Source organism: Crinia signifera, chromosome 9 (genome assembly GCF_055691185.1).
Source record: "Crinia signifera chromosome 9, ASM5569118v1, whole genome shotgun sequence".
Lineage (NCBI taxonomy): Eukaryota > Metazoa > Chordata > Amphibia > Anura > Myobatrachidae > Crinia > Crinia signifera.
The window spans coordinates 99,131,643-99,420,000 of record NC_139225.1 but is presented as its reverse complement, the minus strand read 5'-3'; the positions used below and the strand labels follow the sequence as shown (position 1 = coordinate 99,420,000).

Genomic DNA, 288,358 nt, shown 5'->3' with positions numbered 1-288,358 from the left:
AGGTGGCAGTTGATGTGACCCCCCTTTTTGAATATTGGACTGTGCTGGAGTCCAACCTCTGCAGCTGTCACTGGTAAGGATGTCCAGAAACAGAGCATTTTGTACCTAATGGAATGGATCATGTTGGAGGGTATGGATATAGTGATACTATGGAGACCACACCTTGTGAAAGGTGGCTAAGGTGTGATTTAGCAAGCACATGATATACTGTACTGTATTCCACTGACGCCACAAAATGAACCTGGGCCCGATGGACCGCTAATGAAGGTGCAACAGGGGACTACCAATGATTTGCTATTAAAGATTTGGCAGAATAGAATTTATAAATCACCAGTTTTTCTAGATCATGTTAATATGTTACACTAGTGCGCTTAAAAGTGCTATAGAAGCATCACTGGTTACTAATAAGCCTGATAACTTCCAAACTGGGTCCCAGAATGAATAAATAATGGGTTAAGTTTTAACGAACATACCCACCTCCCCACATTGTCTTCAGCAAGAACACAAAGTCACTGGAGGCATCTTATGCAACCTAAATGTGGTAATTCCCTTATAGCAGGTTTTCTATATACTGTTAAATTGTGCGGACACAATTGTGGGTCAAGCGCTAGGGGAAAGGGATGAGGACAGACTTGGGAACACGAACAGTTTGTGTTCACACACGGGTGATCAGCTTTGCAGAGAGAATGCAAAAAGAGGTAGAAGTATAAAGAGAAAATAAATAAATAAATAAAACTGAAAAATGAAAAAATATAATAATAAAAATAAAAATAAAAATGTAAATAAATAAAAATTAAAAATTAAAAAATTAATGACCAATATGTTTACACACTTTCGTGTTAAAGTGGGAGCGACGCAGTCTTAGGAGAAGCTAGCCCTATCTTACCCTGATTTTAATTCTTGAAGTTAGCAGCGTTTGTTTGTAGATGCGGGACTTCGCGGCCGGGTGCTATGACGTCACCCGCCGGCTCCGACTTCTATATCAGATTTGCGGCAGCATTCTTCTGGGTGGCTGGGGCAGCTTTGTTCTCCTCTTTCAAGTATCCAACGCGTTTCACACCGCATGGGTGCTTTTTCAAGGATAACTAAAACTTGTTTTTTTTTCTCTTTATATAGGAGAAACTTTATTGAAAAACGGAAGTTAAAAACCGGAAGTTGGTGTTCTTCCAGCGGGAACCTCATGGCTTTTTGATAGCCTAATGTTATTTGTGAGGTTTATTTGAGCAAATATTTAAAAATTGCTAAAAAATGGTCAAAAAAAATAAATAATAAAAAATTATATAATAAAAATAAATATAAAAATAAAAATAAAAGCAAATAAAAATAAATAATAAATATTAAATATAAAAATAAAGAAAATAAAAATGAAAAAAATAAATAAAAATAAAAATAATAATAATAAAAATGAAAAAAATAAAAATAAAAATAAATGAATAATGATAGAAGTAAAATAGATGCAAATAGATAGGAATTGGATGGGGGGAAACATAGGGATATTACATGTAGGCAAGGCAATAGCACGGTTGTTTTTTAGAGAAAGGCTTTCAGTTCTATGTCAATATTCAGCCCCTTTGGTTCGAGGGTATCAAGTGAATATATCCATTTGGTCTAAGTCTTTTTTAGTTCTGTCACAGTATCACCGCCTCTCCAGTGGGGTTCTACATGTTCTACGCCCATGAAGGTGAGGCCCTTTGGATTCTTATTATGTTTTTCTAGGAAATGTGACGATACGCTGTGGGTTTTTAGTCCTTTCTTAATATTGTAGAGATGTTCTGCAATTCGGATTTTAACTTTTCTCTTTGTTTGTCCAACGTATTGGTAGCCACAGGGGCATTCCAGGAGGTAGATGGCTCCTTCTGTTTCACAGGATAGGTGGTTCTTTACCTGGAAAGTTCTTTTGTTCTGGTTGGATTTGAATGATTTTGTCGGTCTTGTTCCTGTTGTTTGGTTTTTGCACCCCATACATTTGGTGCAGTGGTAGAAGCCTTTGTTCAGTTTTTTGTTTGTTTCAAGTGTTGTTAAAAAGCTCTTTGTTAGTTTCTGTTTCAAATTTGTAGCTTTCCTGTATACAATTTTTGGTTTGTTTGGCAGAATTTGTTTCAGTTCTTCATCTAGTAATAGAATATGCCAATGTTTTTTTAGTATCTCTTCTATTTCTTCGTGATTGCTCGTGAATTGGGTGATGAATGTAATCGGCATCTCTGTTTTGGGTTTGTTGGAGTAGTTGATCAGGCTGTGTCTTTCTGTATTTTTGACTTTATTCATTCCTTCAATTAGGAAGGTTTCTTTATATCCTTTCTCCAGGAATTTGTTCTTGAGGTCTTTGCTCTGTTTTTCATATACTTCGTCTTCTGTGCAGTTTCTTCTAATATGTCTAAATTGACCTCCGGGTATAATTTTAACCCATTGTCGGTTGTGGTTACTGTTGAACGCTAACATATTATTTCCGTTTACTTTCTTCTTGTTTGGATTCTGTTATTTTTTATATATATTTCAAGATCTAGGAATGTGACCATTTCTTTGCTGGAGTCTGTGCTGAATTCCAAGTTTAGTGTATTGTTGTTCATGTGGCTCATGAATTCTTCTAACTCGTCTTGAGGGCCATCCCAGATGAAGAACAGGTCGTCGATGTAACTTTTCCAGCATACAATTTTTTCCAGATATTTATTGTTGGACCAGATTTTATTGTCTTCCCACCAAGCTACAAACAAATTTGCATAGCTTGGTGCGAAAGACGTTCCCATCGCTGTCCCCTGCTCTTGGTTGTAGAAGGAGCCGTTATACCAGAAGTAATTGTGCTTCAGGATGAAGTCAATACTGTCCATTATGAAATTGATTTGTGCGTTTGTTATGGTTGAACTTGTGGTTAAGTAATGACGGGTTGCAGTGCATCCGGCCTCGTGATCGATTACCATGTACAAGGATTTGATGTCACTGGTACATAGGGTATATGTCTCCTTCCATTCTGTGGTTTCTAGTATCTGAAGAATGCTCATAGTGTCCTTTAAGAAGCTTTTTTGTTGTTTTACTAAGTCTTGGAGGAAGAAATCAATATATTTTGAGAGGTTTGAAGTAATTGAGTCTATCCCAGAGATGATCAGTCTTCCGGGTGGGTTCTTTTTCATTCTATATAGCCGCACTCAAGGAGTCTTTGGCAATTCTAATCTAATGGTTTACAATCCCTCATCATCAATGGTGGTTGAAATGCCTGAATCCCAGGCCAGTTAATGGGGTTCACAATTAGGGGAAGGAGCTTCTAGAATGAAATTATATAAAATGAATATACAGCATTGCCTTTGCAACCTATAAAATAGAGACAAAGGCATTCAAATAAAGTCACTGGTCAAAGGGTACAAGATGTTTAAAACATCTTTTACTGTACTTTAGTTAGTGTTTTTATGTCAGGTACAGATAGAGCCCCTCTCAGCGGTCGAGGACTGGGGATAGAATCGGCAGCCCTTGCCAGCTGCCAGGCCCCGCCATCTGTCGGAAGGGGGTGCATGCTCACGAGATGCTCCCGCACCCCATTCCGTCAGAGCTCCTCGCTGCTGTCCGTCACTATTCGCCGGTCCCCACCACCTCCCTGCACACACACACACCCCCCCTGACCCTGCCTGTCTCCCTGAAGCAGAGAAGGGCAGGGTTTTTGTAGCTGAGTGACTGGGACGTGCATGCGTGTGAGACGCTCACGCATCCCAGTCTGATGGAGTCCCTCTCAGCCAGCGGGGACATTCTAGTGGGTGTTGGGGATGAATGAGAGGGGCTTTGCATTGCATTGTCATTAGCAAACTATGTGGAAAGTATGGGAGCAGAGCATTTCTGCCACTTGGAATGGGACAGGAACATCTGACATAGAGTAAATTGTCTGAAGGAAATTAGATCCCATGAGTTATATGAAGATCCAAAACACCTTTGTGCAATTTGACATACAGTATGTACTTCATACTGAAGTACAGTAACACCAAATAATACTGAAGTACAGAAAAATACTCCAATTTCCTGAACAAAGTTGGCAACAGCCATTGAGTGACAATTGTTTATATTAATACTGTTACTGAAGTCAGGGCCCTCATCAGAAATTGTCACACCAGAGACTGACAGAATAGGCAGCCACCCTTCCACCCACCCCGTCCCTGACATAATAATAGCACAAAAAAAATAATGCTTTGACACCAAATGAAAAAGCACCAGTTGCCCCCTTAGAAAAACAGCCCTCATCACCTTCCTCAGCACCTTATCACCTTCCTTAGCCCCTCATCGCTGCTAATGTCTTAATCAGTCGGTATAACCATCCCCATCCCCTCATAACCATCTTCAAAGTCTTGCTAAACCCTCATCACCCCCATCCACCTTCTTTAGAATGCATCACCATCCTCAGCTCCTTATAATCATTCTCAATTCCTTATCCCCTTATCAACATCCTCAGCACCTCATCACCTTTCTCAGCCTCTTATCACCATCAGAAGCTCCTCTTCAAAATCCTCAGATCCTCGTCACCATCCTCAGATCCTCATCCCCATCCTCAGACTGTCATTACCACCCTTGGCCCCTCATCGCCTCATTACTACCCTAGTTATGGTTCTCTAGCCAAGCACAGTAGTTTGGAAGCTATCATATGCTTGATATTTTCTAAATGGAAATGGTAAGGCTCAGATATAAAATGAACAGGTAATAATATAATTTGTGTAATCAAAATGGCAAGCTGGTAGTATGATGAAATTTAACAGCACATCATAATTTGCAGTCCATGGTGTAAAATGAATCCTCCCCCCCATCCCTGTCTATTTTTTAGAATAGTGCGTGACCTTCAAGAGACAACATGTTTTAATAATCCTTCAGTCTCCTTAACATTTCAGGAGGCTAGGCAACTACTGTAAGGTAACAAGAAACTCGAACCTCCCCATACCATGCAAAACATTTCTATTGTACTGTAGATGCTAATAGATACAAATTGCATAGGAAGGCATTTCTCTAGAACAGGGCTGGGCAATAGTGGCCCTCCAGCTGTTGATGAACTACACATCCCAGGATGCTTTGCATTAGTTTTTCTATGTGGCCATGATGAAACTGATGCAAGGCATGCTGGGAAGTGTAGTTCATCAACATCTGGAGGTCCGCTATTGCCCAGCCCTTCTCTAGAACTTGATAATAGAACACATCCCATTTTTGTCTCTACGTTTTCAATATCTTAACAACATAGAAATGTGTTATGCCTTTAGTCAGTAGATCTAAATGAATACAGTTTATGGTATACATTTGGGTTTCTTTTCATACATGAAAGAGTAACAATGATAAAATATATATTTAAGAGTTATTGAAATGTTTGGTTAGCAGATTGAAACACGGTCAAGCTCTGGTGGGACCAGGGATGATTACAGAGCCCCTAAATACAGAGGAGGCTTCCTGGGACATCATCTGGAAGCTTCACAGGTCAAACTTATGGACAGATTCTCAATGAAGCCATAGCAGCTACACCTGTCAAAACACTGAGAGGCAGTGGCGTAACTATACCTCCGCAGCCCCCGCGGTGGCGGGGGGGCGCAGAGAAATTGGGGGCGCCGCCGGGGGGGCTGCGGAGGTATAGTTACCTGTGGTCTTCGTCTCGCCCGGCTCTCTGCCGGGACCTGCCTGACGTCACGGTCCCGGCCGGCTCCTGCTGCAATGAAAACTGACTATTATAAAATGGCTGCCCCCATACTGCAGACAGTTTTCTGTCTGCAGTATGGGGGCAGCCATTTTCTAAGAGTCAGTTTTCATTGCAGGAGCCGGCCGGGACCGTGACGTCAGGCAGGTCCCGGCAGAGAGCCGGGCGAGATGCAGACTGCGGGGACAGGTAAGTGTGAGAAGGGGGGTCAGGTTAGGTGGGAGGGTGGCGGGCGGGCGGCGGCCAACAGTGTACACATTGGTAACATCAGTGCCGGTCAGGCGAACACACACCGTCTAATTGAGTCTGATCTGTTTCAAAATCTTTAGCTCAGCTGACATATATTTAATTCCTCTTTGCAAGCACCATTGTAAACCAATAGCTGCGCAAGTGCAATATGGCTTTAGCGCTTGTGCAATTGATAACAATCAGTCCAGTTGCATTAACATCAGCCATTGTATCTGCACCTGAATCAAGCCCACTGTCTGTGGACATGTCTGAATCAACAGTGTTCAACAGTGTTCAGATGCAGGAAATATGAGCCAGTAACAATTATTCTTCCACAAAGTAAAATTCAGTAGTATTGCCTGTCCAAGTTGCTTAATATGAGGAGTGTTAGACATTCACATTTACTCCAAATCGGGCTGATAAAGTCTATTATTTACCAGACTCTACAGTCAAAGTGCCACCTGTTCCATTTATTGTTTGTTCTTGGCATTCTGCTCTTGACGTGCAAGAGGAATGATTGAATAATACTGACATGTTTGTCATATTACTCAGATCTTTGGTCTTTCACACCATGAGGATATTCTAATGTAGGGTAAACTTTTACCAATAATAATACACTACTTCTTTATATAGCACTTTTCTCCAATATGACTCAATGGTTGATACCTTTATAAACCAGTTCTCACCTTTGGATACTGGTTAACATATCTTTTGCATATTACTGGTACATTATATTTGGTTTTATAATGTCATTTCTCAATTTGTGTACTGCTACCTCTACGTTTTGCAGCCCAACTTGGTGATGATGTTCCAGAACTTGTTTTGGATTGTGTTCTATATTTGTGTTTCCCTGTTGTCTTCCCTCGTTATTTCTTATGTCTTTTGTTACACCCTCTTATTCAAGTAATCGTATTATTTACTTAGATACCCAGAACCTTCATAAGAAATGTATTGCATACAATATCTACTTTATACACTAGAGGCCTTAACGCCACAAAAGAACAGAGATGACTAGCACTGAAAATCTGTTGGGACTACATAGAAGACATGGTAAGGTTCCAGGAGACACAATTCCCTAATGCAGCCCCAACCTGCAAGGAGTTACTTATGTATTTTCCATCAAAACTTGTTTTTGATTATGCATAAAATCTTGTATTTTAAGGAATGGATCCAAGTAGACGCAGCAGTTCGCACTGTGCTCATTAAAACAGTCGAGTTAGGATAGCTCTTTAATCCGTCCCATGAATACAAAGCCACAGTTAGACCTCATTGTGCCCCAGGAAAGATACTGCCCCCACCCCCCTCCAGTTACCCCCATACATACACATACAATTTATTTTTAAATATGCTATAGGACAGTGGTTCCCAAACTGTGTGCCGTGGTACCCTGGGGTGCTTAGGGACCCTTGCAGGGGTGCCCCAGATTGGTGGATCAAGACCAAATCAGATTATTTTTTGTCACTGTAATAGGCAAAACCAGTGCTGGAAGTGAATCCTGTCCCTCTCCACATAATTAGACTTAAGGATGACATATAAACATAATTTTCTTAATTTAATATTTGTTTCTAAATTAGAAACTTTAATAATAGAGGTGCTGTGAAAACAATTCTGATAGTCCAGGGTGCCGTGGTTCAAAAAAAATTGTGAACCACTGCTATAGGAATTTTTTTTTTTTCTGGTAAGTTGGGAGTGGACAGTACTTTATACAGAAGACACAATATAACATGTTGACCTATACATAAAAAAATAACGCACAATGGCCCCCCCATAGGAAAAAAATAATACTGTCAGGTACACATTGTCCCCCACAGGTCACAGGGGATGCAGTTAATATCCCGGCGGTCGGGATCCCGGCGTTCAGAATCCCGACGCCGGAATCCCGACCGCCGAAATGCCGACACATTCTCCCTCCTGGGGTGTCCACGACACCCCTGGAGGGAGAATAAATTAGTGTGCCGAGCGTAGCGAGGCACGGGGCCCGCTGCGTGGCGAGCGCAGCGAGCCCGCAAGGGGGGGCGATCCACGTCCCCCCCTTGTCGGCATTTCGGCTGTCGGGATTCCGGCGTCGGGATTCTGAACGCCGGGATCCCGACCGCCGGGATTCAATACTGAATCCGGTCACAGGTGAGAATGGTTGCTTGTAGTAGCCATTCAAAGATTTGTGTCAATTTGTGTGCATGTTATCAGGCCAACATCTCCAGGGTATGTAAACTTTTGATCAGGGTCATTTGGGTAGTTTCTGTTGTCATTATGATTTAAAAAGAGTAAACACAGTTGTTTGACAATAAATGGCTTCACCCAACCACTAACCATGAGTGAAAGAAAAGTTTGTGAGTTATCATTCATATTCTCTGACAAATGGCCAGAATATCACACATTCTGCCTGGGTATGTAAACTTATGAGCACGACTGTATAACACCAGTAGTGGCTATCACATTACTCTGCTCAGGGAGTACATCATTTTATATTGGCTGTGTATCCCTTCAACACAAAGATGCCACTTATTTTACATTAACATGGTTCCTAATAAAATGTAGTCATAGAACAATACTTATCATGTTATGGGCGGAATGCGCTAAAGTAAAAATGCGGTAAAAACCCTGTTCTCTGAGTTTTTTTCATATGCACTAAAGCCCCTCCATGGGGTACCACTGCGTGGGTATAAATAGAAAAAGCTGGTGATACGCTATAGAAGCTTATGGGCTTTTCTCCGCAGCGCTGTGTGAAGGGTCTGTCACGGATCCCTCCCAGCATGCCCTGTGGCCAGCGCCGTCACTCTGAGAATTGTTACTAAGCCTCTGTAAAAAAAAAGCCAGCTTTATGATGGATCATGGACAGTACAGATTTTGTGGGGCCCGGCCACTGGCTCATTGCAACCTACCAAGCCCTAGGCGTGTGCCTAGGTTTCCTTGTGAGATCCGGGCCTGTATACATATGAGAAATGTTTTGGATACCTATTACAGATCCATATACAATCTGCACACAGATCCCATAACCTAGCAAACATCTTCAGATGACACTAAGGGCGGGATGTATTTATATACATCGCCGCCCCTCGCCACACCCCCGCTGCAACGTCACCTCCCAGCCGTCTACTGCTCCCCTGTAGCCGGGACAGCTCAGCGTGGCTGTCCCCTGCGCCTCCTCCTCCCCCCTGCAGCCAGAAGGACGTCCGGATGCCTTGCTAGGGGGTGGAGTGGTTTACCTTCTGGGGTCCAGGAGGACCTGCAAGAAGGTAAGCTGGAGGGAGGTGGAGAGGGGGGTTGGCGAGGCGGCGGGCGGCGAAAAGAAGCCCATAGGCTTCTATAAGGTATCGCCACCCAAAGGTAGATACCCTACTATGCAGTATCAGTGCGGCCGGGTATTAATATAAAATGCATTAAAACGGGGGTTTTACCGCATTTTTAGCTGAATACATCTCGCCCTAAGGGTGAAATTTACTAAGATGTGAAATACACTTCACAGGTCATGTTGCTATGTGCTCAGGTGTCAACAATGACACACACAAAAATTGAGAACCCATGTCAAACTTTTCATGTGCCGTCATTTTTCTGTGTCGACCTTTTGCTTGTGTTGACCTTTTTCCAGTGTTGACCTTGAACATGTCAACCTAGACATTGGGGTGCTGTAAAGGTGGCCATACATCAGAAAGACCTGTCTTAAGGTGGTCATACCTCAGAAAGACCTGTCTTACAATCATGATTGTGTCAACTTTCCATTCAACTCCCCGACAGTCCTTGGTGGTTTTTGGACACACAATGGCCCTTATTCACATTGGCGCGTACGCATGCGAATTCGCACGTTTCACCCTGCTACCCCCATTGCGCATGTGCAGCTAACGTACTCGCAAGCAAACTTTCGCGTAGATTTCTCCGTGCGAACGAGTGCATAGGTAGTAGGCGTGCAGTGGGCGTTAGCATGGGCGCGACCATTATAATGAGCAAAAGTGGGCGTACACATGGGCGTACACTATGAGTGGTGGGTGTGCTTTCGCATGAGTGCAAGAGGGATTGTTCCCCTCAAACGCAAAACTTTTCGCCAGCTCAAAGCAGGTTTTTAGTTTCGCACACCTTGCTCCTTGTAATGTGCTCATTCGTACGGAGCAAACACACGCACAAAATGGATAAATCAATGGGTAAATCAATGGCACCTGCACACTATTGACACCAATACATGGTTGATTTCATGAGACAATTATCTCAGCACAACTTCTGATTGCATACCACCAGCAATCAAGTGTTAGCAGATACAAACTTCTTCTGTTGCTAAAGTTATTTTGACCAAACCAATGCGCTACAACCAAACAAATCCCACCGTTAGCAGACTGAGGTGAGTGTGCGTACGAAAATGTGTGGGTGCGAGCGACCAGTTACACGTACGCGCAAAAAACAAGGGGGGGGAGGGCACTGTGTGGGAGTGTCCACCGAGGGGCGCTATAATGAGCAAGGCAGCTGCACTAGCGGGTTAGTTAGACCCGGTAAAGACAAAGAAAGGCAAGGTATCAGAACAAAGTTCTGTGGCAGCGCTTTGTAAAATAAACAATTTGGTTGAGAAATTGGATGATCTGTACAAATATTTTATTTGGACAAAATGTCCGTCAATAAAAATAAATATGCAAAGTAGCATGTACACACATTATAAAAAATGAAATAATAAGAATGAAATAAAATATATAAAAACACTCTGTCTGCTGGATTTTATATTGTATAAAAATACAGTTGGTATTTAAACGTCTGGTATAGTTACCAATCCTGGAATAATATTGTTAACCGCTGGGCTTGGTAATTGTCCTGCCGTGGATGTAAGTAGACGGTAGCCTGATAAGACAGGGCTTTATCCCAAATTTCTGGGGCAATATTTTTGGTCGATGTGGCCCCAATGGGCTGATGGAAAGGTGTGGATGGTATTCAAACCGCACAGCCAATGATGTTGGATCCTCTCTAGTAGGTGGCCTGGAGTGATGGAGAAAGTTCCGTGGCCACTGGAGGTGTTCCCAAGTGAAGGTTTGTCACTGACAGATGTTTCAGTCGTGAAGAACGGATTCCCAAAAACTTGTTTGTTGCTCCTGTTTGGCCTGATATTAGGCCTGTATGAGCTTGGGATTCTCCCAAAGTAGGGAGGGAGGGGGGCTGTGGAAATGTCCCAAATGGGAGTTAGAAAGTCCTCTCTATGGGTGACCGTTTTGGACAGTATAACATAAGTCCGCGGTCCCTATGGAGGGATTTGTGGTAATTCCCAGTGGGGGGATATGGCTTGAAATAGGTTCCAGGAATTACACGTACGCGCAATGATAGTCCACCCCCCTTTTAAGTATGGTTGCGTGTGAATGATTTCGCAAGCACTATAGGCGTGCCTTCGCCCGATGCGTGCGTGTGGTTTTTTTTGGTAAGAGTGCTTGCGAATGTGCATGCGAGCGCATGAACCTGAATGAGGCCCAATGTACTCACAATCCGTCATACAATCTGTTGTACAATCCAGCTGCTGCATACTCACAATTGATTGTATGCACCTAAACTGCCTGAAACTGCCACTAAAATGACTCAGCACATGCAATCGGCTCCCAATCCCAACTGATCAACTGATGCAGCACATCTGATCACAGGACCAATCCTCCAACCCACGGGACTGTGCATTGCAGGATGTGCACACAATCTGTCATACAACCAGTCCAGATTGTACAATTGGCTACAATGGGGGAAATTTACCAATATGAAAAACCTAGTTTTTCGTATTGTTTTTTTCCCTACGGTTGCATACGACTGTTTAAGTCGTATGCAAACTTGTGTTCCGGAGGGTCAGTTACAAAGCAGTCAGATACGACTGCTTTGTAACCCTCCGATGGTGTAACCATCCGTATTAGCGGCCATATATACGGCTGCTAATACGAATTATTTCTAGCAGTCTGCACGGATCAGTCAGATCCGTGCAGGCTGCAGTGTGTAAAAAAAAATAGAAAAATAAATAAATTTAAAAAAAAAACGGCGTGGGGTCCCCCCCACAGCTGTAACCAGCACCAGGCTGAAGGAGCCGGGGCCGGTAATTAAAAATCAGGAAACCCGACAAATAGGGGTTCCCCGATTTTTAACAACCAGCCCCAGGCTCCAGGTCCGGGGCTGGTTCCCAAAATACGGGGGACAAAATGACTAGGGGTCCCCCGTATTTTAAGAACCAGCCCCAGGCACAACCAGCCAGCAGGGTAATGTCACAGCCGGGGGACACTTATAATATAAGGTCCCGCGGCCAAAACATTAACCCTACCGACCAGTCAGCCTGGCCAGGGGCCCTGGGGGAGTGGGGACCCCCCCAATGAAGGGGTCCCCCCCCTCCAGGACTTACCTGACCAGGCTGAAGCCTGGTGCTGTCCTCGATGCCCCTGGGCGGTGGGCATCGAGCTGATCGTGGTGTAAAAAATAGATAAAACTATTATTTTTTACTGTGGCACTACAAGTGCCAGCAAGCCTCCCCAGCAAGCTGGGACTTGGAGAACCACAAGTCCCAGCCTGCTGGGCATTAAAGGGCCCGCTGGCACTTGTAGTTCCACAGTTAAAAAAATAGTGCACAAAACACACTGACACACTTTTAAAATAAAACTTTAATACACACATTACACACATACTAATACTTACGTATCTTCTTCCCGTAGGTAGCCCTGGTCCTGATGTCCTCCGGTCCTGTGTCGGCGTTCCTCTTCATGTCGACGTCCTTCTTGAAGTCGACGTCCCTGTCGGCGATGGCGTCCGGTGTCCGGGTCCGACGAAATCCATGGAGGAAGCTGTGGAAGGAAACCATACTCACCTGTCCCAGCGCGACGTAGTCCAGGTAAGGGTCTTGGCAAAAAAACAAACCGACACCCCGAAACCAGACCGGACTCTGAGGGAGCCGCACGGTGTTTACATCGTGCGGCTCCGCCTCCCGAATGCCGCTATTGGCCGCCTTGCGGCCTAGCGGCCAATCAGGAGCCGCTAGGCCGCAAGGCGGCCAATAGCGGCATTCGGGAGGCGGAGCCGCACGATGTAAACACCGTGCGGCTCCCTCAGAGTCCGGTCTGGTTTCGGGGTGTCGGTTTGTTTTTTTGCCAAGACCCTTACCTGGACTACGTCGCGCTGGGACAGGTGAGTATGGTTTCCTTCCACAGCTTCCTCCATGGATTTCGTCGGACCCGGACACCGGACGCCATCGCCGACAGGGACGTCGACTTCAAGAAGGACGTCGACATGAAGAGGAACGCCGACACAGGACCGGAGGACATCAGGACCAGGGCTACCTACGGGAAGAAGATAGGTAAGTATTAGTATGTGTGTAATGTGTGTATTAAAGTTTTATTTTAAAAGTGTGTCAGTGTGTTTTGTGCACTATTTTTTTTAACTGTGGAACTACAAGTGCCAGCGGGCCCTTTAATGCCCAGCAGGCTGGGACTTGTGGTTCTCCAAGTCCCAGCTTGCTGGGGAGGCTTGCTGGCACTTGTAGTGCCACAGTAAAAAACAATAGTTTTATCTATTTTTTACACCACGATCAGCTCGATGCCCACCGCCCAGGGGCATCGAGGACAGCACCAGGCTTCAGCCTGGTCAGGTAAGTCCTGGAGGGGGGGACCCCTTCATTGGGGGGGTCCCCACTCCCCCAGGGCCCCTGGCCAGGCTGACTGGTCGGTAGGGTTAATGTTTTGGCCGCGGGACCTTATATTATAAGTGTCCCCCGGCTGTGACATTACCCTGCTGGCTGGTTGTGCCTGGGGCTGGTTCTTAAAATACGGGGGACCCCTAGTCATTTTGTCCCCCGTATTTTGGGAACCAGCCCCGGACCTGGAGCCTGGGGCTGGTTGTTAAAAATCGGGGAACCCCTATTTGTCGGGTTCCCTGATTTTTAATTACCGGCCCCGGCTCCTTCAGCCTGGTGCTGGTTTCGGCTGTGGGGGGGACCCCACGCCGTTTTTTTTTTTAATATTTAATTTTTTATTTATTTTTTAAACTGAAGCCTGCACGGATCTGACTGATCCGTGCAGGCTAAAACGCAAATAGAGAAAAGGGAATACCAGTAGGCGCCTTATGCACACAATTAGGACAATTTATTAAATGAACAATTAATAACAAAATCAATTAAAAAAATTAATTAAACACAAATAACATACACATCGATATCAATAAAAAAAAGGGGTTAAAAACATGTGCAAATAGCAAATTGCTTATTTGGTAGGTGTATAATTACCAAGTCCCGGTAGGTCTTTATCATATGCGCATATGATACAGGTACTAATGTCCCGAATTTGGAGAATAAAATACCAGCGCTCTGTGGAGATTTTTTTTTTTTTTTTTTTGTTTTTTTTTGTTTTTTTTTTTTTTGTATTGTAATCCACAGTGAGAATTTTCTTTTGTTGTAAAAGGCAACCAATATTTTGAAGAGCCAGTATAGTCGACACTTACGTGTCGGCGGAGACAAAAAAACACAGTTCTTTCTTGCAGGCAATAATTTATAGCAGGTCCCGAGTTGGGAGAACGAGTACACCGATGTGCCCCACGCCTGATGGTGTCAGATGGCAAGGCAGCCGCGCCGGCCAGACAGCCAAGCGCAAGCCGCTGGACACAGACGGAGGCTGCTTGGACTGGTGATCCCGTGCGCTCTGCTATGAGCGTAACTGCTGTGTGCCGTAGGATGGTAAGCAGGCTGTACGTTGTCTCCGGTAACACACCACTGCTGCGCTGCTGGAAACGGAGCGGGGACCGAGGTAAGCTGAGAGTTTTGGAGCTCGATAAATGCGAGATTCCTCCAGGTCCACTCGCTCAAATGGCGGCAGCAGGGGCTCCTATTCAAGACGCGTTTCGCCGCACCACGGCAGCTTTTTCAATTGAGGATGGAAGATTCAGCTAGGAGGGCTGGTCTTATACCTGGCTTGGTAATGTGCACAGGTGTATATGGTCAATTGTTAATAGCTTCACTGTTTGTGCTTTCATTATCGTTTCTCACGTTATAAGTCTGCTATAGACATTATTATAACCTTATAGTGTGGCTATCTTATGCACGGAAATCAACATTTTGCATTAGCACATGTGTATATATATATGATTTATCGTTAGCATATATATCTTTAATAACATAAAAATGAAAATAAATATAAAGGTAAATAAAAATAAGAAAAAAATAGATATCGAAGTAAATATAAATAAATATATATATATAAAAAAACTTTAGACAGTAGATATGTGCAGATGTATCTGATTTTTGTTTATTCGGAACACATTTTCCACCTTTCAACCAGTTGAGAGAATTTACACTGACAGACTATTCCTATAGTGGTACATCCTTGAAGGATGAGGAATTATTTTATTTTATTTTAAATCCAGCTGTATTAAGTTAATGATATACAACATAGTAGCCCTTTCTTTTATTTAAGAAGAGGAGCACTAAAGGGAACTTTGTTATGAGACAGCAACAATCATATAATATATTGGCCCGTATGGGGCTGAACTCTAAATAGTTTAACGATATATATCACAAATACATTTTCAATATGTCAAACAAGACAGGGAGAGAGAGAGACTATTAGTCGAGTGCATAGAGTGTATAAGATGTAGATTCATTCAATACAGATGGGACGTCTGGATCCCTGAATTTGAAAATAGATATATTACCAAGTTGATCTTAAAGGCATAGCGGCATTAGAACCGGACATGTGTCGGTATTTTTAGATGTCGATTAGGTTGGAGTACACGAAAAAGAGAGAGACAGGGGAGAGAGCCAGAAAATCATTCATTGTTGTAGTAACACATATTTATCAGTATTTTTAATTTTACTCTAATTGTATGTACCAATTTTAATGTTTATATGGTTTTTTGTATATATATTTTTATACAGCATTTCACATATATGCAGAGTTTTATAGAAGGAAGAAACATTATTAAGAATTTTTTATAGAGGGAAGAAACATTATTAAGAATTTTTAGGAATTTTTTTATGAATTTTTTATGGGGGTTTTCAAAACTAGATCTTCAATTTTTAAAAAAAGGGTTATTTATTATTCCTATTTTTATATATATATCTTTTTTATATATATTTTTTAATAAGTTTTTTAAGTATAACACTAAAGTCACAGCAAATGGATTTAAATTTAAATGAATTCCAGATCTATAGTCTCATTCATACCGTGGGGTTTAAGAGTCTGTAACTTCAGGATCCATGCCGCCTCTTGTCGGCATAGAGTCCTGAAGCGGTCTCCTCCACGGCTAGTGTGGGCTATATGTTCCAAACCTACCACTTTAAGACCCACGGGGTCCCCACCATGATGTTCTGCAAAGTGGCGGGGAACACTATGGTTGGTAAGTTTCTTCACTATGTTTCTTCTATGTTCTAAGACTCTAGTCTTAAGAGGACGGATGGTTCGTCCTACGTAGTAGGTGTTACATGGACATATTAATAAATATATCACATAATTAGTCGTGCAATTAATAAAAGTCTCTATATTATAAGTCTTATCCTGATTTGATGCCGTAATTTTCTGGGTTTTGTTTATTACGTGTTTGCAAGTCATACATTGAGTATGATTGCATCTATAAAAACCATTTACTTTAGGTCCCACAATAGTACTCTGTGTGGTCCCACTTTTATGTTCTGTGGACCCCCTAAAGAAGCTAGGTGCCAAGATGTTTTTTAAGTTGCGCGCACGTCTAAATATAATAGTTGGTTCTTTTTCCAGTTTATCACTAAGGACCGGGTCGGTGCTGAGGAGTCTATAGTTTTTCTTAATAATATTAGAGATTTTACTAGCCGCTACATTGTATTTGGATATAAAACACAATTTATTTCTATCTCCATTTTTAAATTTACCTGCTTTTTTAGTTCTGTCATTTGGACCCTGTTTATTACTATTAGCGATAATCTCACTACGATTTAGAGTACCAGCGTACTCCAGAGCCTCAGCGAGAACAGGTTGGGGATACTCGCGCTCTTTGAACTCCTCCAGGAGGCTACTCATTTGTTCCGAAAATTTGATGTCTGATGTACAGTTGCGTCTTATCCTATGTATTTGACTTTTTGGAACATTGTTAAGCCAGCTTTTTTTATGATTGCTGGAGTAGGGGATAAAGCTACAAACGTCAACTGGCTTTTTGTAGCCAGAAACTGCTAGAGTTCCCTCTACCACCTCCACCGTGACATCAAGAAAACTCATAAGTGTAGGGTGGTGTGAGTGAGTGAAGGATAAACCATAAGTGTTGTGGTTAAGGTGCCTAACGAAATTATCAACTGATTCAGTGCTACCGTGCCAAATAAAAAACAGGTCGTCGATATAGCGACCGTAGAGGACCAGGTTCGCATCCCAGTCCCCACTCCAGATGTAATGATCTTCAAATTGCCCCATATAGATGTTTGCAAAACTGGGAGCGAACCTGGTCCCCATCGCTGTACCGAGGACCTGTTGGTAGTGACAGTGATCAAATAAAAAGTGATTATGTGACAAAATAAATCTAATACCTGCCAAAATAAATTCCCGACTCCCCTCTGAGATACCCATATCTTTTCTCAAAGCTTCATCCACTGCTGAGACCCCATTTTGATGGGGGATGTTAGTATATAAGGCCTGGGCATCACAGGTCACCAATTGGTACCCTGTGTCCCATTTGATGCCTTCCACCATTTTGATGAAGTGGGTGGTGTCCTTGATATGGGATCTCAGAGAGGAGGCATGTGGTTGTAAATAACTATCAATATACTGTGACAAATTAGATGTGAGACCCCCAATCCCCGAAATAATAGGACGCCCAGGTGGATTGTGTAGTGTCTTGTGGATTTTAGGGAGGTGGTAAAATATAGGGGTGACAGGGTGGAGGGGGTAGAGGAAGCCGAACTCATCCTTCGTGATGACACATTCATCTACAGCCATTTCCAGTAGTGTTTTTAATTCTAACTGGTAATCTGTCATTGGGTTATTTTTTAGAGTTCTATAAAATTTAGTATCTGCCAGCTGACGTTTGGCCTCCCCTACATATTCGTCAACATTCTGGATAACCACACCCCCTCCCTTGTCGGCAGCCTTAATGACAAGGGAGGGGTCTTCAGACAAATTTTTTAGGACTTTTCTCTCCTCCTGTGACAAATTAAAAAGGCTCTGGTGTACTCTGGTATCGCACAATTTTTGAAATTCTTCCAGTGTACTTTTATAAAAGGTATCAATAGCACTTGATTTGTGCTGTAGGGGAAAAAATTGTGATGGTTTTTTAAAAGATTTTGCGGTTGGTGTTATAAATCTGTGTCTCTTCCCTCACTATGTCATCGTTTGCACTCTCCAGGAGCAGTTCGCTCAAAATCTCCACGCCTTCTTCATCAGTATAGTCCAGACAGATGTCTATATCTGTGTCATCTATGCTGTTAGGTGCATGTGCAAAGAATCTCTGCCTGCACAGTGCTCTAATGAACCTATTTAGTTCAACAAAGAGTTCAAAGAAGTTTGGCGTGGAGGTGGGAGCGAATTTCATGCCCCTGGAGAGCACAGCTTCCTCCACGGGTGTTAATATTCGTGAGGACAGATTAAAAATACCTGTTGGAGCTACTTGAATCGTTGATTTTTGTTTCCTCTTTCCTCCTCGTTTCCCTCTTGATCTAAATCCCTTGCTCTTTTTGGGGTTCTGGTGAGTGGTTGATAACGATTTTGGTGATAATAGTAATTTTCTGGTGTCTCTGAGGTGGGGGGTTCCCCCCTTCGTCTCCCTAAAAAAGGCCTCTGATGGTATTGTTCTTCTCTGGTATTATTATGGTAATTATTCCTGTTTCTTTTATGGGAAACCTGTCTCCACTTTGGGGATGGTGTATTTACTTGTTCATATTGTCTATTTTTGTTTTTATTATCCCCCAGTGGTTCTAAATTGGATTCTGAAACTTCTCTAGGTATCTGTCTGTCACGTATCCTGGTGTAAGACTGATCACGTGATTTATACCGCCTTGTGCGATTTTGTTGTTGATTTCTGGGACCCTCTCGTGGGTGTGTTCTGTTATAGTTCCTAACTTGATTGGAACTATAATCAAATAGATCCCTCTTAAATTTCTTTTCTTTTCTCTCCACTATCTCTCTCTCGTATGTCTCCAATCTCCCATTCACATTGAGCTCCTTTTCTTTGTAATATGGCTCATCTTTAAATTTAGCAAGTTTATCTTGGGTGTCTCTAATTTCCTTGTCTATCCCTTTAAGTTTGTTTTCTCTATAGTCAATTAGTAACTGCATTAATGCAAAAGAACATTTATCCAGAATATTTTCCCATTTATTTAATAGTTCAGCATCATCTTGAAAAGATAGAGTTTTTGAAATTCTCAGGCCACGCGGAATTTTGTTGTTTTCAATATATTTAGTCAAGGTGGTTTTATCCCACCAATGTCTGCATTCAGCTTTTAGTAATTCCTCCAAATGACCTGAGTTCTCCAAAAACTCCTCTTGGGGTGATTCTATAGGTTGGTCTTTTCTGCTTTCATAACTACGCAGTAGATCCAACCTCCTTTGTAGTCTGTCAGTGTAACTAGTTGAGTTCATAATGGTACAAAAACCCTAGCCCAGCAGCTCAAAAAAATGGCAGAAAAATAGAAACAGACAAAATACAATATATTTTGAGCGCTATGGGCCAAAGTTTGAGTACTGTGTGCAAATGGCTGCCCTCTGGGAGGGGGATGCCGCCCCCAAAAAAGTGTACAGAGAAAAGGGAATACCAGTAGGCGCCTTATGCACACAATTAGGACAATTTATTAAATGAACAATTAATAACAAAATCAATTAAAAAAATTAATTAAACACAAATAACATACACATCGATATCAATAAAAAAAAGGGGTTAAAAACATGTGCAAATAGCAAATTGCTTATTTGGTAGGTGTATAATTACCAAGTCCCGGTAGGTCTTTATCATATGCGCATATGATACAGGTACTAATGTCCCGAATTTGGAGAATAAAATACCAGCGCTCTGTGGAGATTTTTTATTTTTTTTTTTTTTTTTTTTTGTATTGTAATCCACAGTGAGAATTTTCTTTTGTTGTAAAAGGCAACCAATATTTTGAAGAGCCAGTATAGTCGACACTTACGTGTCGGCGGAGACAAAAAAACACAGTTCTTTCTTGCAGGCAATAATTTATAGCAGGTCCCGAGTTGGGAGAACGAGTACACCGATGTGCCCCACGCCTGATGGTGTCAGATGGCAAGGCAGCCGCGCCGGCCAGACAGCCAAGCGCAAGCCGCTGGACACAGACGGAGGCTGCTTGGACTGGTGATCCCGTGCGCTCTGCTATGAGCGTAACTGCTGTGTGCCGTAGGATGGTAAGCAGGCTGTACGTTGTCTCCGGTAACACACCACTGCTGCGCTGCTGGAAACGGAGCGGGGACCGAGGTAAGCTGAGAGTTTTGGAGCTCGATAAATGCGAGATTCCTCCAGGTCCACTCGCTCAAATGGCGGCAGCAGGGGCTCCTATTCAAGACGCGTTTCGCCGCACCACGGCAGCTTTTTCAATTGAGGATGGAAGATTCAGCTAGGAGGGCTGGTCTTATACCTGGCTTGGTAATGTGCACAGGTGTATATGGTCAATTGTTAATAGCTTCACTGTTTGTGCTTTCATTATCGTTTCTCACGTTATAAGTCTGCTATAGACATTATTATAACCTTATAGTGTGGCTATCTTATGCACGGAAATCAACATTTTGCATTAGCACATGTGTATATATATATGATTTATCGTTAGCATATATATCTTTAATAACATAAAAATGAAAATAAATATAAAGGTAAATAAAAATAAGAAAAAAATAGATATCGAAGTAAATATAAATAAATATATATATATAAAAAAACTTTAGACAGTAGATATGCGCAGATGTATCTGATTTTTGTTTATTCGGAACACATTTTCCACCTTTCAACCAGTTGAGAGAATTTACACTGACAGACTATTCCTATAGTGGTACATCCTTGAAGGATGAGGAATTATTTTATTTTATTTTATTTTAAATCCAGCTGTATTAAGTTAATGATATACAACATAGTAGACCTTTCTTTTATTTAAGAAGAGGAGCACTAAAGGGAACTTTGTTATGAGACAGCAACAATCATATAATATATTGGCCCGTATGGGGCTGAACTCTAAATAGTTTAACGATATATATCACAAATACATTTTCAATATGTCAAACAAGACAGGGAGAGAGAGAGACTATTAGTCGAGTGCATAGAGTGTATAAGATGTAGATTCATTCAATACAGATGGGACGTCTGGATCCCTGAATTTGAAAATAAACGCAAATAGAACAGGAAAATGGTGTTCTATTTTCCTGTCGTATTTGCGTGGGTGTTTTACACCACTTAGCAGCCGTATTATCAGTAGGGCTGCTTAGTAAATCAGGAATCACCATTCTTTTGAATGGTGATTTCTGTCGTATCCTATCGATGGTGTAGGGCATTCGTATTTGTAACTACAAATACGAATGTTCCATCTTTAGGACTACGAATTGTTGTATTTTTGGGATTGTAAATCCCGAAAATACAAATTCGTAAAAAAAAGGTGTATTTCTCCCTACGAATACACCTTTTTTCTACGAATCCATTTTGGTAAATGTCCCCCAATATCTTTCTGGTGTATGGAGGGCTGAAGATTGGAGTTCTACTGAAGGTGGGATGTTGCAAATAACATCCAATCAGATTCTCCTTTATTTAGACAATAATAGATAGAATCTAAGGATGCCAATCCCTGGGGAATTTTTTTCTATCCCGGTATCCTGGATTGCAAAATGCTCGATCACAGGATTCCCGGAATCCCAGGATTGGCATCTCTAATGAAAAAAAAAAAACGCCCCATCCTATCACACCGGCTGCCCTGCACATTTACCTATATCGAATGGTGGACAGTAGCAGTGCCTCCAGGAGCGAGCAAGCGGGTGGCAGCGGCAGAGCGGGCAGTGCGGCCTGCGCAGCAAGACCTCTGAGAGCGGGTGCAGTCTAATCCCAAAATCCCAGGATTGAAATCCCGGCATTTTTGGGGGCCATATCCCGCCATCCCGCCAATCCTGGGATTGGCCACTCTCATAGAATCATCTTCAATAGAACTCCCATTTTAGTAAACTTACCCCATCGTCTGTGAGCTACTGTATACCACACATAGTAATGTATTCTCACTGATATTAACTTATTAAGGGACAGTTGACCTTTCGATGGTTAGAGGGCTGGCATCAGACATCTGATGTTTACTTGCAAAACATGTCTGCTCCCCTTGTTTTTATTTCTCAGAAGAAACATATATACAATAGGAACATCGGTGCCAGTACTGATGCTAGACATTATCACATCTTAAAATGAATTATCCTATCTTTTACTTTGTATACTTCCACTTAGGTAATTATTTTAGTCCTTAGTGCACTGTCCTCATTTCCTATATTCTGTAGATGGTGAATCATCATGTAATAAGTAGGGAATAAAGAATAAATTATAGATTCATTCAGTTCATATTTAGGAGAATAAAATTTGAATTTCAATGGCCATCACCATCTGGAGTTTTATTTCTTGTTTACAGCTGAAGTTATTTGTTCGATAAGCTCTTTTTTAGAGCTTTACATGCGGCAGAAAACAATGCAGCAGAGGCTGCCTTCAAACACACAAGGAGTGGCTGCGAATTAAAATAATCATGTTTCCCCTGAATTTCCCCCCTTCGCACCAGGGTCCTCAGACAAACTTCTTCAGTTTCCTGGAATTCGGACATTTTTTCAGAATGATACCATGTTCTGCATGTGTGCATATGTGTATGTGTATGAGTGTAAATAGTGTTTAAGAAATGGAAAAATGCTAGCCATGTGTTCCCTCCCCCAGCCAGTCCTAGGAGGATGCCTAGAGCATTAGCTCAGCTGTTCCAGCTTCGTGCCTGGTGTCATTCACTTCCATTAGCAAATTCACACTGACACATGGAAAGGCATGGGAGAAGGAATTAGCTTATAAAGTCAGGGGAAAAATCCCAAGCAGACATATCTCACATGATAATCGCAATGGGTTGTCAGCCATAAAAATATTGTAGGACTGTAAAATATTCACTGCAACAATGGCTTAATAAGGCTACAGAAAGCTTCTAACCAAGATGATCTTTGTATACCTGGAAAAGATTAATAAAACCCTTTTGGAATATGTATTTTAATAAACGGGAGGCAATGCGAAATGTGCCAAAATAAAAGGATACTTTAATGTAAGCCGCAAAAGAAGAAAGCTATTGCGTCCCAAAGCCGTTAACCCTCTGGGTGCCGAAGGTGTGTTGGAAACACAGCGACGTCTGGCTGGCAGATGGCAAAAACAGAGGATGCTTAAGACTGGCATCATTCCAGCCCCTATGGCACTACATATCCAGAACATGCAGGATAATGTCTATGCAAAGCACCTTCCCAGGTTTCCCGGATGACCCATTTCACTTGGGACAGTTTGTTCAGCTCCTGTCTTTAACACTCATTTTCCAATTAATAAAATGAGTGTTTAAACCAGGGTTTCCTACCTGACCATCTCCTTCAGGGAAACAATGCTCTGTTCCTGGACTTCCCCTGTAATGTATGATTGCCATCACCTGTGGAGAGCTAGGTAATTGATAAGAAAGGTGTTTCACCACAGGTGATGGCAATCATACATTACCAGGGATGTCCAGGAACAGAGCATTTTCTCCCTGAAGGAGAGGGTCACGTAGGCGACCTTGGTTTAAACTGTTTTAAACAACAGTGGATTGTTTCTACCTATACCAGGTCTTTTGTCACATAAGAGTCAAGGACACACATGGGTTTAAAGTTAAAGAAGTTCCTTGTTTACTAGGGTGCTGTATATATTCCCAAGCATGATAGCAAAACAATGGAAAGTAACATTGTTCATCATCTCTTTCAACCATGTCCCTGAGTCATTACAGACATAACAGGCGGTGCCTGGATAAATAAATACTCCCTCACTTGTCCTCAATAGCCAACCAGATGGGGGCAATACTAGAGTGAGCAGTTACTTCAGACACATCTGTGTGACAGTATGGTTCACTTACATGCCTACTTGATGTCCAATGGCCCAGCTAATGCTTGCTCTTTGCTTTAAAACAGTGGCATACTTGGAACAAGTTTCCAGCAGTTGGGGGAAACATGATTTTACACGCAACTTGGATAAACTCAGATCTGTTCTTCTAATACTACCTCTACAGGACTCTTACAGTCCGATTCTGCAGTGTCAAGATTCCAACCGCCTCTCCCTCCCCATTCCCCCGCCACTCCTCCCTCTGCTTCAGATACCAGGAGGACTGGCAATTTACAATGTCAGCTGTTAGCTCTTACTCACATAGTTGTGCAGTTGAATATGGGCTCAGACATAAGGGGAATGTGGTGATGCCCTGCTGTATTTGTCAATGAGGCACAAATGGGTTAAATGAAAAGTGAATAATATGTGTTGTTTTCCTATATACAAATACTTCAATATAAATGAAGAATGACCTGTGCTGAATATTTAATTCCTGAATACATATATAAATGATCACACTTTTAATGGAAATCATCACATCCTTGTCTGTGGGAACTTCCACCAATATTACCCATGTTCTTCTTGTTGGGACAGCTCCACAAAACAATAAAAATGTGAGGAATTATATGCAAATTATTTGAGATTTTACCACAAAAATACATATTGTCTCCTGTCTGTGACTTTTACACTGTATGACATTTTCCTAGAGAATACTTGTCCATCCTAATAGAGGGCCAGATGAACTAAGCTTCAAAAGTGATAAAATGGAGATTGATAAACAACCAGCCACTCAGCTCCTACCTGCCATGTCACAGACAATGTTTGAAAAATGTTAGGCAGGAGCTGATTGGTTGGTTGATTGTCACTCTCCATTTGATCACTTTTGAAGCTTAGTGCATCTGGGCCTGCATATTAGTCACTGCCTCCCAATAACAACAGTGCATAGTATCCATGGGGTCATTCTATGAAACAGTGACAATCCCTTTCTCTGCCAATATTGTCAGACAAAAAGGTAAACACAGCTTCCTCCGCAATCACAGAGACAGTGCTAATTCCACTTGTAGTCCCTTTCTATATAATTCTGACTACCAATAAGTGCCCATACATGGTACGGTACTTGTTTCCTATCTGGGCGCCCGCTACGTTAATTGCGCACCATGCTATTCTCCGTATGAAAATCAGATCGCATCGCATCGGATACCACAAATGCACATACACGATATTGAACGATGCGATGTGATCCGATTTCGTTCCCGCTTTTATGGTTGGCCCATAGGATATATAGGAAACCCCCCCTGATGGTTTAAAATGCGCCTCCATTGTTAACGCCACCCCAGTATTGACGTCAACCCGAAGCGTGGCGAGCGGCGGCGGTACGCGTCCTCCGACTTTTTCATACCCCCACTATCCACGTCGGCGTGGAGTTGAGAATAGAATAGTGTGGCGAGCGCAGCGAGCCACCGAGCCCGAAGCGTGGCAAGCGGACGCGGATACTTCACAGGTATCCGTGTCCCCTCGCGGGCTTCACAGGTATCCGCGTCCGCTCGCCACGCTTCGGGCTCGGTGGCTCGCTGTGCTCGCCACACTATTCTATACTCAACTCCACGCCGACGTGGATAGTGGGGGTATGAAAACGTCGGAGGACGCGTACCGCCGCCCCTCGAGGGGCTCGCTGCGCTCGCCACGCTTCGGGTTGTCAATACTGGGGTGGCGTTAACAATGGAGGCGCATTTTAAACCATCAGGGGGGGGTTTCCTATACAAATCGTGGGTTTGCGGGGTTATTACATTGAAATCAATGTAAAATCGGGTCTCAGGGACCATTTAACATTGATTCCAATGTAAAAATCGGGGTTGATCGCGTCACCGCATGCGATGCGATCCGATTTAAAATGAAATCGGATCGGATAGCATCGTATGCCATCGTACATCATCGAGTACCGAATCCGATGCAATGCGATTCGATTTCATTACGGTGCCGTACGTAGAAAACCTGGGCGCCCAGATAGGAAACAAGTACCCATGGTACAATTATTGTATGCAATTGCATTGCAAAACGTATGTGATGCGATGTGATGGAATCGGGACATCTGTCAGAATGAACTTAGGTCTACAGTCATTAGGTCGACCCCACTAGGTCGACTGGCAGGAAGGTCGACCTGACTTATGGTCGACATGGGCCAAGGTCGACATGACTTAAGGTCGAATTTGCATAAAGGTCGACATGAGGAAGGTCGACTGGTCATAAGGTCGACATGGGTTTTTCACTGTTTTTTGATCCGAATGTCGACACAGTCGATATGGACACAGTTGGCAATGAGAATCGGACGCTCGCAATGCTTCGGGCACACTATTTTATTCTCCCACCACGCCCTAGTGGATGGTAGGGCATGAAATACCGCCTGTCGGCACATGTCGGCTCAAAAAACAGTGAAAAACCCATGTCGACCTTATGACCAGTCGACCTTCCTCATGTCGACCTTTATGCAAATTCGACCTTAAGTCATGTTGACCTTGGGCCATGTCGACCTTAAGTCAGGTCGACCTTCCTGCCAGTCGACCTAGTGGGGTCGACCTAATGACTGTAGACCTAAGTTCATTCTAATAGATGACCGCTTCCCGATGTGATTTAGTCCAAATTGCTTACAATAGTTGTACAGTGTATGGGCACCTTATTGCCTGTAATAGGTACTGCAGCGTACTCTCAATTTATCAAGTGGTGGAAAGCTTAGCATGTTGAAATGGCTTTATCCATTCAACAAGTGATCTATAAAGCCAGGAGACAATTTAACACAGGTGCAATGTAGGTTTGCTTAAGCAAATTGTAGACTACGTGCAGGTTGTATTAATATACATCACCGCCCTTCGCCATCCGGCCGCCGCGATGCCAGTGCATATGTGACTGGCATCGTGGTACGGTGACGGAGGCCCCCCCCCCCCCCCAGCGCGATACCTGTAATGTGGTGTGCTGGGGGTCTCCGTCACCTCCCTGCTGCCTCCTGCTCCCCGCACACCGGGGACAGCTAAGTAGGCTATCCCCGGCGCCTCCTCCTCCCCCCTGCAGCCAGAAGGACGTCCAGCTGCTTTACCAGGGGGAGGAAGGGCTTACCTTCCAGGTCCAGGAGGACCTGATGCAAGGTAAGCCAGAGGGAGGGGGAGAGGGGGGTCGTGGGTTTGCGGTGGAGGCGTCGGGTGGTGAAAAGAAGCCCATAGGCTTCTATAGGATATCGCCACCCAAAGGTGGCAATACCCTACTGAGCGGTTTCGTGGCGGCGGGGTTTTAATATATAGGAAAATTCTGTAAAACGGGTGTTTAACCGCATTTTCCCCTTAGTACATCCCGCCCAATATGCCCAGAGAGTAGAGAAAAGGGGAGGAGACAGGGGGTTTTTCCAGAATTAGGTACTGCTTCTTTGGGGAAAATTGCTGTGATTGGCCCATAATTGCTTAGGGGTGTGGCTGAATGAAAAGATAGTTACAGTATAGAAACCCCTTCTCCAATCACCATACTATTCTCCGCATTCTGTTCACTTCTCTTATAGGGCCAGATGTACTAAGCTTGAAAAGTGATAAAATGGAGAGTGATAAACAACCAGACAATCAGATCATAACTGCCATACCACAGGCTGTGTTTGAAAAATGAGAACTTATTGGTTGGTGGTTTATCACTCTCTATTTTATAAATTTTTGAGTCTTAGTACATCTGATCTTGCCCATGATGTAGGCAGAATACAGGAAGAGTGTTTACTCTTCCGGAGATGCAGGGGACTACTAGAATAATTGGGTGTCTCCTGCAGAAACCAGAAGTGTAGGCAAGTACAGTGATAAGGAGTGAATATGGGGCATTTTTGTTTTTGTTAATTGAATACATTTTGTACTTCCTTCCCCATTATATTAATTTTGGGAGTTCTGTTGCACATATGCACATGTTCTAAGCCAGGACTTGATCACACTCCTTACACACTGCTGGTTGGGTTCCCTTCATCATTCACTTGTCTGATACAAACCACAACATGCTTTTTTTGGAATGACCATTCCCTCCCACCTGCTTGATTTACTGAATATTACGACCTAAGGCCGAAATGACAAGAAACAAGCATTGTGAGTGATAGCAGATGGGTAATAAAGGTCCCTGCAAGAAGATAAATTTATTTAGCAGGCAATTCTATGTGAAGTACATTTCACGTTCAACATTAGTACATATCAGTCTGCTAATAATAGATGTATTTAATTTTTTGTTTTTATCAACCCCCATAAATAATATATGTTTTACAATAACTTCCATTTTAACAAAAATATCGGTACTTATGTATTATCTGGGCTCCCATGTTAAATGCACCCCATTTTTTCATACCCCTACTATCCAACTACGCATGGAGTTGATTTTATATAGTGTGGCGAGTGCAGTGAGCCACCGTGCCCGAAGCGTGGCGAGGGGAAGCGGTCTCATAAGAAAAACGGGAGCCCAGATATTACATAAGTACCAAAATATCTGAAATGAAAACCCACATTGTGAAAAATAGGTATTTACAGCAATTACCTGGAGGAACTTGTTACCTGCTACCCCTGACATTATTGTAATGTAAAAGTTTTTGTATATAGTTAAGTTGGACTTATTTGGCGCTGAGTTTTATAAAGAATGTCTGTATCCTCAATATTAATTTACTTAGCAGATTTTTAAGCAATAATTCCACAGGTGGGTGTTTCAATTTAACCCTTTGAGTCTGTGAGAAATGTTCAAAATACTCACCAAAAATGCCAGTCACTCACATTTGTTATATAAATTCAAATAACAATTGTTTTATTAAAAAAAAAAAAAAAAAATTGTCTTATATAAGGTAAACATTACAGGTCATTCTGATGAATAAAAATGTTTGCTTGCCACTTTCACACAGATATTGACAAATTCACTTGGGTCAAAGCTCTGGCCAGCTGTATGAAAAACGTGCCCTGTATCTTTGGTTGCATGTGGTCCCAGGAAAATGGCAGCGTGAGGTTAACAACCTGCATTTTTGTGGTTTTCTATATTCATTACAAACTATTAATAACCAATCATCTCCTACTGAAATAAGATACACTCGCTTTCACAATGTATAGAAAAACATGCAACAAAGAAGATGAACTGAATTTAGACACACATTGCTAGCATGCCACATTCCCAGCATCATTTTTTCTGACAAATCCTTTTCAATAATCAAGCAGAGAAAAAAGCGCTAATTAGCAAATGCATCAGCATCTCTATAAATCAAAACCACTGTGACCAGACAGGATTTTCTGACTGCCTATTGTGTTCCGAACTGGCAACATCCTATCTAATTCCCAGATGGGTTCTGCTTTAGTAATCCATTTACATACTTGTTCATTGTCTCTCTTTGGTTACTGAACACACATTTTCAGCACTAATTTGACATTCAGTTATCCTTAGAAACCAAACCTTGGGCTTTACAGCACACTCATGTACCCAGAAATAATACACAAGGACAAAGAATAGGAGGACAAACTAGATTGGAGATTGTAAAACTACAACTAGTATTATGATAATAGATATTAAAATAAAAGTTATAGGCATATACACCAACAATAGATTGAGGACTAGACGGGTTAATTCTATAATATAACAGATTTGTGGATGGTTTCAGATTAGGACTGCAGATAGCCAGGGCGGCCAATACATAGGGCAGAAGTGATGTTGCCATGGGGGGTGTGGTTAATCCTGTAGGCATGGCCATGCCCCACTCTGATAAATATGCATTGATCCTAATTGTAACTACAGTGGAAGGGATGGATTGTTCTTTTTGCCCAATCCACAAGGCCCCTCAGACAGGACAGGCCCATATAAACTGTACTCACCCCATCCCCTTGTTGTCCTTCCTGTAAATAGCTCAAAATTTCTTTCTTATGCCATTGCACTCAGTGGCAAATGCAGGATTTCTAAAGGGGGGTTTCCATATAAGCTGCTATATGTGCCAGCAATGTAATGGGATATATATATATATATATATATATATATATATATATATATACACAGAAGGTAGATATATAGCGCTAGTAAGTACTCAGTCCAGCATAAAAAGCCTCTGATCACAGGGCTAGATAAGCACCAAGTCCCAATAAATTAAGACTGCCGCTCCCTCCAAAGATGACTCCCTGGATCCTCAGGAGTAGGAAAGATCTGTAGCAAATAGATAAAGAGAGGGGCGTTACATAGTGCATAAAAACAATTTTATTCAAATGTACAGCAAACAGCAGCAGGAAAAATGGTCACAAGTTGCTCGTACCAGATGATTCAACAGTGTGGGCTGGATACCACATGATCTAATCAATAGATGTTACCAGGCCAAAGCAGGTCCAATGGAAGTCCGGGGCACCGTCAGGAACACAGCCCACGCCGCTTTCCCCAAAGAGGATTCACAGCGTGCCGGGAACCTAGGCAGGAACAGACCGCCGGAGGACGGCCTTGAAGCAGGACAGCGAGCGTCACCGTAGCCACGCCCTAATGCGTTTCGTGGAACACTTCGTCAGAGGGCGCCCTCTGACGAAGTGTTCCACGAAACGCGTTAGGGCGTGGCTACGGTGACGCTCGCTGTCCTGCTTCAAGGCCGTCCTCCGGCGGTCTGTTCCTGCCTAGGTTCCCGGCACGCTGTGAATCCTCTTTGGGGAAAGCGGCGTGGGCTGTGTTCCTGACGGTGCCCCGGACTTCCGTTGGACCTGCTTTGGCCTGGTAACATCTATTGTATTAGATCATGTGGTATCCAGCCCACACTGTTGAATCATCTGGTACGAGCAACTTGTGACCATTTTTCCTGCTGCTGTTTGCTGTACATTTGAATAAAATTGTTTTTATGCACTATGGAGCGCCCCTCTCTTTATCTATTTGCTACATATATATATATATATATATATATATACACACACACACACACCTCCTTGTCTGTATGCATCCATTATAAGGGTGCACGGTCTGTGACCAACAAAAACTCTCATCCCAATAAATAATATCTCAAGAACTCCACTGGCCACTTAATGGCTAAGCTCTTCTGTTTAGTTTAGTACTTGCGCTCTGTGGGCAATAATTTACGGTTAAGGTAGAGGATGGGCTTCTCCTCTCCATCTACCTCCTGGAAAGGACTGCTCCTAATCCTGTCCCAGAGGCATTCGTCTGTAACACATATTGTTTTTTAAAGTCAGGAGCTTGCAAGACACACTAGCTTGCTCGGTACAGGAGCTTGCTCGGTACACTAAGCTCATCATAACTCCTACCAAGCAGTTTGGTTGGCCTGGTTCAGCCACCACAGGAGAGAGTGCCGTGCCCACACTGACTTCACTAGGTACGTGGGATTCTGGAACCTTTTTAGCTACCAAAGAGGGCTTACTTGCAGTTTTGTTCCAGGGTTTTAACAGGTTTACATGGTAGATTTGTACCTCCCTCCTTATATCCTCCTGTCGGACCCTGGAATTGACCGACCCACTGCCTCTATGATCTCATAAGGGCCCCGCCATTATGCATACATCTTGCTTTCTGTGGTGGGTACCAGCACTAAGACTTTGTCTCCTAGGTTAAAGGACCATTTGAATGAGGTAACATCATACCTTTGTTTCTGTTGCTGTTGGGCCCTTTTCATGTGGTCATTCAGCAGTGGTACAATCTGCCTTAGACAGCTGAATAACTGTGCCACAAACTGAATGACGTTATGGTCCTGGCATGGTTGTTCTTCCAACCCTTCGTGTAAGAGGCCCCAAATCCCTCTGGGCTGTCTCCCATAGAGGAGCTGAAAGGGACTAAACCCTGTAGAGGATTTGGGAACCCCTCTAACCATGAACATCAAATAAAGGTAGGAGCAGATCCCAATCTCATTTTTCTTGTGACACTGCCCTCTTTATCATTTGCTTAAGGGTTTAATTCAACCTTTCTACCAGGCCGTCTGTTTACAGGTGGTATAGTAAAAGAAGATAATCCTGTCTACTTCTAGCAATGGTGCAAGATTTCATATTACGCAGGGGTATAGCATCCAGGAACCTGTTGCATAACCAACTACCACCATTATGTATTGTGCCCTCAAGCAGACTTTTCCACTAGCCCTATCAGATCCATACCAATCTGCTCGAAAGGCATGGAAATGATAGGGAGGGTTATTTGTGGAGCCCTAAACTCTGGCCGTGGGGCTGTCTTCTGGCACACTGGGCACTCTTGACAATACCTCTTAACGGAGGCATAGATGCCGGGCCATTAGAACCTTAACTGTATGCATTGGAGTCCTTTCTCCTCCCCCAGATGGCCAACCCACAAATGTGTATGTGCAGCTTCTAATACCAACCGCTCCAGTTTTTGGGGAGCTAATAGCTGATCTTCCGACCTTCCAACTATAGCAGCATCCGGAATAGGAAGGACTCTGCTTAGGATACACCTGCAATCCATCAGCTCTCCCTGTTTCAGACAATCCTGCCGTATATGACCAGGCTTGCCGCACTCAAAGTACACCATGGGAGGCGGAGCCCTTGGTCTAACCATTGGAACCTGAGTTCTGGGCTTTGGTATAGTCTCTTATCCTGACCTGGCTTTCTTCAGCTTTCCCAGCATCAGGTGCCACTCAATCACCACTGCCAGCTCCTCAAATGTCTGGAGGCCAGCCTGTAGGGCATACTGCTGCACCAAGCAGTCCAACACCTGCATAGCCTGGTCCAGTGCGACTATCTCCACAATCCTCACTGCAGAGTTTTTATATGGCTGCAACCAGGCCCTTGCCAGCTGGGCTAGTTTGGCCAGCTGAAGCCTGGGTGGATCAGAGCCCTCCAGACACCAGTCATGGAATTCCTGGGCCCTGTCACTCCAATCCTGTCAAGTATAGCATTCCTAAGGCCAGGATAGTGATGTGCCTCGGCCACAGTAATGTCCATACGCTCGCTGTGCCTCTCCTATTAAACAGGGAGCCAGCCTGTCAGACCATTCCTCCGCAGGTCATTCCAAACGCATGGCCATGCACTCAAACGTGCAAAGACATGCCTTTATGTCATCAGCTGAGGTAGCCTCTCCCAATCAGCGCCTATAACTCATCATGCACCATTTGAATTTGAGTCTGCTGGCTCTGCAACTGGTCTTGCTGCCTTTCATCAAGATGCTGCTGACCAGCAGCCATCTTCTGAAGCCCCCATACATTATGTTGCAGTCATATTATGTTGCCCAGCTGCTAGTTCAGCAAACTTTTTCAGTAATTCCTCCATATTGCCCTGCACTATCCCTTTAAGGGCCAATCTAGGATGCTTAATATAATGAGCCAAACTTATAACACAGAGCCAGCCAACACCTGCCTGCTTTCACCTTCCTCCTGACAAAGGGACATACAGTTTGAAGATTTCCTCAGAATGCCACTGTTTATTCTATTCTATTGATATAGATATACTGTATATATATATATACGGGCATCAGTGACCCTCTGGTTGGACCACCATGCTGACACTTTGCCACTTTTTTTGGTAACATGTATCAATTGAACTGTATGCCGTGTTTACATCATGCTTGGTGTGTCCCTCCTTTGGACTCTATTTTTCATTGAACTCTTTTCTATATAAAATATTTTGCTTCATTCAATTGGATGTGCTGGCTTCCTATTTTTCCTAAACCATTAACCTTTAAGTGGCCTTGGCACCCGCAAGATGATATTTAAGTGTGCAGTTTGCCTTTTCATCATATATATATATATATATATATATATATATATATATAGAAGGGGGAGGCAGATGGCACTCGTCCGGGCTTGGGAGAAAGCAATGTCAGACAACTCAAGGAGGTACCTCCTTGAGTTGTCTGACATTGCTTTCTCCCAAGCCCGGACGAGTGCCATCTGCCTCCCCCTTCTACATTGCCCCCTCTCAGCGGCACCCCGGCAGTTGTCCACCTGCACCTGGAGTGCCTTTCCACGTCTGTCTATATATATATATATATATATATATATATATATATAGAGACAGTGTACACAGGCACTCTTTCAATAACAGCTGGTTCAATAAAAGAAGGACGCTACAACTGTAGGTAATGTCAACGTTTCGAGTACTTAGACTCTTTATCAAGACATAAAGCAAAAGAAAACATAAAACTTACATTTGTAGTAGTGATAACAGTGACAGACACCAATGAACTCAGCAGCTCCCAGCGTGTGCGCCCCACGGGGTTCCCATGACGTCATACAGGCGCCGATGCGCTTGGCTGGCCCGTCAGACAGGAGAGGGGGGGGCGTGATTTTGGGGGAGAATGCCAGAGGAAAATTATCATATATACACCTAAAGAATAAAACAGTGCTAGAATAAGTGATGGTGAAAATGTTAAAAACAAACAGCGTTAATCCACGTAAAAATGAATAGGCATCTGGTAATAATACTTCATCAAAAACAAGCAATAATGTTAATAATAAACAAAACGAGTGATGAAGATCAAAGCATGTTGTATAAGTCGCTTCACAGGATATCTTACTGGAGAGCAGGTGCTAAGTCCAGTGCATATAGTCAAACTGTTGACATGAAGTCGTTGTACCACTATTAGTGGGTAGACTACTGACTTAATAACCAAAGGGATAAGGGAGAAAACATGACAGTGGAATGTCTAGGTAATATGGGTAGGATACGATTGGTCAACATGCAAGCATGTCGGCACTTTACAAAAAGCAGGTAAATGAGAGCTGTTCGTTCAGGCCATACGGGTGCACCGTCTGTAGCCGGTGTATCCATTTATGGAAGACAGGGAGTGAGGGCCTGCGCTCAGGGTGTGTGAAAATAAAGATGGATGATGCCGATGTTAGAGTATCTGAAAGTTTTATTTCACTGACAGTATACTGTACACTATGCACGTAGTAAGGAAAAAATGGGGGTAAAAGTACAAGGGTGGTGGTAGGACAGTGGTGCTGTTGATGAAACACAACACTGTGTGGGTGGGAAAAAGGCAGTCAATGGGAGATAACACAGTCACAGGTTGCCAGGTGTAAGTGGTGCGGGGGGCTGGCGTCCCGTACCTCCCGCAGTGCACTTTTACCTGTTCACCCCGTCCGGGTGATGCTGGTCCTTGAAGTCTTTCTCCTATGTCCGCTCTCGCACACCACGGCTGGATCGGCGCCTTGACCGCTCGATCCGCCGGTATCCACAGCCTAACACAGACGAGACTTCCGGGGTTCCGTCTCGCGGGATTTCGCCGCCGGCGTCTGACGTTCTGTGTCAGTGCTGCGCGCTCGACTCCCAGCCGGGAGGAGACTGGGTATAGGTGTTAGTGATGAATCAATTGAACTCCAACGCGTTGCGACCCTAGTGGGTCTTCTTCAGGGAGTGATGTTGACATCCCCCCAGCCTTCCGTCCTATGCTATTTGAACTGTCATTATTCAAATGAACTTTCTTCTTCTGCCACTTTAAGAAAGTATTCAAGTGTGTTTTGTTCCCATTTATGAATTCTATTATTAAACCTGCACGATTTAATCCTTCATCCTCTGGTCCGTCTCCAGTTGCTACACACCACACGACTTCATCCAGCCCTTCAGTTGTGACAGTTTGCACTGACCAGATGGAGTCGGGTGAAGTACAGGCTTCCATGACGGACGTCTTTCAAGGTATCGTGGCTCGTCTTGAACAAGTGGAAACTACCCAACGCCAAGTGGCTCAATTTCTTCAGGCCTTGTCCCCGCCCCAGGCGGCTCCCTCAGTGTCGGTGGCTCCAGCACCAGAGATTCCAGTTCCTGTTTCCACACCAGGATCCGTAGTTCCTCATCACATGCAACTCCCTACTCCCAGCAAGTATGATGGTTCGCCAAAGGCATGCCGTGGGTTCCTGAACCAATGTGATGTCCACTTCACCTTGCAGTCATCTCACTTCCCAACCTCCAAGGCAAAGGTGGCCTATATTGTGTCTCTCCTGGCAGGGTCAGCTCTGGACTGGGTGTCCCCTCTCTGGGAACGCTCTGACCCCCTGCTCAATGACTATGAAGCTTTTATTACCTCTTTTCGTCGCATCTTCGATGACCCTGGCAGAGTGTCCTCTGCCGCTACTGAAATCCTGAGGATTCGCCAGGGTAGCCGATCGGTGGGACAGTATGTTGTGCAGTTCCAGACCCTGGCCTCAGAATTAAAATGGAACGAAGAGGCTCTCCTCTCCGCCTTCTGGAATGGGCTGGCAGGTCGTATCAAGGATGAATTAGCTACTCGTGACTTCCCGGCTACCTTGGTCGAGCTCATCTCTCTGTGCAACAAAGTAGATCTACGGATGCAGGAACGCCAACTAGAGAGAAATCGCTCTGATCGCCTTCGCCCTCGCTTCACTCCAAATGCTGTTCCCGTTCCTAGACCAAGTCCTTCCACAACTACACCACCTGATGAACCTATGCAGATCAATCGTTCTCGGCTCTCACTGGAAGAAAAGTCCCGTAGACAACGGGAGAATCTCTGCATGTACTGCGGGTCTTCTGCCCATTTGCTGTCCTCCTGTCCATTGCGTCCGGGAAACGGCCGCTCCTAACCTCCCCGAGGGAGGCCCGGTTAGGAGTTTTGCTTTCATCTCCCTCCTCAACTGTTTCCACCATTCCAATTACCATTGTGTGCCCTCAAGGGGAAAATAAAGTCCAGGCCCTATTGGATTCCGGAGCGGCAGGAAACTTTCTTTCTTCATCTTTCGTCTTTCAACACTCCCTGGCAGTATCCCCTGGTTCTCACTGCAGTGGATGGGAGTCGTATCTGTAGTGGGCAAATCACCCTTCAAACCAATCCAGTGACAGTGCTAGTGGGTGCTCTACATCAAGAGACTCTAGAGTTCTTAGTTCTTCCTCAGTCATCACACCAGGTGGTCCTGGGTCTACCATGGCTCGCTAAACACAATCCTCATATTGATTGGACCAGCATGGAGATCAAGGCCTGGGGTACGAACTGTTTAACCACTTGCATGACTCGTATCATTCCACTCAATCAAATGAATCCTCAAGAAGAGGGAGGTTCCAGTCTTCCGTCTTCACCAGCGTCACCCTTGTCTATACCCCCACCATACCATTCTTTTTCTGATGTCTTCAGCAAGGGAGGTGCCGATTCTCTGCCCCCTCATCGTCCTTGGGACTGTCCGATAGAGTTGGTACCCGGGAAATTTCCACCACGGGGTCGTATCTACCCCTTATCTCTACCCGAGACCAAGGCTATGTCTGACTACATTCGTGAAAACTTGAATAAAGGCTTCATTCGTCCATCCACCTCGCCAGCCGGAGCGGGGTTTTTCTTCGTTAAAAAAAAAGATGGGACTCTCCGGCCATGTATCGACTATAGGGGTCTCAACGATATCACGATCAAGAACCGCTACCCATTACCCCTCATCACCGAACTCTTCGATAAGATCAGAGGGGCGTCTATTTTTACCAAACTGGATCTGAGAGGGGCGTACAACTTGATCCGAATCCGTTCCGGTGACGAGTGGAAGACGGCTTTCAACACCCGGGATGGCCACTACGAATACCTGGTGATGCCATTTGGCCTTTGCAATGCCCCGGCCGTCTTCCAACAGTTTGTAAACGACATATTTCGGGACTTACTGTATCATTCCGTCGTGGTGTATCTCGATGATATCCTCATATTCTCTCCTAACCTTCGTCTCCATCGTCAAACTGTATCTGAAGTCCTGCGCCGTCTACGCCAAAATCAATTGTTCTGCAAGCTAGACAAATGCGTCTTCGAGGTCACTTCCATTCCATTTCTTGGCCACATCCTCACCAGCACTGGGATAGAGATGGACCCAGAGAAAGTAAGAGCCATCCAAGACTGGACAGCGCCTACCACGCTCAAAGGTATCCAGAGGTTCCTGGGTTTCTCAAATTATTATCGTCGCTTCATCCGGGACTTCTCCACCCTTGCTGCACCCCTTACAGCTCTAACACGCAAGGGAGTAGATCCAAGTCAGTGGCCACCCGAAGCCTCGTTAGCTTTCCAACAACTAAAGAATGCATTCGTCTCTGCTCCAATTCTTCTTCAGCCGAACCTCGACAAACCCTTCATTATCGAGGTGGACGCATCCTCAGAGGGAGTCGGGGCAATCTTGTCACAGAAAGGGGAGGACCAGGAACTTCACCCCTGTGCTTTCTACTCTAAGAAGTTTCTTTCAGCGGAGAAAAATTACCCCATTGGGGAGCAAGAGTTACTAGCTGTCAAGTTAGCGTTGGAGGAGTGGCGGTACCTCCTGGAGGGGGCACGACATAAGATCACGGTATACTCTGACCATAAGAATCTCTCATTTCTCAAGCATGCCCAATGTCTTACTGCTCGTCAAGCCCGCTGGGCCATGTTCTTCGAACGATTCGATTTCCAGATCAGATTCAGACCCGGGTCGATGAATGCCAAGGCCGATGCCCTTTCACGCTCCTTCGAGACTCCGGCCGACCTAGAGACTCCTCCTCGACCAATCCTCGACCCTCTGGTTTTTGCTCAAGTTACGGTCCAACCTTCACCTCCTCCGGGCAAAACCTTTGTTCCCCTCAATCTTCGCAAAAGAGTGCTGTCCTGGGCACACGCTTCCCGTTTTGCAGGACATACTGGTGCACAGAAGACCCTAATGTTCCTGTTACGTTCATATTGGTGGCCCACCATTCGTCAAGATGTAACCAGCTTCGTCGCTTCCTGTGTAAAGTGCGCCCAGCATAAGTCCTCCAGAACATCTCCTGCCAGTCCTCTTCTACCTCTAGCCATTCCTACAGAACCATGGTCCCACTTGTCTATGGACTTTATCTGTGAACTTCCTCCCTCCAAAGGGCATACGGTAATCTGGGTGGTGGTTGACCGGTTCTCAAAAATGGCGCACTTCTTCCCATTGAAAGGTCTTCCATCCGCTCCAGTTCTGGCTCAGCTCTTCATCTCCACAATCTTCAAACTTCATGGGTTGCCCAAAGAGATTATATCTGACCGTGGAGTGCAATTCGTTGCGAAGTTTTGGAGGGCTCTCTGTTCCGCTGTACAAGTCAAACTCAAGTTCTCCACTGCATTCCACCCACAAACCAACGGGCAGACGGAACGGGTCAACCAAGACTTGGAAGCCTTCATTCGTTTATTCATCTCTTCTTCTAAAGACGACTGGGTGGATCTTCTGCCTTGGGCGGAATATGCGCACAATAATTCTTATCATTCATCCTCCGGCACCACTCCCTTTTTTACTGTTTTTGGCAAACATCCCCGATCTCCAGATTTCTCAGACTTATCTTCATCCGCTGTTCCTGCAGCTGCTGCTTCTTTACAACGGTTTGCGAAAATCTGGTCAGATGTTCATACCGCTCTCCTCAAAGCATCCGCTCGATACAAAAGGATGGCGGACAGGAAAAGAAGAGCGGCTCCCAAATTGAAGGTTGGAGATCGAGTGTGGCTGTCTACCCGCCACATACGCCTTCGGTTACCATCCATGAAGCTGGCTCCCCGATTCATCGGACCGTTCCCAATCACGCAAGTTATTAATCCTGTTGCATACAGACTACAGCTTCCTTCTTCCCTGAAGATCTCAAATTCTTTTCATGTGTCTCTTCTAAAGCCCTTGAGATTGAACTTATATCAAAAGAAGGTGCCCAAACAGCCCAAGATTGGTTCTGAAAGAGAGACTGAGTTCGAAGTGAGACGCATCATCGACTCACGTTGTCGCAATGCCCATCTGCAGTATCTGGTGGAGTGGCTTGGATTCGGTCCTGAGGAGAACTCCTGGGTTGATGCGGCAGATCTCCATGCTCCCCGTCTGGTGAGGCAATTCTTTCAAAGGAACCCACATAAGGTGCGTAGGTGTCCTGGGGTCACCCAGAAAAGGGGGGGTACTGTCACACTCAGCCGCGGTGGTGCGCGGCGGGCATATTACTCACCCGTCCGCGTCCGCCGTCGGCTAGCGTGTAGTGGTCTCCGGGTCAGCGGCAACGGGCAGCGACAGTCTAGTGGGCAGCAGGCAGCGTGGGACGCCGACAGGTGTAGCAGTGTGTGCTGTAATGGTGCCGGGAGGCCGGTGCCGCCATCTTGGTTAAGGGCAAAATAGCAGATTGGCCCAGGTCTGAGGTTTCCTCCCATACTGACCTGACAGCCAATGGCAGCCGCCCTCTTGGGATATAGGGGATCTGCCTAGGGCTGTTCAGCGTCAGTGCAAAGAGTCTCCAGAGGCGTTCACAGCTCCCAGCTGACTCCGGCTCTCTGACTCACCTCTCCTGACCTTGGTGCCTTGCTCGTGCTCTGTGTTGGTCTAGGTTACTGCTTAACCCCATCGCTGCCAGTTCTCTCCACAGTCTGGTCTCTGCCTGTATCCCTGAGCTTCCTGGCCTAGCCCTTCAAGTCTCCTGCTTCCAAGCAATTCTTCAATCTTCATTCATCATTCATCTTCTTCCAGTCTTCAAGGATCCTTCATTTACCATCAAGTACATTCTCTTTCCGGATCCTCTTATTCTTCAAGACCCCAGCCTGCCGTCCTATGCTATTTGAACTGTCATTATTCAAATGAACTTTCTTCTTCTAAAGTGCCTTGCTGGCTCAAGTATTGTTTATCACTAACTGCCACTTTAAGAAAGTATTCAAGTGTGTTTTGTTCCCATTTATGAATTCTATTATTAAACCTGCACGATTTAATCCTTCATCCTCTGGTCCGTCTCCAGTTGCTACACACCACACGACTTCATCCAGCCCTTCAGTTGTGACAGTTGTGTTTCATCAACAGCACCACTGTCCTACCACCACCCTTGTACTTTTACCCCCATTTTTTCCTTACTACGTGCATAGTGTACAGTATACTGTCAGTGAAATAAAACTTTCAGATACTCTAACATCGGCATCATCCATCTTTATTTTCACACACCCTGAGCGCAGGCCCTCACTCCCTGTCTTCCATAATACTTTTAAAGGGTAGCCCTCCCTTTCCACTGAGGACCAGCAGCTCGGGTGACCCCAGGATTGCCAATAAGGTTACAGCGCCGACCACTTTTCTCTTCATGGTGTATCCATTTAGCCTCACATTTTAACAACATCTTGTTTCTGTCACCACCTCTTTTGTTAGCAGGTACACAATCGATCAGAAAAAAAGAACACAAGCAGGAGGACATAATCTACAACCTCTCATCCAGGACACTTACTGCATCCGAACACAGTGTCCTTAATAAAGGTTTATCTTTTGTCCCTACTACAACTCCTGACGTGTTTGATGACAAAGTGGACCTGTTTAAATTTGGCAGACGCCTTCGACTACGAGAGTTCTTCGCTGACAGCCCATCAACCCCAGTAGCCCCGCAGAAGGTCCACAAAAAATCTGCTTTTGACCCCTACTCCAACAACCCCGCAATTAAGAGCTTCACTGATTATGTTGACAATGTCATCTCTACATCAGATGACCCCAGCGGCAACACTCTGTACAACTTATCTCTTGATGAAAAAATGGCTCTCAAGAACCTGAGTTCATATACAGATATAGTTATCAGAACAGCCGATAAGGGCGGTGGATTGGTAGTCCAAAATACATCTGATTATAAGACTGAAATATACCGCCAATTGGCAGATGAGCAAATCTACAGAAAACTTGATGGAGACCCTACAAGTTTGTTTAAAAAGGAATTGGACACATTACTCCAACAAGGTGTTTCTTCAGGCATTATTCCTGAATCGGTTCGCTCTGCTCTTACTACAGACTTCCCAAAATCACCGCTTCTTTATACCATCCCAAAAATTCACAAGGATGCCAGATGCCCCCCAGGTCGCCCGATTATTTCGGCCAGAGATTCTATCTTTTACCCGGTGGCACAGTTTCTTGATATGTTCCTTCAACCTGTTGTGCAGCATCAAACCACGTACCTCAAGGACACTAATACCTTCTTGAGGAAATTGGTCGACATTGCAACGCTTCCAGCGAATAGCCTACTATGCACCATAGACGTTGTCTCCCTCTACACCTCTATCCCCCATCAAAGAGGTATCCAAGCTGTGAAAAGAGCTGTACTGTCCAGCAATCTATATAATGGCCCTGATGCTCTGTTCTTCATTGAACTCCTTGATCTTGCATTATCTCGTAATTATTTTTTATTTGATAACCAGTTTTTCCTACAGTGCTCGGGGGTGGCTATGGGGTCTTGTGTGGCTCCGAGTTTAGCCAACATCTTCATGCATGAAGTTGAAAATGACATTTTTTTCAGTAACCCAGAGATATCATCTGCGATCCATGTCTTTTATCGTTACATCGACAATATTTTCCTAATTTGGTTAGATAGTGCTGAAAAATTCCATTCCTTTATGTGCAGTGCTAATGAAAGTGATCAATCAATTAAATTCACGTTTAATTGCAGCCCTGTCACCACTAATTTCCTTGATGTATGTGTTAATATTGCTGACGATAATGCCATCATCACTACCCTGTACAAAAAACCGACTGACCGTAACACAGTCCTGCATGGATCTAGCCACCATCCCCCATCCCTGAAATGGGGTCTCCCGTATTCTCAATTTTTGAGGGCACTTAGGATCAGCAGCAGAATCGAAGATGCTGAGCTTGAAATTGATGGCATGATCATCAATTTCCTCAAAAGAGGGTATCCACATAAATTATTACAAAATACCAAAACCAAAGTCCTTAACCTTGACAGAAATGTTGTCCTCAACTCCTCCACCGATAAAAAGTTGGATAATAAGATAGTATGGACCCAAAAATACACTACTAAACGCCATTCCGTAGTCAAATCAGCCAGAAGAGTATGGCCCATAATTGCTTCTAATAAAACCCTGCCCAGTTTAAAAGACAGCCAATTTTTGCCATCATTTAGGAGAGGTAAAAATCTCAAAGATTACGTTGTACACAACGATATCAGTGATTTCAACCTTAGCCCTCAGACACACTTCCTCAGTAGGAAGAATGGCAATTATAAATGCCTTGGGTGCACTACGTGTGCTAACCTTGAGACAGGTGACAATTTTTTCCATCCTCGGACAGGTGAAAAATTTAAAATCAGGCACCCCTTAACGTGTAGTAGTAGATACGTTGTTTATTACATAAGATGCCCGTGCGGCTTATTCTATGTGGGTAAAACTGCCACACAATTTAAGGAACGCATTGCCAACCATAGATCCGCGATCAGGGCTGCATTGGAAGGCAAAAGTTCCGAGCAGCCGGTTGCGCGACACTTTAGAGACTTTAAACACACCTTGCCATCCATTCGCTACAAAATGATCGATTGTGTACCTGCTAACAAAAGAGGTGGTGACAGAAACAAGATGTTGTTAAAATGTGAGGCTAAATGGATACACCGGCTACAGACGGTGCACCCGTTTTGGCCTGAACGAACAGCTCTCATTTACCTGCTTTTTGTAAAGTGCCGACATGCTTGCATGTTGACCAATCGTATCCTACCCATATTACCTAGACATTCCACTGTCATGTTTTCTCCCTTATCCCTTTGGTTATTAAGTCAGTAGTCTACCCACTAATAGTGGTACAACGACTTCATGTCAACAGTTTGACTATATGCACTGGACTTAGCACCTGCTCTCCAGTAAGATATCCTGTGAAGCGACTTATACAACATGCTTTGATCTTCATCACTCGTTTTGTTTATTATTAACATTATTGCTTGTTTTTGATGAAGTATTATTACCAGATGCCTATTCATTTTTACGTGGATTAACGCTGTTTGTTTTTAACATTTTCACCATCACTTATTCTAGCACTGTTTTATTCTTTAGGTGTATATATGATAATTTTCCTCTGGCATTCTCCCCCGAAATCATGCCCCCCCCTCTCCTGTCTGACGGGCCAGCCAAGCGCATCGGCGCCTGTATGACGTCATGGGAACCCCGTGGGGCGCACACGCTGGGAGCTGCTGAGTTCATTGGTGTCTGTCACTGTGATCACTACTATAAATGTAAGTTTTATGTTTTCTTTTGCTTTATGTCTTGATAAAGCGGTGGCGGAACTCCCGGAGGCAATGGAGTCATCTGCCGCCGGGCGCCTGGCTTAAAGGGGGCAATGGCTCCATTGCCTCCGATGTTCACATGCTTAATTGTGTGCCCCAGTTATTTTATGCGGCAGCCGGGCGCCGGGTGCCGGGTGCGAGTGCCCCCCCTCCGGGTGCGAGTGCCCCTCCCCCCTTGTACGCAGCGGCTGTATCACCGCCCGCTCCTCCCTGTCACCTGGCTGCTCACTCTGCGGAAGTACCGACGCGACATCCGCCGGCATCTGATTGAGCTGCAAGCCAGTCTCAGAGCCGGGAGGGTCACTGTAGCGACGGGAGCTGATGCCGGGCAATGGTGGGTGAGTGACAGCGTGTGATGAAGCAGGGTAGCAGATGCTGCAGCAGCAGCCTGGCCCTGTGAGTGTGAGAGATAATAGTGAAAGCCTGGCCAGCACACTATAGTATGGATATCCTGATGGAAATATATATATATATATATATATATATATATATATGTATAATATATTATATATGTGTATGTATATACTGTGTATGTATATACAGTATATATATTAATTTATAATATATAGATAATGTATATATTTACTGATGAATTGATACATTGGGGCCTGTGTTTTCCGTAGATATCGAGACATCAGCCTAATGTGGACCCTGAGCCTGGATGGGTGATGGGCCCCCAAAAGGGCATTGACCATGGATAGACATTGTCCATGCCTGTGGACATGGACGATGACTGATTTGTATATATTTATATATACTTTGGTTTGTTTTGTTATAATTTGTTCTGTATAATAAGTGTCAGGGCGGAACTACCGCTGGTGCAGGCGGTGCATTTCATTGGGGCCCAAGGGGTTGAGGGAGCCCGCTGCGCTGCCGTCCGCACCGTGGTTTACGTTGTTTCATATCTATTCTGTGTGTCATGGGTGAGATTTCATTGCTGTGCGTGACAGGGCCGCCCGTCAGTTGAAACGCTGTAGCATACACGGCGAGAACAGCGCAGCTTAGTCAGCAGGAAACCACTTAGAGAGCACTGCACTGACAGTGAGTGACAGCATCAGCGCTTGCTCCTGATTGGCTGCCAGGCCGCGAGCACAGGCGCTACATTTGAAATGCTGCCTGTCAGTGCTGACAGGCACACACATGGGGGAACAACACAGTGGGTCAGTGTCCCCGGTCCTCTGCCACTCTATGCCTTTTGCCAAGATGCCAGTGACCTGCCTGCTGCACTCACCCCTTCCCCGCACTATAATAAATCCAGTCTATGCGGACCGCAGGATTACATGACACACAATGCAAGCAACAACAGGAGGAGAATGGGGAAGGAGACCCGAACAGCTAGGTGAGAGTAGGGGGAATTTCTTCAAGTGTCCTGCACAGCTTTAGCAGATGTTACAAAAAGGGATTTATACAGTATATCCATTCTTATCCATATTTATTTTTAATCATTTATATCCTATTCATTTATTATTTTTATTTTTGTTATGTTTGTTTTTATTTGTTGCTGCTAACATCACACTATATCATATAACTTATTCATGAAAACAGAGGCAGAATTCTGGGAGGCAATGGAGTCCTTTGACACTGGGCTCCGGCTGCCAAATATTTATATAAGGTTGTGTGTGTGGGGGGGGGCACCAATATTTATCTTGCCTCCGGGCAACTGGGATGAACTTACGCCACTGTGATAAAGAGTCTAAGTACTCGAAACGTTGACATTACCTACAGTTGTAGCGTCCTTCTTTTATTGAACCAGCTGTTATTGAAAGAGTGCCTGTGTACACTGTCTCTATATATATATATATATATATATATATATATATATATGATGAAAAGGCAAACTGCACACTTAAATATCATCTTGCGGGTGCCAAGGCCACTTAAAGGTTAATGGTTTAGGAAAAATAGGAAGCCAGCACATCCAATTGAATGAAGCAAAATATTTTATATAGAAAAGAGTTCAATGAAAAATAGAGTCCAAAGGAGGGACACACCAAGCATGATGTAAACACGGCATACAGTTCAATTGATACATGTTACCAAAAAAAGTGGCAAAGTGTCAGCATGGTGGTCCAACCAGAGGGTCACTGATGCCCGTATATATATATATACAGTATATCTATATCAATAGAATAGAATAAACAGTGGCATTCTGAGGAAATCTTCAAACTGTATGTCCCTTTGTCAGGAGGAAGGTGAAAGCAGGCAGGTGTTGGCTGGCTCTGTGTTATAAGTTTGGCTCATTATATTAAGCATCCTAGATTGGCCCTTAAAGGGATAGTGCAGGGCAATATATTAGTGCAGGGTCTCTATACCTATCCCTGAAGGGAGACAGAGCACCTTTCCAAGTTGCTTTCTACTATCCAGAGTGCCGGGCATTGCAAGCCTATCTATCTATATATATATATATATATATATATATATATATATATATATATATATATATATATATATATATATATATATATATTTATATATATATAGGGGTTGAAGATCCGGCACTCTCGCTGACCTGGTAATGGTGCCTGGGTGCCTTTGCAAAATCAGATAGCAACACTGTAGGTGGATCCCTCGTTAGAACGATACAACGCACAGCACTCCAGTAGTTCGGTGAAAAAAATTCAATTTGTTCTGTGCAACCGTTTCGGAGCTCTAAGCTCCTTCGTCAGGCTTACAGCATAAACAATTTACAATGTGACAAGGTGCCTCAGGAGCAGCGTTCTGCTCCTGAGGAAGCTGGGTGTTTATACCCAGAGAAACGCGTAGAGCTTTATAGACTTTACACCCTCTTGACATATTGGACACCTGAGGAATATCACTTATCCACAAGCTCCACTGGATATGGGTCTTACTCTCTCTACTCGGTCATCCTGCTTATAACAGATTTGGATTGGACCTGCAGCAATTACTCCAAGCACACCAAGGTTTACCGGACTGCAAATTCCATTGCTCTGCAAACTTCATGAGGATTCGGCCACCTTGCAATCACATGCTGCCATAATTAGAGACATTCCAGCAAGTTGACAAAACATCCCAGATATAGGAGTCCCCAAATGTCCTACAAGGGTATTGAATTATTTTCACTTCATTCATTATAGTTATTCTTGTGTCTATACATTTAATATATGTATGGTTTTTAATTTTATAAAAATTTGAACTTGAAAGAAACTGTCACCTTATTTGAGAAACAAGCCAGAGCTGGTTAACTCTTTGTTTACTTTGTCCACTTATCAGGGGCTGACAGTCCCTTAACCAGCTGCTGTTAGCAGCGCACCTTATTACCACAGTATTGTTACCACAACAATAGGACTTTGGTATAATCAGCGTAATCAGACTTTCGCATGAGCATTGTGGTCGGTGGCATAATGTGCCCGGAGCATTATGGTGTGTAACATAATGTATCATGGGCATTTTGATGTGGCATAATGTATCACTGGTATTACAGCGTGTGGTATAATGTATCACAGTTATTACAGTGTGTGACATAGGGGGTTATTCTGGTTGATTCGCAAGGCTGTGAATTCACAGCCTTGCGAGTCCACCAAACCCCTACCAGCGAATGAACCCCAACCCACCCCCTCAAAGTGCGGGTTCACCTGCACAGGCAGCGAATGGATGTTTAGAATAAACATCCATTTGTATGCCTCGAGTAACCACCTACAGCTTTCGATGGTCGGCGACCATCAAAAGATGTGGAAGGTTCACGCATATAAAAGTGACTTTTAAGTCACTTACATATGCGTGCACGCTGGCACGGATATGGGCGGGCAGCTGACATCCGGTGATGTCAGCTGCCAGCCCCCTACTCCCACGTTACCGGCTCATTACCGTGAGAATGCCTAGCATAATGTATCACAGGCATTACGGTGTGTGACATAATGGGGGAAATCTCCAGACAATCATTTGCACTGCAAAACTAGATTAATTTTGAAGTATAAACGATTGCCGCTTTAAAAAAACTGGAGATTTTTTACCAAATCTCTCACTTTCCAAATCTCTCATCCTATTAAATTCCATCCAATGTATCATGGGAATTACAGTGTGTGGCATAATGTATCACGGGTATTATGGTGTGTTGCATATGGTGAACTAGCAGGGGGCACCAGACAAAATTTTGCCTAGGGCATCAACTTGGCTAGGGCCGGCTCTGCCTGTGACATGGCAGTTGGAAGCTGATTGGCTGGTACAATACTTTATCTCCATCTATTTTATCTTTCAATAAGACTTAAAACAAAGACCCCATAGAGCTCTAGCAAAAAGAGTAGAATGTATAAATCAAAATACAACTGGAGGCATAGGAGTATTTGGTCTTGTTTAGTCCTGCTGCTACTGAAAACTAGCATCAATAAAGCAGACTGCTTCCAGCGGCGTAGCTTTGTTTGGGGTGACCCCCGCTGTTAATGGGGCCCCCCCCCCTCCCCGCCCGTCCGTCCAGCCGGCCCCCCGTGCCCCCTCCCCCCATTGCCGCATGCTTACCTGTCCGCGCGTCCCGGCTCCCCTCCTGGCTTCAATAAATTCTATGCAGACGGACCACGATAAAATGGCCACCCCCATACTGCAGACAGTTTCAGAGAACAGTCTGCTTTATGGGGCGAGCATTTTATCGTGGTCCGTCTCCATAGCATTGATTGAAGCTAGGAGGGGAGCCGGGACGCGCGGACAGGTAAGCATGCGGGGGATGGGGGGCGGGGGGATTACTATAGCACCGCTATAGTTACGCCACTGACTGCTTCCTATGTACATAAGCTTATGGAAGCCTGTTCACTTTATAGACAAGTAGTCAATCAGGAGCATCAGTATCTTTGCTGTCACCCACACTTTATTGGGGAGAAACAGGATTCACTGCTGTTTGTGTAACCAGTGACTTGTATCTTTTAATGTAAAAATTTGGTATAACAATTTAAAACATTTTAGATTTTTCTATGATTTTCCTTTGAATTTATAAATCCAACGACTTTGATAATACAGGTTGAGTATCCCTTATCCAAATATCCGTTATCCAAATTATTCTGAAAACCATACATTCCAGAAAGCATTACTGGGGACATCTGTAACAGCACTACTGAGGACATGATATGTAGGTGGCACTAATGAGGACATGATATGTAACTGGCACTAAATATGTGCAAGAAAATGATTGCTTGGCATTTAAATTCAGTGCCTGAGATTGTACACAAACTTTGTTTCATGTTTTGAAACCTTGTTTTATTCACAAATAAATTATTTTTGTGTGTATTTAATGTGTTTGATGTGTTTGTACAAGATAATGCAAGATACCTTAAGATACTTCAATGAAATATAAAAATATTCTGAAATATAGAATCCGTTATCCAAAATTCATCTAGTCCCAAGTATTTTGCATATGAGATAGTCAACCTGTATTGCCACTTGTTAAATTCCTCTTAAGTATACATTTACTTAGAGAAGAGATTGTGAACATCAAAGCTCAAACAATACATGATGTGAAGAAATTTAATTACGAGCGCAGCGAGCCCCGCGAGGGGACGCGGACAGCTGTGAAGCCCGCGAGGGGACGCGGATACCTGTGACAGCTGTGAAGCCCGCGAGTGGACGCGGATACCTCGCTGCGCTCGCCACGCTTCGGGCTCGGTGGCTCGCTGCGCTCGCCACACTATTCTATTCTCGACTCCACGCCGACGTGGATAGTGGGGGTATGAAAAGGTTGTAGGACGCGTACCGTCGCCCCTCGCGGGCTCGCTACGCTCGCCACGCTTCGGGTTGACGTTGATCGTGGAGTGGCGTTAACAATTGGGGTGGCCATTTCACACTTCAGGGTGCCTATTTGGCCTCTGTGGCCCATTTAACATTGTTTCCTATGGAAAAATCGGGTCAATTGAGGCATTGAACAGGAAAATTGGGTCAATTGAGACATTTAACATTGTTCCCTATGGGAAATCTCGGGCATCTCGTCGGTCGCATCGCACCCGATTTTTTAGTGCATTCAATGCCCGAGATGGCCGAGATGGGCGCCCTTCTAGGTAAAGAGTACCAAAATATTTACGACGCGCTAGAAACCATGTATAAAATATAAATTTATTATATAGAAACTCACTGGCCAGTGATAGAGCACGGTATACACTCTAATTATAAAATATTATATTATGTGTGTGTACATCTTAGACATAAATACATAAACATCAAATATTAAAAAAGACCTTAGTATCATGCCTGGATATTTTGGAACCAGGACCTCAATATCTGTCCCAGTATAGTGGTAAGTGGGATAGTGTTTTTTTAAAACTTCATTCAGATAGAGGATTCTTTGATTACGTCTGGCCAGACAAAAGAAAAAAACAAAAATAGTCTTTCTGAGAGTTAAAAATATATAAAAAATTATTATAGTGTGGGGACGTCCACCCTGTACCTTTAGCTGGTAAGCCGGTCTATAGAGGTAGTAGTAGTCCTGGCTTTTTAGAGTATGGAGCCCGGGCTCTTTCCAGCCAGGGATGGAGTGTTCGCTGAGTTGAACAGCTGCACAGTGGTAGATAGTGGGACGTCCAATATTGCGGAGAGATGAAAGAGATATATCTGCTCAATGACGCGTTTCCCCGCCTCCGTTGGGACTCGGCGGCTTCCTCAGATTTTGAGCTGCTCAAAATCTGAGGAAGCCGCCGAGTCCCAACTCGCAATATTGGACGTCCCACTATCTACCACTGTGCAGCTGTTCAACTCAGCGAACACTCCATCCCTGGCTGGAAAGAGCCCGGGCTCCCTACTCTAAAAAGCCAGGACTACTACTACCTCTATAGACCGGCTTACCAGCTAAAGGTACAGGGTGGACGTCCCCACACTATAATAATTTTTTATATATTTTTAACTCTCAGAAAGACTATTTTTGTTTTTTTCTTTTGTCTGGCCAGACGTAATCAAAGAATCCTCTATCTGAATGAAGTTTTAAAAAAACACTATCCCACTTACCACTATACTGGGACAGATATTGAGGTCCTGGTTCCAAAATATCCAGGCGTGATACTAAGGTCTTTTTTAATATTTGATGTTTATGTATTTATGTCTAAGATGTACACACACATAATATAATATTTTATAATTAGAGTGTATACCGTGCTCTATCACTGGCCAGTGAGTTTCTATATAATAAATTTATATTTTATACATGGTTTCTAGCGCGTCGTAAATATTTTTTACTTATAGTTAATGCTTCTCTCTGCTGCTCCTATGGCAGGTGCAGTGAGGGAGTTGAGCAAACTAGCTCTCAAACATCTGCATTGATGGCCACTGCAATCGCTATGCTTGAATATCCTTTGGCCCCACCAATTTCATCATCTCTAGTGGATGCGAAATCCTGCCTCTATACTATCTTTAGATGTTCTATTGCAGCTTTCAAAATTTATGGCACACCTTTACCAGAGGCACCAAGATTGAATACCTTGTCTATATACACTGGAAGCCCCTTGATGCTCCCCTGTACAGGCTGGGTCAGCGCCACGCCTTTGACTTTTCTACTATGTTTTTTTTTTTTTTTGGTTGCTAAATCAAAATTGTTTTATTATTATTATTATTCTTTATTTATTTTTTATTAAATAGTTTTTATTGACAGAAAAGATGTCGATTCTTTTACAGACATATAGTTAATACATTTTAAAATTGATCAAAATATATATATTTTTAACAAATTTTAATACAATTTGATATACAGTGTCAAACTAACTTTTGACCTGAAAATATAGATCTAGACGTTACAGATCTTATTTAAAAGGGTCTACTATGTTTTTTGATGTTTGAAGTGCTCCTGTATCATCCTGCACAGTGTTCTCTGTTCCTCGGTGCATATCCTGGGACTTGCAGGGGAAGGACTATTTTATGGTTGGCCTTATATGCGAGGAAGGCCTGGCCAGATTAATATTTCTTCTTATTGTACTCATCATGTTGTCTGAATCTATGTTCCTCACATAGGCTGAATGGTCTCACTATTTCTCGATATTGTGTTCCTTGCCATTTGTTTGATATTTTACAGTTGTCGGCATATATATGCTTATACCTGCATGTATGCATATAATCTCCTTCGTCAAGTTAACTGTCCCCAGCCGGTCCATTTCTAGCATATTTTTATAGATGTTGATAAATATTCTTTAAGTCCTGTTTGTTGTGCAGGTATATATATCCTGTTTTCTTTATGATATATAACTATCACCATTTATCCCTAATATTGTACGGGATGGGCTCACTCTTAAACTGTAATTATGATGCCATATCCTAGCTGTATTATTTAACGATTATCGAGTTATTGCCCCAATTAGTCCATTTGTCCTTTATCTGATTGTGAAGGGGGGGGGGGGGGTTGTTTACAATAATATATAGATGTTAGTGTAGTTGGGTGGGTGGGTAGGATGGAGGGGGGGTAAGCTAGGTCTTTTTGGTAGTTTAGCTATTATGTAGCTATAGACCACTAACTTACTCCTATAGTCCATAGCAGGTAGAATTTGGGTAGAGGGGTAGCATAGTTGCAGGGCTCCAGGTACACCTAAGTTGGGGGTGGGTAGTACAGGGTGGGGGGTTATGTGGGAGGTTTGCTTTGGGTTTCTGGGAGTTTTTTTCTTTTTGATTAATGTTAGTTGGTTCTTTTATTATTTTTGCTATTACAGTATGTGGTAATCGGGTATACAGTATATCAAAATGGCTATTTATTATATAATGCTTGGATATATATACTGTACAGTTTATATGGTAACGTTTTTAAAAGTATTTGAATATTTATCTATACGAGCATCACTCCGCTGTATATTCCTAAATATCCTTAGGCAAGGCTATGGGATCATAAGAGATTGGAGATTATTTTTATAACAGTGCAGTGCCAAGCAGGGACACAAGGAAAGACATGACATACATTACAATTCGCATTTTTTAGATTAGGCATGTTATACAATGTTCAATTGGTGGACAGCTATTTAAAATAAGCTTTCTGTGGTTCTGGTCGACTTCGAACGGATGCACCTGAAACGTCTGCTGGATGGGAGCATTATAAACAGATTCTGGCCAGGGTGCAACTTGTCCACCGCAATCTTCTCTGCACGTTTCTTGACCCTGGCCAAGTATAGTTCCTCAACACGGGGAGGTCAGCCTCAATGATCTTTTCTGACATCCTCACCACCTTTTGCAACCTTCGTCAGTCTTGTTTGTTATTTCGTATAAGATTGTGATCGAAGAGCATAGGATGGACTCTACGTTGGCAGTGTTGAAGATGAGCATCAGCTCCTGCGGGATGTTGAATTTATTGAGTTGCCTCAGGAAGAACAGCCTCTGCTGAGCCTTTTTGACAGTAGTGGTTATGCTGGGCCCCATTTGAGGTCTCGGGAAATTTTTGACCCTAGAAATATGAAGGAGTCGACCCACGACACCAATCTATCATTTGGTTTCCTTCTGAAGTCCACCACCATCTCTACTGTTTTGATGGGGTTAAGGACGAGGTTGTTCCTGCCACACCACCATGTTAGCAGGTCCTCTTCATGTCTGTATGCAGACTAATCTTCGTCGTTGATTAGGCCAATGACGGTGGTGTTGTCTGCGTATTTTATCATCTGTACTGATTTCTCAGCCTAGGTGCAGTACTTGGTTTATAGGGAGAAGAGCAGGGGGAGAAAACACATCCCTGAGAGGCGCCAGTGCTAATCATGTGCATGCTATGTGGACAAATATTAAATAACATCTCAGAGCAACCCTCCAAACTGAAGCTACTATAGAAATAAATTTAGTTACAGAACTGTAGGGTATTACCCATTATAGTGCCCAGAGGTCTGGGCATTATGAGGTTACCCCAAGCCTGCATGTTGAAGACTTGGAACTTCTCAGCCAGTTTGGAGAACCCCACATCACATAAAAGAAGTAGCAGGATGCGTAAGCAGATATGCTAGAACCATGGATATAAGTATAAGGAAAGTAGGGTGTGCATTGCACATTGGCGCCTGGGTCCCTGCACCCATTCACTATACTACACCAAGCGCATCAAAACTCAATGATCAAAATTACAATCTTCCCAGAGATCTGTACAAGTGCAGTAGAGAATTCACTAAGAAAGTGGCACTGGCACAATTTTTCCTATGATTTACATGTAGCACCCGCTGGGGTGATAAGGTGAGTATATAGGAGTTTTTTTCACTTAGATTAACAATTTCTATTCAACACTCTATCAAGGATAACAACGCTTCAATAAAACAAGATAAATTTTATTATACTGGAATCTCGAATTCCCTCTGGAAACTGAAAGAGGGGGGTCCAGCAAACTCAAATCACATAGCAATATATTTCTTAACACAGTGTCAAGCAAGATACTAAAACAGTGTGGATACACCTATATATCTCTAAATAGTGATCACTATTTCTGTGACAACGAAACGCCTCAAATAGTGTAAACGTAACTATCGCCACAGAATGACTATGCGATAAATATCTTAACTTATTTCTACAATACTAAACAGTATTTTGTTTTTTATTTTATTACAGGATACATCAACAACTACAGGTTAAACGATCCCACCCAGGGTATACCCAACATCAAAGGTAAGTAACATGTGATCCATTGGGACCTTACAGTAGTTCATCGGGTTTATTTCTCTACAGCTGCAACTTTGTGAGCAATTGGCTGCTCTATCCCTCTAACTTTGCAGGGACCGCCAGTTAATATATTTGATACAGTTTAGAACGGTTTGTATGAGCTTCGCTGTGCACAGGCTAGGTATTTACTAATTGATCACTATAGGGATTATTGGCTATTATTTCCTCTCTGTCCTGCTCTAGTTGGAGCTGTCTTCCTGGGGTCTTCCGGTTGCTTTATTGGTGCTAGGTATACATGAAGAGGCGTCCCCTGATCCTGTATTTGTGATCGGGTTTAGCCTAGTTACTCTGTTTACGCTGACCTGCAGGGGTAGCCACCAACTACTATCAAAGGAAGCAGTAAATGCTGTCTTATCTCTGTTAAGGCGTCCCCGGACCCACAGGGGAGTCGGGTTTAGCCTGTCTGCGCTGTCTGTTCTGGTTACACTGACCGAGAGAGGCAATCCCCCAGTGACTCTATAATAAGTGGATACTGTCTTATCGCTATTAGGGGCGTCCCCTGACCCACGGAGGAGTCGGGTTTAGCCCTCTTCTATCTGCTGTAGGACAGTGTCAGTGCTGGGGGCGTGTCCACGTCGTGACGCTATGTAGGGCCGGCCGGAGGCGGGGATTAACACTCACCGCTGTCCGGGAAGGGAGTTCCGATACTTTCGGCTGTCTCCTGCAATGAAGCAGGCCACTCTGGACGGTTTTCGGCGGTGACTCGTCGTAGCTCCCGCTGTGTCGGCTTTTACATCAGAACCAGCCGGGTGTGTTTCTACAATGACCGGAAGACTTCTCCTAGACCTCCGGTGAGTCTGTACGCAGTATTTTTGAGCTATACTCGGCCGCCGCTGCTGCACCTCTCCTCTCCTCCTCTCTCCCTGTATTCTCCGGGGAACTGCGCCACGGAGCCAACAGTCGCCTCAAACGTCCCCCAGTCCCGTACCAACCATTGCATTTCCTTCTCCACCTTGAGCTGTACAGCTTTATTCAGAGACTTCCAGCGACAACCGCTGTGTCTCTGTATTAGTCCCTCTGACAAAGGCAGCATACTAGTCTAACACATTTCTAGAAGTCCTGCTGGGGTTCCCAACGGGTCATTACATGGCTTAGCAAATAAAAACTATTTAACAGGTTACATATATAAATGTGGGGTTCTACACACACATGTACAGTAAACTTTGGGGGTTATTCAGACCTGATCATACAGCTGCTATTTTGCAGCATGAGCAATTATCGATAGACGCAAGTCGATTCACAGAAAGCTGGCATTTGAGGGTGGTAACCGGACATTTTCTGTGAGTATCGGGTAAAATGCAGGCATGCCAAAGCATTTGAGGGGAAGTCGTGTGATGTCAGCATAAAGATGGTTACAAACAAGTAAGGAAAAGAAAGAAAGAAAGAAAGAAAGAAAGAAAGATTATTTAAAGGAACAGCAGACACTTTAGAGAAGAGTAGTTGAGAACAAAGACCAGCATCTAAGAGGCAAAAGACAATTTAATTAGAGTGTGCAGCAAAACATATGCCACACTTCACTTCCAGATTAAACTGAAACACTTTGCCTCATGAGCACTATAAACATAAAATCCCATTCATTCTCAGACACTATTGGCTTCTTAATAAAAAAAAAGTTTTCACACATTTAAAGGGGAAACCACACCAGCACATTTTAGAGTGGCAACCCTCTAAAACTCCTTAATGCCCCTCTTGGTTTAAGTTCCACAGGCTTAAATGGCAGTCTTTAGTTAAACACCTCACTTAATTTCCTCCTTGATAATTGTTCTTGTTAAAGTGAATGTCAAATAGAAATTATGGGCAAAATGTTTCAGGGTGTGAGAATCAGAAAGTGAGAGATTTTGGAGGAGTTTTCCCATTTTTTAAAAGCTGCAATCATTTACACTGTCAAACTAGGTTGATTTTGACTTTTCATTCATTGCCACCTTAAAACAAATCGGAAAACTCCCAAAATGTCTCGCTTTCTGATTCTCACACCCTATTACATTTGGCCCTATATTTCAAAATACTGTATTTGCCCTAGAATAACACTTTTGTAGGGATCCCTTTTCTGTGACCTCCACTATCACAAGCAAAACCGGTTCAGCATTTAAATATTGTCAGAAAGTTTGCCACTCATTTTTGATAATCCGTTGGTGATTTTGAAGCAGGAAAGAACTGATGCAATGTAATTTAACTGAAAGCTGACTGATGCATGTCCATTTCCTGCTTAGTATAGCAAATGTCAGATGTCCCAGGCAAAATGTCAACTAAAGTACTATTCTAGGGAAGGGGGAGAATTTATAGATACAGTATCAAAGTGATACATTTATTTTTATGCAATTGAATTATTTATACTTTGATTTATTTGAATTATTTTTAAAATCATACAAGATATTTGTTTTTTCTATACTTTTACAAATATTGAAACAATAAACACAGTGCTGGTATCACTTAAGATTTGTTACATTTCCCTTGAAAAATCTTTTATGCTATAAATAAAATTTAACCAATTTTTTTTTATAATTGAATAATAATGTATCAGCATTAAAAACATTTTAATAGTTTCCCCAATGTGTTTGTGCAGTTGTCAGAGTTACAATATGATATTCTGTTGGCAAAACTCTAGATAGGAAAAAATCAATTTATTGTATACTGTTGGAAAACCCTTTAATTAACTTCACACTTAGAAGGTCTCCACCAGACTCTATCTTTTCTGCTTCGTGGTTCCAAAGAAATGAAAATCAATACACTGCCAATTTCATATGTTGCTCCAAACAAACACTGGACGGACTTAGTATGTTACAAGTGAGACAGAATACCCCTATTAATAGTCCTTGTTTTCCGTTAATTGCATTTGAATGTTTTTACTACTTAAACAATCTGTTTATTCCTCTTTATTTTGTTTCCCACTATTGTAATGTTTTTATGTACACATCATAAAATGCAACTTCTGACACCCTTTGGCATGTTGTCTGAAGCCAGAGTGTTACACTAATTTCTTGGTCCATTTAGTGAGTGTTAATTAGGAATGTGTAACGTAATTTCCTGTGCTTAAGATCTTTGTCCGGGCTGATGATAAAATTGCAAAAGTTAACGAGTTGGAGTGGTCGGAGTTTATATAACTCTCCCATGCTGTTATTTTTGTCAGGTGAAAGGATTTATGGGATTGAACGTAGGGTCATAAGGTTATAGAGCATAATGGGTCTGCACTGCAAAAGCTACAATTGTAAATACTAGTTCATAAATTCACAGAACACAACAAAGCGTATTGTGGTAAACAGGGAAAACACAATCATTTTACAATCCATACATTTTTATAAGCATGAAAAAAAAATAGTTTTAGACTTACATGATGACATTTTTATTTGGTTTGGAATTGAGGAAAGAACTCCACACACAACCTAAACATCTACTTTTAGGTGGGGTTCCCTTTATAAAGATGCAACTTGGAAGCTGTAAATGGATTTGTAGTTGTGGCCAATGTACAGTTGTAGGAGGCGATTCAGACTCTCTGGTAGTGGGCCGAATTGCCTTTATGCGCATTTGCAATCCCCGTTTCACACTCTCTGAACCGTTCACTCCAGAGGCAGCAGGCGGGGGCAGACAGGGTGCTGGAGCAGGGGAACGGCCATCGTTTTATGGGCAACCTCAGAAAAATGTTGGATGTTCCCCTGAAAATGCAGGCGTGGCGCTGCCTGCTCAGGGCGGACGACTGTCCTCACATGATGTCAGCGCCCAGCCAGTATTCCATGATCAGTGGCGGAAATAAAAGTCAGTTTTGACTGACTTTTATTACCAAAGGGGAGAAAAATCATTTGATGGTCAGCAACCATCGAATGATTTCTCTCCCCTTCGGCTGCATGTGAGGGGATATGTTCGAGTACACATCCCCTCGCATTGTAGTGGGGGGATTTGGCAGCTCGGGGGGGGGGGGGGGGTTGGTAAGGTGGCGCTTACCTGTTCGCTAGGCTGCGAGTATGCTCAGCTGAGTGAACAGGTCTGAATCAGGCCCATGGTGTGATATTGCCATGTTAATGTGAACTGTTGTGAAATAAATGACGTGCGACTAGAGGCACCTGACTTGCATATGCTGAAACTCTGGTGCAAGTTGCAAAGTGATTTTGCAGTATTGCATCTGATTGGATGCAAGTGACTACGACACACCCATCATTGGAAATGCAGTGAAACAGAAAATGTCTTGTAGGTCAAACTTCCTTCCAATGATCTACACAGGTATGCTTCATGCTCTGACATAAAACATAAGGGGCCAGATTCACTAAGTTTCAAAAGTGATAAAATGGAGAGTAATAAACAGCCAGCCAATCAGCTCCTACCTGCCATGTCACAGACTGTGTTTGAAAAAATGACAGACAGGAGCTGATTGGTTGGTTGTTCACTCTCCATTTTATCAATTTTAAGGCATAGAACATCTGGCCGAAGATATGCATGGTTATATTAGTGTTTGGATGTGTCATTTTATGTTTCAGACCTGACTGTGTTTTAGAGAAGTTGGCATAGTTACAGCATTAGCCTACACAGGTATGGAACATGGAATCTCAATTCACCCTGAGCTTTCAATCAGATGATTCCATCAGCGAATAGTGGGTGGAATAAAGAGTAACAGATACAGCTCATGTAGCTCAGAGCCTGGGTACATTATGTACTTTGCTAAAGCTACCAGGTTTAGCGAAACGCGTAAGGAGACCCCTTGCTACATCCTCCCAACCATTTGGTCCTGGACTACAAACCCAGAGATCTCCATTTGGACACCTTGCTCCAATTTTCCAAATTTGGATACAAATATTTTCTTTATTGCCATACCAGGAGGTTGAGGACATCACTTTGCCCTAACAACGCTGTGGAAGGAGTTGGTTATTTGTGCCATCTTGGGCCACTCCTGTCCGAAATCTGCAACACAGTGGTTCTCCCCCGGACTAGTGATTGGGAAATAAGCTTTTCCTCTTGGACATACAAATCCGGGACTTTCCTGTACATCAGAGTTCCATGGTTGGTGAGGAGTTGTGAGCATTTTACTGTATATGGATTGATCAATTTCTTATGATTCCAATTTTTAACATTGCTGGTGAAATCCACCTTTTAGCATTTATTAGCTATTAAATCATTGTGATAGATTAACCAATTGGCTATTTTTTATTTATTAGCGCCGCTCATCCCCCCTTTTTCTGTTTTTGGTTTTGTACAGGACTGACTATCCTGTTTTAGAGCAGCAGCTTGGCAAGGACAACTCCTGTCAGGTGCCCCTGGCCCACCCTCACTACGTGAGTCTAGGACCAAACCTACCCTTTTTCTACATTATGTGGAGTGTCTGCTTTTAGACAGTGAGCGAGAAGCACCATGCTGAAAAATGCAGCCAAACCTCTGAGAGTTTCAATTTTATGGGTTAGGTGGCTTACTGTATATGCACCAAGCACAGCAATGCAATAGATTCCAGGGCTTGCATGCAGTAGTCACCACCATCTTTAGATGGCCATGCCCTATAAAAGCAATGGGTTTCTTTCATATCTCCCCAAAGAGGGGGATTCAATCAAATCCCTCCCAGCAACACGTGCGCAAATAAGACTCACGGACATAAACCCAGACGTCCTATCATCACAAACTACAGCTTTTACCACAAGAGCTGTCCATTGTGATTTTATTCAAACATTCATTGTTACTAGATGCCACTTTTCTTGCAGAGAGAGAGAGAGAGAGGGGGGAATGCATCACAAGCAAACTGCAATGCTTGCTGCATACCGCTCAGTGTGCAAGTTAGTGAGACACAATCACTATTTTGAATGTATTTTTACCATTTTAGTGAATTATGTGGAACTTTGTGAGGCTTCCAGACACACAAATACTGATGTAGTCCACAAACAGCGAAAGGGTTGAATAGTTTTTGACATTGAAGTCTTTTGTTGCAAAGTATGACCAATAACTGGTTTTAAAAAGCTTGCCTTGAACATTTTTAAGACAATCTACAGTAACAATTAGCTGAAGGGAAGATTACACAGGCAGAAGGTTTATGAAGATAACAGAGTACAGTAGGAGCAAATACCAAGAGCTACAGTACATCCAACATCACAGACAAGTCGGTCAACAAAAAAAATTAAATAAAAATAATTTTAAAAAAAGCTGTCTACTCCTACAATTGGCTTTGTTTAGGAATCAAGTGACACTTCTGTGACATAATTCAACAAGCAACAATTAGTAACATACAGAATACATTTTCTAAACACTTATGGGTATCGAATGCCTCCAAATGATTATCCACTACAGTACAATGTTCAGTAACTTCAGTATTGGGGGGGGGGGGTTGCTGAACCAATAGGGGTATAAAGTACTTAGCTCAGCTGATATGTATACTTTTATAGAATGCCCTGGATAAATATTACTTCAAAGATGATTGTTTGCCACGGCACACTTCTCCACAGACACACTTTCCACTCTTATCACTGCATCAAACATATACCCCGCAGCCTGGAACTTGAAAGAAAAAGCTGATTGGCTGGTACTTTGGCCCTTATTCTGATCGGTGCGGAAATTCCCGCTTGCGTACGGGCCGCCGATGTTTATCTTCTGCGCATGTGCAGAGGTCACTCTGCGCATGTGCAGGCGATTTCGCCGCAAGGATTCTCTATACGCCGCACAGGGGGCGTAGAGGGGCGTGAGGGTCTACTTATCCTCATTACCCTATGCATACGCCCAGCGTTTCATGGGCGTTCCCATGCAAACGCGGGGCGTATGCATGGTAATGAGGCCGTGACGCGTGGGTACGGGGCGGGCATCTGACATCGCCGGATGTCAGCTGCCCGCCCCCATACAAGATTTCACACGGACAAGTGTCCGTGTGGTCTTGTGTTGCGGGACCTGGTGGAGCGTGCGGCCCTGCATTCGATGTTCGGCGACCATCGAATGCAGGGGCTGCTCCCACCATGGAGGAGGCGTATCCCCGTCCAATTTCATGCGGATCGCCACATATCCGCGTACGGACGGCCGTGGCGATCCGTATGGAAGGCGGGGATTCGCCTGGTGCGTTGGAGCCGCATATGCGGCTCCGGCCGCACCAACCAGAATAAGGGCCTATATCTCTTTCCACTTTATTATTATCCAAGGCTCAGTAAATCTTCCCCCACCGTGCATGCTTACAAGTGCACATTTCAGTGCATAGATTTTATATAATATATTTGATATATTGCTTTTATTGTTGAACCCAACCATAATTTCCAACTGGATAAGGGAACCTACATTTAAAGAACACACTCAATGTACTTCACTTATTTCCGTCTCAGAATTGCAAACAGATGGGCAACTTTGGGTGACCAATACCAGATTTATGTTTTTATGTTAAATTTTTATATCACATCATATATTATTATGTGTTATTGTGATACCCCCAGGAGGTTTATGCATGTTACTTATTTATTTATGCTGCTTAAATAAATGCATTTATTTTTATTTCAGTTGTTGGTTTGTACTTTAAGGGCCACTTGGCCTTTTGTGTTTTCTGTCTATACTGTATATTGGACACTATCATTACTCCATTCAAGTGGCTGCTGACTTACAAACGTTTGTGACCCCCTTCCCACTTAAGCGTTGTAGACACAATTCTTTTTTAATATATTTTATGCCTACTGGGGGCACAATTGCCTCAGTTCCATACTGTCCTTAGAAGTTATATTTAACTCATTGCAGCACTGATCGAACAAACAGTTGGTCCAGAAACCATTTTCCATAAAGGTATAAAACAGGATTACAGACAAATAGCAATACGCATTGGTTTAGCAACTTAGCTATAGTGGCTGCAGGGAGAGTCATTACTATGGGGTCAACAGTCTTAGGGGGATCTGGTTCACCTGCACCCACCAACACAAACTGGTGCACTAAAGTGTGGTGTAATATGCATGGAGGGCACTATGTGGCATGTGATCTTCAGGCCCTATGTAGTATAAGGGGCAGACTATGGGCAAAGTGGTTCATATCTGCCATCAAATTCTATGTTTCTATAATGTCAATTAGTGATAATGTTTGGCATAATATGCACTAGATACAATATGTGGCATAATACTGTGGATACTACTATGGTGCATGCAGAACTTGAGCTAGGAATATACTATGGTATATGGCATAGAATCAAAAACTGATGCAGAGAAAGGGGTTTGTCTAAAGGCATTGAGACGGGCCACTTCAAACTGTATCTATGGGGCCCAAAGGTCTGGGTATGCCCGGGGCATATATGCACTTACAGTACATGCTGATCTGCCTGGGCTGCTCTAACTGAACCCTCAGCTCTGCATCAGACAAGTCTGCTCATTTAGGCAAGGAATATGAGTAGCTTTACTGTAAGTGTAAACTTGGCTAAAACGATAATTGCGTTATAAGTATAATAATTACTAGCATTATTATATAAAGTTGGCAGCTTTAAAGAGTATGAATTGTGAGACCAAAAATATTGCCTATTGTCATTATTGATGGGATTTTCGTGAGAGGTGGATTTTTTTTTTTTTTTGCAACAGATGAGCTACATGCTGTTACTGATTATATTCCAATAGTGGGAATGTTTTTGTCAGATGGTAGATGGATGTGTCACAGACACTTACTCCTGGGGTATTTTGTACTAGGCACACCTTAATGTTGCAAATGCCGGTGACTTTTACTAAATCTACAGTAAATATTGACTTGCCTACCTCCCAACTATTGTATCACTTACTCTTACAGTGAAGAGTGACACCCCCCCCAAAAAAAAAAAAAACTCTACGTCATGTGACTGTAGTGTAATGTTACTACTGTAGGTATTTATTCCTATGTACTTTCCCTTTCCCCGTGTATTCCCCACAGTAACTGGCACCTGTGACATCTCACGTCAAATCATCATTATTGGTCACATATAAGCCCTTATTCTGGTTCACTTACAAAGGCATATTCCTTCTCAAATGGAAAAAACCATGTGCACTGCAGGTGGGGCAGATGTAACTTGTGCAGAGAGAATTAGATGGGTGCCGGATGGCTAACGTCAGGATTCCGACAGTCATTACACCGACGTGAGCCACTGTGCCCGAAGCATGGCGAGCTCAGTGAGCCCGCCATGGGCTTTGTAGCGCTCCCCCCTGCTGTCTGAGTCTGGGCAGTCGGGATCCCGACATTGGGCTAATGACTGTTGGGATCCCGACTGTCGGTGTGCTATACCACACCCTATTAGATTTTGGTCGGGTTTTACTTCAAAGTGGGATCTATATTGCAGTGTAAAAATAAAAAAGTCAGTATTTTCCCTGCACAGAAACAAAATAACTGACCCAAATCTAAATCTCTCTGCACATGTTACATCTGGCCCCCCTGCAGTGCACATGGTTTTGTCTATTTGAGAAGAATTTTGCCTTTGCGAGTGAAACCAGAATAAGGACCATAATTAGTTACATATCTCATACATCAATTTACTTACAATTCCAACAAAGATATACAGTTAAATGAACCTAGCTGCATCCATCTAGAAACCGTGTGAAAATGTTTCCTGTAAGTGGTTCCTAAAGACTGGGTGTAGTTGCCGGCAGTGCCGAATTTCCCATTAGGCACGTGCCTAGGGGCGGCACATGTTTGGGGGCGGCACTTGGATGCATGTGATAGTACTGTCAGCCTCAAATGTACCAGTAACTGCAAAATATCCACTGTAATGCACCAGGTTCCATCTTGAATAGAGTGTAAATACAGTAGATGGGACATGCAGATACTGCCCCTGTAAGTTGTCCTACTTAGCAAATCATCAAATGAGGGCAGGAGGGCGGACATTATTTTTGTGCCTACTGGCGTCCTCACCCCTAAATCCGCCCCTGGTTGCTGGCATAACCTTGATAAGACGGGATACATAAAATACTTTCTGAATGGTTGCATTCGAGCTTGTTTAGATGGCTGAATTTGTTGTTACTGTATACAGAGGAGCATAAGTGGCAAGTGAGTGATGTGTATATACTTATTACCAAGATTTAGCAAAATATAGACATACTATTACTACTACTAATTATTATTATTATTATTATTATTATTATTAATATTACTATGAAAAGTGCCACTAACAACAAAAGACACTCCTAGATTATTTCTTTGCACATAAGATATAATACTGTAATTTGAATAAGACACCTTAGTTTTCATTGTGACTATAGTCAGTCAGTCTATGACTATGGTGAGTCTGTCACAGCGTGTCGTCTGCATCTTTGTGAGCACAGAGACGTGAATGATGAAGGTACCAGAGTATGAACCTGTGTGACCCCTGTAGTCTCCCTCCTGGAGCCACAATTAGTCACTGTTTAGTTCTCATTTGGGGAGGGGGATTAGCTTATCCATGCAGAACTGCCGTTCTCCTTTTCACCATGATGTCCCATTATAGAATATTTGTGTATTTCTTTTAGGCATTTGTTGCTAGTACTGAACAAATGTGTTCTATACGTGAGAAGAAACCATACACATCTTCTGCATACACCCCAACACCCTCCTCAGTCATTATCTCATTCCTCCTGCACTAACTCTGGCCTAGATAACTAAGCAACCCTCCCTTCCCCCAGCACCGCCTATAGAAACACTCCAAAAACAACTTTCTAAGAACTTTCTTTAACTGATCTATGAATGAAGTTGTTTTATTTCTACTCTTTCAACCTTTCTGCAGATTTTATACGTACAGGGTAATGGCAACGAATTCCTTGAATAATATACAGTAGGCATAAGTTGGTCCGATAGGTAACAAAAAGCAGTAGAAGTCTTTATTGTTGAAAAAAGAAAATGTTTTACTGACCTTACGGCCTGATTCAGAGCTGTTCGCTAGGCTTGGTATACTTGCAGCCAAGGGAACAGGTCAGCACCGCCTGCCGCCCCACTAGCATGTGAGGAGATGTGCACCAGAACACATCCCCTTACAAGTGGCTGAAGGGGAGAGAAATCATTCGATGGTCACTGACCTTCAAATAATTTCTCTCCCCTTCGGTGGTAACAGTCAGTGAAAACTGATTTTTTATCTCCACCGCAGATCGCCAAAAGGGGGCGGGCGCTGATGTTGTGTGACCCGCCCACCCACCTGCATTCCCAGCGGAACGTTCAGCATTTTCATGGAGCTAGATGGAGCTGTTGTCTAGATGCTGGGCCTACTTAAGTCATACTTGCTCATACTTACGGAAATTGTTGAAGACACGATTTTTGGGGTAATTTTTCACTGCCCCAGAAAGGTTAGTGACTGTCCCGCATCCGCAGAGGGACTCACGAATCACGGGTATTGCCCCATCTTGAAGGCTGGGCCTAATGATGTGACATTCGTGTGATGCATCTCCTTTCCAAGTGTCTCCCAGAGAGAAGACAGAAAAGGTAAGTAAGTATGATTCAAGTTAAACCAATGTATTAGTCGAATATACAATTTAAAATCATAATTGCATCTGAATTTATGGGAGCAGAATAGAGGGGTGCAGCTGCACAATTCAAAATTTAAATAGGGGAGTCACACAACTGTCACCAACTGCCATTACAAAACGTACTCACTGGCTGTGGGTGTGGCTCCCCTATTTGAATTTTGAACTGCGCTGTAGCCCCTCCTCTGGAACCGCCACTGCTAGTATCCTCCCAGAAACATGAGATCCATTTAGAAATCCAATTTTGCAGTAGTTGCTGTGAAGTAGCGTAACATTTCTTCTAAAAGCGACCTGGGAGAAGTGCATGAAAAAGAGAGAAAACCATCCTGGGCCCCCGAGAAAGTTTTAACTGAGATAGCAGAACCATATAGAAAGCTAGTAGTGGCCAAAAGGAAAGTTCTTATTAATGGTTGAAAAATTCTAGAAAGCGTTCTTCATCAAATTAAAGTGATTCCATAATTCTGAGGTATTTTCAATGTTTTCATAAAAGTTTGTTAAAAGTTGTAATAAACACTAACTTTTCATCTGCAGTTCAAAAACTCCTTTTGCATCAGTACAAGACCATCACATACAAATTCAACTGAACACTGACATGTCTTTATATGCTAAATTATGTTATTTGAACCCCTCCAAGTGTATGATTATTGATGGGATCGGAGGCTCCTGTTTTAGTTTACGCTCTAATTTAATCATTGTACTGCGGCTTTGCAACACCACCTCTAGTGTTTTTGGTTTGGAGTTTGGATTTAAAATCTGAATCTTGTGGGGGTTTTTTACTTTCTCAAAACTGGATTTAAAAAGCTAATATCATGTAATTTATGCAACCCAAAAACTGAAATTCAGATTTAGAATCTGAATTTCAAAACACTGGAAATTTTGTACCAGGATATGGTTTGAATCGGATATCCTCAACAAACTCGGATCCACAAAATTTGTGTAGGTCTGGATTTCTGGAGAACTGAACTGCACAGCTCTAATGATTATTCCTTGTGCAGGCTGGATCAGAGATACAGTACTGTGTCCCAACATTTTTATCTTAAAATAAAGATGTTCCCCAACTTTTCACTTGTTTTTGGGCGGTGGGCACTTGATTTTTTTGACAAAATTGAAATGAATTTGCTGTGATAACATCTCACAGGACGCAACTCATATATAATTGTATTGAGCCTATTATTTACATGGGACAATTACTTTTAATGAAATATATACTTTATCTTTAAAAAGCTTCCTGTGTACAGTATACATACATAGTCTTTTAGAAATGCCAGCTTGTCCAAACTTGCTAAAATAAGGGTACATAGTTACATAGTAGGTGAGGCTAAATAAAGACTTGCGTCCATCTAGTTCAACCGGTACTTATGTATTATCTGGACTCCCATGTTAAATGAACCCCATTTTTTCATACCCCTACTATCCAACTACGCATGGAGTTGATTTTATATAGTATGGCGAGCGCAGCGAGCCACCGTGCCCTAAGCGTGGCGAGCGCAGCGAGGGGACACGGTCTCATAAGAAAAACGGGAGCCCAGATATTACATAAGTACCGTTCAACCTATGTTTATAATAGTTTATCCCTTGTTGTATAGTATGTTCTGATATTTTAAAGACAGATTATGTTACTTATTCATACCCGTTTTTTTACCAATAAATGTTTATCCAACCTTATTTAAAACGTATTTATAGTGTCTGCCAACACCACTTCTCCAGGAAGAGAGTTCCAAAGTTTGACTGTTCTGACTGTAAAGAATTTTTTTCTTCTAGATGAACAAAATCTTTTTTTTTCTAATCTAAACTCATGCCCTTGCGTCCTAGATTCCTGTCTAGCAGAAAAAAGGGTGTTTGACAGTTCCTTATATTGGCCCCTAATATATTTATTATAAGGGTAGTGAAAACCTGCTTCAAACCTTTAATTTGCATTATTTTTAGTAACCAGATTGCATAAAAAAAAATCACAGTGAGTCCCGTGATAATAACGCCAGTTTCAGCTGGCGAATAACGGATTGATGCCTATTTCTAACAGTGAATATAAATAAAACCGCACATGTACTGTAAAATTAAGTCTACCACTGAAAAGTAATACATCAATTACACAATTAGTGGCCCTACGGCAGTCCACTAGAAGCTACTGTAGATTAATCACACATTTTTTGAAAAATTCATTTATTGGAATCCTTGAAACTTGAGTCCTATTCAATCAACAGCTAATTTGGACTTTGGACTTATTTTGTGACCATAGTTATATTACACAGACATAAGGATATGTTGTTTTCGTGTTTTTATGTCATGTATATCTTTTCTTTTATGATAAAATAAAGGATTTTAGTCATTTCAATTTAAGTTGTGCCCCAGCAATAAAGAGTTTATTTTCTCTTCAATAATCTCTGAGAATCATTGGGATCACATGTGAATTGGGGGTTCTGATGGACACACAAACTGATCACTGTGTGAAGAAATAATTATTGGGGTAGGAGTAGGTTAGTGTGGCATGGTAAAACTTAGCAAAAGTTAAAAGTACAGAAGTTGACATTCATAAAATTGAATCTATCATCAGTTTGAGTAGCATTAATATTACTATCCATGGTTATAGCCTGGCTACTAGCTAACGCTTGTCTCCTTGAGAATGTCCATCCTGTTTACACACGTGTCTGTGGCCAGTTTGCTAGGAAGACTTCTCTTTCCTGTCTCAGTCACAATACAACATAGGTGCGTCCAAAGCAGCTGCACATCTGTAAAACACCAGCTGAAAATAATAAATGTGATCATTTGCAACACCAAAGGAATTATTGTTCGCATTATTCATTGCTGTATAACCCAGAGGACTTCAGCCAAACTCATGACAGAATCAGGCCCCAATAACACTGGACAACAAATTTTTAAAAAATTCTATCTTAAAATTTAAATTTCTTTATTAATAGAATTTAGGGTGCTGAAAACAAAAATGAAATTGAAAGATTTGTTGCCCTTTTATAGTTATTCACATTTGTTGTTTTCCAAAACAAATACGTTAATATGCATACACAACATCAACAAAAATAGAAATCATTGCTTTTAATGCCGCTTTCATTTTGCAAGTCGCTAGTACACTATTTCCGGGGCATCTCTGACAAGTGTCCAACATAGGGGGAGATTCTCTAAAATTCTCTGCCCCCCTTCACCGCCCATCGCAATTATAATTATCGCATATGTTCTAACATATGCGATAATTATAGCAAAGGACAGCTCTTGCGTTAAGAGCTGTCCTTTGCAGTGAGAGTCGCCGGGTCCCAGCAGGTCCCGGCGGCTCCCCCCTCCCACACCCGGCGCTGCTGCTGCTACTCTGGGCTCTCTCCCTCCCTGCACCCGGAAGAGGATCAGTGCAGGGAGGAGGTCACAGGTCCGGGCAGCACAGCTTTGTGCTTCCCGGACACAGGTGAGGTGGGAGGGGGCGATGCGGGTGGCGGGGGTCCGTGCGGGGCGGCGGGGGGTCGTTGCGGGGCAGCGGTGGGATGCGGTAGAAGCCCATAGGCTTCTATGGGGCATCGCCAGATTTTGCTTAGTGCATCCCAAAATGCAGTAAAAACCCAGATAACGTTTTTTTTACTGCATTTTTAGCTTAGAGAATCTCCCCCATAGTCTGCTAGCATTAAAGCATTCCATTTCCCATGGTATCTCTTCTCCATTTCTGAAATATCCTGATGAAAATGTTTAACGTGTTCATCACTAATGGCGCCACAGCTGGGAAAAAACTAAGCGAGAATGAAGAAAATGCATCTTCAGACATATTGCACCCAAGTGTCTGATATGAGGAAATCATATTTTCAACCAGTTCAACGTAGTTTGCTGCCTTTCCCAAAATGTTTTGTGCTACAAGACGAAAATTGTTCTCACCTGGTAAGATAGTATCAAAATCTTTGTCCTTGAAGAGATTTCGTATTTGTAGTCCAAGAAAGATGCCCTCCTTGATTTTCACTTCACTGAGCCTTGGGAACTTTTGCCTAAGGTACTGAAATGCTTGCCCATCCCTATCCATTTATTTAGTTCATTGCTAAGGATCTTCAAATCTTAAACTGATAGACAATTTTAAACATCATATTCGTGTTCAGCGCATTGAAATCAGTAAGAATTGGTTGTGTTTACGTAGGATCCTTTTTGGCTGTTGACTAGTTTAATAGAGTCCATGGCACATTTAAGCACTATACTAATAGATCACAAGGTACAGTAGTATTGTGATTCGTCAAAAGATAACCTTATAACATGCCAGTTCAAATCAATTTCACAAAATCCCATTGCGGTTTTCCAGTATTTATAGGTAAGGGTCCCAGCAAGAAAACCAGGATCTTTACCATCTCCTGCTTTATGAATTAGTGTCAAATGCTCTTTGACCTGTATCATAACCAATTTGAAGTCTGAAAGGTTAAGGGGCAAATGTATGCAGCACTTATAACTCTCTTTTGTTAAGATGTATTAAAAGTCAGACCCTACGATTCGGAGTAGGGTTTATTACCTTTTTCATAGGCTTTATGATAACCCCACAGCTGTACTGACTGTCAATGGTTTAAATACCAATAGCTTTAAACTAGAGCGCAGTACATGACAAGGATGCCCACTTTCCCCATTATTGTTTGACTTGGCTATAGATGCTCTAATTAGACTATTTTATTTTCAACATGATTGGCATGGAATACAATATGGAAAGTCTGAGCTCAAGGTCTCAGCATATGCTGATGATCTTCTACTCTACTTTACTAACCCACAGGAAGCGTTTCCTGGCTTCTTACGTACATTAGCAGACTTTGAATTAATATCAGGTTTCTTGATAAATAAATCAAAGACCAAAGCACTGGCATTGCTAGAAGGGTGGCATTGGGATGGTGCGAAGAGTTCCCATTTATATGGGCGGACAGGTCATTGACGTACTTAGGTCTCACAATACGAATAGACCCGGCACACTTATAATCAGCAAATTACCCACCATTGATAGCGAGATTATTGGCTGATCTCCATTCTTGGAAATCCCTGCCATTGTCATATCTGGGCAGATGTCATATAATCAAAAGGATCTCCTTCCCCCGGTTGCTATATGCCATGCAGATGCTCCCTCTTTTAATAACAGATTCAAACTTGCGTATTATTAATTCGGCAATTAGTAAATTCATATGGGAAGGCAAAAAGTCTAAAATATCTATGTTTAGACTGTCACAGAACGCTTCCTTAGGAGGCATTAATGTACCATGTATAAAGAGTTACATGTTAGCGGCCAACTTTCGCTACGTGGTTGATTGGATACATTCCACTAGCAACTATGCCAACTTGGCAATGGAACAAACATTCTGCCCTGAGATACCACTAACTAGCCTCCTACACATGAGACCATCAAACTACCCCACTGAGATTTCTGAGAATTTATTGATAACCACGACCAGCAAAGCATGGCGAAATTCACGTTCTAGGTTGGGATTATCCACACATATCACCTTATTCAACTCACTTCAATATAATACATGCACCAATAAACAAGCAATACAAAAAAATAGACTGGCCAAGCATTGCGAAGTGGAAGGTCTTAGGTTACTATATCATTTTATGGATGAAGGATTTGACTCGATATTATCCTTGCCGATAAATACCCAAATGTAACTATTCCTCTATTCGTTTACTTCCAATTGAGAAGATATGTGACCAGTCAACTCAAACAACTCCCGATTGCTGACAAAAATGCAGGACTAGACATCATGATTAAACATGGTAAGAACAGACCTTGCAACACCGCTATATTGTATTTACAACTTAAGAAGCGTTTAGATATAGACACTCTAGATACTGGATTAGCAAAATGGTCCACTGATTTACCTAGTGATTCATTGCCCTCCCTACTATCAGCTTTTGTACGACTGAATAAAATGATGATATCAGCCTCATACATGCAGATGCAATATAAGCTGCTACATCGTGTGTACTACACGCCGAAACGGAGATTGATAATGGGTACTGCCACTGATTTCTGTTGTTTCAAATGCAAGCCGCCCGACGCAGATATATTGCATTGCATGTGGAGCTGTCCAGAAGTGAGGGCCTTCTGGGATATGGTATGTACATATGTAAAGACACATCATGACATAGCATTTACTGCAATTCTCGAATGGGCTTTGTGGGACATATACCCAACTCCCCATATGGTTCATCAATCAGCAGGGCAGAGAATATTTATGTCAAAATTAGCGGCTGCGACACGTAAAACCATTTTGTCGCAATAGACATCGTCTAACACACTGTCCATCTCGTTATTGATACCACAGATCTCATACCTGTTCCACATGGACTGGCTGGAAATGTACCATAATAAAGATGTTAAAGCGAAGAAATTTTTTGCAATATGGTTGCCACACGTAAGATCTTTATATGAAACCACTAAAAATGCTCTCAGAAACGCTGTTCAATTAACATCTTGGTATAATTTAGCAACCTTACAAAATAATGCTCCTCCCTTATGATATGATCCATCATTTATATGCCAGATGCTATGTTCCCAAATTATTAGCCTTATTACACATGTTATAAAGATAGCTTATGTGAAGTATAATGTATTTTATGAGTGATATCTATTGTTATGACAAAAGACTTAACCACTTATTTGATGTCCAAAAACACTTTTTATTAGCGTTCATTGCATATCATACATGTAATGTTGACTTCTTGATTTTTTGTATCAATATGCTAAAGTATATATTTTATTCTTGTACTGTACAGTTCTTCAATAAAATATAAACAAAAAAAAAAATCAAACCCTGGAGAAATCAGAGATTTCTACACCAGCACCTTCTGCTTCACTGACAAAGAACTCAGCTTTTCTTTAGTGACCAAAGAAAAGCTGAGTTTTTTTGTCTCTTGTCCAGAGCACATGGTGACACTAGTCCTGCCACCACTGTACAATTCTTGGGCAGGTGCCAAGAATTAGATTTTATAGTTTTACAAGATCCCAGGCAAGCACAACATGGCCACTGAGAGTTAATCTGTATCACATCAGATCTAGGCTGATGTGAAACAAGCAGGACAGAGGTCATAAGAGGTGACTTAGCATGACACTTCTCGGGTGATTGTTTTTGTAATAATACATTTTAGTGCTAAGGTACAGACTAAGAGATACTGCATGATAAATGGGATACAGGATGTCTATTAGCACTAAGAAAAGTGAAATATTAATACATTGACCTCTAAAGGTATCATGTACACTTTTTCTTCTTAGAGGAACAACTTTGGTACGGGCTCTTCCTGTACAAATCAAATATTCAGTATTCTAAGCAATCTTGTTGACATCCTCAAAGTAGAATGCAGAGAAGGCATTATAAAAGGCTGCATCAAGGGAGATTCGGAAATTATGGGTGTGGCGCAGTGTTCCCTCTAAGCTGTGCGCACGTGCGCGCACACACCTTGACCAGCGTGCGCACAGACATTTCAACAGAGCACACAAAGCAGCAGTGGTCCCATTTTGCAGTTGTGGACTCAATTAATGTGTGTTTTACCCATTAACTACATTGTGTACTGTATTTTGAATGTTTAAATGTTTAATATCATTTTGAAGTAAAGTTAACACAAATGCTGAACGTCATTTTCCAGTTATATATAAGTGACACACAAAAAGGTAAATTTCAGCCAAAATCTTTAGCCGCACACAGCCTTCGTAAAATTAGAGGGAACATTGGTGTGGCGACAATTAAAGAATGAATTTGAAAAATATGATGAGCAGTAAATTATTCCTTTGCAGCCAACGGATCTGTCATTGAATAATCCCCCGATAGAGAATGATTAAACTTTCTTCAAGTAAACCCAGAGTTAAATGAATACTAATTTGCTCCTATTTTTTTAAGTCACATTTTTGTCGCAATCAACAAGAGTCATCCATTCTCAATAATACCTGTCCAAAACTAGCCATTTCTGAAGGAAACAAGCCAAAAGCAAGTGAATTTCATCTCTGTTTCCACCTAGTCTGTACTGATCATAGAGAAGTCATACAGCTTAAATACACAAAAAACTGTCATTTTCATCAAAGATGATATGAAATGTGAAAGCAGAATTCTCCATATTTCACTATTTGGGGATATTGGTAGCCAAGCTATGTTCCAAATCAAGAAATACATTAGTCTGTGAATGATTGCTGATATTTAAGAAACATACAGTAATCATATACCATCTAGACTTGGGGTAGCCAACTACAGTCCTCAAGAGCTACCAACAGTTAATGTATTCCAGATCTCCTCACAGAATCAAGTGATCATTAGCTCCACCTGTTTTAAAATGTGTTAGTGAGTATTGAGTGCACCTGTGCAGCATCTAGGTGATCTGGCAAATGTGAACTGTTGGTAGCTCTCGAGGACTAGAGTTGGCAACCAGTGATCTAGACTAATACTTGTTAATGCCATAATATTGTATTATTATTTTGTTATATGAATAAGAACAAGTATTTCCTGATGCATTCATGTGGAAGTCCTGAACACTCTTTACTTTGAGGGCAGAGACTAGGACACGTGGGCGTGCACTTAGACTGGAGGAAAATAGATTCGGTACCATTAGGCGGAAAGGCTTAATTATGGTTAGGGCAGTAATGGTATGGAACTCCCATCTGGAGGAGGTAGTATGGGCAGACATATTAAATACATTTAAAATAAGGTTGGCCAAACATTTACTGCAAAAAAACATCCAGAGGTACAACCCATAATGGGTGTTTAACCCAAAGCTTAAAATAGGTAGATTATATTACATGAGGGTAACACAGCTAGGCCATATACCTCAGTTATATCTGCAAAAAGTTTGAACTTGTTGGACGTATGTCGTTTTTTAACCTCAACTACTATGTTACTATGCTACTATGTATGATTAGACTATTTTGTATGACAAACTGCAGTTTATACCTGATAGCCGCTGCCTCCTCCTCCTCCTTTGGAATCTGTCAGTTCCGGAGACACAATTAAATTGGAGGACTGACAATTGTATTTCCACCTTGTTCCAGGCATACAAATTATAGTGCCCATCATAGTTTTCAGGCATTTCTGAGTAAGAAATTCAGAATCAAGGAATCAATCACTACAACTATCTGCATCTTTACCATCTCCTTCTACTCTATGTATTATTGTCAAATGCAATGAGCAGTCCATGCTCAGGGCCAGGAAGATGGCCATTTCCAGCTGCAAAGATGCTGCCTCCGGTGCCCCGTCAGTGCCAGGAAGATAGCTGCTGGCAGCTGCCTTTATGATGTCTCCAGTCTCCAGCTACAAAGCATGGTCACCGTTACCGCAAGCCCATAGCTTTTGGGTAAGAGAACCGCAATGTCCTGCACTGTGTGCTAAAGGGTGTATTGAGCTGGGTGGGCAGCATTACTGAGGTCACTTGGGCACTTATTGCTGAAACCTGTAACAGGGCAAGTGTGCTGATTAACATAGCAAATGGAAGCCAAGGGTCAGCAACAGGAGTCAGCAAATAGGAAACAAAGTAGTTGCGTGATGAGATACTGTGTGCATACCTCACAATAAGGGGTGTAGTATGACAGACCGATAGTCGGGATTCCAACGGCCAGTATACTGACATCAGAATCCCGAATGTACCTGCGGGTGGTATTCCGATGTCGGTATATTGAACGTCAGAATCCCAACTGTCGGGTCATCATCCAGCAACCCTCGATAAGCGAGCACTAGATGTGCTCTTTTTTTATTATTGATACTGAGCACAGTTTACATTTAGTCTCTGTAAAACAATTCTTCTCTTTACTGTTGTGGGATTCATTCTGCTAAGACTATTTGCAGTAGTTTGAAAGACTGTTCTTCTTTATTCTCTCAAGATTCCAGGAATATCTAGGACCGGGCACACCAGGTCAGTGTCATGGTACATGGACAAGGTACATAGCAACCTGAAAAGTGGTAGCATCTTGGCAGTTCTGAATTAGAAACATATAGTTATTCCTAAAACAGGTAAGTATCAAGATACAGATGGGAACAATCCCAACATTAGTGCTTTATGGCAAATTAACCCATAAAGGTATCTTTTACACCAAAGCAGGTAGAATGGAGTAAGTACATTTCTTACTTGTAAACAGTAGTTATAATCATGTAGCGGTTTCTTTTTATGGTCCACACCTTCTCTTGACAACTGCAACGTAAAATAAAAATCCTCTCATGGGGCCTTATTCTGATCGGTGCGGCCCGATCAGGAATATGCGGCCACGACTGTGCAGGCAAATCCCCGCCTTCCATACGGATCGCCACCTCCGTCCGTACGCGGATATGTGGCGATCCGCATGAAATTGGACGGGGATACGCCTCCTCCGTCTTGGGAGCAGCCCCTGCATTCGATGGTCGCCGAACATCGAATGCAGGGCCGCACGCTCCACCAGGTCCCACCAAACAAGACCACACGGACACTTGTCCATGTGAAATCATGTATGGGGGCGGGCAGCTGACATCCGGCGATGTCAGATGCCCGCCCCCTACACACGCGTCACGGCCTCATTACCATGCATACGCCCCGCGTTTGCATGGGAACGCCCATGAAACGCGGGGCGTATGCATAGGGTAATGAGGCTAAGTAGCCCCTCACGCCCCTCTACGCCCCCTGTGCGGCGTGTCAAGAATACGTGCGGCGAAATCGCCTGCACATGCGCAGAGTGACCTCTGCACATGCGCAGACGATCACCATCGGCGGGACGTACGCATGCGGAGAAATCCGCACCGATCAGAATAGGGGCCATGGTGCAGTATTGAAGAAAGAGAATTTATCAATAACAAGATAATAAAAACAATTAGAAGGGGGAAACCCCATACCCAGATATGTCACACAATACACTTTAGGATGATATTCACATGTCAGCAGTAGATGGAACCCGGGTATTCTCACTCTGCAATGCCAGTTGAGTCACGGATGGTGGAACCCTTCTTTGAAATAGTGGTCCCTCCTCCAACATATTTCGAAGGAACTGGTTCATCTTTTTCAAGGTGGAGTGAACAGAACAACTATCCGGAATTTATAATTGATTCCCGGAAGTGCATCACCGTAAGTATGCAATACGGGATGCCAGTACTAAAATGATTAGAATATATATATATACATATATCAGAGAAAAATAGAGAGCGCCAGAGGTTTCCACCACCTTTAGTGCAGTAAATGTGTCAAATGTACAAATAATCAAAACATTTTTGAAAAAATGACATATTTTATTAAAACGTTTGTAGGAAAACGTGTGGTGTCTCAGTTCTTTTGGAGACCGTAACAACCCAACGCGTTTCGTCTTTAGAAAGACTTCATCAGGGGTTAAAAAAGACACGATCAGGAATATATGTAGATGCCTCAAATATTTTCACATTATATGGTGGAATTCAATAAAAAGATAGAGGTCACAATCTTAAATAGGTGTAATAACAGGATAAGAGATTTTAAACATCCATATATGATGGGGCTGTTGTAGGTCCCATACTTTTCTAGATGTGAAGAATCTTCACAGAGTAGTTAGAACAGTGCTGGCCGTAAATAGAAAGTCTGATTAGGACTGGACTAAATTGAGCAAGTAAAGGTGAACGTTCAGCAGGGTCAACCTGGGTCAGATGACCTTAATTTCTTCCTGATAGTATCTGGGATAGATAAGATGGTACTGGTGGAACTCAATCCGCATAGACAGATAGCACTGTAGATGGCACTAGTACAGTGGCTTTATGCTACTGAAGTTCTTCCAGAAGTTATCTGGGGTACATACGGTGGTAAGAATGGAGCTGATTCCACACAAAAAGGCGTTGCTGTGAAGTGGATTTATGCTACAGTGGTTCTGCACAAATGCAACGATACAGGCAACAGCAACGTTTAAAATCAAGTCCGCACATTCTTTTAAATGCAAGGAGTATATCCTCCTATGTTTTACTCTCTGGATGACTACTATTTTTTCTTTTCTTAATCTGTTTCAGGTCCAGTAGTGTCTTGTGTATCGGTATTTGCTGCCTACTTCTGGAGCGCTTCATTTTTCTACAGCCTTCTGTTTCTTGTTCACAGCTCCTAAAACAGGTGGGTGGGGTGAAAGGGAGAAATAGGTATAATTAAGGGAGGAAGTATTCCAAATGAGGGGGTTTAATAATGACAGTGAAGGGGTTAATGATATAGAAATGGTTAATTAAGATGGTAATTAATGATTAATAGTAGGATAATTAAGTTATTGGTTATAAATGGTTAATCATGTTGAATTGGGGTTGTTATGATGATGCTGAAGAAGGAATTGATTTTGAAAATGCTGTATCATCGTGGCATTATATATTCTCTTTGTAATTGTATATGGTCATTAAGTTGCACTCTATTTGGCATGGCAGTCACTGGCATGCTATCTGTATGGTATGGCAATTACTAGGATGTTCTGTATTGTATACAAGGCACTATATTGCCCTTTATATTGCATAACATTTACCTGTATCTGTATTATAAACCAGTCACTATGGTGCTCTCTCTCTCTCTCTCTCTCTCTCTCTCTCTCTCTCTCTCTCTCTCTCTCTCTCTCTCTCTCTCTCTCTCTCTCTCTCTCTCTCTCTCTCTCTCTCTCTCTCTCTCTCTCTCTCTCTCTCTCTCTCTCTCTCTCTCTCTCTCTCTCTCTCTCTCTCTCTCTCTCTCTCTCTCTCTCTCTCTCTCTCTCTCTCTCTCTCTCTCTCTCTTTTGTATTGCAGTCATTAAAATGTGGTTCCTAAAGTTCCTAAATAACTGTAGTAGAGGAGCTGCCGCTAGTGCATGCACAGACACCGCAGTGTGACTACATGTACAGCCTACAGAATCCGGCTAGAGCAGATCATTAGGAAGGGAATGTCTTCCAATAGGAAGACAGCTTTCTACTTATCACTGAGTTTAGGTGGCATATTTTACTGGGGGAGATTGCAGTCCATCAGCACATAGGTAAAATCCACCACTGGTAGTAACTACTGTATTGGTCACTGTATTGTAATGCATTGTATTGCATTGTATTTTTCAATTTTGATACTGAATGCTGCAATTAGTTGTAACAAAGGCTACTGACGCTTACAAGTTATGGAATATAAAATATTAATGGGAGGGTGCTAAGTGAATAAGTATAACCTTTGTGAGTGAGATACCACCGGTCTCAATAACAAGACAGATACCAATATGCTACATAACATGAATGCATCAGTAGCAATAACGAGTATAGCGTTTGCTTTGTCAGTTCCTCATTCTGTAGCACTGTTGTGTTCTCCACAACAATGCTACTTTCACATGCAGCTTCTACTACAGGAGGTAATACTGACACAAACTCTTCCTCAGCAGGTCCCCTTTCTAGTGTTCTCTCTATTTACATCTCTTTACATCTTTCTAACCTCTCCTTTTCCCACTCAGAAATTTACATTTCTCACATCCAAACATAATATTCATATCTTATACAGTTCAGCAATAACAATGTAAATAACAAGAAAAACCATAAAGTCAGATACTTCAACTAAAGAAATACATATATGTACAGTATGTATGTATGTATGTATGTATGTATGTATTTGTGTATGAATGGGTGTATATATATATATATATATATATATTTAAATACATAATAAAGTATAATATATATATATATATATATATATATATACATAATAAAGTATATAGTTTAACAAATTGTATATTAAATACAAATTTTATACAAAAACGTGCATAGACTACTTAAATAAAGACTGGAGACAGAGGGGTAGGACAATAGGAACTCTGAAGGCAACTGGTAACTTGAATAATATTGCGAAACCGTAACTTGGGCTTGCAAATTCCTTACTATTCACTGACACTGCGTATACTCGCCATGGTAACGCCTCAATCACATGATACATTGGCCATTTATGTAGTACAAAGGGCCTACTGAATAGACCATGATCCACCATGTCATGTGAACTTTTAAGTGTTTTACAATACTGAGCCCAACTTATCAATTGGATGAAGTAATCATTGTTGGGACAGAGAGCATAAAATTACATTTCTGCACTTACCGTGCCATCTTGTTTCAGTGAATTCACCACGGACATCTGTTTCTTTAATCCAGTGTTGGGTTTAGTCTCTTTAAAAACATTTTGCTAAATTATATTTTTGGGAAGGCTAATATAAAAAGCACCAGCGCTTGGCAACAAAGGAGTACAGTTATACCTTTATTCAACACAAAGCCAATAATACAGTAGCAAGTGGAAAGAATTTTTGGTTTTAAAAACGCCTCATAAAAGTCCACATGAAATATCTTATGAATTTGTGTGAATAATAACAAGTACAACTGATAAGAATGACTTACAGTAACTATGTTTAAATTCAACACATTTAAACATTGCAGCTTAACTAAAAACAGGTACAACCTAGATTCAAGTTCTTTTTACTAAAGGATGATTTTGGTTGATAGATTTAAAAAAAGGCAAAATTGACAAAAATGATTCCGGACCAAAATTGGAAAAACATTCATGATTTCCCAAAGACGACTACAGGTGATCCTCAGATTTACTAACAGTCAACATGTGAACCGAGCAAAAACTGGCATTAAATTCGAGGGGCAACCCATCCAAACAATACCCTAAACCATTGGCTCCCAGGCCGATACTCTAGACCAGTGTTTTTCAACCACTGTGCTGTGGCACACTAGTGTGCCTTGAGCTGTTCTCAAGTGTGCCCCCAGATCTAGAGATGCCCAAACTAGTTTACAGCCACCAGCAGTTCAAGTGTTATTTACTGGTCTTTTTTTTATGTAAAGGGCAATGTATTTTATTTGTGTTACCTGTGGGGACCAGTGTGATTGTTTTTTATATGGGGGGCAATAGGTTTGTTTTTTTCTTGTGGGGGCCAAAGTGTTTTGCCCTTTGGGTATCTCATGGTGTGCCTTGGCAATTTTAAAATCTTATTTAGTGTGCCGCAAGGTAAAAAGGTTGAAAATCACTGCTCTAGACCATCAGTTCCTTGGTCGATCATGTGAATATCAATTCCCTGGTTAATCCTGTTCTCTGGACAATCCACTGAACATTGGTTGCGTGGCCGATCCCATGAACATTAGTTCTTAGGATGGCATAAAAACCACCTGTTCTCTAACCAATTTTCATCCATTGATTCCTAAGCCAATCCTCCAGTCATCGGTTCTCTTACCTATATCCAGACCATTGATACTCAAGGCTGGTTCCAGAACCATCAGTTCCCTAACCGATTAGTCACCATCGGTTTCCCATAGTACCCATTCACTTGTGGAGTCACAGGCAGGTATGGGGAGACTCAGAAAGAGTACCACAAACTGCCCATTGTTAACAGCAAAGTCCCTCTTGAAGACCACAACAGATTCGATTCTGCACCTCTGCTCTGGGTATCTGCAAACTTCTCCACACAGTCTGTGCCCTCAGTATCTATCGACCCCCTGTTATCTTGCCTCTTCAGTGTCTGCATCTATCATACATTAAATCTCCCAAGTCCCAGTTCTCTGCATCTACAACTGTTAAAAAATCTTTGGTAAAACAAAACAAAAAATTGACGTTTAGGACAAAATGCTATTCTATTAACCCCAGAGAGGAACATACTGTATGTAAAAGACAGAAAAAAAGATAGAAATATACAATTTACACACAAATAAAAACAGGCACATAATTGTTGCCATTGCCACAAAGAGCAGCCATGGGCCAGGGTATTGAAAATGGTCATGAAGGTGTAAAAAAACAGATGCATATGAAGTGCCTGTAGCCACACAGGGGGGATATTGTCCCCTTCAACAACACTGCAGTGGGGAACAATGTCCCTTAGCAACTGTCTCTCGGGCTTGGACCTCTTCAGGACCCTACAATAATTTCGGACTTGGATAATTAGTACCTGCTCCCCCACCCCTCAGCTCCTCTGATTGTTGCTATAAGATCTAGGTCTCTTATATAGGTTAATTTCTACCTGCACAGCAACCATTTATTTTTCTAAACAGTTCTACGTTCAGTGAATCTAATAGTATAATCATCTAACAAAATCTGACATCCAAAGACAGAAGATGAGGTAATTAAAAAGAAAATACAGTATCTCAATTTACAATGTTTGCTATTATTTGCCAGGGTACTTTCACAATCCATTAAAATGAATGGTTTGTCTAACAGTTCTCAGTCATCAATCATTAGGATTGAAGTATGAGAATTGTCAGTGACATTTGTTTATTTTGCTGTATAAGGAAATGAAGCTGCAGATTGTATTAATCTCAGCAACGTCTGAGATAGCAACTATAACTCCCAGGTGTTTGGATGGCAGAGGATGCTTTATGCATAAGGACCTTGGTTGTGACCAAGCAAATAGATCACATACTGTAATGATGTGTACACATGGTAAGGATTTACCATAACATTTTGACTATATAGTCAAAATCGAATCGGGATCGCATAGACATTGGATGGAGATGGAACATGGTTTTAAGCTTTCTATCCCGATTCAATGTCAACATGCGCTCCCATTCAGCTGAAATCGCAAGGCCAAATAGACAGTGCAGCAATGACAGCAATATAGTGCTAATTAAATGTAGATAGTATGAACTGAATGTAAATAGCAGGTGAGTTAGCAAAGATTGCATAGCAATCAAATCTTAAGGCCCCCATACACTATGCGATTTTGGGACGATTTCATCCGATTTCAGCACTTTGGGCCGATAACTGGGTGAAATCGTCCCAAAATCGCAGATGTGTGACATCTGATCTGATCCGATGCGCGGTCCCGTGCGCATCGGATCGGATCAGGGAGGTCGGACGGTCTGCACATAAGATCACGTCCGACCTCATGACTATGCTATTTTTAGCCTCAATATCATTAATTTCCACTCATTTCCAGTCTATTCTGAACACCTCACACCTCACAATATTGTTTTAAGGGCAAAAGGTTGCACCGAGGTAGCTGGAAAACTATGCTAAGCCACACAAGTAGGTGGCACAAACCCTGGACTAATACGGCACACTTCGCATCACCCCTGGACTGACACGACAGACTTAGCATCACCCCTGGACTGATACAGCATACTTGGCAGTACCCCATGAATTATACAGAAGACCTGGATCACCCCAGGAATTATACAACAGATTTGGCTCACCACAGGAATTATACGGCACAGATGGTGGCACCCCTGACCTGATACAACACACATGGTGGTACACAAGGAATTATATGGCACAGATGGCGGAACCCCTGGACTGATTCAGCACACATGGAATTATACGGCACACATGGTGACTTTTTTAGTCTTTTAATTAAAAAAATGGCAGCACACCTGGATTGAAATGGCAGACTTAGCAGCACCCCATGAAATATATGGCACACTTGGCTCACCCATGGATTCATATAGCACACTTAACAGCCCTTACAGTAGAAAAAAAAATGCCCACTTGGCTCACCCCTGAACTGATACGGCACACTTAGCATCAACCCTGGCCTAATACAGCACACTTGGCAGCACCCCATGAATTATATGGCAGACTTGGCTCACCACAGGAATTATACAACAGACTTGGCTCAACTCAGGAATTATATGACATAGATGGAGGCACCCCTGACCTGATACAGCACACATGGCTCACCCCTGGACTGATATGGCACACTTAGCATCAACCCTGGACTGATACATCACACTTGGCAGCACCACATGAATTATACGGCAGACTTGGCTCACGCTTGGCTTGATGCAGCACACTTGGCTCACCCATGGACGTATAAGTAAAAAAAAACTTTATTTTCTTTTAATTAATAAAAGAGCAGCACCCCTGGGTTGATATGGCAGACTTAGAAGCACCCCATGAATTATATGGCACACTTGTCTCACCCCTGAACTGATACTGCACCCCTGGACTGATACAACACACTTAACAGCCCTTGCAGTAAAAAAAACAACAACAAAAAACACCTTTTTTTATTTTAATAAAAGGGGGGGGGGGGCAGCTCCCCTGGACTGATAGGGCACACTGGGCAACAGCTGGACTGATACTGAACACTGGGCAGCACAGCTGGACTGCTTTCAGACACTGGCAGCCATGCAGTAAAAATAAAAAACTATTTTTTTTAGAGAGCCCCCCACAGCAGTCCCATATAGCAGCCCTCCTTAGTAGTGTCCCCATAACAGTAACCTTAGTAATGCCCCTTAGTAGTTGTACCTTCAGTAGTTCCCCCATAGTATAGTTTCCCCCACAGTAGTTACCCCTTAGTAGTTGTACCCTGGCCATTGATAGTTTCCTGCTCAGTAATACCCCCTTAGTAAATGTACCCTTTAATTTCCCCTATCAGTAGTTGGCCCTCTAAAGCAGGGGTGGGGAACCTCAGGCCCGGGGGCCATATGTGGCCCCCATAGCCAGTCTGAGTGGCCCGCCAGGAGTCAAAGGTAAGGAGCCCTGTAAAGGTCCCCCACTAGTATATCCCCATTAGTTTGTCCCCCTCAGCAGCCACCATAGCAACCGGGTTGTATAAGCGCTAAAATATCTCTGTTTGAAATTTCTGTTTTCACCATAGTTTTCCCGTCTGCAGACAGCACGGACACATCCATGCTGTCTGACTTTCACATGCTGAATGAAGATGGTGCCGGAGCCGGGACTTATATAGAGATCCGGTCTCGCGAGAATCCGATGTGGGATGAAGACGTTTCAGTCTAATTTTCGGTTCGTATTATCGGCTGGAAGGATGCAAACAGCTAGCGAATGCTTCGGAACAGGTACGTTTGGGGGTGTTCGGATCTCTAGGATCCGAATGCGCTCATCCCTGATTTCTGATGGGATGACCGATAAATACTTTGAATACTAATTAGCACTGTTGTCATACTGTACATGCATCTCTGACCATGTATTATATTATATGGACTTATATTTAATTCAGTACATCCAGTATATTTTGTTTATTAAGATACATGAATAAGGAAGGTTACTGGTAAATTAGCAAATACCTGTTCTACAACTACAGTATGTCTTTGGAATTCTGACAGACAATACATCAGCTGTTATATAGTCTAATGTTCTTATCACCTTTATAATGTTATGACTGAGAGACCAGTGTGCAGTGTTTCTACATGACTAGGAAATTACTGGAAGATAGATGTTACTCATGGCTCTGTTATCAGTGTAACATTTTGAAAGTAATAGAAATACAAGGGAGGGTAACTGTTAAAGACACTGCCAGTTACAAATAAATATTAACATAACGCGCTCATCTGTAGTACCCCTTTTCCACTAGCCTAGTGCTGGGAGATGCTTTCATCGCTCCGGCGCCTCCCTGACCACACCTCCCGATGACGTCACCTGCCTGGCATTATGCCGGGTGGGGACTCCTGTGTGAATAGGTTTGCAAGCTGGGTTGCACCCAGGTTTTATCCAGGTACAAAATCCTGGGTGTGACCCGGCTTGCAGATGGAAAAGGGGTATTAGTCTGAAGTCAGCTCCTCAAATAAAACCTTTAAAAAGTTAAAGGCTAGTCACACATGGAGGAGGCAGGAAACGGATGAATGGTTTTTCAAGCAGTTTTTATTTCACAAACAGCTTTTATTCATAACTGTTGCAGTGTATTGGACAGTCTCCATATTTAACCCATTGTATCCAAGAACCTGGTCGCTTGAATTATCATTTTCAACCAACAACATTTGGCGTAGTCGGCAGGATACAAGGGGTTAAATTAAGACTGTATTTAACATGAGTTTGTTTAAGAAATGGTTCACAGGAGCTTCTGAAAAGAGATCCAAGCATCCATCATGGTTTGCGAGACCCGGCCGGTGGCAACCATTGATGGATGAATGTTGTAAATATGTTTTGACATTACAAGTTGAGAATCCAATTGATGCTATGCAAATAATTGACCTTAGCATGTATTCTCATTAGAAATCTCAGGCTGCTTCTGTAGTTTTGAGTATCGCTGCCAAATGTTTACGTGAATGCGAAGAGAGAAGGAATTCATTTTACCCAGATCCGGACAAAAATTGTCTCGCCATATGTAGCTTATGTAACGCTGCAATAAGCGGAGTAAGGCTATTGGCCACCTAGGGATATCCTTGCTTTTGCATCACCAGAAGTTCATTCATAAGTCACTGTTTAGTTCAGAAACTGTGGCTAGGACCATAAGCAGTCCTGGGACACCTAAATCCCTTGATCCTGTTGTATCCAAGCGCCTGAAAACCACACCAACAAGTCACTCCTTGTCAATTTTCTCCTCAATCTGGATCGGAGGTAGTATTGCAGGCCATGTCACTGGTATGACTGACTCCTCTTCTATCCAGGATTCATTTGGAGGATCCTACTGCTGCTGCTTTTGCTGCTGGGAGTCATTCATCATCCCAGAGGGGAAGTCGGAACACTGCTATGTCTTTCATTAAGCAATTGACCATCCAACAGTCATTAGCGATGAGGATATAGTATGACAGTGGTCATCCTATGGCAAAGCGGATAACTGCAGCCTTGACAGCTATGTGGTGTTAGACATGCATCCGGTGTCCACGATCAGTGGAGTGGGATTTAGACGAATGATGAAGGTATTGTGTCCCCGGTACCAAATCCTTTCTAGATTCCACTTCACTAGGAAGGATGTACAGAGATGTACGAAAAAGTGTCCTCAGTGCCCTTAAAAATGCGGTTGTACCCACTATCCACTTAACCATGGAGACATAGGCGCCGATTCTGTGGGTGCTCAAGGGACCGAGCACCCACAAAAATCTATGAGCACACACTGTCCCGCAGCCTCCCAAGTCCCACTGCCAGGCCACATCCACCTGCCGATCCACATCTGCTGCACCCACACCACCGAACCTACTGCCTGGGACACGCAAATGGCGCATGTGCACCCCCACACATAAGAAGATGCCTGGCACCATTACAAAGCCACCACTCTGGCAAGCAAAAACTGCATGGCAGAGTGCAGCCTGCGTGCTACAGAATGTGTGCTCTCCTCGTACACACACCGCCCTCTCAGTGCAGCATGTGTGCCCATAGTGGGAGACAAGCACACCACCATGTACCGTGTATGTAGTGTACAGCACTAGCCACCACTCACCATGTGCACACCGTGACCCAGGACCGCCCAGGCCAGCAAACTGCAGTGCCACACCCCCTCCCCAAAAAGACCCCCCCTCACGAGGCCACACCTCCTCGATCACCCCCCAGCAAAAACACAAATCAACACCCCTGTGTGGATAAGTGTTTCAGGGCAAACTAAGGACTATATGACTGTGACCGGCCACTGGGTAGATGCATCGCCTTCCGCAGCAACAGCAGCAGCATCTCTGAAACACCAGCTCTTTCCAAGGCAGGCTACTGTATGCTGTGTATCACCAGTTTCAGTAACACCGACAACCTCTTAGAGAAACTAAGGGATATCATTTTGCAGTGGATTACCCCATTTAGACTCTTCTGGAGATTTGTGGTATCGGACAACGTCAGTAACATTGTCCGGGCATTACATACAGTATGAGCAATTTCCAACATGTGCTATGTTTTGCCCACACAATAAATGTGGTGGTGCAGCATTTTCTCAAAAGTGACAGGAGTGCGCAGGATATGCTTGTAGTGGCCTGCACTACAAGGGACACTTTCGCTATTCTGCCACTGCCTGCCGAAGACTGGAGCGACATCAACAACTCCTGAACCTGCCCTGCCATCACCTTAAACAATAGGTTGTGACACGCTGGAACTCCACCTGTATATGATGCAGTGAATGGAGTAGAAAAGGGCCATTAAAGCGTACACAGCCACCTACAACATAAGCAAAGGATCGGGGATGTACCTGATCCAAGCGCAGTGGAGGCTGATTTTCGTGTTGTGCAAGGTTCTTCAGCCGTTTGAGGTTGCCACACGTGAAGTCAGTTCTGACACTGCCAGGTTCGTAAGGTCCTTCCCCTGATCAGGCTGTTGCAGAAGTAGCTGGAGAAATTGATGGAGGAGCTAAAGCGTTGTAATTCCACAAAGCATGTAGCTCTTGTGGATGAAGCCCTTCATACACTTTGCCAGGATACGAGGGTGGTCAGTCTCGTATTAAAGTCAGAGGAATACATTCTGGCCAACGTGCTCGATCCTCTATTTAAAGCGTATATTGTGTCTCTGTTTCTGGTGGACACAAATCTACAACGGTGCAAAGCCCTGCTGGTCAGGAGATTGTCATCTGAAACAGACCATGACACGGCAACAGCTCCTCCTTCATTTTTTCCCACACCTGTGGCTGTGAGAAAACAGCTTAAATTTCCAACTCTATCAGCTGGCGGTGAAGCAGGACAGGCAGGGGCGAGTTTGGACATCTGGTCCTGAATTAAGGACCTGCCACATGTTTGTGCTGCCCACTTGTGTTGCTTAGCATAGTCATTCAGCTACCTCAGTGCAACCTATTGGCCTAAAAACAACATTGTGAGGTGTGAGGTGTTCAGGATAGACTGGAAATGAATGGAAAACAATGTTATTGAGGTTAACAGTAGCGTAGGAGCAAAAAAAGAAACCAGATTTTTTTAGTTTAAAAAAAAAATACAGTTCCGAAACATGAAACGCTAAAAGTGTCTGGTGCACATCCCTAATAAATACACAATAATAGGGATTTCATGTGAAAGACACCTACAGCGGGGTTGCAGACACACTCACTATGGCATATGAGGCAAAGACAGACATGCACTTGAATATGGGTAGGGTGACCAATCCCGTGATCGGCAGGATCCTGGGATTAGACCCTTAAAATGTATCTCTCGTTTCGCAGATAAAAGTTAGCCAGGACTTACATTTAAGATGCTTCTGCGAAATGGGGGTGGGCGCTGACGTCATGTGACATCATCTGCCCACCCTGAGCATGCAGGGGCACACCTGCATTTGCAGGGGTCCGACCTGTGTTTCTATGGGCACACCCACCATTTTTGTGGGCATGCTCATGAAACGCCAAGTGCCCACAGCACATGCTCCCTGCCTTTCAATCAGGCAGCGAGCACTCCGGCGAATGAAAAATTCACGAAGACATTTGTTGCGGGGGTTTGCACATGCACATTAATGCCTATATGCATGCGCAGAACCCCACCATCAGGGACAAGGCCAAACTCGGACCTGTGTGAACAGGCCTGAATCACCCCCCAAGTGTGTAATTCCTGTGGGAGAGTAAATGGAAGGATTTACGGTAAATAACGATTTTTTTACTACATTTGAGGATTCTTCCTATTTATCCCTATTTATGCGGTCATTGTCAGTTATCACTGGTAGTGACAATTAGAGGGGCTGCTCTTCTACTATAGGCCCCTCAGGTGGTGAAATCAGGTGTGATAAAGAAGTCTTGCCTTTTCTAATATTTTTTTGTCATTTTCTTGTTTAATGTATTAAACATATATCGTCCAAATCGCATGCCTGTCGGGATGTTTGCCTACACGGTACAATGGTGCTGTGCGATGCGATGCGCGCTCCCGCGGGTATCCCATCGCACAGCACATAAAGGGGGAAATTTACTAAGATGAATACGCATTTTTTTGGCGTATTCGTATTTTTGCCATTTACTATGCCACAAAAAAAAATGTTCCTATTCGTAGTTATGGGACATTCGTATTTGTATTTACAAATACAAATGAATACATCATTGATAGGATACGACAGGAATCACCATTCAAAAGAATGATGATTCCTAATTTACTAAGCTAATTGACATAAAACGGCCGCGAATTGCCGGGCAAATACGCCAGGAAGATACACTTTATTTTCCTGGCGTATTTGCCAGAAGCCTGCATGGATCTTACTTCAGTGTAAAAAAAAAAAAAATAAAAAATAAAAAAGGCGTGGGGTCCCCCCACAGCCGTAATCAGCGCCAGGCTGAAAGAGCCGGGGCTGGTAATAAAAATTCAGGAAACCCGGGAAATAGGGGTTCCCCGATTTTTTAAAACCAGCCCCAGTCTCCAGGGCCGGGGCTGGTTCCCAAAATACAGGGGACAAAATGACTAGGGGTCCCCCGTATTTTAAGAACCAGCCCCAGGCCCAACCAGCCAGCAAGGTAATTTCACAGCCGGGGGACACTTGTTATATAAGTTCCCACAGCCAAAACATTCACCCTACTGACCAGTCAGCCTGGTTAGGGGCCCTAGGGGAGTGGGGCCCCCTCCCCCCAATAAAGGAGTCCCCCCCTTCAGGTCCCCGGGTCTGGTGTCCTGATGTCCTGGGGCTCCAGAGTCCGGCACCGGTGTCCAGGGGTCCGCCGAAATCCAAAGGGGACCTGTGGAAGGAAAATCTACTCACGGGTCTCCTCCGGCGTAGATCTGTCCTCTTCTCTCCTGCAGTAGTCCTCCAGTACTTGGCAAAAAAAAAAACGACACCCGGTACCATCGCACAGGAGAAGCGCTGAAGGTTTGTGTTCAGGAGGGTCCAATCAGGAGACTCAAAATTCGGCTCATGATTGGCCGCTAGGGGCCCCACGACGTTTTATTTATTTATTAATTATATGGCCGCTAATACGAATCAATACAACATTGGAGGTTTACAAAGCAGTCGTATTTGACTGCTTTGTAAATAACCCTCCGGAACATTAATTTGCATACAGCAGAAACAGCCATATGCAGTCGTATTCATTCGTATTAAGAATACAAATACGATATATCGTATTCCTAATCTTAGTAAATTTCCCCCAAAGTCTATGAAAGTCCCGATCGCATTGCATCACATGCAAATAGCATGCAAATTGCATGCAATGTGATACAATCTAGTTCAAAACTCACAGGAATTATGGTACTATTTCTCCCTATGAGGGCACCCACTATCATTGCTGGCCACTACCACCCTGGTTATTTTTTTCGCCCAGCAATAGAAATTTTGATTTTACTGGGCTATTTGATAAATAAAACCCCTTGATATGTAGTTATAGATTTTCTTCTTTTTAATTATTTTATTTAGAAGCTTTGGTTGGCAAGTAAGCTGATTTTAGTTATTTAGCGTACATCCCTGCATTAGAAGCCCAATTAGTGGTACTGGGGTTTCTTTGCACTGGAGTGTTATCCCTTTAAACAAGTTTATTCTAATACTGCCAGAGGATTAGTGGCTTATGGCTGCTACTGTGATGTTTAAATGTAAGAGCAGCCATGTGGTTAACTATTTAAAGTCTAGGGGTTGGAGCTCATTGCTCTGGATTGAAGTTAAGCCTATAGAGACCTGAGAGCCTCTCTGTCTGACACTTGTATATATTTATTGAGGGTGATGCACAAAGATTGCTGTTGTTTTTAGAGTGATACAACTTCTGTGGTTTTTGTTTTACATGACATGTTTTGAAACTGTTGCAGTACAGTATGCAGCCTTGGAAAAATAGTCAAAATAATAATTGTTTGTCATATTTTGTGTGTGTTATATATGTACCTTGGGGGCCTATTAATAAATACAGAGGCTCAATACAAATGAAATATCTGGGTCACTGCAATTTGCCGGAGCAATTCCTTGCTCTAGTGTCAGGATAGATGTTGTGAAATGTAGCTGTCCAGCAGGAATGGGATCATTGGATAGACAGCAACAAGGACTACAAGCATTAGGTTGACACCACTAGATCGACATGACTAAAGGTTGACATGCAGGAAGGTTGACATGAGTGAAGGTCGACATGGGTTAGGTCGACAGGGTCATTAGGTCGACACGGGGAAGGTCGACAGTCAAAAGGTCAACTTGTGGTTTTTACAAAAATTGTCCCGAATGTCGACACAGTTGACTTGGCCACTGAAACGTAGCACCACATCCCTTTGCAAGGGTCGCTGCATGGGCTCGGTGCCTCGCTACACTCGGCACACTATTTTATTCTACCACCCTGCCCTAGTGGATGGTAGGGCATGAAATACCGCCTCTTCGCACAAGTTGGTTCCCCAAAAAAACGTGAAAAACCCCATGTCGACCTTTTGACTGCAGACCTTCCCCATGTCGACCTAATGACCCTGTCGACTTTCCTTCTTGCATGTAGACTTTCAGTCATGTTGACCTTCATGCATGTCGACCTAGTGGTGTCGACCTAATGCTTGTAGACCTAGTGACCATATTCCATCCAGCAGTCCTCAGCCATCACACATTTTGGTGCAAATTAGTATCAGCAAATACTTACACTGCACTGATACTGAGCATGCATGATCTCATGCATGTTGAGGACCAGAGGAACTGCAAGAATCCAAATAGTTCCCTCTTCACAATCGGGATTTCCTTCCAATAAAGCTAAGCAGGCTCAGCTGACCCATACCATCTGAAGATAGTTTTAGTACCTTCAGTGGAACTGAACATTTTGGGGGGGGAGCTTACCTAATAGTTGTTACTATAGTATTAGGGGGAAAATACAACATGCAAAAGGTATTCATGTTATTTCCTGAGTTACAACATTAATGCATAGATCTGTTACTTAAAAATTTAAAAAAAATTCAAAGTCTACTGTTTCCATGTGTTTAACAGGCCCATTCATGTTGAGGAATATCCATGAGACTGTACTGGCTTCACTGTAACTGCAAGTGATTTCCTATTGAAAGTCCTACCTGCCAGTCAACCGCATGACAGTCAGTCCTATTGGCAGGTGTTTTTTCTTTCCAGAACTGCCAGTCTGGGCTGCAATAAGAGAGATATGGCTTCCTGTAGGAAGCCACTCCCTACCTTTTGCGCAGCACTAACTGGCTTATATGGGCTGCAGCCATTGCACTCCGTAGAAGCCAAGCTTTTTCACATGCGCAGTACCGTCACTGCTAGTTCGCATGCGCCAGACCCAGCATCTGTCAATTACATTGTACAGGTGCTGGGACCCAGCAGCATGGCAGAGATAGATAGATAGATAGATAGATAGATAGATAGATAGATAGATAGATAGATAGATAGATAGATGACAAGGTATTTACAACAAGATGTTTACGTGCCTGATCTCCTGGCAGCCCTGTTGTTTGATATTCATATATTTTCTAACATACAGTTGAATAAAAAATAGTAATGATTCCTAGTAACATTTCTCAGTAAATATAATAAGAATCAAATAACAGAATTATAATATATCTTACCTGCAGGACTTTACAGAAGAGGATTGGTTTTTCCACCAAGATTTTCTGCAAAGCATGATACACATTACTGAGAAAGTCCGGCCCTGCTGCTAACGAGCACGACTTCACGTACAGCATTTTTTTTCTCTAGAATACACTTCCCGTTTGTACTTTCTAGAATGATTTAATGCTAGTGAAAGTTTCTGTCAGACATGCAGGATCACATTTCCCACTAGACAAAGTGGATGTTTGCAAAAGGGTGGGTAAAAGTTTTAAGGAATTAACAAACTCAAATTCACATTAAAGCTAAGTATAATTTCAACAAATCCACTCTTAGTGATAATTTATAGGATCAACAACTGACAACTGTGTTTCTGCATTGCAATGAAAACTGGACAGTCTTTATTTCACTGTCATACTATGGAATATTATTATTATCATGCATTAACAGAAACCTTGTTATGAGTAAATAGATATAGGTTGGCATAAAAAAGGTATATACTGTATCTGCATGATGAGTTAACATTACAGTATGAGTTTAATACATGATTGTGACAATGAAGCATTATTTTTCCATCATATCTGGCATTACTGATGGATGGCAGCGAGGAGCTTCTATTTCCCATGAAAATGCTTGGTGTTCCCATGGGTACGTGGGTGGGCCGATGCCTGCCGGAGGGGGGCAGGAGGCTGGTGCCACATGACGGTCGGTGACCATTGAATGATTTCTCCTGCAGCAGAAACATACAAGGGGATGTGTCTTCGTTACACATCCCCTTGCATGTTAATGTGGAGATTCTGCGGTGGGGGGGGGGGGGGGGTAATTCGGTGGGACGGCATCACAGGTGCTTGGTAGGCTGGGAGTTTCAGTGCTTGCTAAGTAAACCAAAATCACCCCCAAATGTATTATAGTGAGCACCACCAGTGAAGCCCAACAATCCGGTTACTACCCCAAAACACTGCAATTAATAATCATCACTTTTAATAATTACTTTCAGCGAGCAATTGTGCATCACAGGTAAATTAGTGGGTATTAGCTCTCCCTGCTAATGAATACCTTGTTTGGTATTACCGCCATCATAATATCACTTCTGTATTTCATATTGCTATACAGTAAATCCACTACCAACTACCATTTAAAATAATGTTGTTACTATGATCCCAAGTTCATAAAACTCCTTCAGTTTAATTCTGAAATGTTAACATAGGGCCTTATTCTAGTTCAATCTTAGAGGCAAATTCCTTCTCAGATGGACAAAACCATGTGCACTGCAGGGGGGCAGATGTAACAGGTGCAGATAGAATTAGATTTGGGTGAGTTATTTTGTTTCTGTGCAGGGAAAATACTGACTGCTTTATTTCTACACTGCAATATAGATGTCACTTTGAAGAAAAACCCCACCCAAATCTAATTCTTTCTGCACAAGTAACATCTGCCCCACCTGCAGTGCACATGGTTTTGTCCATTTGAGAAGGAATTTGCCTCTAAGAGTGAACTAGAATAAGGCCCTTAGTGACAAAAAACATTTTAGATCAAGTTACACTGTACCTCAAATAATATGCATTTTGTTAGATATATGGCATCCCAGCCAATGTTCATGGACTTAGGACTTCTGGGTCTTCTGCTACACTCTGGCTAATGCACACCTGATAGCACATTGACAGTAATTTCTCCACTGATGCTTGCACAGAGATAAATGCAAATAGTTGACCGTATTCAGAGTTAAACTCATGTTTGCGGTGAGCCCTGCACTATTTATACACTTTCACCTCGACCATTATTACACTTGAACTAGCACTGTCCTGAGCATGGGCGGATCGGGTTGGAAAACTAGCCCAAGAAACTTCTGGAACCAGCCCTAATAGGGGGCGGGGCTGTTGAGGGCCAAGATCTGTTATGTGCAGTGGTCGAAGTAGAAATTTTGAAGTGGGGGTATGTAAAAGTGAAGGCTGTAATTATGCACACATCTTTGGAAAAGTGTGGTCACTCAAAAGGAGGTTTGTCCTTAAGTGTAGTGTACCACCCCATATACCCCTTATACACCACAATAGTAGGATCCCTTATACTATCTAGTACTTGGAGAGTACACAAACTGAGAAGGGGTGCAGGGTGAGAGAGCACGCAGGCTGAGAGGGGGGTCCAGGGTTGTAGAAGGGCCTTTATTTATTGTCTAGCACCACCCATGTTCTTTCCATCCTCCAGGTTGCAGTGGCTGCATGCACCAATGCCATGACTAGACATTCTGGTGCCCTGTGCCAGAAATACCAATTGCACCAGGTAGACCATAACGCCCCTTAAACATTATGCCACACACTGTAATGCCATTACACATTGTCATACACATACACAGTAGTGTCCATTACACATTATGCTGCACACCATAATGGCCCTTACACATTATGCTGCACACCATAATGCCCATCACCTTATGCCACATACAATAAAGCTCATTACACATTATGTCACACACTGTAATACCATTACACGTATAGTGCCCATTGCATTTTATGCCACACACCATCATGCCCATTACACATTATTTTATACCAAATGGACTGCGCTTATATTATCAAGGTGCATGTATGTCTGAAGTACTACTAGACACAATAATATTAAACACTTTTTAATAAATTTTAGGTACTTGTGTAGTTTCACGGCGCCAGTATGGCGCCAAGCGTCTGAGTCCCCTTGCGGGGCTCGCTTCGATCGCCCACGCTGCGGGCTCGGTGGCTTGCTACGCTCGCCACGCTATTTAAAATCGACTCCATAGCAACATGGATAGTGGGGGTATGAACTATCCATGTTGGCATGGAGTTAAGTGACTTTTTTTAACATAGTTTGTGGCAAGCGTAGAACCTGGAAGGAGCACGGCGCCATGCTGGCGCCGTGAAACTACACAAGTACCAAATTTTATTATATAAATCACAATAAAATAAAATACACATTCGATATTCGGTGACCTCCTATTTTGCATATTTATATACATATATACTTATTTGTGGAAAATAGGTGGCCATTGAATAACGAATGTGTATTTTATTGTGATTTACTATGATATTATTTATTAAAAAGTGTTTAATATTATTGTGTCTAGTAGTACTTCAGACATACATGTAACTTGATAATATAAGCGCAGTTCATTTTGTATAATATTTGGCTCTAAAGTGGAGCCCTACTTATTGTAGGACTGCCACTTAAATAGGTGTGATTTCACAGTCACACCACGGTTTCTGCTGCTAAATATAATTCTGACCATTTAAATTTACTTATACATTGGTAATTTATAACTCTAATAGACTCTTATTCAGCGCCCATCAAGGAGGGTAACCTAAAAAAAGTGGAACTACTGTATTACACATTATGCCACACAGCGTAATGCCCATTACATATTATACCACAAACCATAATGCTGCCATCACTATAATATGCCACACACAATAATGCCCCACACTGAGGTTTATAAATACTTTTAAATTACCTGTTTATTGTTTGCAGTTTCATGCCCATTATCAGAGGGTTTTGTTTCTCATTGCTAGGTGTTTCATGGTCATTACCAGGGGGGGGGGGGGGGTGTTTGGTTGTTGCTAGGGGTTTCATGGTCGCTACCAGGGGTTTCTATTGCTCGTCGCTAGGGGTTTCATGGTCGTTACCATGGGTTTTTGGTCTGGATGCGGAGGGGCAGCTTCACAGCTTCCCTTCTCAGAGCTGATGTTGGCGGAGGAGCAGAGTCCGCTTCACAAATTTCCAACTTGGGACTGATGCTGGCGGGAAGGGGGGTGAGCATAGTGAAGGAGCAGAGGAGAAGAGGCTCTAGGAAAAAATTTTTGCTGATGCAGTTTCTCTTTTTTCAAGTCGAAACTGCATCGGTGAAACATGACTAAAAAACATATGCAATTTCGACAAAAACCGTGATGGATTTTTCAACAGTAGGAATTTTTTTTTTTTATATTGTTGAAAAATCCAGCACTTAATTGAGCACACACACACACACACACACACACACCCATAGTGTCTAGTTCCTTCCTTTAGACTCTTCTCATTGGGCAATAATGCATGGGGAAAAGAAGAGACATATATATGGAATCATCAGGGAGAAAATCACAGTTGTTAATTTCTGGGTTTGTGAAGGGTTTTCAAACAGTGATCTGATGTACCATACTCACATAATACTGTATGGGCCTGGTTCTGGTTGACCTCAAAGCTGCAAATTTCACAGCTTTGCGAGTCCTCTAAATGCCGCCTGGCACCCGCAACAACACTTGCTCCACCCTCGCATGCCGATTTACCTGCACGCTTGTGAATCGATGTTTAGCATAAACATCCATTCGCAGCCTTGTGTGCGGGGGGGGGGGCAAAATTATTTGATGTCACTTCTCTGGTGTCTTACATCTGTGAGTGCCCTGAGTGGGTAGCAGGCGGGCAGCTGACATTCGCGGATGTCATCTGCCCACCCCTCGCACCCGCGTCATGGGTGAAATTTTAGGTACTTGTGTAGTTTCACGGCGCCAGTATGGCGCCAAGCGTCTGAGTCCCCTTGCGGGGCTCGCTTCGCTCGCCCACGCTGCGGGCTCGGTGGCTTGCTACGATCGCCACGCTATTTAAAATCGACTCCATAGCAACATGGATAGTGGGGGTATGAACTATCCATGTTGGCATGGAGTTAAGTGACTTTTTTTAACATAGTTTGTGGCAAGCGTAGAACCCGGAAGGAGCACGGCGCCATGCTGGCGCCGTGAAACTACACAAGTACCAAATTTTATTATATAAATCACAATAAAATAAAATACACATTCGATATTCGGTGACCTCCTATTTTGCATATTTATATACATATATACTTATTTGTGGAAAATAGGTGGCCATTGAATAACGAATGTGTATTTTATTGTGATTTACTATGATATTATTTATTAAAAAGTGTTTAATATTATTGTGTCTAGTAGTACTTCAGACATACATGTAACTTGATAATATAAGCGCAGTTCATTTTGTATAATATTTGGCTCTAAAGTGGAGCCCTACTTATTGTAGGACTGCCACTTAAATAGGTGTGATTTCACAGTCACACCACGGTTTCTGCTGCTAAATATAATTCTGACCATTTAAATTTACTTATACATTGGTAATTTATAACTCTAATAGACTCTTATTCAGTGCCCATCAAGGAGGGTAACCTAAAAAAAGTGGAACTACTGTATTACACATTATGCCACACAGCGTAATGCCCATTACATATTATACCACAAACCATAATGCTGCCATCACTATAATATGCCACACACAATAATGCCCCACACTGAGGTTTATAAATACTTTTAAATTACCTGTTTATTGTTTGCAGTTTCATGCCCATTATCAGAGGGTTTTGTTTCTCATTGCTAGGTGTTTCATGGTCATTACCAGGGGGGGGGGGGTGTTTGGTTGTTGCTAGGGATTTCATGGTCGCTACCAGGGGTTTCTATTGCTCGTCGCTAGGAGTTTCATGGTCGTTACCATGGGTTTTTGGTCTGGATGGGGAGGGGCAGCTTCACAGCTTCCCTTCTCAGAGCTGATGTTGGCGGAGGAGCAGAGTCCGCTTCACAACTTTCCAACTTGGGACTGATGCTGGCGGGAAGGGGGGTGAGCGTAGTGAAGGAGCAGGGGAGAAGAGGCTCTAGGAAAAAATTTTGCTGATGCAGTTTCTCTTTTTCAAGTCGAAACTGCATCGGTGAAACATGACTAAAAAAACATATGCAATTTCGACAAAAACCATGATGGATGGATTTTTCAACAGTAGGAATTTTTTTATTGTTGAAAAATCCGGCACTTAATTGAGCACACACACACACACCCATAGTGTCTAGTTCCTTCCTTTAGACTCTCCTTATTGGGCAATAATGCATGGGGAAAAGAAGAGACATATATATGGAATCATCAGGGAGAAAATCACAGTTGTTAATTTCTGGGTTCGTGAAGGGTTTTCAAACAGTGATCTGATGTACCATACTCACATAATACTGTATGGGCCTGGTTCTGGTTGACCGCAAAGCTGCAAATTTCACAGCTTTGCGAGTCCTCTAAATGCCGCCTGGCACCCGCAACAACGCTTGCCCCACCCTCGCATGCCGATTTACCTGCACGCTTGTGAATCGATGTTTAGCATAAACATCCATTCGCAGCCTTGTGTGCGGGGGGGGGGGGGGCAAAATTATTTAATGGTCACTTCTCTGGTGTCTTACATCTGTGAGTGCCCTGAGTGGGTAACGGGCGGGCAGCTGACATTCGCTGATGTCATCTGCCCACCCCTCGCACCCGCGTCATGGGTGAATTTCTATTGGAAGGCCCACTCGCACACAAAGGCTGCACAAGTGAATAAATACTTATGCATGTCTTGTTAGGATCTCCTGTGCCACGCTGTCTGGCGAGACACCACGTGACACTGGCTGGAAGGAGATAGAGACAGGACCAGGGTAGCCTCGCCAACCTGACTCCGTTGTACCCAGACGGAGTTGACGTGTGTGTGCGGGGTGCTAGGCTTCACCAATAATAGCCGCGTTCGTGGGAGCCCGTTAGTCAGGCTCCCACCTCGATGCCACCTGGTCTTATGTTAGGACAACACACACGCCAAGGCCAGTGATGAACAAGGGGAAACCTATCTACAAACAAAGAGGCGAGAACCACCCTGCCCTGCGGAGAGGGGTGCCAGTGGATAGCACTCTAAACAGGAACCCGCTGTGCTAATGCTTAACAGGTGTAACCATACACAGTATGCTGACACACTAAGAACTGCTGACGGGTGTAACAATACACGATATGCTGACACACTAAGAACTGCTGACAGGTGTAACAATACACTATACGCTGATACAATAAGCAAATGATTAGTACGGAGACAAAGAGGGGGAATCTTCCCAACTTATCTGGAACCGAGGGATATCAATATCTGGAGAAGGAATCCCACAAAGACCAACAGGAGCTGCAGGGACCGGGAGACGGATAAAGGACGACACACGGACACCGGGAGGACAGGAGACTGGATGGAGGACACAGCTGGGAATCAATGACAGGATGCAGGATGACTGGACACAGGAACCAGGAGCAGTGGGTAAACAGGAACCAGGAACACTTGAGACCCTGAGGTACAAGCTATAACCGGCATGGGACTGAACAACCAGAGGGTTTATATAGAGAGCACAATGTGGTGCTGATTACACATAGCCTGAAGGTGTGCACTGCAGGCTAGGAGCCTAATCAAGACACCTGAGTCCAGAACACACAGTACTGAAAGTTACCTGCAATGGCCCAGGCTGACCACTGGATGCCACTAGCGAGTACACACACACACAGGCTGAGATAAACCCAGGGAGAACACACAGAAAATGTGAATGGTACATGACACCGATCCGCTGGAAGCGGATCGTAACAGTTCTCTAAAAATCGCTCCCCTGTGCAAATGTGCAGGGGAGCAATTAAACTAGAATCACCCCCTATGTGTATGGTGTCAGGTGCATAAGGGTACCTGACACCATACACATATTACATGATTATGGTACATCAGTGCCCTTAAAACATACAGTAGGCCGCCTTACTACAAAATACCTAAGCTTTTGTTTTTATGAATCATTTTAATTTGTATAGTAGAAGCCTTTCCCCTATGGTTACATCATTTATATGAGTTCCCGTTCCCTTTTATGTATTAGTCCTACACCATAGTTTTTAAATTGCTGTAGAAATCTACACTGTACTTGTCGAGGAGTCAGACAAACCACAGATGACATCAGTAAGGGACATGTAAGCTGGAACAGAACATTGTATTAATGCAAAACATGACAGTCAGCGGGAAAGCATGTGTTAATCTTCCCATGTGATTGTGCAATTCTATATGATGTTTCACTTTATTCATTGTTACAGGTCTATTCTGTGGCTTTCATGCACTGCAAAGGCTGGTTAGGATCTGTGGAGAAAGGCACTGAATAAATACTTTAAATAAATATTCATATTTGCTTTACGCAAGTGAGAAATATAATTTTCTTACTTTCAAAAGGAGCTAAATGTAGTTAGTACAGAACATATAGTAATAACTTTATCCATTGTACATGCAGATTAGCAGAGCTGTAGGCTATTTATTATCCCCTGCAATTCTGCACCGATAACTATAATTTCCTATCATACTTGAGGCCAATCTAAAGCTGGGTACACATATGTACAATTTCCTTTTTCTTGCGACCGTTCGATCGACCGAATACACGTTCGGCCGTCCAAAACATACGACCGTTCTGCGCGTACACATATGTACAATTTTACTTGCGACGTCCGATGTACTCCCGTCCAAACAATCGCAAGAAGAAGTTTATGAGAGACCCTGTAACCCTTTGCCTGCTGTTTTAACTAATGTATATATGTTGAGCAGTGGCTCAACACTTTAGACGCATCCCTTTAAGACATTAATCAATGTTGAAGTTTTAATAGAGTGGGCTGGAAGCTCTTTTCAGGGCACCAGCTTCACACTATTAAAACTTCAACATTGATTAATGTCTTAAAGTGATGCGTCTAAAGTGTTGGGCAGTGAGGCATTATACACACATTAGTTAAAACAGCAGGCAAAGGGTTACAGGGTCTCTCATAATGCAGCATACCACCGTGCTTTGTCAAACTGTCAAGCATATCGATCGAAGGTGCGTACACACTTCACTTTTGTTCCGATATGGAGCCGTCCTGTCGGATGAAATATTAAGCAGCAAAGAACCTTCGACCGACCGACCGTGGACGGCCAAGAGCGTTTTTGGCCGTTTATCGGTCGCACAGCAGCAATTGGGACAGCGTACACACCTATACAATCGAACGGCCGTTTGCCCCCAGATTGGAAGAACGGCCCGACGATTGTATATATGTGTACCCAGCTTAAGAAGAGAGTCTCTTGCCGGGACAGTGGCTATGATAAATGGCAGCCATGGCAAACAATACAAAGTAATGTGAGAGTTTATGTTCAATGGGCAGTAAATGTATTAGTGTGGTCCAACAACAAAAAAAATTACTGTAGGTTACAGGCTAACACCCACTATCCATAAAAAGCTAAACTTCATGGAGTTTGATAACTTTGTCATTTTGGATAATACAGATATTTTTCTATAATACAGATTAACCCTTTATTATGTTAACAATGGGATTAATTAATTGATGAATTCTCCAAAATTCTGAGGCCCCGTGTCACGGCTAAAGGGCTGGATGGAGTCGTGTGGTGCACAGAAGCCGGAGACGGGCCAGGAGGAGTAGGATTGAAACGTGCAGGTTTAATAACAGATTTCATAAATGATAAACTTCACTCAAATACTTCTTTAAGTGACAGTTGGGATAAATTAAATAGAGTCCAGCACAATATTAATAACGAGCAGGTAAATCTGGAAACGTGTACTTGATGAGCCAGAGTACATAGAGGAAGATCCGGAAAGAGGTTGATTTGATGACAGAAGAAATGGATCCGGATGACTGAAAGATGATGGAATGAATGAGTTGTATGAAGGAGGGCAGCGGAATGCTGTGCAGGGTAATTCTGGGACACAAGCAGGAACAAGCACTAGGTAGGACTTGCAGCATTGGTGTCAGGAGAAAACTTCCTTGTAGCAAGATGCAGGGAGCAAGGCACCAGAGTCAGGAGAGAAAGAGCCAGGATCCGGGAATCAGCTAGGAGTTGTGAATGACTCCAAAGACTCATTGCACTGACACTGAACAGCCTAGGCAGATCCCTTATATCCCCAGGGGACGGCTGCCATTGGCTGTCAGCGCAGGATGAGGAGGGAACCTCCACTCTGGGCCAATCTGTCTCCTGCCCTCAACCAAGATGGCGACGCCGGCCTCCCAGCACCACTATCTGCAAAGACACCGCTACCCGACGCTCCCCTGCTGCCATCCCTACCCAGAGCTGCCGCTACCCGCACACCGCAGACCGGAGCCTGCACACGCTAGCCGGCGGCGGGCGCGGACGGGTGAGTACTGTACCCGCCGCGCTCCGTCGCGGCTACGTGTGACAGTACCCCCCCTTTTCAGGGTGACCCCAGGGCGCCTATGGGCCTTGTGAGGATTTCTCTGGAGAAATTGCTTTATCAGTTTCGGAGCGTGCAAATCAATGGAATCCACCCAAGAGTTCTCTTCGGGACCAAACCCAACCCATTCCACCAGATACTGGGTACGAGAATTGCGGCAACGAGAGTCTATAATGCGTCTTACCTCGAATTCAGCCCCACTTTCAGAGTTAATCTTGGGCGGTTTGGGAATCTTCTTTTGATAAGAGTTCAACCTTAAAGGCTTGAGGAGGGACACATGGAAGGAATTGGAAATCCTTAGGGAAGGAGGAAGTTGAAGTCTATAAGCGACCGGATTAATGACTTGGGTGATAGGGTATGGTCCAATGAACGGGGAGCCAGCTTCATAGAGGGCAGACGGAGGCGTATATGGCGGGTAGACAGCCATACCCGGTCTCCGACTTTCAATCTGGGCGCTGCCCTTCTTTTCCTGTCTGCCATCCTCTTGTATCGGGCGGAAGATTTAAGGAGAGCGGTGTGGACATCCGACCAGATTTTAGCAAAGCGTTGTAATGAAGTGGTTGCTGCAGGAACTTCGGAAGAGGATAATTCTGAGAAATCTGGAGATCGTGGATGTTTGCCGAATACTGTAAAGAAGGGGGTGGTTCCGGAGGAAGAGTGATAGGAGTTGTTATGCATATATTCTGCCCACGGGAGAAGATCCACCCAGTCATCTTGGGAAGACGAGACAAACAGTCGGATAAAGGCCTCCAAGTCTTGATTTACCCGATCTGTCTGGCCGTTGGTCTGGGGATGAAAGGCAGTGGAAAACTTGAGTTTGACCTGTACCGCGGCACAGAGAGCTCTCCAGAACTTTTCAACGAACTGTACTCCGCGGTCGGATACAATCTCTTTGGGCAGTCCGTGAAGTTTAAAAATGGTTGAGATAAATAGCTGAGCCAGTACTGGAGCAGAGGGGAGACCTTTTAGTGGGACGAAATGGACCATTTTAGAGAATCGGTCAACCACTACCCAGATTGCAGTATGACCTTTTGAGGGAGGTAGTTCGCAAATGAAGTCCATTGACAGATGGGTCCATGGTTCTGTGGGAATGGTTAGAGGGCGGAGAGGACCAGCGGGAGTTGTTCTGGGCACCTTATGCTGAGCACATTTTACACAAGAGGCGACGAAGTTGGTTACGTCGTGGCGGATGGTTGGCCACCAATAAGAATGTGACAGGAACATCAAGGTCTTTTGTGCTCCTGCGTGCCCTGCGAAGCGGGAAGAGTGTGCCCATGACAATATTTTCTTGCGGAGTTCGGGGGGAACGAACGTTTTACCTGGAGGAGGAGATGGCTGTACGGTTACTTGGGCGAAGACCACCGGATCGAGGATTGGATGAGGAGGTGTCTCTAGGTCAGAGGTCGTCTCAAAGGAGTGGGATAGAGCATCCGCCTTAGTATTCGTGGTTCCAGGTCGGAATTTAATTTGGAAATCAAAGCGTTCAAAGAACATGGCCCAACGGGCTTGGCGGGCAGTAAGGCACTGAGCTTGTTTGAGAAAGGACAGATTTTTGTGGTCTGAATACACAGTGATCTTATGCCGCGCCCCCCTCCAGAAGGTAGCGCCACTCCTCTAACGCAGTTTTGACTGCAAGCAACTCCTGTTCCCCGATGGGGTAATTCCTCTCTGCCGGGAGGAATTTTTTGGAGAGGAAGGCACAAGGGTGTAATTCTTGATCCTCACCTTTTTGTGACAAGATGGCCCCGATCCCTTCCGAGGATGCGTCCACCTCGAGAATGAAGGGCTTGTCGAGGTCTGGTTGGAGGAGGATTAGTGCTGTCATGAATGCTCTCTTTAACTGCTGGAAGGCAGAGGATGCTTCTGGTGACCATCGGCTTGGATCAGCTCCCTTGCAAGTGAGAGCAGTGAGGGGAGCAGCGATAGTAGAGAAGTTCCGGATAAATCGCCGGTAATAGTTTGAGAACCCTAGGAATCTCTGAATTCCTTTGAGTGTTGTTGGGGCTGCCCAGTCTTGGATGGCTCTCACCTTCTCTGGGTCCATCTCTATCCCAGTGGCGGAGAGAATGTGACCCAAGAATGGAATGGACGTGACCTCAAAAACGCACTTCTCCAACTTGCAGAACAGTTGATTTTGGCGAAGACGTCGTAGGACTTCGGACACTGTCTGTCTGTGAAGTTGAAGATTTGGAGAGAAGATGAGTATATCGTCTAGATAGACTACGATGGAGTGGTACAGAAAGTCCCGAAAGATATCATTTACAAACTGTTGGAAGACGGCGGGGGCGTTACAAAGGCCGAAGGGCATCACCAGGTATTCATAGTGACCGTCGCGCGTATTAAAAGCCGTCTTCCACTCGTCACCTGGACGGATCCGGATCAAATTGTAGGCCCCTCGCAGGTCCAATTTAGTAAAGATTACTGCCCCTCTGATCTTGTCGAATAGTTCTGCGATAAGGGGTAAGGGATAGCGGTTTTTAATGGTGATGTCGTTCAGGCCCCTATAGTCGATACATGGCCGAAGACCGCCATCCTTCTTTTTCACAAAGAAAAACCCGGCCCCGGCCGGAGAAGTAGATGGTCGAATGAAACCTTTGTTTAAGTTCTCTTGAATGTACGAGGACATGGCCTCCGTCTCGGGTAGCGACAGGGGATAGATGCGGCCACGAGGAGGGAATTTCCCGGCCACCAGCTCTATCGGGCAGTCCCAAGGACGGTGAGGAGGCAGGGTGTCGGCACCACCTTTACTGAAGACATCTGTAAATGAACGATATGGTGCGGGTATCGACAAGGGTGGAACTGAAGAGGATGAAGGACAGTTACCCTCACTTTGTGGATGGGTCTGGTAGACCGGAAGGATCTGAGGAATGCAAGTAGACTGGCAATCTGTTCCCCAGGCCTTGACCTCCATATTGGTCCAATCGATGTGTGGGTTATGTTTGGAGAGCCAGGGAAGGCCCAGGACCATTTGGTGTGAGGACTGTGGAAGAATGAAGAATTCGAGGGTCTCTTGATGTAGAGCTCCTATGAGCAGTGTCACCGGGGTGGTCTGATGGGTGATTTGTCCACCACGAATTCGACTCCCATCCACTGCAGTGAGGACCAGCGAGTGATCCAGGGGTTGTACAGGCAGGGCATGTTGGGTGACAAATGAGGAAGAAAGGAAGTTTCCCGCTGCTCCAGAGTTCAATAGGGCCTGAACTCTTTTTCTCCCTTGTGGGACACACAAGGGTAACCGGAATGGTGGAATCAGAAGAAGAGGGAGATGGAAGCAAGACTCCTAATCTGACCTCCCTCGGGGAGATTAGGAGCGGTCGTTTCCCGGCCGCAGCGGGCAGGAAGCCAATAAGTGAGCTGAGGAACCACAGTACATGCACAGATTCTCTCGCCGTCTTCGGGACTTCTCTTCGAGAGAAAGACGAAAGTTGATTTGCATGGGCTCATCTGTTGACACCGCAGGAGGCGGGGTTGGTTTGGAAGCTGGTGCGACATTGGAAGGGAATCGAGGGCGAAGGCGATCAGAGCGATTCCTCTCAAGTTGGCGTTCTTGGAGTCGCAGATCGACCTTGTTACATAATGAAATGAGTTCAGCCAGGGTGGAAGGAGAATCGCGAGTTGCTAACTCGTCCTTGATGCACCCGGCTAGGCCGTTCCAGAAGGCAGAAACGAGAGCCTCTTCGTTCCATCTGAGTTCGGAAGCCAGGGTTTGAAATTGTACGACATATTGTCCCACTGGGCGACTGCCCTGACGAATCCTTAGGATCTCCGTGGCTGCGGAGGACACTCTGCCAGGCTCGTCGAAGATGCGACGGAAGGAGGCCACAAATTCTTCATAGTTGTTGAGGATGGGATCCGCACGCTCCCAAAGGGGGGACACCCACTCCAGGGCTGGACCCGCCAGTAGGGACACGATGTAAGCCACCCGAGTCTTGGGAGAGGGGAAATTGGAAGGCTGGAGGGTAAAATGGACGTCACATTGATTCAGGAATCCTCGACACCCCCTCGGGGACCCGTCATATTTACTGGGGGTTGATAGCTGTAGATGGTGAGGAGCAGCTGGCCCAGGAGGAGCAGCAGAGGTCGAAGCTCCGGTGGTTGGTGCTGCCGAAACTGGGGGAGCCGCCTGAGGTGGTGACAAGGTCTGGAGAAATTGAGCCACTTGACGCTGGGTAGCCTCTACCTGTTCCAAGCGAGCCATGATGCCTTGAAGAACATCCGTCATGGAGGCCTGTGCTTCACCCGATTCCATCGGGTCAGTGCAAACTGTCACGGCTAAAGGGCTGGATGGAGTCGTGTGGTGCACAGAAGCCGGAGAAGGACCAGGAGGAGTAGGATTGAAACGTGCAGGTTTAATAACAGATTTCATAAATGATAAACTTCACTCAAATACTTCTTTAAGTGACAGTTGGGATAAATTAAATAGAGTCCAGCACAATATTAATAACGAGCAGGTAAATCTGGAAACGTGTACTTGATGAGCCAGAGTACATAGAGGAAGATCCGGAAAGAGGTTGATTTGATGACAGAAGAAATGGATCCGGATGACTGAAAGATGATGGAATGAATGAGTTGTATGAAGGAGGGCAGCGGAATGCTGTGCAGGGTAATTCTGGGACACAAGCAGGAACAAGCACTAGGTAGGACTTGCAGCATTGGTGTCAGGAGAAAACTTATTTGTAGCAAGATGCAGGGAGCAAGGCACCAGAGTCAGGAGAGAAAGAGCCAGGATCCGGGAATCAGCTAGGAGTTGTGAATGACTCCAAAGACTCATTGCACTGACACTGAACAGCCTAGGCAGATCCCTTATATCCCCAGGGGACGGCTGCCATTGGCTGTCAGCGCAGGATGAGGAGGGAACCTCCACTCTGGGCCAATCTGTCTCCTGCCCTCAACCAAGATGGCGACGCCGGCCTCCCAGCACCACTATCTGCAAAGACACCGCTACCCGACGCTCCCCTGCTGCCATCCCTACCCAGAGCTGCCGCTACCCGCACACCGCAGACCGGAGCCTGCACGCGCTAGCCGGCGGCGGGCGCGGACGGGTGAGTACTGTACCCGCCGCGCTCCGTCGCGGCTACGTGTGACACCCCGAGTCCAAAGAATGGTGGAGAAAGAGGCGATGCCTACCCCTGTAACAGCAAAGTCCAATTCAAGAAGCATACTGTATGGTGCAATGGGAAATGGACTTTACAGTGTAATCTGATGGGTGCATAACATAAACACAGTCAACCCTGCATGTGGCATGCAATGTGGCAGGAACACCACCTTGGAACGTGTCAAGCTGCCTGGGGCATCCTAACCTAGACAAAAGGTTTCCTGAAGTAGTAACCAATCCACTTTTGTAATTTATCTACTTTGCACTGGACCAATCAAATTATTGTTGGTGGATGAATACACGGAGCCAGTGGAGGGCACTGGAAACAGGAAACAGGGTTGTTTTATGTTACAGGAAGACATACACTAGGACACCAGGGAACAGCTGAACCAGAGGGTTGGCGGAGACCAGGAACAGGGGTGCGGAGTCTAACTCAATGGTGGTTTTCACCAGGGAGTCACTGCAAGGAGCTCTGGACTTAGATGCGCCTGAAAAGCAAGTCGCAGGCACCTGCCCTGGTCCTCTGGAATAAGCTGAGGACTCTGGGGAATGAATACTGGAAGTCTTGAGAAAGTCTTAGAGTTTAATGATTAAAAGTTCGGGAACCGAGAAGGTTAATGGTCCTTGGCATGGACGCCGGTGATGATAGAAGGCATCGGCCTGGAAGCCAGGGATGGTTGCTGACAGCCTGTGAGCCGGAGGTACGACGGCCTGGGAGCCGAAAATGCTTGTCTATGGCCTGGGAGCCAGAGATGCTTGTCGATGGCTTGGGAACTGGAGATGTTTGTCAACTGCCTGGGAGCCAGGGATGCTTGTTGAAGGCATGGGAGCAAGGGATGCTTGTCGATGGCTTGGGAGCCAGGGATGCTTGTTGATGGCCTGGGAGCCGGAGAGTGATGTCGACGGCCTAGGAGCTGGTGATGATTGACGACTATTAGGACACGGTATTAGTCACTGACTTTATCACAGTAGCAAGTAGTTGGCCTGGGAGGCAATTGTGGAGAGCTGGGGCCTGCGAGCCAGTAAGGGGTAGATTGCCTGGGAGCCAGCGGTGACCTCTGCTGGTGATAGCTGGATGTGACTCAACTGCTGGGATGATGTAAACAGGAGGTAAACTGGCAGGTGGTGGATTAAACAGCAACAGTACTGGGGCAACAGTAGCAGGTCACAGGAGGTTATATCACTGGAGCACAGGAACTCTGACACAAGCACACAGGGAACAGAACAGTTGTCCATTTTGGCATGCTGGGAGCCTTCCTTATATCCCCCTTGCTTAGATGTGATTGGCTGCAAGCCGCATCAGCAATCAGAACCAGGAAGTATCTCTGTACACCTTGGTCCAGAGATCAGGTGTACAGATCAGAGTTCAGGTAGCAAGCAGGGCAATAGGTTCATCCTGTCAGCTGACCGCAGTTGTCATGGCGGCACCCATACAGCGATGGGTCAGCGTGGAATCGGTGTGGGACAACAAACGGGGACCAGAGGGACACAAGGGACATCGCACCATGGATCGCGGCTGAAGGAAAGGTAAAGTGTGGGCCTGCGCCGTAGGACGCACCAGCGCAATGCTAAGGGATGCGGCCATGGACGTGCACCGCGATTCATGACACCAAGTTTACAACAGGGAGAGGCAGAGTATGACAGGGAAAAACAGTGGGTAACAGGAAGAGGGTCAAAGGGGCAGCAGTGGGCCCCTAGTGTACTGCACCTGCTGCATCAATGGTAGTTCCAATTATCCCAGACTCCTTGTAGACTGGACCACGGGCTCCGAAAGTTGGTCCTCATTACCCCACACAGTGCACGTTTTGCAGGTCTCCTAACAGAATCAAGTGAAATAATTAGCTCCACCTGTGGATCCTTTAAAATGTGTCAGTCAGTAATGAGTGCATCTGTTGGGTGACCTGGAAAATACATACTTACCGACTTTGAATTTGCCTCTCCGGGAGAAGCCTGGAGGGGACAGCCGAATCCCCTGGTCGGGGGGCGGGGACAAGGCTGACAATTCAAAGCTCTGCGCCCAATCCACGCAAAATCTGCGATTCGCGGGTCCGCGAGTAGGGGGCGAGGTTAAAATGACGCGATTTGCGTTATTTTAGTCCCGCCCCTCCCACGGACCCACAAGTTTCCCCATTTCTTTCCGCGTCTCCAGGGGGAGCAGGGCTCTGGGGGGCATGCGGGAGACTTGCCCAACTTCCCAGGGGCCCAGGGAGGGGGAACTGATTTTCGGGAGCCTCCCAGACATTCTGGGAGGGTAGGCAAGTATGGGAAAATGTGAACTGTTATGTATAGGTTTTGAAGATGTGATTTGCTGTGATTTGCTCTTGGTCAGCACAGCATTGTACAGTTGGGGCCACAAAGCTGACGCTTCCCACTATCTAATAGTTCATAACAAGACAATAAATGTGCTTAAAGTCTTCAGTATCATTGTTTGCAGTTATTGTCTTGTACAAGTCAAATAAAAGTGTATGTTTAAATCTTCATTACAGTTAATTTATCTGTGTGCCAGTCATAAATGATACATTGACAGGCACTGTGTCAAACTCCTGAACCCGCTTTGTAAAATGAAGAGATATTTACTCTCTGTCACATGGCCTGTCTGTGCTGTTATGGAGCTATTGAATATATTGACATTTTGTAAATAGAAGGTGATCATTTCCACTTCGCATTGTCCCTGTGCTGTAGTATTTATCATAACCATTTGTTTTCCTTGTAATAATGCCACAGAATACAGTGACATCTAACATATTTGCCAAATGTCTCTAATTTCCAGGGACAGTCCAAGGATTTAGAGATTTGTCTCTGAAAAATGATGCATTTGGAAATGTCACTATTATGTTTTTTTTTTTTTTGCTACAGTTGTTGCATTTACAAATGTCTGTACACTGTAAAGAGAAGAAAAACAGCAGAAATAGCATTTACATTATTGACATTTGTTTATTTAATGCACACGTTACATGGCCCGCACAACTCTATTGTCCCTTATGACAAACTTGTGAACATTTGTACTTAGCAAAAGTGATTTTTTTCTGTGAAATATCCATAAGAGTGGTTAGGGTCAACTGCAAATATCTGATAACTGCTGCGGTCCCTCAGCACAGGAATCCCAATAGGTTTCAGATTATGGCATGAATGGTTCACTGGGGGAACCCAGTGGTATGGTCTTATGCAAGGGTGGAACTGCCATAGGTGCAAGGGGTGCAGCTGCTGTGGGGCCCAGAGCTGAAGGGGGCCCATCTTTACTGTTTAAGAAATGTTTTACACACATTTAACGCCATCAGTTGCTAAATAAGGGGCCCTTGAAAACTTTTGCTATGGGGCCTACGAATATCTAGTTACGCCTCTGGTTATGCTTAAAGAGTGTGGCCAGCCTCCATTCTAAAACACTTAACATGGGCAGATTGTTGTCCTGTATGGTGGCTTGACACTTAAACATCAGGTATCAGTGACAATCAAATCCTCATTCTTTCATTTGAAGAACACAACCAGAAACAAGCACTTAATTGCCATCAGACTCAGAGGCGGAACTTTGTTTTAATTCAATAATTTTTATTGAGATTTTTTCATACAGCAAAAAACTAGAACACCCCTTACATATAGGAGGGCAATTAGGGCAACAACATACAATTGCAAAGCAGACAGGAGGAAATACAGCACGAGTAAATGGTCTTATGTTAGTGAGCAGGATACGTATAACGCATGAATACAGAATAATTCCAGAAAGCAATCATGGTATTTCATTCCCCGAAGGCGCCATTCGGGGGTGACCAAGCATGTACAATATAAAACATATAGTGAAATATTATTTGCAGACTGGGGTAGTCATCATCCTCCCACTTAGTAGGAATCTATATTATACAGTGACCAGGTGAACTCAGAGCATCTAATGTACGCCCAACTACCCAAGATAATAAGTAAAATGATTCCCAAAGCAAACCTACCCCAAAACCCCCCACCCTGTATAACCTATTCCCAATTTAGGCATACCTGGAGCCCCTAAACCTTCTAACCCCTATCCCACTATCTATACTATGTATAAACTATACTACCCTAGTTGGCCACTCCCTCCCCGATAAAGAAGGCAGTAACTAGTGGTCATCAGCCAGACGAATAGGATACCTACCTAACCATCAAGAGAGAACTTCTATGTCTTGACTAATCTACGCCAATCTAATTACCCCTTCTAACCCCCCTTCCCCAGTTTAAGGATATTAGCAAAATGGACTGACTGTGGCGGAAATGAGTAGGGCAAACATCCACACATAATAAACAGGAGATCAGTCTAATTTTGACCTAATATTCACAGATATAAAATGCAGACACAAGAGCAGGATTAGAAGAATAAGCGCGTAAATAAGAAATGCGTATCAGCCAGGTTCCCAGAAACAACAGAGTCAAACAACATATCCTCCCCTAATCCGGCCAGTATTCAGTATCATTAAAGGAATCAGGAATACAGTATCACCCCATCTTTTCCTAAAATAATCAGGAGAGCACTTAGCACATATATCACACAGCCTGTTTAGTAGAGGCAGAGCAATATTCCCACCCTGAGACGCAACAGGATAAATAAAGTATTGTTTAACTCCCAGATATAATTGGTAAAAAGATTCAATGTCATCGGACTTGAAAGCAGGAGAGAACATCGGAGTATCCATACTGGCATAGGAACCACCAAGTCTCGGAGGACAGTACCCCCCACCGAGTGTGGGACCTCCGGTACAGGCAGGATCACTTTGCATCCAGCTGCAGGGCATGTAGGGAGAGGATTGGAAGAAAAGGATGACTCTCCCTCAGACTCCTCTGCACTTCGTGCATAAGTTGATGATGAGGCTTGAGTAATAATGGACGTTGTGGGAAACATCTGGAGCAATCTTTGTGATGCGGCATTTATTCCCTGAAGAATTTTATCAATGGAAATAACCATGGTGCTGGCGATGTGAAGGATCAACACACCAGAAATCCCAGTTTAACAGCAGCCCAGGATACGATGACAATAGCGAGAAGGCGACAGCTAGCACATCACCAGCTCACCACACATGCAATCAGATACTGTATATCAGTGTCTATAACATACTGCGTCACACAGGCTGTGGGTGTAGAAATAATGTGCCCCATATAATGTTAAAATGGGCTCAGGTACTGAACACTGTATAAACAATGTCCCTACACAGATAGGGAAGGGTACAGGCTGTACAGGCTCACAGTGGAGAATGGCACCTGCCGCAACAGGGTCCCCCGGGCCAAATATATGGAATGGCGCCTACCTGCTCTGCACTATCACTCCCACCATCCCTCCCTACTCTGCACCATCACTCCCACCCTCCCTCCCTGCTCTGCAGCATCACTCCCACCCTCCCTCCCTGCTCTGCACTATCACTCCCACCTCCCTCCCTGCTCCGCACTATCAATTACTCGCACCTTCCCTTCCTGCAAGCAATTTCAGTCCCCCTTGGCAACGAGCAATTTCAGTCCCCCTTGGCATTGAGCATGAAGCCCCTGGCATCTAGCATGTTGGTAAGTGGCACTTATGGGCATTAAGGTTTGTCAAATAGTATGCAATGGGCATTGCGGTGTGTTAGTATGCGATGGGAATTACAGTGTGTTAGTATGTGACGGGCATTACGGTGTGTTATATAGTATGTGATAAGCATTGCAGTGTGTTCTATAGTATGCAATGGGCATCATGTGTGGCCTTATGTGTAATTGGCGTTATGGCTGTGGCTTTATGTGTAATTGGTATTACAAAGTTTGCTAAAATGTGCAATGGGCATTACGGTGTGTGGTATAATGTTGGGCCATGCCCACTTTTCACTGCGCAGGAGCCTCACCTACTACAAATTGGTGGGGCGTGATACATGCCCTTGCTCCGGGCACCGTAGCACCTAGCTACGCCACTGGGGGAGGGGGCTTAAATATTTTTTTTGCGCCTGGGCTCGCCACCCACAAGTTCCGCCACCACTCAGATGATCTACCTAAAGTAATTCATTTATTTGCATCTTTACACCTATTCTACTGCAATGTCCTCTACTTTGGCCTCCCAGCAAAAGAATTGCACCACTCGTAGATGGCACAAAATGCAGCTGCTATTAACCAACCAGTCTTGTTCCAGCCACTGGCTGTCTGTAAGATGGCATTGCATGTGCATTGCAACTACATGATCAAAAACCCAGAGTTTCTTATCTTAGAGCGATTGTCGCCAGCACATGAAAGATGCATAATAATCCTATATTAAGCTATAATCTGACTCAAACAAAGTGCAGTTTATGTAATACAGTACATCAGAAATATGCAGGCCCAATGATCATGGTAAACCACCTACCAGATTCTCTCTCTGGTGCGATGGCTGAGCACTTAGATATAAAGACATACATATTTATTTATTATTTATGCAGTTTTTTACATACAGATTCTGCAGAGAATATTTGACCATTCACATCAGTACCTGCCCCACTGGAGTTTACAATCTATATTCCCTACACGCACCCACAGACATTCTAGGGTTAATTTTTTGGGAGCCAATTAACCTACCAGTATATTTTTGGATTGTGGGAGGAAACCGGAGCACCCGGAGGAAACCCACGCAAGTACGGGAAGAATATACAAACTCTGCACAGTTAGGGCCATGGTGGGTATTGAACCCATGTCCTCAGTGCTGTGAGGCAGTAATGCTAACCATTACACCATCCGTACTGGTTACATAGGAAAATCTCCTGCCACTGGGCATGTTCAGCAGTTCCATTTGGCAGATGTGGGGAAGAGGGGTTTCCGGGCAACTGGAAAACCTCCCTGCATTTGCCTATGATTTCGGGAGACTAAAGCTGTGTACACACGGTGCCATTCTGGCTATCAGTTTTGACTATATAGTCAAAATCTAATAGACATTAAGTCTGAATCACACAGTGTTCAGCCACATACAATGCCGTTTAGTCAGTACCGAATGGAAAAATACACTGTGCAGGCAAGTCTATCTTGACTATCTTCTCTGTAGAATGTTTTTTGGCATAGGGACAAATTGCAAGATAGTGTAAGTTAGTCAAAATCATTCAAAATTGGAGAGTCAAAATGAAATCAAACTTGAATCGCACTGTCTGTCCACACCTTAAAAAAGGCTGCAACTATCAAAGGACATTGCAATAATTAACATATCTCCCCATTTGTTTGAAAATAAGTTTTAGCATGGATTATGAGTTTGGGAGAATGTAGATATAGGGTTGTGCAGAAACATATCGGTACTCTTTACTTAGAAGGGCGCCCATCTCGGCCATCTCGGGCATTGAATGCACTAAAAAATCAGGTGCGATGCGACAGACGAGATGCCCGAGATTTCCCATAGTAAACAATGTTAAATGTCTCAATTGACCCGATTTTCCTGTTCAATGCCTCAATTGACCCAATTTTTCCATAGGAAACAATGTTAAATGGGCCACAGAGGCCAAATAGGCACCCTGAAGTGAATAATGGCCACCCGAATTGTTAACGCCACCCCACGATCAACGTCAACCCGAAGCGTGGCGAGCGCAGCGAGCCCGCGAGGGGCGGCGGTACGCGTCCTACGACCTTTTCATACCCCCACTATCCACGTCGGCGTGGAGTTGAGAATAGAAAGTGTGGCGAGCGCAGCGAGCCACCGAGCCCGAAGCGTGGCGAGCGCAGCGAGCCCCGCGTGGGGACGCGGATACCTTCACAGGTATCCGCGTCCCCTCGCGGGCTTCACAGCTGTCCGCGTACCCTCGCGGGGCTCGCTGCGCTCGCCACGCTTCGGGCTCGGTGGCTCGCTGCGCTCGCCACACTTTCTATTCTCAACTCCACGCCGACGTGGATAGTGGGGGTATGAAAAGGTCGTAGGACGCGTACCGCCGCCCCTCGCGCGCTCGCTGCGCTCGCCACGCATCAGGTTGACGTTGATCGTGGGGTGGCGTTAACAATTCGGGTAGCCATTATACACTTCAGGGTGCCTATGGAAAAATCGGGTCAATTGAGGCATTGAACAGGAAAATTGGGTCAATTGAGACATTTAACATTGTTCCCTATGGGAAATCTCGGGCATCTCGTCGGTTGATCGCACCCGATTTTTTAGTGCATTCAATGCCCGAGATGCCCGAGATTTTTTACTAACGATCCCCACGATCAAAATCGTGGGCGCCCTTCTAAGTAAAGAGTACCAAAATATCAAATAAAGGTCCATACACACTGGGCTATTTTGTGCAGTGTGTATGGACAACGATGATGGGGAAAATTTCTTGGGGGTGGATGACTTTCTGTAGCAGGACGCTATGGAATGCCGCCTACCCCATTGCTCATATGCTGGTAATACCAGCAGGTGAGTGATGACCGCCGGCAACGATGCGGGACCACGCATCAGCGCTCATCGCTGGCCCGTACACACTTTGCAGCTTTTGAGCAGAAAGCAGCTCAAACAAAAAAAATGTGTTGCTTTCCTCTCAAAATCTCCCATTGTGTATGGGCCTTTAGCCTGTGGGCCTGAATCATAGTTGAATGTAAGAGTCATTTCTTAACTTAAAATACTAATTTTAGTGCTGCACCCTTACACAAAAACGTCTTACTGTCTCATTTATTTATGCAGCTATATCCCCAAATATACCCATTTTCAGGAGAGAGACGCATATATTAAGTATCCCCTGAATGCATAAAAGAGGAATCACAGTAGATTTCCACAATACCTGCTGCAATCCCCACATTGCTGTCCGCAGCTGCATCCCCCATAGGTCTCTGGGGAATGCAGTGCTACTCAAATTACCAATATCTGGAATGGGATTAGTCCCCACAGGCCATTGTAGCCTATGGACTACAAATTGGGGATGTGGTTCGGACAGAATTCCCCAGGAACCATCCCCTGGAAGTGACTGTAGTGTAGTTAGATCCGGTTGACTGAACATGCGCAGCACACCCAGAATCCCTCACAGCACCTACCTAGTTGAGATTTATGATGATTTTATGTATTCTGAACAGAGGCGTAGGGAGGGCGGAGCCACCGGAGCTCATGCTCCGGGCGGCGATTGGTCGAATGGCGCCGCCGGCCCGCCCCCCCTCCGCAAATGATACCTGCTGCACAATTTCAACTATGCGCCGGCGGCTGCCCTGCCCTGCCCGGCGCCTACCTCCGTCCTGCCCTACCCGGCGCCTGCCTCCGCAAATGAATGATACCTTCTGCACAAGTTCAAGGTATGCCGGGTAGGGCAGCGTGCGCCGGCGGCTGCCCTACCCGGCGCCTGCCTCCGTCTTGCCCTGCTCGCCCGGTCTCTGCCGCCAAGCGTCACGGACGGTGAGGCCGGGCGGCGGGCTGAATCCTCTCTGTCTTTACTAAAAATTGCTGCTGCTGCCCGGTCCGGCTTCCGGGCAGCGCAGCGTAACAGCAATAAAGACTCCTCCCACCCAGAGTCACCTGCCTCTGCTATGCAGAGTGACTCACTCCCTCCTCCCTGGCTACAGCAGCGTCATCAGCCTTCCCAAGCGCTGGCTGTAGCCTGGAGGAGGAGAAGGTTTGCTGCTGCTGCCGCCCGTGCCGCCCTGTTAATCATTATTGAAGGTGGATTTTTTTATTTTTATATACAGCTAATTAATGTTGTTAAAAAGAAACATAATAAACTTGGGTTTGGCATTCGTGGGGCCCGGGGGAGGGGAGGGGGTTGTGGGGAGAGTAAATCTCTCTGGCTTCTGCTGCCACCCCGGCCCTGCTGTGTGCTGTATATATCTTTATTCTTTATCTGTATATATATATATATATATATATATATATATATTTATTTACAGCTGTCAGCATCTTATAGAGCGCAGCAGATTCCGTTACAGCGTCTTATATAGCGCAGCAGATTCCGTTACAGCGTCTTATATAGCGCAGAAGATTCCGTTACAGTGCCTTATATAGCGCAGCAGATTCCGTTACAGTGTCTTATATAGCGCAGCAGATTCCGTTACAGTGTCTTATAAAGCGCAGCAGATTCCGTTACAGTGTCTTATATAGCGCAGCAGATTCCGTTACAGCGTCTTATATAGCGCAGCAGATTCCGTTACAGCGTCTTATATAGCGCAGCAGATTCCGTTACATTGTCTTATATAGTGCAGCAGATTCCGTTAGTGTTTTATATAGCGCAGCAGATTCCGTTACAGTGTGTTGTATAGCGCAGCAGATTCCGTTACAGCGTCTTATATAGCGCAGCAGATTCCGTTTCAGTGTCTTATATAGCGCAGCAGATTCCGTTACAGCGTCTTATATAGCGCAGCAGATTCCGTTACAGTGTCTTATACAGCGCAGCAGATTCCGTTACAGTGTCTTATATAGCGCAGCAGATTCCGTTACAGTGTCTTATATAGCGCAGCAGATTCCGTTAGTGTTTTATATAGCTCAGCAGATTCCGTTACAGTGTGTTGTATAGCGCAGCAGATTCCGTTACAGCGTCTTATATAGCGCAGCAGATTCCGTTACAGTGTCTTATATAGCGCAGCAGATTCCGTTACAGTGTCTTATATAGCGCCGCAGATTCCGTTACAGTGTCTTATACAGCGCAGCAGATTCCGTTACAGTGTCTTATATAGCGCATCAGATTCCGTTACAGTGTCTTATATAGCGCAGCAGATTCCGTTACAGCGTCTTATATAGCGCAGCAGATTCCGTTAGTGTCTTATATAGCGCAGCAGATTCCGTTACAGCGTCTTATATAGCGCAGCAGATTCCGTTAGTGTCTTATATAGCGCAGCAGATTCCGTTACAGTTCCTTATACAGCACAGCAGATTCCGTTACAGCGTCTTATATAGCGCAGCAGATTCCGTTACAGTGTCTTATATAGCGCAGCAGATTCCGTTACAGTGTCTTATATAGCGCCGCAGATTCCGTTACAGTGTCTTATACAGCGCAGCAGATTCCGTTACAGTGTCTTATATAGCGCATCAGATTCCGTTACAGTGTCTTATATAGCGCAGCAGATTCCGTTACAGCGTCTTATATAGCGCAGCAGATTCCGTTAGTGTCTTATATAGCGCAGCAGATTCCGTTACAGCGTCTTATATAGCGCAGCAGATTCCGTTAGTGTCTTATATAGCGCAGCAGATTCCGTTACAGTTCCTTATATAGTGTCTTATTTTTTAAGTTTTTTTCTTTTTAAATGTAACATGCCAACACATGTTAGCCACGCCCCCATGGGGGGGGGGGGCAGAAAATATGCCCTTGCTCCGGGCACCATGGCACCTAGCTACACCGCTGATTCTGAATAAATTGTGAAATACCTTTGCACTTTGAGGAGCCACTTTTTATGATGTTTTGAAGGTATTCCTGATTCAGTGCTACATACAAGGACGTGTACCACAAACTAACATGTTTTCATACACGCCTAGAATTCTTTTTGTGCATCCGCCTGACAGTCACATCAAACCATTATATACAATAGCTCCACTGTGCACTGCTATAGATTCTGCACATCTGCAATGGCGTCTCCTGAGTTCTGAATCTACCTGAACAGTTGCAGAACTGTATGCTAACATGAAACCCTCCATGTCTCCAAGTCTTTGCCCATATCTTCCTGTCTGTTATTCTAATCTTCTACTGTCTTGTCTCCCTCTTGACCCTCACCATGATCTGCCTCCTATCCTGACCAATCCAATGTCCTCCCTGCTGTGATCCCGCCACCCTCACCCTGAGTCCCCACCATAGGTGCCTATTTTATTTCAAGGGCCCGAGCACCCACGGAAATTGATGAGCACCCACGGGCCCGAGTCCCGTTGCTGGGCCGCCATATTAACTTGCTAATTTGCGGCTGCAGCACCCACATTTCCAGACCCGCCACCTGGGAAACAGTATGCCGGGGAGAGTCCGCGGAGTACCTGCACTGTATTCTGTCCGCGGAGTACCTGCACTATGGGGGCATTTATGTATGTGGAACACTGTTGTCGTAATTTGAATATTGGAGACAACTGTGCTCCATAATATAAATTGGTATTATTTTGTGGCCACACCCCTTCCCCATAAAGCCACTCCTCTACATTTGTGGCATGAGCACCCACCAGCAAAAACATAAATCGGCACCTATGGTCCCCACCCCTCCTCTAATCTGACCATTCCATTGACACTCGTCAGGACCCTGCCCCTTCTGCATTGGGTCAGAGTTGCATTTGTTCTTTTCTGGTTGTGAAAGGAGTTGTCTTAATACTGCCTGTTTAGGGGGTGGTTTATTACTTTATGTGTATGTGTTTGCAGGGGGGTAGTATTTATATGCTTTGTTATATGTGGGTTATCTGGCAGTCAAGGCGAACCCTTTCATGTTACCTGGCAGTCACTGTGACTCTCGCGGCATTATCTGGTGTTTACAGTATCACTCTCTACCACATCTGGCGGTTACAGCATTATTTTCATGCTCACCACATTATCTGGCAGTTACCGCACCTGTGCGACACTCTTGACATTATCTGGCGGGTTCATTGGGGAGATGGTTGTTTGGTCTTGCAGTCCTGTAGATTCAGGATTCATTGCAACTGATGATCTCCCAAACAGAGTTTGAATGACCGACCACCATCTAACCTGGCCAGCATGTTGCACCACCCAGTCACCTGAGCCTTTTTTTGCTCTCAAATCAGCTGTTGGTGCACTCAGCATTGAGAAATCTTGTCCAGACCAAGTTTTTTGTTGAGTATCATGTGGATGATCCTGATGAGATGTTTATCTCCTTCTCTTAATGGGCCATGGTCACCTTGGCATCTGCCTCATGAGGAGGTTAATACCACACCCTGCTTGTATTTGTGATCGAACAGTGATGTGATTGCAGTTTAGAGGAACATCGTGACACTCTTCAACTGCAACCTGAGTAAAGCTGTGTACACACGGGGGCGATAGGGGCTGAAATCGCTGGAAATATGGTCGCAGGCGATCATATTGCCAGTAATGGGAGTGTGCCCCGGCGATAAATCGCCGGGTGCACGCTCCCGTTTTCAGCCCCATTCTAATCGCTGGTTGCAGGAGCTTGCTCCTGCGACCAGCTGATTACCTCTGCGGCACCGCTGGCAGAGGTTCCCTTTCATCAGCGACCATCTCTGATCACTGATAAAAAGGAGAAACTGAGCAATATATTGCTCAGCCATATATTGCTAGCAATATATGGCTGAGCAATATATCTCCCCCGTGTGTACGGGGCTTAAGTCTAACCTTACTCAGTATTGCAGTTTTTGGCCAGCTTGCGAGGTTTAGGAGACTCCGCCTCTCGGTGCAGTTCTTGGCCACTCCCAGAATACAGGGGCAAAGCACAACCGTACCAGTAATCACCAGCTTACCCCATCCCTCCCTGCCAACGTTTGCTGTTCTGCGCTGGGATTAAGCAAATTGGTTAAATCTATATATGCAGATGACTGCTTTTGTCCGTTTCCAGCTTTTGGGAGCAAATAGTTAATTGTAATTTGTTCCCACAAATTTCCAGACTTTAATTCCAAGCAGCCAGATTCGAAAGATAATCTTTTAGTGTGTATGGGCCTTTTGGGCCTAATTCAGGTTGGATCCAACCAGCATTAGCCCTGATTTTGATTGGATCCACTTAGCATCCAACCATAATAATTTATTATTTAAGGTGGGGGAGGGTATTTTACACCTGTGCCCTTGACCTAAAATGTGTCCAACTGTACAACAGTTCCTGCACCTGGTAGCTTTGGTGGTCAACTACCCCTATTTTTTAGTACAAACTAACCAACCAAACAATACCTTATTTTGTGTAATACAGACATAATACATGCCAAGATTATTAATTGATTTGCACTAATGCTGCTTTCACATCGCCATCCCCACAGCGAACCGGCAATAATCGCTGATGTCATCGGGGGTGCGGCGGGGAGTCGGCACGTCATTGGGGGCAGGGGAGGAGGCAGTGCTTAGAGCTGGTGCTGCTCCAAGCGCTGCCTCCTCCATAGAGTGAATGGGAAATGGGTCGCTCGACACGTTCACACCACCAAGCAACACGGCAACGAACTGGTTCAAATTGCTGTGTTGCTAGCCGTTTTAGGGACAGTGGGCGAGATGCACCAAAAAAAAATTCTGTAAAAACCCTGTTTTCTGTGTTTCTACCACATTTTTATATGCAGCAAGGCCTGCGGGGGGGTTACGCCAGTTCTAGATGGCATAACCCCATGGAAGCCTATGGGCTTCCCTTCGCGCCCCCCCCCTTCCCCCCCCCCCCCCGGTTTACGACGCACCCCCCTCACCTGTGACTGGGCAACCTCCTACTATGCTGCCCGGACCAGTGATCTCCTCCTCCCTGCACCGCTTTCGGGTGCAGGGAGAAGAAAGCGGAGCCCTCACAGCTGGGTGAGGCTTCCCGGAGGAAGGGTGGGGCCCATCGCCAGTCATCGCCTTTGCGTTAATAATCGCATATGTTACTGCCGGCGATGTGCAGCCGGGGTTATTAGAGAATCCCACCCACAGTAACCCTTTCACATCGCACAAATTACCTGGTCAAAACAGCTTGTACCCGGTAATTAGTTGCAATGTGAAAGGGGTATAAGTGGAGGTGGTTAAATGCTAATAAAAATTCCGTAAAACTGTAATACAGTGAACTGACATGATATGATGATATGAATTGCTGTGCGATGGTATCAGGTGGGACACGCTTACCTTCTCTGACTCATCAGCAATAATTGCAGTTATTTTAGTGCGAACCTTTAAATAAAATATTTACATTTATTCTAGTCTTTCTAAATATCTATAGTCTCCTTTAGCTACTCTCAGCATAGCAAATGTTAGCAAACGCCAAAGGATTCCTTCCTTATCGCATGAGTCTGCAATTGACATGAATTATGTTATAATTATTTGCTAGCTGCTGTCCTTATTAGTGCTGCTGTTATTATGTTATTAGTGCTAAACAGACTACAATGATCTGAACATCTCATGATTCAACACCTAGGAGGGGGGCTTTTCACAGCAGCCCCTACTGAAGAAAAGCTCTCTGTCCATCAGGTTCTCACACTAGGATCTAATTGTCAGGAATGAGCAGTGTATTAGTGAAGGCTTGTTTCCCCTTTAAGATTGAGTGACTCTGGGCTGTCTCCACCTCCCCTGGTGACACAGCAGTTGTAAATGTCCTATCAGTAATTTAAAGAGCACAGACTCCTCCTTCAAGTGAGGAACTGGGGGCTGATGGAAATGTAGTGAGCAGTCTTAGACAGGCACTGGGTGAATCATTAGCCAACTGCTACACTGGGATGCTTTTGTCTGGAGTCTAAAAGGGAAATATATACATTTACATATCCATACTGCAATATCTACTATTTTTTACTGACTGAATATTTCTATTTTGGAGTTTTTCCAATACACCAAAGTGGATGTAATATCTGGTGGATCTCGAGTCCAAAATGCTGCTGGTTTCCCAGCGCATAGAAGCACCACGCATGGAGCCCTATATACCAGTAAGTAACGTAGACAGTATACACAGCGCTGCTGTACCTCTCCCTAAGGTGTCATTGTAGCTGAGCATCCACATGACAGCCGCACGGATGGGGCTCCGAAATGGACCTGCTGGAAGTGTCAGCCCAGCTACTTGCTGTGCGCCTGACAATGTGTGTGTGTGTTCTGTATATATTATGTACATTCAGTGTGTGTGTGTGTGTGTGTGTACAGCACAAGCATATATTCCGTAGAATTTTGCAATGTGTGTGTGTGTTAGCAGTGTTGGGTACATCAGCAATGTCACCTCCCATGTAAAGTCTTATCAGTAATTAGTGATGCATAATGCGCATTTACAGACTTGTCAGTGTGTGTGCTCTGTCTGTATTGTAGTATGTAAGAGCAGCGATTATAGAGCCAGTGTGTGTTACCTTTTATATAACAAGCACTGGTCTCCGGGAACCAGGACAGCTGCCCTCTGCCTAGCTAGCCATAGGTGCATGGTAGAGGTACTGCTAGCCCTAGGGTATTGGTAGAGGCACTGCTGGCCATGGCAGAGGCACTGCTGGCCGCGGGGTCATGGCATAGGCACTTGTGGTGTTCTGCAGGTCCAGGGTTGGTAAAATGCTGTTTGATTTATCCTAGATTAATGGTGACTGCACAGGGACTAATAGGATTAGAAACTGCCAATAACCTCAGCCTTGCAGGCTGTAATAGCTCTGTGCACACAGAGGCAGCAGGGCAGGAGAGCTCTGCCTTACCTCCCAATGCCCCCCCTTTCCCCAGCGCTGAAGGGGTTAATCCGCCCTGGTCCGGGGCTGCGCTGTACAGTGGTACCGAGTCTCCCTCAGACTAGTGCACATACAGTCATACGCTCCCCGTTGCTTGGATGGGTTGGGAGTGTTACATGAAGCCTATTAATCTTCCAGCTCCCATTACACCAGCAATAACCAGAATGAGTCCATTTGTTGCTATTCTGTGCGGGTCAGAGATCATCCGGGTGTCACTGTGAATGGATACAGCAGCAGACTGCTAACTGCAGTGCAGACCTGTGTGCTTTATATTTTATTCATGCAGACAATTGCAATACTTTTCCTTTCCCCTCCTTGGTGTTTGTATAAGAATCGTGCCCTGTGTTTAATTGTTAATCTGATCATATGGGCTAATGAGGTAGTTGCTAATTCATCCAGTAAAACACTCCTCATCCAGTTATTGTTATCTTTTGTCAGCTAAAGACTTTGATAAATGCAGCCCCCTCCTTTCCTTTGGTAAGATGACACCTGCCTTGCAGACTTGCATTGTCAGTGAGTGGCAGCAAGGCTGGAGCTGATGTGCCTTGGCTCTCTGGAGCCCTTGTCCAGCAGGGGGTGAATGACTGTGTGTTGTGTGCTGCTGAGCTATAATCTGGGATGACTTGATAATCATTGTGTGTTTGCAGATAACCTCCCACTTCCAGCGCTGCAGGTGTTAATGTCGCAACAACTCGCTTCTTGTATTCTTCCTTCCTTTTTTTTTTCCCACCGCAGAAAGGGTTAACAGTTGGTGCTCCTGCACCGCATTGCACTGGCAGAACTGCCAGGAAAACACCCTCAGAGCCTCCCAGACACAGTGTGGGAGCCTGGAGCTGGCTCATGTCTTTTAAAACTGGTTTAATTCTCTCCCCCCCTCCCCTCACAAATTAACCCATGCACTGCTGCTATGACTAGATAAGAATGATGTTGCTCAGCGTGGAACTGAATCAGGGTCTCCAGCAGTGAGAGAGTTAAAACAGTGATTCCCTTGTTGACTGTCCTCTAGAAGTCAATGGCAGTTCATGTCAATCTATTGTGTACATTATACCCTCACATGGCAGCAGTATTAATAAGCATTTTCCTTTTCGCTGTACAAAGGACTGAGTAATATGTTCTGTTTAAGGAGCATCTTAATTCAATGCTGCAGCAAAGCCGCCTTTCTTCATTGATGTGTAATAACACCCTAGATCAAACCGTAATGGGAGAACGCTGCTCTCCCCAAAAGCTTACACTACACCTATTTTTAGATATGGGGGGGTGCAAAAGTCCATCTTTTTGAACCTGTTGAATTAAGAGTTTGATAAAATGCATAATGTTAACCTTTTTTCTTTTTTTTACTAAATTTTTTGGTAATCGTTACATTAATGTCTCCATAGAGCCAAGCAAGATTGTCAGTCTGTAAATGTATTTATTTTGTATGATAAATCAGCAATGTCACAATGTGTATCAACGCCAGCTGAACTAAGATCATTTGCAGTGATTTCTCACTCAGCAGCTGTAATAAACCTAAATTGTTCCATCTGTTGGTAAACTATAGCAGGCCCAACATATAACTTGGGAGGCTCTTCATCAGTCACGTCATGGTCCCAGCACCCATTTTTGTATGGGCTCACCTTATTTATCACTACTCCTTTTAAAGTCTCTAGGATCTTCTAGATAATGGTTATCTTGATCGGTGGGTGTTTTTCATGCACATTCAGAAAATCAAGGTGAGGGGTGGCGGTGAATAAGGGATCCATTTCTTGGCCTCGGGCTTGCTTGTGAAATAGACAGCTGTCTGATTGGCTAGGATAGATGTGGTACTATCTGGGTTCTTCAACATTGCCTGTCAGAGGATAGAAATAGGGGATTGGTTAATTGGAGGTTTATAGATTATTGATGTTGCACCTATAGCAATAACTTATTTGGCAAAGGAATTTATATTTACAATTGAAAGTTATTTCTGTTTTGCTCTTCTAATTAGAAGTACCATGAGCATTAATTGCCGCATGTCTGCATATAATTTATAACTGATAATAATAACTGCAAATAGTGAATTCTACCTATGCTTGTATAAGTGGTCTATAACATTGAGGCTAGTTAGGGTGCTATGCATGTGATAGGTCACTGGAAAGTTTCAAAGCCACCAGATAATAATAATATAAGGGTGTTTTTTCTGTTTGTTTTGATGATCCATAGACCTTTAAAAAAAAAAAAAGTAACGTTAGTGATTAAAGGGACTGATTAATTTTTTTTTTTTCAATAATCGTCATTGTTGCCAGCCGTGACATATATGTGCTTTGTACAATGATCTCTATAGTTTGTCAGGAAGAGTCAAGTAAGTTTTACTTCTCTGTGTATTTAACAGCATAGCTGCTTTCCCCTCCCATCGCATGTCCCAGTGGTGCCAGGCCCTTGGATCACAGGCTTCGCTTTTGTTAGTGTGGCATCCTGCAGCTAATCTCTCTTGTCTATATCTGGAAAGCAGAGCCAATTCTTATTTACACTCCCATGGAAAATAGGCTGACAGTCATGGAAATAAAGCATATCAGTTTTTTTCCTCTTTATTGCAGATAACCTTCTGCCATTGGATCGCAGTCAGTTATTGTTTAAATAAGCTATTATTACAGAGTGAACAGTAAAGGAAGTTTAATAAGGGTTTTTGTCTGTGCCCGTTTATTGTTCATATGGTGTACTGACATAGAAGTCATAGTGTTATACAAAGTTGGCATTTGTGTATCTTTCAGCTTACCTGTTGAATTGATTGAATTTAGCCCAAATAACGCTTTAATTTATTATATATGACTTTGCAAAAGTGAACTTGCAATATAAAACTCCATTATCATGCTATAGTGCACACGCCAGATAATTGTGAGGCCTATGTACTAAGCTCCTAACTGCCATGTTAGATGCTGTGTTTGAAAAATGACAGTCTCAGTAGGAGTTGGTTGGCCCTTTATCTCTGCGGCAAGAGAAAAATTACCAACCAACCAGCTCCTACTATAACTGCCAATTTTCAAACTTGCGGGGCAGATGTATTTATCCTTAAAAACGCAAGGGTGATGGAACATCCAGCCAATACGCATCTAACTGCCAACTTTCAAAAAGCCTATACTGTGACAGTTAGGAGCTGATTGGCTGGACGTATATCACTCTTTATCACCCTCCCATTAATCTCATTTTACGGCTTAATACATCTGCCCCTAACAGGGCAGTTAGGTGCTGATTAGTACTTTATCTCTGTACACTTTCTCTCTTCGAGGTTGAGTACATCTGTTCACTTTGGGTGGGGTGTGTTGAAACTGAAATCTAAATTGCAGTTTAAAAATAATGCAGCCAGTATTTACCCTGCGCAGAAACAAAATAACTCACCAAATCTAACTCATTCTGTACATGTTACATCTGCCCCACCTGCAGTGCACATGGTTTTGCCCATTGTGAGAACAAATTTGTACTGCGATCAGATCTGAATAAGGGCATAGGAGCAGCAAGCTAGAGGTCCTGTACTATGTCACACCATTTTTACCTACCCTTGTCACATGAAATGTGTAAACGAGGATTCGTCTTACTACTCTCACAAATTGAATTGCTTAATTCTGTACTACAGAACCAATTGAGCCCTTGTTAAAAACTAGTTCGATGAAATGTTCTAATCTGTGGAAGTGACGCGTTAACAATTCTAAATGGTTTTTAGCAGGTTAAAAATATAATCTACTAACTCCTATGAATGGCTGGTATAGTTTATGGCAGTGGCTCCAAACTCATGGCCCTCCAGCTGTTGTGGAACTACACATCCCAGCATGCCCTGCCATAGATTTTATATAATGGATTCGTAAAACTGTGGCAGGGCATGCTGGGATGTATAGTTCCACAAAAGCTGGAGGGCCATGAGTTTGAAACCACTGCATACCACCCAACTTTTATCGTGGCCAACTCGGGACACTTGTATGCGCGTCGGAAATTTGGGGGGCGTTGCCTATACCTGGCCTATATTTCCGTCACTGTGGGGGCATGCATGAATAGACGCTGTGCGCATGCCCCATAAGCGGGACAGTTGGGAGGTATGCCACTGGTTTATGACTATCTATTCTTATAAGATTGTCATCAAGGATAACTTTCCAGTTACAGAGGCTAGATGAAACTGCTGCTGAGCCAAGCACTGTAGAGGGAGCATGGTAGCCATGGGCACAATGTGTGGTTAAAAGTCTCCACATGTAATGATTCAGTTTCCCACCTACAGACAACTGTGTCTGAGGTTAATTCAGTCCAATATGATGGTTATTGGCACACTTCTGCTTAGCAGATCTACAAATAATGCTAGAAGTCCATTAAGACTTAATTGGTCAATGCAGGAAATTCTTTGGTGTGTCTCCGATTGAAAAGTGCACTTTTGCACAGCTTCAGATTAAGCATATACATAATTAATAATGTATTTTTTTTGTACGATTACCAAATGAGTATATACAGATGTAGCCACGTGTAATTCTTGCGGCAATTAGCACAATACGGTTGACCTGTGCGTGTGTCTACTTTGCTCCCACAGTTTATAAAATGTATTGTGGCGATTCTGCGTCACGGTTACTAATTTGGTGCGCCAAACAAGTGCGAGCAACCAGAATGCTGTACCGATGAGGGTGGCTACATCTGTATGAGTCAGCGTGACACTGTGGTGAGCATTATTTTGGAATAAACCGGTTCTCACGCTTTTGTTAAGAGCTGTCCTTTGCATTGTGGCCGGCGATGTGCAGCGGGTCCCCGGTATCTCCCTGGACCCTTACCCGGCTTCCAGGGCTCCATTTCCTCCTCCCTGCATCTGGAAGCGGTGTAGGGAGGAGGAGGGCACTGGTCTGGGCAGCACAGCAGGAGGCTGCCCAGACACAGGTCGAGATGCAACATTTGTATATATGTGTGTGTGGGGGGGGCGATTGGGTGGTGGGAGACTCGAAGGGAAGCGTAACCCCTTGCAGCGAAGACCTGGTGGTGGGCTTTGCTGCATATGAAAATGCAGTAAAAACCCAGAAAACAGGGTTTTTACAGCATTTTTTGTTTGTTGCATCTCACCCTGTGTTTAAAAACTGACAGAAGCTGATTGATTGGTTGGTACTTTTATCTCTCGCCAAGCTGTTAGAACATGATATATTACACACACATATAAATTCAATGGTGATCATAGGATGTAAAGGTGACTGTCAGCATAAATCTGGTTTATTCATATAGATAGATATTATTGGGCTTGTGGTTCACAATAAGAAAAAACAGTCGTACAATGTCATTGAGGCAGTCAAACTTGTGAGTTGAAGTTACACTTCTCTTCAGCAAATTTTCTGCATGTCATTGAATAAAACAGAGCGTGTCAGATCCTCCCCTTACAGTCTTACTACATAGATGGGAGGAGCCGGTAAAGACAAGTGCTGAAATGATACTGTTTACAAAGTTCTAGGAACCAGAAAGGATTAGAATAGACCTGTTTCACAATCTAACCATTTATCCCTATTTAGACTAGAGGTGGTGATGCCTTGTTTAGGAGTTCTGAGCTGTTTTGCTCAGCACTTGCTCTTTGCAGTGCTTTAGCTGTTAACCCTTTTTAACCCTTGGCAATGCTAAATGATGCCCGCTGGCTCTTTTCTGACTGATCTTGATAATATTTGTATATATTCTGATTTAGAATGTAAGTTGCGATCATCTTTGTCTCCATGACGCTGGAGAAATCTTTTGAGATTCCCTTCCCACCAATCTGCCCTCCTCCCTGTGTCTGCATCAGGCAAGCCACCAGCTAAGACTCTGGATTTGCATGAGAAATGGTGTAGGCAAGGAAGAGGGGGGTGGTGTTGGAATCAGAAGAGGAGGGGGGGGGGGGGGTCTGGTGAATGAGTGTATATGTTCCTGCCCTGACGCTTGTTCTCTTCTAATAGAGAAGTGGAACAAAGCAAATGAGAGAAGATTTCTCAGAAAGAGAAATACTAGGGATCATTAGTTCTGCACAGTTGGAAGCGAAAACAAATAAATATATAATAGTAGAATGGATCAATGAAAACATATCCCAATACTTACATTTCGACAGGATGAAAAACTGATTAGGATAGACAAGTCTATACAAGAAAACTATGCAATGAGTCGGTCAAACTCTTGGCAACAACAACTAAAAAAAAAAATGAAAGCAATCCAACTATGCTGGAAGTTGATAACCGTTTTTGCAAGCATCGCTGTGTTGTAGAACGTACATAAGCTGTAACAAATCCTCCTCAGATTTCAGTGGGTGCAATGCCTCAGCTTGAGAGGGGTTAAACTGCAAGCTTATGACACATGATCAACCGCATAGGATAGGCTCTTGCCATAAATAGGCTTATTTCCCTACCCGTTTCCTGTTGCTGTGGTCATGTTGCCTTCGTGTGTCCTTTTCGTGGCAAATCTCCATATCCGTTACATAAGACTTCTATTGAGAATGCAGGGAGTCACCACCGCAGCCTTTCTGGCTACTTAATGGTTTAGTTAAAAGTAGTTGTAATACATTTTTACCCTCTCATTTAACAGTGTTCATAACCGGTTTCCAGAAGCTAAAACTAAAAAAATAAATAAAAAAAGGCTCTCAGCAATGGTCTAAGTGCTTAGATTTTGCAGACGGGATGCAGTCGGCAAGTTGACAACTATTGGTCGACAGCCAATATGTCGACATGTGAAAAATGTCAACATACCTCATGTTGACCTATTGCTTGTGTTGACCTTTTTCATTTCTACCTATTAACGGTTGACCTTCAGTGTGTTGACCATATGGCCCATACCCTTGCAGCCACTGGGATGCATTAATGTGTACATTAGCCCTTTTGTGATACTGTGGCCATTTAGCTTTAGAGATACAATATTCAGTGGAAGTCCTCTCATATACTGTAATGTCCTCATTATCTATGTGACACATTTTCATTTTGGTGATGTATGGACCTGGGTTGAATTGCAGCGTGAAATCACCACAGCTTATAACCCACGTCAACCAACCCGGCAATTTGATCCAGGTTATAAGAAGGGTTAAACTAGGGTCACCCTCTATATAATGGGCAACCTGGGCTTAGTGTTAAAACACTGCACCCAGCTTTGTGATGTCAAAGTAAGTAAGTAAGTAAGTAAAATTTATATAGCGCACTTTCTCCAGCAGGACTCAAGGCGCTTACAGACATTAAAAAAACAATGCACATAATACAGAGGATGTTGGTGGTAGAGTAACAGACAAAAGAAACCATTGAGCACACAGTAAGCATAATGCAGGATTGGTGCAGCATTTTGGATAATAACTTCCATGGGTTGTGTACTCCACCCTGACAAGGTACCACGTGCGGTAGCCATTTTAGGCGCTCTGCGTAGGATTACCCAGGGTGAAATAGATTACCCCTAAAAGAAACTACCCAAAATGGATGATTTCAATGTATACTCAGGTCCATGTATTTTTCATCCCATTCACAAGTGCACCAGATGAGGCAGCCATGGAGGGCGCACTACGAAGGTTACACTGTAAGGGGCGAGCCATACAAGGACCCAATGCATATATTGGAAAGCAAATACTTCTGTAGTAGTATGATAAACCCTGCACAGAAACATCCACGTGATCCACATCCTGTCCGCGGAGATACCATCTGAGGCAACCAGCTTGGTGCACTGCATAGGTCAGCGCTGGCAGGGTGTGCAATCTGCGGAGGTACACAATACAGGAAAAAGCACATGGTGGGGTTGATGTGTGCTGCAGGAGAGGAGGGGGGGGGGGGAAGAGAAAAGACATGAACACACATTTGCAGGGGACTTACACTTTTACAAGGGATTGATGGGTGAAGTGTTGGTGCATAGGCTGACCCTGCTGCTTCCCCTCACAGCTCCATGCTCACCATGAGGGGTAGGGCTGGGGGTAGTCCAGGTGTTCTCAGCCGTAGGGGTGGTGGGCCTGGTCCACTCATGGCAAAGGTGAGTTGAGGCCACATGATGTTCCTGAATTTTTGGGATATAATGCAGTCCTTCAGCAGTAATGATGGTTTGTTCTTTGCCTTCTGGTTTCCTTCGGGTTAACGCGGGTATAACGCGGTGGTGACAAAGGGGTGTCAGAAAGTTCTTACATTAGATGTGTTCTGAAATAACAGCTTTATCCCCTTAAGGTTCCCATACACTAGAATATGGCCCTTTTCCACCCAATTTCTGTCTGATAAATTGTGTGTAAAGTGTCATGTTGTATGTCATTTATTTCCCATTCCGATCTGATGCACGGTACATAAACACCGGATACCACAATACAGAGTGATACGATTTTCAAGATTATGCCCATACACACGGGGCGACTGTGCCTTTGTCCTTATCAATCTAGCTAAGCACAGGTTGCTCAGCACATAGCCACACACCAGCGATGCGTGCTGTGCAATTTGTCATGGCCAGAGAACACTGGTGGTGATTAGATTTATACTGCATGCAGTATATATCTAGGCAGGCCATGGCGACATGAGGTACTACTGAGGGGTATACACACACGGAGTGTTCTGTGCTTCATTTCTAATGCTGGCCACACATCAGACCAACTTTTCTCCAACCATCCAACTAGTTGCAAAGGACAATCAGAAATGTGCTCACAAACCCAGGAAAATGGAAAAAAACATTCAGTAAAATTGTTTAAATCAAACCGGTTCAAATACAGTACCATGTCTGAGCGACAGTTTTTGTCCTTTTCCAGATTTTGGGAGCAAATTTCTGAAATAAATATTACATTTGCTCCCATCCAGTACCAGATTTTTATTCCATCCAAGCAACTAGTTGGATGCTTGGGGGAGAATTGGTCGGATGTGTGGCCAGCATAAGCAATCTAACCAGATCACTTAGCAATAGTCCTCACATCACCCCGTGTGTGTATGCCCCATAAGTCTACAGTCCTTATTGGCTGTGTTTGTTATCAATGCTTGTTTTAAAGTTCTCATGTACAGGTATAAAAATGATAAGCAGCCCGTCGTCAATATTGGGATAGTTGTATTCAGCCTCTTTATCCTTTCCCTGTTTTTAAAGTACAATTTTCTATCCCAGAAAGTAATTCCTTTCTCCAGCAAACTAAAAGAAAGTCTCCCCATTCTGTCTATAATTGAGATGAATACAGTAGGGGTAGAACTGTTCTACTCATTTGGATTTTGGTGATAAAGAGCCCTCAGATGAATGAAAAGCTTTGACATTAAAGACAATATGATGGCGCTGCCATATGGCCTAATTGGTTCAGAACATTGTTCTACACTTTAGCCTGTTGTGGAAACTGAAGCGTGTAAGTTGAGAACACCTGATCTACATATAAAGATTAACCAAAGTACATGTATTTATGCAGAACCGAAGTTACAATCGCCCGTTCTATTCACATGCTTCCGTTCTGTACTTCTCTAGAGTGAGATTATCAAAAAGCAAAGCTGCTGATGTGCGAGTTGTAACATATGGTGCCTCCATGAAAGAGGAGCCGTATCAGCCTTGAACCTGTCGGACTGCCCAGCTGGTTTTTACCAGCACAAGCGGATAATCCACTCTGCTTCTCCTCACTGGATTTGCTGTTTTTCCAGACCATACTGTATGTAATGTTCTGTTTTTACTGCTGGTTACTTTTTAGGCAGTAGGGCACTAGGGTAAAGCAGAAATGTGGAACTGGTAATGCAGCAATCTTATACATGGTAAACTAAACTCATTTTTGCCACTTTAAAAAAAAAAAAAAAAAAAAAGAGAACTCCTCACAAAGGGCCAGATGTAACCAGTCAATTAGCTCCCACCTTTCATTTTTCAAACCCAGCCTGTAACATGGCAGTTAAGAGTTGATTGGCTGGTGGTTGATCACTCTCCATTTTATCACTTTTTGAAGCTTGATACATCTGGCCCAAAGTCTTGCACACTCTGCTTCTCATGGGTGGATTACATCCCCCCCAGTGTGTCCATTATCCACCTGCAATAAAGCCCCATGATGTATTTTCACATGGGCTATCTTTTGAATAATTGGCAATATATTTAAATCATTCCCAGGCATGTGCGTCTAAATTCTTTGTGCAGAGTACTATTTATATTAAACAATCGTAAATTCTACGTAATATGTACATGCAATAGTTGCATGTAATCACCCGGCAGTTGGACCTGCAGATGGGTGTGTGCCAGCGCTGAATTGCACCTGCAATGTGCCACTGATTGGTCCATTTCCTATTTATCATCTGTTCTGCGGCTCCGACTCCAGTGCGCATCTGCTCGGATGTCCTACATATGCGATTTGGGCTGACACCCATTTTTACTGCCCAATCCACCAGAATCAGGTGAAATCGGGCCCAATTGGTGTGATATATCTATAATATGATTAGGCAACCTGGAATGAATTGTTGTGGAACTGCACAACCCAGCATGTCTGGCCAGCCTCTGATTATTGGCAGGAGATGGAGAGAGATGAGCTGTGTATTTTTTTTTTTTTCTTCTAGTCTTGTATTTCAGATGCATCTGTACTGTGCTAAAAGCTGTTTCTCTACGCTGTGACTATGTGGAACATTAACCTTTTTCAGATTGATGATGCATTACACAGCCAAATGCAGCTCTTGTGGAAAAACACTTAACTTTTTAAAGGGGCATTATGCAGACAAGCCAGAGTAAAGCAAGAGTTCTCTAATTCCTATGCCTGACAGTTATTAGACATTTGTGAGTCTGATGGAAAAATGTTAGTAGGTGTTTTTTTTTTTTTTTGTATATGATCCTCCCTGGTGTGATGCAGACTGTGACCATCACAAAACAACATACACTTAACACATCTCACAGACCTCACCACCAGCCCATCAAACCACTGAAATCACCTTTGGGTCAGGACTCTTGTGTATGTGGTTGGAGACACACACAGCATATGCAACCACATGAGAGAGGACCTCAGGACAACAAACAAACCTCCCTTCTATACACATACGTTTTTGACTGAGAAGGTGGGCACCACAACTGCGACCCCAGAGACAAGTAGCTGCACTGATTGCTACAGTGCTGTGTACAAATGCTAATGCAGCAGGAGGTGTCTAGTGGAAAGACTCCCCCTGCCAGCATTTGCAATGCATCAGACACTGACTGCATCATATCACCATCCCATCAGTCCCACTGGTTGCAGCCCTTGGCTATGGAAATAAGTCTCAGCTTACTCCCAATGAATGGCAAAACTGTTTAGCTAGGACCAGGAAGTGTGCGCCAGTCTGTCAATCAAGCTGCAGCTTAGGGGGCGATGTGATTGTTCAAAAATTATCTGTAAAGTGCTGCCGAATATGTGGTTACGATATATAAATAACTGGTATTAAATAAAGATAAAATAACCTAAAATACCCATAAAGCTGTGTGCAAACTGAAGAAGGGGAAACGTTTCACATGTTTGTATAAAATATGAATCCCCATGATTGATGGCTATTATCAAAAGTCTCATTCCAATTGGCTAGTTAGAGGCGGCCAATGGCTCACGCAATATCCTAGAAACTGGTTTTGCCACAAATACCAGCCCTAAAATAACTCTTAAGCAGGGGCCACGACGATACAATAAATGTACAGTAGGGATGGCCATCGGTGTAGTCCCCATCGATGGGTGCCATCGATGGTGCAACTTTTGATGGCCATCCATTTTTTTTTGGACTGACTGGCCCATGGGCCAATCAGAACGTGGGTGCAGGGCTTCAATGGTGCTGAGGGGCGAAGCTATGCTCCGTATCCCAACACTTTGTAAAAAAAAATTGGTTTTGCTGTGCCATCGATGATTTTGTATCAACAGTCGATGGCCATCCTTACTCTACAGTAGAAAACTGGCTACAGAAGTGTGTGTGTGTGTGTGTGTGCGTGTGTGGCCAGTTAAGTCATCTCTACTGTAGTTCATAATTCTACAAAAGCTTTCTGCAGAACATGTTCTGTCTGTACAAGTGTTAATAAGTTCAGGGAAATCAGTACAAAAAAAGGCCAAAGATATTCCAGACGCAGGAGATTGAGTCCTGTTTTCTTGCTGCTGACGTCGATCATGACAAAGATTTGGTGTGTGGGTTGAGAGCAGAACGTCACAGAGTTTTAGCTCAACCAGGAAATGGCCTGTTGCTGAGAGGTGGAAAACAAACAAGGCATCATAAAATCCACGTCTAGCAGCTTGGAGTATTAAAAAATAAAAAGCAGTGGTTTTATTCCACAGTATGTGTTTGATTTTTTTTTTTTTTCGGAGGGGGGAAAAAAAGCGATTTGCTTTATTTGGCTATTTACTTGGTTTCTAAACTTTAAGCGGTAAACACGCTCTCAACCTGAATTATTCATATATTCAGACATAGGAAAGCGATAGATAGATATTTTAGATTCATTTTACCTTTGTTCAGAACACTCAGAATGTTATGGGCAATGCTTTCTTGTACACCATTTATCATTAAATATTTGCGGGTAACGATATGATCTACTGTTTTAGGGTTAAATGCCAACTATTTTTGTATGTTGATTACTTTATCTTTTGGTATCTACTAAACTTTATACACCAGTGATTTTGTAATAACGAAACTGAACTAAATATGTTTGTATCAATTGTACAGTATGACCCACAGTGCTTTTATTAACTTTTTTTTTGGGGGGGTAGGGCTTTTTCTCTAAGAAGGTTTTGAGGGTTAACCGCAAATATTTATTATCACCCTTATGTATTAAAGTGGGAGTAAGGAACGTACATAAGCCAGAGTCCCTCTAGCATTCTGCTAACACATGCATGTGTCTGCTCATAAATTGGGCACCCAGATTGTATTGAGTGATGGATCCCTGTAAGATAGCGCTGCGTATTATAGACTGGGAGGCAGGCGTTAGCATTGTCGGCAGCACTATGCCAGCAAGCTTACAATGCTATTTTTAGTAATTATCAGCAGTCTAATGTCAAACGCACTGATTTAACAACATGTCTCCAGCATTTTAACATTGTTGGCATGATGGTTCCAACACCTACATAATAATCGCATGGGTATGGGTCATTGGGTCGACCCTATTTAGTTTGACATGAATTGGGTCATATGGCTAAAGTCGACAGGGCTGGAAGGTTGACATTAGTAGTAGGTCAACAGTCAAAAGGTTGACATGAGTTTTGTCCCGAATGTCGACGTGGATGCTGTCTAAGTGTACCGCGTCCCCTTGCATGACACGCTGCACATGCTTTGGGCACGGTGCCTTGCTGCGCTCAACACACTATTTTATTCTCCCGCCACACCGTAGTGGATGGTAGGGCATGAAATACCACCTGTCGGCAAATGCTGGGGGTCGTGTCGGTCCTGGGGTGCTGTGAGCATCTCCCGGTGCCTCTTTTCCATTGCAGTGAATGGATGAGACCCAGGGGTTACCCGTTTACACAGCCCCACCAACTGGGTCCTCCCCGTGTTCCACCTTGGTCAGGACCAGGGTAGGATTCCCTGGAAAATAGACCCGTGTTTTTTTTTTTTTCTCTTCCAGTACCCCTTCTACACCGATGCTGTCCTGGGTCCACGAGGCAGAGACCTGGCTTTTTGCCTCGGTGTAAAAGGGGTATAAGTAGAATTTTATAACGCTTCTTTTAATACTGTTCACTGAGATTTGGAAGACTGAAGTCTGATAATATATATTTTTTTTTTCAGTCATAAGAACATAAATCCCCTTTCCTCCAATTTAACAGGCAATAATTCTGAATTGTAATATCTTTTGATATTATCTTGAAGTGCTTTGCTCAAGGGAGGTTGGGGAGTGCACTCGGTATTACTTCAGTGTTTTAGATTGAAGTTTCTTTCCCTCAGTGACTGCATTTCTGCCTTACTGCCTATAGAATATGAAACTGTTATAGTCATCAAGACTACAGTGAGCGTGGTCCGAGGATTCTGTCCTCCGTAACTGAGTAATTGCTGTGAATGTCTCACTTATGGCTACAAGTCTGTGTCTTCTGGTATCTATAACACAATAAGGTAACCATTGTAAAACTCACAGCAAGGTGGCATTCATGTAAAACCAACATCACAACAAGGGAATCCCACAGAGCCCTTGGATTCCCCTTTTAGACTGCCAAATAACCACAGTGTTAACCCCAGTTGATCTGTGGTCTGAAGGCGCTACCGCACCAATTCCCGGGTCGAGCAACTGAGCATTTCAACCCTGGTCATGACTCGGGTTGAACACCGCTCTGACCAAGTTCGGGTTGCAGTGTGAATAGGTAACCTGCGACCCGGGCCCCCGTTCACACTTTGGAGGAGGCAGCACTTGGAGACATTCCTGATGATGCTCCGCCCCTGAATTACGTCAGCGACCCGGTAATAAGCTGGGTCGCTGCGGGAGCTTTCAGTATGCAAATGCCAGGGCGCTGCTGGGTACGACCCAGCATTTGTGGTCTAAAAGGGGTATAAGTCAGTCAGGCCCCTTATAAATGATAATAAATGCTTATGTAATGGGAATGTATTGCCTAGGCTACCTTGTTGTTATGCTGCATTCTGTAGCAAAACCAGAGCTGGGTTTCCAGTGGTTCATATTAATATTGATTTATTTTATTTTTTTACTTTTTTGAGTGGGCTTATGTTCTAAAGAGGGAGCTTTTATTCCCCAGAGCCGTTGTGCAATTATCTTGCTGCCATAAATGTTGATACACACATAATGGATGTAACAAAAAAAATCTCCTTATCCAAGCAGAAAAAAAGGCAGAGTGTTTGTTGGAGCAGACAGAATGCTGAGAGTGTGAATAGACAGACCCATATGTCACTGGCTCAGTAGATAAATGATGGACAAACAGAAGTTGGTTACTATGGATCAGCACAATAAACCAATTCCCATCATACACCTCTCCTAATAATGTACCACATTTAATGCTATTGAAAGGTAACCTAGGTAGCACCAGTCAACTGTAAGATTTCAATGTTCATTCTTATCAGTTATGCAGAAATGTTGTACTATACAGTCAGCTGTAAAGGAAAAAGAAAAGTGAACACTGGGAAATGAAATGGATGCGGGTTATCGTTGATTAATGTGGAAAGCATTTATGATGAGGTTTTTTTTTTTTTTATAAACATGTAGGTCAATTATGTCACTATGGCGTAAGCCGTTTATCATGCCCGTGCCAGCTGTTTAAATTGGGATGGTTGACTGAAGTTTTTCTTATGGCTACAAAATGACACTGGTCAGAACCCATTGGAATTGGTGTGTTTGTCGATGCATTGAAAAAATGTCACGCCCACCATAAAAGCCTATGGGTATTGCGCTACTTGCCAGCAGTTACACTTCATAAAATAAAATGAACTTGACCGTCAAATCCACTGGTTTTTTTTATTATTATTATTATTATTATTATTATTATTATTATTTTATTGAATCAAAATATAGACACCATAAGAGAATCTGAATCAGATAAGAACCACTTGCCCCAACTAGCCTGCCCTAAACAGATCCTGTACTTACACACACTTACACTCTAGGGTTCATTTGTTGTTGGGAGCCAATAATCTTGCTAGTGTATATTCTTAGATTGTGTAGGAAAATACCCAGTGGGAAAACCACACAAGCGAGCTAGGTAGGTCATTTTTTCAATCCGAGGATTCGGGATTGATAAACCTCTCCAATACTGTGAACCCCTGGATTGGCCTCCGGATGTCACGCCGTATTGGGAACTGCTGTGAAGCATTCCTTAAGGGCAAGGCTCCAATTCCCGGGATTGAAATTCTGGCAACTTTTGTTTGCGAGTAAAATACCCTAATGTTTAGTTAGTTTATTTTCTAATTCATATTAGGGTATATACGCGCTAGTAGTGTTCTCTTCTGCTTTCTATTTTTATTTCTATTTATTTCATTTTTAATTAACTGTAAAGAACACTGGACCAATAGAAAGTTACTGGTGCGATATGGACTAGCTGGAGTGGGGACTGTGTTCTGGATACAGCCTGTTCTAGTCCCTTACACTACAGAAATGGCATTGTTGCAAAGAATGTTTTTTCTTCTGCTGCTATCATGGTGGTTAAACTAATTTAGAACTGTGCGGCACATGTTGGATTGTGAATGCTATGAGCTGACCCATGGAATGCACTGAATGTCAACAGTGACACCATGGCTAGAAGTGATTGAATGGTGTCAATCATTATTTCCTGGAGCCTCTCTTTCTTTGTAATAGAGATCGGCGTTGATAACCCCGGCAGTCAGGTGTGTTTCTCCGGCTGATTGATCTGATTTCTGGAGAGAAACTGTCCTTTTTCAATATAATGCAAAATGTAGGTTTAAAACCCTGAGGGAAAAATAAAATGGCAAAAGTGTGTGTGCATCTGTAAAACAATGAGGGCCACAATCTGACCATTTTATGAACCTATTGATGGTATTAGTCTTTAGTAAAGAAGTGATTATTTTGTGCATCATGTTGATGCAAATTATGTGACTTAAATCAAATGATCAGTATGTGAAACATTATGCACTTCATGGAGAAGGTGATAAAGAATAACTTGGTTATATAAGCATGTCGTTTCCTGGAGAACCATATTAAGATTTAATTTTATGTCTACTCTATAACTAATTTGCTAAGCCTTGGCAAGAGATAAAGAACCAGCCAATCCGCTCCTAACTGCAATGTTACAGGCTGGGGTTGAAAAAATTACAGGAACTGATTGGTACTTTTTTTTTTTCATCTCTTTCCAAGGCTTAGTAAATATACCCCCAATGTGTGATGTATGATGTTAACACATGAGCAGGTAGGAGCACACCCTAAAACAACTTCACTTTTCCCCCAGATTCCTTTATTTGTAGCTTTAGTGCTGAAGCAGGGCGATGCTGTGCCACCCCCCGCCACCTGAACACATGACCGCTTTTTGATATCTAAGATAGCTGTACAGCCATTTTTATGTATTCAGGCACCATGCAAACACGATGTTTTTTTTCTAATCTGTATAGTTCCATGACCACCTTGCATTTTGGAAGTGCTCAGGCCATCTCCATGTCACCAAATGGTTTTCGAAAGCTGGAATGTTAAAGTCACATACAGTTTATTAGTTTTGTGGTAATTTAATGGCTTCAATGTTTGGCTGTTGCTGAAGTTATGGAAGCTATTGGGGAACAGAGGTATTCTTATGGCAGGTGAGTAATGTAATTGCTTTGAATAATGTACTTTTTTTTTTTTACCATGAGTTGTTGATCTGTCTCTGGATGGACTACAGGAGTTTTTTCCAAACTTTATTCTGAAATGGTTCACATTCTCCTGGTCATCTAGGTGCTCATTACTCACTGGCACTGGCATATTTTAAAGATCCACAATCTGAGGTATTTATTTCTCTTGTGAGTCTGTGTGCAGACCTGAAAAACGTGCACTGTTGGTAGTTCTTGGGGTTTGTGTTCGGGAACCTCCAGGATAGGGATTAGTGAAGATTGGCTTGTCCTGAATGTTCATATCCATGCATTTCTACACACTGCAATAGGATAGGTAGGACCAGACTGTGAGGGGTAGAGTTGCATTCTTCCATATTGTGGCTGGATCTTGCATTACATGGAGTCCATAAAGGAAGGAGGAAAAATATATACTGAGGATTGCATGGTTTCTTGGTGGAATCTACCAGAGTCCAAGTGTGGACTCTACAGATATAGAACACACTAGCTAGAACTACTGTACCTCGTAGACTGTAGCTTGGGTATCCATGCCAGGTTTCATGTATTGCTTGGCAGAGGCTCATACTACATATCTGTAACTCCACCACCTGATTGGTTGTGCCAAGCACTACTGTATGCGTAGAGGACTTGCAAGTGACTCTATTTGTTCCAACAGTACATAATGCAGATTCGACTAGACTTGTGGTCAGTTTCACAGTGCCCATGGCAAGAACATTTGATGACTATAAGGATTATCGGGTATTCCAACTGTGCGGTTGGCCGTTAATTCCACTTACTTGTCGATCTAGTCATCAGCCAATCTGACTTGCGGTATAAAAAGCCAATTTAAATAGGGGTATTTTTTATTTGTCTCTTGTTTTTATCTGTGTATCATAGTAAAGACCTCCAAATGCTATCACATCTGTGTGTGTGTGTGTTTGTTTGCATGCATGACCATTCTGTGTAAAGATAAATACATATGTTTGCGGTATGTAATAGATTCTAAATATGATCGCATGTGTATATGGATTGGGATATTATTTTAAAAGGATGTTAAAGATTTCATCTCTTTAAACCAATCTTGCCAGAGGACAAATACATCAGGATTTAGACATTTGCAGACAGACAATGTGTTTTTCATTTGTTCTATAGACCAGTTATGGATTATTTTAGCAGGGAGGCTGTTAACTGCATTAGAAGTCATTTTTTTTTCCTTTTTCTTTGTGTCAGTCTATTGCACAGTGATGTCTGCTGCAGCAGAAATAAACGTTCTGTGATACACTTCCAGATTTCCTTATAGAACGTCTCATTTTGTAGAAGCAGTCATTATCTTTTTGGATAGTGTTTCCTTATAGAGCCTGTAATTAAGTGCATATATTAATATGACCTTGAGCGAGAAAGCTTCTGCTTAAACCACACTATATCCCTATTACTGATAGTCTTCTGTCTGCATAAGCAAAACTGCTATACAAAATAATTATCAAAATTAAAACATTTCACAAAATATTAATAACATTAATCGTAGAACTCAAATACAGATGAACAAGTATAACGAAAGCTCTACGTGTATAATTATATGAAGAAAATACACTTTCGGTTAAAAAATTTGTTGGGAAAAAAACCAGTGATGAGCATACTATAGTTTCAATCTTATTACTTTTTCCTAAATCATCTTTTACTAAAGAAAAATTTGCACCCCAAACCCCGTATGTACTAAACCCAAGATGTCTATTGGCTTTTTTCTGCTTCCATGCTGTAGAAGGATCCAATCTGACACCGCTCCGAACTCTCTATGGCTGCCCCATCCATCCTGGGTCTGAAACTCAGAAGTACATGCCTGGCAAATGATGGCTCTTATCGGGAGTGCTGTCCTTTGCAATACTAATTGCATATGTTCGTACACATGCAATTAGTATCGATGCGGGATGTACTGCAAAGACTTGGTAAATCCTGCCCCTTATGTGCAGTAGAAAAATGATTTGTAGAGTTTTTATTCTTGCACGCAGACATAGAAGTGTGGTAAACAAATGTAACTGGTTATCAAAACTGCCGTGTTCCCCCCCCCCCCGGCAGTTTCTTTTTCATCAGCGACCATCTCTGAAGGAGAACTGAGCAATATATTGCTCAGCCATATATTGCTCAGCTACATATGGCTGAGCAATATATCTCCCCCGTGTGTACGGGGCTTAAGGCCTGGTTGGTATGTCTGGATGCTAATAAGAGTGTGTTACAGATTACACCTATGCACGTTGGGTACATCGTTAACATGGGCGCCCACCTGCCTAATTACAATCACACGCTAGTTTTATCGAATTGGTAGTATTTTACAAAAGGCTTACATGAAATATTTTTCTGTCTTTGTATGTGTGATCCTTTAAGTCAATTAGGAGTTTGCAGACCTATATGTGAATTGACTGCTCAATTATTTCATTGTATTGACTTTCAAGTACGACCTCCACGCTCTGTTGTGTGCCCCAGTTTGCCATAATCTTTGTACATATGGTTATGTCGGCTCTGCTTATTGTCATGTTTTGTTCAAGGGACCCAGCTGGCCTGTCACCAAGGGAGTGATTAACCTAGCCTCTAATTAGTGCACCTATCTTATGAGTAGTTGCATGTGGTGCATTAAGTAAAGAGAGCGAGGATTACAAGGGTGCAGGTCCTTTTTACAGCCCAACTTTTTGGACTCATTCAGATGAGCAGCTAATGAGCGTTTACTATGAATTTGTTATCACTCGGTTCCAGATGGAGCACTAAGTGAGCAAACTGCTCTGAATGTTTGCACATGCACTGCAATCGCTGAACTCATTGCCTGCATATCTCTGCTGCTGAAATGAACTGTGCTGGAAGCTGCAGGTCATATGTACAATACGCCTATGTTCTGGGCTGATCTATCGTTTCTAACACTCTTTGTTTAAAGCGTAAAGGCGTTTATTCACCAGGATAATTAAGGTTATACCAGCATGGTATATTGACCACAGGTTTCTCATGTCAGGTAGGATGAAGTGAAGGTAAATTAGTATTAAACACTTGATTTTAACACTTTACAAGCACAAACACTTAAGCATGGACACTTCAAGTCATGATGCATTGTCATGAACTCATTACGTTAACTAATACTATGTGCTCAGACAGCACCTGCATATCCCTAAAGTCTGGTGGATCTTAATAGTAAATTGTAGGCAGCTGCTTCAACTTGGCCTTTTATGCAGGCAACCAGTTCAACCCAGGGCTGGCAACAGAAATCTTGGGGCCCAGTACACTGATATTTTTGGCGGGCCCCCCTAACCCGCCCCATTGAACAGAACATTTTTAGTACACTGCATATTGAACATATTTTTTTATTGTTACAAAATAAACATAATTAATAATCACTAATACTGGAGGGGGGTTCCAGGCAAGTACCCTTACAGAAATCCAGGCTGGTGCCTTTATAAACCATTGCTAGGTACAACACTGCCGCAGTCATGCTTACAGCCCCTCAGAACCTTGGGGCCCCTCCCAAGCTTGGGGCCCGGTACAGGTGTCCCCCTAGACCCCCCCCTGTCACCTGCCCTGGTTCAACCAGTGACCACTACCATGCAAACGTCCTGCTATACAGACAATAACTACTACCATGTTCACACTGTCCAACTTCTGCCTTGCATGAACTTTTGTTAACTGCCTATATATCTATCTATCTATAATATATATATATATATATATATATATATATATATATATATATGCTTTATATCCTATTGCTCATTTATAAATTCATCATATTTATAATGCGTTATATGTTTAGTATAACGCACCTAGGTATGACAATCCCTCATCTAGACATCACTGTTATTTTGTCATTGTTTAATCACCAGTGTGTCTAATGCACTTTACGCACTGAACCATGGGACTGATTTGAAAGCCGCACTGTCTCCGTAATGCACCTCCATTAGACTGAATCTGTTCTTCACCAAGTTTAGGATGAGAATCCCAGTTTAAAATCAATATTTTCCAAATGACAGCTAGTTTGCTTAATGGTAATGGTTTCTCAGCAGCAAAGCTCAGGAGGCTGAAATGCCCTATTGTTTCTTGGTACTTGGTAGAAGTCCAGAATTAGGATGCTTGTTCCCTGTAAATGCTGCAACTATTTAGAAGCAGCTGTTGTAAGGACTTTTTGGCTAGCTGCAGCAATTCCATAAAAATGGTCAAGCTACACCCCTTCTGCTAGTACTGGCAGCCAGCATACACCGCACTCAACATGTGTACTGTAGGTTAGGAAAAAAAAAAAGCAAATTCACAGAATTATTTATATGGTTATTGGTGCTCTCTTCTGTAGGTAAGTTCAAATGAGAACGTTTATATGAACGTAAGATATAAGAGGGTTAATGGGCGACCCAGGTTTAATGTGAAAGTGCTAGAGTCTGGTCGCACCCGTAATCGAGATCCTAGGTCCTCCTACCTGACATTGCAGTATAAGAAAGGTGCAGGTGCATGCCTTGACAAAAACCCTTGTATTGGTCCACTGATGTATAGGATGGGATATTTGTGAATAAAGAGCAACATTTATATGAACTAAGGTTATGTATCCAATCCAGAGCCAGATCCATGGTTTGTGTTTAATTTTAAAAAAATGTTATAAGTTGAACACCGTACAAGGCAGCCTTATGCACAAACTACCATGTTGGAATGGGAAGGAATACAAGCAGGGCCGGCGCCACCACTAGGCAGTTCTAGGCATTTGCCTAGGGTGCCGGCCACTGGAGGGCGGCACTTGGGACGGAGCAGGTGTACCCCCCACCCTGGAGCCAGGTGAGTTGAACTGCAGCAGCAGTGTCACCCACCCAAAAGTCACCTCAAATCCAGGAGAAGTGTTCAACAGGACAGACTCTGCATGAATGAGTTATATATCGATCTGTTTTTCTTCCCTTTTTATAAGGGGGAGATGATCGAGTGTTCCTGCACAGAGCAGCATTATTTAATGGTTGATCACTAAATATATGTTACTATTATTTAGGAAATGCAGTTTCAAAGCAAATCCAATGATTAATGAGTGTGATCTTGACACAAGCCATTGACCTTGAAATATTTTTTCACTAATCTGTATATTCAAGAATCTGGTTATGTTGGGGAACTGGCGTGAAATATAGTATAATTATTTTTTTTTTTTAAGAGCTACTTGCAATATTGCCCTAATGGTGCATTTAGGGACATAACTATATCATCCTCTGGTAATCGCTGGACAATTTGCTTCTATCAACCCCAGAATACATCATGGACCAATCAAATTGTTTGGTATCACTCCATGCCATTAGTCCTAAGGACTGGAGCATTTGGGGAGCTCTTAAGCTCTATCTGGGCAAATACAGTTGGTTTAGTTGTACATCTGGCTTGTATTTTGCTGATGGTATGTAATGCATTTGCTGATTGGATTAATGTAGAGCTAGAAGGTAAATTGATGTATTTTATTAAATTTCTCCTATAATCATAAATTGGCTGTGAGTACAAATTGTTCAGATTGTCACAGCTTAACCCATTATCTGTAGAAATGTATTGGTTTATCTCTTGCTAATTTCAATAAATAAAATGAATGTATCCATCCTTGTTCCTTTCCCAGCTGAAAAAGAATCCGATCATTAGGTTGGTTGATGCCAAAACCTGTTATCAAGTAGTTGGCCTTCAATGCAGTGGGCCTTGAACATGACACTATGATTCAGAACGTCAATGTTTTTTATTTTCTTTTTTCAGTTAACCCCGGAAGTGTCTGACACAACACAAATTTGTGCTGTATTTTATAATCTAAATATTTGGTGTCATTGATTTTATAATCTACTGTATAAAATGTTCCCTGTTTGAGTAAACCACTGATACCACTTAAAAAGAAGTATAGTTTAAATTGTATTTTTTTTTTTTTTTTTAATTGTTCTTTTCATTTATATATAGCGTACAAGGCTGTAACTAGGGGCATGCTAGTGGTACCAGACCCTGGGGGGGAGGCAGCATAATCACTGTCCCACAACCCTTGCTTTCTGGAATGACACCCTGCAGTGCGTTCCAGAGCATCAATTGCGTGCATACTTCAGATACAAGTCCCAGTATGCGGTGCAGGCTTGCTGGGACTTCTAGTTCCACAACAATGTAGAATAGTATATTCTATTTTTAATACTACAATCAGCCCGGTGCCCACTGCCCTGGAGCACCAGGGACAGCCCCGGGCTTCAGGCCAGGCAGGGGGGTATCCTGGAGTGGGGGGGTCCCCACTCCCCCAGGGTCCCTGACCGGCCTGACCAGCCGCAGGGATGAATGCTTTGGCCAGGGGAACTTGCGTAAAAAGTTTCCCCTGGCTGTGGCATTACCCTGTTGGCTGTTTGGGCCCGGTACTGGTTGCCAAAATACGGGGACCCCAACTAATTTTGTCCCCCGTATTTTGGTAACCAGGACTGGCCCTTGAGCCTGGTGCTGGTTTTAGAAATCCGGGAGAACCCCAACATTATTGGCCCCTCAATTTCTAAAACCAGGACCGGTTCTTTAAGCCCGGGGCTTAAAATTTCAATATTTTATTTGGCAACTTATATATGGGCACTACATTTTTGTGATGAAGTGCATTTTTTTACGCCACTTTGTGACAGTTGTGACAGATTTGAAATCTCTCATTCTGAATCTCCCGTTATGAATCTCTGGCACAAATCTCTGCGTATGCAGCAATGCTGACCACTGTGGCAGTGAGAGTTATCCCTTCCATCAAGTTTAATTGGAACCTTTTCAGGCTACAAAATCGGCTGCGTACAGTGCAGAGAAAATCTGAAGATAGCATTTTGATTCCTGGCTAATTGCAAAGTCTGACTGACTAGATAGGAATTTGACCAGCCCTTATTGCAAGTGCTTGTTCCCCATTCCATAACATCAGCAAGATGTTCTATGCTGACTTGTTAAAATCCATTTTCCATGAGCTTAAACTTACAAATGAAGATTTGGTTACAAAGCATGGAATCCACTAATATGATGGGAACACACATGGTAATATTCCTCAATGCTAATCATTGTGGTGTACTGTATGTATACATGGCCCAAAAGTCAACCTAATGCTCAGTGGGATGTAAATTAAATTGTTATGATTAATTAATTTTGCATATTGGTATTATATCCGGCCCCAATTATCCTGAAAATTATGGGAAAGGATGACCCTTATCTAATTTGGCCTCTTCCTGTAACAATGTGCTGAAATTCTAATGGTCTTTCTTCCACTGGAGTTATGAAGCAGTATTCTAGTATCCAAAAGGGTTCTACAATATCGACTTTCTCATGTCTTAAGGTGCGTACAGAGGAGGTTGCTGACATCGAAAAGTGCATAGACGCTTGCCAATAGGGGGAGGGGGCATGCTGCATCGCCCTCATTAACAACCCGCTGCCACCCTGTACATGCACAGATGACGAAGTGGGTTGTTAACCGCGGGAGCGCACAATATCCATCGGTGGGTGCATACGCACTGGCGATACACAGAGTTATCACTCATTAGGACATAAATGAGCGCTATTGCTTTTTTTATCCACCAGGGTTGTATGAGGCTCTACTGCTACTATCCCAGTACTTCTAAAGCCCCATATACATTAGGCGGTGATCCTCGCCTACACCGATAATGTTGGCGGCAGGGATCCATGCATACAAAGTTGCTGATGGTGGCTGAGAAAGGAGCAATGGCGGGGGAGGAAGAAAGAGTGGGGTCTTCTGGGCGAATTGGGGAAATGGCAGTTTAAACGTGCAAAAACATGACTCAACAAATTTCTGCTCACCACCTCCAAGGTGGTGAACATACTGTAATGGCAGTTACAGTTACTGGAGAGAAACCAATTATAGTAATGGTAGTTATCTACAAAAACAAATGTTCAAGTGAAAGTCATTCATAAAAATTAGTCCTACAGTAACAAATGTATCAAACATTTATGAAAATGAAACGGGCTCTGTTTTTTGAGACCTAAACCGACTACACTATTGAGCATGTTTGCTTTCTATAAACTGCAGGGTTCACACCTATTTATGGGGGGGGGGGGGGACCTTTTTTATGACTTGCTTACAAAATAGACTCATGTAATTCCCAAAAATGTTGTTTATTTGAGGTAAAGAAAAGCAGACTACACAGCACTTGTAGGTTGCAAAAAATAATAATCTGTTTTTGTGTGCGCAGTTTTATTAAGGAAGCGAAGAGTTAAATGAAATGTGTTTTGCTGTACAGTGATGAACTGAGATTGGCGATATAAGGACCTATACACGGACAGATATCATTTCAGTAATGTATAGAAACACTGGTGGTAGTTCAATGCTCTTTAATGTGTCAGTCAGGTGACATTGCCTAGTAGTACACTAAATATTATTGTACCTGCTTCATTCCCATCAGGTTTCATGTGTTTAGCCGGTGACCATAAAATGTACGTAAAGCTTCATAATTGGATATGGATCCCTACAATAAGAGCACATACAAACACTACATAAAGAAGATAGTAGATAAAATGCCGTGCCGTGGCCCCAGAGCTGCTCTTATACAGCCTGTCAGCTGTTGTGGAGTGATTTCATTACTCTGTAGTGTTAAACTAAGAGAATAAATCTCTGTGTCTTGGGAATGGGAAACCAATCCAGCAGTCAGAGGACAAAGCTGATAGACAGTGAAGTGCTGGTTTCATGGTACTGCTACTGAAATACCATTATTACATCTTGCTTCTATAACCACTGCAAGTGTTGAATGGGAATTTCATTTTATGTTTTCACAATCATATGTATAGTGTTTCGAGATTTCTGTTAATAATCATATTATTGTTACCATCTCTCATATATACTTTTTGCTTCATTTAAATAGCATGTTTAATACCCCTTTTAAGCCAACTTAAGATTTTTTTTTCCGCTGCCCTGCAACATATTACGTCCTTTTCAAAATCTCTCTAAAGTATAAAAAAAATACCCATTTTGTGCATTTTTAGGTGCCTACACACGTTGCAAGGTGCAAAAAGTATGTGCAGCATGTACTTTTTGGACTAGATCGCATTGCATCTAGTTCAAAGCGCAGGCTGCTTTAGCATATTGCATGTGTTTAGAACTAGATGCGATGCGATCTAGGCCAAAACGCACAGTGCACATTGCAGCGTGTATGGGTAGCATTAGTGTTTTTGGTATGTAGTGAGTGATACATACATACTTACTTACTGTCAACTAGCACCAGGGATTACCCCAAGTCATGTTCTTCCAAAGAGGTGCAATTCTTCTCAACATACATTGGTGGATTCGGCATGAAAAGCCGGCGGTCGGGATCCAGGCGTTCAAAATCCCGACGCCGGAATCCCGAACGCCGAAATCCAGACAAGGGGGGGGCGTAGATCGCCCCCCCCCCCCTTGCGGGCTCGCCACGCAGCGGGCCCGGTGCCTCGCTACGCTCGGCACGCTAATTTATTCTCCCTCCGAGGGTGTCGTTGACACCCACATGGGGAGAAAGTGTTGGGATTTCGGCGTCGGGATCCCGACCACCGGGATTTAAACTGCATCCCACATTGGCTATGTCTATGCCCCCTTGTACTAGATCAGGGGTGGCCAACCGGTCAGAGGTAAAGAGCCGAAAAATATCTGTAGTCAAGCTAAAGAGCCAACAACATGCGCGCGCCTTCGACGCGCATGCCAAAAAAGGGGAAAACTCAATTTACTTTATATTTTTTATATTTCTCCATAAGAAACTTCTGGTCCAGGGTTACCATAAAAAAAAAATGCTGATCCTCTAGAGCAGGGATGGGGAACCTTCGGCCCTCCAGATGTTGTCGAACTGCATGTCCTTCTACAGTTTTGCGATTTGTTCCTGCTAAAACTGTTGCAGGGCATGCTGGGATGTGCAGTTCGACAACATCTGGAGGATCGAATGTTCCCCATCCCTGCTCTAGAGCACCATGATTCAAGAACGTTTGGGAACCACTGACGTACGTAATACATTTTCAATTCAAGTATATAAAATAAATTAGAACAAGTGTCTTTAATATTGCCAGTTTGAGGGCATGCTAATGCGGTTTCCTTTTTTTTTTTACTCCTCCTTGCTCTTCCTGCTTCATAATCATTTATTACGGATTTTAATTTACTCTAAACTAATCCATTCCTAAAACAGATTTAAAAATACCCCTTCTATTTAGCCTTTTTTTTTTTCAGCGGATCAGTTTCCTGCAAGAGATTGCACCAATAATATATATTATTGGCTTTTGTACGTTCCATAAACCTATCTTACAGCTGGAATAGCTGTTAAAATATTGAAACAATTTTCAGTGGAACAAGTTTTGAACACATTAGAAATGACAAATTGCTGCATAAAGTTCTATCAGGGAACGCTGTTACCAGAATAAGGAATCTGTACTAGACCTCATTTTTTTTTTTTTTACTTGTTTTCTTCTTCATAACGAGCAGCTTTTTAACATGTATAATTCTGAGTAAATACGCATTTATTCTGTAACACTGCAGGACAAACATTAGAACTCTGTACGCTGTCTAGGCCCAAGGAAATTCTGACCGAGATCCAAATGAGTTCAGTATAATACATGAATTGTTAATACCTCCATTGTGCCAGAGTTTCATCTTAAGTGCTGATTGCAGATGACTTTTTCTTTTTCAATTAATCTAGTTGCTTAAGGAACAATGCTGTGTTTGTGTTCTGTGTATACTGTGCCATTGAGGACTCCAAGATCTATTTCTATGTGTTTTTGGAAGGGTAATTTTTGCTATGTTTTGAGGCTTTCTTTTCTTTTATAATTATTTTTTTTTTTTTTTTACCTGGCTATTACTATTCCTGGTAGACAGCCCAAGGTCTGTAACTGAGAGGTGTTCAATTACAAGAAAGGGGATGGGGAGGAGGGGAACCTGCTTAATGGATAGCAGAACTATGCACTTAAGCTAATTTACAACAGTAGACAGGTTTCCCTAGCACTGAATCCTAGGGTATAACTGTAAGTGTGAACACATCATTCTGACTTATCACAGACAGCTTGTGAACATAAAACCGTTTTATATACAACCCTAGTTCTGTTTTAACTCTGAGTTGTCTGCAGTGTGTAGCGTATAATGTACTGAATTTGTTTACATTTTTTTTTTTATATATACTCATACCCTCCAACATGACCCATTGCATTCGGTACACAATGCTCTGTTCCTGGACGTCCCTGGTAATGTATGATTGTCATCACCTGTGTTGAAACACCCTTCTCGTCAATTACCTAGTTCCACACAGGTGCTGGCAAGAATACATTACCGGTGAAGTCCAGGAGCAGAGCATTGTGTACCGAATGCAATGGGTCATGTTGGAGGGTATGTATACTTCTTTATAATGCCTCACAGCACTAAGGTCATGGGTTTGAGTCCCACCATGGCCCTAAAGCTGGGTACACACACACAACAATTTATCTGTCCAACTGATCTGGTGGAAACAAATCTGGCAAAATTTTGGAGCATATGAGAATCTAATATTTCTTCCTAAACACTGTAAAACCGCCAATGGTCATTCACACACATTCAATTTTACAAATTTATGCAAACCATTGGCTTTTGTCCATTTTCCAGCGTTTGGGAGCAAATTGGTTGATGGTGTATACATGTAGTAGGGATTATAGATTGGGCAGGGACTGATGTGAATGTTTAAATATTATCTGTAAAGTGCTGCAGAATATGTGTGCGCTATATAACAAACTGTTAATAAATAATCAGTAAAACATATAGATTACGTTTATTGGTAGAACAGAAAATAAACACAAGTTTGGTAGATATGAGCAAAGCTGCTTTTAATTTTCTTTCTTTTAAAATGTATTTTACACAATTTAGAGCTGTTGAATAGAGAGATGAAGACCAATTAATTTTCCTTTTGCAGTGTTAAGGGGTGTACACACGGAGAACTTTTAACAGGAGATTTTGACTAGATAGTCAAAATCTCCTAGAAGGTTAGCCAAAATCTCCCTATTTTTCTCCTGCTTCAATATTGTCTAGCAGAAATTGCTTAGCATAGATTGACTGTGCAGGCAAGGCAATTCTGACTAGATCATAGAACAGGGGTGGGGAACCTTTTTTGTGCCAAGGGCCGTTTGTGTGTGGAAAAAAATCCTTCGGGGGCCATATGTATAAATTTCTCTTACAAATTGTCCTTCTGCAGCCTTCCCACATTCCGGCGGCTGCTGCTAAATAGGGCTGTCAATCTCCGGCTGCTGTTGATTAAGAGAAATCTCACGAGAACTACTGACCTCTCGTGAGAATTCCAACGTACTTGACTACCGCAAAGCTGGCGGATGGGCGGTAGTCAAGATCGTCAAAATCTCCTAGAAGGTTAGCCCAAATCTCCCTATTTTTCTCCTGCTTAGTCAATATTGTCTAGCAGAAATCGCTTAGCATAGATTGACTGTGCAGGCAAGGCAATTTTGACTAGATCATAGACTATCATTGCTTAGACAAAATCGTTTAGTCAAAATCTCCAGTGCATCTAGCCAAAATCTCTCTCAATATTGCTTAGTCAAAACTGCTTAGTAAAAATTGTCCATTAGCCAACATCTCGCCGTGTGTACGGGGCTTAATAGTGGCACACACACAAACATCTGCAACCAAATCAATGTATGCATGTGAAATTATAATGTCAGTGGAACGTCATTTTAATTCTATGTCATTGGAAACCATGTGTAATGTAGAAAGACATTTGTCATCTAAAGCCATATACACACTGGGTGGTTTGGGCAGGCGATTTTTGACATGTTAGCCAGAATTCCCGCTTAAATACATTGGGGGCGATAGGCAGGGGCGGATTGGCCTACCGGGAAACCGGGCTGTTTCCCGGTGGGCCGGCATATTTTTTGTGTGAACGGCCGCCCTCCCTCCTTTACAGGGCCGGCCGCGGCATCTACGTGCATTTTTCCCTAAGTAAAGATGGCCGCGGCCGGCCTCAAGCTTTGCCAAAGTTAAAATGGCCGCGGGAGTGCTGGTGCGCATGCGCGGCGCACGCAGCTGCTCCCGCGGTCCAGACAGAGGCTGCCGCTTGTTCTCCTGGTCTGGCCGCCCTCCCTCCCTTCTTCACAGGGCCGGCCGCGGCATCTACGTGAATTTTAGCCTGAGTAAAGATGGCCGCGGCCGGCCTCTTGCTTTGCCATAGTTAAAATGGCCGCGGGAGCGCTGGTGCGCATGCGCGGCGCACGCAGCTGCTCCCGCGGTCCAGTCAGAGGCTGCCGCTTTGCGTCCTGCTCCAGCCGCTCGCCCGCCCTCCTTCCTTCCCTCCCTGTCTCCTTTACAGGGCCGGCCGCGGCATCTTCTTGAACTTTGCCCTGAGTAAAGATGGCCGCGGCCGGCCTCGACTTTGGCATAGTTAAAATGGCCGCGGGAGGGCTGGTGCGCATGCGCGAGCGCACACAGCCGCTCCCGCCCGCAGTCTGTAGGAACTATGGCAGCGCTGCCTGCCCACATGATGCTCCCCAGCAGCAGCAGCAGCGCGCAGGAATGTTTGTGCGCTGGGCTGGGGAGCCGGATCTGACGGGCAGCAGCCAGCACCAGACTGACTGACTGAGGGGCAGCCACAGGTGGCAGGTAAAGTGCCAAAACTAATAATGATAAATAATACAGCCTGCCTCATATTATATATATATATATATATATATATATATATATAGATCTATATATATATAGATATATATATATATAGATCCTATAGATATATATATATATATATATATATATATATATATATATATATATATATATATATATATATATATATATATATATATATATATATTGCATCAGGACAACCAGAAACATAGAAAATACACAATTTATACTTACGTGTCAGAAGAACAAACAAAGATATGATCCCCGGCCAGATCCCACGCCGCCGCGTCCTCCAGGCCGCCTTAAGATGACATCACATAGTGACTGGGGTGTGCGTCACTGGCATGCGCCAGGACGCTGCCTCGTTGCTGGGCTGCACATCAAGCTCAGGCATAGACACCGGGCGGAGGGAGAATGGCTGCGCTGCCCTGCCCACATGATCCTCCCCAGCAGCAGCAGCGCGCAGGTCTGTTTTGCGTGCTGGGCTGGGGATTCGGGATCCGATGGGCGGCGGCAGCGGTAGAAGCAGGGCAGGTCTGAGGGTGCTGGCAGCCACAAGAGGCAGGCAGGTAAATGGCAATAATTTTTGGCCTCAGGAAAGTGTATATATATGTATGTATACGTGTGTGTGTGTGTGTGTGTATATATATATATATATATATATATATATATATATATATATATATATATATATATATATATATATATATATATATATATATATATATATATATATATATATATATATATATATAAACTTGCAACAGGTCCGGCACTCTCTCCTCCAGTACTTACTGCGCCCGGTGCCCTCACGGGTATAGAATCAGATAGAGAACACAGTGTGTGGCACTCGGTGCAAATAAATCAAGTTCAGTCAGGTAGCTTGAAAGTATAGCAACGTTTCATTCAGAGTTGAATTTCGTCAGGATATAACAATGCAATAACTCATCTTATATCCCCCCCCTGATGTCACAGACAATCTGCTCCCCACGGCGTCCGTCCACGCTGGGCAGCATCCCGGTGACGTCACTCTGTCAAAGCCCGATGGTTGCTGGGCGCACATCAGTGACGTTACCACGCCGGGATCTTTTTAGGATTAGTTTTCAAACATATAGATCCTAGAAACTGATAGTTGCATTATGTATATATTTAACATTGTGGATCTTTGTGTGCGTAGGTGTTTATCTACATTCTTTGTAATATGTCCACTGCATATGGTTTTTAAACTTTAAACAGATGCCGCATCTCCATGGCGACAGGACGCTGTTTGTGGATCCCGGCGTGGTAACGTCACTGATGTGCGCCCAGCAACCATTGGGCTTTGACGGAGTGACGTCACCGGGATGCTGCCCAGCGTGGACGGACACCGTGGGGAGCAGATTGTCTGTGACATCGGGTGGGTATATAAGGTGAGTTATTGCATTGTTATATTGTTATATCCTGACGAAATCGATGTGTACGATCAGGGAACACCGCAACAGTGCGGCACTCACTGCATAAGGCCATACCTTTGCCTCACCCCTGGTTATCACCTCATGTGACTTTCAAGTTTTGCTTTTCAGTTTTCAAACATTGCATCAATATTTCATTAATAGGATATATAGGTGACCATGGCTTTGTCCCTTCCAATGATATTATTCCATGTGACCCCCGTACTGCCTGGATAGACACCGCCATGTGTCGCTATTAATTTATATATTGTTTTGTATGCCATGACCTTTTCTGTGGCAGACGCCGCTGTGTGTCTTATATGAATCGTTACCTTTGGCCAATGTTGGTATATATGTGACTTATTTGCACGCCAGGAGCTTTTATCTCTCTCTACGCTATCACTCTCTGTGAGCATTGTATTTATGTATTAGATGCCTATTCTGCAGCCTGAGGGGCCGGGGACATAGCTAGCAGCTCAGAGAGCCACTAGCCATGCCCCCACAGTGGCAAAAATGGGGCGTGGCCTCATTGAAATAGGCCACACCCCAAAATTGCTAGGCCACGCCCCCCAAAAAAATCTGGCGCGCCTGCGGCGCGCAACAACACCCTGTCCCCCCCCAGGGCTGCCTTAAGATATTTCCCGGGCTGGTTTTAATTCCCAATCCGCCCCTGGCGATAGGGATACGCTGCTTCACGGCACTGCTATCGCCCGTCCATATAGACTGTGTAGGCATGAAAATTTTGACTAGACGTTGCACAGTCTACGGGCTAGCGGCTGGTAAGGGTCAGCCGGCTACATCTTGATTTTGACCAGGCTAAATCGCTTAGTCAAATCTCCCAGCCTGAGCCGTTTACACCTCTTAAGAAGCTATTTACGAAAATGTGACGCTTCTGATCTATTAGGAAGCAGGAAATTTTGTCTAGAGCTTAACAGTCTATTTATTTCAGCACATTCTATTATTTCCATTGCTATGGTCTTTACTACACTACAGTAATTTTCCAATAAACTGCTCTTAAATCAGTAAAAAACAAAGAATAATAATATTCCGCTTGGTCAAAGTCCATCAGGGTATTGGTTATAAAATAAATATGTATCCACTTAAAAAATTGAAAAGTTGATGGAGCAGATCCAATCTTGTACACTAAACATTTATTTAAGCCGCTATACATAAAATATTAAGTAAACCAATTTCATTTCCATTAGCCAATAAACTTGGTCGAAACTACACAGAGATGCCCAAGTGTTCATCTTTGCAAATGTTATAGGTTTGCTGAAGCATATTAACAGCAAATACGAAGATGTCAATGTAATTAATTATAATAAAACAGTGTGGAGAAGATTATTAAAAGTAGTCATTTGTTATAGTTTTGTACGCATAAGGAATGCCGCAATATCCTAGCATTCTGAACCTGCTGGCAAATTGCCTTTTCTTGTGTTCTGCCATATGCTAATTGTATTGATTTTTATGTTTTTATTTACAAAAGATGTATACTGTAAATCAATTTTATATATTGGTTCTATGAACGCCTAAGTACTTTCTAGCGTGCAAATTATTGTTTTGCTATTATACATTAGATAATAAACTGTAATGTCCTATAAAAGGAGATTAAAAGTATTGTTTTTAAGCAGTGGTTATTTTTCTAGAATACATACATACATACATACATACATACATACATACATACATTTGAGTTTTGAATAAGTATCACTGTAGACCATTAAGGCCCAACAGAGGGTAATACAATAACATATGACAGATGTCCTGTATAATTACAGAGGGTATATTGTATCTCCCGCAGCACCTGTTTGCAGGGTACCCATTTGATGTGCCCCCTCCAGGTGTCCGCAATGCTCCACATACTGTAGCCTAAAAAACCTCCATCCAAGAGTAAGATTATTTCAGAAGAAAGCTATATGTTACTATTGTTTTATTATTTTAACCTATTGCACTACACAAGCTCTGAATTTTTTATTTTATGTAATATCCCTATTCTGTATGTGGAAGCTGCTTTAGTAAGGATGAGGTCTTGATTCAAATGTTGTTGCTTTTTATTAAGTTTTGTCTTATTAGCACAGATCTCTCCTACTGCCAAAAGTGAGGGTGGGGGGCATCCAGAATTAGGTCAATAATGTAGGTTGACTGCATGTGGTTGAGAGGGTTAGTAGGGCTGCATGTAAAGGTACATAGTTGGCAAAGTCTACACCGTAAAAAAAAAAATTGTCAAAATAACTTTGTTGTTAAAGCACATGTGTGCCTGGGATGCATTCTTTTCTACTTACCTTCCAATAGAATTGGAGGCAAGGACTCGTGGACACAACAGCATTGCCTGGTGCTTTCCTTCCCTCCCTTATTCCCCTTGTCCTGTCCCTACTATGCTGGAACAAGGCATCACCTGAAGAGATGGCGGACTGACCGCATAAATTATTAGTATTTCACTGTGGATGACAGGTATGGATTGAAAGGTCTACAGTGCCTAGGTAGACAGACAGTTAAGTTAATCTGTTGACACAGCCAAAATGTCTACATACAAAAGTTTGACACAGACAAACTGTCCCCAAGTATTGGGTCACCAGATTCAAAAGATCGACATGGAAAAGGTCAATATGCGGTTTAATTTTTTTAAAACATTTTTACAATGTTGACGCCTGTTAACATGGACCCCCAATGAATCTAGGGCATACCTCACTTCACTTGCCACACTTTTTACCAACCACGTGGACTACAATTGGGAACCGTGAAGTATGGAAAGTCCAACATTTAAAAAAAGAAAATACTTTTATGTGGACCGTTGTCATGTCGACCTTTTAATTTTGTCAACCTATGGTTAATGTTGACTTATTGCAGTCAGCCTTTTGTAAATGTAGACCTAGAGCATGTCTGTCAACCTATTACATGTCAATCCTTATTGGTGTTGACCTTCTGTCTACCTAGACACTGCTTCCCCAGACAAACAAGGGTACTGTAGATATTGGTCTTGTAGGATGTAATATAATGAGGCCGACTAGAAAGCAGTAAATCTGGTCATAACCTGACCCTTGGACATCTGAGTCCCGCATTCCATAGTTGGGAATTAGCACGGTCTATCCATTCTTGAGAATATTCCCATTTTACATTAATCCGGAGCACATCGTACTCTCAAGTGAGAAGTTGCCATGAAAACTGCCTGGGTTTACAAAAACGTGAAACGTCTGAGCATTTGCTACGATTAAATAGCCTATTAACACGAAATAGTCGCTTCGCACAAACACAGCACTATTTGTTTAAAGGGATAACAATCTGCTACCGTCAGCTAAATGGCTTCTCTGTGATAAATCTGGTGGTTTTATTTCTTTTTAGACTGTGAGACTTTTGTAAATTGATTGCAGTTTTTATGTCAACCGTTTTTTTGTATCCATCCTATGATTACTCTCCTGCGTGGGTTTGTTCACTAGCCAGTAGTTACTGGAGAAAGCTGTCGGATACAGTGCACTGAACCTGGCATAGTGTAAGTGAGCCAGTTTACAGTAATCATGGAGTTAGCTGTTAAGTACACTGTAGGTTAGATGTTGCTGTAATCTTGTTTTACAAACTCTGGTGCAGTTGGAGTTATTATAAATATATACAATGTTCCAATGTGCAAGGTTTCAAATTAAGACATTAGCACACTGCACCTATGGCGAAATCTTAAAAATACATGTGACATGGGGACCAATTTATCAATGATCCCATATTCAGTGCAATCTGGGCGCAGTATTAGGAATGAATATTGCAATGCACTCCTGGGCACTTCACCCAAATATGTGATTGGGCAACCCCACTGCAATGTGCTCGGTGAGCTGCCAGTAGGGTCTGCACATGCGTGCTCATCCAAACCATACTGTACAGTGCCATTTTTGGGGAGGGTTCTGGGGGAAGCTTTGTTACACAGGAAGTTTTGTAACAGGAAGTACTTCTGGAGTTATTGTTTGGTATGATTTGCAAGTAGTAGAGATGGGTGCTGGGTGGCCTCCCGACAGTCGGGGGCAGCGCTCAGGCAGCACAAGACATAGCAGTGAAAATTGGTGCTGGCTGACATGACCTGCCAAGTGGTCCCTCCACTAGTGTACTCATATTTGAAACTAATCCATTGACAAGTTAATGATCAATTAACTTGAAAAAAAAAAGTTTAATTGATTTTTTTTTTTTTTTTTTATTATTCTATTTTTTTTTTATTGCATTTCATTCTGTTTATATTACCCTTGTGTAATTTATTCAAACTCTACTATTAATAATACCCTTGTGTTATTCACTCAAACACTTGTTTATCATTACTATTATATATAATATGTGGTTATATCATCTGCAGGGGAATGGTTTTTATACTTTTTTTTCCCCCCAAGTAATCAATTATAAAAAAAACCCATAAGAAAATATATATTGCATGGATGAGCCTCCAAATAGCCTGAACCATGACCTCCTGACTGGCCTGTAAGCCACATTCTGCTGTGCCTTTTCTTTTTGTAAGCATGGAATCCTGCCATTGGGTTTTGTGGTTTTATTATATGCCGTGTTATGTACTGTACGGTTTCATATTATTTTATTGCACATGTTGACGCCTCGTTTTGTCACTCCTGTTTATTAGCTCTGTGTTTTTCCTTTGTTGATACACCCAATGTTTATCATGTCTATATAGGAGTCCAAATGTACTGATCTATTCATTTGAATTGTAACATGGATATAATCCATTGAATACTGTATAGTGGTTTTTATTTTATTTATTATAATTTGAGTCTTTTACCACTTAAATTAATCTCTCCTAGTGTTCTTTTTTTTTTTCGTGCACAATTTCTGTATTCCCAAAAGTGCCAGGCACTGTATTACTTCTAGCAAGAAACCAGCAATTCTAGAGCCTTGTGAGAGACCTGTTAGAGATTAATTGTACAGGATGCTTTGTTGTGGCAATAAACCCTTACCCTATTGAATAATGACAGATGTTCGCTGCCCCTGAGAGATTGCAGGAGGAGGTTTTTTTTTCTTTGAGAGGCAAATGGTTATTATCAACCCGTTCATGGCTATGGATGAATGTAAAGCTTTTATATTCTAAAATAAACCATTATTTTCTTTGTACATAAATTTGTAAGACTATTTACAGTAACAATGCATCATGTAAAGCTTTCCTGTTCTATATTAATAATCTAATAACATAATAATAATAATCATATTTTGCGTGTATCTTCTAGGAAATAGATGAATTTTAATAGTTTTAACCACTTAACTGGCTAAATAAAATAAATATAAAATATTTTTCAAAACGGCTTAGAATTGTGGTTTAGGTTAAGAACCTCAGGATTACATTCTCTCTTTTTTTTTTTTTTTTTTTTTATAAACGCGGTTTCAAAAAAATAATAATAATATTACACCATTGGCTGCTAATACATTGCATATTCAATGATTGTGACATTACAGCTTTGCATTTCTCCGATGGTTGCTCCTCTTTGCAGGCACAGGGGGAGTATGCAGAGGGACCAGGATTGGTGGCTGCTGGAAGAAGGTATCTTCTGGCAGCCACCCAATGGCTGTTTCTGACTGGTCACATCATTTCATGCAAATGGCTGCATTTTATAGTTTTAAATTTCTATGCTGTGCCTGTAACATTGCTGACAACTACAGATGGAGCCCTCCTCATTCAGCCCTTTTAATAGGATTAATTGAGTAATAGGATTACTCTGCTAATTCCCTACTGTATTGTATTGCTGCTGAGAACAATAGGATAGCCATGGCTAGCCACGACCTAAGGATCAAAGTTGAGAGGGGCTCCAACTGTATGGTCAAAGACGAGCTTTGGTAACTTGTGATTTTGGGCTGAAGAGTTACTTTTAGGGAAAATGTGTTCTTCACTGTGTAGAAACTACAGGTGGCCTATGTAGCAAATGTCCATACTACATTTGTTATTAGAGCACTGCAACCCACCGGAAAATGGTCTAAAAGGTTCTTGATGTATTTGACTGGATATATACCCCAGCAAGCAGTCGTATCCCTCCATCCTGGCTGGTCCCATATCCAGTTTTCATCAATGCCGTTGTTTTATCTGGCTGTTTTTATCTCTAGATTAGAATATTGCAAGCGGAATCCTCTCAATAATAATAATAATTAAATAATTGCTACTTTTTTTTTTATTTAGCGTTCAATCTCCCATGGGATTGAAGGCGCTTAACAGGCTTCAGAGACCTAACATATGGCACAAAGGATTTAGTGATACAACAAGTAGAAAAACCACCCAAATTTAAAATATAAATATATCTTGGAAACCTAGAGAGCACAATATGCATAATGCAGGGTTGGTACAGACATTTTGAGTAATAATTTCCATTATTTTATAGAGTCAATCCATGAAAGGTACAAGGTGACGCAGCCATGTGGGATCACTACGTAGCAGTACTCTGGGTTGGAATAGGTACTTCTAGCACAGGAGACACAAAATCTGTGGATGGATCATCTAAACCACGGGTGTCAAACACAAGGCCCGCGGGCCAAATCTGGCCCGCCAGACCTCGTCATGTGGCCCGCGCAGCCGCCGCCAGCCTTCACCTAGGGTTACCACCATCACAGTGTGAGTGTCACATCACATTCAGTGACACTCACATGACGACTCGAGACTGAGAGACATACCTAACAACGTGAGGAAGCCGGTTGACACAGTCACTCTGCCGCGGTGCTCGCTGGGAGGAGGAGGGAGGCAGGACAGTGGACACAGACTTGTTAGTGTCACTGTGTGACGTGTCCGACTCCTCCCCGGCTCCTCCTGCGGGCAGCGGCTACGGTGCTGCCATGTGTGACACTCGCCCGCCTGACAGCAGTGCCAGTGACACCGTGACGTGCATGCTGCTGCGGCTGCCTGTCGGACTTGGACGCAGGCCCGGCGGTGAGCTGCCTCCTGCCTGTGGTGCCGCGCTGCGCAGCAGTGGCATCAGTTGGTTCAGTATATTTACTGTAAGTTCGGCAGTGGGGTGGGCACAGTTGTGTTGTCTCTTGTTGTCCAGACCAGTCTGTCCAGTCCAGAGTCTGTGGCCGGGCAGGCAGAGAGCCAGGCCAGCAGCACACAGTCGCAGCCTGAGCCCACAAATCTGCAGTGCGGCTGCCTGTGTCCAGGGTCATTATCATTATCTGTCCCACTGTCACCACCAGTCCAGAACTCTAGCGAGAGTCCTGTGAACCCAGAGGCCCAGGTCACCTGCTGGGCGATCTGACTTCACGTCACGTCACTGTGCCCTGTCCCATGCAGTGACAATAATTTATGATCATAAAGAGTGGACACTTAGTCCTACAGATACAACCGGCCCTTTGAGGGTGACCAAACTGCTGATGCGGCCCCTGATGAATTTGAGTTTGACACCCCTGATCTAAACGCTAAATATAGGGTTCCGGCATAACCGTCGGGTCCATGCATTTTCATACCATCTGCAAGCACACCAGGGAGACAGCCATGGTGGGCGTACTGCGAAGGTTACACTGTAGGAAATAAGCCATTTGGGGAACTAGGCATATATGGGGAAACTAACCAGTGTGAAGGAATCAGAATCTGAGAGAAGATTAAAATACAGTGGCAGAAGGCAATATTGAATTAGTGGTGAGGGCAGTATAAAAATGAGTCCAGCAACACAAAAGATCATAGTTATAACAATAATTATAACAGTGGGAGCAGATATGGGAAGAGAGGGGTGAAAACGTTAAATGCTATGGGAAATAACACAGCCTGTTGCAGAAGAAGCGATACTTCTCCTTGTGCAGTGGGCTGATTTGGGCTTGATGATCAGGCAGGTATATAGCAGCCAGGTAGGGTAGTGGGTGACGGGATGGAGAGCAATTACATTAGAAAACCTACCCATCTTATCCGTCTGGTGGTGCAATCACAGGAGCAGGTTGCAGGCTGTTTAAGTGGTACCGGAGCATAAAAGTGGCCGGGCAGGGTCTGGGAGGTGTACTGCAAGATAGTGGCCCCTCAACAGCAGGACTGTTCCTTGTGCTCCCCCACTTGGCAACAAACTCATCTGAAGGGGATATTCTTACCTGAGGGAGCAGCCATTGTGGGGGAGATGTCAGTTGCCTGAGTGCATGTTCCCCTTTATCCTCCTCTGGAGGCATTTGAGAAGGGTTGTTGTCAGGATCTCTGTAGGTAGCGCATATCTTGGAAGGTTGGCCGCAAACTGAGCTGGGACTCTGCGGGAAGGAATGGTAGCTCCAGGAGGTGGTGCTGGGGGCCAGTACTATTTCTGCCGAGGTTGAGAAATGTAGGGTGGTTGTGGCGCCGGTGATCGGCGATCTGTGAGCATGCAGTTATCCCCGGCCCCACCGGAACTCTGTTCGGTACTTCTTTCCTAGCACGGCGCCCATCGCATAGATTGTATGCCTTACTTAAAGGAGCCCACACACGCACCGATCCCGGCGTGCGTTGTGGGCTTAACTAGCACACATAGCATCGCATCGTATGCCTTGTGCATACGATGTGCATGCGATGCGATGCTATGCTAGAAAAAGCTAGTACAAAAAGTATGTGCAGCACATACTTTTTGTACTGTACGATGAGGTGCCGCGGGAGCAACGGTGCGTGTGTGGGCTCCTTAAGGCATACAATCAATACAATTGAAACCATTTTTTTAATTGTATGGATCTGATCTTATGCATCTCATGGATCTTATGCATCCATAAGATGCATGAGATCCATAAGATGCTATAAGATAAAAATCGTGAGCCCCCAATAACCATTGTTAACGCCACCAGCACTATCAACGCCACCCCGAAGCGTGGCAAGCGCAGCGAGCCCGCGAGGGGCGGCGGTACGCGTCCTCCGACCTTTTCATACCCACACTATCCACGTCAGCGTGGAGTTGCTGCGCTCGGTGGCTCTCTGCACTCGCCAAACTATATAAAATCAAGTCCACGCCGACGTGGATATTGGGGGTATGAAAAGGTCGGAGGACGCGTACCGCCGCCCGTCGCGGGTTTTTCGGGTTGGTGTCAATAGTGGGGTGGCGTTAACAATGGGGGGGGCCATTTCACCCATGAGAGGGGTTAGCAATTAAAATTGGGGTTTTGGGGGCTTTTTACATTGGAATAAATGTTAAATTGGGTCTCAGGGACCATTTCACATTGATTCCAATGTAAAAATCTCGTTGATTGTATCATCGCATGCATCTTATGCCGCACAAACATATAAGATGCATGGAATGCTTGAGATATCAGCCCGACACATACAATCTAGATCGTGGGCGCCATGCTAGGAAATAAGTACCCTCTGTTCATATCTTTCTTTAATGTCCAGAGGCAGATGTACTAAGCCTAGGAGTGTGGTAAAGCGGAGAGGTTATAAAGTACTAGCCAATCAGCTCTTAATTGTCATGTTACATGCTGTGTTTAAAAAATGACCAGATCTGATGGGCTGGTACTTTATCTCTCTGCACTTTATCACTCTTCAAGGCTTTGCACATCTGCCCACCAATATTTTTACTTTTTTATTCGTTTTTTCACAATTGCAAAATGCCAAAGTATATGCTGCTGTTTGTTGTTTGTTTTTTATAAAAATATATATATATAATTAGTTCTAGTCTAATCTGTACTTCTGCTTACGCAATCAGAATCAATAACTAGAATGCCAAGGGTTGCCTTCTCTACCCAACCTGATGGCGTGTCTTGCTACAGAGCCATGTGTCATAATGGCCGCTGATACAGCTTTAAGTCATGGCAGCAGTCCATCCCTGCCAGCCTGCGATGCTCAGATCCTAACAAAGAAAAACTGTGGACTATGGAAATTGTATTTCTGGAGTGTACAATGCGGAATGCCTACCTGGCTGACTGAGGAAACAAACTGTTTTGCTGAAGTCAGCAGATATTATTGCTGGGTAAGGGCAATCGACAGATTAGAGTGTGTTTTGCATGTCCTGTGGCTTTACATATTTTCAAGAACGTGCAAGGCCATCTTTTGAAAGGATATTTGTCTAGATACGTTTTGTACAATGAATCGCAGCTTGGCGAAGCTATATGTAGGATCATTATAACACACAGAGGATAAATATACTGGTTTTGCTTGAGGCTGTCCTCAGGCTGTTTGTTATGTGCATCTTATACTGTCACTACATCACAGGCTAGCTATTGCCCTACAAGCCTGTCTAATGGGATCCTCCGCTGCTGATTTCAGCTTACCCTGACCTACTTCTTTTCTTGTGTCCCAGCAAGCTGTCACGAACTATCAGAGCACTGGGAGCTGAAATAAACACTCGTAGAGGAGAAAAAAGCAAGCATGTCTACGGAACATAATTAGCTGTAACTAGCTTGTCTACCTCCCTAGATTTACACTATTTTACTACTGTTGTTTGTGGAGATGTTGTAGATGAGACTCCATCACGAAACCGTTCTGTGGATGAAGTAGGGTACCAGGATTTCAGAAAAATGTTTTATCGGATAAAAAAAAAAAATATTGGTTTCCCTAGCAATTGAAACATTACAATATTTTGAACATGTATCAGTCAAACTGTTGTAAAAACCTATAAAACGCCTCCATCTCCAGATAAAGGATGTCACAATCTAAAGCACATGTACACTAACAATAAATGACACTCCGCGTAATAAGAAAACATGAAATGTTATACAATTTGTTTGCATTTTATTTTATGCATTTTGTCTGCTTATGGCAAAACCAAATCCGCAATAAGCGGCCATTTTTGCAGAGATAAGTCCCGTTAAAATACACAGATCTACAGATTTTTGCAGGACCTATGTATTTTATTTGTACCGGAGCTACATCCAGTATAATAGGATACAGTTTAAAGAGCGCTAAGTATTGAAAAATGAGTGAATACCTGAAAAAATTTACATAAAATTTGCTTTTGTTTATATAAAAAAAATGTTTACACTTCTTTTGGAGATGGGTGAGAGAAGGTTCCCGGTGCAACAGTATCCCTGTCCTTACCCTATAGACGCAGCGGTATTCCTCAGCCACATAGTGGCTGTCCGCTGTAATGGTGTTAGCTTCAGACAGCTGGCGGGATTTTCCCGCTAGTCGGTCGGCTTGATGAAGTCAAGGAGCTGGAGGCCGGCTGTGTCCGGGATATGCTTCTCAGGGTACCAACGCGTTTCATGTCTAAGGGGGCACTTTGTCAAGGACATAAAAAAGCACATTTAACTTTTTATTTTTTCAGGTGTTCACTCATTTCTCAATACTTAGAGCTTTTTAACCCCTTTACTGTATATCAAGTTCCTTTCAGATGAGAGTTGCTTACCTTCCTGGCAAGGAGCATATACTGTATTAATTTCTTAATAGGATGGGGTGATTTAAAAAAAAAAAAAGATCTTTGTGATCTCTGACAATGTCCCAGTTACTTGGAAACATGTATTTATAAATCCGAAACCTCTGTTTCTTGGGTTCTATTAAGTTATCTCTGATAAACTCTGTGAACCGGCTCCTATACTCTTTTCAGTATGAAATTAAATGCATGACTGCTTAGGGGAATGCCTCAGTGCTTGCTCAAAAAGGTATAGTAACACAATACAACGGTAAGCAATTTATTTACTTTTTGTTGTTGTCTGCCTATGAAGACATCTGTCACTGCTTTAGAAATTGAAATATATTGTATACCTCTTCTCTTAATTTGAAATTTTCGTGTGTGTGTTTGTTTTGTATTTATTTATTTATTTTTATTCTTTTTTTTTATTTTTTGCTTTCTGGTGACTGAATTTGATAGCCTAGGAAAGAAAAAAATGTGGAGAAGCATAGATAAAAATTGAGGAAAATTTTAGTTTGTTTACAGCTAATACGTTACCCCCTCCATTGAATGCTGGTACTGACTGTGACTGCAAAATGCCACTTAGGTTATTGTGCTTCTTGTGGACTTTCTTGTAGAAGACCATTGCAGTTTAAACTTTCCATACTCTGGGTACTGACCAAAGTCTTTAGGTGGCCATACACTAGTACGATTTGGCCTTTTTTCTACACTATTTTGACGCATCTGGTTGATAAATCATGTCAAATCGTATCTCATTCACTTACGATTCTGATGCGCTGTCCCGAGCACCTTGGATTGATATGGAGATTGTCAGTGCTGCAGCAAGGATTTATTGGATGCTTGATGGTGAATGGGATCACATATATACAAAATGACCTCCATATGATGTATCACATGCGATCCAGGCACCAGGAAGCTGCCGGGGCATCACATGCGATAACTCAGCGTAGTGTATGGTCACCTTAGGTCGACACCTACTGCAAACTGCCACCCTCCCAGTGGCCGGCGCCCTAGGCAAATGCCTAGAGATGCCTAGCGCCCCACCTAGAGATAATGTGAAAGGAGGTAAAGCAGAGTTGGGAGTTGATTGGCTGGTGCTTTACCTCCTGTCACTTTATCTCCAGTTTATCTCTTCACCAGGCTTAATACATCTGCCCCATTATCCTCTATGTAATGCACTATTCACTTTTTAATGTAGTCCCCATCCCTTTCCACACATGTGCGCCAACGCTTCAAGAGTTAAGCACACCTATTGGAGAAGAAAGGGGGTGGTTGTTGTTGACACCAGGACCGAATCGCAGCTTTCATCTCGTCGTCAGAGTTGAAGTGTTGATCCTTAAGGTGCTTTTTCTGCCAGCATTCTGGGAGGTTTCCCCCCTTTTCTGGGGGGCTGGGAGGGTGACCCTATTTCTGGGACCCTCCCATCCATTCCGGGAGGGTAGGCAATCCTGATATAATAAATATAGGGTAATGGTTGCGCAAATAAAAGGGCTGCCAACCCAATCCTCAGGGGTTATCGTCTTGACACATACATTGTAGCCTCCAAATTTTCTCTCCAGTCTCTTATATTTCTCCAAGGGAAGAGAAAAGGAACACATAAAAAACAAATATGGTGTAATACGTCCAGACCACTATCTGGATTCTGTGGGGTTCTTTTGCTTATGGTGTGGGTGAAGGATCTTATTACAGGTGTCCAAAATGGATTTCCCCATTATATAAGCAATCTGTAAGCAGAATCCAGTTTGGACACATGAGGTGTTGACGGTGTTGTGCTGCAGTAGCCTATGGACTACAATTTCCATGAAGCACCTCACATCCATGGTCAGTGGACCATGCAAGCACAGGAGTATCAGCACTGGAGGGAACACATTGCAGGAACCCTTTCCCTGATTTTTTTTTTGTGATTTGGGGAATTAATAGCATGCCCAGATCACATTGGATTTGATATTATTGATAAATAATACCTCTAATTCTCTTATACTGTGGGTTTGTTGTTGTAACTTACATTGTTATTTTCTTAATATCTCAAATAGTTTATTTTATTGATTTTTGCACCCAGAAGCAAATATATAATCCTACAATGGATATAAAAAAATGTGCATTTAACAAAGGAAATATGCATTGTAAAGGTTTGTATTTCTTATATTTATTTTGTGTAACATCCTGTATATGCCATCTGTTTGCTTCCAGTGCAATTTGTCGCTTGTTCTGGAGCTCGTTTGGTTAAAGTCTGCATCTGCATACTATCTACTGAAATATTTAAAGGCCCAATGAGTCATGCCTAATTGCACCAGTACTACATCTTGACTCAGATAGCAGCCAATAGGAGTATCCCACTGTGCAATTCTCAATGAGGACTTTTCAGCCTGCAAGGACATCTATTAACAGTAATGTTGCTATTTGGGATTTAATCAGATGAGGTTTGACTTTCAGCTTCTAGGTCAAGTGAGTTGATGCAGTGTTGCTTGATGTCCATCTTAATGGGGCATTGTTAAGTAGTCATCGGCAATAGCTAGACACATTTCACATAGAAAAACTCTAGGTTATTCTAGGCTTTTGTTACATTAGTACTTACTACTAATCACTTCAGACATGTAAAGGAAACCATTCTTAATTCTAATATATGGGAACTGTTTAGTTGATTAAAATGTCCTGTATGTATGTATGTATGTATGTATGTATGCCATTGGTAATAAACTTTCTATTGGTAGATGTGTGTTGTGCGACATCATTGCATCTTAAACTTAACACTAACTTAACTATTATAACTAGAAATAATCACACGGACAACTGAAATGCCTTTAACATTGGTCAACCAACATTTATTTAAATCTTTAAACTAGATATGGTGGCGATAAGAAAGAACGGCCAGACCCACAGTGACTTTACGACTTAATGCCGTCATACATGTCAACGACATGATCTTCTTTAAATTTGTTGGCAACGCCAACCAATGTCAGGTCTCCAACTCTCTCCCCAATACATCATAACAGAGCCGGCCAGACAGCCAAACCCCAATGGCCCCCAGTAGGAAAGCCACTTTATACAATGTATTGGGCAAAGAGCGCACCCCAAAAAACAGCAGCGCAATAGCCACTGTTACTGCCGTTCTTTCCCGCCACAAATATCGGTTGACAAACCCCAACCGGCAAAGAAAAAGAAAAAACGGGTGGGGAAAAAAAGGTGACTTGGGGAGGGTGGGTGGGGAAAAAATTCCTGAGAAAGAGATGGAATGTTCTCTTGCATTCCACAAAATGTCTGCCTAACTCCTCCCTGACCCACCCCTTATTTAAATCACCTACAGCCTAAGCCTGTTTAACTGTTTCACTACCTAGCTGAACTATGCAAGAATCACTCAACCCTCCCACCTAGAAGTTTATAGCCACTTGTGCTATCTGCACTCGTTCTTCATACTGGAATGCGGATAACGGTAATATTTCCATGCAGCCTTCCATTATGACTGCTGCCATTCTGCTATGATTATGTAGGTACGTACCATGACAGAGTTCTTGAGAAAATTGGAGGGGGAGAGGGGAGGGGGCAGGGGGTAGGGGGTATTCACACACAAAAAAAAGGTAAATATGCTCCAAACTAATGTATGAAGACCTAGTTTTCAAAATGCCGTTATTTTTACTTGTTATGTGTATGTCTTCCACAGGTGATTAATGGCCAGATGTACTGAGCTTCAAACGTGATAAAATGGAGAGTGATAAACAACCAGCCAGTCTGCTCCTAACTGTCATGTCACAAGCTGTGTTTGAAAAATGGTAGGAGCTGCTTGGTTGGATGTTTACCACTCTCCATTTTATCACTTTTCAAGTACATCTCGCTCTAAAACTCCAATATTTAGTAAATAAGTTTGGACTGTCCTGGGAAAACTTTGGTGCACACATAAGCAAAACCCATCTAATCAGGTCTGTGCATGGACAACCCATCATTATTGTGAATCACTTTTATATGTGTACAGGTGTTCTCATACACCAGGACCGGATTAAGGTCTGTGGGGGCCCTGGACAACAAATTTGTGGGCCCCCCCCCCCAGATCACGCCGAAGATGCCCCCCCCCCAGATCACGCCGACGATGTCCCCCCCCCCCCCCCCAGGGCAGACATCAGGGGGAGCAGGGCAGACAGGAGTGGGTGGGTGGTGCCGGCAACGGCAGCAGCAGCGCCGCCCGGAGGGCGGGCGGCCGCAGCTGCAACAGGACTGGTGAGGTCTGAGGGATCACTCTGGAGTAGATATGGGCGGTGCGGCCTGCGCAGCGTGACGGTCAAAGGTCACGCTGCACTGGTCGGACTGCCTATACCCGCTTCAGACTGCGGGCCGAAGATCGGGAACTCCCTCAGATGCTGCCCAGAATCATTTGGCAGCAGCACTGTGAGTTTGGGGGCCTTGGGGCGACCGCCCCTATCGCCCCTGCCTTAATCCGCCACTGTCATACACTATTCCTGCATTCAGCCCAAATATCGCTTCGTGGTGCTCTAGGTCCCATGCAACTCTGCTTGCACCAACAGTCGCTCAGTTGGTGCAAACTCTACTTGCACCAACTGAGCGACTATCCCCCCTGCCTGACGCTGTCAGCGCGGGGGGAGGGCTAACGGCGGATGGCTGTGTATAGGGCAGCGCTATGCAAATCCATCCACAAGGCCGCTAATCTGCTGGTAATACAAGCAGATGTGAGGTTTTCCCAGCGATGATGCAAACACACTGGGCAGCTTTGAGCTGAAAGCCGCACAAACTTGATGTTTTGAGTGGCTTTTAGCTCAAAATTGGCCAGTGTGTATGGGCCTTTACTTGTAATGTGATCCGAGAAAATAATTTCATGATATACAAGTATTATAAACCAAAGTAATCATCAATGTGCAAATCTGTACATAAGTGCTACCATGCAGTCGCCCCAGATTATTTTTTTTTTTCATGCCACGTTCCGCTGTGCTTCATATACCGACTCAGAGTCAGTCGCGCACAGATATTCCAGGGTCTCTTAATAATTGAATTAGTGTTTTAAGGTTCACATTCACAAGACTCTGCTTGGGGTGAATCACCCTCACCAGGCATTTTGCGCCACGTGACTTATTGAGGCTAGGTGTACAAGAATACATCGGAGACACACACATTTCACCCAAGAGCTACCCCCTCATACTTAAATCTGCCAACAGAGACTACCTAGCGTTCGCAGTGACGTCACCTCGAAAGTCCCAGGAGGAGTGTTTCCCCTAGAATGTTAATATTGCTAGTTCATTTGTGAGCATATTTGGGATCACGATCATGCACATGTTCACACCTACATCCCGCACCTCAGCCAGCAAAGGCAGGAGGGGCCACTGACACGCATGCACACACTCATACGCACACACATACAGTGGCGAGATATCCTTTGAGTATGCCTGAAAGTGAGCGTTTATTGGATGATTTTTATTAGGAAAAGGCAAAGTTAAACAAATGTTCTGCGCTTTTAGTTCTTATCCCCTGTAGTTTAGAATTAGCACCCACACGGCTAGGTGATCCCACGGCAGATTGCGGTGCACAGTTCCCAGCTCAATGACCCTATTATCCATCACACCGCAAAAGATAAGCAGATCCCTATTATATTACATTCAGGTTAATACCTGTTTGGATTGTTTATGCTAAATGGCTCTTCCAAGGGAAAATGATTCCTGGAATCCTTTCAAATCAGTGAAGCGATTCTCTCATTATTCTCTGTACAAACAGCTCTCTCATTGTTAGCAACTGTCAGACAGTGCAAATACCTTGTAAATTAGAACTCTTACTGCAGGAGTAGGGAGAGTGTGTCTAGGTCTGAGCAGTGGTTTCTGGGCAATTCTTCAGTCCTACACAAGCTTGGGTGCATGGAGGAGTTTTTTTATTTTAGCAAATATTCACTATTTTAATGTGTTAGTAAATTTGTCACAAAGAATTGATTAAAAAATATATGAAATGTATTTTTTTTATTCTTTGTGACAAATTTACTAAGATGGGAGTTCTATTGAAGTATTGAAGCAACCAATCAGATTCAATCTATAGAACTCTTCTAGAACAGGGGTAGCTGACTCCAGTCCCCGATCTACCAACAGTTAACGTTTTCCAGATATCCTCACAGAATCACAAGTGAAGTATTTATCTCCACCTGTGGATCTTGTAAAATGTGTTAGTCAGTAATGAGTGCACCTGTGTGAGGTGAGCTGGAAAACATGAACTGTTGGTAGCTCTCGAGGACTGGAGTTGGCTACCCCTGCCTTAACCTAACTCCCGCCATTCAGCAGGATGTTAAGGGTCCACCAGAGATGGCCTAACAAGCGGCTGCTGGAAGCGGACACACATTTGTCTATAGGCTTTTTCACATGAGACGAAGCATTACAGCTCAGAGTTTAGGTCAAAATTTTTTTTTTTTGTGGAGGTCCCTTTAAAACATTACCAGTTGGGATTACAAAAGGATTAGCAATTTTTAATAACTTGAAACATATTTTCATACAACAGAAATAAGCCATAATAATTTGTCAGTATGCAAAGTTCTCTTGGTATGAAGAGTCTGTAAGCACAGTCACAGTTCTGAATTCCATGCTCATATGCTGGCTTTGAACTTTCGACATTCTTCTGTAATAAGAGCATTGCTTTTTTTTTTTTTACAAGACCTTTTAAAAAGAGAGAGAATAAACTTTTGCAAATGGGCTGTTCCAGGTTTATGCAACCACTAGATTCCTGGCAGTTCTGGGACTAAGGGGCAGATTTATTAAGCTTGGAGAAGAGATCAACTGGAGATAAAGCACCAGCCAATCAGCTGTGTTTGAAAAAGACAGTTGGGAGTTGATTGGCTGGTGCTTTATCTCCTTTTACCCTTTCTCCGCTTTATCTCCAGTTTATCTCTTCTCCAAGCTTAATAAATCTGCCCCTGTGGGCCTTATTCTAGTTCACTCTTTCTGACAAAATCCTTCTTAGATGGACAAAACCATGTGCACTGCAGGGGGGGCAGATGTAAAATATAGAGAGAAATAGATTTGGGTGAGTTATTTTGTTTCTGTGCAGGGAAATTACTGACTGCTTTATTTTTACACTGCAATATAGATCTCACTTTGAAGTAAAACCTAACCCAAATCTAATTCTCTCTGCATATTTTACATCTCCCCCCCCCCCCCTGCAGTGCACATGGTTTTGTCCATCTAAGAAGGATTTTGTCAGAAAGAGTGAACTAGAATAAGGCCCTAAATTCCCACATTTCCTGCCAGCTTCATGTCTATAGAGTAAGAGTACCAATGTTTCTGAACCTTTTCAGCATTATTTCCACTGATGTCGGTCATTGTGATGGAACTAGCTCTCCAAAATCCCCATTGAATCCGACAGTTGGGTCTGTACTTGGGTGTGCCTGTTATGAGGTAGCTGTCTGAGGCATTACATTTTTGGGGCAGCAAAATTAAGGGGATTCATTGAGAATTGGAAAAAAAAAGTCCAGTTTTCTTTATGAAAAAGTGTACATAATTAAGATTTACTGTGTCAATGGATCTAATGTTGCCTAAAGAAGACCATAGTTCATAATTTATGTGCAGATGTTTTATGAAGGTTTGTTGAAGGCATTTCAGTTGTCTGATCAGGCAGCAGAATTATTTACTTAGTAATCATGGAAGCAGAATGATCGAACTTTCAGGTGTACTATATTGGAACTCTACAACATACCATGCGTTACGTATGTGTGGTCATTTGATAATTATTTGTGCTGCGTATTCACAGACCCTATTGAATTGGTCCCGATATTCCCTATTACATGAACCTACATCAACACTAGTGGAAATTGCTGTTTGAAGCCAATTAACCTGTTTTTGGCACGTGGGAGAAAACTGAAGCACCCAGTGGAAATACCATGCGCACATGGATAGAGCATACAAACTCTGCACAGATTTTGTCGAGTTCAGGATTGAACTCATGACCTCAAGGCATGCGGAGGTAATGCTGACCACTAAAACACTAACCATGCTGAACTGAAGGTTGACTTCATCGAGCATCATGGACAATCTAGTTCATCTGTTGCGACAAATGACGTCCCTGAGAAATTGGGGGTGTCATATTTGAGTGTGAAAAAAAGGTGGAGCGCTAAGTGGATCAATTGGATATCACAATTTTAATTAGTATAAAAAATGTTTTTTTTTTTTAAAAACAAGCATTTTATGACAAGACAATAATATATAAATAACAAAACACAGTAATAATAAAAAAAATTTTTTAACATATATAATAGATAGGACAAGGAAGACAATACTTATGTCTCTGCGTAGCTGAATTTGTGTCCCTTGGAATAAGGGGGGAAGCTCTCTGGATAGTGCACTACCGAATTGGTGGTTAATAATTTGCCGTCCTGGATGGTAATAGGAGACGCTGGAGGATGGTCTGGTTCCCAAAAATTTGGGGTCCTCACTAGATTGCGCTGATCCCAGTAGTGAATGAAAGACTGTGGTTAATTTTTTCGCTTTTTTCGGTGCGACATTGGATATCCACAGGATACAAATAGATGGCTCCCAACTTGGTGATAGCAATAAGACTGGGATCCGGTGGGTGGCAATGAAAGGGAAATTTCCAGGAGAGTAGGTAGCAAGGGGGGGGGGGGGGGGGCAGTAAGCAGAGTTAAAGATTCTTCCCAGTCCTTATTTAATAAAAGCAAGTGCTGCCTCATATTTGAGATAGATTTTTTTTTTTTTGTGTGTGTATTATTTAAAAGCCCGGTGTGTTAGGACATTTTATTGAAATAGATTATGATTACACTTATCTCACTGGAAGGACAGGGACGTCTATGGTAGAATGATTCTGCCCTTCACTGTAGGTCATTTTTACATTGATTCAGCAAAAGCACTGACCGCAAAGCCTCACTGAATTGTGATGCTGAGAGGAAGAGCTAAATGCATAAGCAAGGGTTTCTGTCAGGCCTGCTGTGATTTATATCCTCCACAGAGCACAGGTACAATTCATATTTGGCCACATAATACATTACCTTTTTAGCCAGGGTGACATAAAAGATACTTTCTTTCAGGAGGATGAAAATTGAAGGAGACCTAAATAAAACAGATATTTAATTTTATTTGGCTGCTGTCACAATGGGGAAAGTGTCTTTTTGTTTGGTGGTTTTAAAGGCAGTGACTTTAGTAAACACAACTAAATGCTTTGCTTCACCCCATTAACTTGGTGTTTTATCAGTGTTGCTTTGTTAATGTCTCCATTCCTAGTGTCCTTTTCGGTCTGTCCAATAGTCACTTGGCTGCTGTTCAGTTCCCTGCTCTTCTCTGTGCTTACTGTACAAAGCCAGCTCTTGTTTATGTAAAAACCCAATGGAAATTAGTAGAATGTAAATTTTCAGCCAATGATGTTGTGAATGTTTCTAACGATTAAATGGACAAATATATATCTAAGAGACTGTATTGAGAAGATTTGTTGCCGGGGGGGGGGGGGGGGGGGGGGGCCTGCGTTACTGCAGTTTATGGGGCTGGTGCATAGTTTTCATGCAATAATGGCCCAAATCTCTGGTATAAAATATGTTAATTTTATTATAAAATAGTCCCAGCCACTATAAAGCAGCTGCAACATTTTGTGTTTAAAAAGCAAAATTTGTTGACACACACAAATAAGGGGTTTCCCATACCCGAACAATGTGCACTATGAAGGGCCGGTGTAAGGCTTCCCAGCACCCTAGGCAAAACTTCAACCTACTGCCACCAATACCAACCCCTTAAGGCAGTGGTTCCCAACCTGGGGGTACTCTGCAGACCAGTTGGGGGTACTTGGAAATAATATTGGTAATGGCGGAAGAAGAAAAAGTCTCCCAATGGCAAAATGTCTACCATTGACATGGAAACAAGCCACGTTGTGTCATTTCCAGTTCCATCTGCAGCGTCATCAGCGTCTCCTCATGCTTTTGCCCAACCAGCAATTGACTGAGAGCTACCTGTGAACATCTGCCCTGCACTGACATGGGTGGAAGAAGCATTAATCCTACAGGTGTTAGCGGGAACTCTGGAGACAATACACAGCCAGCGGCCAGACAAAGACGGACCTGATTCCTGACCATATACAGTACTAGTCCACGGCTACATCCACGCATACTGCTCACTTCCACTCATAAGTACTGTGGATATTTCAAATTGAGAGGAGGGGTACTTATAAATGAAAAGCCTAATCAAGGGGTACGGGAGAGAAAAAAGGTTGGGAACCGCTGCCTTAAGGCATACTTGCCGAGCATTCCAGAATGGCAGGGAGGCACACAAGTAATGGGTGGTCCACCCAGCACCCTGGGAAAGTGGGCAAGTACCCAGGAGACCCCCCTTTGCAATTCACAATAGAGTACAAGGAGTAGGGGGCAACAAAGTAGGGAAGTATGTCTTAAGGGAAAGTATGGAGGTGAGGTCTTAGAAGTTCCACAGCAGACACCTACATTAAGTACAACAAAGATCCTCATAGACATCCTTGATTTTTTGATAGGTAGACTTGGTGGCACCCCCTCAGATCCTGATGCCCTAGGCAGCTGCCTAATGGTAGCGCCGGTCCTGATTATGCGACATCGGAACACCTCGCAGCAGTGACCTCACTGCCAAAAAACTTTCTGCCACCACCCCCATAGAGCCTCTCAGGGGTTCTGCTTATTGTCAGACAATACCCTACCCTGAATGCAGCTACTGCAAACTCGGCAGGGACAACTGTTAGTCCCTATCCCTTTATTAAAAATGTCCCTCCCAAAATGTCCAACAGCTCCTCTAACATCCTTTTACGAACTGTCTCATCAGAGGTGGTGGCCATTTTGGGAGGGATATCTATCCCCTCAGTACCCACAGCACCCACAAGCCACTGCAGGATCTGCAGGGAATGTTGCTACACCACTTCCTCACACAAGGGTGTAACTACTACCATAGGTGCAGGGGGTGCAGCTGCTATGGGACCCAGAGCTGGGAGGGGCCCGTCTTCCCTGTATAAGTTACATGTGTTATATGTATTTATCACTATAGGTTGGTAAACTTTTGCTATGGGGCCTACAAATATCTAGTTACATCCCTGGCCTCACAGCCAATATCTCTGGCACTGGGAAATTGGCGATGTTGGGATACAGCAATTTACTGATGTGCGCAGCAGCACACCGCTGAGAATAACATCCTGTCCTTGGAATGTTTACTATTCTTCTGCATCTTCTGCTTCTTTTTATTTCTTTAAATAAGAGACCCTGTATTTCCTTTAAAATAATGTAAAAAAAAATTTGTTACATTAAAAATGATGTGAGCTGAAGTTTAGCAACACATCTACCCCTTTAATCCCTGTAGTCAGTGTCAGTTTTGTAAATCGTAGCATTGTCATTGTGCTTTTGCCATGTTTGGCATGCACCCGAACATTAAGCTGCCCCACAGCTGTAAATAAGCATGTGACTAAACTTCCGGTCACAGACATGACCCTGGTGATTGCCGGAATACAGTGATGTTTTCTGACTCAGAAGTTCCCTGGTGAGTTTCTGGAACATGAGAAGTTTTTGACACTTTTAGCCTTAGCAACTGTTTCGCTGATCTTATCCCTGGTGTATTCTATTCCTTGGCAGTTTTGTTTCAGGATGGATTTAAGAGAAACTTTTAAAAATAAAATAAAAAAAGAGCCCAGTTTATTTCGCAACTGATAAGTTTGTGACCTGGAAAATGTTGGGGCACACGACTGTTGTGGATCGTGTTTGCACGTGGCATGCTTTTGAAACATTTAAATTAATTGTAAGCAAATATTTAACACAATATAAACTGTTTATTGTGCTTTGTTAGAAACCAAGACCAAACATTTTTGTTATTTATTTGAGAGGTCTACAAATATGTTTCTACTGATGTTCTTGGAGAGAATCATCTTTCTGCACTTATTAAAGGATAGTCCAGTAGAAGTTCATATGTTATACGTAAATCAAAATTTGGTTGCCTTGTAACTTGTAGTCCATCCAATCCAACTGATACTTTAACACTTTCAGAGGAGGTTGCTCCTGTGCATGGTAAAAGCACTTTTGGAGAAGGTGGGACTAAAGAGAAATTCCTTGGCTGGTGCTTTCTTCATTACCAACACACTTCTACCCTTGTCAGAATCAGAATCAACTTTATTGGCCATGTATACTAGGAATTTGACTTGGATTGCAGTGCAACAGCCAGTTAGGTACAGTTAAACATTGACCGATATACAAACACATACAGGTATAAGCTAGAAGTAACCTGGGGGATATAGATGCAGGGAACACATACCTGCAGGGAACACATACCTGCTGAATGGTACAGCGCCTAGGCAGCCATCAGCGCTGCCACTGGTTGTTGCAGCAGCCAGGTAGGTAACAATATAAGCAGGGACAGAACAGTTATCACACAGGGAACACATACCCGCCAAGCTGCACAGCACCTAGGTAGCCACCCACGGCACCACAGGTCATTGCAGCAGACAGGTAGGTATCAATATATACAATATTGTGCACAGAAAATGTTCATATTTCCTATGGAGCAAATCTTACCTCTAAATGGTCCCAAATTTTTGCGGGGACCGGCAGTGTTCCACCGTGGGGGAGGGCAATTGGGATTTAATTTTGCCTGCTGCTGCTCTGCTCAGCAGGGAATGAACACTGTGCATGTGCACAGTGTATATTAAGAGAGATAGAGGAGCTGGGGGCATGGCCAGCAGCTCACACAGCACTGTTCATGCCCTCATAGTGACGAAAAAATGGGGGGGGCCTTTGTAATTTTGTTTTTTTACCGGCATGCAAGCAAGTGTCCTGGTCTGAAAAGTTGCAATGTTGGGGAGTATATGCAGATGGAAGCATAGGTCATAGATTCACATCAGACATTGGGCAATGATTGATAAGCAGCTGAGCTATGCTCATTAAGCATAGTACAGGTCGAGTATCCCGTATCCGAATATCCGTTATCCAAATTATTCCGAAATACGGACATTCCAGAAAGTGAAAAAAAATTTTTTTTTTGCTAAAAACTCACTGGGGACATTTGTAACAGCACTACTGAGGACATGATATGTAACTGGCACTATATATGTGCAAGAAAATGATTGCTTGGCATTCAAATACAGTGCTGAGATAGTACACACATTTTGTTTCACGTTTTGAAACCTTGTTTTTTGAACAATTAAAATATATTTGTGTGTATTTTATGTGGTAATAAAATATATTTGTGTGTATATTATGTGTTTATACAGCATAAATGCAAGATACTTCAAAATACATCATTGAAATATTAAAATATTCCGAAATACGGAATAATCCGTTATCCAAAATTCTCCTGGTCCCGAGCATTTTGGATAAGGGATACTCAACCTGTATACACAGTGCATTGTTTGGTCAATCAGCCAATTCTCAGCTGGTCAGTTTGATCATTTATTTATTTATTTACAGTTTCTGATATTGCACAATGTGTATACAGTGCCCAGGCCAACAGTCATTCGCTGTATTTGTAGGTCCTGGTGAGAGGATATTGTGCAATTAAAAATTTTTTATCATTCAGAGAGGAACAATAATTGTATAATTAGGAAATCCGATATTCAAAAGATCATATAAGAGTGAGAAATAAAACATTGGTTGTTCCTATTATCTGTCTGTCTGGTGTGTACTAAACAAATCTTTTAAATTGTGAAACTACGAGAAGAAGGTGTAGTTGCCTCAAACCGGGATTGTCACAATATTATTCGGAGAGTTGGGAGGTTGGAACAAAAAATATGTCCTACTCCAGTAATATTATTTGTAGAACAGTCTACCTTGGAGCTCATACAAACTGGCTATAATATTTAAAGTGTATATGTTTGTGTAGGTACACTATACTTTATACAGTACGCAGTGCATCCTGTGCCTGTCCCTGCCCCTAAACCCGTGCCATCATGATATCACACTTAGGGGGCAGCAAGATCTATTTGTAAGTAGTGCACTGCCTGGAGCCATGGCCGGTGGAGGCACTAGAGCACCCCAGTCGGGGGGGCCTCCACTTGGGGGGGGGGGGGGTTGCGGGCCACTTCGGCGCTCACCTGCTCCGGTTGCTCCACGAGGGGGTGCCCGGTAATGGGCCGCCGCGGAGTAACTCTACGGGGGGGAGGGGGTGATACAGTGGTGGAGGCCGCCAAGTCGATCCAGGGGGGAGATGGGGGGAGGGAGAGTTGCTGCTAACCTCCATCTGCGGGGTCCTGCTCCTAAGTGCCGCCCTGCAGTGGCCGGCACCCTAGGCAAATGCCTAAGGCTGGCTAGTGGTGGCACCGGCCCTGCCTGGAGCTTTTGACCTTGCCGAGTAATTTTTAATTTTTTTTGCAGTAATGTTTCTTGCTGCGTGGTGTATGTCTATACCTAAATATGTGTGTATGTATAGATAGATAGATAGATAGATAGATAGATATATATCAAGGTTCAGAAAATGGACTACATAACCTGTGTATATATATTTATTAGGTATCCATGCGGCACCATATAGTCAACATAACCAAATGACTTTATACATACCCTGTTTCCCTGATAATAAGACCTACCCCAATAATAAGCCCTACCCTTATTTCTGGACAACGGTCCAAAATAAGCCCTACCCCGAAAATAAGCCCTAGCTTAATCCCCATTTTGCCCAGTCCCTGTGCTAAACTCCCAGCTCTGCTAAACCCCCCCACCCACCCGCATGAAATGGATGCTGCTGCTACGGTAGCAGCCCTGGTACCGCTGAAGCCTCTGCTGGCATCAGCGGTCCCAGGGATGCATTGTGCATGTGACGTCACTGCGCACCTCATGGACTGAGTGGCGTCTGTTCACAGACGGGAGCGGAGTGACAGAGCGGCGGCGGAGGAAAGGCTGAGTGGCTGAAAAATGCAGAAGGAAAGGAAAGCGGCAGTTGTGCTTAAAGTATAAGGCGATTGAGGGGCATGATGTAGCTAAAAGAAGGACTGAGGAGCTAAAATAAGCTCTACCCCAAAAATAAGCCCTTTGGTGTTTTTGGACTGAAAAAAAAAAATAAGACAGTGTCTTATTATCGGGGAAACACGGTACTTTACCATCCACGTGGATTCTGATTGGGACCAGCCAGTGCTATTTTTCAGCAGGAACTACTAGGAACTCCGTTCCTGAACCTCTCATTAAATATGACGTCAGTTTTATTTTAAAGTTCCTTTTGAGTGCTTTATTTTCTAATGATAGATAGATAGATGGATGGATGGATGGATGGATAGATAGATGGATAGATAGATTTTTCTCTATATATCAATGTTTTGGTACTCTTTACCTAGCACGGCGACCATCGCGACCATCGCATGCACTAAAAAACGGGTGCGATGCGATGCCCGCGATTTTCCCATAGGGATCAATGTTAAAAGTCAGATTGGTCGCGATTTTAGCGTTAATTGGCTCAATGCCCGCGATTTTTACATAGGAATCAATGTTAAATGGGCCACAGAGCCCTAATAGTCCCCCTGAAGTGTGAAATGGCCCCCACAATTTTTAACGCCACCCCACGATCAATGTGAACCCGAAGCGTGGCGAGCGGCGGCGGTACGCGTCCTCCGACCTTTTCATACCCCCACTATCCACGTCGGCGTGGAGTTGAGAATAGAATAGTGTGGCGAGCGCACGCGGATACCTTCACAGGTAAACGCGTCCCCTCGCGGGCTTCACAGGTGTCCGCGTCGCCACGGACACCTGTGAAGCCCGTGAGGGGACGCGTATAACTGTGAAGGTATCCGCGTCCCCTCGCGGGGCTCGCTGCGCTCGCCACGCTTCGGGCTCGGTGGCTCGCTGCGCTCGCCACACTATTCTATTCTCAACTCCACGCCGACGTGGATAGTGGGGGTATGAAAAGGTCGGAGGACAAGTACCGCCGTCCCTCGCGGGCTCGCTGCGCTCGCCACGCTTCGGGTTCACGTTGATCGTGGGGTGGCGTTAAAAATTGTGGGGGCCATTTCACACTTCAGGGGGACTATTAGGGCTCTGTGGCCCATTTAACATTGATTCCTATGTAAAAATCGCGGGCATTGAGCCAATTAACGCTAAAATCGCGACCAATCTGACTTTTAACATTGATCCCTATGGGAAAATCGCGGGCATCGCGTCGCACCCGTTTTTGATTTACCCGCGATTCCCGCGATGCCCGCGATTTTTTACCCCCGACGCCCGCGATTGTAATCGCGGGCGCCGTGCTAGGTAAAGAGTACCAATGTTTTTTTTTTTTAATAGCTCCACCCCCAGACAGCGTTCCTGTGCCTATTTTTAAAGAAAAATAGTTCTGGGAACAGCCAAGTGTGCAGAGCAAGGCACCTTCCACAAAGACTAGCAAACAAAGCAAAACACTAATTTGGTGTCCATGTTATTTGTAAGCTTGTGAGCAGGGCCCTCATACAATTTGAATATATGTACCTACCCAGTTTGTTTTATTTCCAATTGGAACGCACAACAGAACTTGCTGCACTGTATAAGAAACAGTTAATACATAAAATGTGAGGACATATACAAATTCACACCCAAAAAAACCTTCTCATGTGTCAACTATTTCCATATTGACCTATTGCTTGTGTTGACCTTTTTCGTCTATGTTGACCAAAACCATATGTATCCTATTAAGACAGGGAGAGATCTTGGTAGATGTGGCAAAATAATATATTAGGCTCTATATTAGACTCTTCCCTACACAAGTAGTAAGTTGCAGTTGTTATATGGGGTGAATCGGTATTTATCTGGTCCTTTCATAAACCCGATTGTCGTCACTAAGTGACTCGTGCCTCATTGATCTGGGTTACTGCACAGGAATGGCAGCCTTCCCCTTGTGTAGGTTGCCCCGATACAAAGCATTTCCTCCGCTTCTACAGAGAGCTGGGTATAAAGGTGCCGCTAGCTGATCAATCACTGTCACTAGTTAAACTGTTACAAGGCACTACACCAAATTCATTGTGCACATCTGGCAATAAATTGGTTGTACAGCACTTCAATAATGCCTGTTGTTTGCTCAATAACCTCTAAATGAAATGTGTTCTACAGAACACAAATCTCAACAAGGATTGTCCCTTGATATGAAGAGAGGCTGCAATCTTTTTTTTCTTTGACTGGGAGAATTATGTTTGCAAATTGTGTGGGTTTTTTTCCCATTCTCGTTGACCATGTGATAAGATCTGTTTTATATTGCACTTTGCTGGAGAAATAAGCAATTGCTCTTAAGGTGCGTACACACAGGGGCGATAGGTGCTGAAATCGCTGGAAATATAGTCGCTGGTGACCATATTGCCAGTGATTGGGAGTGTGCCCCGGCGATAAATCGCCGGGTGCGCGCTCCCGTTTTCAGCCCCATTCTAATCGCTGGTTGCAGGAGCTTGCTCCTGCGACCAGCTAATTACCTCTGCGGCACCGCCAGCAGAGCTTCCTTTTCATCAGCGACCATCTCTGGTCGCTGATGCAAAGGAGACACTGGGCAATATATTGCTAAGCAATATAACTCCCCCCGTGTGTACGAGGCTTTAAAGATTATTAAATGCCTGTGCCCGAAAAGGACTTATTGTTTCTGAAGCCCAGGTATCCGTAAATAATTTTGAGAGGATGATAGGTGGTATGTTCATTTATACTGGTGCAGCCTATGATAGAAAGAAAAAATTGGTATTCAATTCCCGCCACTATTTCCGATGGGGGGGAAAAGCGGTGGGGGCGCCTATTCAATTCTGTCTTGTCCGACAGCATTGATGAGGCAGATTGACAGAACGGCCCCGACTTTGAAAGCTCTCGGGCCCGTTTTGTCGATTGCAACCGTGAATTGTCGCAATCACATCCAAATCTCGACAATTCACGGCCGTTTACACATATACGCCCTATTTTCACGGATCGCGAAGTGAGACATTGAATTCCGCCTGGCAATATTCTAAAAAATGGGCCAGGGTCACGGCTGTCAGGACAGATCAACAGTCGTGACCTGGGATTGAATACCCCCCTAAGTCTGGTGTGCTGAGATATGTCTATCGGCAGAGTTGATATAACTGTTCTATAAGAGTCCCTTGTATCCACTTTTCTATTACATTATTATTTTCCAAACATCTTACAATCTGCTTAAAATATCCCAAATGATGTAATTGATTTTAAGACCTAGTTTCCTATCCTCCTGCATCCTGCAGTGGGCTCCTGTTTCAGATCTAGATCTCCTGCAGCCCTGCATTGCATTTCTAATCTTCCTGATTCTTTAGATTCTGCCAGGGGTTCCACTAAGGAGTTTCTTTGCAAGGACAGTGATTTGCTCTAGCTGCTCAGGGGGCCCTGATGACTTCACTTATAATTCCCCCTTGTGGGAACCCCTGACAGGTGAGAGATAGAAGCACATGATCACACAGATTCCTATCTGTGCTTGTGTGTACTTCAGTAAAAGTGTGATACTGCTGTTAGTGAGTGAGAAATTTTTGCTAGTAATCTTTCTTTAGTTTAACACATTTGTGGAATTAGAGTATCTGTGGTCCAGAATGATTTGGCTAATGCCATGGTTAGATCTAAATTCAAGGACCTGTTCACGTGACGGGAGGAGAGAAGAGAAGCAAGGTTGGAGAATGGACCCAAACCGACCCTTGCGGGCTCGCTTCGCTCACGGTTGTGAGTTTTGCTCGCCATCTGGTTACTAAAGGCAACCAGGGGAGGCATGGATAGTGAAGTGGCAGGGCCCCTGGCCTTGCTCCTCCCTCTGGATGTGAAAGGTCCTTTAGCCCACTATGATTTAGCAACCCATGGAAACTAGCACATCCAATATAATGTATAATGTCAAATTGTGGTTGGAATTTATTGCATATACATCACATTAAACCTGTATACTGTGCTGAGTGAAATGAAAAGAAATAGACACATCCATATTTGGAGTTAGACATACCTTTTGGGCAGAGTGTGCCCCCCCCCCCCTTGACTGATCCTACTGTAATTGATCCAATTCTAGTTTTCAAGCGTAGACAAGTATGTTTTCATAATTCTGCCAATCATCTTCTACCTGTCATTTTTCAAACACAGCCTAGGAGCTGATTGGTGGTTTATCACTCTCCATTTTATTACTTTTCAAGCTTAGCACAACTGGCCTAAAGTGGTATAAAGTCCTCTTGCTGTAATTTCAGAGCATATGGTCGGTAAATTAAATTAGCCTGTGATTGGCTGATTGGTTGTTCCAGTTGGTTAGGTATGTTTGTATCTGCTGACAGGGGATATGGTCGTTGGGTTGACCGATATTCAATCTACATACCCTTGGGTTGATAGGCCAGCGACACCTATAAAAGGTCAACATGGACTATATGCCGACAGGGCCTCTAGCTCAACTTGACAAAGGTCGACATAGTTTTAAAAATGATTTTTGGAAGAAAAAAAAAGGCAGGTGTTTCATACCCTACCATCCAGTAGAGCGCAGAGGGACAATAAAATACTGTGCCCGAAGCGAAGCGGTACACTTAGAAGGTGTCCATGTCGATGTAAGTCAACATAGACACCCCTCCAAAAAAAAAAACACACCATGTCGACCTTTTCATGTCCCCCTCTACATCCTAATGGATGGTAGGGTGTAAAAACCTCCTTTATTTATTTTGTTTAGCAAATATTCCTTTTAAAAACCATGTTCACCTAAAGTCCATGTCAATTTATAGTCCATGATGACCTAAGCCATGTCAACCTTTTATAGGTATCTACCCAATGTATGTCAACCTTCATTGGTTCAATCCATACCTGCTGCCAGATTACTTCCTATCACACTGTGGAGATTTGCACAGATTCTGTATAGCATAAGTATTGTGTAGCTACAAGGTTGTGGAAGGTCAGCCAAATCTGTATAGTCTTTGATTCATAGGTAGTTTATCATTTAAGTGTCTCTAGTCCATCTTCCTTAATTAGCTACAGCACATCTTTAATACACAAAACATACTGTATGTCTTGCACTCTTCGTTCATATCTCTAATGATATACCTGATGTGTATATTGTGCAATGTAACCTGAAAGGATAATTCTATCTGTAAATAATATCCGTAATCTAATATTTGCTAAAGAACTGGAGCTTCATTGTTCTGCTCCTGTAATGCCTTTCATAGGTGCTTCTGCATGGGAACCACGCTTCTCTCCCATTCAAACATACACTGTTGATTTTGAAAATAAACAAATTCACATTTTTCACACAAATAGTTAATGGTTGCAAAGCAGTCCCTAAATAATTGAATTTAATAACAACCATTGTAAAATTCAATGTAATAAATGATGCTATCATTAATCGTTCCTCTTTTACATAAAGAAGTTTAACAATGATTTTACTGAGTTTTTACTACTATTCGTTTTGGCCTCCAATTTAGCAAATCAATTGTTGCCTCATTTGGGTGCAAATATCTGAGGCTGCATACATTTCAGCTCACAGCATCCGGAGGTAGCGAGCTGAAATGTGCTAGGGCACCCAAACAGCACTTTTCCCATTACGCCCATTAATTAAGTTGTCTTTTTTTTTTTTTTACACTTTGACTAAACCCTGACAATTTTAGCATGATAATTAAAGGGTGCCCAAAACAATTCAATTGCAACATATGGCAGGAATTTAAAAAAAATGTTGAATTCACACCAAAATATTATACTGACCTCTATGCTTTTAAATTGCTTGAAACAAAGTCTATATATATAATCTCAACATTATGGGTGCCCGAAGGATTGCTGTGTTATAGTTAGTTTTTTCCTAGGAGCATTATAATACGTCATGCATTTCTTCTTGTGGGGTGTCCCCAAAATACTTTAATGCTTTCAGTAAAATATTGTTGTTTGATTTATTTATTTGTTTTGTTTCTGTGTGTAGATATAGGACCAGATGTATTCCAGCTTCAAAAAGTGATAACGTGGAGAGATCTAAACAACCAACCAGTCAGCTCCTACCGCTACCTGTCATTTTTCAAACCCAGCCTGTAACATGGCAGTTAGGAGCTGATTGGCTGGCTGTTTATAATCATCCATTTTTTTGTTATCACTTTTTGAAGTTTGATACATCTGGGCCATTGTCTGTAGGCCTACGGTAGAAAGCGCCAGTCAAGAAATAGTAAATTATACATAAACTATTTTAAAATTGTGTCTGCTCCTTTGTTGATTGCAATGTAAGTTAGCTGCCCATGTGTGGGTGTCTCTACCAGTTATTCCGTGATTAGTTGCAGCCAGTAGGAGACATGAGAAAATGTTCAGAGCTCATCTACCCCTCATGTGCAAAATGATTCAGTTACCACCATGGCCGCTTCTGCAGTCCTCACTGTAACTAGTGGTTGGCTGAGTATCATGAGTGATGTATATTAGTAACGGACCCTGAGAAGCCAAGCGATGCATCTTATTCCCTGCATTGCAGACTCACCTGCCCCGGTGAGATCGTTCTGATAAGTTGCAATCTAAGTGGCAGTGCTTCTATAGAAACCAACATGATTTTGTGCTCACTTGACTATTCATTGCCTTGCCACAGGAATGTGGTGTCTGTGAGACGGGGAGCTTTGTGTTCCTGAGAATCAGCTCTTTGTCTACAGGAGAACAGTCATTTTGTCTGCATTCCATAGGAGGTTCATGAGAAGTTTTCCTCTGGCGCATGGCATTAGGGATCTGTTTTGTTATGACACCAACCATTAACCATTATTTTAAACGCTATATTGAATGTAGGCCTCCTATATAATCCCTTACGAAGCCCATGTTAGATGTCACCCAGCAAACACTGAAGTACATTAACTTGCCTCTGGCTCTTTATCTGTGAGACGAGAGGCTGGTTCATGTTTTCAACTCCATACAACACAGGATGTCAGAAGATTTGATATACTGTGGTAAAGGCCATTACCTTATTAAAGGTCATTGCGTATTTGTTATAGACTGTAGGGAATTTGTTCGACAAAGAGAAAAGATAATAGATTGATGTAAAGCAACCTATTTGTAGCTGCCAGCTCAGCCAGTCTTTGTCTACTTAATGTAATTGTTACAGACTTGTTAAAGATTTTCATATAGCAAACTGTAAATCTTACAGTCTAGACCAGGCACAGACTAGCTCTGGCAGCAGCTGTTGCTGCTGATCTACACAAGCAAAGGGTTATGGGAAGTGTAAGGTGTCCGGACGTGCTGCAGAATCACTTAGAAAATTGCTAAACTGATCCCAAACCTGGCCTGGGCTACAATAATGGTCTGATCGTTACTGGTAAATCCCATGGGAAACCAATGTGTGCAGCCCTCTTTGGATTGCTGCTCTTGCAGGCCCCCTTGTGTTCCAGTACTAGCCCAGCTACTCCGCCTGAGTACAATGTCCTGTGTAGTTTGGCCCTCTTTCCTTTTTTTTCCAACTTGTACTCCATGAGCCCCAGTGGGAGATACAAGTGATACCCTAAGTTGTGGCAGGGGAATGACAATGTTAGTAGTGATGTGAATGGGATCCAGAACTCTGATCTACTCTGCTTGATGTCCGAGAGAACGCTCGGAGTATTGTGAGTTTCCCAATCATTCTGCTTGTTTTTTAGGCATGTGTTTTTATGCAGCCAGTTTTGCTGCTTGGGTTGAGTGGCAGGTTTACATTGGGTATGGCCAAACTTCATTCAGTTGCATCTGTAAAATATATGGTTTGGTAAACGTGAACAAAAGCTTTTTCTACACTTTAAAAAAGTGGGCATTTATGTATAAGAGTATAAGCACAGTGACCGCTGGATTACATTTGTTGGCTTGGGAGCTAGTATGAGAGGACTTGGTCAGTTTTGGAATTTGCTTGTTAAAATACTTTCGATTCCAGTATATCAGTGGTTCTCAACCTTGGTCCTCAGGACCCCCTCAACAGTGCACATTTTCCAGGTCTCCACACAGAATCACAGTTGAAATAATTAGCTCCACCTGTGATCTTTTAAAATGTGTCAGTGAATGAGTGCACCTGCGCACCTGCTGGGTGACTGGGAAAATGTACATTGCTGGAGGGTCCTGAGGACCGAGGTTGACAACCACTGCTCTATATAGTCCAGAAACATGTTGGTTGGATAATTCTGTATGTCCAGTCACTCACTGCTCTTCTTAATGGTGGTGAATAGATACTATGAGCACAGCATCTATTCATTAGAGGCACAGTGACCAGGCTTGCCCCTAGAGTGAAAACAAGAAGCGAGGCTCACAATAGTGGCATTTCCGTGAGCCCATGTCCCCTTTTGCCAAAGCTATGCCCCCTTTGCAGGATGCCCAATACATATTGTATGCTTGCAAATAATATAATATTGTATGCCTCTAATATTATATGCTAGTTAGGGGGTGGTACACACTGGATGGTGGACGCTCTGAACTACCCTGATGTAGCATGACTGGCAGCACACCCTGCTAGCCATGTATTTTATATGCAGATTTTGTAGTACCGCTTCATGTTGTAGGGACACTCCCACAATCCTCTATTTTCCTAGTTCTGCTCGCATTCACACACACTAAAATAAAAATGGTATGGACAAACAGAATTGCCATTTGGTCAGTTTATTCAAATACAGATGGAGGCGGCTCCATCCATTGCCGGTGCCCGCCAGATCCTTTTCCCTAGGGACTGGGACGTGCATGCGTCTCACACGCGTCCCAGTCTGGTGACTTCAGCGCATTGGGTCCCTGTCCGTCTCCGCTTCAGGGAGACGGGCAGGGTTAGGAGGGGGACCGACGGCGGGGGAGGCGGCGGGTCTGGTGGCAGGCTCCGTTGCCATGGGGCATGCACGCGTGCCCCTGGCAGTAGCCGGCCGCTGGCGATGGAATCGCCAGCCCCTGCAAAGATGTGGCCGGCTACATCTGTATGATCAAAGGGTTATGGTGGCAAAAAAGGATGATCTATTTATAATCCTATAAAAATAACCTAAACCGATGACGTTATCAAAGCCAAAATTATTCCAGAAAAAGAAAAAAAAAAAGCTAACGACTATGCACATTGCACAAGGAGCTTAAGTTCCAGCCCTCTAACGCCATCAACTCAAAGGGGGGGGGCATATACTACTCCCCCTCTCAGGAACCAATTAGGAAGGATGGCAGCCCACTACCTAACCCATCCTCCTGAAACTTGGGGGGGGGGGGGGGGGGCAATTGGATGGGTGCCCACCTAAACTTGTGGTGTTCCTGATTCCCCCACAGGGCAACCATCCCCAACACAACTTGTTCCAGCAACTACCACCTTATCGCTAGGACTCCACAAAATCTGCCCCTTTTCACAAAATAGCTGACACTTACCACTTGGGACGGGAGGGTAGGTGATAATCTTAAAAAAAAAGCACCCTTTATTTATTAATAGCTTCTTATAGCGCACACATATTCCGCAGCGATTTACAGAGAGAATATTTGAGCTTTCGCATCAGTCCCTGCCCCAGTGGAGCTTACAGTCTATATTCCCTACCACATGTACACGCAAACACAAACATTCTAGGGTTAATTTGTTGGGAGCCAAATTACCTACCGGTATATTTTTGGATTGTCGAAGGAAACTGAAGTACCCGGAGTACACCCACGCAAGCAAGGGGACAATACCCTTTATGTAATATACTAATCAAACGACCAACATCAACCACTGAAACCCAACGCTATTGGCTGTTTTACAGCCACCTAGCAACTTAACCCCTTGTGAGCTAGCAGCCAAGCCCTGAAGTTTTATGCCATACAAAGAAAAATGTCTTGCGTATTCTATACAGTAGTTAGTGATTGGCACACCTGAACAAGGCTGATATAAGGATTTGGTTAGACGTAAGTGCTTTGGGCAGAGAGGCTAGCAGTGGGTAATAAGAACTTCTTCCAGCGGGCTTACGAACACCTTTTTAGTAGCTAGGAAAAGTCAAACCATCAGCAGTTTAATATTAAAATTGCCAAATAGCTCACCGGTTTCAAATTACTGAGAGACAGCATGTAAATAAGTACTTTATGGGAAAACGCACCATTGCAGTGTGGATTTTCTGAGCTAACCTGGCTTACAGACCCTAACAGTCATGAATAACGACAAGAGAAAAAGAATATTGACTTAAACATCAACCAGTTACTCAAAATTCACTTTTTTATCTTCTTCTTTCATTTTTATATGCGCAACCAGCTCTCAGCAAGTCTCACTCTGATTCTATCATCGTGACACAGCCAACAACCTGCAGCTAATTACAGGAACACAGCTTGTAATATTAACACTTTCAGACCTCTGTTACTTATTTTTGCAATAAGTTAGTTTTTTTTTTAGTTTTTTTTCTTATTGATTTTATCCTGAGATGTACAAGAAACTTCTGCTTTTTCATCATCTAGACCAGAGTCAGGAATTATAATATGGCTTATCTGCCAATAGGAACAATTGGCAGGAAGTGGCTACTGGACGGGCAATCTGAGTTATGTAGTTCCATAACTGGTAGAAAGACACTGCACCAGAATCTACATCAGCAGTTACCACTAGGTTGGCCAATCCTGGGATCTGCGGGATCCTGGGAATTAGCCCTAAAATTGCTGAGATTTGAATCCTGTGATTCCATTTTCCAATTCCGGGATTTTGGCTTTAGACCAATTGGACTGCTCGACTGTTCCCGTCTCCAGGTGTGCTGCTCTGCACAGCGTGATGTGGTCAGAGGTCACATTGCGCAGCCTGACGGCTCTACCGCTGCTCACGGCCACACCACCCATGTGATGAAATATGATTTTATTAGGGAGGCCAATCCATGGATCGAGCATTATTCAATCCTCAGTCCTGGGTTTTGAATAAATGCACCGGATTGGCATCCTTAGTTACCGCACTGACATTATCAAATGAGTGTTGCTCCTTAAACTATAGAATGAGAGGCTAAGTGCCTGATTCAGACATGTTCGCTGGGCTTCGAACTTTCGGCCTGATCGATTTTTATCAAATGATCGTCCATCCATACCATTTCTCGTTTGGCTTTTCATTTGTTTTGTACTTTCCACCTATCTTTGGTACCATGGACAGGGCATGGAAGACAAGTGTGTCCTGAAGCAGGTGTATGAGGGGAACTGAAGGATAAGTTGTACAACTGTTTTCTAGTTTACATCATCGTGCAATGTTTTCGGTTAGTCACATGGAATGTACGTCTCACCTATAAGAGGTTTACAGACTTCAAACCTACAAATAGAAGCTATTACTGCAATGGATGTTTTCCTTGTTTATATTTTGTATTGATGGTCAGGATTAATATTAATAATCAGGTTACTATTCACTGTTGGATTTGTCTTAACAACTAGTGCAACTATGCAGCGTTAGTCTAAGTTATGGTAGATATATAATGTATATTATAATATCATTTTTACCAGCCGGACATGATGATTGTGTTTCATGAGAAGGAAAAGCGGTCTTGGCTGGGGCTGTCCATATCAGTCCGCATAAGCTGGCAGTATTTCAAGCCTTTCCATGGAACTGTGTGTATGCATGTTTGCCTCTCTGCATCCATCTCAACTCACCCAGAGGCAGCAATGAAAAGTCAACATATATTTATCTTTCTTGGGTATTTGGGACACTGCTCTAGCATTTAATTTCTTTTTTCCTCTTGCTCTTCCTCTCAGGAATTACTGGACATGGACTGAGGAAATATTTCTTTATTCTGTCAGTGTTTTAGGGTTTCAAGTCCAGCGGCAGGCTGCAAAGTTCTCGAACAATAAAGCTGTAAATATTTCATAGAAACATAAAGGACATTTAAAGCACATTGTATTTACACAAAACAGTGTATAAAACGAAGTGGCTGAGGAATTATAATATGGCTCATCTGCCAATAGTAACTTAAACACAGTGACACAGTCTTCAAGCACTTGTAGACTTAAAAACTTGGGCATTTTTCAACTGTATTTGGCGAGCCTTTGTGGGATCTTTGACCCCTATTGACAGGTGCTACAAACCTAGGCAGTGCCACAGGCAGGGCACTGCAGAAAAATTCTGGACCCACCTGAATGCCTGGCTGAGCACATGTGACTCACAAGTCACAGCCGGCACACAGAGAGATAGGTATATGACTGAGGCCACGCCCTGTGAATTGCTACACATCCTTCGGAGACGTGACCACCCCTTTTTCTGTGCGTATGTACCTTGATGCTATGGCAGGAATTCAGGGGTGGATTGGACTTTGCTCTGACAAGCCCAAACAGTATCCAGTAGAGCATGGGTGGGCAATTGTGGCCCTCCAGATGTTGATGAACTACACATCCCAGCATGCCTTGCATCAGTTTCAGCGTGGCCACATAGCAAAACTGATGCAAAGCATCCTGGGATGTGTAGTTCATCAACATCTGGAGGGCCGCAATTGCCCAGCCCTGCAGTAGAGCATGGGTGTGAAAATTGGCAAGCAAATTTTTTTTATTCATCCTAATGACCTGTAATGTTTTCCTTTTTATATAGGAAATATAATATTTTTTTACACAACATTTTTTTTATTTGAATTTATATAACAAATGTGAGTGATGCTGGCATTTTTAGAAGATGTTTTGCACATATCTCACAGTTGTTGGCACTCAATGGGTTTGGAAACGTCAACTGCAGTACAATTTATGGACAACATTAACCACAATCTGCATATGTGTAAGTTGTGTTACTGAGTGCTTCCAACAATATAAATTTACTCGTCTTACTAAATATTCCCCCTACTCCTAGTAATTCTGTACAGATCACAGCTACACGGACTCCTGGGCAGCCTAAAAGTGTGGACCCAGGAAGTGTTTCCCGCTCCTCTTGAATTTGCTTCATTTTTATTTATTGTTTTATTGCTACAACTCCTCTTGATCCAAATGGATCCCAAAAACATTAACTGAAGTGAAAAGGAACTGCATGAGCCCATGCGGTATAAACGGAAGTGTATTTAGGGATCATGCACATAAATGCACTCTCTGTCCCATAGGGTAATCCTTCCTTGTGACCTGCTTTCTCCTTGGTTGCATAGTGAAAGCCATTTAACTGTTATTGCAGATGAGGTTCATAGATCCCTCTGAAACTTTTGGTGACACAACACTAAGTGAATGTATATGGAGTGTTTTGTGTGCATGTCGATCATCAGTTTCCTCAAAACATTCCATATAATCCTGTTCCCGCAGTGGCATTTAAGTTACATTCAACAATGAGAGGTAAAGAGTGGACTGAAGGTAAAAGTACAAGGCCAAAAACTTGAAGTGACTCAATAAAGGCTGTACATGAGGGTTAAGGCTCTTACAGTTACATGAGGGTTAAGGCTCTCATACACTACAGAGATTTGGGCCTATTTCAGCCGTTCCCTATGGATTGGGCAGGGAAATTGGCCCAAATCGGATAGTTTTGATGTCCCATTGGGTCCGATGCGCAGTCCTGTGCATGTCGGACCTGTCAGAGGTCGGACTTGCATGCAGGTCCAACCTCCGTCTCGGACCCCCCTCCTGGCTACGGGGAAAAGGCATTGCATGTGATACATCACATGTGAAAGGACCGCTTCCAATGTATTGTGGGATCGGATGGCCATACACTGCTGTGATACATCACAGTAGTGTATGGCTACCATTAGGGTCCAATTTAAGTCAGGCACTAAGCAGAATAGGATGGACAGGCCCGCCAAACAATATATATATATTTTTATTATTATTTGCCTTGCTCTCTTGGAAAATTAATTCATTGGATTTTATCATATGCTACCGATGGAATCTGAACACTGCGTTGTACAAAGAAGTTGGTACCCCACATATTAAAAAGAATATAAACCAGTAGAGTCATGTGCTATTTGTACAGGTGAAAATGTAGGTTCCATCGTATTTATGGTTTAGGGCAGTGATGGCTAACCTTGACACTCCAGCTGTTGTTGAACTACACATCCCAGCATGCCCTGCTACAGTTTACTATTTGGCCATGCTAAAACTGATGCAGGGTATGCTGGGATGTGTAGTTCAACAACAGCTGGAGTGTCAAGGTCAGCCATCACTGGTCTAGGGCATAATGCAGCAATGGATTTATTTCTTATATAACCACATTGCTTCTACTAAGAAGCAATTAGTACTTTAATCTCCATTTGCAAGAACAACACTGAGAATCATTTTTTTAATAGTCTAAATAGAATTTCTAGTGCAACATTATCCCGCTGACAAGGGCCTAACATCATCAAATTTAGTATTCTGCTTTGTCTCTTATCATTTGTAACCTACATTGCTAAAAGGATTTTGATTGTAGAAGCAGCAGTTTTATCAGGCAAATGTGTTCTATCCAATCTAAGAGCTTGTTAAGATTGTACTATCCTTATTAAATCCTTGGCATCTGCAGTGCTAGAGGGACCGCGGAATTGTGATGCAGATTAATAGATTAATCTCTACTATATTACTTTATTACATAGATTTTTTTATTTTTTTTTGCTCATAACATCTAGTCTGTTTTTATTCAAACACTGACACATTCAGGATTACAGGTTTTCGATTGTTTTGTGGACAATAATGATTTGTTGAATGGTTTTTTTCAGCCATTTGACTGCCTGAAAATCATGTTATACAATTAACAATTAATGCACAATATGGGGTGATCTTTTCTGCACAGAAAATCTAGTAGGCTTTTGTACAAAGCGTTAGAGAGAGGTGATGTGTAGAGAGATAAAGACCCGGCCAGCCAGCTCCTAACTAACTCATGTTTCACACACTCCCTTCTAGGATCTAATTGGCTGATACTTTACCTTTGTCCATTTTATCACTCTGCAAGGGTTAGTGGTTATAGGGCTAGATGTACTAAGCCTTCAAAAGTGATAAAACGGAGAGTGAAAAACCTCCAACCAATCAAATCCTACCTGTCATTTTTTTCAAACACAGCCTGTGACATGGCAGGTAGGTGCTGGTTGTTTATCACTCTCCATTGTCAGAGCCGAATTTCCCGTGAGTCACGTGCCTAGGGGTGGCACATGTTTGGGGGTGGCACTTGGATGCCTGTGATAGTACTGTCAGCCCAAAATGTACCAAAAACTGCAAAACGTCCACTGTACTGTACTATATTCCATCTTAAATAGAGTGTAAATGGATAGGACATGCAGATACTGCCCCTGTAACCTGTCCTGCTTAGTAAATATGTATTTATAATAAAAGAACATGTCACAGATAGTGGCTTTTTTATAATTATATTGGCTATTATCAAATGAGGGCTTATAAGTAATCAATAAAAATAATACAATTAGGCGGGAGAGGGGGGGGGGGGGCGCGAACATTATTGCTGTGCCTAGGGGCGCCCTCATCCCTAAATCCGCCCCTGTCCATTGTATCACTTTTCAAGCTTAGTACATCTGTCCCATAGCCACTATTTACACTACAATCTGTTAGAGAGAATAACCCCAAAACAAATTATATTACTTTTATCTTTGTATTGTACCTCAAATCTCACCATTAATTGTTTAACGGATATATCAATTAATAGGCAATGCAAACATACAAACTATGCACAGATATGGGTCTGGTCAGAACCAAACTATACACTGTGGCAGCAATGCTAATCATTGTCATTTCCCTGCCTACAAATTAATATAAATGAATACTTTGAAGTCTTTCACATCTGCATTTACTCTGACTGGTTTCCACCCCAGCTTCACATGCAGTGCATTACTGCACATTTCCCTTTTGCACATTTATGAGGGAAAGCCATTTTGGACATAGAAAATGATATTAGCTTTTCGGCTACGACCTCAATCGCTGCCCCACAATCCATCAGTGGACCACAGTAAGCCCCAATAGCACCACGGGTTTAGATAATTGAATGGAGCTAAGCACATTCACCAAAGGCTGTAACGTTTCAGCTGCTGCATTGTAAAGCAAAATGCAGGCTTATGCCCTGCACGGTGTATAATGTGACATTATAATACATTTTTCCTGTGCTATAGCTGCAGGTAATTATAAAATCATTACATAAAATAAAGCCAACAATTCATAACCTTTATTTCTAGACTAGTACCTTTTAGACATTATACAAACTTTTGAAAGCATTACTCTAATGAATTTAAATGGCATTATTGAAACTCATTAAATTGGTGTTAAAATCCAAAGGCCTGATGCTGTCTCTCCGTTATATTTCCACACACACCTAAAAGATATGTTTAGCCATTACCTTTTTTTTTTTCTCCCTTCCTTCCAGTGAGTTCTGTGTAATTAGTCATACAGGTACAATGGTGAGTCCCTCAGGGACGACGGAGCTGCTGGCGAAGCAATTTTATTGTAGCTAGTAACAGATGGGTATGTCCCGGGGCCTCAGAATCAAAATCACTTCAAGCGTAATGCTATAGAGCTCAATATTACTATGCTGCTATATTCAAGAGAGCCGTGCCTTTTTATCCCCCCTGAAATACAGTAAGACGTTCCAATATGTTATTTTATCCAAAAAGCTCTGTTTGTTGAGGCGCTATTTACAGTAGCTTCCCTAACTGTACGGTTCTGAACTTAACTAAAAAAAACTAAAATACAACAATAAAAAGCTAATTTTGATTGCATTTAATGACATTGTGCAATTTAACTGGATAAATAGCGATTGTCTAGTATGGGAAAGAAGTAGCTTATACTTAGCCATTTGCAGTAATGTACTGTGGTGGTGCTGACCCAAGTAAATATCAGTTATAATTGTAGGTGGGGAACTATGCATCATTTCTTATTATTTGTAATATGAGAAAACAAAACTCCATGGTTTATACTGAGGCTGTCCGTTAGCTGGGGATAGTCTGTGTCTAGGCCAACAGAAAGAGCTGTAAGAAAGAGAGGCCGGTTAGACGGACATTACAGCATTGTTTAGTAGATGTATTTATTATTACTAATCAAAAAGTCCATCAAAACGACTGCTTAGTCCCTATCTGCTTCTACCTCCAATCTGTCTTCACAGCTCCCCCTCTTTATATCCAGCAAGTTTGAAACAGATCATTTGGCTTTCACTTTCTGTTAAGTAATTTTGGTCCATTGAGTGTCATGTAATGGTCACTGGTGCCCGGCGCCGACGGAGGGGTGGGAGGACGGCGTTGCAAGCGAAGCGCTATGCAACGCCGTCCTGAAAGCCGCTCATCTGCTGGTATAACCAGCAGATGAACGGCTTTCCCGGCGATGCTGCAGGAGCGCACAGCAGCGCTCATCGCTGGGCCATACACACTGGGCGGCTTTGAGCTGAAAGCCCCTACAACCTCCTGTTTTGAGCGACTTTCAGCTCAAAGTCGCTCAGTGTGTATGGGCCTTTAGCCATTTCCTGCCCCGTTGGAGCTTACAATCTGTGATCTATTTACAAGTATGTCAATAGAATATCAGTCGTCGTCCTACCTTTTTATTTCTGCACAATAGCATTGGAAATAAATCTCTGTTCTACCAGTCAGGTGGCACACTGTCTTTCAGTGTGCCACCTGACTGACTGTATAATTACTGGGGTTTTTGAACCGTTGATTGTAATTCATTCTTTTATTTGTTCCATTCCGTTGTGACTTCTTTTCAGGACATTACAACCGCTCTGTGTGTGAGCTAATTTGCTCTGCTTTTCAAGGTGCTTACAATAAAATATGTTAAAATGACTACTTGCTAACAAACTCTTTTCACCTTTCACCTAACGCTACGCTAACCAGTGCTTCCTATAGTGATGCAGATACCTATGAATGTGTTCTTTTGTATTTGGATCTAGACATAAGGTGGGCACAATGTTGATGATGATATGTTGACATGCAACTTGTTGACATCCTCAGAATTATGATTCACAATGTAGATATCTGGAATGTCGAAATCCCAACATTCTCAGAATGAGGACAATAGGGTTAGTTTGCAGGATGGAAAGTTATGATTAGACCATGGGTCTTCAAACTGTGGCCCTCCAGATGTTGTGAAACTGCAAATCCCAGCATGCCTTATAGCAAAACTGTGGCAAGGCATGCTGGGATTTGTAGTTTCACAACATCTGAAGGGCCGCAGTTTGAAGACCCATGGATTAGAGACTAGGGAGCAAGGTTAGGAATTTGGGGAGTATACTTACCAGGACCACATTTCCATCAAACGTCTGCACCATAACTGCTCCAGACTTGACTTTTGAAACCCGCAGATGCTGCTCCCACTGGGATCAGGATACCGTTAGACTACTAGGGACTAGGGAGAATCTGTCAACATTCTATTGTGCCCCTATTTCAGCTGTATTCACATGATGAGTATAAACTTGATGTATTTCAGCCTTTTGTACTGTAGAGGCATTACAAGGTGGATACGAACTGCAATCAGGTGTCCCCCACAGTGTCCAGGAGCCTGATGCTGCACTGTGACATCCCGCAGTGCCTGGCTCCTATCACTAAGAAGATGCTGGCAGTGCAGCAGCATATCAGGGGCAGATGAACCTCTTTAGGGATGCTTTGCACGCCCCTTGAGTTATGAAGACTGAGGACTTCCAGTAAAGCCACAGCTTTCCCATGAGGCCATACTCCCTTTTCTGGTGTGCAGGTGGGGGTGCTGATGGCCCTCAACTGGTAATGCCTAGGTCCCAGTGTTTACATGAGTTCTTCACGGTACTCCTGTTTCCTTCTTCATTACAGAATAAACTAGTAAGTTCATTAAACCCATTATGTATGTGTGTGCCTGTGGAAGGGAATACAGATCCTACAGAGGCTAATGTGATTGGCCAAATATTTAGTGTAACACGCTGAGGAATATATGTGCGCTGTATAAAGAACTGTTATGTCTGAAAAAGAAAGTAGTTTGCTCACCATCCTACCAATTGCTTGGTGAAGGTCTGCCGGAAAGGCAATGTTTCACTGCTAGCCACATGGTGACTTACAATATACTGAAACCGTTGGTCAGTTCTACTAAATTAAGCAACCACTCTACAGTGAGTCTTTGCTTTCCCTACAATCGCGGCACATAAGTGTGTGGCCGCTTTATACACCCATCTGGCCAGTTGTGTCTTTGTGAAAGCCTGAAAAAACTTCCTTTCTTGTAATATCTTAGTAAAATATAACTTTTTTTATGTGAAATAAATCACGTGCTTCATGTTTCAGGTCTGTAGCTCATTCATTCTTCTCAGCTGATGACTCTAAGACAGGGCTGGGCAACACCAGCCCTCCAGATGTTGATGAACTACACATCCCAGCATGCCTTGCATCAGTTTCAGCATGGCCACATAGCAAAACTAATGCAAAGCATCCTGGGATGTGTAGTTCATCAACATCTGGAGGTCCGGTGTTGCCCAGCCCTGCTCTAAGAGTTTGCAGATGTGGTCATAAACTGACAACGTTCATAGCCCCTTCTGATCAAATAGTTAAACTGGCCAATGATATTCCAGTGTTTTATGAAAGCTTGCTGATATCACGTAGAGTAGATAATAGTATTAATAGGGTGATGTTGTTTCTAACCACATTTAGATGAGTTGAAAGTCATGGCAATGCCGTAAAACAGAGGGCAAGCCGCACTTATGGCTATGCCCTCAACTAACTACCCTAATTAGAAAACCTTTCCTGCTAGCTTAATGTCCAACCTGTATTTCTTGTAACTCTCAACTTCTTAAAACCATGTCCCCTGAGGGACATCCCTAATAATGACTGTTGGCCTTCACATTTTGGGCATACCCACTGTCCAGTATGTAGCAAAGTGAATGATATGTCTTCTGATCCGGTGCATCGTGCTGACATCATATATATTGCTCCATATGTACCCAGTTTTAGGTATAGATAAAAATGTCTTCTTATCCGGCGCATCCTACCAACCTATTGCTATGTTTTTTGCAGCCTGTGTTTTAATCCTGTTTGTGCAGAAGTAAGGTGTTCCTGTTTGGTTACGCTTTATACTGCCTTTCTCAGAAACATCCAAATACAGTTGCAGTAGTGTGGCTCTGCATCTAGCCTACAATAATCGATGTGGGCATGCAGATCACATGTGTATCCGCCACCTTTTAAAAATGCGTTCATGACCCTGTGTTAGTCCAATTGTCCACTCTCATTAGAGTTAGAACATTCCCAGATGAGATTGAACTGAACCATTAGGCTCTACTACGTACCAAGGTATCAGTATGGCTGATATTTTCAAGCTCAAAACTATTTATTTTAAATGGGTGTGATCTTGTTACCGACCATTACCCCCAAATATGGTTGAAATCTATACATAGGAATGGTTCGTGACAATTGTGGTGCAGGTATTGTGGGCACTAAAGCCCACAATGAGCTGGTGCCCATGGTTAGAAGAGTTTAATTTAACAAGGGAGGGAACATTTTAAAGCTGAAACAGGATATTAAGTTCTAAAGAAGAAACAATTGCCTTTTCCTGCAAAGGTTTATTCAGCCAAATCTGGTAATATAACCTGATAAATGAATGCTACCAATAACAGACAGACTGGAGATCCCTGCTATATTATTATTTTATAGGTGTTTTTTTTTTAAGTTGCATAGAACAAAAAGGCGAGGTGCACAAGGTCACATGTTATCATGGGAAATGAATGGGCTTCGTGGTAAAATTAAGAGGAAGTAGCACCGCCATTCCTCCCATTGATCAAATGCAAATCCTGCCGTAACACAATAAATGAGCTTTTAGTTTCTCTAACTCTGGAAATCCGTATGTAATATATAAAATTATTATGATCTTCATTTTTCTGGTCAACATTAATAAGTATTTCAATTGTTAATAATATCAACTGCTCAATCTCTGGTCTTTTATTTTTCCAGTAGAATAATGTACGTACATTAAGTGTTTTATTTTTTTTATCAAATTCCTAAATTATACCCTTTTCATACTAAACAGATTACCAGGTGAAGCAGTTGTACCTGAATCTATTGAATCACAGCGCCCTCGAGTATTCACTTTTTTTGAACACACCCCTAGATGAAGAGTTTTTTATTTATACATTTTAAGAAGAAAAAAAAAATGAACTAAATTTGTGCCTGTCCAGTATTATTGACAGCCACTGTGCTGAGTGATGATGGATAAGAACACTGCCAATATGACTAGAATTTGGATGCATGCATTAAAAGTCAGGCGAGGGCAACGTGCGAAACCACGCATCACTGTAGCTGTAGCGTGTACAAATAGACCGATCCATGCATCATTTCAAAGTGATTTAGTCAGATCGCTTAGAAATAGGGCTTAAATCACCCGTGTGTATGCCCCTTTACTGTCTCACACCCCCAGCCTCCCCCAGAGTCACTCAGGACAGTTTTAAACCCACAGTTTGGTAACGCAAGTGCCGTCGTCATTCCAGCACATGTCTGCTGAACCATTAAGTTAAAATGTGTTCAAATAAATGAATAAATACAAATAGAAAATGAATACCTTCGTGGCCTGCAACAGATAGCAGTATTTTATACTCTGCGTTTTTAATGCTACACCTATTTCTCAGCACGCAATGCAGACCATTTGTGTGTAAATCTGAATTTTGTGTTATACACAGTCTCCCAATATTTTAAAAATGTTTTAAGATACCATTGAGTGTATTAAGTAGCTGTAAAAAGCTAAATATTGAACACTAGTAATTACTAGAGACAGGATTATATGCATTTGCATATTTGCATATGCATTTGCATATTTTGCCCATTCTCACTGGTTATTGCATATTTTACCTAAAATATAGTGATGGTGCATATTTTAGGCCCTGCCCCCTTTCCACCCGCGAGTCACAGCACTGCTTTGCCCTGCTGCTGCTGGCCAGGTAGTGGTAGAGTGTACCTTGGATGTACGCTATGTCTGACACTGCTCTAGGCTGCCAATCCATGGTGATAAAAGTCAGTCGGGGCGGATGCCATTACGAAGCTCCTGAACCTTTGCCTGCCCCTGGCCTGGGACTTTACACCAAGAGACAGACTTCTGCAGCAGAGGAGGCGGGCAGAAGGGTTGGAAATGCTGTGTTACAGTGAGTATGCGGCGCAGGGAGGAAGCCTTACACTGCGCCGCCCTCACACGCTATGCTGACATGTGATCCATCGGCACTGGAGATGAGGGTCCGTGTAGTTGATGCAAGAAGAGCTTTGGACTCTGCGGTCTGCTGTAGCAGCCAGGAAGAAAAAAAAATCCTGTGTATAGCAATAGACATCTGCAGATGCTGTGGGCCTATTTTTGAGGTTTATTGCAACTAATTGTATGCTGATTTTTAAATAAGTAAGTTCAAAATTACTTTTTTTATTATTTAATGTGGCATATTTTAACACTTTTCATGCATATCTTAAGTATTTTTCATGCATATTTGCATGCATATTTCAAGCTTTTTATGTTGCATATAATCCTGTCTCTAGTAATTACTTTTTACAGATGTGTTTAAAATCCATTTGTAGTAACTGTTTCATTTTCCCTTGTCCATGATTATCCTCTTACTGTATTTATTATCTTCTTTACTTTTAGCTTAATAGCTTTTTGTCAGGTGTCTTCAAAATTGTACTAAATTGATTACAATCATATAATCGGTGTGAGTTTTGACCAGAGAATGAAGTTTTGGCCTAGCATCAAACCCCCTAGGGTTTAGCTAATATGTATTTCTGATATTGCATTTCTTTATTCTTTCCAAGAAAAGAAACTACATAGTTATTATCTTCTTTACTTTTAGCTTAATAGCTTTTTGTCAGGTGTCTTCAAAATTGTACTAAATTGATTACAATCATATAATCGGTGTGAGTTTTGACCAGAGAATGAAGTTTTGGCCTAGCATCAAACCCCCTAGGGTTTAGCTAATATGTATTTCTGATATTGCATTTCTTTATTCTTTCCAAGAAAAGAAACTACATAGTTTTTTTCCCTTTTAAACATAGAAGAATGGGAAAATATACACATATTATGAGACACAAGTCCTAAACCTATTCTTGTCTATCAAGAGAACATCCCATATAATAAAAGGCTAATGCTGCTCCTGACTCTGTTGGGGGGAATTAAAGTGTTTATCGTGCAACTAAATGTGCTCCGTGCGTCATCAGCAAGAGCCTTTGTTGGCCCTGAAGGCAGAACTGACCGAAGACATCGCTAGCAAGGGCCATACTTAGAAATGAAGCATGACCGTTGCCAGTGCTCCGTGGCTGCCGGCATCACAGCAAGCGTGTGTGTATATATTTGCTGATGCTGGCTGCGCCACAGGCGATATCATGTTGAGTACGCATTGTATAATGTGTACACAGCATAAGTCTTCAGTTGGCCCTGCATGAGGCAGAGAGCTCCAAAGGGGCGGAGCTGAATAGATTAGAGCTCAGGTCCTGGAGTTGATTATATGTAGGTATGGCCATCAATATGATTACCATAGATGGCTATGGTGGCGCACCACATTGATGAGCAACTGTAACTACTCTGTGTGGTGCCATTGATGGTTTTTCCATAATTTTTTCTGTAAATGCGTGTTGAACGGCCTATCTTCTGCATAAGAGCAGGGGGCAGGAGTCAAACTGTGATTGACAGCTGACCATGTCAAGGAAGCAGGATATCCTGTTCCCAGCTCAAACACATGTAAGAGCCAAAGGTAGTGTAGGGCGGCTGCTGGCTTTGGAACCCGCAGCAGCATATGCATGGAACCTGTTGCAAATGACATGTAGATCTTCTGCATGGCATAGAAACACATATGTCACACTAATATAACATGTATATTGAAAATAATTTGAATAATATGGAGCCCAGTAGAACCCTACATGGCCTAGTAATGGGTGCAAATCTTCTCTACGTGACCTGTACTGTATGTGAGAGATTGGAATTGGTTTTTGGGCAGTACGGACGGTTTAATGGTTAGCATTACTGCCTCACAGCACTGAGATCATGGGTTCAATTCCCACCATGGCTATAACTGTGCAGAGTTTGTATATTCTCCCCGTACTTGCGTGGGTTTCCTCCGGGTACTCCGGGTTCCTCCCACAATCCAAAAATATACACGTAGGTTAATTGGCTCCCAACAAATTAACCCTAGAATGTCTGTGTGTGCGTGTACATGTGGTAGGGAATATAGATTGTAAGCTCCAGTGGGGCAGGGACTGATGTGAATGTTCAAATATTCTCTGTAAAGCGCTGCGGAATATGTGTGCGCCATATAAGAAACTGTAAGTAAATAAATAAATAAATGCAGCAGGTTTGCACTGATCTTACAGACATCATTTTAGAATGTTATGGTGAACTGTACAGGGTTTTGTGGAGAGATAATAAAGGATTTAGACAATCACCTCTGTATCTTCACGCAATATGGTCACTATGTATACAGGATCCAGATACAGGATACATACCCATAGAAGCTGAAAGCAAGCTCATAAAATAGTTTTTTTAAAAGAAAGACAAACCTTACCATATTGCTTGTCCTTTGCTACGTGTCCTCCTTCTGTGTATTTCAATCCTGTAGGCTTGAACGAAGTGACGAGGGCTCGCCATAGCTCACAACTTAATAAGTTAATAAGACAGGATCCATTTGTGCCCACTTTTCTAGGTAGCAGATAAACAATTGTGCAAGGCAGAGGCCAGTATTCAATGCCTCTGATTCGCCGCAGTTTTCAGCGAATCCGCCTGTTCTCCGGCAAAACAGCGCATATTTTCACTGAAATTGCGATTCGCTGTATTCATCAGTGACGGGAATGTCTGCCAATTCGCTGTTTGATAGTCGCAATTCACTGGTGGAGTATATTCAATGCTCAAATGCAGAACTGCTTTCTCTGTGATTTTCGCAGAGTTTCACTGTTTTACATTCATCATCTTTTTAGGTGAACTGGAATGTGTTCTTTTAAAATAAAGGTTTTTTGTTTAAAAAAAATCTGTTATTTTATTAGTTGAAGAGTCTTGCTATTTGTATGTATAAATTTGCAGCACATCAATATAGCTTTGAATAAAAAAATTTTTTTTACACATGATGTAAGCAGAGGGGCGGGATCCTGCTCATTACATATGCAGCGCTCCCTGAACCTCCCCACCTGCCCTGTCTCCTCAGGGCACAGCTTCTGCTGCCTGTATACCCACCAGCCCTCCTCCTCCCTCCTGCTGCTGTGTACGGCGCAGGCAGGGAGGCTGCCATCTCTCTGCCTTACGCCGTCCTCGCGGCTACATGCGGCATTCACCGGGGGGGGGGGTGGGGGGGTGGTGTTACAAATTCGCCATCAGGGGCTCTCTGCATTGAATAGGGTGGATGGATGGCTGGCTGCGAATCGTCCAGCCTGGAGAATGCTGGCGAATACTAAACCGGATTCGCTGCACGCCGTGAGCCGCGGCATTGAATACTGGCCAGAGCAGAGAGTTCATTGTTTTCAACAGGTCTTCACCAAAAGTTAGTGTTATCAACCCAGGAAATGAAATCCCTCATAAGCTGTCTTTTTGGTACTTTAGGACTAGATGCATACCTCCTAACATGACCCATTCCAGGAGGGACAAATTGCTATCCACCTGGAATTCAGCTTTCTTCATTTATGATTGTCATTGCCTGTGGTGAAACACCTTTCTTAGCAATGTAGATGATGCCGAACTTGTAATGAGAGGGAACTAGTTTTAGAGAGCATTTTGTCCCTCCTGGAATGGGTCAGGTTGGTAAGTATGTATACCTAGACCTATTTCTAGAACTACAATTTTTTCTTGAAGTATCTTATAGAAAATGTTTACTTTCCCAAATCTGTTTCTCCCTATGCAACCTCATGATCATAAAGAACTGTGAAAAAGTTTCTTGCATCAGTTTGCTTTTTATTGGTGTTTTGTTTAATGATTTTGCAATATCTAAATAATAATCCTTGATTTAGCCTCTAGATTAATATAGCGTCTGCAAGGTTATGCAATGATCTCAAAGTGTAGTACGAACAGTGTGATGTTTAGCATTACTGCCTCACAGCACTAAGGTCATGGGTTTGATTCCCACTGTGGCTCTAATTGTGCGGAGTTTGTATTCTCTCCCCGTACTTGCGTGGGTTTCGTCCGGGTACTCCGGTTTCCTCACACAATGCAAAAATATACTGGTAGGCTAATTGGCTCCCAACCAAATTAACCCTAGAATGTCTGTGTGTGCGTGTACATGTGGTAGGGAATATAGATTGTAAGCTCCACTGGGGCAGGGACTGATGTGAATGTTCAAATATTCTCTGTAAAGCGCTGCAGAATATATGTGTGCGCTATATAAGAAACTGTTATTAAATATAAAGATACAAAGATAAATTTATTGCATTTATCGAATACACACTCATCCTGCCATGCTGAATAAACCCTTTTCTTTTGTGTAGTTTTCTTGCCTTTGTTGCCCGACTAGATATAATGTATCTGATAGCGGCTACTGACCTATTGACATAGATATAAAGCTGGGAAAAATGTGCAAATTGTTGACTTCAAATACGAGACAAAACTGAAAAACTTTAGATGAGCTATTGGCAGACCGTTATTATCACATTGCTCTTTTAATAAACCCTAGCTCAGTATCTTCAGGAGGCTTCAGAGAACATGAAATCATTCAATATTTTTTAACAATGACACCTCTCTAAAGTATTGTATGTCTGGGAGATAGGATAGGAATAGAGGGTCAATAAATCCATATATATATAACATTTGCAACTTGTTCCATTTCACAGTTATCGCTCCATCTTCCATCCTCTTGCAGAACTAGTCTCCTTAGCCATGCTGCCTGCAGGCCCTTTCTCTACCTGTAATCACTGTACATAGAAATGGACCACTGCTGTCCAGAACAATTGATGTCAGTGGGTGAATCTGGAGATAGAGCAGGTCATAAAGCGAGATGGAAATGTTATTTGAACTTGCTTTTCTGAACACGGTTAATGCTGCATTGGTAGAGATGTGGTCATCCTGTGGAAGTTTTCTTTGTAGAGCACAACACATACAGTAGTGACCTCATAATAATTAGAAGTTTGCATTTGAGCCTGGATTGGTAATCTAACAACTGTGGGATGTACCCAAAGGGCTGGTATTAAAATAGACAGAAAAGATTTCCTCGAGTCCAATATTCTGTAAAGCAGTTTTGGACTAATGCACTCTGGGTTGTTGGTGGAAGCTGCTGTATGAAAATATGCTAATGCTGCATACATGTGTGATACAATGATCCTTCTGAGGACGCAGCATCAGACCACTCTGTGTGAACATCAGTTGTCTCAGTAACCGTCAGGGCCACCAACAGGGGAGCTTGGACAGCTGCCCACAACGAAAGCACTGTGCCACCCCCCACCCCTGTGGCCTCACACCACCTCCCCCACCCGGTGGCCCCCCAGCCAGGCACACATAATACACACTGCAACCTGCAGAGTGCCGAGCCTAGGACACAGAGGCTCGGCGCTCTGCAGGCTGCTCTGTGCAGTGTTCACTCCCGAGGAGATGCGTCACCGAGAAGATGCCCGCCGCAGCTGGTGGGGGCGGTGACCATAATAGTACTGGGGCCGGACTAAAGGTCAGTCCCGGGCCTGCGATTCCTAGTCGCGGCCCTGATAACAGTCACTGGCTGTTAAATTCACACTACAAAAGCCGGTAAACCTGCATCGGAAGACACGGACACTGGCCTTCCATAAATAAAATACTTCCCGTCACTACCCCATGCCCAATCATGCTATGGCTTAGTGCGGCACTATATGCGACAGTACACAGAATATAGGAGACGTTCATAGGCCATTCGTTTGCATACATCTTTGCATTAAGACCTCTATTACACATAAGGTACTAGGATGGCCGTTCCATCAATGTACAGAAAGTAATCTCCATCCTGTCTAGCCTTGATCCTGCTGAAATATATTGCTGGTAAAACATAGTAAAGTAACCTCTATTGTATAAACAACCTTTTAGAAACTGCCTGCAAATGCTTTCCAGGGAGCCAAATACATATTTAATACTGATGAAATGTTATAAAAGCTTTATACAAGTTGAAATGTTGGCAATACTTGACTCCCCTGTTTCTATGTAATAAAAACAATTTATACAGACCCACAATTCCATAAAGTGGGCTGCATTCCACTGTGTGTTCAGTGGCTGAAAACTGTTTAAGAAATGATCTTGTCCAGCATAGTCCGAGGGGCCTGAAAAAAAGCTTTGGAGAGCTGAATGCTTGCAGCTCTGATCTAGCTTATGGTTTATATTGCTGCACAGCTTTCTCCCTTCCGGCTGAGTATATTAGGATACGTAATTAACGCCAGAAATGGAGAAATGTGTCTATTTCCTTTAAAAATGGCTTTGATGAGAGAACTTGTGCTTCCCAGTTTTTAGAACTGATAAGTATTCAAGTGCAGAAGAGAAGAAACCGGCATTTTACATGGCTAATGCCGTTGTCTTAGTGAAAACTTTAATCTCTAGTGTATATATCCTTTCATATCCTGGCTCTGCTAAATGTCGAAAAGCCACAAGTCTGTTGATCTTGTACTTAGAGTTTTCTTTGAATGTCTCTGTTTAAGTGAACAGCCTGTTTTCAGTTTCTTTCTGCGGTTTCTCTTGTTGTAAAGGGGAATTTTTTGTGAGTTGTTAAATCTTAGTATCTTTTTAGATAAAACAGGGTTTTTGGACAGCTAATCCTGATAAACAAAACAAGGGTTCTAACGAATCCATACACCGAATAACGATTACGACCATAGATCCTACCCATCCGCAAAACCAGAAAAGCCACAATTGTTCCTAGGGAGATCAAATGAATGGAGTTGTTAATATTACCCTTCAAATGTTGATGCAAATCTAATGTGCTATATGCATCACAATCCGTGTTTTCAGTTCAACTCTGGTATATTTTATAGTCTCTTGGTAGTATAGGCTAATGTTCGCCATACACTAGACCAGCTTTTATCCAACTACTTGGTTGGTTGATTGGTTGGACTGAAAATCTGGTACTGCATGGGAGCAAATGACAATCTGCGATTTGCTCGCAAATCCAGGAACATGGACAAAAACATTCAGTCAGATTATTTGAATCAAACCAATTCAACTACAGAACCTTGTCTGACTGACAGTTTTTGTTTGTTTCCAGATTTTGAGAGCAAATTTTTGAATTACAAATTACGTTTGCTCCCATCCAGTACCAGATTTTTATACCATCCAACCAGCTAGTTTGATTGTTTGTTTGATTAAAATTGGTTCTAGTGTATGGCAAGCAGGCCATTCTTAAATGGTGTTGACCAGAACCAAGCTCATATTGTGAAGCTTGGCAAATCCGAAAAAGTAGCAACCCCGCAAACACCTAGGGGAGCTGCTTTGCAGTCGGAAATGTTGATATTTCCTGTGGTCCCTCCATACTAAATACTGAGCAATCCCACCTGACAGCAACTGCTCTATAAACCATATGTTGTGTTACTTTGACGTAGTAAATTAGGAGTGTCTGGTGCATCTACTCTCTGATGAAATTGAACATGGGCCGAGGTAAAAATAGGGGTCACTTATCCCTACTGCACAACACTTTTTTTTTTTTTTTTTTATTAATACTTATTGACCAAATATATACTCCATCAAGATCTGTTAGACTTTTCGGTACTTGTGTATTATCACGGAGCCCGATTTAATCTAAATCGCATACGATTTTGTGGCTGATTCGATACACAATGCAATTTAGCGGCCGATTTTCAGCCGATTTGCATGCTGTTCTATCCTTGCACACCCCCACTATCCAAGTCAGCCCGAAGCGTGGCGAGCAGACGCAGTACGCGTCCTCCCGACCTGTTCATACCCCCACTCTCCAAGTCGGCGTGGAGTTGATTTAATAAAGCGTGGCGAGCGCAGCGGAAAACGATCCCGAAGCGTGGCAAGCAGACGCCGAATACACGTCAAGTAATCCGCATCCGCTCGTCCCGCTTCGGGATCATTTTCCACGTCCCCTCGTGGGGCTCACCACGATTCGGGCTCGGTGGCTCGCTGCGCTCGCCACGCTTTATAAAATCAACTCCATGCCGACGTGGAGAGTGGGGGTATGAACAGGTCAGGAAGACACTTACCGCTGCGCTCACCATGCTTCGGGCTGACTTGGATAGTGGGGGTATGCAAGGATGGAATAGCATGCAAATCAGCCACTAAATCGCATCCGATTTGCGGCCGATTTTGCGGGCGCCATGATAATACACAAGTACCGACTTTTCTTATATACACAGCGTTTAGAAAATGTTCTTTTCATAGGGATCATTAATCCCTATTTTGAGCAGAAAACAAATCTGGCTTATCTATGTACCTTTTAGAATTTTTATTGAGATAGAAACATAGAATTTGATGGCAAATGAGAACCATTTGCCCCATTAAGTCTGCCCTCTTTTATATAAATCCAATGTTGCTAGCACCTTTTCTTGAATAACCATCTAAATGAATGTGTACTAGGTATATAGGTGAACTGGTTTTGTCATTTTGTTTTCTCTATAGATATGTCTATTCTTCCAGAATGGCCAAGAGGCTCCTGAACCTTTAGGCGTTGCTCTAAGACACCTGAAAGTGCATTCAGTTTCCCAGGAGCTGCACTGCTGCCAACCAGTGCCAACCGCTGTGCTCTGAATTGTGTCATTATAGCGCAATACATGTTATCTCAGCATTGTATAGTGAGGAGGGGGGGCATAATTATGCAACCATGCAATCAACCTATGCTGTGCAGCGCTCCCCACTTTGCCAACCTGGCAGCCAGAAAGTTGGCAAGCATGACCTAAGACATTTTACATTTTCTGCTGAAATTTTAGTTTTTTTTTATCTTGCATAAAACCCTGTGTTGTAGTTGTGACCCTGTGGAAATTAGCTTGTGAATTAAAAAAAAAAAACAAGCATAATCTTAAATTATGAGCATTTTAAACCATTGTGTTTACACATATAAATGGCATACGTACACTATGCAGTAGATTTTAACACTTATTTCCCATAGTCGTATTTATTACGAATTTGCCTAAGGAGCAAACTCCCATTGCCATGGATACAGTAAAGTTACACATCAGCAACGATTGGCTGAAATGACAGACTCACAGAAATATGAATGAAGGGGTACACTTCCTTAATGAGCTGAACTAACTTCTTAAATATTTATGAAACAATCAAAACGTGGACACCGAGTAAATCAAACATTAACAAGCTCCTATTTCCCTTTAACATTCATAGCACATTGGATAGTGTGTAACGTGTAGACGCTTGCTGCTCTCTAATATGTAAATAAGTGTCTAAAATAGAATCCCTATTAATTGCATGCCGTATAAAGAATCCATGAATGCAGTCTGAGACTGCAGGAGGTGGCGGACTTATATGCAGCTTATCCGTGTCATTTCATTGGCTGCCTGATGAAAGTCAAAACATACCATATTTTTTTTAGTTGTAGTAATAAATATTTAAATATGAGAGGCAATGGTTACTAGATGTAATATCACCTAGATAGCTGCCTAAATTGGATGGTGCTGCTTGTGATCTGCCTCTGACAGTTGTCTTGACTTTGCTCCGTGTACATTTTGGGGCAGGGACCTCTATTGTGTTTTTGTTTTTGTTATGATGCATTTAATTTGATTCAGAGGGAGATTGAATTGTTTCCACTAGTAGTACCCGATGCAGAAATTCAATTGTGGCCCATTTGGGCGTAAGTGCCACAGAGGGGCACATTTATGCACACAGCCTTCTGATATTGGTAAATATACATGTGCGAAAACTCCTGGATTGGGAGCAATCTAAAGGCCCCCATTACACTACTGCGACTTGTCTGAGCCTTAAATCACATCTAGGGATGCCAATCCCGGGATGCCCAGGATGAGGCAGGTTGTGCGGCTGTATGCAAAGAAAGAGGTACCAACAGTATCCTTGGGCACTGATCTTAAGTGTGTCTCTTGGTAGGTGGGTACCCAAAACACAAAAACAAAAACCGACCGTGGAGCAGGAGGGGATATCACATTGGACCTTCACCGTGAGAGGCTACAGGGACGCCTGACATTACAACCTGCCTATTTTGTCTACATTTCCTATTGTGGACATTATAACTCGCTTTTTTATCTTTTATATGCAACTGGTTGTGGAGGATTCAGGAAACCTGACGGTGTGAAACCGCTCCCCCCCAAAGCACTTGTGGTCTGCCTTGAAACAGTAGACCTAGGTACGAGTCTGCTTATTTATTTAAATACAGATTCATGACAAAGTGTCTAAACGATATTACGCCATATCAGTTCTCTTTCCTTCTACATGACACCGGGATTGGATAACTGGGACCAGACGGTACAGAACCGCTCCCCTCCAAAGCTTAATTGGTCTGCCTGAACAGTAGACCAAATCTTAGGGTACGAGTCCCCTTAATTCTTGTTGAAAAACCGACCTCATAACATTGTACTGTATACTCCATTTGGTAATACACTATTGTGGTTTTTGTTTTTTGTGTTTTGGGTACCCACCTACCAAGAGACACACTTAAGATCAGCGCCCAAGGATACTGTTGGTACCTCTTTCTTTGTGTATTCTGTTTGTGTATGTTAGGTGATACATACAATCTAATAGTAACCCAGGGCAGCGATTGAGCGCCAGGTTAATCTCTTGTGCGGCTGTATGGCCTGCGCAGCGTGACCTCTGATCTTGTCATGCTGCGCAGAGCTGCTCTGCCGGGGAAAGTAGAAGCCGAGCAGCATCTGAGCACCAGCTCAGACACATGCGCAGTCTAATCCCAAAATCTCGGGATTGGAAACTCCAAATCCTGGCATTTTGGGTGCCAAATCCTGGTATCCCGCCGAACCCAGCATTGGCCACCCCTAGCCGCATCCAATTTCCCTTGAAATTTCCCTTGAAATCTTACTGGCAAACCTTCCATCCGATTTTTGTTCCTGCTAATTTTACATGGGATTTATCTGGATATATAAAGCAAATCGCATGCGATATTTTGCAAGTGCTAAAAACAGCCACCATGTGCACCTAACTCCGGCGATTCCTACGTGCAGCAGGTTCGATCTCTGACCCAATGCGCACGAGACCACTCATCGGATCATACGGGATGTCAGACGCATACAATTTTGCCACTTTTTCATCTGACCCGATCCATCGGAATCGTATGAAAAATGGGCAAATTGCACTAGTGTATAGCAATAGTTTTAGCCGCCCTTGGTGTAATTCAACACGACAAGTGCGATACTTAATGGGTACCTGGAACCATTCACTGGCTTCGAATGGCATCCTTTAATTGTGATTGTTAAGATAAATATATACTGTATATAAATAAAATGTGTTCATGATATATCAAATATATATTGTACCCACATACTGTATAGAATTTCTCCAGTATTGTGTTCTTCATGCCTTGTTACTAATCCTAGTTATTTAGAGCACCTTGGGCGTGTAGGGATCTAACCTTGAAATGATCTTGAGCTTCCTTAAATGTAATACAGTATATGTTTATTCTGCCATATGCAGAGCTGTTCTATTTTCATACCCCGCTGTTAGAAAAGGCGGCTTACCAAGATTAATGCTCTCTGCTGATATTAGCCACAAACAAAGGTCAGAAACTCGGCATGTTTCTGGAATAAATCACAGAAAATAAAACTCCTCTTTTTTTACACACTTGAAGAATAGTTGGTTCAAAGGACGGCGCATTAAATCTTCAGACATACAGCAATTAATGCTCTGAACACAATGAGACAAAGCTCTGCAACTTGTCATGTAATAGAGATGTGTCAAAACAAAGTGCAGTGAAAACAAAAAAATAAATAACTCCGGTACTCTTTACCTAGAACGGCGCCCGCGATTGGCATCGCGGGCGTCGGGGGTAAAAAATCGCGGGCATCGCGGGTACATAAAAAAACGGGTGCGACGCGATGCCCGCGATTTTCCCATAGGGATCAATGTTAAAACTGTGATTGGACGCGATTTTACTGTTAAATGCCTCAATGCCCGCGATTTGGCCATAGGAAACAATGTTAAATGGGCCACAGAGCCCTAATAGTGCCCTTGAACTGTGAAATGGCCCCCACAATTGTTAACGCCACCCCACGATCAACATCAACCCGAAGCGTGGCGAGCGCAGCGGTACGCGTCCTCCGACCTTTTCATACCCCCACTATCCACGTCGGCGTGGAGTTGAGAATAGAATAGTGTGGCGAGCCACCGAGCCCGAAGCGTTGCGAGCGGACGCGGATACCTTCACAGGTAAACGCGTCCCTTCGCGGGCTTCACAGGTGTCCGCGTCGCCATGGACACCTGGGAAGCCCACGAGGGGACGCGTATAACTGTGAAGGTATCCGCGCCCCCTCGCGGGGCTCGCTGCGCTCGCCACACTATTCTATTCTCAACTCCACGCCGACGTGGATAGTGGGGGTATGAAAAGGTCGGAGGACGCGTACCGCCGCCCCTCGCGGGCTCGCTGCGCTCGCCACGCTTCGGGTTGACGTTGATCGTGGGGTGGCGTTAACAATTGTGGGGGCCATTTCAGACTTCACGGTGACTATTTGGGCTCTGTGGCCCATTTAACATTGTTTCCTATGTAAAAATCGCGGGCATTGAGGCATTGAACACTAAAATCGCATCCAATCACAGTTTTAACATTGATCCCTATGGGAAATCGCGGGCATCGCATCGCACCCGTTTTTTAGTGCATTCGATGGTCGCGATGGGCGCCGTTCTAGGTAAAGAGTACCATAGCTCCTTATGCAGGTTCTATGGTACTTATGTAGTATCTGGGCTGCCGATTTCTAAATCGGGTCGGATCGGGAGATCGCATCGCATCGCATGCGACCATGCGATGCGATGCGATGCCCCGATTTTTCCATAGGAATCAATGTTAAAATGGACTGAGTCCATTTTAACATGGAATTCAATGGGAAAAATGGGTCCTTTTCATACCCCTACTATCCAAGTGGGCATGGAGTTGGATATAAACCTGTGGCGAGCGTAGCGAGCCACCGAGCCCGAAGCGTGGCGAGCGAAGCGAGCCCCGCGAGGGGACGAATACCGTCCCCTCGCGGGGCTCGCTTCGCTCGCCACGCTTCGGGCTCGGTGGCTCGCTACGCTCGCCACAGGTTTATATCCAACTCCATGCCCACTTGGATAGTAGGGGTATGAAAAGGACCCATTTTTCCATAGGAATCATTTTAACATTGATTCCTATGGAAAAATCGGGTCATCGCATCCGATATCGGATGCGATGCGATGCGATGCGATATCGCATCGCATCGCATCTGATTGTATGCCTTAACTTAAGGCATACAATCAAAAAATCGGCAGCCCAGATACTACATAAGTACCGGTTCTATAGTTGTTGTTGAACTCAGAGGCTCAAGAAGGGTCCATTGCTTGCGTTTGAGATACAGTATGAGATGGTGAAATGCTAAATAGTTCTGCTGCTGTGCTTAGCAGGCAGCGTACAAGCCAGACCACCACCCACAAAAAAACCTCAATAACTCCCTCATCTTCCCATAGCATCATTAGTGACCATCTAACACCCTCGGACAAAAAGTTTTGACATGAACGGCAGCTCCCAGATGCAGGCCGGCCATGTTTCGGGTCGCAGCAGCTGTGTGTGTCGCGGCAGGGGAGGGTAAAAAACTGATCCAGGCAAGACCCTGGACCGGACATTAAAATCTTTTAGTGCGGAGCTTGTAGTGTCCCGTCCTAGGGGTGTCCTGTCTGGGGGGGGGGGGGGGGGTGACAGTTGTACCAGGGAGAGGAGGAGGGGGAGAATAAAGCCTCCCTGTATGGTTTGGGGCATGTAGCAAAAACCGGAATGGTTTGGACCACACAGGGAGGCTGTAATCTCCCCTTGACCGTGTCCATGGTGAAAGCTATCACAGGGACCCCCCCCCCCGGACAAGGCACACACACACACCCACCCCCCCGGACGGGACACCCCCAGACCAGACACTACAAGCTACGGACTGCAGATTTTGATGTCCGGGGTCTTGTCCGGGTCCTTTTTTTTTTTCATAGTACCCGTGACATTATTTCACAGCAATGGATGACTAAGCTTCTCACTGAGGTACTGATTTACTAAGCCTTGAAAAGTGAAAAAATGGAGAGTGATAAACAATCAACCAATCAGCTCCTACAGATGGAGCGGGTCCCATCTTTGGCTGGCGCTCGCCAGATCCCTTGCACTGGCGAGCATCGGCGATAGAGACTGGGACGCGCGCGCGTCTCACACACACGTGCGTCCCAGTTTCCTGTTGACGGGGGGACGGGAACCCTGTCCGTCTCCGCTTCAGGGAGACAGACAGGGTTAGGGGGGGGTGCGGCAAGGCGGCGGGGACCCCCATTGTAAGGGGACGCGCGCGCATCTCCTGCGCACGCATCCCCTCCGGCGGCTGGCGGGGGATGGCGGCTGGCGAATCATCCGCCATCCCCTGCAAATCCCCCTCCATCTGTACCTGTCCTTTCCAACCCAACCCACTCTCCATTTTATCACTTTTCAAGCTTAGTACATCTTACCCTCAAGCTTTTCTTAATGTTGCTACTGTCCTATATAATAAAAGTCTAACGCCGCTCCTCACCTCAATGGTGCGTTGGGGCCACTAGTTGGTGCCCAATGGAGTGCTGATTACACACAATGTGAGCCCTTTCTAAAATAGTTTTGGAGCTTGCCTGATGCATATCCTTCAGTCATCCTGATTTTTGGGGGGGCCATCATAGTTTCTGCTGGTAAAAATGAGAATGGCCTAAAACAGTAGAGATGCAGTCTCACAGATAATGGCCCTTATTCAGATCTGATCGCAGTAAAAATTTGTTTCGAAAATGGGCAAAACCATGTGCACTGCAGGTGGGGCAGATGTAACATGTGCAGAGTGACATAGAGTTGTGTGAGTTATTTTGTTTCTGTGCAGGGTAAATACTGGCTGCATTATTTTTACACTGCAATTTAGATTTCAGTTTCAACACACCCCACCCAAATGTAACACTCTCTGCACATGTTACATCTGCCCCACCTGCAGTGCACATGGTTTTGCCCATTTTCCAAACAAATTTGTACTGCGATCAGATCTGAATAAGGGCCAATGTCAGGAACAGGATGTAGCATTTGCGTGTGGCCCATGAACATGGTTACATTTATTCCACTTCCTTTTTATAATGCCACAGCCGTGTACAATCAGATGCGGTCAGAGGTGCGGCACATAGCTTAATGTACCGATGTTCTGCTCTTGGCATGCATATGGCCATACTGTGCATGTGCAGTAGGGGGTGTTGTGGTGTTGAATGCAGTATGGCTGCAGGCTGTCAGTGACTGACCAGACTGATATTTCCTGCTTTCTTTGTAGTAACTGTGGCAACCGGTTTGTGCGACCCCATATTTCACACAGCTGGCCAATGGTGTCACATGTGATCCAATTAGGGTTACCACCTCATCCCTTTAATTCCGGACACATATTAATTACACAGGTTCTGTGGCAGTTTAAAACCAGGTGGCTTCTGTGGCAGTTTAAAACCAGGTGAAATGGAGTCTTGAAGTCAGCCAGCCACAGAACCTGTGTAATTAATATGTGTCCGGAATTAAAGGGATGAGGTGGTAACCCTATATCCAATGCTGCTGTCCTAGGATGCAGCACAGATTGCAAATGCAAGCAGGGGGCATCTATTTTATACCAGACACTTCCTGTTGCAGCACCGTATCAGAACAACATAGCTGCTTCCATGTAAACAGCAGCGATGTCATCTCCAACCACTTTTGAATCGGGACCCGTATGCGCTGTTTAGTTAAATGTAGAAAGTTTCAACAAAGCACAGAACATAATGTAGCAAGGATGGGGAACCTTTGGCCCTCCAGCTGTTGCTGAACTATACATCGGAGCATGCACTGCTACAGTTTTGCTATTTGGACATGCTAAAACTGTAGCAAAGCATTCTGGGCTTTGTAGTTTAACAACAGCTGGAGCGCCGAAGGTTCCCCATCCTTGTAATATAGGATGACATCCCACCAGTGATAAGTCTATTGACCGAACTCATCTTTTCCCTATAACAAAACGTGTTCATAGGATTTTCCCATTACATTGCATGTACTCTAAATTCTTAAAATAAAGGTTCTATTTATTGTTTTCATATGTGAGGGCTTTGGTTCAGACTACAGCCGAAATAATGCTAATCCGTTCTTAGAATAACTAGTTTTGATAATTAATTGCATATTAAACCCCACTGTTCTGTATTTTACAGCGCTTTTATCCGAGCCTCAGTGTGTTATCCATGCAATGGTTTCTGCACAAAAGCTATCTTATGAATAAGTAATTCTGATGCCTGGGTGTTTCCTATGAAATTGCTCCTTTTTTATGTAGTGTTTTGTTTCAGGCTGTTACTTTTTTTAGATTCCGCGACATGAGTTCATCGTTTTATTTAGCAAAGCGCAAATAAACTCTGCTTTGTATTCTATATCGGTCTTTTAAAACCCCTAAAGGAACACCACTTCTGTCATGTGTTCTGCAGCCTCTGAGGGATCTCGGCTACTTGTAAAGTTGGTAGATACTGTATTGCCCTTACAATCTATTTCTGAAGTAAAATATTGTAAGATGTGTCACTATAGTGGTTTGGTGGAGGCAGACTTTTTTTTTTTTATTGTATTATTTTTCATCATTCTTTTTTATTGTAGCTTTTAACACATGTGGCAGCACCATTCCACATGGACATACACATGATTTCTAGGGCGGTTACCTGAATGCTAGAGTTTAGCGCTAGCGTGACCAGCCCATAGAGAAGGCATAACTAGCATGTAACAAGCTATAGCCTCATACTATATGTAGTGCATGTAATACTTCAGACCAGGCCAGCTGGTGGGTTTTTTATGGAATATGTGCTGGGTAGCTGAGCCAAGCAGGAATCTCCCCCCCCCCCCCCTTTGATTGTCAACCCTAAGTAGCGCCACTTTGGCACACTGGCAGTTACAGCCCTGATGTTATCATACCCACCTGTTGCTTGAGCATCTTGGAAAAGATGGCTTGGCTCTCCTTTCACAGTCTTTGGGCCATATGCACTAAGCTTCAAAAGTGGTTAAAATGGAGAGTGATAACCAACCAATCAGCTCCTGCCTGACATTTTCAAGCACAGTCTGTGACGTGGCAGGTAGGAGCTAATTGGCTGGCTGCTTATCGCTCTCCATTTTATCACTTTTGAAGCTCAGTGCATTGGGCCCTTTGTCTGGGCCCCATCCTATATCATGTAGCACAAGTCGGTGGCCCCCACCACAATATTTTCCCTGTGATTTGTGCCGGACTTCAGAGAGGTATTAAAGAAATTTGGTGCAAAGTGTACACCCGTTTTATAGATCCGCAGCTGCCTTTTAACCATCATTATATGTATTGCATCTCTGCTGTGATACCTCAATTTTCATTGGATTTAACATGCACCTCTTTAATCATATTAAAATAGAAACCGCTCCGGGATGAGTATTACAGGACAGTTGCTGCAGAATTTCACACAAATCGAACTGTGTGACGGAATAGCCTGAGGTTCGTGTAGTTTCTGTGTTAGGGTTTTGCGTTGCGATTGCATGAACTATTATTAAAATCGCATTTTATAGTTTATAGTCTGAGCAGATTTGGGATGACACTGGGCCTCCATCGGACACAATTCATCTGGCACAAAAACTGCTAACATAAGACAATTTTGTGGAACCTCAGTCATAATTTTGCTCATCTCTAGCTCCATTGTTACATCCTTCTTCTGAGGTTAAGTTGTACGAACAAGCTGAAGATCCCCTTTTTGTTGATGGATCGTAACTTTTTTTTTTTTACATTGACAGAGCTTATTTTATAAGCACAAAAAGTATTTTAATTTAGGTTGCTAAGGAGACATAAGACGGAGCCTCCCGCAAAAATATCCCCTATTGAGGTCAAGATTTTTTTTTTCTTGCTCCTGAATTGAGGCATATGGAACGTGTTGTAAAGGAGGCGATAAGCTATTTAATGCTAAAATAGAACGTCTGCTGAGAATAGACAAAGAATAACTGCAGGGGGGCTATTAAAATGGATGAGTACCTCCTCACTTCTAAGAATTGCAGGCTCTGTGGCAGAGAAGAGGGGCTTAGGTATTACTGAGACTTTGCTAAAAAATCTCCTGCCGTAGGCATATAGCATGTATATTTACTAAGAAATTGCTAGCTTTTGCATTCCGAGTTTTACACTTTGTAGAGCACAAGTACTTGGGTAAAGCTATTGGGATTTACAGAGCCTCAGGGAATATTACAATCATCTTGGAAACAAAATATGAAGATAACACAATGTTATTATGTAGCGGTGTGTATGCATACGCAGGGCCTGCCAAGTCCTTGGTGAATACATTGTATTCTGTTGTGTTTTGCTTTCTTTGTTGCTTCCCAAACAATTTTGAAGAGACTATGTCAGTGATGGGCAACAAGTGGCCCCTTAGGACAACTTTCTGGCCATTCTGGGTTGAACACAGGAGCACAATGATTTGCACAGCTGACACAGAACCTATCACTGGATAGGATCCTTACAGCCAGTGGATAGATGGACTAGTACATCAGAAGCTAACCTGTTGCTTCAGTAGTTTAACTTGTGCTAGTACGATTAGGAATTGATGATGTAAGAACTCTGATCTAAATTTTGTTTGGGTATCAAATTCTGTTATATTTACTGCTTTAGGTCAATGATCTGCAAATTCTGATACTAGCACCCGCCATCTTTGAAAACCAATGCAGTTACTCTTCCTTGTCTGGGGTGTCGCTGTCTGCTGTAGTGCTTCTAGCACAGTGTGGTCTGTTTATCAGCACTGATATGCAAACCAGACCTGTGCTAGAAACACCGCAGCAGACAGCGACCCCCCCCAGGCAGGGAAGAGGAACTGCATGGGTTTTCAAAGATGGCGAGTGCTAGAATGAACACTAGGTAGGTTAACTGGCTCCCAACAAGATTTAGCCCTTGTGTGTGTGTGTGTGTGTGTGTGTGTTGGGGGGTGTTCTTGGGCAGACTAGATGGGCCATGTCATTCTCCTCTACTGTTAATTTAATATTTATTTCCCTTTAAACTTTATTTAAAACATAGGCTGTATTGTATCTGGTCACCCTGGCTCTATTTAGCAGTTATTTCGGAATTGAATAGCACTTGCCACCCACCGTTTTGGATTACTTGAGCACCTTGTTGTTTTTGCTGCTTTTGTCCAGTTTGTATCTTGTTAACATCTTGATTACTTGGTTTCTTTGTTTGTTGTGCTTTCTGAGGGCTATAAAGATTTTTCCTCATTATGTGAGGCAGTGGTGTTAATGATAGATTAATCAAGTTGACACCTATGTCAGAGCTATTAAACCAGTGACTGCACACGCTATAATAACACTTAACATAGATTGGCTTCTATGTTGTGTTCTGTTATAGTTATGTTTTGAGTAAACCATTTTTTTATTTGAAGCAAAAACAATCCAAATACTTTTTTTTTTGTTTTTTTCACACAATTTCTAACAGCAAAGATATTGAAAGTCCTTCAACTCTTTGCCTGTACTTGGCGTTTTCTAAAGAAAAATGCTCATGTACTGTACTGGGACATTATTTTTTATTTTTAGTTATCCATTCAAGTTAATGAAGTCTCTATTTGAACTAAACTCCTAAAATGAGTGTTAATAAGAGACAATTTAACAACAAACTGATTGGAATGAAAAGACTGATCCCACCAGTCAGCTAAGTGATTAATTTGACACTGCCATATTATGGCCGGTACACAAGCGATAATTTCGGTGACAGAAAGGGGGGGGGGTGAAGCTCCCACATTAGTGTATCTATAGAGAACAGGGCAGGTCATTCATCGGAAATACACACTTGCCACTGCTGGCGGGTACACACTGCGTGATAGGCAGCAAATCGCTACCGATATTGCTAGGTTTGCTGTGCATCACGGATGACCAGCGACCAGTGCTACCAACCAGTGGTAGTGTGCAGACATGTGTACACACTGAGCGATGTAGGCAATATATCATTATGAAATGGCATATTGGCCGGACACCCCATCTACAGTTTCAGGGGATTCAAATACTTGTAGAATGGTGTAGAAAACTGGTAACCTGATGCTCTCCCACAGCTTATCTGATACATTTTAACTTTAGAGAATTGTCACGGTTTATATTGTTACTAGTGTTTTTTTTTTTTATGATTATTCCTTTGTTTGAATATGTAAAATACAATTTTGTGCTACTTTTTGTACAATGGTATTATAGTAAGATTAACGTACATTTATTAACACAAAGTGTTCTCTTTTTGTTTTTCAGCTGCAAGGATCCATAAAGAGAAAGGTGGAAGATGACCGTTCCCCTGTCTCCTCTGGAATTAATGACATCATATTTTCAAGTGACAACAAACGACTCTGTCTTGATGATGTAACACTTCCTATGGGCCAAACACAAACCACAAGCTCCAGTGTATCGTGCACTGATTTGCAGCACTCTCCGTACACAACCAATCACAGCTCTTCATCCCTGGGTGGTCATCAAGTTCTTCTTGAAAATAACCACATGAATGGGAGAGGTATGGCTTCTCCGTTCTCTGTATCACAAAATACAGATATGGGCCAAAAGGTACCATATGAAGAAAAAAACAACAATCTACACTCTGTGGATCAAGAACTACAGGACCTCTTGGAAGAGTTAACTAAAATGCCTGATCCATCGCCAAATGACTTGGATATCATCTTGCCTGACATGAATCATTCACAACCAAATTTAAGTACAACCCCGAAGCTTTCATCACCACAATCATCTCACTTGGACAACCATATCTCTAGCAAGGATTTCTCTGGTGGTTGCAGTTCTGCCAATGCTGGTTCCCCTCAAGTCAGACCCTCGTCTGCTGGAACAAATTATTCATCGAACAAGCCTGTTCAGTCACCCATAGCTACGGCTCAAACTAAGAGTCAGTCACAGACTATGTTACCTGTCTCAATAGCTAACATGCCCGGTGCTAACTGGCATGCACAACAGCTGAAACAGCTGGCTGCAAGCAAACAAGGCACTTCAGGCAAGCAGCAAGTACCGACACCCAACTGGCCAACAATTTCAAATACCGGTCTTTCTCCACCATATCGACCTGGATCCTCTCCTCAGCAGCCTTTTAGTCCACAGAATATTATGGTACCCAATATGAGCTCTAGCAGTTTACAGGGAAATGCCATACAAGGCTCACAGAATTCTCTATTATCAGGCATATCTTCTACCAGCAATCCACCCAACAGGCCTTCTCCGCCTTATGTGTCAGAAAAGATTGCAAGTCCGGCTCTTAACCAGCAACCATTCAGTCCTCAGAGCTCCATGTTACAGAATATGACCTCAAGCAACATTCCAGCTAATACCATCAAAAGCCCCCAAAGCAACATGGTGCCAAGCATGGCACCTGCCAATGCTGGGCCTTCTCCACCCTATCAGCCAGAGAAGCTTTCAAGCCCAGCCTTGCATCAGCAGCCATTCAGTCCCCAGAATACCTTGATGTCCAGTCTTGCTCCTACAGCCAGCCAGCCCAGTCTACAAAATTCACTCTTCAAGTCAATGACCACAAACCAGCCAAAAAACATGAACATGATTATGCAGCAGCCTTCCAACGGTTTGCAGACTGGGATAGTCAATGACAACCAAGTAGGTCATGATCAGCTTTCCTTTAACAATACCAAGCCACTGTCCCATTTTGCACCTGATTCTTCAGGGCAGAAAATTAACTTGTCGCCTAATCCCGGGTCGTTAATTCATTACCTTCAGCAACAACAGCAGCAGCAGCAACATCAACAGCCCACAGCGGTGCAGCAGCCTCAGCAAGTCCTCAAAAATCAGTTTCTCCAGCAACAGATAAGGCAACTAATGCAGCCTTCCCAGATGCAGAGACAGATGCAGTCCAGTGGTCTGCCTGCCCAATCCAGACAGGTAAGAAATCTTGGTGCTTACCTGCACAGTACTTGTGTTTGTAAATAATGCTTTTCTAGCACCAGTTTCAGGAAGCAGAGTGTGCTCACCGCCAGGCTAGACAGAATATTACTTATAACCTTTATCTGTACCTGATACAATTCTAGATCACTTTTCCTTGAAAATGTATTGAGTACCTAGGAGATGCTACTTTATGTGGTTGTTCAATTGCTAAAGGCCTCTTCACGCTTGTAAGTCTGCTTTCATGGTGAAAAATTCCCCCTAGATTAACACTTTGCACTATGAAAAGCTATCATATTTTTCCAAGTACCTTGCTCAGTCATTCTGGATATAACAGAGGTCAGGAAGGAAGCATATTTTAGAGAGAGATAAGTACCAGAATAACTCTGAAACTGGAGGATTGTAGACTAAAAGGAAATGTGAGGAAATGCCTTGCTACAGTAAAAACAGCAGCTAGGCGGATTTCATTACATTAATGAGTGTTAATAAAGCCCACATGCATGGGCGGGTGTGTGTATATAACCTGTATATACAGTATACATACATGTGTACAAAGGGAGCTGCGGCAAGAAAACAAGACAAGGATAGGACTTGGCATCATACAGTGGGCAGGAGAAAAATAGGATCCTGCTCCTAATACCCCTGCGCACAACTTTTATGGAGGGGCAGATTTGTGTGAGGTTATTTCCATAGAGTGGCAAGTACATTGTGTTATACTTGCGTTTATGTGTTGTGTTGTCAAGCAACATTAATGATATCCTACGCATCTATATGCTTAGTTTGTGATGGCAAGAGAAATCTCATCCACAACAACGAACTGTCCAATAGCAGTTGTCCCGAATAGCGTTCGCTAAACCCTTCGGCTATCAAACAATTGCCCGCTTGATGATCCAGTTGTAGCGGAAGTTTGGCAGCCACACTTTAGATAAATGAAAACTCTGTTTTACGGAGAGATCAGTTTACTATATTATTGCGACCTAGAAGAAAATGCATAGAAATAAATTTCTATACCAATAGCACATGATAGAGCAAATAGTTACAAATATGCGAGCCAGTGATGTGAGGTCTTGAGCACATATATATGTGGTGCTCTCGCTAATAGTGCTATCCATATCTATGCATGGCATATTTCAGTTTCGTTTGTAGGGAAGGAGTAACTAGAGCACTCACATTATTTTCAATAGATGATTTAGGCTGTCATGTTTTGTTATTTGTTGATCAGCATTTCTACACTTTAGAATCCCTTCCTCACCCACCCCTATTACGTTTATGATCAATGGCCAATTAGTGTAAAAATGTTTAGGTGACTGGGCCTAATATTACATTACTATGACCCCTTTCACACCACACAAATAACCCGGGTTGTAACCAGGTCAACCCGGCTCGGAGTGCAGTGTGAAAGGGCCATGCTGAATATCCCGAGTCCAGCAACCTGGCAATTTGACCTGGGATTAAAGAAGTGTTATTCCTGGGTCAGACCTATGTTGCTGGCAATGTGAATGGGTAACCCGGGTCCCGTTCACCTCTATGGATGAAGCAGCAGCATCATCTCAGAACTGCCTCCACCCACGCCTGACGTGTTCCATGCAGCAATACCACTCACCCATAGGAGCAAGACTCTCGCTGTTTCACGTTCAGCGCTCAGTATTGCAAATCAACATAATAAATGTGGCTTCATCTGTACAACAAAACATAACCCATAAGCATCTCAAATTAAAGAAACGTGAAACCCGTCACCTTGATTTTTGCGAAACAAAGTGTTTTATATTCTTGATTTGTATGTTTTTAATGTGAGTGAAACAATTTAGCTACATCTCAAGAGGACCGATAAAATTCAAAATAGTCAGATCTTCTTAGTGTTCTGGCTATTATATATATTTGCTTTATTTATTAAACTGCCCGTATTCCGCAATGTAGGACAGTGTACTATTGGTCATAAAGAGACCTGGTACATTTTAAGGCTGGAACTTTAGCTGCGCACGCTGGTTTTCCCCATATAATGGAAAGAGGTGCAGCTTGTGTACAGAGAAGGAATGTGGAGGACTGCCAGTTGGAGTGGGAACACAAAGACTTGTAATCTGATCTGTGTAGCAAACAGCAGAGAGAAAGGCACAGCTGTTATGACATAAACCCATAAGAACAGTCTTTAAGGTTCTCTTTCCTATTGGAAATAAAAGCATCTAAAGCTGGGTACACACTAAAAGATGTGTTTACCCAGCGACATTGGTAGGGACGGAACCCAGCATTGGCAAAGTGCAGACACGCTTGTTGATGACGGCGGTGGCCATGCTGAATTAGTCATAATGGCCATCGCTAGTGATGTTTTCCGTTGCATGGTAGGTACACACAGGACGATGTGCCGGATGCGTCAGTCTGTCTGTCTTGCTGGATCAGATGACATATGTAGTATTGTACTGTATTCTGTATAGAAGGCAATCACATTAACCTGTATCATGAAATCTACAAGTCTGGTGCTTTCCGCTAAGCAACCTGGGTAAAGGAAATCACGATTGTGGGGTGCCTGCAGTTCTGTTTGGTTGGGCTATAGTGATGCTGCAGGGCCACGCATTGCTTTCTCCCGCTGGGTACAGACGGGGCGATTCAGGCAAACCTTCTAAGCCATTTTGATGATGTAGTCAAAATCGCTTAGAGGAATCTCCCCGTGTGTACATGGCTTATGTGTTTGGATTTTAGCAGAGATGAGTATACTGATGAAGCAGCTCTCAATGGAGCTGCTCCTGACTATAGAATCGCTGCCGCGTGCCAGCCGGCCGAAGGGAGCTCACGTGCCCCGTTCTGTTGGAGCCTTCCACTGGCTCCCCACAACCTCCTGATGCCTCCACTCGCTACCCCACTCCCTGCCTGTCTTCCTGAAGAGGAGACGGGCTGGGAACACACTCCCTGCCGCCATGCTGACCTCCTGGTCAGATGGAGCTCCTGACAGGCACTCCATCTGTATGTCATGCAGTTGGTTTCACAGAAATATTCTTCCTATAATAAATTCTCTCAAGGAATTTGTGTTTATAGAATAGTTTTTAGGTTGGTAATAAAGGTGATTGTCAAAATAGCACCAAAATGCCATAGAATCAATGTTCTATGGACAGATCAACTATCCACAATTCCCCCTACAACCAGAACTGTTAAGGTGGACATACACTAGTGCGAATAGAAGCTGTCGAGGAGTTCAAGGGAAATTGTATGTGACTTCAAGCCTGGCTATGTCACACTAGTGTATGGCAGCATGTAAATTCTAAATAAGATCTCATGCGCCCTATTGGTGCTGACACATACCACATTATGGTGTGTAGGTGTTTATTCTTCATTCACATTCAAGTGTAAAGGAAGCAAAAAAAAAAGCATAAAGGCTGTGTAAAGTGTTTATATTATAGTAATGTCAGGAATAAATTGCAAAAAAAAAACATCAAAATATGTTTCAAACAAGGTTTAATAAAGTTATAATGTTCAATATACTTTGGTGACAATCACATTCTCCATCATGGGCCATATTTATTAAGAGCTGTACACCTTCTAGCTGTCTTAACAGAATGGACTCAAGAACAATTGTAGATGCAATTATCTATAACCGAACAGCATTCACCACCGAAATATAATCCGCTCAAACAAACCTTACCCGCTGCCATTGTACTGTATCTTGGGCCTGTCAAATATATATCATGATGGCAGCCATTTTTTGGGATGAACGAATATTAGGTCTATTTATTTAATATGGCCTAAATTATATTATATTTGTGTCCAATGAGTCAGAATCATCACATTGGTGGAAAATTGTTAAGGCGCCCATACACGGTACAATTATTGTATACAAGATCTCATCACATTGCATAGGTTTTGCAATGCAATGTGATGAGGTGAGATCTAGAACAAAACGTATGTGCAGCACACTGCGATGCCAGCCGCGTATGTTAGTACATATGCGCTAGCATCGCGGCGGGGGCGTGGTGAGGGGCGGCGATGTATGTTACTACATCCCGCTCTTAGTCTACACTTTATCATAAGCATTGGATTAGCCAGTAAAATGGCAGCTTCCATAAAGTATGGGTAATAGTGTAAGTCAGTTTGCAACATCTGGTTTACCCTGTTGTCGTCAATTTCTGAAACTTGATCCCATAGACACCTGCTACCTAAAGATCTTTTTACCAATTGCTTGAACTAAGCATACTAAATATCCAGGTGTAACATTTAAATAGATCATACAAAAAAAATAAAGCTACAGCAAATGTGCTGCCGTTGTCCACAATTTTTATTACCCCTTTCAAAATGTTTTTAATCAAGTGCACAAAATGATTTAATTTCAGTCAATTATAAAAAGCAGCTGTTATGGGAATGAGCGTGACTAAAATTATGATGATTAAAAAACATTGCTTGGTAAGGAGCCGCTGCGAGCCGAATCCTAGAATAGCACTAGAAGCAAAAGTATTTTATACATATTAATTACCTATGAATGTCATGTTCTCTATTCGTGCACAGCACAATATCTGAATTAAAGTGTAACCATCATGCAGTGCAGGAAGCCATTTTGTTGGCTAAACCAATATCCATGAGATTACAGTTTTATCATTTCACTTGGATCTAGTGACATTTGCCTCATCTTTGTTACTAAGTTCATGGTTTTGTCTCCACTGTGCTTAGACTATAGGTGCAATACAAATGTAAGTTATATTTCCATCAGCTGATAAATGCATCTAAAATCAGCATCATTATTTACGCACTATGGGCCTAATTCTGGTTGGCTCGCAAAAAGCAAAATCTTTCTTATGGGCAAATTCATGTGCACTGCAGGTGGGGCAGATGTAACATGTGCAGAGAGAGAGTTACATTTGGGTGGGGTGTGTTTAAACCAACATCTAATTTGCAGTGTAAAAATAAAGCAGGCAGTTTTTACCCTGCGCAGAAACAAAATAACTCACCCAAATGGAACTCCCCCCCCCCCCCTCCCCCCCAATCCCACACACTATATATGCACAGTACTAACACATGTTAGCATGATGTGATTGGTAGATTTCAGTTCTAGTGGGTGGGAGCAAGAGGGAGTCCATGTGCAAGCTCCATGCAGGCCTCCTTCTCTTTTCCCTGTGATTTCTGCTGCAGTACAGACATGGGACGTAAGAGAGCTGAGTATATGGGTGCAATGTGAGCAGGGTGTCCTTCCTAGGGCCCAGGGGCCTGTGTGCACCCTGTACCAATAGCGGGTAGTTGGTGCATCATTCAATGTACTGCCTCCCCTGATATTGCATTGCCATTATTATATTGGCACAGCTCCATCATAGAAGTGCTACAGTAGACCTACAGTGCCACCTATCCAACTGAAGTGTTTTGGGAGGTAAGGGGGAGATGGAGCTATGTGGGTAGATTTAGTTTACACTAGGTTTATTGAAGAATGTTATTACGACTTTGTGTGCATTTAAAGTCTTTGGGACACTCTATATTGCATGTCAGATAAGCGATTTGCAACATGAGGAACACTAACATATACACATCACTACTACCTATATACTACTTTCAGTACATTGTCCTCAATGTCTGATGATTATATGAAGCATGGCAAAACACATCAGACATCTGGCTTTCATCAGTGTGAAACGGGAATATGAAACTGCATGACATAGCCATTATATTTCCTCATGCAGCTTTATTTTATTATGAATATCAAACGTCCATATTTCCCATACAGTGCCAGGGGCTAATGTGCGGGACATGGAAGAGATGCAATATTTGTGTGACTCTTTTTTTCTTTTCAAAATATACCCAGTTTCTTGCTGTGTTTTATATGATTAGGATCGAATATCATTTTGTTTTGATGGACAGGTGGCAATCCCATCTGTGCTGCAGAGACCGCCGATCAGGAGAGGTTTCCCCAGAATCCTCCATGGTCATTGAAGACTTCCCTGCTGCAATTCTGCTCTAAAGTGGAGATGTATTACAGATTGGAAACCTATTATTTCCTTTCATATCTCAATTTATAGTCTTAAATCGGCTTCTTGTGGCCTAGAAAGCTATCCATTATCACTGCTACTTGGCACACTTTTAGTAATCTCCAATGTCAGTACATCTTCAGTCTGCTACTATCAAGCTAGTTTAAGAGAAATGGAGTACATGACAATAATGGCTATGGTCTGTACAATGTATTAGCTTGTCTGGCTAGAATACATAGGGATGACCAGTGGATGGAATGCTGGCTGTCAGAATACTGATGCCAGCATCCCGATGGACGGAATATGACTTGGGTCTGATAAGTATACTTACTTTCCCCTTGCCCCTTCCTAACTCTCACTGATGGTGCCCTAACTCACCTAACCTTAAGTCTTCCCTAGTGCCTAGATCAATTGCTCTGGGTGTCTCTACAGGATTCAGGGTGCGTTCCAGAGCAGCCTTCTGTGACTAATGGCGGCACTTATTCCCTAATATAGTTATAGCCCTGGGGTGACTATACCACAAAACTTCCTGGTCTTTCTACATATATATAAAGATGGAACCCCTCTCATCTATCTTCCTTAGGTCTTGGCTCACTTAATCCTATTAAAGGGCTAGATGAGGAGGGATCCATCTGTATATGCCTTCCAACATCAGCCAATGGTAATTCAGGGGGGGGGGGGGGGGGGGGGCTTGGTGTCTTTATGGAGATCCCTCCCAACCTACTAAAATCAGCACAAACATCCTGTCCTACTTTTCTTTGGATGGTTAGAGGTATGGACATAGGTGGTTAAAACAAATGCCTCCTGCTTGCTTGTTGAATGTAATGTTGCATTGTCTCCAAATACTGTTAAATGCAGTAGCTTAAAACTTTCGGAAAAATAAGATTTAGATGTGTGTCAGTGTAATAAACAGTTGGCCAGTACAGATTCTGATCAAAGCATTCCCACTCTTTTGTCTGGCTGACTGGTCCATGTGATATATCATCCAGTAACATCCTGTATCCACACAACTGTTGTAACATTTGCAGGAAGGGAATTCAGAATATCTTATGGAAATAGCTCATCTATGAAATAGGAAATGTCTGAGTGTAGTGTCTACAACCTGCTGCTTTCCAGTTGAGGCTCCTTCCCATTACCAGAGGCTGCTGAACTATATATGAAACCGAGGCATAGGAGAAGGATGGTTCTTCCTGCTGCAATGTATGGGTGATGTTTCTGGAGAAGTGTAAAAAGTGAATGGAATCTTATGATTCACCTCCATACCTAGACTTTGACAGCAGATTAAAACCATTTGGCCCGTTCTAGTCTGCCCCTTTCGGGTAGTCAGCCATGGCATTGGCACATGGAGGTATGTGTAGGTGTGTGGTGTGTACAGCTACTTAGAGAATGCCCAACTGCATTTAATACCTTGCATTGCCCATCATGAATGATCGATAGTCTACTTCCCCAGTGCTGCTTGGTCCTATTCTTCACACTTAGGAATCGGCTTAGTCTGACGTTGTTTATATATTTTTTTTATATGAGCTTTGCAGTTGTTCAACGGACTGTAAAGAATCAATTTTATAATGTCTATAAAATGTAACTGCGCTTTTAATTGTACACAATTATTCAAATGCAGTTCTGCTAGAAAGAGCTGAATGTTGAGACTTTTTTTATTTTTTTGTAGGGGGTAACCAAATAGTCAAGACTCTACACATTGACGGGTAGTCTCATGCATGGCTAGCCTGCCTGTCTGGGAATTAGTTGGTTAATTATTGCAGACAGAATGACATATTAGTGTATCAGAGAACATCATTTGATTTCACTAGAAGATTTAAAAAAAATTTTTTTTATCAGAGGATACAGAAACCTGCCTCAGGATGCCTCAAATGTTGCTGAGCAGTTAGCATAGTCTCAGAGATATCTACTTAATGTCCTTCTAAGGAAGCTTTTTGCGTTTCTAAACTGTATAACTATATAATGTGCGATATGTAGTTCTACTTAAAGCCAGAAGAATCTGCAGGGGATCCTTTACCCTCTGAGCCTTTCTTACCCTACTATACTTATAGGTGATGGATGATTTTGCTTCCAAGCATCTCCAGGGTAGAGCACCCTTTGGGATGTCCTCATTGCTGACCTTCTAGAGATTAGCATGGAATATACATGTGTGTGTGTGTGTGTGTGTGTGTATAAATATATGGCTAACTACCAGGGTTGCCAGATCATCCCTTTAATAAGCACACTTATGAATTACACAGGTTCTTGTACAGCACTGTGATGTTCCAATACCACAGCGACAGACATGTGCACATGCAGATATTTGTGTAGATGCATGTAAAGTCTTACATCTGGAGTCTACACACTCTGACCTTTTATGTTTGGTGTATAATATGGCTAACTACTCCTCCAGAAACTGTCATTTTGACAGACTTTTAAAACTAGTAACAGTATAAGCTCCACTGATCTTAATTGTATAAACATCCGTCACAATCACTTATTGAAATTGAGCTGGTGTGACGGCCAACAAGCATAACTTTATCGCAATCACCTTTTCTGTTAAATGACTGCTATATTTAAATCTGTAGGTTGAAAACCATTTTATTATACAAACCCATTTACTTTCACTGTTTTTGGTAGTTTATTTTTTTTTTTTTAAACTTTTTTATTGAGACATTTCGTGCACATTACATAATTTGTACGATACAATTGATATACATTACATGTTTCCATTTTGTATGGTTTTTGGTAGTTTTACTTTGAGAACAACAAGTTGCTTCCTATTTCTATAGTCCTAGGAGAGCACACCACTGAAAATAATTCCCAGTAAAGTGGGGATGGAAGTGAGGGTTTTTTGAGAAGTTTTTAGTGTGTGGGTGGGGAACTGGCCCAGCTGTAAGCAGGAAATGTGTGAGGTGCTGACACAGAAAAACTGGGCTTCTTTGAATCATCCCAGATTTTCCACAGTAGCAAAGTAAATAAATGATTGTATATCTAACAGTATATATATATTTTAAATAAGGAGTTACCTGTGAAATGCTTTACAGGTCTATCATTTCTCCAGATTAACACAGACTGGTTTCAGGGCCAGCGGAAATTCTTGGTTCACCTTAACCACGGAATAAGTGTGACTAATTCAGCTGCTCATTTCCTTAGCAAGTGAGAAATGGGGATGACTTCCATCTAAAGCTGGGTACACACCTACAGATTTATCTGTCTGGTAGGAACAAAAATCTTGTAATGTTCGACCACCTAACAGTGCTGTGGGCGGTCCCGGCAACAGGCGCCATTGGGGGGAGGTCCTGCCGGTTGTTAATGACCCTGTATATCACCTGTGCATGCAGTGAAATCGACAACCACATACTCCTGGATGTCGCCACTGAACTGTATAGTTTGTAACATAGTTTAGTCTGTGGGCACTATAGCATTTGTCAGGGAGTTTCAGACCGTTCAAGGGAAATAGTTGACCACATTTCATGTGTACCCAGCTTAAGTCCCTGACAGCAGTCATGCCCCTGTGTCACGTCATTGGTTGGTAACATCTGTATTCGTCTACCTGCCATACAAATGCACAACTTGTAAGTGTAGAGATGTTCTTGTTATTACTATATGGTGTGGGGTCAGGAACATTTGGTCTACAGCATGATGGTCGACAGTCATTAAGTTGACACCATTAGGTCGACATGGGAAAAGGTCAACATGGTTCTAGGTCGAAAGGTCCTTAGTTTGACATCATTAGTTCGACATGTCATTAGTTCAACAATGTCTAGGTCAGCAGTCAAAAGTTCGACATGGGGTTTTGCACAGTTTTTTGTCCTGAATGTCAACACAGTCGACATGGACACAGTTTAAAGTGCACCGCATCCCCTCGCATCGCTTGCTGCGCTCACAATGCGTCAGGCACACTATTTTATTCTCCCACCACACTCTAGTGGATGGTAGGGCATGAAATGTCGGCACATGTCAGCTCAAAAAACAGTCAAACGAATCTATCGAACTAATGACCTGTTGAACGAAATGACCTTCCTTTCGACATTTTCCCATGTTGACCTTTTCCCATGTCAACCTAATGGTGTCGACCTAATAACTGTCGACCATCATGCTGTAGACCAAATGACCGCATCCCATGGTGTGGCATGCATGGCTGGACATCTGTACCGCCACAGGTGACTAAAAACACACCGGTGACATCCAGTGGCATAATTGTGCAGTGTGAAAAACTGGTACATGTTTATGCCAGCCAGGGCAAATACGCACAGTAAGAAAAGTAAAGCACTTGCCTCTCTTTTTTATTTTTTCTGCAGAGACCACGCTATAGTGCCGGTTCTCATGTCCCCTGTTCCATATGAACCTATATTCCAAATTCCTGATTATAAAAACTACTAGCGTTACCCACGTGCTAGTATCATAGTTGACTGTTTTTGTTTTTTTTTGGGGGGGGGGGGGAGGGGGGTTAAACAAACCATTTTGCATAGCAACACCTGTTATTTTTGCCAGCTAGCTCAAAATTTTAAATTTGTTTTTTATTTGTGTTTTAATATGTGAAAGAAACCCTTTATACCAAAAAAAAGAGAGAACCCACTTCCTATATAAGGTAAACAATACAGGTCATTATGATGAATACAAATATTTGCTTGGCAGTTTTAACACCTATTTTGACAAATTCACACAGCACTCGAAGGGTTAAAGATGACAATGATTGTATTCTTGTTCCACAAGGAGATAGCATCTTTAGGTCAATGCTGTGTGTCCACAGGTGGCAGAACCCTGTTTGCTGGGCATACTTAAGGTGCACCAGTTTCTCGGAGGGAGTCTGTATAAAAGGCTGCTGAATACATGGGATGATAGTTATGTAGCAATGTTGCAGGTTACTGCAGCCAGGGAGGATAACGGAAGATTAAAGGGCAACACATACTGGGCATTATGCCAGGCAGGAAACAGACTGGGCAGCTTGGCCAAATGGTTCATATCAGCAGCTTACTTTTATGTCTACAGAAAAAAAAGAGACCTGGACAATTTTAAAATGACACTACAAGCAGAGCTATAGCATATTCCTCCTAAAGCCAAATGTTGTGTTTGTAAGTGTGCAGAAGGTACCCTGGATAATGCAAATGGCAAATCTTTCTGTATTTACTTCTGGTTAAATCAAAACTACAGGATCATGGAACAGAGATACTTGCACTGGAGAATTCTTGTATGGTTTGTTTGTCTTCATTTTGTGTACAATGAACCTGAGTGCCAGATCCAGGTCTCACTCTTGCTCTAAATAGATGGATAGAGTTTATTTTACATCGCTGTATGTGTATGGGCGATCTAGACACCAGAAGGTTAAGGCAAATCGCCTCGCCCAAATAGCTTAGCACACCTTCCTAAGCACACATCTCAATGTGTATATGCCCCTTTAGAGACAGGAGGGGGACTTTTATCTTGTTCTTAGTTATCACACCCCTATGGCCAGTACTCCACACCCTTGTCTCCTTCTACCCTTCAGTTACTCTGTCTCGGTTTGCTTGCCCGTACATTGATTAAAGTTATGGAGTACTGAATGGATTCCCAACCACAACTCGCCACTGTTTCCTTCTCTATAAAATAATAAAGCTGAAACTCTGAGCTGCTTGAGAGCTTATCCCGGACCCTATGTGTTATTGCATGATCGCAGGTCCTTTCACGCCCAATAAAACGGCCTCTAATTGAATACTGTGATAATGACCATTGGTCACAAATTGCAAAAGCAGGCCATTGTTATTGACCAAAAAATGGATCGGATCTAATGAAATACCCCACTGTGGATTAGACGTTGGAGTAGTGTGGTTCTTTAGTTGTTGTCTTTTTAACTAGAAACTGTAAAGGAACTTGGGATATGTTTCTATCCTAATAATACATTCATTCCCTTTAACGTCTCAAAACTCGAGTCCTGATCTAGGAGACCTCTGAACTAGGAGAGTCACGCCAACCACAGGAAAATAAGATCGCTGCTTTGTAGCCGGCAGCTCTAGCCTGTATACAGTGTGGCTCTGTGGCTGGAGACAAAGCAGGGTAATCATTTATTTCTGTATTGTAATGCATAGAAAGCACCAACAAAACATTTTGACACCTCAATTATTATTGAAATGAATTAATGCCTGTGAAATGTGTCCACTGTTGAATTAGTATTCATTATATTCCTTGAAACATTTCCCAGTACTTAAGATAAAGCGAGAACAAACATATTACATTGTTATCAAACACTTCTGTATATTCTCTCATTTACCTGCACCGCTGCAGAGCCTCATTGCTACTGCAGCTGTGTCACAATATAATGTATAGCTGCCAACTGTCACTTTTAGGTATTTTCCATTGTAGCATAAGATTTTTAAACAGTGACTGATTCTAGGTGAAGCACATAGACTAAAAATAATAGATGCTGGCTTATTCTTTAATTTAGTATTGATGTTTATAGACCAGTAAAAGAGGGCGGTTTTATCTGTGAATAAAACATGTGTTATTAAAGCCAGATAACTGTAAGTGAATGGAGCTGTATTTCTGCACTTTCTGACCAGGCCTTCAGCATTCACAAGTGTATACATATCATAGTTTGGGTCCTTCATTAAGAACACAGGACCTGATTAAGATATGTATGCAAATTTCATTGCAGTTGTGGTTGAGTACGCAGTGGCTGTGCAACAATATGCAAATGTTGCAACTGCTGGGATTTGGATTGAGACGTCCATTGGAGGCCTCTCGGATCTGCTGCTTATGTATGATGACTCAGACATGCGTGGCTGCAGGAAGAAAGACACCGAAGTCATTGTATTTGCATATGGGATCATAGTCACAAGCTGAGACACACCCCCTAAAGGGCTGTGATATTCCTGTGTTTGACTCACTACTGCCCCGTTACCTCCCACAAATGCTCCCCGCCTGTCACTCACTTTGCACTGTCAATGGTTAATCTGCTCAGAGAAAGATGTATCTTGTATATAATAAAGTGACTGATCCATATCCCCTACTCACCTTAACTTCACAAGGACTGTGTATGTCCATCAAATAGCAATAATGTGTATTTTATCTTTCTAGCTTCCTAAAATGAAAATGTACCACAATATATTAAATATAAAAGGCTGTGGCATACCATGTTCCATCTGTGCCATATTGAATATACTAAAATAATTATTACAATGTAGCATGGACTTTCTAGTATGAAAAGCCCGCCCATCTGGGACACATTAAAACAATGTGATTGGCAGTTGCATCATGGTCAACATTTTTGGGCAGCAAATTCTTAGGGAGTTGCTATATTTTAAGTAATCCACCAGGATCAGACTGAAACTAAAAACTGACCGTGGGATTTAAATCGCACAGGCCCTCCTTGGTGATGGTGACAGTTCTTGGCGAGAGCCTCTTGTCACGTTACTCCTTACATCCATCTTGCCAAGCAGAATACCAGAAGGTGGAGCTGCTGAGCCAGGCCTCCGAATAGCTCAATCTCTGTTTGCTGACGATCCCGTTACCATAAATTCAGGATGGCAATCTGGCCCTGAATGCTACTATTTTCCATTTACAACTTTTCACTGCTGTCAAACTACAATCTCTTTTCAGGTTGTTGCTACTCATGGCTTGCAGATAGGGATGTTAATACGGGGGCATTTTTTAAATCTCGGGGTTGGGGATTGGAAAATGCTCAATCCTGGGATCCTGTAATTTTCCTCCCTAATTAAAAACCCAGAATGGTGGTACTTCCAATATAATAGATATAGGTCCCAAAGACCTTCTTCTAAAAGCCTTGTTACTTTAAAAAGCCTTGTACTCCAGAGTTTACTTGTAACTTTGTTACATTTAAAATCAAATCTTTTCTTTTTATTGCTGTAGTCCGTGCGGACTGTAATGCAGGAACTATATAGTACCTGGAGCAGCAGAAGTTACTGAACTTTGGTTTTATGTGTTGTGCGTTTGCCCTTGTGACCCTTACTATAGCACTAAAGGCAACTAGCCCTTTCATTGTAATCATCATTTCTGGTCTTCATTTAAGTCTGTGAAATACCGAAAAGACTATTTCTTTTTACCTAAAACTGGTTTAAATATGCACTTTAAATACCAATCGCATACACTTCAAATCTTTCATCCTTTTATAGGAGAATGGTAGTAGAGCTTAAAGAAGTTTTTCTATGTGCACGGTTCTCAATCACACTGTTATTTCTCTGGTGCTTTAATCCATGTAGTCTGCCAAAACCTCCTTCCCTTGGAATCCGTGGCTGGGAAGGGCCTCTTTGGCTGCAAAAGATGACCTGGGTAGACGGCTTCTTTCCTGAGTCCGGGCAGACACCAGACGGCTGAAGGAAGAGCGGCACCAAGCTGATTTAGACTGACTGCTCTGGATACAGAGAGGGAGTCGCATCTAATTGGATTGCAGCTGTTGTTATTGTTCTGTCCTTTTCCATTTCCCAGATCCAATATTATTACAGCTTATCGAAACATTGTGCAACACCAGGATGCTGACGGTTTCTTGGCCAGTTGTTTGTGAGGTTTGCAGTCTGAACAGTCACACTTGAGAAAATGATCATGTCTATTTATATAAGTTGTTCAGTTTTATTGCTGGTTTCTCCTTGTGACACTCAAAATGTCAGACTTCTTCATTCACTGTGCACATTGTACGGACGAATATTGCGTATGTTGCCTGACGCTCTATGGCATGGGTCTTCAAACTGTGGCCCTCCAGGTGTTGTGGAACTACATGTCCCAGCATGCCCTGACAGTTTTGGCATGCTATTATAGGAAAAAATGTTGCAATGCATGTTGGAACTTGTAGTTTCACAACATCTGGAGGGCTGCAGTTTGAAGACCCATGCTCGATGGAATATCTTCTTATGAGAAGATTCATTTAGTTACGCTATGTCCCTTATGTCTGGTAATAATGGCAGAAAAATCTTCTTTTCTTTAAGACTCAAGCAAACACAAGGAAGGTGTACTTGGCTGGATAATTCCATATAGGATCTGTCACACGCCGCCGTCCGGTATCTCCAGTACCCGGACGGTCGGCGGATGGAGAGCGGGGCCGTGAGGCTGGTGACGCTGCTCGGCAGCGTTCCAAGCCTCCTTCTCAGTCCGGGCGTCGGGGCGTTGCTAGGCTAGTTGCTGAACTTCCGCCCAGCAGCAGCGCTCGCACGGCGCGCCTGACGTCATGCAGGCGGCGCCAAGTTTGAATAAGAAGCCGGCGTCTGCTGGGCACAGACGCCGGTTATAGCGTCTCCCAGCGCGTTCCCGGTCCCTGGCAAATCCCAGTGCTTCTCTGCCCCTTGGATCTGTTCCTGCTGGTTCCTGGTCTCCCTGCCTGTCTATCCTGGTGAATGCTGGTTCCCCTGCTTTCTCCAGGGACCTGATCAGCTGCCTCAGTGTCCCCTGGGTCACGTAAGTGCTCCTCTGGAGCCTGGTACTTGTCTTTGGAGCCGCCGAGTTCCTTTTTTGTTATCAGGCTGTGCTGCTCTCCATCCAGCTCCCCTGCTGGAGTATTGGACCTGCCCCGCCGTGGGCTTATTCATACCATCTTTCTTTAGGTCATTTACACTCTTCCTGGTCCTTCCTTTTTTCTCTATCCCTGCTTGGGGGTTTTGGGGATTCGCTTGCTAGCTTGGTATTGTTATCTTGTGGTGATTCCCCGTCTGTCCTCCTTGTGTCTGCGACTGGGTCGCATTCCCGTTATTGGCCTGGTGCCGGCAGACAGGGGTTTATTTTCAGTTAGGCCCAGTAGTTAGTCTTTCCTTTTGAGTTACCCCTGACGATCGCTTTTCCCTTGTCCACTCATAGACCTAGCTGCATTGTGGTTGGAGCGGGCTTAACTCGCGGCGGCCACAGGTGAAGCCTAGTTCCCGCAGGGATTTGCCATCTGCCCGGGGTACTCAACAGAGTTAGTATAGGGTTCGCTGTGGCCGTCCTAACCGGCGGTCCCGGCTACGGGCTCATGCCTGACCTCCCGTTCCCTGTTTCCGGTTTCCAGTACTCTGTGCCTAGCTGCAAGCATAACAGGATCAGATTAAACAAGTGATATTCTGGTGATCATTCATTACAAATGTTGACTGATGCTGTAGCCAGTCGGCTCCTTTCATTTGTTTGAGAGAGGACAAGAGCTGATTGGTTGGAGTGCCATTTATTATACATGTGATAACAAGAATATAATTCCTTGTTAAATCTCCCTGTTAAGATGAGTGGGTACACACTAGATGATCCAGGGTTAGTAGCTGACAGCATGACCGACAGAACGAGATGTAAATTGGCTGACCATATAGTGCACACTATCTGTGTGGCTGTGTAGCACAACAGATGGGACAACCCTGATGCAGATGGGAAACATGTGGTATGGCGTACACACTACCATATATGCACGATATGTCAGTCTGATCCACTGGATCGGACGACATAGTGCCTAGTGGTTTGTACCCATCATTGGTATTGGCATGCATAGTGCTGATTGAGTTGAATCTCCGCATTATAGCTGTAGCAGAAATTTATAGATGTGCTCTCATTTAACTATCCTTTTAGTGGACACTGGGCATCATTCAGGTTTCATGTAGACAGAGACTGAGGACCAGATGTATCAAGCTTCAAAAAGTGAGAAAGTGGAGAGTGATAAACAACCTGCCATTTTTCAAACCCAGCCTGTAACATGGCAGGTAGGAGCTGATTGGCTGGCTGTTTATCACTCTCCATTGTATCACCTTTTGAAGCTCTGGTCCTGAGAGAGTTTGTAACTGTGGAGTGTTCTAGATGAATCATTCTGAACTTGGAATGTAAGTGAAAATCTTAGACAAAGAGTCACTGAAGATGGTTTTTGCTTTGCATATTATGCAATTTTAATATTTTAACTGTGTTTTTGGAAAATAGAGTATCAATATTAGATAACCGAGAAATATGGTTTAGTGAGATGGCAATAGCACTATATGATTGGGCTACAGGCCAAAGAAAATAATAAATGAATGAGATCTTTTATTTGACATACTTGGGATTTAGAAAACCGTATTACAGATGCCTTTTTTTTAATGAGCTTTGAGTATTGCAAATTTTGATTGAGATGTGTTCACGTTTTAAAAAAAAAAAATGTGTTTATTGGGTTTTCCAATTTTCAAACATACATTTTCACAAAATTTTTGCTGATACAGGGTTGTAACAATAACAATAGAGACAAAGGACATGTTACAAATAGCTGGTTTTCGTGATGTGTTCACATTTACATGTGAGAGCGCTTAGGCATTCCTTTCTGTGACGTTGGAGAACTTTAGAGCTCCCTATTCATATGTTTAACATTTAATAATATACAGTATCTCCTTTCCCATATCTACCGGTTCCTTTTTATCTTGATTATCAGTGGATGGGGAGTTCCTGACATAGTCGTTTAATGTACTGCTTTGTATTCTATTTAAATCACACCTCCCAACATTCTATGATGCAACAGATATGTTCTCCTATGTCAGTGCTGCAGTCGCACCAAACAACTCTTATTAGTGTGCCAGGTCCTGTGAGACTCTGCTAGCATCAGTTGCCTTGTTGCAATGCAATGCAGTTTGGATACACCAGGCAGGACACTGTGCTGACTCATTTTCTATATGGCACTTGTATATCTGTGTGCATCTGAGTCTCTCTATGACTCAGCTAAGTTTAGGTTATCATAATCGGCAGTCTCCTGGTCGCTTTACATTTTGAAATAAGCATTTCTGGCAGCTCAGTCACACCAGGCATCTTGCGCTGTGTTCCGTATTGAGGCTAGACTTATGAGGACATATCTGTACACTATGCTTACGACTAAGCAGAGCAGCGAATGAGAGTGGGTATTCCAACTCCTCACCCCGCATCATGGGACGCTGCAGCCAGCGGGTGGTATGGGGGCATAGTGGCTGTAAAATGTGACTGTCCTGCTCTAACGGAGATTGTTCTAGATCTCTTTACAACACCACGCACAATTTACCTTTTCCCCCAAATGACGGCAGACTATCAGTCACTAACAGTCTGTAGTCAGAGGCATATATTCAATCCGTGGGCGAGCGGTGACTGCGAGCAGGACTTTTTGCTCGCAGTCACCGCTCACCCTGTCAGTATTTAACTGACCCCCCTCATTTGCAAATTCCCCCTCGCTCCGTTTTTTGAGCGACGGGGAATTTGCGAATGTGCCTCCAAAAGCTGCGAGAGCCGAGGCTAATTACAGCGAGTTTGCTGCACTAGCCGCGGCTCTCGCAGTTTAGGGGAATCCTCGCCGTTTTGTGACTGCGAGGATTCCCCCGGAACGTTGCATAGTGCGAGCGGCCGGCGCGGGGGTTAAACTGCGAGGATCACTGGTTTTCTTTGATCCTCGCAGTTTAACCCCCTCGCCGGCCGCTCGCACCGGCATTGAATACTATTGAGAGTGTCAGCGGTTATTTGCACTTCGTGCCGCAGGTCCAACGGGAACTGATTAAGGCCCAATGTCAAGAATGGTTACAATTCCTTTCTGATACACATAAAGCTTTCTGCATTGATCCAAACTGCACAGAAATATGGAAAACATATATATTTCAGAAGAAACTTTTATTTTAGGATACTTTGCAAAAGGTGTGCTGTATATAAGTAACAATATACATGTTCAATTAGCATACAGCAAGTAATAGATGAAAATGGGCGGTATTAAATCCGGGATTCAGACTCTTGGAACAGCCCAATAGTCGGAATCTTGGCCTGTTTTTGCTCTGCTCGTCAGGCGGAATTCAATGTTTTCAGACTTTCGAGTATCGGAAAGTGGGCATGTTGGCGAAAACGGATGCGGATTGCCTAAAAATGGCCGTGAATTAGACAATCTGGGACCGTTACTGACAAAACACATCCGACATGTTTTAAAGTCTGATCTGTTTTGTGGGAAATGGCAGCATTGAACAGGCAGCGGGCGCTATTTCCGCTGGCGGAAATAGTGGCCAAAATTGAATATCGCCCAGTGTGTGTGTGTGTGTGTGTGTGTGTGTGTGTGTGTGTGTGTGTGTATGTATATATATATATATATATATGTATATATGTGTGTGTGTATGTATATATATATATATATATATATATATATATATATATATATATATATATATATTTAGTTGTATGTTGATTGAGTCCTCGCTACTTACATTTAAGCTGTAATGTGTATTGATCTGTGGCGCTATTTATTTGTACTGTATTTTTGTTATTTATTCAATGTTATTCCAAGCTTTGTCTCCCTGTATTGTTCCTTTGTACGGCGCTACGAAACACTTGTGGCGCCTTATAAATAAAATTATAATAATAATATATATATCTTTTGGCCAGTGAAGTTCAGTAGCGCTATGTGGCCTGTAAAACAGACAGTAAAGTGATTGTAATAGTGATCAATTGACACTGCACATGGCAGGAGCTAGAACCTGATATCAGCAAAGTCTTTAATGCAGGCACACACATGAATTGTGTTCTACTTACATGACCATGAAAGAGTTAATGAAATGTTTTCAAGGATTCCCAATAGTGAGGCAACTGTTTACAGGCAGCGGAATCCTCTTCCAAGATTTCCAGACATAAGCAGGATCAAATTCCTAAAATAGTTTCCAAGTCCACCCTGTGGAAGAGACTTGTACGTTTTCTCGTAGCCTAGGTCTATAGCTGACTCTTCCCATAAATATGTAGCAGTGTTTTGCAGAGATTACAGGTTTTCTCTAATGCACCCTGCTGCTTGTGATGATCTGTCAAAAAGTGTTTTTCGGAGGTTGCTGGCGGAGATCTTGGATCATATAATAAACAGGTTTTGTTCATAGGTGAAATGGGGCTCGCTATAAAGGGGGGGACTTGGAATTAAAGCCATTGCTTGCAAGTTGAATTTAATTCATACCCCTCACAGTACATGTTTTTTTTTTTTTATAATGTTAGAAAAATATATACACAGTTGTTCCTGGGTTATACTGCGAGGCGCAAGGCTAGGCCAGGATTGTTTTGTGGAATCAGATAAACTATTTCATGTGCATTTCCTTTTAAGGTCCGTTTCATCAAAGACAAAGACCACCTATTGTGCTTGCCTATTCTGTCTGCTGGTCTGCAGAGGGAGGAGGGAGGATTGTGAGTGTGACAAAGTGTGTGTACATGTAGATTTGTGTACAATATACCCTATTCTGTCTGCTGGTCTGCAGAGGGAGGAGGGAGGATTGTGAGTGTGACAAAGTGTGTGTACATGTAGATTTGTGTACAATATACCCTATTCTGTCTGCTGGTCTGCAGAGGGAGGAGGGAGGATTGTGAGTGTGACAAAGTGTGTGTACATGTAGATTTGTGTACAATATACCCTATTCTGTCTGCTGGTCTGCAGAGGGAGGAGGGAGGATTGTGAGTGTGACAAAGTGTGTGTACATGTAGACTTGTGTACAATATATGTGTAGAATATAGATTTGTGTATTGTGCTTTATTCTGTGTGAAAGCATTGGCTGAGAGTGATTGTGTGGTGAAGATTGAGATTTTAATATGATAGCACCTGAAAGAAAATGTGTCCAATTAGTTACCAGTATCCCTTGCAATACATTGTACATTGTGTGAAAGTATGTAGGGACAGTTATATACCTGCAGGCCGTAAGGTAATCTGGCAGTATACATTACACTATACAGTGCTGCATTAGGCACCTACATAGCAATAGCGGTTCTAGGCATGTGCGACTGAGTAACCAGTAATAGAATGAGATACTGGTATGAAACATTAACCTGACAAGAAGTGCGTATGTACAGGTGCTGCACCAGGCGGCAGAGACTGTATTGATAATGATTGTGATTATTCAGGTGATTGTTAACCGCCGAGGAAGCCAGTGTGCAGTGGTCCTTCCACTCTGTACACCAGCGCCCATATGCCTTCTGTTGTTGGCCATATTTCCTACTGCATAAGATTTCCAGAATAATGTGGCATGCGCAGAAGACAGCTAAAGATCTGGCGCAGTGACAGTCTTTCTGAACTCCTGTGCCACCACCACCATCTATGCAAATATATTCCAGCAGCAGATATGGAGGGGGCGGTGTACCCACTCTATGTATTTTACAGGTAGCCAGTAGTGCACGACTGTTAGTGACAATACTATTACCGGAAACCACAGTGCTGGTAAATCCTAGTCTAAATGTTGTGTGTGTGCAGGGCCGGATTATAATGGAGGCACAAGGGGTCAGTGCCCCTGGGCCCCCCACTAGCTAGGGGCCCCTGTGGTTGGCATGTATTTTTAAAAAAATTTTTTTTTTAGCTAAAGGTTTTGTGCATGGGAGTGGGGTAGTGCTGCTGCTGCAGCTTCACCTATCTGCCAATGTGACCATGATTAATGGTGCTGAGCATCAGGAGCCAAGGCACACTGATTGCACAAGTGTGCAGTGCATTCCTGGGAGTTGTCTAAGTCCCATGACACTTTAAACCAGAGGGCAGAGGCTGAGAGGATTGTGCTGAGCTCTAATTGGTGGAGCTCATTACATACCCATGGAGAACAGCAGCAGCAGCAGCTTAGTCATGGGAGGGTTTTTAATCAAAGGCAGCACTAGGACTGTGAGGTCTCCTACAGAGTAAGGTGCAGAGGGACAAACACAGGCTTTTCATATGGTATGTATTTATGTGTATGTGTGTGTGTATATGTGTATATGTATATATGTATATGTATGTATATATGTGTATATATATATATATATATATATATATATATATATATATATATATATATATATATGCAGTTACCCATTGACCAAGTTTATACTGCCTTTACTCTGTGTTTTGACAGTGTAATATTCTCCCATGCAGTGTGCGGCCAGTAATGACAAGTGCAAGGGGGCCCCCCTGGCTAAAGTACCCCGGGCCCCCCGAAGGCTTAATCTGGCGCTGTGTGTGTGTGTGTGTGTGTGTGTGTGTGTGTGTGTGTGTGTAAAAAAAATAAATGTACCTATATCATATGCACACACACACTGCCCAACAAATTGTATCATTTATTTCTGTAAAAAGCAGTGGTCATATTTCTTCAGTGACCAAATGAGAAAGTCTGATGTGAGTGTACACTGTCAGCTGCCAGTTTGGCTTGCATACACACTCTCCATGGATGCAATGAATTATTTAAACACTACAGAATTTGCTCTTGCCTATGTCTACACTCCCCTAGCTTATTTTAGTTCCAGGGTGTAACCTGGTTCTCTGATATGGTGTATCAGAGGACAGTGCCAAGCAAGCTGCCCCATGCTCTGCTTGGGGAAATGATCAGACAGAGTGTATCTCAGCTGAAAAAAATTGGTGCCATGGGAAGGTTGTGTCCTAATTACCAAGGCCTGGGCCTGATGGAGGGGCCTTTGTTAGTCACTTGTCCCACTCCATCTCCTTTCCCTTACCTGTCGGCAGCTTTGGTCTGTCTATCTAGCCTAATATAAATTCATTTATGCTGGGCTGAGGTAGGCACAGGGAGAACTGGGGGGCATAATGGGACTCCCTGTGGAGTACACACAATCTCTTTGTGATGCCGCAAATATTACTTTATTTTCTTAAGGAAGTGTGGGCACACCTCCTTTATATTTGACCATGACTCAGGTACCAGGGCCCATCCCATCCCAGAGAATATTCTAAAATAGGCTTCCGGGTATTCCCTAAACTCTACCCCATTCTAAGGGGACTACAGTAAAAGGGATATGGTTTTCAATGGGAATATTATCAATGGGACACTTTTTTCAATTGGAAAACTCTGTCTAGGGGTCATTGTGGTTGGCTCACTTAGCAGCGGTCAGCCTTCTATTGCCACCCGCCACCTGAATATCATTGCCACTTTGCGAATGAATGTTATGAATAAACATCCACTCACAGGTTATTGTGCAGCGCTGAAATCCATTTGATGGTCACTCACCTTTGAATGACTTCTACCCTGCTTGCGAATCTAACTCAGTCTGGGCTGACTTAGATTTGTGATGTACGGGTCTGAGAACTGGGCAGGCGACTGACGTCCTGTTACATCAACCTCCCGCCCCCAGCAGGCAGCTGCCAGCGTGCATTTGCAAGGGTACGCCCAGGAAACACTGGGCATTCACCCCTGCCTGCCTCCATCCCGCCTCCCCCGTGCGAGTGCCATGCCGACTATGCAAGTTGCTGAATGCTCCAGCACAGAAGCCCTCCACATGCGTATATGCGCAGGGCTTAAACATCGGTCATCCATGCGAACCCACCAGGGACTGAGTCAATCAGAATCAGGGCCCTAGTGCATTACATAATGCAAGTACAAATTTGCACTGGAGGTTGGGAATCACAATGTTCAAGCAGGACTAATAATCCCAACCATTTATTGGCTAGTCCGATAATTGCTTAGGTGTGTAGCCAATTTAAGGCTCATAAATATCCATCAAACTGACCAGTTTCTGTTTTGAATGTGGATGTATAGTATTATTTTGCTTGCCGTTTGTCTGTTCCCAGGTATTTTGGTTATTATTGTTTGCCATAAAATAAATTATTTATTTAATGAATGACATTGTATGTGTTGGTAATTACATTATTACAATTAGCAAGACCTAAGCACTGAGAGTGATGTGTCCAATACCTCATTCTGGTTGTTTCTGATCATTGAATTTATTTTGTGATGAAGTTTCAGTCGGTTAAAGATTCTATAATTAACTATTTTCTCCATCATTTACAAAGCACCAGTATATTACACTGCACTGTACTATTAAATGATATTATTCTGTTCCTGTCTCAGTGGAGTTGGCAATCTAATTTCCTAATAACATGTATATTGTTTACTTAATTACAATTTCACCAATTTACAGGGTGCAGAAATCTACAATTTGCATTTGTTCCTTATAGGCACAGTAAGTGATTAAATGGAAAAAGTAGCCTAGAAGCTAAGACACTGTGACATTTAAACAAAAGGGTAGAATTAATTTAATCCAACAAAGCTAGTAACACATGTGATTTTAGATTACCAATCGGCAGAAAGGAAAAAGCAAACAACCCTTACCATTTAACTTCTGGCAAATCCTCTGCATTCCGTGGTGCACTTGCCAAGTGTATCAGACCTTCCAGTTAAACGAACGCTTACCTAATCATATGAGCACTTAGGAAATGTTTTTGTTTTACTCTCAACTCCATTGCTTGTTTTATAAGCATGTTATTTAGTACAAAGTTCAGACAGTAATTGCTGTCACAGTAAATATTACACTGTCTATATGTATTGTCTGAAAGGCTTTACAATTAATTAAAAATAGAATTTGTGGCACCTTGCTTATTAATGTGTAGCAAATATCAGGTCTTACATTTTCCTTTTACCAGACTGAAATTACACTTTTTTTTTATATTCCTTTTCCACTTAAATGCATTTACAATCCAGGTCCAACACGATTTACATTGCACATGGGTGCAGCTTTTCTGTTCTGCCGACCCTTGAAGCTTACAACATCTCCAAGAGCCAATGGTCAGGCTCTCCCTAAGCTTTTAGTGAGACCTGGGTTGATGACCTGGGTCATCCGTTTACACTGTTCTTTTACCTGGGTTCAACCCTGCTTGCTGCCCGGGTTGGATACCCAGGTCACTGGACCTGGGTTCTTTCTTTGAGATTTTTTCCACTGATACCCCTTTTACAGCAGAAAATGCAGGGACCCACTTGGGAATTCGGCCCAGGGATCATACCGGGTCATTTCCGGGTTGTCCCCTTTCACACCACAAAAGTCCCTGCATATTCTGGTGTGGTAAGGAGGCAGGAGGGGGGCAGGAGCTGGGATGGCGGCGGAGGCCAGTGAACAGTACTCACCCTGGGTTGCTGGTCCTCGGTGCATCCCAGTGATCCACACAGGCGGCGGATGATGGTGAGTGCAGATGACGCAGCTCTTTGGCGGCAGTGAGGGCGCCGAAGAGCTGTGTCCTCTTTATATGCCGCCTGTCCTGTCATCTGCACCCACTGTCTGTGTGGGTCCCCGGCCTGACTATCCGCACCATGGACCGGCAATCCGGGTTAGTACCCCCTACCCCTTTTGCACCGGCCAGAACCCTGCTCCATAGCAGGGTTGCAATCCCGGAAAATTTTCCCAGGATTTTGGCCCGTGAACCTTACAAACCAGCGCTAGTCGCGGGTTGTTTCCGGGCCCAACCAAGAAAATTAGGCAGGTGTAAAAGGGGTATGAGTCACGACTCAGGTTATTACAGCAGTAGAAAAGGGTTATTACGTTAACTATAAAATACACAGTTTGCAGTGTTTTGTGTAATACCACTAAAGGGTATGATTAATAGTTCTGCATACGTGTGTGTGTGTGTGTGTGTGTGTGTGTGTGTGTATATACACTAGAATTATGTTTTAAGTCACTATCACTTTTTCTCTTATGTCAAAGATGTCTTTACATCTTAGCTCAATGGTTCCCAAATGATGTGCCATGGTACACCTACAAGGGTGCTGTGGGCAAGTATCATGTAGTCTAGTCCTGAGTCCTACTATCAATATTAACCCAAAATGGTACTATTGATTATTAACTTGCTGATGGCTATCCCTACCAGCCCTATATCAGAACCTTTACGCATTCACAGTAAATCCATTCCTCAGGGCACAGTTTATCTAGTGACAGAATTGGTCCACAGATTATTAAATTAAAATTTTTGTGCAAAAAAAGATGCTGTGAATTAGCATATGGGGAGCATAAACAGATTACATCTCTTGTTATTTCACTGGTCAGTTTGCTGAAGGCATTCAGCTTTTTTGTGCTATGACTTATTACCGGTTTATGATTGGTACACACTAGGCGATCATGTAACTAGATCGGCTGTGCCGCAGAAGTCACGATATAGTGCATACACACTGACCGATATCTGTAACCATATCGGTCAGTGAGGCCACCTGCTCCATACATGCAGTCATTGGGTGGTATTAAATGCGAGCCCGCTGCATATAGTGGTGTGCCTCGCCATTTTGATGGCCACTCTCATTGTTAATACCTCACTGAAAAGAACCAGAAAGGTGGAAATGGCAAGGGAAGAGGGGTCAGTTGACTATTGACCCGTGAGCTATCGGCATTGCTCGCCATCATAGCTCGCCTAAAGGGAATTGAACATACCCCATTGACTAGATAGTCGAGATAGAGCTTCATGTACAGACTTCAGGAGTGGTGGTTAGCGATGCACAGTGATCGAAGCACCATGGCAGAGATTGACACCCCAGTCGGGGAGGAGGAACTGCACAGAATGTGAAAGATGCATGGTGCTAGAATGAACATTACATAATTTGTTGCTGGACCACCAACCCGATCACCACTGCAAGAGCCTCTTGGCACCCTAGGGTGCCTAGGCACACAGGGGCAGATTTATTAAGCTTGGAGAAGATAAACTGGAGATAAAGCGGAGAAAAGGTAAAAGGAGATAAAGCACCAGCCAATCAGCTGTGTTTGAAAAAGACAGTTGGGAGTTGATTGTCTGGTGCTTTATCTCCTTTTACCTTTTCTCCGCTTTATCTCCATTTTATCTCTTCTCCAAGCTTAATAAATCTGCCCCACAGTGTGGGAACCACTGGCATAGAATGTGCTGCAGGAACTAAGTATATTGAATGGGTGCAGCATGTACAGTGTTAGACCCCCCTGGACCCATAGGCCTGTATGCACTGCATAATCTGCCACTGGGGAGAACATGCAAAATCAATGTTGGATTATGATTTATTGCACTATTTTTAAAATGTGTAAATACCTCCAGTAACACTGTGGTGCCTCCAGTTCAGATTAATAACTGTGACCCCAATCTGGTCATGTAGCTATGTGTAGTTTTTGTTCTGGGATTGTACAAACTCCACACACACATAGGACCTCGCTGGGAATCAAACCCTGGACCTCATTGCTCTGATGCAACAAGCTAACCATTGTGTCTCCATGCGGCTCATGTAATAATCACTACTGCATTTTTATAGCCGATTGGCATATAGAAACAAAGGTACTTATATGTTAGTAGTTAGTACGCTCATACCCCCACTATCCATATCGGCATGGAGCTGACTTTATATAGTGTGGCGAGCGCAGCGAGCCACTGAGTCCGAAGCTTGGCGAGCGGCCGCGAAAAACTAAGCAAATAGCTGAGTGGGCGCCCAACTAACATATAAGTACCGAAACAAAAAACACAGCTCATCTAGAAACTGATCGGTTAATTATTCTCTTGATTGTGTGTTTAATAATGCAATGTATCCCATATGTTATTATGCAATGTATCACATTTGTTACCTGGCGATAAGCCTATGACAGGGGTTTGCAGAGGCTTAATACCAAGACTAGTTTGACCTAATTTATTTATTTTTTTCCACAAAGCGTACTCATTCTGCTTTCCCTGCAGAAACCTATTTAAATGCATAGTTCAGCTACCTTTTAAACTGGAAGATTAATTGGATTTTATGTTACACAGAGAAGAAAAATGGATCAACTGGGATGCCAGTATGACATGTGCAGGCTTTATCATTTCTCTCTGAAATGTATATTATTATGCTACGATTTGAAGAGCCTAGTCACTGGAGTCACAAGGGACTAGTTACCTCACCTCACAGAGGCATGAGGCATTCCTGACTCAGATAGTGTTGTGTTTGTAAAGAATCTGAGGAATGGACAAGAACAAGCTTGGTGCCGTTATTCCATTCAGACCCTAATCTAGCACACTCAGGGTTTATATACTTCTCACATTTTTAAGGATGTGTGCAAGAACTATGCCTGCAATGAAGGGACATTGACCCCCTAAGCTGCAGCATGATTGCCATGGTGTGGTGACAGGAACAGTGGCAGTGTCTGCTCCGTTTTCTGGAGTAGGAACCAGTGGAGGCATCATTTTATACAGCTACACTGGCCACCGCGGAATGGATTCCCCAGTCATCCTACGTAATCTCAGGGCTACTCCGATGACCAATGTTCACACAGGGATCTGATGCTGCGTTCTTGGATGTAGAAGCCGATCAGGGAAGCGGCCAGGAAGAGTCTGTTTACCCATGGCACTTCCTGTGGTCCTAGCATATTATCGTACAGCAGCTGTGTGATTTGCGCACATCTCTGTATAAGTCCCTCATTACAGATGCACCCTATATGGACTTGAATCTTTTCTCTGGCATTCTTTGCAAAGTTGTGCATAAAAACTGAAATGCAAATCTATCAAATCTGCAATCCAATTAGAAAAAAATATATAGTAGTAATAATAACATAAGAAAAAAGGAAGAAAGTGAGAAGGAAGTAAAAGGAAAATAAAAAAGGGAAGGGGGAAAAAGTGATGCCAAACACAGATTCAAAAGAAGCAATCAGACAAAAGTCAAACAATCAGAAATAACTGAATAAATAGACCGCAGTAAGCACATGAGTCAGCACCTAAAGTTGTATAATCTCAAGTAGGAAGACCGCAAGAGGTACAAGGGTCGAAATATTTCTCAAAAGTAGAAATTTTTAGAGGCAAAAAAAAACTAAAATTAGAACTATTTGACCAACTTTATGTAAAACACTTTGTGAAGCTATTGAGACACGATAGTTTCACCAAGGTAACCAGTTAGTCAGGGGAGAATATTGGGCTAGAGTGTTTAAATCCTATGGTTTCCATTTCATAGCTATGCTGGACAGCAGCAGTAATCTTGGCTAGATGAGGGGGGTCTGCTCTCTTCCAATATTGACCAATAGCAGCCCTAGTTGCAATGTGACCATGATTTATAACATACCCATAAAGTCCAGGAACATCGGTAGGAAAGCAATGTAGGAATACAATTTCAGACAAAAGGCTACTGATATATTGGTAATAGATGACGTTTGACAATAGGACAGGACCAAAATATAATATATATATGAGTTCCATCTGATACACATTGTCTCCGTCAATATTTGGAGGACTGTGGTCAGATTTCGTGCATAGAGCCCATGTATTGTATTTGAGTCCTCATCAGTCAAGGAGATACTAAAGTTTTGATTCCTAGCTGATTTTGAATGTGGAGTTTCGGTTCATTGTGTGGGGAAAGGAGAGTACAGTACCATTGGGATATACCGCTTTTATGACCCAGGGCAAATCATTTAGATAACAAACAGAGAGAAGGACAGAACAGAGTGAATATATTAAGTATTTTGAGGGGAACTAGGTATTGGATGGCTCTAAATAGATAAACATTTATGGGAGAAGCGAGGAGAGATGTCACATTCAGGAGATATCATAAGTTTGAGAGTTATAAACTGGGTGAACAGAGGGGGGGAATTACATGACATCGCATCTAGAATTATTGAAGGGAAGAGGTTTGCCAGGCATCTTTATACTGAGATCGTAGAGAAAGAAGAAGATAGTATCTATGCCTAGAGCAAGGGTTTCCGTTTTAGTAGTTTTTTTAATTTATAATATTATATATTAGAATATTTTTGGAGAATGGAATGTATTGTTACAAGAGAAAATTCAAGGTTAGCTACAAACAAAAGAACATATTCTACAAATAGATAAATCTTGTGTTGTGAAGAACCTAGGGAGAATCTTTCTATGGAAGTGGACATTCTGATTTTATCTGCTAAGGGTTCGATTGCTAGAGCAAACATTAATGATAAGGGACATCCCTGGTGGGTTTTACCAAATGTTTATCCATGTGAATTTGCACATTTTAGAGCTTATTCCATAATGTGCATTAAAAAGAAAGTGCACCTGTCATGTACACACAGTGTACATGACGTTATTTGACTGGCTTGATTAGTATGTTGGACAATGACTGCAATAGGATATACTGTAGTTATCCTCCTGCCATCTTAACCATCCATCCCAATGGACATCATAACTTAATCGTGGTTGGATGTGTTTTTCAGCTTATACGCTCTGTGATTTGTGGCCAATTAAGTCTAATGTGGCCATCGGCGTGTATGGTCACCTTTAGTGTATACTGGCTGCTTTAATGATTTGTTGACTGCAGAGTTTCTTTGTGATGGCGTTGGTAAGAGACAATGTACTTACAGAACGAAAACCTTGTTAATACTTACTAGCGGGATCCCGTTTATCAATGGAGGTCATTGTTGCACCTGTAAAGAATTGCAAGCAGTCATTGAATGGGGCAGAATTTGTTTAACAGCATTCATCTTGTCAGGGAAAGCCATGATGTCACAGGGTGTGATTCATCAGCCTGCCACCGGCATATTGTCTGCTGATTTGTAGCTTGCAGCTCCAGAAACTAATACGGCGAACGATGAGTTTCAAATATACATCAGTGTAGATTGGGTACACATGTTTACACATGCTAAAACAAACAAACATTCATCATTTGCATGAGGAAGGTCAGAATCTCCTGTTGCAGTTTTGTATTTTGTCAGTAAATGCTTCTGTTTTAGAAAGTGCACCAACTCCGATATTACATGTGTGTGTGTGTGTGTGTGTGTGTGTGTGTGTGTGTGTGTGTGTGTGTGTGTGTGTGTGTGGCTGTGTCTTGCTGAATACAACGTAGGTGCATGAGTGATCCCATGTTAAAGGGCAGTGCAAAACCAAAATTAATTTTACAGACGTAAATACATCGATGAGATGAAACAATGTGGGGTGCATGTTGTATCATTAAGCATAGTGTACCTAGATAATACTTGCCTACCCTCCCAGAATGGCCAGGTTACTCCCGAAAATTGGGCCCCCCTCCAGGAAAGGTGGTCGTCTCCCGCTTGCTCCCCGGATCCCCAGCACCCCCCTTCCCCCACTGACAAATACCATGATTTGCTGGTCCCTGATGACGGGGCAGAGTTAAATGATGCAAATTGTATAATTCATCACTTAGGCCATGGACCCACGAATCATGGCGTTAGTGTTCCATGGGGTGAGGCTTGGTGACATCAGCCTTGTCCACGCCCCTTGAGGTGTTGCCTCTTCGGGCTTCTCCCAGAGAGGCAACAATTAAAGTAGGTAAGTATGACCTACATATGCACATCTGTCACTTCCAGCAATAATGTACAAAAAATTAAGCAATAATTTAGTAGAACAGAAACATTTTGTCTAAAGAAAGGGATAGTTCTAAAGTGATCGGATTATTGATGTCATGTCTGTGTGCAGTTACTTTGTGTGTCTACAAATTTCCCACCTCTCTGCACCCCTGGGCACATACTAGTTATTGATGACGTGGCATGTTTTGAGAACAGAGAATGTGTATGCATCTTGAAACAGTATGTGCAAGATGGGTTATCTAGGCGCATCGGTGCAAAGTGACGGCATAGTGGGCACTGTCATTTAGGTCTACTGTGTGCACAGTGCTGAAGTCCATAGACGCTTGGCTGCAATAGACGGATGGATAAGTGAAACAATATTGTCATACTTGGCAGTGGAGTCCTACAGGATGTTATCCTGAAATCTCATTTCTGTATAACAATAACACAGAGATTTGCTGAAGATCCTAGTTGTAATCCCTAGAGTCTATTTAAGAAGCAGTGAAGAGCCAAAATGCTGGAGTAGATGCTGGCAAAAGGTTCTATTATCGCTCTTCCCTATTTACCAAATAGGCTAAAGCCAGAGGAATCTAAGATTTCCCCCAAATTAGTTACCAGAGATCAACCCCATTATCAAAGACCTTTAATAAGCAATTCCTGAATAAATATACAGAATCCGTATTCAGTGTGAACTAGTTCCTTTATAGAGATCTTGCTGGTTGCCCCACCAGGTCAAAGTACTGTGGCCCTTATTATGGTTCACTTGCAAAGGCAAATTCCTTCTCAAATGGACAAAACCATGTGCACTGCAGGTGAGGCAGATGTAACTTGTGCAGAGAGAATTAGATTTGGGTGGGGTTTTACTACAAAGTGAGATCTAAATTGCAGTGTAAAAATAAAGCAGTCAGTATTTTCCCTGCACCCTGCAAAATACCTCACCCAAATCTAATTCTATCTGCACAAGTTACATCTGCCCCACCTGCAGTGCACATGGTTTTGTCCATTTGAGAAGGAATTTGCCTTTGCAAGTGAACCAGAATAAGGGCCTATGTGTCATAGCGTGGTATCCTTTTGTTGCGGCATTATGCTGCCCGCAGAAGGGCCTCTTATCAGTTAGGAGGCGTGGTTTTGCCAGAACTGCATGCTACATAGCAGCGGAAATGTAGTGATAGAAAGTGACCATTATAGCCAGCATTAATAAATAGAATCCGCCCCACTCCCAGTTTTTATAACTGGTGGCCACTAGACTGCACAGAGAAACTACCTAAAATATCTGTGTGGTAAAACGGACAGCTTGATTCCGAAATATCCAGACATTCAATATTTCTATAAACCTCTGATGCTTAATGATCTGCGCATGCACCATGTAACCCATATGTGCAGATCAGGTCCTGCAACATCACTTGTGGGGCCCTAAAAAATCTGCAGCATTATTGTCATGCTGCTGACATTTGGTGGCGGCGATGGGAAGTGCTACAGAAAATTGGGAGGGAGGGGGGGGGGGGGTTGTGTGTCAAAGCCAGTAGCTGCGTCCTTGGGACTCGGGCAGAGGGAGGGAAGGAGACTCTGTTGTCTGAAGTTGATGCAGGTGATCCAATGCTGCGTCTTCAGCCGCTAGTTTGTGTCTTTTTCCTTAAGATGACACCTGAGACATTTGCATAGATTCATACTGTGGGCCTAAGGGGGGGTACACACCAGAACGATTAGGGCTCACTTCCATCAATCTGGATCCAATTCCGACCGATTGGATGCAGATTGTATGTAGATTGGGCATGTTTAGGTCCAATTCCGATCCGATTCCAATCCGATGCACGTCCCCGCTGTCGTTTGGTCGTTTTACAGATCCTACCTGCTGCATTCAACTGGATACAAATTGTATGCTCCAACAGATCGTGCGAAAATCAAACAATCTGCTAACGATCTACTAACAATCAGGATCGTTCTGGTGTGTACCAGGCCTAATTCGGACTTGTTCGCAATACAAATTTGTTCTCAAAATGGGCGAAATCAAGTACCCTGCAGGTGGGGCAGATGTAACATGAGTTTGACTTGGGTGGGGTGTGTTCAAACTAAATTTAAATCAAATTTAAATTGCACTAACAAAAAAACAGGCAGCATTTACCCTGCACAGAGCCATAATAACTCCCCCAAATTGAACTCTCTCTCTGCATATGTTACATCTGCCCCACCTGCAGTGCAGCATGGTTTTGCCTATTTGCAAATTTGCCCTACGATCAAGTCTGAATTAGGCCCAGCGGCCGTGCCAGCAGAGTCCACCCCTGTGTGCGCTAAATCTCCAGTCACTGATTATTTTAGCTTTTTTTGTTGTTTTTGTTTTTTTTATGCAATCAAAAAAAGATTTATTATTGTATTATTGATTTTCGATATTTTTAAAGGATAACATTTTGCCTGGTTGCAACAATGATGCCTGTTTTTTGCACAATGTATTTCATGCCACGATGCTTGTGAAGGTCTTTTATCTGGTCTTGCAAAAATCAATTGCTCCTGACAGTCTGCATAGAAGACAGCGCGGGGCCCTGCTTGAAAATGAAGCTGAATCGGCCATTAACCACTATAAAGCCTAGACGTTTGTGAACAACCTTCTGGGCGCCTGATTGCAGCCAGCAAGCCTGCGAGTGCCTCTCTAATCAGACCACCCACCACTTAGCATTGTTGCATATGTACATACATACTTTTTATTGGAACTCTGTGTTCTGTGGGGGTAGAATATTCAGCTGGTATTTTTGTGCACTGTGCAGTTTTTGTTGTGCTTGATAGAATACAGATGACTCCAGAGCATATGTTAATGTAGAAGGGGGTCCTGTTCCATGACCCATAGCTAATAATGGACCAATCACGTGAAAGTAAACTGCAGAAGATTCCAAAGCTAAAACTTGCAATGCCTCACTTATCTACAAATAAACAGCATTAATTGCTCTGCAAGCCTCTTGCTTTAATACTTATGCTCCCTGGTAATGTGTTTCTGTACGTGTTTTCCAAAAAGGAAAGTGAAGGGGTGAAATTGTTTGAAATTGAGCAAGCAGATTTACAGGAAGACATAAAGAATTGTCAGTTGTGAGAAGCTTCAGTTTATGTGCATGTCCCAAATGACCTTGCTCCAAGGCTAAAGAGGGAGGCTGATGAAATGAGTCTACAGATGGCAAGTGATCTCAACTCTGCAATAATGAAATGACAGAAGGAAAAAAAATGAGCCAGATACCGTTTTTTTGTAAAGACAACAAGGACAAGGGACTGCCAGCATCCCAACACTTTACCAGGGTTATTTAAAACAGAGAAACAAGTCCGCATGCCCAGCGGAACAGGACCTGCCTTGTATTGTTCAGGCCTCAGTGGAAAGTGGTTCTAAACATATCATCTGTCCTGGTTAATTGATAAGGTTATTTTATTATTTATTTGTTTGCATTGTGCTGACCCTTTCTCCATTACTGATTTAATATTACTTGCACTCGGTCTGTTACCAGCCGGTTTGTTTTATCACTGTTTCCAATTGTATAGCGCAACGGAATATGAAATAAGAAATGGTAAATAAATAAAAATAGGACGTGTTAGTTTTATTTCTGTGTCTCTGTGTACAGCTGTTCATTTTAACCACTATAGTTTTATATGCATAAAACCTTTTTAATAAATAATTCGATTTTTTTTACCCAATAATTGGCGAATATAGCGTTACTTTTAGTGTTGATATTTTTTTTCAACATGTCTCTAATTTTATGATGGTATTGCTAAAACCAAATCTACCCAGATAACAAACCTACAGATATTTTATTGGACACTACAGATATCCGGGCATACTATGAGATCATTCACAGCGTATGTCACCTGATCTAGCTGCTCCACACCTGGGGAGGACCCATTTCCCTGTTCCTTCCCATGAGGGCAACTGTCGATGGGTCGTCCATGGCAGGGCATACACAGTGGTATCACTTACTGCTTAAACACCCGGTATGACCGCTGCTAAAAATCGGGGGGCATTGCTATGTAAGCCAGTGGAGTGTCTATTTAAAAGGGGAGTTGGCTTGGCATAGCTGCGGATACTGTCACTGTTTCTGTAACTCAAGGGGTCCATGAGCTGACGGTTAGGTCTAAATCGTAGTGGGCTAAAGGACCTCGGGGTGGAGAGAGGAGGAGCAAGGTCGGAAGAAGGGTCCCAAACGGAACCACGCTTCGCTCGTCACCTGGTTACTAAAGGCAACCAGTGGTGTGGATAGTACGGATGGTGTAATGGTTAGCATTACTGCCTCACAATGCTGAGGTCATGGGTTCAATTCCCACCATGGCTCTAACTGTGCAGACTTTGTATATTCTCCCCGTACTTGCGTGGGTTTACTCTGGGTATTCCGGTTTCCTCCCATAATCCAAAAATATACTGGTAGGCTAATTGGCTCCCAACAAATTAACCCTAGAATGTCTGTGTGCGTGTACATGTGGTAGGGAATATATATTGTAAGCTTCCCTGGGGCAGGGATTGATGGGAATGTTCAAATATTCTCTCTGTAAAGCACTGCAGGATATGTGTGCGCTATATAAGAAACTGTTAATAAATAAATAAATAGTGAAGGAGCAAGCCCCCCCCCCCAGCCTTGCTCCTCCCCCTGGGCGTGGAAGATCCTTTAGCCCAATACAATTTTGCAGCTACCATGAGGGCTGACCTCAGAGACTGCAGTACCGGGGGGCTGTATTTGTCTCCTGTCACTGAGAAGTAGACAACACTTTGGTGACACCCTGGAGAGGGCCACTGCCCCATTGGAATGACAGTCTGCAATACACTGACCAATGCGACCAACCAGACACTTAGAAAATATTGTATCAGGCGGACATTCCAAACCCATCCGGCATGACCAACCGACTGATGTTTTTAGATCGGTCTGCCGCATACACATCTATCTTGTCAATCCACCGACCTCCGGCATATTGGCCATATAGTTATCGCGTGTACTTCAATTTACATAATGCTAGCACCAGTCCTGTGTGTAGTCATCAGAAGTCCACATGGTCTCCGTAACTTACACAATTTGGCAACAGATGCATAGATCTGATTGCTTGGGATGAGGAGTCACAGTACCACTTATGGGCACTTTCACTTGGAGAATTTGTAGTAGAAGGCATTCTTTGTTCATATAGTTTTAAAATGAAATCTGCCACTTTAGCAAAGTTTCTGCTGTAGGTAATGTCTTTTTATTTCCATAATTTCCCTCCCTATTTTTTTTTTTTTTTTTAAATCATTTACACCCTGTTAGGATTCTTCCTGCCGGCTCAGCTAAGTTGAATTCCTTTTCTAGACATAAACCTTCATATTAGGTACTCTTATCATTGTTACTGAGACGTTCTAGAGGAATAAAATGTTTTACAGAGGACCCACTAAATCAACTTGTGTAGGAGGCAAAACTGACTCGCATGACAGATTCTAGTTCCAGCAAGGTCGTGTAGGCTAGATGGGAATGTTCAGACAAGACTATAAAGCCTTTATTTCATTTAGTGGTAGAATTAAGTGATAGAACCCCTGGCTTCTGCTTCCAGGGATACACAACACAGAGCACACGGCTTTGTTATAGAAGTACTACAAGCGCTATTTTTTTTTCATTTGACCTGTAAATTGCCTGTAACAAATGAATTATAGTATTGTACACCTGTGCATTGTACATGTATGTGCGTTCCTCTTTGACCATAGGGTTTACAATGGGTTAATAGAGATTGATGCTTGTGAAGGGGTTGCAAAGTATATAGTTGTTCATGTTAGTCCATGGGTCCTGTCTAAGCTATTGCTAAATGATAAGAAATAAACACTACACCACTGTGTCACCTGCATGTAGACTGTAACGTGCGGCTTTCATGCTTGTAAAATACCCTTGTTTATGCCTGCTCTGAGCATTCATCAGCTGCTGGTTTTCCTGGTTCTGGTTGATAGATACAGTTAATAGGTCTAACCAAAAGGTCGACCGCGTCAAAATGTTGACATGAAAAAAGGGTAGACACATGAAAAAGTCGACATGAGTTTTTTGTGTTTTTTTTATTTTGTTTAAACTGTTCTTTCTTCAGCATAAATGTCAGCATTGAGGGAGACTATAATCGCCCGAAGCATGGTATGCGAAGTTAGTAATGCGAGGGTATGCCTTACACTAATTGAGGGACCATGTGGACCTTTGCTGACATTGAAACAAACAAACAAAAAATCATGTCTGCCTTTTTTATGTCAACATTCTGAGCCTGATGACCTTTCCCATGTAGACCTTCTCTATGTCAACCTATTGCATGTCGACCTTTTGAGGTAGACCTATTGACTTTGATTTAGATACTTTCAATTTAATTTTCCACACTCATGTTTTCCATAGGGCATAGTTGGCTTGTGCCCTGGGCGGCTGACGCTGAGAGGCAGTTCTTTTACTGCGCATTGAGTATGTTTACTCAGGGTTGCCTATCATCCCGGAATGGCTAGGAGGCACCTGAAAATCGTGTCCCCCTCCTGGCACCCCGGAAAGGTGGGCAACTCTCCTGGATACCGCTGGAACCCCCGAATCGTGGGATTTGCACTACTGGGGGCAGTAGGCAACCCTGTGCTCACTGTTTGCAGATCAAAGGAAATATACTTAATGCAGTAAGAAAAACATTGTATTAAGTTTATCTGGTCTGGGGAAATAGTGCCATACCATCATCCCCGGGGAAGCCATGACGGAGCTGAGTAGAGGATGAATGGTGTTGGGTTTTGGGTGTATGGGTATGTGAGGATTGGTGAGGTTGTTGATCTGTAGTCTTTGCTTGCTAATAATCCGAGCACTGTCATTTCTCCTGCCACATTTGCAGCTACTACCTTTGTTCTCCTCATGACTGTTTGTATAAAGTTTATCTTGCATGAGAATATGCAGTGTTGCCGTGTCTATGTAATAAATGTAAGTAAGCAGAGAGAAAAGTCTCTGTACTAAATCTTTTGTCCATGTGTTTAGCATTATAAAAAGGAAAACATACTTAACCCTCAAAACAGTACTGGAAGGGTTTGGATTCTCTGTTTTTTTATATAATCTTAATTCAGAACTGCATCTAATCAAGTCCGTAATGATTTCATATATTTAGGGTTCATACCCATATGATCTCATAGGAGAGCATGTGGAAGAGCCACCTCTGTGGGTGCTTGAGCATCCCAATGTTTGACACTTGCAGCCTTGTCCATCTCGTGTTTAAAAGTCATAATGTGGAATTAATGTGAGTGCACTCAATCATTTAAAAAAAAAAGTTTGCTCCAGTTAGCATGGCTACGGTTAAGGTGCGGCCTCATGGTAAATGGCGTACCTGTGTGAACCACGCCCCCCATTTCCGTCCCTGTCCCCTTCAAAAAGGCTAAGCAGAGTAGTGAGTAATAGGGGGCTTTCCCACCTAACCCAACCACCACCATGGGACACTGCAGGCCACTGGGACAGTGACTGAATAGTGGGACCATCCCACCAAAATTGGACCTACATTATTTTGAGGTATCCATATCCTATTTATCCTTCTTCTTTATACACGGCAGGAAGGATGATTGATTACTGTCGAAAAGTAGAAATGTTTAAATTAAGTACTTTGTTGATCCATTTTCGTATTGTCACTCTCCATGAATGCTGTGGGCACTTCTCTGTTGTGCTCAGTGTGAGGTAGCTGTGGCGGAATAGAACCTGGACTTAACAGATCACTACGCATACAGCATACCATGTAGTTTTAAGGGATCAATTGAATTACCTGTTAGAGGGTCAAGTTGCAGTCAAAACAGCAGCAGAACTTGCTTTCTCTTGTATCCCGATAGTCTCTGGACTATCCCCATGGGACTGTGAACAAAAATGAGCGAGTCCTGAGCTACCACTTGCTCAGTCAAGTTAAGTGAATCATTTCCCTAATGGTGCCCATAAGTGGGTGGTTTTGAATGCATCTAAATTGTGCTGTGTTCGCTGTTTATACTGCACTTGCTGAGAAAGGCATAGTGGTCCATGGTCCATGCACTTAACTGTACTTCTAGTTAGATCATATATGTGTGAGCTCTTCCCATAACAATTTGACAGAAGCCTTGTATCATGCTTATGTGAGGGACCCTGCTTCTTCCATTACATAACTCTCAATCAATGGCTTCCTGTTTCTTCCATTACCCCCCTAAAATACTTATTATAATTATTATTATTATCATCCTTTATATAGCGGCAACCTATTCCGCAGTGCTGTACAGACAGAAGTACTATGTGCTGCTGTGAACTTTCTGATGATGTGATTGGCTACAGGGTGTCCTGTCCTCACCCGCTTCAAATGTGGGAACATCCGGATAAGCAGGAGACGGAGAGTGATAAGAAAAAGGTACCCTAATCAAATGCACCATAAAACACATGGTAACCACCTTTCACTTTGTAACATCCGTGTGCGTAGACTGTTGTTTTGTATAGAGGGTAGCGATCTGCATCCCTAGCTTAGCAAGCACCCCAGTCAGTGCACCACAACGGCTGGTCATCATTCGTTGAGAAATTCTGAAGGCAAACAAGGCCGCTCTCACATGGCCCTCGTTTCTTGGCTCTGTTTTGCAGCAGATATCTGACTAACTGCACAGTTTTGTTTAGTGGATAGAACTTTCCCTGCCAGGTGTGAGAATCTTCTCATGGCTCCCATCAAAGGCTTTTATGCTTTGTTGTGTGCAGTTGGATGTGCCAAGCGCCACAAGGACAGAATAAAGACGAACTTAAAAGAGCTTCTTCACAATAGCATCTACTCATGGATCACTTACAGCCTTCAAACAAAGCCTCACGTAACTGACAGCCCCCGAGATAAACTCAGAAACCTGAGCTTGATACTATTTTCACATAGCTGTATATCAAGAAAAAGGAGGAAAGATGGAATAAATCTAAGGCTACATTATGGCTCCTTTTATCAGCGTTCATATATCAGGATTAGAAGATCAGGAAAAACACGGAATGATTTGCCATGAAACTCAAATAAATTGGTTTCAGACCGCAGATTTAAATGAGACATCACCATGACCCAGGTCTACAGAGCTTTGTGCACAAAGCTTGGGGCGGAGGGGATTTGTGCACTGTATGTGTCATCTGGAGCAGACTCATTGTTTCAGTAAATACATCATCATCATCAGTTACAGTAACGCTGCTGGACTACTGTGATACTATAAGAACAGCCTGAGCCTTATACTTAATAAGCGCATTTATGTTTGGTACTTTTTCATTGAGTTCCTACAAGCAGATCATTGAAACCTATCAGGGGGAGTTTGTTTAATGATGAAAAATTGGAGCATAGATGGGCAGATATACTAATATAATCATAGAATAGATTTTGCGCTAGTAGGAAGTAAGCATGTGAGCAAAGGGACGCTTGTGTCACACATTGGAATATGTCTTCTACTTTACAGTAGCAGATGAGACACGTTTATTCAGTTAACTAAGTGCCGGTACTAAAGGATCGAGCAGCTATGTCACTTCCTGTTTTGTATCATTACCGAGTTGGGATTGCTACGGCCGCCCTACATATTTACTTACATGTGTGGGTGCAGCCGGGAGCCAGGCGGACGGGCAGTGCAGCGGGAGTAAAGCAGCCGGGGGCGGGTGGAGCGGCAGTGGGGCCTACACAGTGTGACCTCTGACCATGTCACGCTGCACAGAGCTGCACATCTGGGGACTGGAGAAGCTGGGCAGCCCTGCATTAGAATGCACATGCATAGTCTGACCCGGAAATCCCGGGATATGAACCTCCAAACCTGGGATTGTAATCCTGGCAATTATGGGGCCAAATCCCGGCGTTGGCCACCCCATTACCGAGGCGAAGCAGGAAAGTACACATAAGACATATATTAACATCTAGTGTGCTGGTGCGGGGGGAGTAAAAAGCCATCCCAGACAGAGAGCATATCAGCTTAGTACTCGTGCACTGTGTGACTTCCCCTTGTGGCCTCCACTGGGCATATGCAAGATATCGCTATTGTAGCAAGATCTCCCGTGCAATGGGGAGCAGTAACCTGTGACAGAGCTGTTCATGCTGTGGTGACAAGGCAATGGGTGGGTGCATTACGGTCTCCACTGGCTACAGCATTGTTACTAATCGCATATGCTCAAACATATGTAATTAGTATCGCTAGCGGGTACCCAGCAGCTCTCCCCCCTCCTCCTGCCCGGCTGCTGCTGCTGCCGGGATCCGCCTCCTCCTCCTCCCTGCACCCGGAAGGAGATGTAGCGGCTAGTGAGGAGGAAGTCACTGGTCCGGGCAGTACAGCAGGAGGCTGCCCGGACACAGAGGGGGGAGGGGGGGGGGGGGGGGCAGGGGGGATGCATTATGAAGCCCATAGGCTTCTATGGGGTATAGCCAGCTTTTGTTGGCGCTACCCTCACAGCAAAAACTATACTGCCCCATACACAACACAGATCTAATCCCCAATCCTATCTTAACCTGTCACTGCCCATAGTGTAATCCTCTATTTTGCACGCTGCTGTGTGCCACAGTGGCATGTCAGTCCTAGTATTGTACACATGACAAACTAGCATAGGCCACGGGCAGAGACGGGATCACATTTGTAGTAAAGTGTATTTGCTATAATAGTATCATTACATAATACTTAATGTAGTTATTTATCACTTGTGTGGCAGGAGTTATTCCATTTAACTGTTTAGTTTATTATAGTTTTTTTTTTTTACATGTTATTTAGTGCATTCATTTTTCTTAGATAAAGAAATGGTTTGCCGTCCCAGATGTGCAGTACGATTTAGTGATGTGTAATAAATCCATACTTGGATATAAAAGGTTATGTTTACATTGGCATATTTGTCTTTACGCAGATGTAGGAAACTGTAGTTTTGGCCTCACACCCACAGATTTTGTATGCACTTTTAAAGCAATATATGTGCTAGTATGAGAGCCTGATGCACTGTTATGTTGCAGATCAGGGCTTGCTAACCTGTGGCTCTCTGGGGCCAGATGTAGTAAGCTTAAAACGTGACAAAATGGAGAGTGATAAACCATCAGCCGATCAGCTCCTACCTGCCATGTCACATGCTGTGTTTGAAAAATGACAGGTAGGAGCTGATTGGTTGGTGGCTTATCACTGGGACTGTTTTTTTTTTCCTTGAGACTGGTTAGCTGGCCATGGGTCAGTCTCCCTCAAAAAACCCCACAGGAGCTTGATACATACAGCTGGTAGTCTATATGTCATTGAATGACTCATTCACTCTTACACAAGCACTGGCACTGACCATTGCATCTGTTTTAGGCTGTTTCTATGGTTCCCATTTGCAGCCCCCCTTATCTTACAAAAAAAGGCTGTACAGTATATACAACTCTGCACATGGATTTGTTGTATAACCCTTCCTGTAGGTGATATGTGAGCATCTGCTTTATGTGTTTATATAGCAGTATTTTATTTGCTGTAGGTGGGTATGATATTTGGAATTGGGCATAGTCCAAATAAAAAAATAAAAATAAAATAGCTTGCAGGTGACATCATCCAGATCCCTCACACCATCCCTCTAGGTGGGTCCCTTGCCCATTTTCAAACAGGCAGAGTCTATGTCCACACACATTGTAAACTTACATGGGTCATCAACGCCCTTCCCTCTTGCTTTAAAAATGAGGGAATGGTGAGTGCAGACAGGAGCACTACTTAGGGACGCCACCATCTGATACCAGCAGATCAGATCATTATTTTTTTTTTAACTCATTCATGTCTATTTTGAAAGTGTATTTTTAGTTTTGCTGTACTTTATATGTCCCTGTTTGATCATGTATCGCTTAGGCAGGATGTATGCTAATGTCAATATATACCAATGAAAGTGCATGCAAGGACTAGATGGACCAGTTCTTTTCTTGGACCTAGCAGATGTCTCTGCACAATGGTTCTGTGATTCTAGCTACTTTCCGGAAAGGGACCTTTGTTTCCTGCACTTTGGGTGGGAGCTGACATTTTAGACACCTCCCAACATGACCCTCTCCAGGAGGGACAGAATGCGCTCTTCCTGTTACCTGATGATTACCATCACCTGTGGTGAAACACCTTTCTTATCATTTAAATGGTTTAAAACAGGTGACGGCAATCCTAAATTAACAGGGAAGTTCAGGAACAGAGCATCGTGTCCCTCCTGGAGAGGGTCATGTTGGAAGCTATGCATTTTGGGACTGTTATGGTGCGCACACACAGTGCGTTTTGTCCTAGGTGCATTGTGTACTAGATTGCTAACAGCGCGCAGTTCGAACTATGGGCCTGATTCAGGTTAATTCGCAAAGCATATTTAGTTTGCTAATGGACAAAACCATGTGGGGCTGATGTAACACGTGCAGAGAGAGAGAGTTGGATTTGGGTGGGGTGTGTACTTCAAACTGATATCTATATTGCAGTGTCAAAATAAAGCAGCCAGTATTTACCCTGCACAGAAAAAAAATAGCACCCAAATATAACTCTTTGCACATGTTCCATCTGCCCCACCTGCAGTGCACATGGTTTTGTCCATTAGCAAACCAAATGTGCTTTGCGAATGAACCTGAATCACCCGCTAGATGCAAGGCGATCTAGTACAATAAATACTGCCTGCACATTCTTTTCTGACTGCAATGTGCGGGAGCATGCATCGCAAGCCAACAGAAACACTGGGTCATGTGATCTACATGTGATGTGTTTTGAACTAAAAAGTTTAAAACTCATGCGATAATTGCACCATGTGTGGGCATCTTCAGAAGTACGCCCCAATACTCATTGTGCAATGCAAGCAGCAATTTACCTTGGCATGAAACTTTTCCTAATTAAAATACTTATTTACTCATGAAATGTAAATACTCAGGCCCATTTTAAAACTCAATTAGCAATGCTAATTGTAAACCCGTTAACTACAAACGTATTTTGATCTCCCTGCGGGAGGCATAAGACACAAAATGACAACGTAATAATTCTTCCAATGTAAAGAGAATTTCTGATTAAAGACCAGGAAAGAGTACCAGTTGTCATATAGAATTTGCTGTGATACGTACTATGCAATCCGGCTATGTCCTGACCACCCAAGAAGACCGTTTTGAAGTTTCTAAAGTTCAGCTAATACTCCCTCTGTTACAGTAACAACTAACTATTTTAATGGGTTGCATCTGAATTGCCCTTTAAAGTGACAAACCAATTTATTCCTTGGAAACGTCAAGAAAATGCCACAGGGTTCATGAACCTCTTATAGCTTGATAGCAAAAGCTGTATTTCCAGCCATAACCTGTTAGCAACTGGCAACCCAGCACTTCCCACTAGTGGTGATGCAGTGCTCCGCACATTCACTGCTTCCTCTATTGACATTCTTAGATGTCATAAAATGAGGGCATCGTGTTCAAAATATATATGTGCTGACGGGCATAAGCTGCTGGGAGTTGACAAATACCCATCTAAACGTATCCATCAATGAGAGGGGAACAGACTGACTTCTTCAGCTGCCTACATTTACCAGGGATGAGAACGGTGGACATTACTGCTACAGAGCCCATTGTTGTGACTTGTAATGAAATAGCCATAAGCAAAACATCAAAATGATTCTTTGTACGTTTAACGTGTTTCTTTCAATAAGAAGCAGGCTGTCCGCACGCAACAAGCTGTGTCTAGGGAAGAAACTAGACAACAGTAAGGGTTTTGGTGGTAGGATCATTGCAGCCGCTTTCATGTATGTGTATACAAACCGGATCCGTCCTTTTTTTTTTTTTTTCAAATATTCCCCCAGAGGCAATCTGTATTATTCAAAGCTTAACTGTGTCTGCGGAATAATAAATAGTATGTGACATAGAGGCAGCAAGCCAGCTGGATACAGACTACGGTACAACGTTTGCATTACGTGTCTTATGCTTTAAGGTGCCATGTTAAACAACATGGGAGGGGAGACTGAGTTCTCCTAGTGACATATTGGTAAATAAAGAAAGTGATTTTCACTGCTACAAGTATACAAGCACCTGGCGGAGATTTCTGTCTTTCTGTGGTACATGCGAAAGAGTCATATTTCAACTGCAGTCTCTCTGACAGGAAATCCTCTCAGGCTATTATACTTAAGACCATAAAAGACAACATTTATACGAACAGTGTTGGGGATCTTAAGAAAAATTACAGATTACAAAATACTGTATATTACAGAATCATGATTTTTTTTTATTATAGTAAATATATATTATTTATTATTATAAGAGATGTGCAGATCCGGATTTACCCGGATCTCAAAATGGGATCTTATTGACTATCCAGCTGTCACATGTTTTGGAGCAAAAACATGTGACCACATATAGCCAATAAGATCTGGGTAAATCCGGATCTGCACATATTATTATTATTATTATTATTATTATTATTATTTTTTTTTTTTTTTTATTTATATGGTGCCATAAGGGTTCCATATATCACAACAATACATAAATGATCAACCCTGTTGTGTTCTACAGACAGGGGACCCTAAAGCATAATACATTTTCTCCTTGATTTGTTCTAATATGATGACGGATTGTTCGTTTTTGTTCTGTGGACCATATGTAGTTCTATTTAGGCCCCACATCATCACATGTCAAATTAGTGACGTTGTGGGGCCATAATGAAAAACAAGTGCAAAAAAAGGAAAGAAATTAAGAGAAATTTATGATGTCTGCTGAAGTCCTCCCTGATGGTTTCCAGATTGTACATGAGCCAGGGGCCATAGTGTTCAAGTGTTGCAATGCAACGACTATGGTCGCCACAGTATGATTGACATGCAGCAGGCATTTGTGGGAGGAGCGGAATGCATTCCTTTAAAAGGAGGTGTGTTGGGTATGGCAAAGCCATTTTCTCTGTCTTTTGGCACACATTCACTGGCTTCAGTAGGTACATTTTGCTGGACAAATGGACACAGATCAAAAAAGCTGCAGTTGGTCATATTTTTTTTAAATGTTTAAATATATGGCAAATTAAGAACATCGATTTATCAAAAGCCCACTGAACTTGGTGTTACTGGCAGAAAGTTTCCATCCACAACCCCTGAATAGGGGTTTGCCATTTTCCCAGCTGTTAAGTGTGGTGAGGATCACCTCAAATAAACAGGAATTGAATATAGCCCTAGAGCGAATGGGGAAGGACTTTTTACAGAGGGGCTATAACAAAGCCGAAATTGATGACTCCATCGCCAGATGCTTGGCATTAGATAGAGAAACACTCCTAAAGAAAACAAATAAAACCAATAAGACCGATCAATTGTTCTTCCAAACATCTTTTTCAATTGCTTCTGCCAAATTGAGGAAAGTGATACATAATTATTGGTATATTCTGGAAACCTATCCCGTCATGAGCAGTTTTTGTCAAGCTAAACCGATGTTTTCATACAAAAGAAGCAGTAACCTGAAGCACTCTGTGACCAGCTGTGACTTCAGTCCGATAGCAGGGCAAGGCTCGTGGTTATCATTGAAAAATGTGCGTTTCGGTGCAGCGGGTGTGCTAACTGCCAGTATAAAATGTGCGTTTCAGTGCTGCGGATGTGCTAACTGCCAATATATGATGACATGGGTTATACGAACCCTATTATGGGAACCAAACACATGATAAAACATTGATTGTCTTGCGAAAGCAGGTATATGATCGATGTTATCCGATGCCCGTGTCAAAGCATTTACATAGGGAAAACAATCCGGATGGCAAAGGAACACAACTCAATGCATCGGTCATCTATTAAAAAAAGCAGCAACCATTCGTGACTCGAGCACACCACCAGTGGCTAAACATTTTTTTTGAAGCTGGTCACACAATCAGAGACTTCAAGTTTATGCCAATTGATTGCGCGAAACCCCTGCATAGAGGTGGGGACCGTGATCTGCGACGTTTGCAACTAGAATGCAAATAGATCTATAAATTTGAAGCCTAAAGGACTCAATGAGGAATTCAATCTGAATGTATTCTTATAGGAAGAGCTACTTGCACAGGATCCATTATTAAGTGGGAGAAATTATCTTCATGCATTATACTAAGGTGATACTAGCCTGCTGTGCTATATAGCATATATGATGATGTGTTGGAGTATATGATGGTTCAATCTGAGGGGGATGATTGGTCACCGGGTACTTGCAAGTAGTCCTAGGGGAGCAGTTCCTATTGCATGTACAGCTAATATTGTCTCTGATGAGCTTATTTGTGTAAAATGATTTCCTGATTTTTTACATATGTATTTTTCTCTTTCTCTTGTTTCTTTTTTATATAATTTTCTGTGGCATGTAGGTGCTGGTGATAGAGGTGGATAAGTGCATCTAATGAACATATTTTAACAATGTGCGGGGTTAAAGGTGCCTGTCAGGCTGCTATCATGATCAAAAACTGGTGTCCGTAACAGTAGAAAGCTAATTCTACTGGATGTGATATTTATCCCCTGTTTATTGTGGTAGACGAAGAGTACTGTAACATTGAGTACCAGATAATAATGTTACTATGAAGGCCACTGCCTGGTTGAGGGGGCGGTGCACTGATCGAATGACAATGTCCGTTTACAAGGTAGAGCCCCTTACGGACGTTGTTTGATCTCATGTGATCTGCTGAAAAGATGGGTGGTCTGCGGTGAGGTCCGGAGGTGACTGGTGCGTTGCACCGGCCACTTCCGAAGTTAGCCTACAGCGTCCATGCCCGGAAACCATGATGCAGAATGGCGAGCCGTAGTCCAGAAGTGACTGGTGCATTCCACCAGCCGCTTCCGTGCACTTTAGCTTCCTAGAGCCGGAAGTAAGCCGGATGCCAGTGCATGGGCAGATACTGGCATTTATTCACACTTGGGAGACGGACGATGGCGGGCGTAGATCAAGCGATGTAAGTCTGGCGGGCGCCTGATAACCAGTTATAAGCATTACCTGCATTTATGTCATTGTGCCCCGGATGAAGGTGTGAGAGCACCGAAACAGCTGTCAGGCTATGTCGGGGATCAGCTGCTGTGGGGGCAGCTCCCTGTGGAACACATTGGAGTGTTGAGTATATGATAACCCCTTGCTAATGTATTGGAGCTGATGTTCATGGGCAATTCCAACGTAACCGATGTAACTCTCAGATACAATATTTGTGGTAAACATCTAGATTTCTACAAATTTAAAATGCACACAAAGAAGCAAATTTTACCACAATTGTATCTACCACTGGTGAATTAAAATATGAAGTGTGAACAAGCCTCACCATTGTTGTCTGCTATAAATCAATTCATTGTTTAAATGTAACGGATGTAACCAGGATAGGACATGGTCATTTCTCTGAAACTACAACAAATATTTATTACATGCTTTTTAACAATACAGCATACAGCATACACCACACAGATTGTTTTAGTAAAATTTTCAGGAAAGTTTTTCTTATTACCTTGACAATATTTAAAGGAATGTATGCGTAACGGATGTTACCAGAAAATCGTCATGGATGTAACCATCTAATACATTAATCAGGAAATGAAAAAAGGCCCTTTGTATTAACTGGTACAGGGTAATTTACCTTTCTAACAATGTTTGCAGATACTATGGGTGAGATTTAATAGGATGAGACTTTCAGAAAGTGAGAGATTTGGTGAGAAATCTCCAGTTTTTTTAAAGCGGCAATCATTTACACTGCAAAATCAAACTGGTTTTGCAGTGTAAATGATTGCCGCTTTAAAAAAAACTGGAGATTTCTCACCAAATCTCTCACTTTCTGAAAATCTCATCTCATTAAATCTCACCCTATATCTCATCATCTTGTTTTGGCCATAACCACCCACCTCTGGCTGGATGTATCACCCGAACACAGAACTCTCCATTCTCACTTATATCAGTGACAATACCACAAAAAAAGTGGACATGGGTCATGAAAAAAAAAATTGGGGCTATTCAAAATATGAATTTCCCAGTCCATCAATCATAGGGGGGTATGCAATCATCCGCCGCTATTTCCAACGGGAATTAGCGGAGGGGTCCTATTCAATGCTGTCTTTACCATCAGCATTGAAGAGGGTTCATGGCAGAATCAGCCCAACTTTAAAAGCTGTCGGGCATGTTCTGCCGATATCGGCCATGGATTGACGCGATTCCGAACGTCGATCGTCATTTTTGTGGCCACGCCCCCTTTTGCTGATCTGCAGGCGGGACATTGAATCCCGCATGCCGATTTGCTATCAGGTAAGGAATCACGGCTGTCGGGAGGGATCGAGAGCTGTGATCCTGGATTGCATACCCCCCATAGTCTATAGTTCTAGTCTATAGTCATTTTAAAAAAAAAACGGTTGGTAACAGTGTGTCACATGACATGCTGCCATTTTGTCTTATTTCAGTAATGGTTATCAGGCAGACACTGATTGTGACCACTGATTACCTATTGTAGTTTTCGGAAAACAAGGGTAAGAAACTTGGATTATTGTAGTATATAACACAAGTTGAGGACATGTACTGTCAGAAATTATATGTTGATAATCAGTATTTCATGTGGTTTTAATATGTAATAGAGAAATACAAAGAAGGAAGCTATGACACCTGCAGGGTGTCCATTACATGTACTGTTTGTGAGGCTTTCACTGTTTTTTAAGCAGCTAATAATGGAAGGATTGTGGTGACACTACAGATTTTGAGGGACTCTTGTCAATTAATGCCTGATGATTAACACCTTCTCTTTTGCGTTTTCACATATCTGTCATTCTGTTTCTTGATTTGACTGCTTCTGCTCGCCTTCTGGCACAAGTCCATTCTGACCTCCCTTTTTTTTCTGGTCTTCCGCATTTTTTTTTCTTTATTTGTGCAGCCTGTGTTCAGTCTGGCTCTGTTTTTTGTCATTCTTTCTGCAGAGCTTCCTTCTTTGTATTCTCTCTTGTATATTGTCCATCTGGGATAAGCAAGCTAACTTATAATATCAGCTAACGGGCATATGTAGTTAATGTAACATAAACTATGTTACGTCCGTTACGTTAAGCATGTTACATAGGTTACAGTACAGAACTGCCAAAGGAAATAAGTTGTGAACAAATGTCAAAGGATTTTGTAATCCTCTCATAAACCATTAGAGATCTGGTAAATAACATGCATTTACTCATCTTTTTAACCAAAGTATGGAAAAAAAAATACCAAAAAAAGTAACCGATGTAACACTTATTATGTGCCACATGTAACTCTTTCACTAACCTAAAACCACATGAAATACTGATTATCAAAATCTAGTTTCTTACAGTACATGTCCTCAACTTGGGTTATTGACTACAATAATCCAAGTTTCTTACCCTGGTTTTCAGAAAACAGCAATAGATAATCAGTGGTCACAATCACTGTCTGTAACCATTACTGAAATAAGACAAAATGGCAGCATGTTATGTGACACACTGTTACCAACTGATTTTTTAAAAATACTAAAAGACTATGACTGATGCACTGTGATATATTAATATTTTGAATATCCTAACTTTTTTCTTTTTCATGAACCATGTCCACTTTTTGTTGGAATTGCCCCATATGTTTGAATTTTTGAACACTAAAAAGCTTTTTTGAGAAGTTCCTTTGTATGCAAATGAAAAGGACATAAGTGTGTGTGTGTATATATATATATATATATATATATATATATATATATTTATATATATAATGATGCATTTGGCAGTATTTACATATCCACACAGCTCTAGCTGCTGCCCAGGTCCATCTGTGCACATAAAAATCAGGGCCCCCACGTTATTTTCCTAGTTTCTCAGGGGATCTCAACTATGCACAAAGCTACAAATGATACAACTTTTTGAAAGTGTTCTTTTTGCATGAGCTAGCCTTTTTGATCAGTAGTAGTGTATAATCCAAATAAATGTTTTTCATGTTTTAGGTTTATAAATACTAATTTTTTATTTAAAATGTATTGTTGTCTCTACCCTTGCAGTAGGCTTGTTTGTTTAGTGCCAGTGACTTCAGTATGCAAATGAGAGAAAAGATGCAGATTTAGCATTATAGCATTAATGTAGAAAAGTTCTTTAACATGGACCTATATTAAGCTAAATAGGTTTGTTTAAAGCATTTTATAACCTTCCCTTAGTGTATTACACATTCAAATTGGATGTTATTAAGGTCATCTCAGGGCGTTTAAGTTGATGAATGCTTACGGTATGCCAAAAATTTAATATTCCATTAATTCCTCACCTTAAAGTACCTCAGGTTTCCAATTTATTTTTTGTATCATGGAGTCTTACATGCTTCCTTCCTGTCACTAGAGCTGTGTACAGCTTCCCGTTTCCCACAATGCAGACCAATTGGATAAAATACAGTACATAAATACAGTACGTAAAATACAATTTAAGGATGAACTAATGAAGCCAAAACAAAGGATGCACTCACAAGATTAATAAACTGGAGATATACATATTTTTGACACCTGTATAATTAGGGAAAGCAATGGCCTAACAAAAGTAAAAATATCATGTTTAATAATGATTATTGACACAGGGCACCCTTTAGGGGAATAGACCCATTATGAGGCTGGGGAATTTTGACTATGCCAATCTTGACTTCGTCCATGGGCAATATTTACTAAGGGCATGGGCAATTTGGACTATGGACGATTGGCCATAGACCAAATACACTACACTGTGCGGCAAAGTCAAAATTGCCTTGGCTGCATAGTCTGTTTTGAGGGACGATAGAAAAGCCGTGGGCCTGCACAATGCTTTCGTCCGCAGTGTACACATGGTGCGATTCCGGCTAACTTGCTAGGCAATTTTGACTATCTAGTCAAAATTGACTAGCACATTGCACCATAGGGGTTATTTTAGTTCACTCGCAAAGGCACAATCACTCTCAGATGGACAAAACCATATGCAGAGCGAGTTACATTTGTGCGGGGTTTGTACTTCAAACTTATATATATGTTGAAGTGTAAAAATAAAGCAGTCAGTATTTACCCTGCACAGAAACAAACACCCAAATCTAACTCAATGCACAAGTTACATCAGCCTCGCCTGCAGTGCATATGGTTTTGTCCATTATAGAGTGATTGTGCCTTTGCGAGTGAACCAGAATAACCCCCCCCCCCCCATGTGTACACGGCATGTGCTTGTTGACATCTCTTTCCTCTGTGCTGTAAAACATAGCCTAAAATTCACAACAATCTCTTCTAACTGTAAGAAATGTAGTCCTTTAGTGTATTTAACACAAAACCCGGAACGGTATAAGTAGTTAGACTAGAAAGAACATTGAAGGATATGATATGACCACTGCAAACTATGATGAAATTACAGTTAAGTATTCATTCTCATCTGATTTATTGTCTTGGGTTGTTTTCCCCCCTCTTCTCTGTTGGCAGGATCCGAATGCTGGAATTGTTCCCAGAATGCAAGAACCAGGCTCCATACCAAGCGCAGGCTCCGGGCCTACTCCTCTTACGGCTAATGGCTACATACGCAATGCAATCTTGAAAGAGCAAATAATGAGGCGGCAGCAGGTTTGTAAAAACCTTTTCTTATCACCTGATAAAACTTTTTTGGTAAATGTGTTGGGGAATTCAGCTGTCTGCATGAGGAAGTGGCATTTTAGCATAGAACTCAATAATGGGAAACGTTAGCATGAATATACGGGAAAAAAAAGATTGTATAAAATAATTTGCTAGGGATCCATATTCTAACTGCTGACAATAACATTAATTGAGTTGATTACTTACATGATTTATTCTAAACCTTTCTGGTCTCTATAGTAATATTGTGGAATTTACAGGTTAAAGCTAAAAAAAAAAAACAACAACAATGATTTTGCGGCTGATGACTTATTTTGCCTGACTGCAGACCTGATCTGAGATGAGGTCTTACTGTGCATCGATCCATGTGATGAACTTACAAGGTTTATCTGTGGCCTTAGCTTGTTCCCAAATCTAGCTTGATTCGCGCTTGTTCTGTTTATAATCATATCAAGGACAGTGCTGTGTGTTCTCTTGCCAAAAAGAATAATTTTATTGTAGAAATCTGGTTTTGCATCATATATTATTGTTCTTTTTAATTTTGGGGTCAAAACCAGCAGCTTGCATAAGCCGCCACTTAGTGATACTGGTACGAGAGCATTGCTATAGAGCTAGATCTTGCGTAGCTCGGTTTGCCTATAGCTCTATAGAAATGCTCTCATACCAGTATCACTAATGCGTAGCTCGGTTTGCCTATAGCTCTATAGAAATGCTCTCATACCAGTATCACTAATGCGTAGCTCGGTTTGCCTATAGCTCTATAGCAATGCTCTCATACCAGTATCACTAATGCATAGCTCGGTTTGCCTATAGCTCTATAGAAATGCTCTCATACCAGTATCACTAATGTATAGCTCGGTTTGCCTATAGCTCTATAGCAATGCTCTCTTGCTGGTGTCACTAAGCGTAGCTCAGTTTGCCTATAGCTCTATAGCAATGCTCTCATGCCGGTGTCACTAAGCGTAGCTCAGTTTGCCTATAGCTCTATAGCAGTGCTCTCATGCCGGTGTCACCTAATGCGTAGCTCAGTTTACCTATAGCTCTATAGCAATGCTCATGCCGGTGTCACTAATGCATAGCTCAGTTTGCCATGAGTGTTTATCTGTTAATGTTTTAGTTTCTACATCACTGGCTGAGTAAAGGACCTTAAACTGCAGGATCAGGTAATTTAGGGGGCATGGCCTAATCCAAAGGTTCCCAAACATGGTCTTCAAAGCACTCTAATGGTGCAGGTTTTAAGCATATTCAGATTTGGTCACAGATGACTTAATTAGTAGAAGTGTCAATTTGATTTAAGAATCTGTGCTGAACTATGGGTATCCTTGAAATCTGGACCATTTGGGTGCCTAATTGACTAAGTTTAGGAATGTTTGGCTTAATCAATAGAGGCATGGTCACACCCCCCTAAAAAACAAACAAACATGATAATCATCACTCAAACAAGATCCAGACAGAGAGGGGGAATCAGTGCTATAGCCCAAATTCCCTTCATCCCAGGGGAAGAGTCTCTACAATGGTAGAATATTTGGTTGAAAATTTGGTCCCAGCGCTTGTGAAATGGAGTTGACAGATGCTAGGCCTGGTGCATGTGCAGTACTGGCGACCATAACAAGCATGGGAAGGCAAAGAGTGATACCCTATAGTAGGGGTGGGAAACCTCAGGCCCGGGAGCCGTATGCGACTCCCGTAGCCGGTCTGAGTGGCCCACCCACTCGCCCGGCAGCTTTGCCGTGAGTCAAGTACAGGGGAATTCTCACATGAGGTCGGTAGTTCTTGTGAGATTCCTCTTAATCAACAGCCACCAGAGACAGTCAGTCCTATTCAGCGGCAGCCGCAGGAGTGTGGAACAGCTACAGCAGGACAATTTGTAAAAGAGTTTTACATATGGCCCCCAAAGGATTTTTTCCCCATACAAACGGCCCTTGGCACAAAAATGGTTCCCCCCCCTGCCCTACAGGAAGCCAGCTCTCGGTTTATTGCAGTCCATAGTACTGGCAGTCCTGGAGGACATCAAAAAACATCTTCCTAATTACACTGCCTTATTGTGGGTGACTGGCAGGTAGGACATCCAAAAGGAAGTCCCTGCCAGTCACAGTGAAGCCAGTGCAGTCTTACATACTGCATATGGCTTCACTAATGCTGAGCAAGGTGGTGGATTTTTCTGTAGTGGCTAAGGTCCTTCAGCCCATAAATAAAATCCACCACTGACTGAGTCGCTGGCACACCTATTAAGCCATCTGCTTCATACACACAATAAAAGACACTCATTTTGTCAGATACACCATGACTGAGTCTATCCATTGCCTAGCGCATTACTAGATGGTATTCAGCCTGCAATAGGTCTGTCTACATCTTGTATAGATCACAGGCACACTATAGCATTACGGTTCTGACAGGACTGCCGTAGCAAACATTCATTTACACTGATTTATATTTCTTATTTTAAAGATACCATTGGGGTTTTACGTCTGCTTGCCAGATCCATTCTCCGCTTTATTTTTCATTAAATTAATAGATATTAAGGCATACCTTGCCACATTGGTGTGTGTGGTCTAGCACAGTATCCCAAGGAAGAGTAGGAGAAAGTTGTGGCAGTGTTGTGATTTAAATACAGGATTGTATGATTATATATATATATATATATAATATGTGTGTGTGTGTGTGTGTGTGTGTGTGTGTGTATAGTACAGTATATAATACTCTGCCTTTTATTTCAGGTAAAACCCAGACCAAATATGATGAGCATGACATCTGAACAGCGCAGTGCATTTGTGGCACAGCAGATGAACCAGTTTCAAAGTAAGTGGTAAAAATTATAATTTATTTACAACAGAAAATGCTCTCAGACACCACTTCTTGTCATTTCAGTTAAGTTAAAAAATGTGTCTATTCATTCAACCTCATTACATAAATCAATAGGATGCACGGATGGCTCAGAGGCATTGGTAGTGGGAATAGTAAAGAGATACTGAATATTTATCCTGTAACGGTTTATTTTTGTTGGCTCTGCAAATGGCTGCTTGTGATTAGAACTCTATAGTCGCTGAAGGCCATTGCGGCAAATATGACTGGTGCTGAGTAACTAAATAAAACCTAGATGTATATAGCAAGGGCCGTTTATAATTCTGTATCCTCTTAGAATCGTCTTCTAAATCCAATCCACTGGCACAGGGCAGAGTTTAGGTCTACATGTGATTTATGGCTGACAGTGTGGGTGGCAGGATATCATCCTGCCATCATGATTGGCCTATTTTATGGTACATTCCTTGTATGTTGTGGGTGTTGCTTGGGGGAACCAGGGCAAGGATTTCTAGGACTGAACATGTGCTATAATTTGTGCCCTCATCATTTTCATTCAACCACCTGTGCTTAAGCATGGATGCCAATAAAACGTTTACTAAAAGACAATTTTGAGCAATCCTAAATGGATGGGGGTTTTTTAGGAGCTTGCGCGCACATTTACTAACATATAAAACAAAATATACAAAATTGCCTGAAGTGAATGTGTGTGTTATCCCCTGAAACACAGCATCAATTAAGATCGGCTTTAGAATGAAATTTAACCTTTTAGTAAATTCAGCACTTGTTCTGTGCTAAATGATCCACATTTTTAATACAGTGCTTTTTAAGTATTCTGTAATATGACAAGTATTGTAATCGTAGTAAACTCCTGTAGATTACCTAAATTAGGGACAAAAAAATATATAGACACATACATTATTTGTCAAACAAAGTTCACATTTCCCTTAAAGCAATGCAGAGGTTGAGTAGTGCGGCCAGTGCTGCAGACACCGGGGTTGACATTTAGTATAGGATGCAATTTTTTTATTTTTTGGGCTATTGTCGACAAAAACGGCAGTTTTCACACTTTTTCCCAAAATCGCATGGTTAATGAGATGCGGATTGTGGCATTTTGGCGCGAAATTGCACATTTTGAAGTGGCAATTTTTAGTAAAGGCAGATCTCGCATCCAGATGTTTTCCCATTATAAAGTATACAAATCGCATATTTATTAAGATGCGAATTCAGGAAAATGTGTCCAAAAATCGCCACACATGCAGACCAGGTTCTGACAGGTAAATTTGACAGAACCATGCACTGATTATTGAGATCTGTGCATGGTTCTGTCTTAAAATTGTGTAAAAGTAAAAAAAATTTGAAACCAGCACCGGGCTCCAACAGCCCGCAGTGTCATGCCACAGCCAGGGGGAGACTTTTTACATAAGGTCCCCCGGCCATACCATGAGCACCGTGGCTGGTCAGCCTTGGACGGGGTACCTGGGGGAGTGGGGTCCCCCCAATAAAGGGGTATCCCCCAGGCTTCACCTGTCCAGGGCTGAAGCCCAGGGCTGTCACCGGCGTCCGCTGGCTTTGGACGCCGGCCTGATAGGGTTAAATCATTCATACATAACATTGCTTTATACAGGTGAACTAAAATTGCCAGCAGGCCTGACCACATGCTGGGTCTTCGAGAACCATAAGTCCCAGCATCCTGGGCATTAATGGGCCCGCTGGGACTTGTAGTGCACCCGTAAAAAAAGAATGTTAAAATAAAAAACAGAGAGCGCAAAGAACAGACACACACACCTCACTTTTACACCAACATAGGTCCAGCGCTGCCTCCCTCCTCCACAGCCAGCTCACCCCTCACTGACAGCAGGCTTCCTCAGTCGCTGCTAACAGCTTCTATAGCGCTGTCCCAGCGCTATAGAGGCTGTTATCTCCATGGAGATGCATAGCTCAGCCCTGATTGGGTTGAGCTGGCTGTGGAGGAGGGAGTCGGCGCTGGACCCTGGTTCTGTAAGTATGTTGGTGTAAAAGTGAGGGGTGTGTGTGTAATAAAGTTAACCTTTTCTCTGTGTGTTTTTTATTTTAACATTCTTTTTACAGGTAGACTTGTGGTTCGCCAAGTCCCAGCATGCAGGGAAGCCTGCTGGCACTTGTAGTTCACCTGTATAAAGCAATGTTATGTATGAATGATTTAACCCTATCAGGCTGGCTTCCAAAGCCCAGGGACGCCGGTGACAGCCCCGGGCTTCAGCTTAGGACGGGTGAAGCCTGGGGGAGGGGACCCATTTATTGGGGGGGTCCCCACTCCCCCAGGTACCCCATCCAAGGCTGACCAGCCACGGTGCTAATGGTATGGCCGGGGGACCTTATGTAAAAAGTCTCCCCCAGCTGTGGCATGACACTGCGGGCTGTTAGAGCCCGGTCCTGGTTTCAAAATACGGAGGTCCCCGTATTTTTGGAACCAGGACCGTTCTAAAAAATCCAGGGCTTGTTTACAAAATACGGTGGACCCCTACGCTTTTTGTCCCCAATATTTTTGGAACCAGGTCCAGCTCAATGAGCCTGTGGCTGGTTATGCTCAGGAAGGGGGACCTCACACCTTTCGCAGAATCGCACATTTCCTCAAATTCGCACAATTTCATAACTAAAAATCGCACATTTTCATGACAAAAAATCGCACATTATCTCACTTTTTTGCACGGAATTCGCAGCTCATTAAATATGCGAATTTGTGGCAAAAATGCAATTTTAAAAAGTTTGATAATGTGTGATTTTGGAAAATGACTAAAAATCTCATCCCATTAAAAGTCACCCCGGATGTCTTACCAGGCTGTTGCTGGAGTACAGTAGTGAGGTGCAGGAGTGAGCGGTGGAGAGGGGGAGTGAGGTGCTGGTATGAGAGCGAGGTGCTTGGTTGAGAGTGAGTGATGGAGGAGATGAAAGAGGGAAGCATAAACTTCTAAATTCACACTTTGAACACTATAAATGAACTGTCCCCATCTCTGGAAAAAAAACAGGCCATCAGGAGTATATCTAGGTACTAAGAACCCAATCCAACCCCCCCACGTGCACCATAGCTAAATGTATATTGTAACGTCTCTCTCTTTCTACTGCAGCTCTTCCACAGACTCTCCGTACTGATTGTGTCCAGCCTATGCCAACACCACCCCAAAGCCATCGCATGATCACATCCTCACAAGGGATGATTCAGAACAGTATGGGCACTGGAATAACACCAACAACAATGAATCAGAACAGTGGAACAATGGTCATGATCCCACACAACACTGGAAAACAGCAAGGAATATTTTCAGCATCCTCAGATTTCAATATGCCACTTCGACAAAATCAGAATGCATTGAGTATGACTCCCGGTTGCCAAACCGTACACAGCCAATCCACTGTCCGACCTGGGATGACCTTGTCTGGATATACTTCAAGCTCTTTAATAAATCATTCAGCAGCTCAGCAACATTTACGACAGTCCAACATATCAAGAATTCCCAATGTTTACGCCAGCCCTTCTACTCAGATGTGGACTCAAGCTGGAGTTTCAAGAATACCAGGTCAAAACCAAATGGATCCCAGCATGCAACAATTTTCAAACAACCCTTTATTCACCAAACAAAACGTCAGACCAAATATGACAAGCCAGCAATTTTCACATCAGGGAATGGTTCCTCCAAACCAGATAGCCCCTGGGGTTCAAATAAGACAAATGCAAAAACTTGGTCTGTCCCAAGCAAATCAAGGTGTAGGGTCCCTAAACAGCCCTAACATTGGCACCAGTTTGTCCCGAGGGCAGCTAGCAGCTCTTAATGCAATGAAATCAATGCCGCAAGGTGTTTCTACATATAACCAAATGAACTCTGGTCAACTCGGTCCACCTTCCTATGGCCCAGCATCAGTTCAGACCCCTGAAACCTTTGACAGGATAAGTTGTGGTTCAGATCTACACCAATATGACTTTGTTACGGCTCAGAACAGTTCTGTCTTGTCTGCTAACTGTAACGAAGCAGACTTTATTGACTGTCTAATGAAGGGTGGCAGCAGCAGCAGCAATGACGAAGACTGGCTAAACAATTTGACAATTCTTGATGATATTTTGGGGCAGCACAGTCAAAACCCTGGCCCGGTGTAACCCGCAACAGAACAGACATTTCTGCAACTCAGTCTCCTGAATTGAAAATCAATTGTTTTAAATACTGAGGTCAACAAGATGGCAGTTGTTTTCTGATGCCTGTAAATATTTAAATATTTTTTAAATTATGGTTTTTTTTCCAACAATAAATAGAAGTATTGCTACTTCTGTGCGTGACTGTATATAAAATTATAGCATAATGTTTTGTTACATTATAGGATATTCATTTAAAATACCTTGTTTTAAATATGCAAATATCATTAGCGTCAGTAATACTGTGTATTACAGTCTAAAATAATTGTTATGTTTTTTGACATAACAAAAGTTAGGGGTGTCAAAGCAAACAGAATACAATGCATGCCAACACATTAGTTACCCTTCGTTAATATAAGCAGTTCATAATAGTCTGTATATGTCAGGGTTGCCAACCTTCAGTATATTACGGATAATGAAAACAAATAAAATTAACTTTTTAATATTTTTATTTTGAGTTACAGCTAATTTTTGTAGAAAATTATCCCCTTTACAACTCTACTACTATTAATTGTCCAACGTTCAGCTAATGATTTTGGAATACCGCAGGTTTGTAATGTTCCATCTCAGTAGATGCTTGTCCAATAACATAGAATTGTGTAAGCAAAAAAAATACTGTATATTAATTTTTGTATACAATTGACCATATGAAATATTTACAAGGTGTGGCAACCCTGCAAAAGTGCTATGAATAAAAAACCTGTTTGGTCCCGATTTGTCAATCTTAAAATATATCTAGAAAAATAACTCAATTTGGTATTAATGGTGAAATGCAATTTAGTACACCAATGTGTAAATGCAATTGACCAAAATTTGTCTCCGTTGTCCACTTCTAAAAAAATTTGATTTAAAAAACATTGTTGGTTTGCACACCTTTGTATATATTTGTAGTATAAAGGTGACTGGTTCCTGGTTTTAAGGCTTTTTCCCAATTATGTTTTACTGAAAAAACTTTGTTTGAAAGAAAAGCCTAGACATGAATTTTGTCAATTTTGTCTATGATGTTTTCTGTCGGCTAATATTGTCCTATGTATATTTAAAAGTCTGTTTATATAAAAAATTCACTGTACTGTAAACCTTTAAATGTTCATACTTTTGTGTAATCATATTTTAATAGTCACACCATATTTCTGTAATACATTTGTAATATACTGTCTGCATCAAGCACAGAATCAATGATGTTTTTCTTCATACCATAATAAAGAGCCAGGGAAAAAGTTGTGTTGCTGTACAGTTTAATAGTGTGAATGTTGAGGTGTAGGCATCAATAAGAACTACACACACACACATATAATATATGTGTGTGTGTGTGTGTAATAAACACTACCGTTCAAAAGTTTATTTTTTTAAAGAAAAGCACTGTTTTTTTGTTTGTTTGTTTTTTTCTTTTTTTTTCAATGAAGATCACATTAAACCAGAAATACACTCTATACATTGTTAATGTGGTAAATGACTATAATAGCTGCGCATGTGACTATGGGCCTTATTCTAGTTCACTCTTTCTGACAAAATCCTTCTTAGATGGACAAAACCATGTGCACTGCAGGTGCGGCAGATGTTACTTGTGCAGAGAGAATTAGATTTGGGTGGGGTTTTACTGCAAAGTGAGATCTATATTGCAGTGTATAAATAAAGCAGCCAGTATTTACCTTGCACAGAAACAAAATAACTCACCCAAAGCTAAATCTCTCTGCACAAGTAACATCTGCCCCACCTGCAGTGCACATGGTTTTGTCCATCTAAGAAGGATTTTGTCAGAAAGAGTGAACTAGAATAAGGCCCTATATGACTATAGAAATTACTATACTAGCTGCACAATGCTCAACGGTGCACATCAATACACATGCACAGCACTAAATAAAGTAATGACAATACAAATAAGACATACACAAATACAAAGTATATACATATATACAGACACAATGGTCAATGGCAAAAAATGTCTCGGTATCTACAGGTGTATAGCTACATTTATAAATGTAAATTATACATTACATATTATTCTTATTATTAATTTATATATGGTACACTATTTGTGTGACTTTAGTGGAGCACTGCTGACATATACTGGTTGTGAGTGCAGATCCATCTATCAAAATATCTATATATACACGTAGATTAAACCACCGCACTCACCATAACCAGAAATGCGGCACAAACAGCACTCACAGGGCTCCAATTCTTAACTCTCAGCGAAACCATGATGTTTGCCAGCATTTCAGCGGTCTATGGGCCTTATTCTGGTTTCATCGCTTCTCCGCGCATGTGCAGACGCTGGATGCGAGCAGGCACTGCTTGTTCGCCATCCCATTTGCACCTAGCAGTGTGGGATGGTGGCGACAGGCTGCCACTATGGCAATGCCCAGCATTTCATGGGCGTTCCCAAGCAAACGCTGAACGTTCCCATGCAAATGACACCATGACATAAAGTTTGTATTTCATTATCAATGTATGTATTCTGTAAATGAAGAAAAAGGTATGCCCTAGAGTTAATCAATAAAATTGAACCTGCAATCCAAATGAAAGCTACTGAGTACCAACGGTGACAGTATGACCCCCGTGAGTATAACAGCATAGCGATGTCCTACACCGCTTCTACAGCTTGGAGAAGTAGAGTAACTCCACATTCATCTCCCACAACTCCAAGCCACATTCCTACAAATAAATCACATATAATATTGTTCCTCTGCAAATATCACTGTCTTGCTCTATAAACCCATCCTAGGTTTAAGGTGTGCTTATGTAACAATAGGCGCATGTCTTCCAATGTGTCCACTAGGAGCAGTTGAAGACCTATGCCCTTATTCTGATCGGTGCGGCCGGATCCGAATATGCGGCCAGGACCGTGCGTGCGAAACCCCGCCTTCCATACGGATCGCCAACTCCGTCCGTACGCGGTAAGAAGCTGGCCGAACGGACCGCACGTGTATTTTACATGGAATACACCTCCTCCATCTCAGGGAACCTCCCCCATCATTCGATGGTCGCAGACCATCGAATGCAGGACCGAGTGGTCCACCAGCTCCCGCAACCTCAGACCACACGGACATTTTTCCGTGCAAAAGCAGGGATCTGGGCGGGCAGCTGACATCCGGCGATGTCATATGTCCGCCCCCTAAACGTGCGTCACGGCCGCATTACCATACGTACGCCCAGCGTTTGCATGGGAACGCCCATGAAACGCGGGGCGTATGCATATGGTAATGAGCCCAAATAGCCCTTCACGCCCCTCTCCACCCCCTGTTCGGTGTGTTCACATATCATGCGGGATTTGGCCGTACGCCCCGCTCGCACATGCGCAGAGACGCCTCTGCACATGCGCAGACACAAAACATCGGCGGCGCGAACGCACGCGGATATTACCGCACCAACCAGAATAAGGGCCCTAGAAGCTACATAACCTATACTGCGATTAATATTACTGAAGTCTTACAACCAACAATACAAGTGGGTTTGTTAGGTTAATAAAAAATCCTACAATTTGGACCCTTGTGGTTGAACTTTAATTCTGTATTATTACGCCTCAGATACAGTGTTTTGTACATAAGTCTGAGTATTGCTGTGTACACACGGTGAGATTCCCTTGCTATTCGAC

The 288,358-nt window shown here is 42.9% G+C and overlaps 1 protein-coding gene across 2 annotated transcripts; it reads left to right on the top strand.

Annotated features, from left to right (window-relative positions):
• Window positions 1-122,848: 122,848 nt before the first annotated feature.
• Window positions 122,849-285,214, top strand: MAMLD1 (mastermind like domain containing 1). Of its 2 annotated transcripts, XM_083159445.1 has the most exons (6): window positions 122,849-123,125; window positions 224,022-225,659; window positions 264,578-264,730; window positions 277,653-277,790; window positions 280,517-280,598; window positions 283,706-285,214. In XM_083159445.1, the coding sequence occupies exons 1-6, from the start codon at window positions 123,072-123,074 to the stop codon at window positions 284,728-284,730; spliced, it is 3,090 nt and encodes a 1,029-aa protein (XP_083015571.1). In that variant the 5' UTR covers window positions 122,849-123,071; the 3' UTR covers window positions 284,731-285,214. The 2 variants fall into 2 exon arrangements, with proteins under 2 accessions (XP_083015571.1, XP_083015572.1); XM_083159446.1 differs by lacking the exon at window positions 264,578-264,730.
• The last annotated feature ends 3,144 nt before the right edge of the window (window positions 285,215-288,358 follow it).

Coding starts and splice junctions, on each gene's coding strand:
- MAMLD1 (XM_083159445.1), top strand. CDS start 123,072: ATGCTGCTGGTTTCCCAGCGCATAGAAGCACCACGCATGGAGCCCTAT. Junction 123,126..224,021: donor GCATGGAGCCCTATATACCA/GTAAGTAACGTA, acceptor TTTGTTTTTCAG/CTGCAAGGATCCATAAAGAG. Junction 225,660..264,577: donor TGCCTGCCCAATCCAGACAG/GTAAGAAATCTT, acceptor TCCTTTATATAG/CGGCAACCTATTCCGCAGTG.